Source organism: Phocoena phocoena, chromosome 8 (assembly GCF_963924675.1).
Source record: "Phocoena phocoena chromosome 8, mPhoPho1.1, whole genome shotgun sequence".
NCBI classification, from domain to species: Eukaryota; Metazoa; Chordata; class Mammalia; order Artiodactyla; family Phocoenidae; genus Phocoena; species Phocoena phocoena.
Window position 1 is genome coordinate 63275332 of NC_089226.1, and position 250171 is coordinate 63525502.

Below are 250171 nucleotides of genomic sequence, written 5' to 3' on the forward strand. Positions count from 1 at the left end.
AATACTCAGAAAGTCTCTATGGGCAGGATTAGTGATATAGATATTGTCTTCTTTTTTTCAAAAACACTGAAGGCTCTGATTTCTTCCTGGATAAGATATCTTAAATAATTTGCAGAATCTTCTGGCGCAGTGGAAGGAAAAAGGAAACTAAACTAAACTGTTTGGTTGCTTCAGTGTAGGAACATATTTCTGTTTCATTCTAGAGCAAGATGAGAAAATGATATTACTCAGCCACATTTATCTATTTTATTTACTTATATATAATTTTCAAGTGAATCAGTTTTTAAATAGGCAGTACATCCCCATGATTTAATATTCACAGTGTTCAAAATCTCCTCCTTGCCCCCTAGTTAACTCAGCTCTGCTTCCCACCCAAGACAACGAATACTATCAGTTTACAATGCACATTTCTGAAGAGATTTTATGTAACTTCAAGCGAATATTAGGTGGAACCAAATGGAAGTCGTCATCATTTTTGCAGGTCAAAACAGCCTAATAATGGCAATTTCATATGGTTCATCTAATCCATATATTGACGCACTTTACTCTCACTTTTCTACACAAATGGTAGCCCACTGTAAACACTCTTTTACACCTTGTTGTTTTTTTTTTTTTTGCAGTACGCGGGCCTCTCACTGTTGTGGCCTCTCCCGTTGCGGAGCACAGCCTCCGGATGCGCAGGCTCAGCGGCCATGGCTCACGGGCCTAGCCGCTCCGCGGCATGTGGGATCTTCCCGGACCGGGGTACGAACCCGTGTTCCCTGCATCCGCAGGCGGACTCTCAACCACTGCGCCACCAGGGAAGCCCCTTTGATCTTTTTAAACTAACAATTATCTTGAACATCATTCCATGTCAATACATAAAAGAGTTCTCATTCTTCTTTCAGCTATTCAGTGTTCTCTTGTTTGAATGTACCATAATTTATGTAGCCAGTTCCTTGAGAATGGACATTCAGGTTGTTTCCAATCTTAACTAGTAAAAATAATGCTGCTGTGAATACCCTTGTACTTGTGTCATTGTGTACATGTGTAAATAATATATCTACAGGATATACATTTTAGAAGTAGAACTTCTGAGTTACAAGTTGTATGGATTTGTGATTTTGCAAGACATCACCGTATTGCCTTCTACTGCAGTTGTACCAACTTATACTCTTACCAGCAACATTATGAATACCTATTTTCTTATTTCTTTTTCAGTTTGGTATTTAATACATATTAAAACTAATATAGTCGACCACTTTTTTGTTATTATGAATCTATTTTTTTAATTGAAGTATAGTTAATTTACAATGTGTTACTTTCACATGTATAGCAAAGTGATTCAGTTATACATATATTCTTTTTCAGATTCTTTTCCATTATAGGTTATTACAAGATATGAGTATGGTCCTTGTGCTATACAGTAGGTCCTTGTTGTTTACCTATTTTATACATAGTAGCGTGTATGTGTTAATCCAAAACTCCTAATTTGTCTCTCCCCCTGCTCCAAGTATCCCCTTTGGTAACCCTAAGTTTGTCTTCTATGTCTGTGAGTCTAATTCTGCTTTGTAAATAAGTTCACTTGTATCATTTTTTTAGATTCCACATATAAGTGATATTATATATTTACCTTTCTCTGTCTGACTTACTTCACTTAATATGATAATCTGTAGGTCCATCCATGTTGCTGCAAATGGCATTATTTCATTCTTTTTTTATGGCTGAGTAATATTCCAGTGTGTGTGTGTGTGTGTGTGTGTGTGTGTGTGTGTGTGTGTGTGTGAACCACATCTTCTTTATCTATTCATCTGTTGATGGACATTTAGGTTGCTTCCACGTCTTGGCTATTTTAAATAGTGCTGCTATGAACATAGGGGTGCATGCATCTCTTCGAATTATGGTTTTCTCTGGATATATGCCCAGCAGTGGGATTGCTGGATCATATGATAGCTCTATTTTTAGTTTTTTAAGGAACCTCCATACTGTTCTCCATAATGGCTGCACCAATTTACATTCCCACAGTGTGGGAGGGTTCCTTTTTATCCACACCCTCTCCAGCATTTATTATTTGTACACTTTTTAATGATGGCCATTCTGACTGGTATGAGGTGATATCTCATTGTAGTTTTGATTTGCATTTCTCTAATAATTATTAGTGATACTGAGTATCTTTTCATGTGTCTTTGGCCAGCTATATGTCTTCTTTGGAGAAATGTCTATTTACATCTTCCGCCCATTTTTTGATTGGGTTCTTTGGGATTTTTTTTGTATTAAGCTGTATGAGCTGTTTGTATATTTTGGAAATTAATCCCTTGTTGGTAGCATTGTTTGCAAATATTTTTAGTCAACCATATTTTAACTGAGGTTCAAAATCAGCCTAAAACTGGCTGCATGGAAACAAATCACAATGTTCGTTCCTTAACTCCCTGGTAACATCAATGCAAGCCTATTTACCTAAACGCAAATATTTACTGCAAATGCTTAAAAGCTTCTGTGTATATGTGTGTACCTTGTAAAATATTATGTGTGTATGTACTTCACCATTTCTCTTTGCTAATTTGCAGTTTCATTAAGTTTAGGGTGCCATTATTTAGGAATCAGAATCCTAAGAGCTTTCCTAAAGACTGAGTCTCCCTTCTTAAATAGCCCCTCACTAAAACCGTTCTCTGATGCTAATAAAACACGGATGAAGGCTGGCCCACATCATGCCCTTCAGGCCAAGTTACAGCTTTCTTCACCAAGAGCCAAGCCTCTCATCTCCTTGGAATATAAACAGCCAAGGCGAATTCCAACTTCCAGGCTTTTCTCTAGGATTTTTAAAAGGATTTCTTCTGTAAGTGTTAGGCTACCTAAATTTTAAGTTTCTATTTTTCTTCTCTCATAGTTGATGGGATTCTTCAGGGATCTATGCTGTAACTGATGCAATTTTACAGTTTTGTAAGAAATGGAAAGTGAAATTTCCAGAGGAATGGAAAGTGAAATTGCCAAGGCTATAGAAGTTACTAAGATCTTCCAGGTCATGAAAGGCGTATAGAAGGTGATGAGCTCCCATAAGATTGTACAAAGCGGGAGAAAGATGAGAGAGGGATTTCAATATTCAGTTCTAGGGGGAAAGAGTCTATCTAAATGATCATTATCAGACTGTTGGTCATAATTATCAGTCCAAAAGAGGATCTAAAAAACACTGTAGACTGTTTTCCAAGAGAGGATTTAAAAATCATTGTAAACTGTTCTCTAAAGATACTGTTGTAATATACCATTTCACAGTGACCAAGAGAACCTGGCTATCATCAGAAAGCATCTTAAAAATCAAAGAAAAAAATTCTTCTATCCTTATTTATCATGAATAATTCATATCTGAAAAACTGCAACCAGTCCGAATAGATATAAAGGGACCAGAGAAGGTTTACAGACAGGCTACTGATGTGCTAATGGGTGGAGGTTCTTTATGAGAGAGTTCTTCAACCTAAAAATATAAAGAATAAGAGGACATATATACATACATATTTATACACACACACACACACACACACACACACACACACACACACATATATATATATAATCACAATTTTTAAATGCAGAAGGGTAAGATTTCAGCACTGTGAAGCTAGACAGCATCTCTGAGTGCTGCAGTCAGGATGGTTACACCAGGGGTTCCCCCAAGCAGCATTTCAGCTGTTCCTCATCTTTGACAGACTCTTACCGTGTGGGACTGCTGAAGAAGAGTCATTCCTACTAGAGACACAATGATAGAAAAGATGACCTTACAAGGTTCCCTCTGGTTCCATCTTTTTGTAGTTCAGCACCCTGGGCCTGATTTCTCCAGATGATATTATTAATCTTGAAAAGGGGGTTCCATGTGTGCAAGGGGAGATATATAACCAGAAAAAATGGGCTAAATACACATATTTCATTATTCACTGGCATAACTTTAACTTGATGAACTCATCTGGTGATAATGGATGCAAAACCTGTAAGCTCTAGGCATATCTCTGCAAGTTAATACCAGTGCACCATTACTAGAAACTGTTACCATTTCTCTAAATTTTGAGTAAAATACATGCTATTTAAGTCAAGTGGTTTATCACCATAGCAACCATTTCTAGAGTCACACATTCAAATTATAGGCCTGCACAAGGTCCAAGTGACAGAATATTCGGATATAAGTTTTCAGCTATAGTTTTACTTGCAATGGTCACCCACTTTCTTTCACATTCCTGTGGTTTTCGGAAGGAAGAGGAAGGGGAAAAAAAAAGCAAAGGGAAGACAAGAAATTGACTTCCAAACATAGATTTCTTATATAAGCCTACCCATATAAAGAGCAGGGCCTTCTATGGCGTTAATGAAAACAAAATCTAACTTGTAAATTAGAGAAAGATATAAATATCTCTCTTTTCTTTTTAATTAAAGTATAATTTACATACAGTAGAATGTGCAAATCTCAAAAGTATAGTTTGATGAGTTTTGATAATGCATAGAGCTATATAATCAACACCCCAATCAAGAAATAGAACAATTACCCAAGAAGTTCCCTCATGCCACATTCCAGTCAACTCCCTCCCATCCTGGGGCTATAAGTGTTCTGACATTTTTCAACATAAATTACTTTTGTTTTTTCTAAAACTTCATATAAACAAAATAACATACAGTATGTACTCTTTTGTGCCTTGTTTCTTTCGCTTAACATGCTTTTTAAATTTTGTTTTGTTCTGTTTTGTTTTCTGCGGTACGCGGGCCTCTCACTGTCGTGGCCTCTCCCGTTGCGGAGCACAGGCTCCGGACGCGCAGGCTCAGCGGCCATGGCTCACTGGCCCAGCCGCTCCGCGGCCTGTGGGATCTTCCCGGACCGGGGCACGAACCTGTGTCCCCTGCATCGGCAGGCGGACTCTCAACCACTGTGCCACCAGGGAAGCCCCAACATGCTTTTTTTAATTGAAATTTTTATTGAGATAGTTACAGATTCTCATAGTATTATACCATTTATGAGATTCATCTGTGTATTAGTAGTTCATTCCTTTTTACTGTCAAGCAGTATTCCATTGTATGAATATGTCACAATTTGTTTATCCGTTCTTCTATTAATGAATATTTGGGCTGTTCCCAGTTTGGGGCTTTTTTTTTTTTTTTTTTTTTTTTCCGTATGTGGGCCTCTCACCGTTGTGGCCTCTCCCGTTGCGGAGCACAGGCTCTGGACGCGCAGGCCCAGCGGCCATGGCTCACGGGCCCAGCCGCTCCACGGCATGTGGGATCTTCCCGGACCGGGGCACGAACCCGTGTCCCCTGCATCGGCAGACAGACTCTCAACCACTGCGCCACCAGGGAAGCCCCTGGGGCTTTTTTTATATAAAGCTGCTATAAACATATTCTACTAACCCTTTTTTGAACTTACATTTGGGATTGCTGGGTAAATGCTAAGTAAATGCTTAACTTTATAAGCAACTGCCCAAGAGGACTGCACCATTTTGTATTCCCACCAGCAATGTAGGAAAACTCCGGTGGCTCCAATATTTGCTAAAATTTCGAGTTGTCAGTCCTTTTAAATTTTGGGCATTCTAGAAAGATTGTAGTGATATGTCATTGTAACTTTTCCTGATATCATTTGCATTTTCCTGATAACTAATGATGTTGCACTTTTTTTTATATGCTTATTGACTACTTATATATCTTTCTATCTGAAGTGTCTGTTCAAGTCTTATGGCCATTTAAAAAAATTAGTTGTCTTTTTATTATTGAGTTGTAGGAATTGTCTTTATATTCTGGATACAAGTCCTTTGTCGGATATGCTTATTGCAAATATTTTTTCCCTGTCTGTGGCTTGCCTATTTCTTTTCTTAATATGCTTTAGATGAGCTAATATGTTTACTTTTGCTGAAGTCTATTTTATCCATTTTTAAAGGGCTTTCTGTGTTTTAAGAAATCTTTGACTACTCTCTGGTTGGAAGATATTATCGTATGTTTTCTCATAAGAGCTTTATAGTTTAGCTTTTAAACTTTTAAACTAATTTCTGTATACAGTGTAAGCTGGGGGGGGTGTCAAAGTTATTATTTTCCCATATAGATGTACTATTATTCTAGCACCATTTATTGAAAAAACTATCCTTTCTCCATTGAATGGCTTTGAAATATCTGTAAAAAATCAACTGACCTCATAAGTGTAGGTCTCTTTCCAGACTCTCGATTTTGTTTCACTGATCTATTTATCTACTCTTAAACCAATATCACACTGTATTGATTACTGAAGCTACACAGTAAATGTTGAAATGAGATCATATAAGTTCTCCAACTTTGTTCTTTTCATGTTATTTCGGCTGTTCTAGGTCTTACATATTCCCAAATAAATTTTAGAATCAACTTGTCAATTTCTATCAGAAAAGCAAAAGCCCTAGATTTCACTTGGGGTTGCTTTAAAGTTATAAATCAGTTTGGGGAAACATCTTAATAGTATCAAATCTTCCAATCCATGAACATGGTATATCTCTCCATATATGTCAGCCTTCTTCAATTTCACTCAGCAATATGGTGTGGGAGTTGGTATATATATTTCACATATATTTTGTTAGATCTATCACTAATATTTTATGTTTTACAAGTGATATGTTAAGTCGTTTAAAAAGCTTTTGTTTTCCAATTGTTCATTGCTAGTATATAAAAATACAATTCATTGTTTTGTATACAAATCTTGCATCTTGCACTTTAAGTTCAATTTCTGAAGATTCCTGGGGATTTTCTATGTATACAACCATGGCATTTGCAGGTAGCCACAGTTTTATTCTTCCTTTCCAATCTATATAATTTTATTTCTTTTACTTGCCTTGTTGCATTGGCTAAGACCTGTAGTACAATGTTAAAAAAAAAAGTAGAAAGGACATCCTTGTCTATCTCCTATCTTCAGTGGAAAAGTGTTCAATATTTCACCATTAAGAATTATATTAGCTTTAGAGGGGTTTTCTTTTCTTTTGGTAAAAATCCCTTAGTATGTAAAAGAAAGTTCCCATCTGTCCCTAATCTGCTGAGGGTTTTTCTCATGCTTGAGTGTTATATTTTATCAAATGGTTTTTTCAAAATTATTGAGATAATTATATGGCTTTTCTCCTTTACTTATTAATATGGTGAGTTACATTGATGGACTTTTGGATGTTAATCCAAACTTACATTCCTGGAATATACTATACACTTGATCATAATGTTATGCCTTCCTTATAAATGAGTTGGGAAATAGTCTCAAGAGTTTGTGTCATAAGCTTTCTCCTCTTTCCTTCTTAAATATTTGGAAGAACTAACCAGTGAAATCATTTGGGACTGGAGTTTTCTACACCAGCAAGTTCTCAGTTACAAATTCAGTTTTTAAAAAATAAGAATAGAACTATTTAAATTTTCTATTTTTGTGTATCTGTTTTGGTGTATTTTAAAGGAATCTGACCATTTCATATAAGTTTTCCAATGTATTAGCATTAAATGATTCATAATATGTTCTTTTAAAAATTATTTCCTTCCTACTATTTTTGTTAGGAGGGTGCTTAATTTGATGTTCTTTTTCTAGCTTATTGAGATGAAAGCTTAGTTCTTATTATTATTGCTACTGTTTTAAACAGTCAACATTATTTTATATTTACTTTTGCCAATGCCCTTCATATTTTCCTACAGTTACTTTCATCTGGGATCATTTTCTTTCACCTTGAAACTTTTCTTTTAGTATTTCTTATAGTAAGATAGGCTGGTAAAAATTCTCTTGTGTTTTACATAGTTGAAAACCTTTTTATTTTTATCTTTGAAGGAAATTATCACCAGATACGGAATTCCAAGTTGGCAGGTTTTTTGTTTTGTATTGTTTTCCATTTAGCAGTTTAACAATATAATTCCTTTGTCTTCTGGCTTCCATTATTTCTGTTGGGCTGTCAAAAGTTGCTCCTTTGATGACAACGTGCGCCCACCCTCTACCCCAGATGCTTTCACAATTCTCTCTCTCTGATCTAAAGAACTAAAGGATGGAATTCAAAGCAACCACAGACACCAAAGAATAGTGAGGGAATTCCTAAAAGGAGATAGCCGGAAAGGGGGAATCCTAAATTCTGCTCAGCTAAAGATAAATGAACCAACCTAAGATTTGAACTGCTGGCTAAGAGGCAATTTTCAGTTTTTATCCAATCAACTAATTGCCTGCTAAAACAGAAAGGTCAACACTTTTCGGAGGAACATAGTCTAAATATTCACCAGATAGGTTTAACAGGAACATGGAGACAACAGAGCAAACAGTAAAACTGAAGACAGATCAACAGAATGTATCCAATTTAAAGAACAGATTGAAAAAAATCAATACAGCCTCAGGGACTTATTCAACAATATCAAATGGTCTAACATACAAGTAATTAAGACTCTCAGAAAAAAATAAGGAAAAAGTAATCACAAGATTTCCTAAACTTAGCAAAAGACAGAAATACAGATTCAAGAAGTTCAGCAAATCCCAAGCAAGATAAATGTGAAGCACATTCCTAGCAACATGTTTGTCAAACTGCTGTAAACCAAAGATAGAGAATCTCGAAAACATTCAGAGAAAAGTGACACATTACATATACGAAAAGAACATTTCAAATGACCAGTGACCTCTTATCAGAGAATCTGGATTCCAGAAGGCAGAAGAATAACACCTTTAAAGTGTGGACTAAAATTACCTGTCAAACCAGAACTCTGTAAACAGAGAAAGCGTCCTTCAAAAATTAAGACAACCACGAATACGGAATTTTAGCAATATTCTATGCAAGTTCAACAGAGAAAACGTCCTTCAAAAATTAAGACAAAATAAAGACATTTTTAGATAAAAGAAAACTGAGCGAATTCATCACTAGGAGACATGCAATACAAGAAATGCCAAGGAAGTTCATCAGGCTGAAGGGAGATGATACTTAATGGAAGCTCAGATTTTCAGAAAGCAAAGAAGAGCATCAGAAATGGTAAATATCTGGGTAAATATAAAAGACAATTTTCCTTTTAATGTCTTGGAAATACAACTATTTAGGGCAAAAATTAAAACATTGTTTTGTAGGGTTTATAATTACATAGATGTAATACATGTGACAATTATAGCATAAAGGCAGGATAAGAGATGAGTGGAACCAAATTAATACATTTGAAATTGAAGCAATATTTTTTATAACCCAACCCAATGGGTTGGTTCTCCACAGGGGAAAATATACATAGCATATACTAGAAGCTATAATCTCTAAGGGGAGCTGAGCAGAAGCCAGGCTTGGGAGAGCAGGGAAATGATTTGAAAGGATTCACTAATATATCCCTTCAACCATAGACGTCTGGCTAAACCCGTGGTGAAACCTAAGCCTTACACAGGAGATTCTACTGGGACTAGAAGTACAGACAAAAGCCTTATTGTTTACGGAAGCCTATGAATCCAAACTAGCAACGGGAATTGCCAATTGCATTAGATCAAACAACAACAGGTCAAAATTCATGTTAGCACAATGAATAACTAGTACCTGTATTAGTCAGCTATTGCTGCAGCTATGCTACTGTGTTTGGGAGGTCCCCAGGTTCCATTATTCACTAGGAGGACTCACAGAACTCAGCATATAGTTGTACTCATTGCTATGATTTATTACAGTGAAAGGATGCAGAGCACAATTAGCAAAGTGAAAAGACACTTGAGAAGTCCAGTGGAAACCATGTTTAAGCTTCTAAGAGTCCTCTCCCAGGAGTCACATAGGATGCACTTAATTACCCCAGCAACAAGTTATGACAACACATGTGAAATGTTGTCAACCAGGGAAGCTCTAAGAGACTCAGCACCCACGGCTTTTATTGGGAGCTGGTCATGTAGGCAAGCTCTGCCTAGCACCTAGCAAAATCCCAGACTCCCAGAAGAAAAGCAGGTGTTCAGCATAAACCATATCGTTTGCACAGTTTAGGCACAATTAATCATTCTTATCAGTTAATGGCAGCCACTGTTCCAAAATCTAAGTTCCCAAAAGCCAGCCAAGGGCCAACCTGGCAAGCAGGCCTTTTCAAGAATAGCAGTTTAGGCCTGCTATGTTAACTCTTTTCTGTACAACTACCTGACAAAGAACTGTAAGAGTCTCAGTATGTTGTAACAATAAACATTAATTTTTGCTTGGTGGTGCTAGGCTAGACTTCAGGCTTTGTACTGGGTTCAAGTCTGTTCACAGATCTTCATAATTCCAGGAACTGTGGCTCCTGCAGTCATGTTCTTCTCACGGCAGGTGGCAGAAATACAAGAGAGCAAGCTAAATCATGCAAACCATTTTAAGGTCTCTGCTTACATCACACCTTTTAACATTTCATTTGCTAAAGTCAGTCATATAGCTAAGATCAACATTAGTGAGGTGAGAAAATATACATCTAGTCTAATAGGGAGAAAAACCACATGGCAAAGGGTATGAATGTACAGATCCCTTACAGAGGTTTTAAATAAATGGGAAAAATAATCCAATCTACCACAGTGCCCTAGGGATCTCACCAAACTCAGAGGGCAAATGAGGTTGGAAGCATCATCTTACCACTTTTGAAAATGATATTTCTTAGTTTGTTCATTAGTTTATTCCCACACCTATGCCCAAAGGAGCCTTAAAGCAGACAAGAAAGAACATGGAATTTTAGTAACATTCTATGCAAGTTCTTTAGCAATATAATAATAAAATTAATAACAGCTAACATTAATGAGTGCTTACTATATGTCAAGAGTGTTACATGCATGATTTCATTTAGTCCTTGGTTGATGTCATTATTTTTCCCATTTTAGATATGAGGAAACAGAGGCCTAGAGACTTGCCCAAGGTCCTAAAGCTAATAAATGGTGAAGCCAGGATTTGAATCCAGGCAGCCTAGATCTGGAGCTTGTGCTTTTAACCAGTAGGATATTTTAAATGGAATGCTTGGGCATATATGCTAGATTACAATGCTTCAATATTGGAGTATAAAAGTATGTCAGAAACATGGAAGCACCACCAAATTTTCGCATGGGCTCAGGGAACTAAGATTTAATATGTTAAGAAAAGAAAATTTTTATCTTACTCAACTAAAATACTAAGAAAACTTGACTTTTTCCTCACAGCAACAGGTCAATATACCACATAGTTCAACCGTTTAATTTCAATCTTATTTAAATTCAAATATTCCTTGACTTTGAAGAACTGCTAATGAATACACTTCATTGATCAAAATAATTTTCAAAGTTTCTAAGCCAGCTTGCCTTTCTACTTTCTAGACTAGATAAAGTATCTGCTACACATACCATCTCCTATGATTCTGTAAAGGCCACGTTTTTTCAGTCAAGAAAAATGATCACAAAAATCTTCCATTTTCACTAAACAAGTATATTCAAGACTGTGTTCAATAAACAATTTAACAACTAAGAAGTTTATCCTTTATGAAGCAAGAATTCTGTAATGCAAATATACTTCTATCACATCCAGAGTTGCTAGTCCCTCCCTCTATGGTTATGGGGGGGGGTGCATTTTAATTACAGACATTCATTTCTCTTCAGTTGTTTTCTGAGCTTAATGAACAATGAAAGTACTGTACTACTTATCGGAAATCACTAAGAATCGAACGTCGAAAGGCATGTTCCTGCAATAAGCAATGGTCTGCTAAGTGTCTCATTCGAAGATGAGTAAATGCTGCTGTAAGAATTAAGTCTAGGGTCTGTCTGACAGAATAGATTAAGAACCCATTGTAGGGAATTCAGAGGGTTACCAGTAACACAAAACGTTATCTAGATGTACTCAGCCTGTAAAAAACAAGATATATAAGAGAGAACACTTCTATCTTCAAAAAACACAATTACCTAAAACAGACTAAAGGTTGAAAATGAAAAGAAAAAAAAGGACATTAACAAATGTCAACTAGTCAAAAATAAGTTTGAAAAAGTGAAGTGTGATACCTTAGTCCAAACATGAAAAATGAGGAGATACACACTGTATTTTTCCATAATGCCCAGGGCATTTGGAACTAAGGAACAGTTACTCAGAGAAAGAGGAAGGTGCTTAGTTCAACTGTTTTGGTTTTTAATAATTCCTCACTTTCTCTGCTGGTTTTTCAAGTGTTTTGCCACTTATCTAAAAAATATGATGACACTGGCTTGTGAGAAATACAAAATCAGGAGCTCTAAGTGGATTTATGAGATTCTTCAGAAGAGAGAACAATGATACAATGTAAAGCAGGAACTGCTGGCAGATTTCCATTTAAAGTAAAGCCAAATTTCAAATATTTTAGTGGAAAAAGAGTCATATACACCTCTTTGATTTCATAAGTATAAATTATTTATAATATCAAATTATCCACATAATCTAATTTTAACAAATAGATTTTTCCTGTGGGAAATATTTCAATATTCATAGAGTGATTTTTTTCTCTTTTTAAAAAATTAATTAATTAAGTTTTATATGTGTTGGGTCTTTGCTGCTGTGCTCGGACTTTCTCTAGTTGCAGCGAGCGGGGGCTACTCTTCATTGCGGTGAGTCGGCTTCTCACTGCGGTGGCTTCTCTTGTTGCAGAGCACGGGCTCTAGGCGCATGGGCTCAGTAGTTGTGGCTTGCAGGCTCTAGAGGACAGGCCCAGTAGTTGTGCCACAGGGGCTTAGTTGCTCCACGGCATGTGGGATCTTCCCGGACCAGGGCTCGAACCCATGTCCCCTACATTGGCAGGTGGATTCTTAACCACTGAACCACCAGGGAAGCCCTTCATTGAATGATTTTTAATAAAATTAAAATCTCACTCTTAAGAATATTAGTTACTGTATGAATCCTGTGTGGACTCAAGACTAAATGGCCTACGCTATTTTCAGTTATCACATTAGGCCTTATACTCTACTATTTACTGTTAATGAAGATTTGAAAAAAATAAAAGAAGTAATTTCTTAACATAAACTCAACTTCAATATAATTAACAAAGTAACATATTTATTCATAAAAATCAGTGAAAAATTTAATATGGATGAGAAGTCTTTCTTTTAAGGGGTAACACTTTTCAGAAAAATTCCCACATAAGGTAAGGTATTCCTACCAAGATATCACAGCCAAAACCTAAGCGTAGGAAAGTCCCTTAGAGGACATCCAGGGCAAACTCCTACCCATCTTGGAGAAATTCCTGCTACAGCATTTGTAACAAGTAGCTTTCCAGAGTCTGCATGAATGCTTCCAATGATTGAAAGGTAGGGTTTACTATCCATGGCCCAGCCTGTGCTATTGCAGGTGAGCTCTGATTGTGGAAAAGTTCTGCTTGTTGATGAGTAGAAATCTATATTCTTAAATTTTCAATCCACTGAGTATAGTTCTAGCATCCACAAGAACCTCAAATTCCAATTCTTCTGTTCCCTAATTGGAAGTAGCTGAGAACAGCATGGCAAGTCCCATCACGCCGTGACTTGCAGGGGGAAGAGGAGGAGGATGGTGGAGACAAGTGACAGAGCAATGAAAAAGGAGATGGAAGACAACCAAACATTTGGTTCACAAGGATATTTTATGTCAGATTCAGTGCCAAACAGAATCCAAGACTACAAAAGACAATGTGCATATGCATGTGTATGTATGGATTTGTGTTTGTGTATATGTGAGTATACAGTAGATGCATGTATGTAATACATGTAATGTATGTGTATGCATGTGAGTATATATACATGTGTGTATGTATGTGAGTATGTGTATGTATGTGTGCGTGTGCACATGTATATGTGTGTATAAAATGCCAAGTCAGCTAACAGGAAAAGTTTTCAAACTATATATGAGGAAATGCAAATATCGGGTTTTTAGGATATTTTTAACAAGAATATAAAATACACACATCTGCTAAGCACTGCAGGAGTTGTTAACAGACTAGAGAGGATGAAAGGGAGTCAATAAACCTATGCTTATATTATGGTAAAAATATGGTTATTTCAAAATATCTGAATAATTAAATGTCAAGCTTATTATCTAGACATTTGCTATCAAGTAGACAAAGAAGTTCCCGATGAGTAAATAAAAATCAACCAGATCACTCTACTGGGTCTGTTTCTGCAAATTTCCCACAGGATTCTTAGCATGGCACGGTGTGGGCCAGCCACGCTGCACCTTCCTGGCTGTGGGTCAGGATTTACCCTCTCAGTTCCTTTCTCCACTTGCCCGTCTCTAGGCCTCGGAGAACTGAAAGGCAGCAACTCCTCACAAGTCTGGGCTCTCCCGAGGTAAATACAGCCCCCACTGGCAGCATGTTCAATCATTAAAGAAGAGCGAAAATATGCTGATTAGATCTCAAGACAAGAAAGAGAACAAACATACAGACAATTTTCCCTCAAACACAGAAATGAAAGAAAAAAAAGGGCTTGGGTAAATTGTCAGGATATCAATTTAGCAGAACACAATCTAGAATTAATCAAAATGTTACTAAATTTTATTCACCAAAAATGATAAAACTATATTCAGATCTAATAAGGTAAAATAATAAAACTATACAAACAGTTTTAGCTACCATAAAATTGGAAACGACTAACTGGATAATTTAGTAAGTCTTTTTCTAGGTAATACAGAAACCCATTCCAAATTGTGTAGCCTGGTAAAATACAAAAATTATTCATCGTGACTCATTAGGCAAAACTGGCACACCACCTGTCTTTGTAAATAAAGTTTCACTGGAACATGGCCATGCTCATTCATTTGTTGCCTATGCCTATTTTCATGCTATAACATCAGAGTTGAGAAGCTGTGACAAAGACTATTACGGCCCACAAAGCCTAAAATATGTACTATCTGTTCCTTTACAGGAAAAATTTGCAGACTCCTGCCCTATATAATCATGGATCCTAAAATAAGCATGTAGGCCACATTGCTCAATCATGATAGTTTCAAGGGAGGAAAGAACTTTACTGTCTTTATCATGCAGGTCTCCTTTGTTACAAACCATTAAAAACCACCAACAAAAAAGAGTTGCAAAAAAATGTTCCAAGTGTTGTGAAGGTATTTTACAGTTTGGAGAAATGGAACAATTGGTTCTTCCTACTTGTTTTGTTGGTTTTTCCTACCTGTTTTCCTTCCTCTTCATCTGAAGAGTTACTGACATGGATACTTCTCCTGGGTTGGTAACCTTTCAACTTTTCTTGAACGGACCAGTTGTTCTTTTGGTCTGTTGTACTTTCCTCATCACTTCCTGGGTTATTTTTCCATTCTTTCATCATTTCTAACACATTGGTTGGTCTCACCGAAGAACGTATATTGCCCTAATGTTAACAATAAATTTTTGGTGTTATAAACAGTTTAGAAAACGGAAGACTCTTACATATTTTAGTAATATAGTCTCACAAATTCAGTAAGTCACATGGAAAAATTATAATGCTGAATAAATAGCAAAACTTTGGATGCCCTTTTGAGCATACTCCTTGTACTGGCACGTCTCAGACCTCTTCACTAATACTTTTACAATATGCCAAAATGTAGGGATAGGAGAATATTCTGGTTTAAAATAATAGTGCAGCATGCTTGTGTGAAAGAACCACTAGTAGGGCAAGTTCCTGGAATCCAAAGACCCCCTTACAGTGCCGTTCCTAGAAAATTAATAGGGAAGCTGAAAGAATGAAAGAAGTTGCCCAAAGTCTACTGGGTCCAACACTAAGGGTAAGCCTATATAACATCAAAATGTCTAGGTAAAAAATCTAAATTCAGTTGATTAGTCCGGTGCCGTGTCCAAGAATACAGATGTTTGACTTGAAAGCTCTTAGTTGACTGGAAGATTTCGATATAATGTGGTCATTTGATTATAATGGATTCCGTGCACTGTTTTAACCCCAGATGTGGCTATACCATACTAAAATTCACCATTTTATATTAACTATATTTTTCTCAAATATAATATTCCATTTAATGCCAAGAAATGCATGAATGCATTCTTAAATGTCTCCTGCTAGACTAGGTATGCCTTAAATAGTTTTGCTCCTAACTCAGACTAGTAGAGAAAGTTTGGACAAGAAGTTTGGATCACATTTAGATTAAAACAGGACGTTTAGGTGTGGGAACAACTATGGAGTGATCTAAGTTAATTTGATATGTGGGTGCATTGAAGCATTAAGCAACAGTGATACAGAATAGTATGAGGCCAGGCATCTAAAGGGCAGCCATCTGAGTACACTGTTGAGGATTTGTAGAGTTCAATGTATTCGTGGTTAAAGACACAGACAAATATTAAGCATGGAATAATTAAATGAGGATCATTATGCTATTCGTTCCCTGTGGTTCTTCTACGTCATCCTGTTTTAAAAAGGTCTATATTCTTACTACTTTCATAGCATCCTACTTTTGGTTGCACTTCTGCAGCCTCTACCCATTTACTCCCAGAATGCCTTTACTATGCCTTCTGCCAACCCGTAGCCTACATTTCCGTCAAGGCTCAAGTTGACAGTCATCTCCGTCAAGTATCCCAGAACTTCCAAAGATGTTGTCAACTTAAATGAAGCACAGATGAAGTCTCAGAGAGCAAAAAGGAGTTGAAATGGTTTAGAATGGCAGATAGTCTCAGAGCTCTCATCTGAATGAGTTCTGATCTTCAGGGCTCTGTCAACAGCCCTGCCTGACCCCAGTGATTCATCTAGCCTCTATTATAACTTCCTGGCTTCATCATGACCTTGAACACTAACCCACAGTGTCCAGGCTCCTGGAATACTAGTACACACAACTTTGCCTCAACTTAATTCTTTCATTAGAAAACAGAGACAATCTGACATCTATGTCTGTAATCCCGGTCCTCAATTGCTCTTCCCTGATAAACTCTCTACAAGTTAACTCTTTGGATCTAGAGTCATTTCTTCTAGGCACATAGTAGAATTTTGCTTCTCCACCTCTTTTGGAACATGATGACATGACTTGTTTTGACCAGTAAAATGTGATTTGAAATAGTGTGTATCACTTCTGCGTAGAAACTTGAAGAGAGAGCATGTAATTTACATGTTCTCAATTTCTGCCTTAGTAACTATAGAAGCACAGAGATGGAGCCTCCCTCAGCCTGGGTCCCTGAGTGAAGACAAAGTAAAACAGAGCTTGCTTCCCTCCTCCCAGCCAATGTGCAATGGAAGGCATAAACAGCACTGAGATCTGGGGGTCACTTGTTACCACAGCATAATCTAGCCTGTCCTGATATAGACAGAAGATTAAATATTTACACTCTGTAAGTCACCTCCAAAAAGCTTTATAAAGAGTGAGCCCACTATATAATCAGCATACCCAACAAAGCTGTAATTACTACACAAATCATATGCAATCAGTACCATGTGATAGCCAATTTATTTAGGCAGTCTTTGCTTTGCACAGTCCTGATATGCATGAATTTTACTCAACATGACTTAAATAATATCAGTCCCTCAGCAACACAGTTCAAATTTCAGTCACCATGGTACATTAACTATAATTGCATAAAGTTCAAACTTCACTGCTAGCTCTTCAATCCACGATCACCAGGTAAATTACAGATTTGCATCACAATCAGTGACCAATCACATCACTTCTTTCACAGTCTGTTGGTGATTGGACACTGTGCATCTGCTATTCAGTTCACACACAGACAGCAATGTGTGCAGTTGTGCTGCCTCCTTGTCTCGCAGGGAACTTGCCAACAAAAATGAAACTGCAACAAAGAAATTAAAAGTGATAATACTGGGAGTAAAATTTGAAGCAAATGTAAATGGAGTAATAGAAGAAATAGCTGACCATGGGAATGCTGCCACTGCCACTGTGAGAATCTAGAGGCGCAACCAAAGGAACTTAGTGAAGGCAAACTTATCAACATAAATGAGGAAGGATGAAGATGCTTCAGAGAAAATGACACCCACAAAAAAACTTGACATTTAAAGAATTTTCAGAGATATTCAAGACATTGAAAAGACAAAGGATACAATGTTGGAAGTTGATCCAAACTTGTAAAACAGTATGACAATTCACCAAGGCATAAAAAAGATGCTCCCCTCTGTATGATAAGAAGGCAAGCACTGTTTAAAGTAATCTTGATAAGTTTTTAACCCCAAAATAAGATACTTTAACTCTCAATATTAAATTACAGTGCCAAAAATTTAGCTTTACTTTTATTTCATTCTCTCTCTCTATTTAGAACCAACAGTTAGGGAGTTTTTAATGTTTAACAAAAATTTTAAAGGGCATGGAAAAATCATAGTTTTTCCCATTGATGATTAAAATCATTTTGCACAGCTTCAGTCTGCACTATTTTTATGGCTCTGCACTCCTGTGCAAAGCAAGGATTACCTGTACTATCTTGAATCTGCATTTCTAGCCAGCTTTCAAGTGCTTGGTTCACATATATCAATATATACACACAAAAGCATGGTGACCGACACGCTACGAATGACTCTATTTCTTATTGCAAAGAGACTGGGGAGAAGAGCAAAAGATCTAGAATAGGGTCATTATCTCATCAAAAACGCTCTACCATTTATAAATTTTTAACTATTTGCTTCCTATATTCCCTTGTGATATCAAACAGGGCACAAATGTTGGTATAGATTCCAGACTTTCCCTCTTGTCTGAAGTCCAGCCAATAACTTACCAGACTAGCCCCTTCTTGCCTGCTAACAGTTGGAGGAAGAATTGCATCAGATACTTGGACTGACCAATGAATAAGTGGCCCAGAGCTGTGTGTCATGAGCCTTCTAGGCTCAAGAGAAATTACACATGAACCAACCAAACAAAAATGGGTGGAATTGTTAGGGCAGACACTGGAGATTGTGGAGACACCTCACCACCAGAACAGTAACCTCTTAACTCCCTTTACTGGCTGTGTTAAGAGGGGTCACACCCTGAACTCATCAACCATGAAGCAGCAAATGGCAAGAAGGCAGCAGTAATAGGCTGATAATCTGAGGCTATCATAAGTAGAAAACCAACCTTTTTGTTAATAAATTTCCACTTGTTTAACTAACAGTTTGAGATGACTTCATTTTGAAAAACTGGAAAAATGAACACTCACAGAGGAGAAGCATTGGTCAAATACTAAGATTTGGATCTTAGTAGACAGGTCCTGCAAATAGGAACCCAAACATACATCCTCATCTAACAAAATTTGCCTTTTCAAGGACAGTGCCTATCAGTATTCTGTAAACAATAAGTCTTTTACAAGTATTTTTTAATGAACGAATGAATGATATGTATGAGTTGGGATAAGATAGTATGAAACATAAAATCAGCAAAGCGAAAAGGAAACATTCTGGGTCTTTGACTTATGGTCATCACTTTCTACTTTTCGTAAGTAGCTAGAACTCTTTATTTTGTAATGTTCCGAGGAATAAATTTTTTTAATTAGAAAATTTTTTTATATCTTTATAAAAAAGATATAAAAGGATGCTCAACTTCACAAAATTAATAAAATCCAAATCAAAAACAACGAGTTGGCAATTTTCACCTAATAGATGGACATAAATTTAAGTTTGATAAAACTGTGTTGGTGAGGGTATGGGGAAACAGGCTCTCTCATTTACTTGCTTTTTATGGGAGGATAAATCGGCAATAAACTATCAAAATATGTAATGCACATTCTCACAAACCAGTAATTCAACTTTTAAGAATTTATTTTATAGATATGCTGACACAGTATGCAAACATATACTTACAAGAACATTTGTTGCACCATTGTTTGTAACAGAAAAGACCTGAAACAATTTAAATATTCCATATTCATAGGGGCAAAATAATAGTGTATCCATAGTTTTGGATACATTACTGTTTTTCAAAAAAATAAGCGTATCTTCCCAAAATACATTAGATGAAAAAGAATAGTTTGCATAATATAAACCCATTTGTGAAAGTGAATAATAAAAATATTCAGAATGTATTTGAAAGAATACACAAGAGACTTAACAATGGTTATCTTTAGTAATTGGGAATGAGGGAACAGAGGGAGAAAGTTATTTTTCCTGCCTTGTTTACCATTTAAATCATTTACTAAGGGTAATGGCAACTATTATATGACTAAAAATTAATATAAACTATGTAGGAAAAGAAATAATGTAAGTTGCAGATACTCACAAAGGACTGATAGCACTCAGTAAGATCACCAAACATACACTCATGGGTCTCAGTGAGGCCAAGGTAGCAGCATAGAAAGGTAGTAAGGGCTGCTGAAGTAAGCAACTCTGCACCACTTTAAAATTTTTCCTAACAAAGTCATCTCAGTGATTTAGTTTTCACAAGTATAGCAAATAATGAGAATAGAGAAAATTGGTGTTGATATTCCTATTCTTTAAGAGGAAACAAACTGAGAAATTTAGTAATTTACCCTTATTCCAGAAGTGCATTTCCATTGTCTGCTAAGAATTTCTAGGTAGAGGTGTTGCTGAGCCTTCAATACTGTAATGTATATTTGAAAACTGCTCAAAGAGTTTTTCCCACCACAAGAAAAAAAATTTAAACTATGTGAGGTGATGGATATAGTAACTAACTTTATTGTGGTAATCATTTCACAATATATACATATATTAAATCACTATGTCGCACATCTTAAATTTATACAATGTTATATGTCAAATTATGCCTCAATAAAGCTGGAAAAATAAAAACAAAATATATTCCAAACCAACATTCTTCAAACGGTTATGTGTACACCTCGCTGTACACGAAGACTTCTTAAGGGCTGTATGGGCAGGGATGGTTTGCAGGGAGTCAATTTCAAGACCCTCAATTTCCAATGACCTACTCTTTTTCAAAAGTCACCTGCTTGAGCAAGGATCTGCAGTAATTCTTTCCATGTTCTTTTCTTAAGTCAGCTTCTTACAATGCTTGTTATTGTACATATATTTATTTTTATGTGTGTGTGAGAGACAAAAGGCTCATATCTAGAATATACAACAAACTTCTAAAAATCAATAAATTAAAAAAAAAAACTAATAGAAAAATGGAGGAAAGACTTGAACAGACTTCATAAAAGAAGATATCCAGAAGGCCAATAAGGATAAGTAAGTAAAAGTGACCACTTTCATTTGTCATTCGGAAATGCAGATTAAAACCACAATGAGATACCATTATATATTTCCAGAGAATCTAAATTAAAAATATTAATAACAAGCACTGGAGAGGATGGGGAGCAAAACTAGAACTCTTACACATTGCTGGTGAGTGGCACAAAGCGAACGGTGGAAAAGGGAACAAAGGAACTTTCTTGTAGGGGGTGGAAATGTTCTGTATTTTGTTCTGGGTGGTAGTTACACAAATGTATAAATTCATAAAAATTCATCAAGCTATACACTTAAAATCTGTGTATTTTACATTAAGTAAATTATATCTTAACAAAACTATGATTAATTTAAAATTAAATTTCATAGATTTGTACATATTATTACATGTAGCTTAATCATTTTCACGGCTGTATAATATTCCATTGTTAGACTATACCACAATTTATTCATTCTCTAGTCAGAGGGAATTTGGGTTGATTCTGGGTTTTTGCTCCTATATACACTTCCACAAACATTATTGTGTATATCTCCATGTGTATATGTGTAAGAGTTCCTCGGGTATATTATTAGAAGTGAAATTTCTTGGTTATAAAGTATGTGAATGGTTAACTTTAAAAGATAACGTCAATCCCTTTTTCCAAAGTAGTTGTACCAATTAATACTCTCACCAGCAATGATTACACTTAAAAGCTTTTGCATAGCAAAGGAACCATAAACAAAACGAAAAGACAACCCACAGAATGGGAGAAAACATTAGCAAATGAAGCGACCAACAAGGGATTAATCTCCAAAATATACAAACAGCTCATGGAGCTCAATATCAAAAAAACAAACAACCCAATCAAAAAATGGGCAGAACAGGCTTCCCTGGTGGTGCAGTGGTTGAGAGTCCGCCTGCCGATGCAGGGGACACGGGTTCATGCCCCGGTCCGGGAAGATCCCACATGCCGTGGAGCAGCTGGGCCCGTGAGCCATGGCCACTGAGCCTGCGCGTCTGGAGCCTGTGCTCCGCAACGGGAGAGGCCACAAGAGTGAGAGGCCCGCGTGCGGCACAAAAAAAAAAAAAAAAAAAAAGGGCAGAAGATCTAAACAGACATTTCTCCAAAGAAGACATACAGACTGCCAAGAGTCACATGAAAAGATGCTCAACATCACTAATTATTAGAGAAATGCAAATCAAAACTATAAAGAGATATCACCTCACACTGGTCAGAATGGCCATCATCAAAAAATCTACAAACAATAATGCTTGAGAGGGTGTGGAGAAAACAGAACCCTCCTACACTGTTGGTGGGAATATAAACTGGTATGGCCACTGTGGAGAACGGTATGGAGGTTCCTTAAAAAACTAAAAATAGAACTACCATATGATCCAGCAATCCAACTCCTGGGCACATATCTGGAGAAAACCATAATCCAAAAAGTACATGCACCTCAATGTTCATTGCAGCACAATTTACAATAGCCAAGACCTGGAAGCAACCTAAATGTCCGTCAACGGAGGAATGGATAAAGAAGATGTGGCACGTATATAGAATGGAATATTACTCAGCCATAAAATAGAATGAAATAGTGCCATTTGTAGCAACATGGATGGACCTAGAGATTGTCATACTGAGTGAAGTCAGTCAGACAGAGAAAGACAAATATCATATGATAACACATATGTGGAATCTTAAAAAATGGTACAAATGAACTTATTTACAAGACAGAAACAGAGTCACAGATATAGAAAACAAACTCATGGTTACCAAGGGGGAAATGGGGGGGAGGGATAAATTGGGAGACTGCGATTAACAGTACACACTACTATATATAAAATAGATAACTAATAAGGACCTACTGTATAGCACAGGGAACTCTGCCCAACACTCTGCAATGACCTATATTGGAATAGAATCTAAAAAAGAGTGGATATATGTGTATGTAAAACTCATTCACTTTGCTGTACAGCAAAACTAACGCAACACTGTAAATCAACTATACTCCAATAAAAATTAATTTTAAAAAAAGATACTATTTACCCACATCTATTCCAACATCAGCTACTGTCAGACTTCTTTTTTGCGGTACGCGGGCTTCTCACTGTTGTGGCCTCTCCCGTTGTGGAGTACAGGCTCCAGACGCGCAGGCTCAGTGGCCATGGCTCATGGGCCCAGCCGCTCCGCGGCATGTGGGATCTTCCCGGACCGGGGCACGAACCCGTGTCCCCTGCATCGGCAGGCGGACTCTCAACCACTGAGCCACCAGGGAAGCCCCAGACTTCTTAATTTTTGGTTTATCTCACTGAGGTCTTGGTTTGTATTTCCCCAATCACTAATGCGACTGAACATCTTGTCACGTGTTCATCAGCCAAATGTGGGTCCTCTTCTGTAAAAATGCCTGGCCCTAAAGCAACTATACTCCAATAAAAATTAATTTAAAAAAATGCCTGGCCCTGTCTCTTTGTACATTTTCTACTAGGTTGTTTGTCCACTTTGCATTGATTTGTAAGAATTATTGAGATTTCATGATATTAACCCTTTTTTGGTTTTTTGGGTTACAAAAGCCTTCTCCTAGTTTATAACCTATCCCTAAAGTGTTGTTTTATGAACAGAAGTTCTGAAGATTAATATTAAGTCAAGTTTATTCACCATTTCTTTTATGTTAGTGCCTTTGGTATCTTGCTTATAAAATCCTTTTCTACACAGTCCAAGGTCCAAAAGATTTTCACCTATATTTTCTACTAAACATTAAATATAAGTTTTATTATTTAAGTCCTTGATTGATTTGCAGTTGACTTTTGTCTGCAGTGTGAGATAGGAACCCAATTTCTCTCTTTTTTTCATATGGACAACCATTTATTCCAGCTCCAGTTATTGAATAGTCTCTCCTTTTTCCACTGATCTGCCATACTACCACTGTCATAAAAGTTCCAGATATGCATAGATATGTTTCTGCACCTTCTATTTTATTCTACTGGTCAATTTGCTTATTACTGCAAATGATCACACTATGCTAACTAATACAGCTTCATAAGTCTTAATATCTGGTAGAGCAAAACATTCAGAAATGTTTTGGCTATTTTCCACCCTTTAAGCTTCGATACAAATTTTAGGGTCAGGAAAGCTTGTGGAATTTTGATTGGATTTGCATCATGTATGTACATCAACATGAGGAAATCAGTTTTTATGATATTAAGTCTCCTGACCTATGATAATGGTATACCTTTACACTTTTCTTCAATGCTTTCCAATAAAGTTTCATAATTTTCCCCAAATCTTATCTTGAATTTATTTCTAGAAATGATATATTCCTGAATATTATTTTACATCTTCATTTTTTTACATTTTATATTGTTGCTTGCTAGTGAAAAGAAATACAATGTCAATCTCTTTTTTCCAGGTTTATTGAGATATAATTGATATATAACATTGTGTAAGTTTAAAGTGGACAATGTGTTGATTTGATACACTTATATATCGATGAGTATCAACCTTAAATCCAGCTACCTTACTCAGCTCTTCTATTATTTCAAATAGTTTAATAACTTGTATATTACTGCAAATAATAAAAGTTTTCTTTCTGTTTTCCAATTCTCATGACTTTATTTTCCTTGTCTTAAGTTGACTAAGATCAACAGTGTTGGGAAAAACTCTTGAAAGCTGATTTCCTTGACTAGCTCTTTATTTTAAAGAAATGCTTCTCACGTTTCCCATTTAAAACGATATTTGCTGTAAACTTTTATCAGGTTAAGGAAGTTTTCTTCTTTTCCTAATTAAATTATGAATGTATACTGAGTCTTATTACAAGTGTTTCCATTAAATTATCATATGCTTTTTCTCCTTTAATATATTAATGTGTGAATTTATATTTACACATTTTTTTTCCCCAAAATTAAACCATCATTGTATTTTTTAGGGAAAATCCAACTAGATCATGATCTTTTTTATAAAAACAGTTGGATCCAACTTGCTAATATGTTGTTTAAGGTTTTACATCTATATTAATAAGTAATATGGATCATTTTCCTTTTTCATACGTTTGGTTTACAATGGCCTAATTTTGTTATACGAGAGTATACAGAATTAATACTAGACTCAAAATAAATCAGGAAAATTCTCTCTTTGGGGGCACAGGAGGAGAGTTATAAATTTGACATAAAAGTTTGGTAGAATTAACCTGTAAAATCATCTAGGCTTGGTGTTTTCCTGGTGGAAGATTTTAAACTACTGCTTCAATTTCCTTAGTAATTATATAGGACAATTCAAGTTTTCTATTTATTCTTTTTTTTTTTAATTTTTTTTTTGAGGTGGACCATTTTTAAAAGTCTTTCTTGAATTTGTTACAATATTGTTTCTCTTTCATATTTTGGTTTTTTGGCCGTGAGGCATGTGGGATCTTAGCTCCCCAACCAGGATTGAACCTGCACCCCCTGCATTGCAAGGCAAAGTCTTAACCACTGGCCCGCCAGGGAAGTCCCTTCTATTTATTCTTGAGACAATTTTATGAAGCTGTATTTTTTGAGGAAAATCTTTTTTATGAAAAGAAATTTTGTCCATTTTTCCTAAGTTTTCAGATTTATTAGTATACAGTTGTTGGTGGTATTCCCTTACCTTTTTTTTTTTTTTTTTTTTTCTGTACGTGGGCCTCTCACTGTCGTGGCCTCTCCCGTTGCGGAGCACAGGCTCCGGACGCGCAGGCTCAGCGGCCATGGCTCACGGGCCCAGCCGCTCCGCGGCACGTGGGATCCTCCCGGACCGGGGCACAAACCCGTGTCCCCTGCATCGGCAGGCGGACTCTCAACCACTGCGCCACCAGAGAAGCCCTCCCTTACCTTTTTAATATTTATCCTTTTAATTTCTGCTTTATCTGTGCCTGTATTCCCTTTTTCCTATTAATACTATTTTTGTCTTCTCTATTTCTTTCTTATTTTTGCCAAAGATTTATCTATTTGTTGGTCTTTTCAAAGAATCAAATGTTGGTCTCATTGATCTTCTCTTTTCTACCTTTCCTTTCCATTTAATTTATTTTCACTCTTACTTAGTTTTATATTTCCTACTACTTTATTTGGGTATATTCTGTTGGGATTTTTTCCTGAGATTTTAAGTTGGATATGTAGTTCCTTTTTTAGCCTTTCTTTTTTTTTTTTGCGGTATGCAGGCCTCTCACTGTTGTGGCCTCTCCTGTTGCGGAGCACAGGCTCCGGACGCGCAGGCTCAGCGGCCATGGCTCACGGGCCCAGCCGCTCCGCGGCATGTGGGATCTTCCCAGAGCCGGGCACAAACCCGTGTCTCCTGCATCAGCAGGCGGACTCTCAACCACTGTGCCACCAGGGAAGCCCTTTTCTTCTTTTTTAATGTGAATACTCCAGGTGATAAGTTTCTGCTGAAACAGACTTTTACTGCATCTCACAGGTTTTGATATGTTGTATTTTTATTACCATTCAGTTCTACAAATTAAAAATTTGTTCTCATTAGTATTTATTCTTTAACCCATGACTTATCTAGAAGCATGTGATTTAATTTCCAAATATATACAGATATTTAATCTTATTGGCATTGACTTTTAACTTAATTGTGTATTGTTAGATAACATAATCTGTGTGAAATTTATTGAGACTTGCTTTCTTCCTGGCCAGTTCAATTTTGGTAAAGGTTCCTTCCACATGTGGTTAAGAAAAATGTATATCCTCTAATAGATGGATGCAGAATTGTATACATGTCCACTAAAATAAGCTTGTTACCTGTGTTGTTAAAATACCCTTGTTTCTGTTTTCATTTGCTTTACATATCAATAATTGAGAGAAGTGCATTAAAGTCTCCCACTATGATGGTGAATTTTCCAATTTCTCCATGTAATTTTGTCATTTTTGATGTATATTTTTGAGGTTATCTTATTAGTTGCATACATGTTTAAACTTATATATTTTGTTTGGATTGAACTTTTATCATTATAAAGTGACCTTCATTATCTCTAACGGATTTGTTTGTGGCAAGGTATATTTAACTGATATTAATTCAGTTACTCAGGCTTTTTTTGGTTAGTGTTTGCCTGGTATGTTCTTTTCTATTCTTTTTCTTTCAATATTTGTGTCCTTATGCTTCAAATGTGCTTCTTGTAAATAGCACTTAGCTAGATTTTTTAAAAGTCAACCTGACCTTATGTCTTTTAACAGGTATTTCTTTTTTAAAAATATTTTTTTCATGTTTATTTATCTTTTTATTTATTATTTTTGGCTGTGTTGGATCTTAGTTGCGGCATGCGGGATCTTTTGTTGTGGCACGTGGGCTTCTCTCTAGTTGTGGTGCGCAGGTTTTCTCTCTCTAGTTGTGGCACGTGGGCTCAGTAGTTGCGGGACGCGGGTTTAGATGCCCTGCAGCGTGTGGGATTTTAGTCCCCCAACCAGGGATCAAACCCACATCCCCTGCATTTGAAGGTGGATTCTTTACCACTGCACCACCAGGGAAGTCCCTTAACAGGTATTTCTAACTCATTAACTTATTTGAAACTGTTTCTATCATTTAAGTTTATTACTACAACTGTCTCACTCTTTGTATCTTTGTTAATCCTTTATTACTTTGAAAATCCATTGTCTACATCTTCCATTTTAGCCCCCTCTTGTGTACCCATGTTCTCTCTCCGTTCTCAACACTTGTCATGTGTATATTATCTCACATTTTAAGTCTGGGTTATTATGAATATACTTTCTCCTCTTCTTCTTTGGTCCTTTTCTCTTTTTTTGGACACCAACACACTTTACTAAGGTATTTGAAGACTCTCGGTACACATAGCTCTTGCAGTATCTACTGGATTTCTTTGACCTCCTATTTAATTACTTCTATCAAGTGTTTTAAATCTAGGACTTGTGTGGCAAACCTGAGGCCTTGTATATTTGAAAATATTTTTATCATTCCCTTTCACTTGAATGACAATTTGGATGGATATAAAATTCTAAGTTTAAAGTTGTTTCCCCTGTAACACATTTAGAATTATTACTCCATTTACACTTGCATCCAATGTTGCTGCTGAAAAGTAAGATGTCAATGTGACTCTTGTTCTTTTTTATATGATATTGCTCTTTCTCTCTGGGAACATTTAGAATTTCCTCTTTGTTTTTGATGTTCTTAAATCTCATTATGTCTATTTTGTCAGTTTTTCCTTCTCTCTCCTATTTGGTAGTCTATCATCTATTTAGAGCTGAAGTCTTTCTTCTTTCTTTAATTCTGACGAATTATCTCTATTATTTTTTAAAAGATTTCCTTCTCTCTCTTTTTACTTTCTTTCCTGAGACTCCTATTATATGCATTTTGTAACTTTTACTTTCAATTCCTTATAGCTTTTCTTTATTTTTTCAATTTGTTGATCTTCACCTGTTCCCTTCTATAAAGTTCTATTAAAGTTCCATAATCTGATCATCTAGTTTTTTTAATTCATTCTTCAGCTGCACCCATTTCACTACTTATCCTATATAACTGTATCTCTATTTTAACTATTATACCTAAATGGTTCTACCTGGTTTTGCTTTATCATTTCTTGCTTCATATTATTAACATCTTCCCTTATCTCTTGTAGCATGTTCATCTTGTTGACTTCTAAATTCTTGAACTGCCTATTCTAAACTCTCCTAATGGTGTGTGAAATGTGGCCTGTTAGCTCATACTCCACAGGGAGTACTGGCTCCTCAGGAGGACAGACCAGAACCAGGCCTTCAGCCCCAGGAGCTCAAAATCCCTAGGCACCAAAGATCTGCCCCCACCAAGCAACTCCTCAGTTCAGGGTTTCAACCTTTTCAAACTTCTCCTCCAAGGAGGAACAACCCAAGGAGGAGGCACTTCTAAAAGTATAACCCACCTGTCCTAGGGTGTGGAGGCCAACAGGTAAGTCAATGCCTAAATCCAATTCCCACCCATTTTCCTTAGCTTCTCACTCATGCAGGGCCTCAGTGCTGCTCTGATTTTACTTTCTACTCCTGTGAGAGGACAGGCATCAGCGTCGCGAGGCAAAGGGGAACTTGGGTTGTTTTTGTCTTCCTATTTTACTTCCTTCCCTGGCTGTAACCTCACTCATCATACATGCCAGCTCAGAATATCCCCTTATCTTCCCAGGGGTTTTGCACACTATTCTCTGAATCCTGGTATCATGAGGTTTCTCTCTAAAGTTACTCTAGGTTTAATCTTCAGAGAACATGCAGAAGTCTGTGCTAATTCAGTACCTTGTCAGGAACCAGAGCCTCCTCCAGCTGGCCTTTCACTAGGTGGTTTTTGACATATAACCCAAACAGATTTAAAGAAATGAGTGACACTGCTACATCAAAATTCCTTCTACTTGTTTATAAGGTTCTCAGTGCTTACATCTATGAAAACTGAAAACAATAATACAATTGATGCTGAATACTGTCTCTCTCTAACATTAAGTAACATTCAATCATGGATGGATGGCTATCTGGGGGGAAATGTAGCCCTATCCATCCACTAAACAGATATTTTTCCAATACAATTTGACTTATGTTTGATAATTACTAACAATTATAATTACATTCCCTTGATCAATTATAAACAAATAATTAAAGTCACTCTTAAATAATTTTTAAAAATTTAGAGCCCTAGGGTCACGAGAAATAAAAATATAAATATATATTTGAGCTGTTTTTTGCAAAATGAAACAAATGATAGGGTGATTAGTAAAAAGTCTTTCATGCAAAAATATATAATACATTGGGATAAATGCAGTGGAAGAAATGCAATACAAAAACAAATTCAAAGAAATGAATGAATAATCTAAAGTTTCTTTTTTAAAAAAAATTTTTTAAATTTATTTTTTTATACAGCAGGTTCTTATTAGTTATCCATTTTATACTTATGAGTGTATATATGTCAATCCCAATCTCCCAATTCATCACACCACCCCCCCTCCCCGCCACTTTCCCCCCTTGGTGTCCATATGTTTGTTCTCTATGTCTGTGTCTCTATTTCTGCACCGCAAACTGGTTCATCTGTACCATTTTTCTAGGTTCCACATATATGCATTAATATACGATATTTGTTTTTCTCTTTCTGACTTACTTCACTCTGTATGACGGTCTCAAGACCCATCCACATCTTTACAAATGACCCAATTTTGCTCCTTTTTATGGCTGAGTAATATTCCATTGCATATACGTGCCACATCTTCTTTATCCATTCATCTGTCAATGGGCATTTAGGTTGCTTCCATGACCTGGCTATTGTAAATAGTGCTGCAATGAACATTGGGGTGCATATGTCTTTTTGAACTATGGTTTTCTCTGGGTATATGCCCAGTAGTGGGATTGCTGGGTCATATGGTAATTCTATTTTTAGTTTTTTAAGGAACCTCCATACTGTTCTCCATAGAGGCTGTATCGATTTACATTCCCACCAACAGTGCAAGAGGGTTCCCTTTTCTCCACACCCTCTCCAGCATTTGCTGTTTTTAGATTTTCTAATGATGGCCATTCTAATTGGTGATACCTCATCGTAGTTTTGATTTGCATTTCTCTAATAATTAGTGATGCTGAGCATCTTTTCATGTGCTTCCTGGCCATCTGTATGTCTTCTTTGGAGAAATGTCTATTTAGGTCTACTGCCCATTTTTTGATTGGATTGTTTGTTTTTTTGATATTGAGCTGCATGAACTGCTTATAAATTTTGGAGATTAATCCTTTGTCAGTTGCTTCATTTGCAAATATTTTCTCCCATTCTGAGGGTTGTCTTTTCGTTTTGTTTATTGTTTCCTTTACTGTGCAAAAGCTTTCAAGCTTCATTAGCTCCCGTTTATTTTTATTTCCATTTCTCTAGGAGGTAGGTCAAAAAGGATCTTGCTGTGATTTATGTCATGGAGTGTTCTTCCTATGTTTTCCTCTAAGAGTTTTATAGTGTCTGGCCTTACATTTAGGTCTTCAATCCATTTTGAGTTTATTTTTGTGTATGGTGTTAGGGAGTGTTCTAATTTCATTCCTTTACATGTAGCTGTCCAGTTTTCCCAGCACCACTTATTAAAGAGGCTGTCTTTTCTCCATTGTATATTCCTGCCTCCTTTAAAAAAGATAAGGTGATCATATGTGCGTGGGTTTACCTCTGGGCTTCCTATCCTGTTTCATTGATGTATATTTCTGTTTTTGTGCCAGTACGATACTGTCTTGATTACTGTAGCTTTGTAGTATAGTCTGAAGTCCGGGAGCCTGATTCCTCCAGCTCCATTTTTCTTTCTCAAGCCTGCTTTGGCTCTTTGGGGTCTTTTGTGTCTCCATACAAATTTTAAGATTTTTTGTCCTAGTTCTGTAAAAAATGCCATTGGTAATTTGATAGGGATTGCACTGAATCTGTAGATTGCATTGGGTAGTACAGTCATTTTCACAATATTGATTCTTCCAATCCAAGAACATGGTATATCTCTCCATCTGTTTGTATCGTCTTTAATTTCTTTCATCTGTGTCTTATAGTTTTCTGCATACAGGTCCTTTGTCTCCCTAGGTAGGTTAATTCCTAGGTATTTTATTCTTTTTGTTGCAATGGTAAATGGGAGTGTTTCCTTAATTTCTCTTTCAGATTTTTCATCATTAGTATATAGGAATGCAAGATATTTCTGTGCATTAATTCTGTATCCTGTAACTTTACCAAATTCATTGATTAGCTCTAGTAGTTTTCTGGTGACATCTTTAGGATTCTCTATGTATAGTATCATGTCATCTGCAAACAGTGACAGTTTTACTTCTTCTTTTCCAATGTGTATTCCTTTTATTTCTTGTTCTTCTCTGATTGCTGTGGTTAGGACTTCCAAAACTATGTTGAATAATAGTGGCGAGAGTGGACATCCTTGCCTTGTTCCTGATCTTAGAGGAAATGCTTTCAGTTTTTCACCATTGAGAATGATGTTTGCTGAGCATTTGTCGTATATGGCCTTTATTATGTTGAGGTAGGTTCCCTCTACACCCACTTTCTGGAGATTTTTTATCATAAATCGGTGTTGAATTTTGTCAAAAGCTGTTTCTGCATCTGTTGAGATGATCAAGTATGGTTTTTATCCTTCAATTTGTTAATATGGTGTATCACATTGATTGATATGCGTATATTGAAGAATCCTTGCATCCCTGGGATAAATCCTACTTGATCATGGTGTATGATCCTTTTAATGTGTTGTTGGATACTGTTTGCTAGTATTTTGTTGAGGATTTTTGCATCTATATTCATCAGTGATGTTGGTCTGTAATTTTCTTTTTTCGTAGTATCTTTGTCTGGTTTTGGTATCAGGGTAATGGTGACCTCATAGAATGAGATTGGGAGTGTTCCTTCCTCTGCAATTTTTTGGAAGAGTTTGAGAAGGATGAGTGTTAGCTCTTCTCTAAATGTTTGATAGAATTCACCTGTGAAGCCATCTGATCCCGGACTTTGCTTGCTGGAAGATTTTAAATCACAGTTTCAATTTCATTACTTGTGATTGGTCTGTCCATATTTTCTATTTCTTCCCAGTTCAGTCTTGGAAGGTTATAACTTTCTAAGAATTTGTCCATTTCTTCCAGGTTGTCCATTTTATTGGCATAGAGTTGCTTGTAGTAGTCTCTTGGGATGCTTTGCATTTCTGTGGTGTCTGTTGTAACCTCTCCTTTTTCACTTCTAATTTTATTGATTTGAGTCCTCTCCCTCCTTTTCTTGATGAGTCTGGGTAATGGTTTATCAATTTTGTTTACCTTCTCAAAGAACCAGCTTTTAGTTTTATTGATCTTTGCTATTGTTTTCTTTGTTTCTATTTCATTTATTTCTGCTCTGATCTTTATGATTTCTTTCCTTCTGCTAACTTTGGGTTTTGTTTGTTCTTCTTTCTCTAGTTGCTTGAGGTGTAAGGTTAGATTGTTTATTTGAGATTTTTCTTGTTTCTTGAGGTAGGCTTGTATTGCTATAAACTTCCCTCTTAGAACTGCTTTTGCTGCACACCATAGGTTTTGGATCGTGTTTTCATTGTCATTTGTCTCTAGGTATTTTTTGATTTCCTCTTTGATTTCTTCAGTGATCTCTTGGTTATTTAGTAACACATTGTTTAGCCTCCATGTGTTTGTATTTTTTACATTTTTTTCCCTGTAACTGATTTCTAATCTCATAGCGTTGTGGTCAGAAAAGATGCTTGATATGATTTCAATTTTCTTAAATTTACTGAGGCTTGATTTGTAACCCAGGATGTGATCTAACCTGGAGAATGTTCCATGTGCACTTGAGAAGAAAGTGTAGTCTTCCATTTCTGGATGCAATGTCCTATAAATATCAATTAAATCTATCTGGTCTATTGTGTCATTTAAAGCTAGTATTTACTTATTAATTTTCTGTTTCGAAGATCTGTCCATTGGTGTGTGTGAGGTGTCAAAGTCCCCCACTATTACTGTGTTACTGTCGATTTCCTCTTTTATACCTGTTAGCAGTTGCCTTATGTATAGAGGTGTTCCTATGTTGGGTGCATATACATTTATAATTGTTGTATCTTCTTCTTGGATTGATCCCTTGATCATTATGTAGTGTCCTTCCTTTTCTCTTGTAACATTCTTTATTTTATAGTCTATTTTACCTGATATGAGTATTGCTACTCCACTTTTCTTTTGATTTCCATTTTCCTGGAATATCTTTTTCCATCCCCTCACGTTCAGTCTGCATGTGTCCCTAGGTCTGAAGTGGGTCTCTTGTAGACAGCATATATATGGGTCTTGTTTTTGTATCCATTTAGCGAGCCTGTGGTTTTTAGTTGGAGCATTAAATTCATTCACGTTAAGGTAATTATCCATATGTATGTTCCTGTTACCATTTTCTTAATTGTTATGGGTTTGTTTTTGTTGGCCCTTTTCTTGTGTTTCCCACTGAGGGAAGTTCCTCTAGCATTTGTTGTAGAGCTGGTTTGGTGGTGCTGAATTCTCTTACCTTTTGCTTGCCTGTAAAGCTTTTGATTTCTCTGTCGAATCTGAATGAGATCCTTGCCAGGTAGAGTAATCTTGGTTGTAGGTTCTTCTCTTTCACCACTTTAAATATATTGTGCCTCTCCCTTCTGGCTTGCAGAGTTTCTGCTGAGAAATCAGCTGTTAACGTTATGGGAGTTCCCTTGTATATTATTTGTCATTTTTCCCTTGCTGCTTTCAATAATTTTTCTTTGTCTTTAATTTTTGTCAATTTGATTACTATGGTGTCTCAGCATGTTTCTCCTTGGGTTTATCCTGCCTGGGACTCGCTGTGTTTCCTGGACTTGGGTGGCTATTTCCTTTCCCATGTTAGGGAAGTTTTCAACTATAATCTCTTCAAATATTTTCTCGGGTCCTTTCTCTCTCTCTTCTCCTTCTGGGACCCCTATAATGCGAATGTTGTTGCGTTTAATGTTGTCCCTGAGGTCTCTTAGGCTGTCTTCATTTCTTTTCATTCTTTTTTCTTTATTCTGTTCTGCAGCAGTGAATTCCACCATTCTGTCTTCCAGGTCACTTATCCGTTCTTCTGCCTCAGTTATTCTGCTATTGATTCCTTCTAGTGTTTTGTTTTTTTTTTTTAAGACTAGTCCTTTGTTTTATTAATTAATTAATTTATTTTTGCTGTGTTGGGTCTTCTTTTCTGTGCAAGGGCTTTCTCTAGTTGTGGCAAGCGGGGGCCACTCTTCATCATGGTGCGTGGGCCTCTCACTATCGCGGCCTCTCTTGTTGCGGAGCACAGGCTCCAGATGCACAGGCTCAGTAGTTGTGGCTCACGGGCCTAGTTGCTCCGTGGCATGTGGGATCCTCCCAGACCAGGGCTTGAACCGTGTCCCCTTCATTAGCAGGCAGATCCTGAACCATTGCGCCACCAGGGAAGCCCCCTTCTAGTGTATTTTTCATTTCAGTTCTTGTATTGGTCATCTCTGTTTGTTTGTTCTTTAATTCTTCTAGTTCTTTGTTAAACATTTCTTGCATCTTCTTGATCTTTGCCTCCATTCTTTTTAGGAGGTCCTGGATCATCTTCACTATCATTATTCTGAATTCTTTTTCTGAAAGGTTGCCTATCTCCACTTCATTTAGTTGTTTTTCTGGGGTTTTATCTTGTTCCTTCATCTGTTACATAGCCCTCTGCCTTTTCATCTTGTCTATGTTTCTGTGAATGTGGTTTTTGTTCTACGGGCTGCAGGATTGTAGTTCTTCTTGCTTCTGCTCTCTGCCCTCTGGTGGATGAGGCTACCTAAGAGGCTTGATGGGAGGGACTGGTGGTGGGTAGAGCTGGCTGTTGCTCTGGTGGGCAGAGCTCAGTAAAACTTTAATCCGCTTGTCTGCCGATGGGTGGGGCTGAGTTCCCTCCCTGTTGGTTGTTTGGCCTGAGGCAATCCAGCACTGGAGGCTACAGGCTCTTTGGTGGGGCAAATGGCGGACTCTGGGAGGGCTCACACCAAGGAGTACTTCCCAGAACTTCTGCTTCCAGTGTCCTTGTCCTCATGGTGAGCCACAGCCACACCCCGCCTCTGCAGGAGACCCTCCAACACTAGCAGGTAGGTCTGGTTCAGTCTCCTATGGGGTCACTGCTCCTTCCCCTGGGTCCCGATGAGCACACTACTTTGTGTGTGCCCTCCAAGAGTGGAGTCTCTGTTTCCCCCAGGGAAAAGTCCTGCAATCAAATCCCACTAGCCTTCGGAGTCTGATTCTCTATGAATTCCTCCTCCCGTTGCCAGACCTCCAGGTTGGGAAGCCTGACGTGGGGCTCAGAACCTTCACTCCAGTGGGTGGCCTTCTGTGGTATAAGTGTTCTCCAGTTTGTGATTTGATTTTATTGTCATTGCGCCCCTTTTACCATCTTATTGTGGCTTCTCCTTTGTCTTTGGATGTGGGGTGTCTTTTTTGGTGAGTTCCAGTGCCTTCCTGTTGAAGACTGTTCAGCAGTTAGTTGTGATTCTGATGCTCTCGCAAGAGGGAGTGAGCGCACATCCTTCTATTCTGCCATCTTGAACCTATCTCTCAACTGCATTTCTAAACACTTCAATTCCTGGCTGTGCCTCCCTGGGAGGATCCTGAGCAAACCCAGGTCCTGTCCACATGTAGCCCCAGGTTGTCCTGAAGCCCAAATCCCAGCAAGTCCTATGGAGACTGAACTCCTGTTGCAAGGACGCTGGCCCTTCGAGTCCCAAAGCGGAGGACCTGGTGGTGCTTGAGGAGACAAAACTCTAAAGTTTCTGTTAAAGGATAATTTGTTCATAAATTTTTTAAATTGGATGAGATGGAGGTGTTATATATGTAAAAAAAGTTAGATTTATTTTTAATTACCAACATTTACAATATATAGGAAATTATATCCCTTGTAATTATTTACATTTATGATGAAAAACTTTTAAGCTCAACCTAAAAATATCTGAAGAGATTCGTTACTTTTCAGTCTTTCTGAAATTATTCAAGCACAGACGTTTGAATATACTGTTCCAAAAAGCACCTCATTCTTCTTCCAATCTACAAAACCAGTAAGTCTTCTATACTTTTGTCTTACCCCATTTTCCTAGTCACCTGAAAAAGTTTTTATTCTTTTTACTCTTTTATCTAACATTTCTTTTTAGTTGAAAAATTGTGTTGATTGTCTTTCTAATGTCTATTTCTCTCCTCTCCTCTGTTCCGTTCTCACTGCCCTCGTTCCAATCTTTATTATCTCACCTGAGTTCTATTTCAGTTCTCCAACTTTACTTGCCACTCTGCAAACCATATCACACATACTGTTGCCAGATTATTCTTCCTGAAGTTCTGTCTGCCCTGGCCAGCAATACATCCACCAACCCACTAACTGATAGAGTTGACCTGTGAAGAATCTTAGACTCTTGCTACTTGTTCCCAACCTGCTCCAATGCCTATCCTGTTCTATCTCCCCATTAAGATCCTGTTTCTGCCCTTCAGCCATGATCTGTGCATAAGGATCCCTCAAATTTATTCCTAGGGCCCTTCTGGCTTCACACTATTTCAGCCAGGATACTGCATTAGAAGAGGAGCTCCCCCCTCAGAATAGCCCACAGACCCCATCCAAGTCCACTCAAATCACTCCACAAGGGTTGAAGGGACAAAGCAGAAAACAAAACTCACATAAGTTCAGCTATGATCTGGTACTTCAGTGCCTTTCAGTAGCAATCCATTGTCAAACAAGTCAAATACAAAGTCTTCTCTATGTAGGCCAAGGTCTAGAGCAAAATAGCCCTAATCTGCCTTTACAGCTTAATTTCCCACTACTTTCCTACACGTCTTCTATGATTCTAAAAAACCAGAACTACTAATATACTTCATTTTTTCTTTCTCTATATCTTTGTGAAGTTCTTTCTATCTAGAATCCCCTGCCTTACCATAACTCCAACTTTAATTTCTACTTTTACCCATTTATTTAGAGTCAGATCACATATTACCTTCACTTTAAGTGGTTTTTGTAACCCCCTAAAGGGAATAATAGCTCTCTTCTTAAAAACCTAATAGTACTACTACTATACTATATAAATACATGTTTTATATATTAAATATAATATATATTTAATATACATTAATAAGTACAAATATGATATAAATATATAATACATATTTTATAGAATATATATTTTATACAGTATATATTATATATATATATATAAAATATGTATACACACACACACATCATATACTCATTCTCTGCCTGTGTTTTTCTTTTAAACTTTCCACTATGCTTTGGGCAACCTGTAGGAAGGGACTATGCCAGACTCATCCTTGTGTCCTCCACAGCACATAGTAGTTATTCAATAAATATTTGTTTGAATTATTAAGTATATATCAATCACTGAATTTTGAGTAAATGCCCAAGGTTCCTGGTTCATGAGCTTCCAAACATAATTCTTATTTATTAAAAAACCTTCATTAAAGAGGGCTTTCAAAGCGTATTCATATATGTAAGATAATTCAGAATTTAAGAATAAGTAAATATATCAATAGTAAAATAAAGGTAAGAGACTTAATATATTTAGGAAGAAAATATACAGTAGGAAAAAAAATAGGTATTAGAAAAATTACCAATAATTAGTTAGGTATCAGAAAATTCCAATTCTTTTACATAGAGTGTACAGGCTAAAGGTTAAAAGCTAATGACCAAAGCCTAAATAACAGTTTGTGAATTAGTGAACAAGGACCCTGTTCACACATAGGAAAGAGTGTTCTGAAGTTAGACTCCACAGTTCATTACAAGAGCATTTGTAAAGTGTGACTAAAAAGCAAAGTACACTGTAATTTGTGGTAAATCACTCAATGGGAGAGACTGTGTTTTATTCGTCTTTGTACCCACATAGTGCCCGATGAATTAAAATCAAAAGACACTTGTTACAGTCAACATAGACGTTTAAATGACTGCTGTCCCATTTAAAATAAGCCGCCCTGCAAGACTGACGCGCTATAATAATAATTTCCTTCCGTCAAAGAGCTTGCAATTGTTCCCCACTATCTATGGCAGGAAGTTAAAACTCTTTAGCCTGGGACTCAAGTGCCCTCACAATTTTCTTTCCTCTTCTAAAGTCTTATTTCCCACTTCTTTCCTTCAGGCATCTTATTTGTCAGTCAAATTGAACTCCTGATTTCACACTTGCTTGCCTCTGTATCTCTCTGTTCATCTGGTAATTTCTTATGTCATTTATCATTTTCTTCCTTGCTTTGTATCTTATACATAGCTTGTTTTCCTTATCATATTGTAAGTTCCTCATGTCAGAGACCAGGTCCTATATGTCTTTAACTATATTTTATTACCTAGCACAGGGCCTGGCACATGGTAGGCACACACAGAAAAAATCTGTTGAAGGAATTACTGAATAATACCAGTAGAGCTCAACTCCGGAAACTACTTTTTGACAAGCCGTAAAAGAAAAATGCTTTTGTTAATTTATGGCAGAGTTCTTAAATATAAGCAGGCATTAAAAATACTGGGGAAACTTGTTAAATATGCAAATTCTTGGTGTTAGTTGTTACCAGGGGACTTAATACCAAGGGCAACCATAACTATCTTAATAAGGAATGAAGTCCTGAACCACTGCTGAGAATGAAAAGGGCAAAAAAGAAGAAAAGGATAAAGAGGATAACAGGCACACTCTTGGCAGTGGAAGTCATCATCAAACTCTTCCTTTGTAGTGAAGTCATTATTGGCTGTTTTTCCTTGCATCTGATCTTTGACTTTTTTTTTTTTAATATCTGGTTTTTTGTTTTGTTTTTTATAAATTTATTTATTTATTTATTTTTGGCTGTGGTGGGTCTTCGTTGCTGTGCACAGGCTTTCTCTAGTTGCAGCGAGCGGGGGCTACTCTTCGTTGCGGTGCGTGGGCTTCTCACCGTGGTTGCTCCTCTTGTTGCAGAGCACGGGCTCTAGGCGTGCGGGTTTCAGTAGTTGTGGCACACGGGCTCAGCAGTTGTGGCTCGCGGGCTCTAGAGTGCGGGCTCAGTAGTTGTGGTGCACGGGCTTAGTTGCTCCGCAGCACGTGGGATCTTCCCAGACCAGGGCTCGAACCCGTGTCCCCTGCATTGGCAGGCGGATTCTCAACCACTGCGCCACCAGGGAAGTCCCGATCTTTGACTTTTTAAATCAGGATGACAGTATCTGTTTAAGACCCATTCACTTAAATGTACATAGCGAAGCAATGATTATTTTTCTCAGAATACTTTTCAGATATGTACTGTATTTCAAAATGTACAATATATAGGTAAACCATAGAAACTTTTTATCCCATAAAGCTCTTTGAAAAGAATGTTACTATTTGTTCGGTACTGGAAGATCAGTTCTGCTTATAAAGCAGTAAGGCACTGAGAGAACTAACGTGTTCTCTTTAGATTATTTCAAACAGGATATGAATTACAGGAAGCAAGACTTCAAGTGGTTAAGAAGAAAAGAGTTTTGCCTTTCCGAAGTTTACAAAATGCCAGTATTCTAAACTTCATACACTGAACTCCTTAGGATAGTCTGATATAGTACATGCTATCTGTCACTTCTCTATCCATTTGGCAAAGACTAGATAGAGACAAATGCTACAGAGGCTCAAAAATGGAGACTTCTGGAAAAATGACCAAAGCCAGAAATAAAGTTGTACTAATTAGAAAACAAATAATTAAATGGCCAAACCCGAATGTTGTGTGATGCTGAAAAGAGATAGATTTCTAAAGCATACCATCTGTTTTACAGTTTTTATTTTGCTGTACTGCAAATCTACTCAGTAGTTTTGCAATGATCTAGCTGCTAACTCATTTGCACAATTACTTTAGGCCAGAAATACTTATTGCACAGAATCATTTGAGAGTTCAACACATTCACAGAAGAGGGCAGATATAAACCATTTTTGAGTGAAGACAATTTCTTTAGTCCTTAAAGAAAATGTTATTCAAAAAAAATGATTAGAAATTGCCAAAAGAAAATCAGAATGCTATCACTATAAATTTATGGTATCTAAACCTATCTGGGCCTTCAGGGTCACCATCAACCCCTCTGTTGGCCATTCTAATGAAAACTCATTCTCATCTTGACCCCTCAGCAGCATTTACCTGGGAGCTGACTGCTCCTGCTTTCTCAAACACTCTTCTCACTTAACTTCCTTGGCACCACCCTCCTGACTTTCCTTCTTCCTCATCAGCTATTCCTTTTCAGCCTCCACTGCTAGCTTCTCCTCTTCTAAATGTTGTAGTGTTTAAGGCAGGGTGCTGAGGCCTCTTGTCCTTTCTATCTGTATTTTCTTCCTAACTTATCTCTTCAGCCCAATGGCTTTACATGGCATCTATATACTCAGGAATCACAGATTTATATCTCCAGCTCATTCTTCTCGAGTTCCAGGCTCATACATTCAATGATCTATTTGAAATCTCCACTTGAATGCTACATAGGCATCTCAAAGTTAGCATGTCTCATATGGAACTCTTGACTCACCACTCTTCCCCCAGAAAAAAAAAAAATCTATTTCTCCTACAGTCTTCCACATCTCAGCAAATGGCACTACCATCCAACCAGCTGTTAAAGCAAAATCTAAAAATCATCCTGATACCTCCCTTATCCTTATCTCTTATCTGATCCATCACCAAGCCCTATCAAATATACCTAAAAAATATATTACATTTATTTCTCTTCAACTCTATTGCTACCACCCTGTCCAAGCCACCATCATCTCTCAACATTACTACTGCATTACAAGCACATCATGTATCTGTGGTACCTAACACAGTGTCTAGCAAGTCACAGATGTAAAATAACTTTCTGCATAGATAAATATTACTTAGCAACATTCCTACGTCTCTAAGACAATCTCTAATTTCCATTCTCAGACATTTTCTGACATGCCTACAGATATTCATTTACTGAATCATCTACTCATCCAGCAATTATTTATTATTGTATTAATTGGTATTAGGTTTAACTGCATATTTCACAGTATCTCAAAGATGACAGACATTTGTCTCCTGCTCATATAAAAATGTCTGGAGGTAGGCAGTCAAGGGCTGGCATAGCAGCTCTATATGCTAAGAGCCCTGGTTCCTTGCATCTTGTTGCTCTGCTATCCCGTTTATAAATTCCACTCTATGATCTAATATGGCTACTTAAACTCCACCCATCACAGCTGCATTTCAGTCACTAGGGAAGAAGATGGATGTGAGGAAGGCCATACCCCCTCCATTTAAGGACACGTCCCAGAAATTGCTCCTACCTCCACTTAGATCTCATTGACCAGCACCATAACTAGCAACGATGGGGAAGAATTAGCAAAGAAGACAAGATAGCAATGTTACCAGCTAAAAGCCAGGATCCTCATTTCCACAGAAGAAAGAGAAAATAAATACTGAGAGGTAGTAGCATCCTCTTCCAAAGTTCCTGTTGTGACCAGGTAATGTTCTGGGTACAGGGATACAAAGATCAGTAAGACATAGGGTCACAAGGGCTTCCCTGGTGGCGCAGTGGTTGAGAGTCCGCCTGCCGATGCAGGGGACACCGGTTCGTGCCCCGGTCCGGGAAGATCCCACAGGCCGCGGAGCGGCTGGGCCCGTGAGCCATGGCCGCTGAACCTGCGCGTCTGGAGCCTGTGCTCCGCAACGGGAGAGGCCACAACAGTGAGAGGCCCGCGTACCACAAAAAAAAAAAAAAAAAAAAAAAAAAAAGACATAGGGTCACTGCTCAAGGCATTAGTCCAATGGGGGAAAGCAATATGTAAATGAATAACTACTCAAGATTTCAAGCCAGGCAACAGACACTGTTAGAAGACCTTGGCTTTTCTGAATCCCTGAAGATTCCTTGCATCCAAAGAGTTGAAAGAGAAGTAGATGTTTCCAGTGCTTTACATCACTAAACTATACAGACTGCTTCAATATTCCACAGCTTTAATAATGGACATTTCTCAGCTCTATTTTACTGGATTTGATACAAAAGAAAAGTTCATTTAAACCTCTATAAACATATATAAACAACTGTGGTAGTAATTTTAACAGTTTGAAAATACCCATTTCAGAAATGTGGCAACACTCAATAATTTTTTTAACTTGTCAGAAGATGAAACTAAATGATTGTTTTAAGAAGACTATATATAAACTACAAGGCCAGATGAGAAGAAATAAGCAATGACAGCATGCCAAAAAGAAAAAAAAAGAGGTAATACTGTAACTTACCGTTAACCACTGGTTATCTAGTAGTTCCTTAGCTGTGATTCTATGAGCAGGATCTACTTTCATAAGTTGTTTCAAAACACTTTTAGCTGCAAATAAGGGAAAAATCCTGAAAGTCTTATTTATCTCAACTATAATTAGTACCACACATTTTCCAGTTTATTTAGGATTAGGTCTGTATGATATGAAGGAAACTTCTCAGTTATAAAATAAATATCATCAGTACCAATGGCTAGTATTAAATAAAGTTTAAGGCCTATAGTGAGGTTTTATTGCCTGGATTACCTGGTTTATGGCTTATAGTAAAAAATTAGCTAGATGATCAGCAAATTTCCTCTTCAATTTTTATTATGCATTTTCTGTTTTTGCTGAAAGTTTCAACTATAACAAGCACAGTGAAGATATCACTATTACCACAAGTAGATAGTGTATTTCTACAAGTAAATTCAATGACTAACCAGAGATCTAAAGTATCTGAATTACTGGCTGCCTTTCTTATATTATGTATACTTGCTTTAGTAAATAATAACAAATCTATACTTACCAGAATCACTTATGGAATCCCAGACTGAATCTTTAAAACGTAGTTCTCCCTTTCTTATTAACTCAAAAAGCTTCTCTTCTGACCTTGCCATAAAGGGTGCTTCTCCACATAATCTACAACAAAGACAGTCGTTTTGTTAAGATTTGTAAAAAAATAATCAGAATGAGGCTATTAAAAATTAAGTTTCCACAGGACTTGGAAGTAGTGGTGCTTCATATTTAAGTAAAGGAGAGAAAGAGGTGGGAACTTCTCTGGATGTAGAAATGGAAGCGAAGGGCTTTTGCAAGATCTGTGCTAGGCTCTTGTATACATTGGAACTTCCACATTTGCAAATGACCCAAAGCTCTTCCAGGTGGGGAAACACTAAAGGGTTAAAATACAGAAAGGTGTGTGAGTTTAAGTGCACAGTAATAGTGGTGGATGATAGAGGAGAAACACTTCAACGTGAGCAAAGGTAAGGTAACACCCTAAGGTACATAATTCACATTGGACTTACAGAAAGATAGACAGAGTTATGAGAGTCTAACGAGAGTTATCAGACTCTAATGACCATGTAAGAGTTTTATCTGTGGTAAAATGCTACACGAATGTTAGTGATAGTAAGAATAACCCTGGGGTCTACAGGCTCTGAGTCAAAACCAAAAATCCATTAAAATGGCCACAACTCTTCAAAACTGATACATAAAATGAAGAAAATCTGAATGAGCAAAATCAGTCTGGAAGGGTGAAAGCTGAGTATACGTAACAACCAATATCAGTAAAGCCATGTGTATACAGTAAACATGGGCTTATTTGTAAATTCTGTAGTATGGGGACTATGAGCCCTTAGAATCTTTTAAAGGAAGCACCGTGCTATACTTTACAAAGAGCATGGCAAGCCTATGCTGCAACAGGTGATCTAGTCCAAAACTACAAGAACATGCATAAAAGTTGCAAACGTTGGCCATCATCTTTATCATCAACCCCAACATCTGAGGGCAACCCTGTAGACAACAACCAGATTTTCCCAATGACAACCAGAGAGAAGTTGGATCTGGACTCATCACAGAGGCAACTCTAACTCTGTATGTCTATTCTTCAACTCTCAGGATTATACTTTTCCACTTTACTATGGAAACAGTAAAACGGCAGAAGTCCATTGCACTTCCCAAATGCTGGTCTATTATGTACATAAGTATAATGTATAATGATCTCCAGGTCTCTTAACAGATTTTTACTGATTTTTGTTTTTAGTCATATTTTTCTTAAAGTTCTTAAAAAACCTTTCCCATGAATATTTTTTGAATAAGTCTAAATTTGGTAAATATCTTACATGACAATGATTTTCTGGGGGGGGAGGGGGAGAGCTGTTCTCATCCTAGTAATTTGTCAAACTAGGCTGGATAACACAGCTTTTCATTTACCAATAGGTTCTTGTTAAGTGATAAATATTTATTAAATTGTTCTGCAAACTCTCATTTTAATACTTTTTATTTCTCCAGCTCATTCTGACCCTCCTCTCTCTGATCTTACTTGCCTTACTACTGTTTAGTTTTAAAATGCAATAAAAAAAAGCCCAAAAAAATGGTCTTATGGACAATTACAATCTATTATAGCAAGTACAGGCCAGCAAAAGCCTGGCTCATTGAATCTGTTAACAACCAGTGATATGCACATTCACCAATTTCTTAGCTGCTCCCACACTGCCTGACTAGCATGCAACTATATAGCTCAAGGGCTACATTTTGAAAATTCCACTTTTTTCTGTCCTTTACAATTTTATTCACACAAAATGTATCTAATGGTTGGTCAATCAGCAGCGTATGAAATTTTATGATAGCAATTTTCTGCACATCCAGAAAAGGGAATCCAAGACATGAAAAATGCCTCTTAAAGCCTTCCGATTATTTTGCTTCATAGGAATCAAAACAGCAAAAGATAGTGCCCATAAAGAGTATTTATGTCAATTTCACCTTGAGAAAGTATGTTATCATTGTCCAATTAAGTAGCAATGAAACAAGGGTAATTGATAAACAAGAAAATAACCCCCCTGGAGAAGGTAATATGTTTGCACCCTTGTTGAAGGAAATTGTCTGTAAGACCACTGGGCTCAGGCAGATTAATGAATAGGCACTGATTAGCTAAGTAAGAGTCTACTGTAAAGAAAAAAATATGTCATTATTATGATACGCAGTCACACTCAGAAGCAGAAAAATTAAAATTACATCTTTAAGTAGGAGAAAAAAATTTAAGGTATGTAATACGCTATCACTTCCCTTAACACCAAATTCAAACTAAGAAGGCAGCAAATACCACATGAATGGTGTAATAATAGTTCACATGTATTATGTTTGACTTGTGTTGTCCAGGAAGTCGTGAGAGTATAAAACACTAATTTTAAACAGTTGTATTTTTAATTTAAAACTAAGGCTCAGAATTTTAATATGATTCTAATCAGCACAGAACAATGATCAAAAACTTTGTGAATACATTTATACTTTATGCAATCTAAGCGGTGATATGTCAGCTATCTGAGTTACAACTACGATCACAACATCCAATTTCTACTGCCCGTGTATTCCATTTCACAGGACTGTGAAAATATAACTACTGTGATGTCAATATTTAGAAACGATCTGGAAGAGGTAGTGCACAGTGAAATCTTCAATATGACCATAAAACTAATGTTGCATCAACATAAAAATGTTCATATTCACCAACAGGCAGAACAGTGACCACTAACTTTTCAGAACATCTCTTAGACAATTCACTTTAATTCAATTTAACAAACAAATATTGAGCACTGACTACATGTCTACTATTGTACCAGATACCAGGGATGCAAAGATGAATCATATCTCTGTCCTTCATGGAATTTAGAGTAAGAAAAACAGGTACAATACACATAATATAATAATTATATTCCATTATAATCTAGCTTTTAAAAGTGCAATGAGAACACAGAAAAGTGAACAATTTATTCTATCATATTTACACATGTGCAAACTTTCCTGATTAAATATGCTCATTATTTTGTTTTTCTTTCTACATTACTGTTTTACATGCATCTTCGTCTACTGCCTTAAATTCCAAAAAGTATACACATAATGAATGTAGTAACTGCTGGGGTAGAGGAGGACTTAGGGAAATAGAAGTCTTTACTGTGTGAGCTGGACACACCCAGGAAAGAGGTTAGCAGAGAAGAAAAAAGAACATCTAGGCAGAATGAGCTGCATGAGCAAAGACCCAGAAGCACGCAATACAGGGTGCCTGAGTCCTAAGGAGTGGCCTGGAGTGTCCACCAGCACAGGGTAAGTGAATGGGAACACATATGCAGACCAAGATTAGAAAGGCACTCTGGAGCCAGGCAGTGGAAGCTTTGTGTTACGCCATGCGGGGATGCTCTGAGATTTTTCTACAGCAAGGGAGAATTACCAGAGGTTGTTAATCAGGAAAGTAGTACAATCAGATTTGTGATTTAGAAAGACAACTCTGACAACTGTGTGAAGGGTGAACTCGAGGCAGGAGAACCGACAGAAAGACACTGTAATCTTCTAGAAAGGGATCGTAAGGAGAAACGATACAAGTGAAGAGAAATGAAATAATAGGTGAGGACACTTGAAAGGAAAAATACAGGCCATGGGGTTTGACTGAATCTTGAGAGTGAGAAAGAAGAGAGAGCAAGAAAGGCCAACATTTTCAGTAGCATGAAGAGAAGAAGAAACAACAGAATACCCCCTGGACCCTGGGCTGAACCTTTATCTGGTTACTGCCCGCTCCTCACACGTGCCCTGTCCATCAGGTGGCTCTAGTGCCAGGTCCCAGGACCTCCCTCTACCTGATGCTCTATAAGTGAATCTCTTGAGAAAATACAAAGAAGCTTTTGTTTTGTAGCAAAGGATCAGGGAGGTGCTGAGGCAAGTTTTTCATGTGGCTCAGATCATATAGTGCATTGTAGCATTTATAGATCAATGAAAAGAAAGGCTGAAAGTTATAAATTGATTGTATTAAAAAAATACCTAATGGATGCACCTGACAACTAATAAGACACCTTTTAGAATGACTTCCCAACTGTTTCTTTAGTCGCTTTCTTAAAACTATATTGTTTAGTTTTAATTTAAAGTCTATGTAATTCTACTGTTAGGGACCATCCATTCATTTTAAGTTGTACATTTAGCAGGGTACTTACAAAATGTACATTATGACACCTATGCTCCAAATGTCACACTGCTGGCTATAGTCGTGGGCATTGATAACTTCAGGGGCTGCCAAATAAGCAGAAATAAAATAATATTAATAATACAATAAATGACTTTTAATGCTTAAACACAAAGCATGAAAAATGTGCTGATGTGCTGTAATTTATTCCCCCACAGGGAAAAAGAGAACCAACAGCAGATGTTAAGTGAATAATGTATAGGCTTAACAACTGACGTCTCTGTATCCTCACCCCTGCTATTTAGCTTCTAATGGAACAATGGCACACACTGTATAGCTAAATGCACAACTCTTCATCTCTTTCAAATTGTTAAGAAATGATTTTGCAAAGATTGTGTAGTTATAGTAGAAGACAACAATATCTCAGTTCTTTGCCAAAAACAGAATTGAAAACATACCTTAAGTAGATACAATTTAAAACAAGCCCAATAGGTAGAAATCTGGATTTACAGAGAAACTAAGATAAACGGTTATAAATCACTTCAGTAAAATAACGGTAGTAATAATAACATCATAGCACTCCTATGGCAGTATGAATTATCTTCCACATTTTCTAAATGAGAAAACTAAGACAGAGAGCTCCTAGAACATAACTTGATCAAAAAGCCAATTAGTCCCAGGATGATGACTAGGATGCAGGCACTCCTGACTCCCCAACTCTGGGCTACTTACTTACAATGTGTCCACAATAGGGTTCCTTTAAACAATCTTCTCAAAGTAGAACTTTTTTTTTTACTTTGAGGTAGCACATTTTTTAATGATTAGGTTTTTTATAATGGCTGGCTTTCTAAAAAGTCACATATGATATTCCAGGAATATGTCTATTATACTTCTACAGCTAGGTAGCACCACACAGGGCCGACTGTAAGTTATACGTGGATTCACCCCTGCGTCGTTCAAGGGTCAACTGCGTGTATTTGAATAGAACTTTAAAATTTACAAAGTACTTTTGTATAGATGATGTTATTTGTATAAATTATGTTAAGAATCATGTGAGATGGGTATGTAGCCATGACTTACTTTGCCAGCGAGGAAATTAAGGTTCAGGTACCCATATGAAGCGACTCACCTAAAGCAACACTGTTACACAGCGCCTCCCATGTAAAAGGTGTTTTTACTTTAGAAAGCAGCTTCAATCACCCCCTCCAACATACACACAGCTTTTATAACTACTAAAAGCAAATGAAATTTCATTTCCTCTGCCTATTGTTAAAGGAACTAAAAAGCAACAACAAAGGAGTTAAAAGGTAAACAGAAGAAAGAGAACAGGCTCAACCATAATTAACAAATTGAATAATTCTTCTCTAAATCACTGAAAATTAAAATTAATATTTTCCTTTAAGCAATTACTTGTATTCTTTAACTCTACTTAAACTTTTAAAATATGGAATCATTAAAGCTCAAGTTGCTCTATGGCTGCATGTCTACGACAAGGGCAGATTCCGTGATCCGATTCCCTGACAGATCTCCATGTAGGTGCATCACACAGCAGGGGCCCGGAATTTGGAGCCCTCACTCCCTCTTTCGGAGTCACCTTAATTATCAGGGGCAGCTCTACTTGCACTGTCATCGCAGCTCTCACAGGGAGGCAAAGGCCAGACTGGCTGGGCCAAGAAGCCATTTAGGAAGTCAGCAAAGCTCCACAAACCATCTGCCTTCTCTCTTGTTCTCTCACTTGTCTCACAGTGCAGACAACTAATAAGCAGGCATAAAACTCAGGGTGCTTGGATATATTTTCCCCATGTAACTACAGACCAGATGTCTTTTGTCAACAGGAGGATATGAACAGAATCTAAAGTAGCCTCTTCCCAAATAAGATAAAACAATTTAGAAGCTTTATGCATCAAGTAGACAAAGAAACAATGAACTAGGTATACTGCTCAGCCATAAAAATGAATAAACTACTGATATAACAACACGGGTAAGTCTCAAAATCATTACATGGAACAGAAGAAGACAGACACAAAAGAATATATACTTATGATTCAATTTATATAAATTCTAGACAAGCAAAACTAAACTAAGGTAATGGAAATCATCAGTGGTCGCTGGGGTCTGGGTGAGGAATCGACTGAGAGGGACACAAAGGAAATTTCTGGGGTGATGGAAATGTTCTATATATTCACTGGGGTGGTAATTGTACAAGTATAGGTATTTGTCAAAACTCATTAAACTTTACACTTAAAATCTGTGCATTATATGTAAATTATGTTTCAATAAAGTATATTTTAAAGAAAACTACTAAAAGTACAAAAAAAAAACTACTAAAAAGTACAAAAAAAAAAAAAGTACGCTGGTGAGTGACTTTAATAATTCTCTTAGAAATCAACAGAGGAAGCAAGCAAGATTAAATTAACAATATTGACTGGGTGGCCGAGATGGCAGAGCAGGAAGGCCGTGAACTTCCACAGACACACCAAAATTACCACCACTTACAGAGCAACTGTCTATAGGAATGACCTGAAAACCAGCAGAAAACAATTTCCACAACTAAAGACATAAGTAGGAACTACAAGAAGATGGATAGGAGGGGCGCAGACACAGTAGAGTTAGGACCTACGCTCTCAGATCGGTGAGCCACAGACAGGAGGAATGTCACGGTCTTGAGGTCCTCCCCAGGGAGTGAGGGCTCTTGGTCCCACATCAGGCTCCCCAGCCCAGGGGGTCCTGCACCAGGAATACAAAGCACCCAGAACGTCTCCCTCTGAAAACCAGCAGGGCTTATGTCTGGGAGAGCTAGAGCGCTAGAGCAAACAAGAGACTCCACTCTAAAAGGGCGCACGCAAAATCTCATCCACTCTGAATCCCAGCTCAGAGGCAGCACTTTGAACATGAGTCAGACCCACTTGCTGATCTTGGAAAACCTCCCAGAGAGGGAGGGAGCAACTAGGACTCCCCCTGGGGACTGGCAGCAGCCATTTTGGGGAGTTCATTGTAACACGTGGACACTGGTGCTGGTAAGCACCATTTTGGATGCCTCCCCCTAGCTTATTAGCACCGGGACCTGCCCCACCCACCAGCGGGCACACACCAGCCCCACACCCCCTGGTAGACAGCTGCCAAGACCTGGCCCGCCCACCAGCAGACTTACACCAGCACTAAGGCCCCCATACCATTCAGACGCCATGTGGGAACCCAGCCTTGCCCACCAACAGGCCAGCAGCAGCCCCATGCAGTTAACCCTGCAGTAAGCCTACCCCACCTTCTAGCAGGCCCAGAGCCACTGGACATGACACAGCCTCAAAGCCAACCAGGCTGGGGGCCAGTCCCACCTACCAGTGTGCTCAGAGTAGTCAGCCCCACCACAGCAGAAGGGTGCATGCAGCCCACATAGGAGTTGCCCCGAGAACATAGAGCTCCAGTGACCAGAGAGGAGCATGCTGCTGGGCCCCACAGGACATCTCCTATATAAGGCCACTTCTCCAAGATCAGAAAACACAACCAACATACCTGATACATAGAAATAGACACAGAGGATTGGGCAAAATGAAAAATAAAAATGCAAAAAGCACAAACACATGAAGTTTAAATAATATACTACTAAACAACCAGTGGGCCATTGAATAAGTCAAAGAGGAAATAAAAATACCTAAACAGAAATAAAAATGGGAATACAATGATCTAAAATCTGTGGGACACAGCAAAAGTAGTTCTAAGAGGGAAGTTTATGGAGACACAAGCCTTACCTCAGGAAACAAGAAAAACCTCAAATAAACAATCTAGCCTTACCCCTAAAGGAACCAGAAAAAGAAGAACAAACAAAACCCAAAATTAGGAGAAGGAAGAAAAAATAAAGATCAGATCGGAAATAAAAGAAATAGAGACTAAAAAGATATAGAAAAGAACAATGAAACTAAGAGCTAGTTCTTCAGAAAGATAAAATGGATAAACCTTTAGCAAGACTCATCAAGAAACAAGATAGAAGACACAAATAAAATCAGAATGAAAGAGAAGTTACAACCAACACCACAGAAATACAAAGTATCGTAAGACATTACTATGAACAATTATATAACAATCAAATGGACAATTTAGAAGGAACAGATAAATTCCTTGAAATGTACACTCTCCCAAGACTGAATCAGGAAGAAATAGAAAATATGAAGAGACCAATTACCAGTAATAAAATTGGATCAGTAATTTAAAAACTCCCAACAAACAAAAGTCCAAGACCAGATAGCTTCACAGGTAAATTCTATAAAACTCTTAAGAAGAATTAACACCTATCCTTATCAAGCTATTCCAAAAAGCTGAAGAGGAAGGAGGATTTCCAAACTTATTTACAAGGCCAGTGTCAGCCTGCTATCAAAACCAGGTAAAGATACCACAAAAACGAAAATTATAGGCCAATATCACTGATGAACCAGATGTAAAAAATCCTCAAAAAAATCTTAGCAAACCAAATTCAATAATACATTAAAAGAATCATATACCATGAGTAAGTGATATTTAGTCCAGGCACTCAGGATGGTTCAATATCTTCAAATCAATCAATGTGATACACCACATTAACAAATTGAAGGGTAAAAATCATATGATCATCCTAATAGATGCAGAAAAAGCTTTTGACAAAATTCAACATCCATTTATGACAAAAACTCTCCAGAAAGTGGGTATGAGGGAACATACCTCAATATAATAAAGGCCATAATGGCATACCCACAGTGAACATCATACTCAATGGTAAAAAGCTGAAAGCATATCCTCTAAGAGCAGGAACAAGACAAGGATGTCCACTCTCACCACTTTTATTCAATATAGTATTGGAAGTCCTAGCCATGGCCATCAGATAAGAAAAAGAAATAAAAGGAATCCACACTGGAAAGGAAGAATTAAAGCCATCACGGTTTGCAGATAACATGATACTGTATACAGAAAATCCTAAAAATGACAACAAAGAACTATTAGAATAAATGAATTCAGTAAAGTTGCAGGATACAGAATTAATATTTAGATATTTATTGCATTGCTATACACTAACAACAAATTATCAGAAAGAGAAATTAAGAAAACAATCCCACATATGGATCAATGGAACAGAATGGTGAGCCCAGAAATAAACCTACACACCTAAAGTCAATTAATCTTTGACAAAGGAGGTAAGAATGTACAATGGAAAGAAGACAGTCTCTTCAACAAGTGGTGTTGGGAAAGTTGGACAGCCACATGTAAACCAACGAAGTTAGAACACACCCTCTCAACATACACAAAAAATAAACTCAAAAGGGCTTAAAGACTCAAATATAAGACATGATACCATAAAACTCCTTGAAGAGAACATAGGCAAGACATTCTCTAACATAAATCATACCAAACTGTTCTTAAGTCAGTCTGCCAAGGCAATAGAAATAAAAGCAAAAATAAACAAATGGGACCTAATCAAACTTACAAGCTTCTGCACAGCAAAGGAAGCCATAAACAAAATGAAAAGATAACCTACAGACTGGGAGAAAATATTTGCAAATGATGCGACCAACAAGGGCTTAATTTCCAAAATATACAAACAGCTCATACAACACAACAACAAAAAAACAAACAACCCAATAAAAAAATGGACAGAAGACCTAAATAGACATTTCTCCAAAGAAGAGAGACAGACGGCCAACAGGCACATGAAAAGATGCTCAACATTCCTGATTATTAGAGAAATGCAAATCAAAACTACAATGAGGTGCCACCTCACACAGGTCAGAATGACCATCATTAAAAAGTCTACAAATACAAATAACAAATGCTGGAGAGGGTGTGGAGAAAAAGGAACCCTCCTACACTGTTAATGGGAATGTAAATTGGTGCAGCCACTATGGAAAACAGTATGTAGGTTTCTCAAAAAACTAAAAATAGAGCTGCCATATGATCCAGCAATCCTACTGCCAGGCATATATCTGGACAAAACTCTAATTCAAAAGGCTACATGCACCCCTATGTTCATACTAGCACTATTCACAATAGCAAAGACATGGAAACAACCTAATGTCCATTGACAGATGAATACATAAAGAAGATGTCATACATATATACAATGGAATACTTTGCAGCAGTAAAAAAAAGAATGAAATAATGCCATTTGCAGCAATATGGATGGACTTAGAGACTATCATACTAAGTGAAGTAAGTCAGAAAGAGAAAGACAAATACCATAGGATATCACCTATATGTGGAATCTAAAGTATGACACAAATGAACCTATCTACAAAACAGAAACAGACTCACAGACATAGAGAAGAGACTTGTGGTTTCCAAGAGGGAAGGGGAGTAGGGGAGGGGTGGAGTGGGAGCTTGGGGTTAGCAGATGCAAACTATTATATATAGAATGAATAAACAACAAGGTCCTACTGCATAGCACAGGGAACTATATTCAATATCCCATGGTAAACTATAAAGGAAACAATATAAAAAAGAATGTATACATATGTATAACTGAATCACTTTGCTGTACAGCAGAAATTAACACAACACTGTAAATCAACTATACGTCAATTAAAAAAAAAGACAACAATCTCATTTACAATTGCATCAAAAAGAATAAAATACCTAGGAATAAATCTAACTAAAGAGGTAAAAGACCTGTGCTCAGAAAACTACAAGACAATGATGAAAGAAATTGAAGATGACACAAATGGAAAGATATACCATGCTCATGGACTGGAAGAATTAATATTATTTAAATAACTATACTGCTCAAGGCAATCTAGAGATTCAGTGCAATCCCTATCAAAATAACAATGGTATTTTTCACAGACTAGAACAAATAATTCTAAAATTTGTATGGAAACACAAAAGACCCTCCTGAATAGCCAAAATAATATTGAGAAAGAACTGAACTGGAGATATCATGCTGCTCAATTTCAAACTATAATACAAAGTGACAGTAATCAAAACAGTATGGTACTGGCACAAAAATAGACACATAGATCAATGGAGCACAATAGAGAGCCAGAAATGAACCCACACTTATATGGTCAATTAATCTATGACAAAGGAGGCGAGAATATACAATGGAGAAATGACAGCCTCTTCAATAAATGATGTTGGGGAAACTGGACAGCTGCATGGAAAAGACTCAAAATGGACTAGTTTCTCATACCATATACAATTTAAATAATCTCAAAATTGATAAAAGACTTAAATGTAAGACCTGAAACCATAAACCCCCCTAGAAGAAAACATAGGCAGTACGCTCTTTGACACAGGTCTTAGCAATATTTTTTGGATGTGTCTCCTCAGGCAAGGGAAACAAAAGCAAAAATAAGCAAATCAGACTACAACAAATTAAAAAGCTTTTGCACAGAGAAGGAAACTATCAACAAAGTGAAAAGGCCACCTGCTAAATGGGAAAAGATATTTGCAAATGATATATCTGATAATGGTTAATAACCAAAATATACCAAGAATCATACAACTCAACATCAAAAAACCAAACAACCCGATTTAAAAATGGGCAGAGGACCTGAATAGACATTTTTCAAAGAAGGCATACAGAGGGCCAACAGGCACGTGAAAAGGTGCTCAACATCTCTAACCATCAGGGAAATGCAAATTAAAGCTACAATGAGATACCACCTCCCACCTGTCAGAATGGCTACCACCAAAAAGATAACAAGTAGCAGATGTTGGTGAGGATGTGGAGAAAAGCAAACCCTCATGCACTGGTTGGTAGGAATGGAAATTGGTGCAGCCGTTCTGGAAGATAGTATGAAGATTCTGCAAACAGTTAAAAATAAAACTGCCATACGATCCAGCAATTCCACTTCTGGGTATTTTTCTGGAAAAAAAACCCAAAAAACAAAAAACCAAGAATTTGAAAAGATGTCTGCACCCCTATGTTCAATGCAGCATTATGTACAATAGCCAAGATATGGAAGCAACCTAAGTGCCCATTGATAGACGAAAGGATAAAGAAGATGTGGTTTACATACACAATAGAATACTACTCAGCCATAAAAAATTCAATCTTGCCATTTTCAACAACATGGATGGTTCCTGAGGTTATTATGCCAAGTGAAATAAGCTAGAAAGAGAAAGACAAATACTGTATGATCTTACTTATATGTGGAATCTAAAAAACAAAACAAACGAACAATATAATACAAAATGGACACAGGTTCATAGATATAGAGAACAAATGGGTGGTTGCCAGGGGGGTGGGGGGGTTAAATTTTCTAGGTGGTTGGGATGTGTTTGATGCTCATGTGAATGTGTGTTAATTTATCTAGCCTTTTGGTTTTTCTGTCTAGCTTTCTTCATTATACTAGGTAATTGTGACTTAAAGGTTTCCAACTTTTAGGAGTTTTCTCTGTGATTGAACACAGGATTCATTTTTGCAAATGTTACACTGGATATTTTGAAATCTTCTGAAAAACATAAATTATCAAAATGACTCAAGAAGATGTGAAAAACTTGAATAACCTAATATAAATTAATAATAGAAACTTTATCCCCCAAAGGGTATCAGGACCAAAAAATTTTAAGGGGAAATTTCATCAAATAATTAATGAACAGGTAATTTCTATTGCTTAAGTGGTTCATGAGCATACAAAAAGTGAAAATATTTTATTTTTAAAATGAGGATATTATAACCCTAACATCAAAAAAGACAAGGGCAGCTGAAAGAAAGAAAGCTACACTCAAAGTTCCTAAATAAAGTGGTGACAAATTGAATATGGCAGTACATTAAATCAAGTGGGGTTTAATCCAAAAGTACAACGATGGTTCAACATTTTAAAAATCTATTAATGTAATTATTTCATTAATAAATTTAAAGAGAAAAAATATATGATCATCTCAATAGGTACAGATTTGAATAGACATTTCATCAGAGAAGATATACGAATGACTAATAAGTACATGAAAAGATACTCAACATCATTGGTCATTAAGGTAATGCAAATTAAAAATCACAATGAGATACTACTTCATAACCACTAGAATGGCTATAATTAAAAAGATAGATAATATAAAGAGTTAGCAAGGATGTGAAGAAACTGGAACTCTCATACATTGCTAGTGCAAAGGAAAATATTAGAGCCACTCTGGAAAATTGTTTGGCAGTTTCTTACAAAGTATAAACATAAATAATATATGACCCAGCAATTTCACTCCTTGGTAGCTACCCAAGGAAAATGAAACCACATGTCCACAAAAAAAACTTGTACACAAGGGACTTCCCTGGTGGCACAGTGGTTAAGAATCCGCCTGCCAATGCAGGGGTCATGGGTTCGAGCCCTGGTCCGGGAAAATCCCACATGCCATGGAGCAACTAAGCCCATGCGCCACAACTACTGAGCCTGTTCTCTAGAGCCTGCGAGCCACAACTATTGAGTCCACGAGCCACAACTACTGAAGCCCGCACGCCTAGAGCCCGTGCCCTGCAACAAGAGAAGACAACGCAATGAGAAGCCTGCGCACCGCAATGAAGAGAAGCCCCCCTCGCTGCAACTAGAGAAAGCCTGTGCACAGCAACAAAGACCCAACATAGCCAAAAATAAATAAAATAAAATAAATTTTATGAAAAGCTTAAAAAAAAAACAACTTGTACACGAATGTCCATAGCAGGATTATTCATAATAGCTCCAAACTGGAAACAATCCACATGCCCATCAGCTAATAAATATATAAACAACATACAACGGACAACTGTTCAGTAATATAAAGAAACAGACTGCAACAGGGATGTACCTCAAAAACATCATGCTATGTGAAAGAAGCCAGGCGTATAAGCCTACATATTGCATGATCCCATGTATATGAAATGTCCAGAAACAGCCAATCTAGAGAGATAAGGATTAGTGGTTACCTGGGGTTGGGATGGGAATGAGATTGAGTGCAAACGGGCATGAGGCAACTTTTGGGGGTAGAACTGTTCTAAAACTGGATTGTGGTGATGTTGCACAACTCTGTGAATGTATGAAAAAAATCACTGGATGGTACACTTTTATGGTATTTAAATTATACTTCAGGAAAGCTGTTAAAAATCACATTTAGAAAAATGGGCAACTTGGTTTATAAAATATATTTAATCAGTACTCTATGAAAAACCACTGGATGGCAATGAAATTGGATAAAAAATGGAAAGAAGCAAAACATACTCATGATTTTAGCATGAATTAATAAAACAATAATTAAGTTTGGGTGTATGATTACCTAAGAGACATAAACAGCTATAAGAAGAGCCCAGAGAAATAATGAAAACTATAATCTTTGAAGATAAGAACTATGAGAAATCTGCTAAAACAACTAAAATTATTTGACCTAAGAAAAGGTTAGCTTGCTCAGGGCCATTAAGTCATGACGTGAAATTGAACTGCTCAAGTTTTAATCCATACTAGTTGTTCTACTTTTTCATATAGAAAAAAAATCATTTTAAGTCTACTAACTTACCCATATAGATAGGTGTCCCACATGTGGTCTGCAGCATGGCTTCACTCCTTCCTTGCTTCTTCACCGCTAAACCAAAATCAGTCACCTACAAGAAGAAACTCGTACGGAGTTACCTGTGTTCCAGTCCCAGAATTCACTCATTCTGCAAATAGGACTTTCACCGCATTGTATTGCATTTAATTCAGGGATTCTTGAGGACGGAGGGGCTTTACTTGTATTGCTAATAAGGACCTTGCTTCCCCTCCCCACCCACCCGTCCTTCTGAAGAAGAAACTTGGTAAAGAGAAGCTTGGTTTGTCGAATCTTGAGAAAACACCCATGATGTTATTGTTCATTCCTTCTAATTAAATTCACCAGTTCAACACAGGAAGTTGTTCTTGCAAGAAGGCATTTAACTTTTTTTCAAATAAAAAAGTTATTTTCATAACGTTCTTTCACTGTAAAATACATTCTGGCCTTAGTAAGTTTATCACCTATTTTTCTGATGCTCAAGCTATGTTCCAGTTTAAAGTGCTGTTATAAATGCAAATCATTATCCTTGTCAGCACTCAAGGAAACTCCCCCCTTTAATAACTATTTACAAAACATTATCTCTAGTAAATGCTATCTTTTCTTTACTATTATTTCCTTTGTGTTTCTAGAGTATACTAATTTAAAAAATTATTACACTATTAAAAACTACGAGAAGCAAATTGACAGGAAAAAAACCACAATATAGCTACAAATACACAGGAGGCCTACTGCTGCAACTGCAGGCTTTCTGCTCAGTCCTAAATCTTGGTCATTAAACATTTGGTTATTAAATATTCAGTACGTGCCCTTGGTCTTGTCTCCCAAGTTGGAACAGCCTTGGGCTGAAAGCAGAAAAACAGGCACATTTATTGATCACACAATCAAAGATAGGCTTTTGGTCCACAGACACTGAATGGAAAGTTTCCAGTACCGCATGGAGTAAGAAAATATTCCTATCAACAATGTAATATCACTATTTTTCTAAAGAGATTAATAAATTTCTCCAGGACTGTTCACAATGATCCTACTTGGAGCATTAAGATACATATCTTCCTCTACAGAAAATTTATACAGATATCAAATATATAAAAGCTTTCATGATCCAATTCAGTTCTTTGCAGAGCATTTATTCCTTTATGCACCAAATATTAATTGAGCACATACTATGCTTCAGGCACTACTCCAGGTACCAACAGTGAATGAGACACACAGAATTCCTGTTCTCGTAGAGTTTACAGTGGAAATATTTAAGAACATTTACTTTACTTGGGTAAAACAACAATGCTGTTAAACTATTTAAATGCAACAGAGCAAGTTATTCACAGACAACATTTTATTCCTAAATTAACACATTCATATATTTTGAAAGCAGCCACTTTTAAAGTGCTAAGTAATAAATAATGTATCCCATCATTTATTTGACATTAAGGAACACTTAATTTGAATAAAGTCTTCAAGAATAAATAGTTGGCACATTAATTTTTCTTAGGACATAAATATTAATACCCAAATTATTAAGTTTGGGTATTTTTAAATGAGAAATACATACTTTATTTTTAAATGAGAAATACAGACTTTAGCATTAATTTAGTATCAAAGGCACAGCCAAGGTGCACTTTTTCTCTAGATCTGTAACACATTTACATCAAATTACCGGGCATAATTTTGAAATTAATTAGAATTCAGAGCATCTGTTTGTTTGCTATTAACTAATGATTTAGAACTATCAAAATGAATATGTACTTTAGAAAAATTCAATAGCACCACTTAACTTGTAAAATTATTCTTGTCAGTCACAACCTCTTTTGTGAAATTTTAATTTTTTTAGCACAAGCTCTTAGTTTTGGCTGTTTAAAAGCTTTCAAAATGTATCTAAAAAGAGGATGTACTTTGCCACTTCACTATCAAACTGTTTATAGGCAAATAATTACAACCATTTCTAGTATCTTACCTTTATGTTTAAGTTCATTTCATCATTAGCATCAATAAAGCTGCTTTTAACCATTATGTTTTCCAGTTTTAGATCTCTATGCACTATATCTACCAAGAAAATAAACAACAAATCAAATGAAATGGATAATGAAAAAATAGAGAGGACACAAATAGAACAAATAAATATACTTGACCAGTTAACATCCACTGTTGAAAAATTTGAGGAGGGCCAGGTGTAACCCTGCCCTCTTCTATTCCCTGATATTCAGATCCCTTTTCTCCATGTTTCTAACCTTAAGGAGCCATTTTCTTTGGCTCCCTCACGTCTCCCCAGTCCCCTGCTGCTCCAACTGGCCGCTCTTCATGACAAGTGGCCTGGTAAGTGTGGAAGAGGATCCTATCCAAGGTTAGGTATTCCCTGGAGGAGGGAGACACGTGTACTTACAAGCCTGGGAAGGTTTCCCATGCCCTTCGCTCTTCAAATAGAGGATTACTTCTTTACTTCTATGTGTATGTTATTGCCAGTATGAACATTTAACATACTGCAACCTGGCAACACGTATACAAACTACACTTACTTCAGTATATTTTTCTACAACATCAGTACCACTTTCCTACTCTATACATCAAAATTAAAAACAAAAACCCCTGAGACACAAAATCTCCAGTTGAACATGTCAGAGCTCAGGTAGGACTTTTATGTACATGCAAATACTCTCATGTACCAAATATTTCCTTTGCAAATAACTGATTCAGTTCATATCCATAGCAATCATTTCCCTAAACTTAAAAAGTTATAGGCATAATTTCTGGAAAAATGAAGCTGAATGAGCCCTGGACTGGCAATTATACCTAATTATTTACAGTTCCCTTACACAGTTCCAGCCTGTGTTGGAATTTTTATTGTTTCTATTGTTCTCCTTATCTCTTCTTACATAAATACCACAAAATTTTAATATTAATTTATCTTTATGTTTTAGTAGTTGGCAGGGCAAGTCTCTCTGCTGCCTCTGCTGTTCTTCTTTTTCATTGTTTTCTTTACTAGTCTCACCCATTTCAAAATAATTTTATCAAGTTCCATGAAAAATCCTGTTAAGATTTAGTTTGAAATTATACTGAATTTACAGCTTAATGTGGGAGAATCGACATTAGCATAATATTAAGCCTTTGGTTTCCTGCCCTTGCAAGAAGTGTTGCCCTCTGCCTGGAAAGCCCTCCCTTTTTCGTCTGAGTTTGTATTCCTCAGCTCAAGTTTTGCTTCCTCTGTGAATTCTTCCCTGACTTTCCAAACCAAATGAGGCACTTAATATACCTATGCTCCTTGCACTTTATATGGCTTTCAGAAATTATCATGTTGCATTACAGCTTGTTTTCTGTACTCCATCTCCCATCTGCCTCTCAATTTTCTTGAGGGGCAGGTGCCTTGTCTTTTAACTTCTGTAACTCTAGAACTAACCACAATGCTGTAGGTGCTCAAGAAATATCTGCTGAATGAACCCCTGGGTTCCAGTACCGGCTCTGCCACACCTAACCATGGCACTTCACCTCTCTGGAACAAAGCTTTTTCTCACCTATAAAATGAGAAGTTTCTAAAGTCACATGTAAGCCAAACTAACACTGAAGAAAAAAAAGCAGGAGCACGAGGAAAAACAGTAGCAATAACACCAAAGAACAGTAAAGCAATTAGAAGAATTATGGATTTAAATGGATTTAAAATGTGGATTTTAAAGTAGTGAAACGATTCCCATATGGTACTATACTGGGGGATATGTATCTTTATACATTTGTCAAAATCCATAGAATTTTGGATTCTATGGATCCAAACTATGGATTTCGGGTGATAATGATGTGTCAATGTAGGTTCATCAACTGTAGTAAATGTACCACTCTGATGCGGGATGCTGATAACGGGGCAGGATGTGCATGCACGGGCAGAGGTATCTGGGACTCTCTGTAACTTCTCAATTTTGCTGTGAACCTAAAACTGCTCTAATAATTAATCTAAAATTTTTTAAATGCCTAGAATATATAGATTTTAAACATTATTAATATATGTGTTTTTAGAAATTTCACTTTTATTATTGATTTTCTATTTTTGATTTGATAATATTAGCTTCTTTTCAAACTGTTCTGTAGAAACATTCATAATTTCATCTTGTCTGTGTACAATGTAATTGCATACCTGCCTTGCTTCTAATTAAAATATATCTATAAAGTTAAAAAGGAAAATTTTTTTTAATTTTTAAAAGAAAATCTTCCATATTAGTAGGCATTATTTCTGTGACTATGAACCCTGAATACAATTGCCCTTAAACAAAAGTGGTATCTGTGCTCATGGAGTCAGTGAGCTGGATCCTCTTCTTACCCTTATTGTGAAGATAGGCTATAGCTGAGGCGAGACTTCGAATGATCCACCTGGTCTCATTCTCTGAGAAATGACCTTTCCTATCCAGAATTTCTTTGAGTTCTCCATCCTCACAAAGCTCCATCACAAGGTACATTTTCTGACATTATAAATTTAAAAAGAGAGACAGAGAGCACAAATTATTTAGCTGAGGATCTTTAAAATGTTATATATGGTATATGTATAGCAGAAATATGGTTACAATCGATCTTTTCTATCAAAACTATTTGTTATCTATCATGTACAAGATACTATGCAGGATACTAGAGGAAAAAGGAAGCATAAGACACATAGTCTTTACCTTCAAGGAGTTCAGAGTTTAGCTATAGTCACAATACTATGCGGTAATGGCTAACAGAAGAGGAATGTCCAAAATGTGATGAGGTTACAGAGGAGGGGAGCCTTTGCCTAAAGAATGCTCACTGAAGAGGCAACATACAGGCACGTCTGGATGACTGAATAGGGATTTATGGGTAGAGAATATGGGCAAAAACAGGCATAGCACATGGCATTTGCAGACTCCAAAGCTCAAAACAGCACTGGTGGGACTTCCCTGGTGGTCCAGTGGTTAAGACTCCGCCCTTCCACTGCAGGTGGCGCGGGTTCTATCCCTGCTCGGGAACTAAGATCCCGCATGCCAGCGCTGCAAGGCTAGGAAAAAAAACAGAAAGAAAGAAACCAGTGCTGGCAGTTAAAGAATAACAAGTATCTCAGTGTTAATAGCACTGGGAGTTTGGTAAGTCAGAGAAGACTGAGATGGTGAGGGGTGAGGCCAGAAAGAACACGTTGTGTCAGGCTGTAAGGAGTCGTGGATGTCACACAAAGGAGCTGGGATTTTTTTTTTCCCCCCATGTGCAATAAGGAGCCACTGAAGATTTTTTTTTTTTTTTTTTTTTTGCGGTACGCGGGCCTCTCACTGCTATGGCCTCTCCCGTTGCGGAGCACAGGCTCCGGACGCGCAGGCTCAGCGGCCATGGCTCACGGGCCCAGCCGCTCCGCAGCATGTGGGATCTTCCCGGACCGGGGCACGAACCCGTGTCCCCTGCATCGGCAGGCAGACTCTCAACCACTGCGCCACCAGGGAAGCCCGCCACTGAAGATTTTTAAGCTGATGTCTGGAGTGGGGGGAAAGGTATGTGCTACTACCAATTCTGCATTTCTAAATGAACACTCTAACAGTAATGAGGAGCAGAGCTCAACAAACTTTTTTCTGTAAAGGCCAGATCCAGGCAGTAAATATTTTTGGCTTTGAGGAACATACAACCTCTTGCAACCACTCAACTCTGCTGTTACAGCATAAAAGCATCCATAAACAATACAACAAAACTTTATTTATGGACTTTGAAATTTAGCTTCATATAATTTTAACATGTCATGAAATTTTACTCTTTTACGTTTTTTCCAACCATTTAAAAATGTAAAACACCTGGCTTATGGGCCATAAAAAAACAGGCCACATGCCACTGGCTCACATGCTGTGTAAGCTGACCTCTGATTATAAGAGGGTAGATGTGAGGCACAGAATGGAGAAAAGAAGGAAGAAGAAAAAGATGTGAAAATACCCGGAGGGAGAAATAGTGAGACTTAGTGACTAATTGGGTATAAATCGTAAAAAGCCACAAATGAAATGCCTCTTCCACATTTGCTGTTTCTGTGCATACATATTAATATTAAGATCACCTTAGGTATTCCGATCGCCAAGTCATCTATTAAGTCAAAAAGATTCACAGTCAACTAAAATGCGTGTCTTTTTCATACCTATGCTATTCAGACACAGACTACCCTCCATGTCTCCATTCTATCCTATACCACATTTTCACTGCTGTTTTTGAGATTCTGGAATCTGATCCTATTCTATTACCACTACTAGTGCAACTTCTGTGTTCAGTCAGCAAGCACGAATACAGGAGGACAAGGCTAACAACCTTTCTTCCTATAGTCAAAATTCTGACTCACTCAATCACAAGATGTTTAGAATTTCAAAAGTAACTACAGAATGCTGCAAAGTCTAACACATAAATAAGCTTTTGAACTAGGCCGTAGTTTTTCCACTGACAACACTGTAGGATCATGAAATGAAATGGTAAGTGAACTATTTGGAAGGCAAAGTTATATTAGCAGTGCTTACAATATAAATTGATGTCATTTAAAAATATGTACGCTGATAAAAGTTATATCAACAGAAGTTTTTTACAACTCTTTATACAATTATTAAAAGTAATTGTGTAGAACATTTGGACTCACAAGAAACCATACATAGTCAAACTGCATGATCAGCATTACTATCTTAGCCTAACCCTTCAGGTAGCAATTTCCATTCATCCTTAAGATGGCTTCAACGGAAGGTCTAGGCATTTGTGTGAGTTGGGAAGATGGGGAGTCAGATGTGACCTGTGTGAATCAAGGGCAAACAATACATAAAAAAGACAATCACAGATGATGGTTTCTTTGGCCTTCAAATGATTCTAGATTTGGACTCCCACTTGTGCCCAACGTGAAATAACAGATCAGACTTACCCTCCCTCCTGAAACAACTTAAGAAATGGACAAAGTACATAAAATAACAATTTTCAGACATTAGACATCAGACAGCCTAGGGCAGTGATTCCTGAGAGAAGCGAAACCTATGAGACCAGCCCTGTGATTATCCTAGCTTACTGTCTGGAGAGTTTCCAAGCCACAAAGAAGGGAAAAGGAATCCAAACAGAGCCCAGCAGTCTACATGAACTGAGGAGGTGGTGCTGGGAGTCCCTGAAGGCCAAGACAACTGAAGTTCACAGAGAAGATTACCAAAGAGGAGAAATCTATGGAGAGAAGGCTCCACAGATTTGCAGACAGCCCCCCTCGACTCTTCAGCAAAGTACCAACTAGCACATATGTATGAGGAAACTACCCAAAGTTGGGAGAAGAACCATGTGAAAAGATCAGAAGAAAAAATCACTGGCGCTTACACATGGCCAGGAAGGGTTTGTATTCCCATTAGCCAGAGTGGAAAATCTCATTATTCATGGGGTAGAATACTCAAAAGGGTCTTCCCTCATTAGTCTGGAAAAATTAGCCCTAGACCAAAGGCTGCTCTGGTGCCACCTAACAAAGCTTAAAGCAAGCTTGAAAAGTATCAAACTATTTCCGATAACTTAACTATGTCCCAGAATAAAGCTCAAAAATAGTTGTAAGAGTATTAAAAATAGCCAGCACCCAATCAAAAATTAACAGGCATCTAAAGAAGCAGGCATATAATGAAGGGGAAAAAAATCAATCAATTAAAACTGACCTAGAAATGGCACATATGATAGAATTAAGAGAAAAGGACATTAAAGGTTATTGTAACTACATTTAAGGAGGAGGAAATAGTGAGCATGTTAAGTAGAAACATGGAAGATAGAAAAATGATCCAAAGCAAATTTCCATTGGAAGGGATAAACAGCGCATACGATGTTACAGAAAAAGAGATTACTGAATCTGAAGATATCACAATAGAAACTCAGCGAAACTAAACAGGGAGAGAAGAAAGATTGGAAAAAAAATGAATAGAGCATCAGTGAGCTTTGTACAATGTCAGGCAATCTCATGTGTACTTGAGGTCCTAAAAGTAGGAGAAGGCAGAAAAAATATTTGAAGAAATAATGGCCAAGATGTTCCTTAATTTGATGAAAGCCATAAGCTCACAGATTCAAGAAGCTCCATGAACCCCAAGCCAGGATACATGAAGACAACTATACCAAGGCACAACATAATGAAACTGGTTAAAACTGATGAAAAAGAGCAAAACTATTCTAAGCAGATTTGAGGATAAAATAAGTCACAACTCTAAAACTGAAAAGGTAGAGAAGCCTTCTGGCACCACGGCCATATACTGCTCCCATAAAAGGTAACTGTGGTCTCTAACATTTATCAAGCACTTCTAATGAATCAAGCATAACGCATAACGCAAGTTGACTATTGCTATTGCTGCCTTAGAGACTGTCAAAGGAAACAGAGAACAATAGCTAACAGTCGATGAGATGTATGCTTTATATTCGCTTTCCCGTTTAATTCTTCAACAACCAAGTGAGTTTGATACTATCATTAAACCAATCTTACAGATGAGGAAACTTAAGTATAGAGAGGTTGAGTAACTTGTCCATGGTCTCAGAGCTAATAAGTGTTGGAGCCAGGATTATATTGCATAGGCAATCTGATCCCAGAGTCCACGTGCGTAACCACTGTATCATACTGCCTCCGAGCAGAGAAATACCCAAGCCCACGTGCATAAACAACTTGAAGGCAGAATGGCAAATAACCCAGGCTTCAGAACAACTCTAAATGGAAATTACAAGCATTGAAAGACAAGAATGAAAACATCTAGGAAAGAAGGAAGATTAAACATATTAGTTTAAGACACAGATGACAAAATATCTTCTACATAGTGCCAAATATGCCCATACCAACTCTACTATGAAGCTAGACTTGCAAAATTATGACAATATGCCAAGAGACTCTAATGGAGAACCAAGGACCAAAGCAAAAAGAAAGACACTTCTAAGGAAGCTCTGGTCACAAACGGGTTATATCTGAGGTTGTTTCAATTTTAAACATTTGTTTTCAACATGCCACCAGAAATTTCACTAAAAACGTCAATCTAATCATCAGACACCTAACTATAAAACCAACAATAAAAAGTCCTCCAGAATGCTCTCATCAATCTCCAGTGACAGACTCATGCCAAGGACATGAGCCACTGTGTCCCAAAAGGATTACTTCCCAAGGGAATGATGTTCATTTTGTAATAATAACAATTTTCAAAATGCAGCACCTGACAAAGCTTTACCTTAGGCGTCTCAAATACTTGTTCTAGATGTATAATGTGTTCGTGTTTCACACTTTTTAGGATGGTCACTTCCCGTTCAAGTAACTTCACAGCAGAGCTTCCAGCCTTCAATGATGAGGAAACATAGATTTCACATATGAATTTCATTACTGCATACCTCAATATAAAAGTTAAAGTTATTTAATATTTTTCCTATATTTTCTTTAGAAGTTCCTTTTTCAAAAGATAACATGCAACTTACTTATGTGTTAAGATTAAAGTATGCCCCATCTTATCCTTTGTCCAATTTTAAGAGATATATAATTTGGCCTCAAACCACATGTTTCTTGGACTGTTTCTATAAATTAGCTACAACATGGTCTCTATCATGTCACAAAATTATTGCAATTTTTAATAGCCTTTTTGGAATTTCCTTCAAAATCGTATTGATCCTTTCATGTCAGCACAATAAAAACAAAATCTACTTTCCCGGGACATCAATTAGAAAACGGATATAAAGCATCTGTCTCATTGTTTTTGTTTTATTGTTGTTTTGTTTTGATTATATTTATATACATATCAAAAGAAACAACAGGCAGTGAGACTCTACACTTGGCCCTGCATTATATTACTTCCTAGTCCCCCAGCCTCAAAAATTTGACAGAGAGAGAAAGAGGAGAGAGAGCACACTCGATCAAGATGGAGATGGAGATTTTGCCTTCAGACCAACCTAACTCCAATTTATCTCCTTACATGTAACCCTTAACCACACCTGACCAGGCCTTCATTCAGGATATAAGTAACTGTCTACAATGTCATCTAAGAAATTCCAGAAGGGCTTTCTCCACCCTAACCACCACTACTACCATCCCAGTCATCACCCCTCTTGATACCTGAATTACCATGATTATTCAAGGATAAACATTGTCCTCATTCACATGAAAATATCCCTGAAAGGGATAATAAAGTTCTTATTCCTCCCTCCTTACCCCTAACCCCTGCCCCCGCCAAGTTTGGGAGAGACATAATAGTTCCTGAAGGACTGGAAAGGGATTGATCATAAGGCAAATTTTACCTAGTTAAAATTTTTCCTAGTGTCATTCCTGCTTCCAATTACCTTTACCCTTCAACCATTACCATCACAGGAGGGATAGGAAACTGCCCACCCTCTGTGCCTCACCCATGGAGGATGAAAGTCACAGTTTAAGGTTATCCTAGAGGGTCAAGAGAAATAGTGATTGTGAGGAGTGAATTCCTATACAGACTAGATATGGAGAGTTATCACAATATCCATCTCAATCCTCTTCCTACCTCCCTCCACAAATGATTTGACCTGTATATAATGCAGTAATATACTGTCCAATTCATATATTGACTATATAACTTTTACTTAGTGTCCTGAAAACTCTCAGCATCAATAGGTATGTGCAAGATTATGAATTCCTGAAGTTGCAAGCAGGCATCCTGACTATATAACCCTAAAACCCAACCCCTAACCCAATCTGGGATAGGAGCAAAGCAAAGGAAATAACATCCCATTTATTTTTTTTTTTATAAATGTATTTACTTAATTTATTTATTTTTGGCTGGGTTGGGTCTTCATTGCTGTGCGCAGGCTTTCTCTAGTAGTGGCGAGCAGGGGCTACTCTTTGCTGTGGTGCGTGGGCTTCTCATTGCGGTGGCTTCTCTTGTTGTGGAGCACGGGCTCTAGGTGTGTGGGCTTCAGTAGTTGCGGCACGTGGGCTCAGTGGTTGTGGCTCACGGGCTCTAGAGCACAGGCTCCGTAGTTGTGGTGCACGGGCTTAGTTTCTCTGTGGCATGTGGGATCTTCCCGGACCAGGGATAGAACCCGTGTCCCCTGCATTGGCAGGCGGATTCTCAACCACTGTGCCGCCAGGGAAGCCCCGACAATTCATTTAGTTAATTCTAAAGATTTCTAGAAGGGCTCTGGATCTCCCTTTATTAAGATTTAATGTTACTGTACTAAACTTTAGGGGGAAATGGTATATAATTTCCTATGGCTTGTTTTAAAGAATACATAAAACCTACTATTTCCTTTTGTAAGTGTAATATTTATCATCGCAAATCCAAGGGGAAAACACCTAATGTTGTCTTTTGTTTTTCCTCGGGCATAGAAAGTGTTTTAAAGTTGATGAAACGATCAGATATAAAGCTTGAGGACTTAGATTCTCCCTTAAAAAGAAGCCCAGTTGTTCTTCACTCCAATGAAATCTAGTGAGACATACAGTGATTACAAGTAAACAGTACAGAAGAGAGTTGGGGGAAAAGTGGTTCAAACTGAAAGAGTAGGTAGGATGAATAAACAGAGTTAGCTCCCAATGAGGAAACAGGGAATCAAAGGAAAGGCAAAGATAGGGACAAAGTATATCAGAACCACATCAGGAGAGACTACCGGGACCCATTTCTCACTAAGACATCGCTAGCCCACGGCCCTACATCTACACATACTGATGATCAGCCCTCACCTTCAGCTCACTCTGGTAAACTTTACCTATATTTGGTTATGCTGGTTATGTTAGGTAATCCTTTCACTTGCTTTTTAGTACCTGTCTACTTGAGTTTAAGAACTGGTCCCATCCCAGAAGGCTAGAGAAATATCCACATTTCTCCAGGGGAACAGCCTAGGCCCTGGCCCTCAGGGTCAGCTGTGTTAGTGTGAAAAGCTGTACTGCCTACCCCACCCTGCACTGGCACTGTGCCCTCAGTAGGACGCTGCCGATATGCCTTACCTTTTCTTTGCTCACTTTTTTAATTGCCCACTTAGTTTCTGTCTCCTTGTCAATAGCTTCAATGACCATTCCAAAGCTCCCTTTTCCCAGTATTCTTCCAAAGGTATAGATTTCCTGGATAGAAAACATGAGTTCCTTTGTCTCTCTCTGCCATTCATCAGGATTACAAATAAACATATAATTCTGACAGATATCCACCCAAGGGAAGAGTGATTCTGCTCCAGGGTAAAATCAAATAGAAGACGCCCCATATTTGCTTCAATATTAATAAACACATCTTAATTAAACAAAAATAAGTTTTGATGAATTGTATTAAATATCCTTTAGAGGAAAACCATAAAAATCCTTACAAAGATATGTAAAAAACTTCAAAAGCATAAAAAATGAACCTCTTATAAACTACAATATTAATGAAATGTCTTCATAAGAAAAAGGAGGAATGGAACATTCATACATGCAAATATGTATGTGTGTGTATAAGATACATTCAACCAAAAAATTATCACCAAACTCTGAGAGCTACACTATAAAATCAGCACATATTAACCACTGAACAACTGCTCTCCTGTTTACCAAGTAACCCTTTTTCTTTATCTTCACTGTTTCTATTTAAAAAATCACTTTTGTTGTTTTAGGAAAAGGAATATATGACCAAAATATCAATATAAATCAGCACTGTAAAAAAATAAAAACCTTCCACAGTAACACTGTCCAGACCAAGGATCCTTCTGCTTATCGTTAACTCCTGCTTACAAAGACAGAATGCGTGGGTCTTGACAATACCAGCATTCCACTTCATGTCCTAAAATAACAAGCGCGTAACTCATTTACACTTTCATTTCTTGTGAATTTGGTTGCAGGGAGTCAGTCTCCTTGATCTGAATCAACTCCAGGGCAGTAGCAAGAGTTTCTCGACCCATAATGCACAGGGACTAGAACAGGAGAGAACACCTGAGCTAATGCTGCTCGGGGAAGCCTCTGTTGGGTTAGCCAGCCAAAGCCTGCCTTAGAGATGCCACGTTCCCTCTGCGTGACTACATACATCTTCACCATGCAACAGGTGAGTTACTGCTAGACTTTATGTTTTCTACTGCTTACATTCCTTTCTTAACTTTTGTAAAAGAAGATCCGTATCCAACTAATTACTTACCTCCTTATGAAGGGCTTCTCTGCCTAACTCTGCACCATGGTAATTGTTCGTTTGACTTCCTTCAACATGTATGCATTGGTCCTCAAACACTATTATTACTCTCTTGCTTACAAACACTTTGGCTCATTCTTTTCCTTCCAAGATGGTCTAGAAACACCTTATGAAGCTGTTTCTTTTGTATCCTTTAAAAAGCCTGCCTGAAACCTTGTAGGCAAAATATTCATGCTTAGTGCATGGGAGGAAAAGGGAGAAGGAAGAAGGGAAGGGAGGGGAGAGAAGGGGAAGGGAGGAAGAAAGGAAAGAAGGAAAGGGAAAGAAAAAAGAGACAGAGGGAGGGAAGGGGAGAGACAGAAAGGAAAAGAAAGAAGAGAAGAGAAGAGAAGAAAAGGAAAAGAAAAGAAAAATGTTCAGCTTCAACATGTTAGATTTTCCTTGGATATTTCCTTGTGATACATACTTTGGGGGCTACAAAGATGAATAAAACATAATTACTGTTTTCTCATAATTTGTAGTCTACTCAAAAAGACAAGATTATTACTTAAGTCATAAAATCTTAAGTTAAAAAAAAATACAAAATGACACTGGGGCCAGAGACCAGAGCTAAAATACTGGGAGAATAAGGGAAAACGTTATGAAAGACATGGCTTCTGAGATAGGCATGTGAGGGAACAAAGGCAAAAAAAAATAACTGAGAATATTTTTCTATAATCCAATCACAGCAAGGAAGGCATTTCAAAGGAACAGCAGTGCAAATGTGGAATGAATGAGTGAGCTGATAAATGAACTGAATCAATAAATCAATCTAGTCAGCAAGCCAGCCAGTCAGGAACCTTCTATACATATGCATATTTGAGAGAAGTGAGAGACTGGGTACATGGAGTTGAACCCTGGAGAAGGAGCTCCAGATCTGAGGTCTTGAATGTTGTGAATGGTGACTCCCACTCAGGCAGGGCACGTCCTGTCCAGGCGATTGTCCTCAGGACACTGCCTTCTGATGACTTATAATTACTTTGGCTTTTCCCTCTTCCCATTACCACTTGATAGTGAGAATCAAAGTCAAAAAACTAAGATGATTAAAATAAGACAAAACATTTTATTATATGTACCTGCAACTCCCAACTATACACTAAGTAAAATGAGTTAAATCTCCACTTAAACCTTTTATTCCCACAGAACAAAATAATCTCAATAATCCCTAACCACTTCCCCAACTTTTCTTGTCCTTTAAAAATTAACCTCTCATTTCATCTCTAGACATATAGAACCACAATTTGGACACAGTATTTTAATACTGTTTATAGGATTTTTTAAATGAAGAATGGGTAGAAAAATAGTCCAACTGCCCAACTAGTTGTTTATAAATTAATCTTTTTCTTCAACTAACTGCTTTGGCATCATTACATAGTGATGACAATAAGGAGAAAATGACTTCTTGTTTGTAATAATTTTAAGAGGATGCTATTACAATAGTAACGTAGATCTCTTTTTATTGACATATAAGAAGTCCATGATATAGTATAGAGTGTGAAAGCATGCATGATATGATCTCATTACGAAAAATCTGTATATGTGGAGGTGCTTACATTGATGTCTGGAAAGTTGTTCATCTAAATATTAAGAATAGTTATCATTAGGTAGTAGAACTTTGGATGACTGTAGCTTCCTTTTTTATACTCTTCTGAAATGTTTGATATCTTTGAAATGAGCCTGTCTACTTAATAGGGGAAGAGAAACTTCCACTATACCATTTAATGTTATTTCTTAAAAATATGTGTATATTTGAAATATTTTACAATTTAAACCAGGAAAAAAACAAAAAATAGGGTAAGACTTATACATGCCTAGAAAAATGAAGTAAAGACAATAAATGTTAAAATTGGTTATGTCCGGCTCATGATTTTTATCTTCTTCACTTTTCTATCTATGTTTTCCTAATTTTTCAAAACACATACATTTTGCTTTTATAAAAGCTCTTATGTATGGTTAAATTTAAAACTCAGTAAATTTGTGGATTTTTTTAAAATTCAGGTCTTCTGTTTACAGGGGAAGATTTAAACTTTTCAGGTCAGAAGTTCTCAGAAAGTTTTTCTGATCTCTTCAAGTAAATTGCCAAATATTTCTTAAAGTAATTTTTTAAAGTTATTTAACATTAACACAATTTTCTTCTTGTTGCAGTTCCTTTAATCTGGTGTTAAAGGAACACATTTTAATTTCTAAAATGGTACTAAAATTTAAGTCATATTTGTATATAAGAATTAGAATCCTGGGAAGAATAATATTGGTATTCACTCAGTCACAGGCTGGAAAAATATGGAGGGGTCCATGAGGGAAATTCTAGCCTCACTACTGGTCATCAAAGAAGTGAACAGCCAAACCATCTAAGTCACCTGGTCTCTGTCTGCATCTTGAATAGGTCTATACAAAGACTCCACAACTGCCCTCAGCAATGGGCAAGACCTGGAGACCAAAATGTTCTCATTTTGTCTAATAAAAATGCTCTCCACTTTAATTATTAAAGTCCATTTGCACCTCTATGAACAGAAAAAATAATTAAACTGCATTTTCTTTAGTAAAGACTTTGACATACTTAAAAATGGTAAGTTTCCTCTTTCCTTTCCTTAGAGACTTACTTTTAAATCATTTTTGCCATTAACACTGACTTAGAAGAAACTGGAAAATTTCTAGTAGCTTCAGTTTGCTCTCTATATACCTGAATAGCAGCTCCATTGTCCATCCTTATGTGAGGAACTTTTCCTTCTGTAAAGCTGCCTCGACCCCACTGTTGTTGAGATGATTTTCTCTCTACATTTGAGGTTTTTGAGGGCTTGGACCAAAAAGAAATTTTAACATTAACTTTAAGATATAATAATCTGACAAATCTTTATAGTGTGTCAAGATATTTATTGTGTACAAGATACTTTACTGTTTTTTTCAAATTCTAAGGCCTATATAATTCATTCACTCATTAGGCTAAAAGAGGCCTTAAGAAATTATTCAATCTAATCTCCTCTATCCAGGCAAGTCTACATGATGACTTGCATACAAGATAAATCAGGACTTAAAATCTTTAACATCACAAAAGAAGGCAACTTCACAGCTTTCTCAATCACCCTTGTTTCAAGACATAACAGTCATCTCAAACCATCTGTGTATAGGTTATACACAAAAAATTACTGGCCATTCACAAAATATGCTTTGAATGAAGATAACATAGCAATAATTCACTCAGAGACACCTATATGGCAAAAACTATACCATAATACAAATCAGAAATAACAGTTTAGGGTGAAAATGTGAAAAAGGGTACAAACTTGAGGGCTGAGAACCTAACTTTTCTTAAACTTACTGCTCTCTGTCTCCAAAGTTGTGCTATATCAATGACAATCTTCCATAGTGCCTCTCCTCTATAAAGGCGAATATACCAAAACCTGTCCAACTGGGTAGTCATAGATTGTAACTAATGCAAGTCAATTTTGTAAGGTATACTTGATATTCCATCTAGATAACCAGGAACTGTCTTAAGTTAATAACCACCCTATATTTAACCACAACCATAAATCTCATTCTGCATCAGTTGAAGAAAATGCCCCCAAATTCAGATTGAATTCAATTTGAAAACCAATTCATTTCCATATAAACCATTTTTAAAAAAAGAAGCTGGAATAACATTCTGAATTATTCATAATCCTGAGAAATCATTAATTTGGGCAGTCGTTGGAAAGAGCGTAAAAGAAATTACCAACCAACTTTTCTCACCTCTTATGTAAGAAAGAAATGTTACTTTAATAGTTAAGAAGGCAATGAATTGGCTGACAAGGGTCCATGGGATATGGATGAATCTAGGGATGGGATCAGGGAATGGGACATCCACTTGTGTTGAGATGTACAATCTTCAATATTTACCAAATCTTTTCCAGAGGTAGTATCTTTGCTGGCTTGTCTTTCTTTTTTGCTCTCTGGTGAAACTGTAAATTCTGAACTACCAACGCTCGATGTCTGTGACATTTCCACCACTGACACTGGAGAAAGCTTTGTTTTACAAGAACATATACAAAGCACATTCTTCTGAGAAGCAGATGAACAGTTGGGGCATTTTGTGGATTTTTTACCACAGCTGCTATTAGCCATTTGCTGAACGCTTCAACAAAAGCAACTTGAAAGAAAGATGTTTCCACTGTTTGAGGAAAACAACCAGACCAAAAAGGATAAGGTAAGCTGATGACGAAAACTGTAACTTCCAAGTGGTGAGGTCCTTAGGTTAATGATGCACTAGACTTACAGCCACACATGAGAGCTGCAGGAAGAAAAGAAATCACCATTTAGAAAATTCTTTCTTATCCAATCACCCTCCTAGAAATCAAAGAAAAACTAGCAACTAGCACCAAAAGCATCCTGCCTATACATGAAAGTTAGTATTTACAACAAAATTAGAACATATTTCTAAAAACCAATACATTCTCACCTTCCAAAATTGAATTCTTGAACTCCAGACATTTTATTTTCTTAAGAGTCAAAAGAATCACCCTCTGTACAGAATCATAAAACTGTTAAAAAAGCATGGTCTAAGGAAATTTGGTGGGTTGATACCAATTTTCTTAATGAATTAGAATAGAATAGATATATACAAGAGTATTTTGCATAGATCCTTGGTACGTTTTGCGAAACTTGAAAAAAATTATAGATATGAATGTACAGAATGTGCGTGTGTGCGTGTGTGTACACTTGGTCACAGCTTAAAATGTATTTCTTAGTGTGGGTTGTGGTAAAAAGAAAAAAGACTTTAAAATACTGATATAAAACGTACACTACTGTGGTTTCAGAAGTTAATAAGCCTTAGTCTACTTATTACCAGAGCAAAGCCATATCACACACTTTACAAAGGAGGAGATAATTTGATTTTATAAAACTATCTAATTCTAAAAGTTCAAAGGCAATATTAGAAGTATCCTCATTTTTATTCTCAAACAGAAAAATAGGAACGAGTGGGTACTATTTTCCCCTGAGTGAAGAGCAGGTACGCCCATCATTCTACCTAACTAGAGTTACTGCAGCTGTATGGTGGCAAGTCAGAGAGATGTGAGCTGAGGAAGGAGGGGGATGTGTTCTGCAGCACATGAAAGAGAATACTTTGAGAAACTTCCAGAAGGAACTGGGAGTACATCGTTATGGTTTTGTGCCATCCTACTTCAGGTATTACTTAAAAGTGTATTTTGAAGTCATAGATTGATACGGCTGGGGTATATGGACTATACCTTTGTTCTTTGTACTGGAATAAACTTGACCAGAATAGGAGTTAAGATATCTTTATTTCATTAAAGAAACATATTTCTAGTTTTAATTGTCTAAGACTGATTTTCTAATCAGAAACAAGGGCTAATGTTGATCAAATCTTTATCTATTGCGATTACCATATTTTTTCTTATTAGATCTTTTGATATGCTGTATTGTATTAAAAGCTTTCCTAATATTAAAGCATTCTTACATTTATAGTATGAACCCTACATGATCATGATGGATGATTCTTTCAATGTGCTGAAAAGTTGAAATGTTTGTATCTTGACTTTTCACAGTTATATTCATAAGTTAAACTGGTCTATAATTTTCCTTTTCACTCATCTTTGTCAGGTTTTGATACAAGATCCTGGCAGCTTTATAAAATAAATTGGGTATCTTTCCATCTCGCAATGCTTTGTAACAATCTGTATAGCATGGGAATCTACAGGAAAATCTCCCAGGCCCTTAGGACTTTATGAAAGATATTGTTAGTAGTTTATCCAATGTTTATTCCCCCACTCTTCGTTATTAACAGAATCCTGATTTTTGTCTGGGACAGCAGTATGCTAATTAAAATCCTCCATTTCCTAGCATCCCTTGCAGCTTGCAGATGGCCATGTGACTTTTGACCATGAACCTTACAGAATGAAACCAAAGTTGTACTTAAAAGAAAACTTTATTAAAAACAGAAAAAAAACTTTATTAAAAACATCAAAAAATAGTTATCTTTTTCTTAGCTCTGTTCAGAAAGCATTTCCTTTAGTTTTTCTCTCAATTTCTCACTAAGTCATACTGTCACTGTATCACTGACATTGACACAGACTGCCGAGTAGTTTTTTTTTATACTGTCCATTTTATTATTTTTTAACATCTTTATTGGAGTCTAATTGCTTCACAATGTTGTGCTACTTTCCACTGCACAACAAAGTCAATCAGCCATATGTATGCATGCATCCCAATATCCCCTCCCCCTTGCGTCTCCCTCCCACCCTCCCTATCCCACCCCTCCAGGTGGCCACAAAGCACCGAGCTGATCTCCCTGTGCTATGCAGCTGCTTCCCACTAGACATCTATTTTACATTTGGTAGTGTATATATATCAATGCTACTTTCTCACTTCGTCCCAACTTAAACTTCCCCTTCCCCGTGTCCTCAAGTCCATTCTCTACATCAGCATCTTTATCCCTGGCCTGTGCCCCTGGATTCATCAGAACTTTTTTTTTTTTCTGATTCCATATATATGTGTTAGCATATGGTATTTGTTTTTCTATTTCTGACTTACTTCACTCTGTATGACAGACTCTACGTCCATCCACCTCACTACAAATAACTCATTGTTGTTTATTTTTATGGCTGAATAATATTCCATTGTATATATGTGCCCCATCTTCTTCATCCATTCATCTGTGAATGGACGCTTAAGTTGCTTCCACGTCCTGGTTATTGTAAATAGTGCTGCAATGAACACTGTGGTAAATGACTCTTTTTTAATTATGCCCAGGGTATATGCCCAGTAGTGGGATTGCTGGGTCATATGGTAGTTCTTTTTTTAGTTTTTTAAGGAACCTCCATATTGTTCTCCATAGCAGCTGTATCAATTTACATTCCCACCAACACTGCAAGAGGGTTCCCTTTTCTCCACACCCTCTCCATCATTTATTGTTTGTAAATTTTGGGATAATGGCCATTCTGACTGGTGTGAGGTGATACTTCATTGTAGTTTTCATTTGCATTTCTCTAATGATTAGTGATGTTGAGCATCCTTTCATGTGTTTGCTGGCAATCTGTATATCTTCTTTAGAGAAACATCTATTTAGGGCTGTTGCCCATTTTTGGACTGGGTTGCTTGTTTTTTGATACTGAGCTGCATGAGCTGCTTGTATATTTTGGAGATTAATCCTTTGTCAGTTGCTTCGTCTGCAAATATTTTCTCCCATTCTGAGGGTTGTCTTTTGGTCTTGTTTATGGTTTCCTTTGCTGTGCAAAAGCTTTTAAGTTTCATTAGATCCCATTTGTTATTTTTGCTTTTATTTCCATTTCTCTAGGAGGTGGGTCAAAAAGGATCTTCCTGTGATTTATGTCATAGAGTATTCTGCCTATGCTTTCCTGTAATAGTTTTAGAGTGTCTGGCCTTACATTTAGGTCTTTAACCCATTTTGAGTTTATTTATTTTACACCCCCCACCCCCGCCGCTTCCCCCCTTGGTGTCCATATGTTTGTTCTCTACATCTGTGTCTCAATTTCTGCCCTGCAAACCAGTTCATCTGTACCATTCTTCTGGGTTCCACATATATGCATTAATATACGATATTTGTTTTTCTATTTCTGACTTACTTCGCTCTGTATGACAGTCTCTACATTCATCCACGTCTCTACAAATGACGCAATTTTGTTCCTTTATATGGCTGAGTAATACTCCATTGTATATATGTGCCATATCTTCTTTATACATTTGTCTGTTGATGGGAATTTAGGTTGCTTCCATAACCTATATTGTAAATAGTGCTGCAATGAACACTGGGGTGCATGTGTCATTTTGAATTGTGGTTTTCTCTGGGTATATGCCCAGTAGTGGGATTGCTGGGTCATATGGTAATTCTATTTTTAGTTTTTTAAGGAACCTCCATACTGTTCTCCATAGTGACTGTATCAATTGACATTCCCACCAACAGTGCAAGAGGGTTCCCTTTTCTCCACATCCTCTCCAGCATTTGTTGTTTGTAGATTATCTGATGATGCCCATTCTAACTGATGTGAGGTGATACCTCATTGTAGTTTTGATTTGCATTTCTCTAATGATTAGTGATGTTGAGCAGCTTTTCATGTGCTTCTTGGCCATCTGTATGTCTTCTTTGGAGAAATGTCTATTTAGGTCTTCTACCCATTTTTGGATTGGGTTGTTTGTTTTATTAATATTGAGCTGCATGAGCTGTTTATATATTTTGGAGATTAATCCTTTGTTGATTTCTTTGCAAATATCTTCTCCCATTCTGAGGGTTGTCTTTTCGTCTTGTTTGTAGTTTCCTTTGCTTTGCAAAAGCTTTTAAGTTTCATTAGGTCCCATTTGTTTATTTTTGTTTTTACTTCCATTAGTCTAGGAGGTGGATCAAAAAAGATCTTGCTGTGATTTATGTCAAAAAGTATTCTTCCCATGTTTTCCTCTAAGAGTTTTATAGTGTCTGGCCTTACATTTAGGTCTTCAATCCATTTTGAGTTTATTTTTGTGTATGGTGTTAGGGAGTGTTCTAATTTAATTCTTTTAAATGTAGCTGTCCAGTTTTCCCAGCACCACTTGAAGAGACTGTCTTTTCTCCATTGTATAACCTTGACTCCTTTGTCATAGATTAGTTGACCACAGGTGCATGGGTTTATCTCTGGGCTTTCTATCCTGTTCCATCAATCTATATTTCTGTTTTTGCGCCAGCACCTTGTCTTGATTACTGTAGCTTTATAGTATAGTCTGAAGTCAGGGAGTCTGATTCCTCCAGCTGTTTATTTCCCTGGTTTGGCTATGTGGGGTCTTTTGTGTCTCCATACAAATTTTAAGATTTTTTGTCCTAGTTCTGTAAAAAAATGCCATTGGTAATTTGATAGGGATTACATTGAATCTGTAGATTGCCTTGGGTAGTATAGTCATTTTCACAATATTGATTCTTCCAATCCAAGAACATGGTATATCTCTCCATCTGTTTGTATCATCTTCAATTTCTTTCATCAGTGTCTTATAGTTTCCTGCATACAGGTCTTTTGTCTCCCTAGGCAGGTTAATTCTTAGGTATTTTATTCTTTTTGTTGCAGTGGTAAATGGCAGTGTTTCCTTAATTTCTCTTTCAGATTTTTCATCATTAGTGTATAGGAATGCAAGAGATTTCTGTGCATTAATTTTGTATGCTGAAACTTCACTGAATTCATTGATTAGCTCTAGTAGTTTTCTGGTGGCATCTTTAGGATTCTCTATGCATACTATCGTGTCATCTGCAAACGGTGACAGTTTTACTTCTTCTTTTCTGATTTGGATTCCTTTTAGTTCTTTTTCTTCTCTGACTGCTGTGGCTAAAACTTCCAAAACTATGTTGAACAATAGTGGTGAGAGTGGGCAACCTTGTCTTGTTGCTGGTCTAAGAAGAAATGGTTTCAGTTTTTCACCATTGAGAATGATGTTGGCTGTGGGTGTGTCATATATGACCTTTATTATGTTCAGGTAGGTTCCCTCTGTGCCTACTTTCTGGAGAGTTTTTATCATAAATGGGTGTTGAATTTTGTCAAAAGCTTTTTCTGCATCTATTGAGATGATCATATGGTTTTTATCCTTCAATTTGTTAATAAGGTGTATTACATTGATTGATTTGTATACACTGAAGAATCCTTGCATTCCTGGGATAAACTCCACCTGGTCATGTGTATGATCCTTTTAATGTGCTGTTGGATTCTGTTTGCTACTATTTTGTTCAGGATTTTCACATCTATGTTCATCAGTGATATTGGCCTGAGGTTTTCTTTTCTTGTGACATCTTTGTCTGGTTTTGGTATCAGGGTGATGGTGGTCTCATAGAATGAGTTTGGGATTTTTCCTCCCTCTACTATATTTTGGAAGTGTTTGAGAAGGATAGGTGTTAGTTCTTCTCTAAATGTTTGATAGAATTCGCCTGTGAAGCCATCTGGTCCTGGGCTTTTGTTTGTTGGAAGATTTTTAATCACAGTCTCAATTTCAGTGCTTGTGATTGTTTATATTTTCTATTTCTTCCTGGTTCAGTCTCGGAAGGTAGTGCTTTTCTAAGAATTTGTCCATTTCTTCCAGGTTGTCCATTTTATTGGCATATAGTTGCTTGTAGTAATCTCTCATGATCCTTTGTATTTCTGCAGTGTCAGTTGTTACTTCTCCTTTTTCATTTCTAATTCTGTTGATTTGATTCTTCTCCCTTTTTTTCTTGGTGAGTCGGGGTAATGGTTTATCAATTTTGTTTATATTCTCAAAGAACCAGCTTTTAGTTTTATTGATCCTTGCTATTGTTTCCTTCATTTCTTTTTCATTTATTTCTGATCTGATGTTTAAGATTTCTTTCCTTCTGCTAACTTTGGGGATTTTTTGTTCTTTCTCTAATTGCTTTAGGTGTAAATTTGGGTTGTTTATTTGAGATTTTTCTTGTTTCTTGAGGTAGGCTTGTATTGCTATAAACTTCCCTCTTAGAACAGCTTTTGCTGCATCCCACAGGTTTTGGGTTGTCATGTTTTCATTGTCATTTGTTTCTAGGTATTTTTTTATTTCTTCAGTGATCTCTTGGTTATTTAGTAGTGTATTGTTTAGCTTCCATGTGTTTGTATGGTTTACAGATTTTTTCCTGTAATTGATATCTAGTCTCATAGCATTGTGGTCGGAAAAGATACTTGATACGATTTCAATTTTCTTAAATTTACCAAGGCTTGATTGGTGACGCAAGATATTATCTTCCTGGAGAATGTTCCAGGAGCACTTGAGAAGAAAGTGTATTTTGTTGTTTTTGGAAGGAATGTCCTATAAATATGAATTAAGTCCATCTTGTTTAACGTGTCATTTAAAGTTTGTGTTTCCTTATTTATTTTCATTTTGAATGATCTGTCTATTGGTGAAAGTGGGGTGTTAAACTCCCCTACTATGATTGTGTTACTGTCAATTTCCCCTTTTATGGCTGTTAACATTTGCCTTATATATTGAGGTGTTCCTATGTTGGGTGGATAAATATTTACAATTGTTATATCTTCTTCTTGGATTGATCCCTTGATCATTATGTAGTGTCCTTCTTTGTCTCTTGTAACATTTTTTTTTTTTTTTTTTTGTGGTACGCGGGCCTCTCACGTTGCGGAGCACAGGCTCCGGACGCACAGGCCCAGCGGCCATGGCTCATGGGCCCAGCCACTCCACAGCACATGGGAACCTCCCAGACCAGGGCATGAACCCGCGTCCCCCGCATCGGCAGGCGGACCCTCAACCACTGTGCCACCAAGGAAGCCCTCTTGTAACATTCTTTACTTTAAAGTCTATTTTATCAGACATGAGTATTGCTACTCAAGCTTTCTTTCTTTTTTTTTTTTTTTTGCGGTACACAGGCCTCTCACTGTCGTGGCCTCTCCTGTTGTGGAGCACAGGCTCCGGACGCGCAGGCTCAGCAGCCATGGGTCACGGGCCTAGCCGCTCCATGGCATGCAGGATCTTCCCGGACTGGGGCACGAACCCGTGTCCCATGCATCGGCAGGCAGACTGTCAACCACTGCACCATCAGGGAAGCCCTAGAGCTTTCTTTTGATTTCCATTTGCATGGAATATCTTTTTCCAACCCCTCACTTTCAGTCTGTATGTGTCCCTAGGTCTGAAGTGGGTCTCTTGTAGACAGCATATATATGGGTCTTGTTTTTGTATCCATTCAGCCAGTCTATGTCTTTTGGTTGGAGCATTTAATCCATTTACATTTAAGGTAATTATTGATATGTATGTTGCTATTACCATTTTCTGAATTGTTTTGGGTTTGTTTTTGTAGGTCTTTTCCTTCTCTTGTGTTTCCTGCCTAGAGAAGTTCCTTTAGCATTTGTTGTAGAGCTGGTTTGGTGGTGCTGAATTCTCTTAACTTTCGCTTGTTTGTAAAGGTTTTAATTTCTCCATCAAATCTGAATGAGATCCTTGCTGGGTAGAATAATCTTGATTGTAGGTTCTTCCCTTTCCTCACTTTAAACATGTCCTGCCACTCCCTTCTGGCTTGCAGAGTTTTTGCTGAAAAATCAGCTGTTAATCTTATGGGGTTTCCCTTGTATGTTATTTATTGCTTTTCCTTTGCTGCTTTTAATATTTTTTCTTGTATTTAATTTTTGATAGTTTGATTATATGTATCTCGGCATGTTTCTCTTTGGGTTTACCCTGTATGGGACTTTCTGCACTTCCTGGACTTCACTATTTCCTTTCCCATGTTAAGGCGGTTTTCGACTATAATCTCTTCAAATATTTTCTCAGACTCTTTCTTTTTCTCTTCTTCTCCTGGGACCCCTATAATTCGAATTATGGTGTGTTTAATGTCATCTCAGAGGTCTCTGAGACTGCCCTCAATTCTTTTCATTCTTTTTTCTATATTCTGCTCCCTGGCAGTTATTTCTACCATTTTATCTTCCAGCTCACTTATCCATTCTTCTGCCTCAGTTTTTCTGTTATTGATTCCTTCTAGAATTTTTTTTTTTTCGGTACGCGGGCCTCTCACTGTTGTGGCCTCTCCCGTCATGGAGCACAGGCTCCGGATGTGCAGGCCCAGCAGCCATGGCTCACAGGCCCAGCTGCTCCGCGGCATGTGGGATCCTTCCGGACCAGGGCACGAACCCATGTCCCCTGCATCAGCAGGTGGACTCTCAACCACTGCGCCACCAGGGAAGCCCCCTTCTAGAATATTTTTAATTTCAGTTACTGTGCTGTTCATCACTGTTTGTTTGCTCTTTAGTTCTTCTAGATCCTTGTTAATTGTTTCTTTTATTTTCTCCACTGTTTCCGAGATTTTGGATCACCTTTACTATCATTATTCTGAATTCTTTTTCAGGTAGGTTGCCTCTTTCATCTTCATTTATTTGGTCTTGTAGGCATTACCTTGCTCCTTCATCTGTAACATATTTTTTTGTCATTTATTTTTTTTGATGGGTGGGCCTGTATCCCTGCCTTACTGGTTGTTTGGCCTGAGCCGCCCAGAACTGGAGTTTGCAGGCAGTTGGATAGAGCTGGGTCTTGGTGCTGAGATTAGGACCTCTGGGAGGCCTCACTCCAATTAATATTCCCTGGGGTCTGAGGTTCTCTGTTAGTCCAGCAGTTTGGACTCAGAGCCCCCACCATAGGAGCTCGGGTCCAACCTCCGGCCTGGGAACCAAGACCCCGCAAGCTGCGTGGCGCAGAGAAAAAAGAAAAAAAAAAAGAAAAGAAAAGAAAAAAAGGAGCAGTACAATATCAAAGAGTAAAAAACAAAATAAAAGTTGAAAGATAAAGAATATATTAAGAAAAGTAAAAGTATAATTGAAACAACTGCAACAAGGTAAAATAAAACCACAACAGAAAAAAGAAAAAAAAAAGGGGGGCGGGGAGTGGGGGAACAAGCCAAAAGGAGAGAACAATAACAAAGTATAATGAATAAAATAAAATTATAAAAATAAAAATTTATTAGGAAAAATAAAAATATAAATGAATCAACAACAATGAATCAAGATAAAACAGAACCCCAATCTAAGAGGAAAATAGAAAGAAAAACAAAGTCTTGGCTACGGGGGTGGAGTTTAGGCCGGGGGGTGGAACTTAGGCAGGGGCAGTGTTTAGGGTGGGGTGGGACCTAGGCCGGGGTGGGGTGGGGGGGTTTGATATATGAGCTTGGGGCGGCGCCTAGGCTCAGGACCCACGCAACCAAAAAGGCCTTGGGGGCAGGGCCTAGGTGGGGCAACACTGAAGCATGGAGCCGGGCCCCCTGCCTTGGACCTGCGAGGAAGGGGAGAGGCAGCATGTGGAAAGGAGGGCCTCTGGAGTGTGGAGTTCCAGAGTTTGGAGGTAGGGCCCTGGGTGAGGGCGTAGGGGCGGGGCTTGGGCTCTGCACGGCAGGAGGGAGGCTCTGAGGGCAGAGGACTGGGCCCGGGAGCCCAACAGGCTCCCCGGTGCCTAAGTGGACAGGGAAAGCACTGGCCCGTTCCCTTCCGTTCCTCTGCGCCCCTCCTGCACCGTCTCCCCCTGGGTCTCCCCCTACTTCACTGGGCCCCTAACCGTGGGTGGGTCCCGCTGGCCATAGGAACTCCTCCCTCCCCCAGCCGCCCCTCAGGGGTGCTGTCCCAGAGGTCCGTCCTTTACTTTTGCTCCCCCTTCACTCCCTCCCACTCCCTTAGGACGCGTGTGGCTGAAGGGGGCCTAGGTGGTCAGGGGAAACCTGGCCACGCTCCCTTTTGATCCTCTGCCCTCCCAGTGGTTACCCAATTTCCCCCTTCGGGCGTGGGATCCCTTCCCCTCCCCCAGCCGCCCCTCAGGGGCGCCAGTCCCATCCCGCCCCCACTTCTCCTCCCCCTTCACTCCCCCCACACCCCACATCCTACCCGGTCACTGGGGTTTCCTCCTGTCCCCTTAGGTGTCCGTGGTACCCCACTGGTGCCTGGTAGGTGCCCTACTTGTGAGGAGACGCAAATTCCTTATCCTCCTAATATGTCATCTTGACTCCGCCCTCTGACGAGTACTTTCTTGCTTCAGTTTCTGACATATCCATTGCCCTAGAAGTATTTGGTAGCTATATTCAGAAAGCTTAGGCGTTCCTGGTACTCACTGACAAGCTACATTTCTACTCTCCAACTTACTATTACATTTGCCAACATAATGTTCTACTCTCTTACCCCAGCAGTTCTAAAACAATAGGTTGAATAGCTGCATGCAAAATTTCTTGACAAGGATTGGATTTCGAATTTAATTTCTTTTTGGCTGGCTGAATTCCAATTATTTTAGCTTAAAAACCAAAATAGAACAAACGTTTACTCACATTTCTTTCTTTTTCATTTATGAATTTATCTGAAAGATCTGTTACTAAAATAAATCTACCGTCTAGCAGGCCAAATGATGTCATTCATGTTTTAGGGGCATAAAATGAATCAGGTATTTCAAACCTAGCATATCTTTATGTAAACACAAAGATGAATAGCTCTTCTTCTATAGAATCATGGAATTACATTTAAACAGGACTTTTGATATAAAAAATATATCAGAAAACCAAAGAAACTTCTAACATAATAGTGTTTCTTTGTGTCTCCAAAGACTGGACATGCATAGGTATTAAACATATGCAAATAAATAAAATAAGGTCAGATCATGTCAATGCTTAACTAACATGTGAGCTCTCCTTTGGCTAAGGTTTTCATTTTATTTTCAGGAGTAAGACAAGTCAATGGAACAACTCTGATATGGAAACTCTCTGGGCTTTCATTTAAGCATAAAAAGGTCTCTTATGCACTGGCCCTCTAAGATACACTTACAGTAATTTCCTCAAGAAAATGAACACAAGAATGGTTTTATGAGATACAACTAGCTACAATTTTCTTCCCCAAAAGCAATTTTTTAGTTTTCTTTGCTAAGACTGTGTCTACAAGGAACCTAACAGTCAGTCAATTCAGTAAAAAATGTGTTCTATTCAAGTGAAGAAAAAAACCTTATGGATTGTCTGACAATGCAGACCAAGCAGAATGACTGTATATTCACTTTTCAACTACTTGTTTTCATAACATGCTTACAGAACCTAAAGAGGGCCCAAATGAGCTTTCTAGATCATAGTGTTATTAATTTTAAATGAGACCAGCACTTGTTTACTATTTCCATTAAGGTCATGATTAGGGAAACTGGTCTGTGTTGTCTTATGAAAGGATCTACAGTATGTTTAAATTTTACATTATTTCAGACATTTAAAAAATGTTTAACAGCTAATGCATGCTATCAGTTTTTAAATTTTAATTTGCATAAGGCTCCTCACTGATTAAGCTCTAATCTGAAGGGACAATCTTAAATGTGGTCCCCACGCTGACAGTTTAAGGTAAGAACAGAGATTTTACCAAGAAAGTTTGGCTTAAAGAGGCTGGAGAGGGCTTCCCTGGTGGCGCAGTGGTTGAGAGTACGCCTGCCGATGCAGGGGACATGGATTCGTGCCCCGGGCTGGGAAGATCCCACATGCCGCGAAGCGGCTGGGCCCGTGAGCCATGGCCGTTGAACCTGCGCGTCCGGAGCCTGTGCTCCACAACGGGAGAGGCCACAACAGTGAGAGGCCCACATACCGCAAAAAAAAAAAAAAAAAAGGAGGCTGGAGAGACCCTCTCCCTGATTCTTTCCTGTTATTATCCAGTGTCTTTTCCCAATGTATTGATACATTATAAGGAACCTGAAGTCAGGGACACTTATACCAGCTCAAAATTATCCTTGTACATAATAGACACTCAACGAAAATTTCTGAGTGTTCATTTTGTGGGGAAGAGCCAGAATCACAAATCACTTAGGCAGAAAAATAGGCAGGTGTACAGAAGAGTTATCAAAGAAAGGAGGGGGTCATGTGGAGGAGGAAAAACTCGAAGGGAATGTCAGGGCTCCCTTCATAGATGTGAAGAGGGTTAGGCACAGGAATTAGAGTTCTGCACGATTCAAAGAGCCTGCATGCAAATTTAAGGCTGATACAAAGGACTTCCTACCATTTAGAACTGTCCAAGATAAAAGGAAAGACTATCTCCATCACTACAAGTGTCCAGGTAGAGGTTGGAAGGTCAGCTAGCAAGAAACCATAGATGATATTTAAGCATAGACTAGGATGTCTTGAGGTTCCTAGTCCTAAAAATCTACGAAGATGAATCACTCCTTCTAATTATCAACTGAGGTGGAGGGAGCAGACATTTAAAGGAACCGACGTGATAGTTGACCTCACCTCTACTGCGGAGGTTTCAATTTTATAATGGGGATCCCGCTTTCCTGCCGCAGAGCAGGCCAAACTGGTTACAGCCCCAAAACTCACCTCAGCCAATCTGAATTTCACCTTTAACAGAGCAGCGCAGCCGAGCTCTACCACAGGCGCAGGGTAATAGTGAGGAAGAGGAAGGGGATGAGGCGCCAGGCTGGAGGAGTAGTGCTCGGCTAGAAAGGAAAAAGCTAAATTAAGTGAGAAAGAAAAGACACTGTAAGAAAACAGAAGTAAGTCTATCTTCCCACTCATTAAATCGGAGGATAATAGGTGAAGAGTGAGTAAATGGGCCCACATGTAGCTAAGGCAGCCAGAAAACACAACATTGCCAAGAAACTCTAGGAGAGAAGAAGAACCACTCAGAGAACTGTGGCATGAACACTCAGCAGTGCTCCATCCAGGAGGCTTAAAAGAAAATACTCCTCTTTTCCCACTTTACTGAGGAAAAATTGATAAATAAAAATTTAAGGTACTTAAAATACACAACATGATAATTTGATAAACGTATATACTATGAAAGGATTCCCCCTCATCAAATTAATTAACACATTCACCATCTCATGCATTAGATACAAACTTTCAGTTATAAGATGAAAAAGGTCCAAGGATCTAATATATAACATGGTGACTACTGTTAACACTGTATTTATTACATAATTGAAATTTTCTAAGAGACTAGAATTTAAATGTTCTCACGCACAAAAGGAATCTTAATCCAATTAGCAACAGATCAATAAGTTTAAGAATTTGATGGCAAATCTGAAAGTTATGCTAGCTTCATTTATCAAGCACCAATTAATAATTCTGGATTAATAAGATCTATTAATGTAAAACCGTGTGGCCAGAGATCTTTCTTGTATGTCAAATATTCGCAGGAGTATTGAAAGAGAGGAACTGTCCAAAGCCAGCAACTTCCATGAAACTAGTTAGTTAGCTCAGCAAAGTGTGATATAATGCTCCAACCCAGATGTTTCATACCATATGAGAAAAGGCATTCTGACCCCCAAGGTCATTGCAAATACTGGGAACACAATTTAGAGGTATCCAGGCAACCTTCGTCTTGTGGCCAGATGTCTGAAAACTTGACAACTCCAAAGAGTCGGCAACAAAACACCAACAACAGATTCCATGATCCCCGTTTTGAAGTTTCTGTATAAGTAATATTAATTTAAGAAAACAGAAAACAAGAAAAGATACTTCTCTTAACTGTGAGCCCCTCCAGGGCAGGAAGTATGTTCTATTCACCTTGTCGTCTTGTATCCAGTAAAGGCCTCCACTATTAAATAAGGATTACTGATTGAAAATCATTCACTGATTGATAGAAACAGTATTTTCGAACCTACAAACATAATATGCAATATAATTGCCTAGAGTAAGAGAGCCAGTGGTTTATCATGTAAATAAATAATATCCTTGAGGAAGTCTCCTGGCCAAAAAACTGCACTACAGCCCAACCCTCACTCTATCTTGAAGCTCTCATTCTAGAGCAAAACACCAAGACCCCCATGCCAAGCCTGACCCCAATCCTGTACTCTAAATTTCCACCTACTTCTGAAAGTTTCCCTATCAGACAAGATGTTATAACTACACTCCCAAACTTATGTTCTATTCCAGACTTTTGGTTTTCAGGAATCTCAAAGGATGCATAGACACAAATATTTATTTCAGTGATAAACCATATTGTCAAACTCTAAGGGTTTCTGCTCAGTCTCCAACAACTACAGGCCTTGGTCATAAACCTTATTATTACTCAGATCCTCATATTCAACAAAAGGTCACTATTTTTGGCAGATGATGTAACCAGCAATAACTGGTTCATGTCTCTTTCATGTAAAACATGCATGTCATAGCCAAGACCAAAAAAAATCACATGATATATATGTTAACTTTCTCAGGCTCCCTAGTCAAACCACCTCAAGTAAGGATACTTATTTTTGGAAAGAGCCTGTTTTCTTCACTCCTAATGATGAGCCATTTATCTGCAGCACACAAACCCCAGACTTATAGCCAGAACAAAAGCATTTAGAGTGTCATATCTCAGGCGTCAATGTGGCATGCCTGTTAATTACAGCAAGACAGGAAAGACAGGGGAAATAAGACCTAAAAGGCACTTACTGGCAAGAGTTCTGTACGACTGGCCAAGAAGAGTGTCCAGAAGGCAGTAATGAGTTAAGCAAAGAGCACAAGAGGTCGAAGTAGAACAGACCAACTAAGAATCCAGCCATCTAACCGTGTATGTATGTATCCAGCAAACATTTTCTGAATACCTGTTATATACCAAGGATTGTATTGGGTGCTGGGAATAAAGAGATTATCAAGACATGGGCCTTACTAATAATGATTATGATAAAGATAATGATCAGCATATACAAAGTACAAAAGTGATATAAAAGAGGAAGTAACCAGGGAAGTAATATAATCAGGTGGGAAACAAAATTTTAGAATGATAGAGATCAGGATTCAAATCCCACCTCTACTAACTAGCTCTGTACAAATCGGGATATGTAAAGAGGAGTTAATAGTAACTATCTTAAATGATAATTGTGAGGACTAACTACAAAACATTTGTAAAGTGCCTAGAACTTTGCCTGGTACATATTATTGCTTTAAAAATCAGTATCCCTCACTTGCTGAGGGAACGGTCACAAGTTTCATGGGATAAGTGATATTCAAACTAAGTCTCTTTTTTCGTTCTTTTTTTATTGAGGTATAGTTGATTTACAATTACTATAATTAGTTTTTATAATTATATTAGTTTCAGGTACATAATGATTCAAAAATTTTTATAGATTACACTCCACTTACACTTAAGATAAAATATTGCCTATATTTCCTGTGCACTACAATATATCCTTGTAGCTTATTTTTTTTTTTTTTTTTTTTGCGGTACGCGGGCCTCTCACCGTTGTGGCCTCTCCCGCCGCGGAGCAACAGGCTCCGGACGCGCAGGCCCAGCGGCCATGGCCCACGGGCCCAGCCGCTCCGCAGCACGCGGGATCCTCCCACACCGGGGCACGAACCCGTGTCCCCTGCATCGGCAGGCGGACTCTCAACCACTGCGCCACCAGGGAAGCCCCTTGTAGCTTATTTTATACATAGTAGTTTGAACCTCTTAATACCCTAACTATATCTTGTCCCTCCCCTCTTCCTTCTATATCTGTAAGTCTCTTTGTTTTGTTATATTCATTCATTTGTTTTATTTTTTAGATTCCACATATAAGTGATAAAATACTGTTATCTGTCTTTCTCTGTCTGACTTTTTTCACTAAGCATAATACCCTCCAGGTCCATCCATGTTGTTGCAAATGGCAAAATTTTCATTTTTTATGGCTGAGTAGTATTCCACTGTATATATGTGTCACATCTTCTTTATCCATTCATCTGTTGATGGACACTTAGTTTGCCTCCATACTTTGGCTCTTATAAATAATGCTGCTACAAACATTGGGGTACATATATCTTTTCAAATTAGTATTTTCATTTTCTTTGGATATATACCCAAGAGTGGAATCACTGGATCATATGGTAGCTCTAGTTTTAGTTTTCTGAGGAACCTCCATACTGTTTTTCATAGTGGCTGCACCAATTTACATTCCCACCAACAATGTACAAGGATTTGCTTTTCTCCAAAACCTCATCAGCATTTATTATTTGTGGCTTTTTTGATGACAGCCATTCTGACAGGTGTAAGGTGATACCTGATTTTTTGATGACAGCCATTCTGACAGGTGTAAGCCATTCTGACAGGTGTAAGGTGATACCTGATTTGCATTTCTCTGATGATTAGTGATGCTGAGCATCTTTTCATGTATCTGTTGGTCATCTGTATGTCTTCTTTAGATAACTGTCTATTCAGGCCTTCTGCCCATCTTTTAATCAGATTCTTTTTTTTAAAAATTTATTTATTTATTTTTGGCTGCGTTGGGTCTTCATTGCTGTGTGTGGGCTTTCTCTAGTTGCGACGAGCAGGGGCTACTCTTTGTTGCGGTGCTCAGGCTTCTCATTGCGGTGGCTTCTCTTGTTATGGAGCACAGGCTCTAGGCACGCGGGCTTCAGTAGTTGTGGCACACAGGTTCAGTAGCTGTGGCTTGTGGGCTCTAGAGTGCAGGCTCAGTAGTTGTGGCACACAGGTCCAGTTGCTCCATGGCATGTGGGATTTTCCCGGGCCAGGACTCGAACCCATGTCCCCTGCATTGGCAGGATTCCTAACCACTGCGCCACCAGCGAAGCCCTGTTTTTTAGATATTGAGTTGTATGAGCTGCTTGTATATTTTGGATATTAACCCATTATTAGTCATATCATTTACAAATATTTTCTCCCATTCAGTAGATTGTCTTTTTGTTTTGTCAGTGGTTTCCTTTGCTGTGCAAAAGCTTTTAAATTTAATTAGGTCCCATTTGTTTATTTTTGCTTTTGTTTTCTTTGTCTTAGCAGACAGATTTTAAAAAAATGTTGCTACAATTTATGTCAGAGTGTTCTGCCTATGTTTTCTTCTAGGAGTTTTATGGTTTTCAGTCTTAACATTTAGATTTTTAATCCATTTTGAATTTATTTTTGTATATGGTGTGAGAAAATGTTCTCACTTCATTATTTTCCATGTAGCTGTCCTGTTATCCGAGCACCACTTATTGAAGAGACTGTCTTTTCTCTATTGTATATTCTTGCCTCCTTTGTCACAGACTAATTGACCATAGCGTGTGGGTTTATTTCTGGGCTGTTTATTCTGTTCCGTTGATCTATGTGTTTGTTTTTGTGCCAGTACCATACTGTTTTGATGACTATAGGTTTGTAGTATAGTCTGAAGTCAGGGAGCATGATACTTCCACCTCTATTCTTCTTTCTCAAGATTATTTTGGCTACTTGGGGTCTTTTTTGTTTCCATATAAATTTTTAAATTATTTGTTTTAGTTCTGTGAAAAATGTCATTGGTATTTTGATAGGGATTGCACTGGATCTCTAGATTGTCTTGGGCAGTATGGTCATTTTAACAAAATTAATTCTTCCAATCCATGAGCATAATATTTCTTTCCATCTATTCGTATTGTTTTCAATTTTTCATCAGTGTCTCATAATTTTCCAAGAACAGCTCTTTTACCTCTTTAGATAGGTTGATTCCTAGGTATTTTATTATTTTTGATGTGATGGTAAATGGAACTGTTTCCCTAATTTCTCTTTCTGATAGTTCGTTCTTAGTGTATAGAAATGCAACAGATTTCTAATATATTAATTTTGGATCCTACAACTTTACCAAATTCATTGATGAGCTCTAGTAATTCTTTTGGTGGCATCTTCAGGGTTTTCTGTGTATAGTATCATGACATCTGCAAACAGTGGCAGCTTTGCTTCTTCCTTTCCAATTTGGATTCCTTTTATTTCTTTTCCTTGTCTGATTGCTATGACTAGGACTTCCAATACTATGTTGAATAAAAGTAGCAAGAGTAGACATCCTTGCCTTGTTCCCAACTTTACAGGAAATGCTTTCAGGTTTTCACCATTGAGTATGATGTTAGCTGTGGACTTATCCTACATGGCCTTTATTATGTTGAAGCATGTTCCCTCTACACCCACTTTCTGGAGAATTTTTATCATAAATGAATGTTGAATTTTGTCCTTTTTCTTCATCTATTAAACTAAGTCTTAAAGAATGAGTTGGAGTTCACTTGGTGAACAAGTCAAGGAAAGGCTCTCTAGACAGGGACACCAGCACATGCAAGGGCCCAGAACCTATGGTTCAAGAAGAGTGGAAGAAGGTGATTTCCATTTAAAGGCAAGAACAATGGGAGAGAGAAAGCCAGGTCTGTGCTAAGATAAGAAGAGGGAAGAAGCACTTCCAGGAAGTATCAGGGTTAACAAGAGCGTCTTCACTGAAGAATAGTGGCTCCACTAGGCACAAAAGACAGATGAAGGAGCGTGAAACATGAGGTTCTCGTTCTGAGAGAGCTGCCAGAAAGAAAGGGCTGCTGCAAGTAGTTTTAGGTGAGACTTCCAACCCTGACACTAATTAGCCACAGATTTGGAGTGAAGAGAGAGTAGCCACCAAACTGCCAATACTAAGTCCTCCAGCAAGCATTTGCAGCTTAGGCATGGAAGGGACAGAGGGCTTCAATGTATGCTGAAAATATAAACTGTAAAGTTCTAAAGTATGCAGAATAAGACCTAGACAGTACAATCAATCCAAATCTACTGCCATGTGAACAAATTAGAATTTAGTGACAAATTAACTACAGTCAGTGTTTCAATGTGATGGAAATACATGGCTTATTTCTAATTAGTTCCAGAATAACAAAAAATACCAAGGGAACCTTCCCACTATAACTTCCACAGAAAAAGAAAAATATTAAGTTATTTATTTTATATACACACGCATACACCCCTACTCCAAATTCAGCACTACTGCAAACAAAGCTACATCAGTCCCAAAAAACAGAACAGCAGTGTTCTACCATTTGGGTATAAAGACCCCAAATTTCTAAACAATTTATGAGCATTTAAATCTCAGAAGTCTTCTCAGACAATGGTTCCATTTTACACGTACAGAATATTTTAAATGAAATTTGTTTGCCCTTGGTAGTCAGAAAGAACCTGAGCTTTACCATTAGACCAAGGTTCAGATTCCTCATCAGTGACTTAACCTATGTGGTCTCACCTTCCTTATATGCAAAGTATATAGACGGTGTCTATATACCTACATGGCAGAATCGTTATAAGGATAGGATATAATGTATGTAAAATCCTGATACACTGTAAGCTTTTAATAAGTGGAGGTTTTTATGATTATTATGAAACTCTGCCAAAACCCAATAGCAATAGATGGTAGCATCAGAAAATTATTTTATCAGCCATAATCTCTCAATCTAATGCTCCAAATATTGTTCTACATGGTTTCCAAGATACAAATTGCCATCAAATCAGCTCATAGCTAGCTTAGAATATAACCTCATGGGAGCCTGCTCTAGATATATGCAGTTGAGTTGTAGAGGGAATGGCTTGCTAGATTAGCCTACAGGCAGCTTGTTAAATGTTAAATTCTGAATGCTACAGGCACTCAAATATCACATTTATAAGAATTTTATTTTTAAAATATGTAGTGCTGAATATCAAGAACGTTTTAGCCTAGCCAAGACCACAGCCTCTCAAAATATTACTACTCTGTGTTATACCTTAGCAACTGATCAAGAAGGAATAATATATAATTGGTTAGGTTTTCAGAGAAAAAAAGAGGTGTCTGTATCCACAGATTTATTTACTTGGTGAGTTTCCCAAACACTGCAATGGAACTGTAAAAACAATGTGATTAAAATCGATAGAGCACATCATTTGCTGATACCGTTGCCCAAGAAAAGGCAATAAGCCTTAGGCATGTTATTACTAGATTACACAATTTCACTGACAGGTTCAAGATTTTTAAAAGCAACTGAGAATACAGAGTATTTCTTTTTTGGAGCCAGGGGATTTTTTGTCTTCAATTAAAAGAAAATCATCATTTCTCTCTTTTTTTTATCATGAAGATTTTAAATGTCCTCTATAACATTTAAAAAATAATATTAATATTAAATTTTCATTTATTTCCAAAAATAAAAATAGATTGATGATCCTGATTAAAATTAAACTGAAAGCTACTTTTATTTAACAATACCATATCCAACCACACATCCATTTCACAAATATTAGAATAGTTCAGGGAATAGTGGTTATAGGAGGATTATTATTTCTTCAAAGTCCATGCAGAAGAATATGAACGTCCAAATATATGAATTTCCAAACCTCTTCTGAAAAAATGATCAATGACTCTTTTTTCAGGTCTTAGTGATGAAGTGACAAACTTTAAAACAGGCCTTCAAATTCAAAGAATGCTACATTTCAAAGTATGCTTTTTAATCAGATAGCAAAAGTTAGTCATGTAGACATAAATTCATTTGGTAAAAAGTGACCAAATAAAACTGAACCTAAAATCAGTAAGACTTTTACTCTAGTCAGATGTTCTACTATACTACAAACAGAAAATTGCAAAAGTTTTTGATTGCTTTATAATGAAAATTCCAAAGTAGAAACATTCTTCTGTAGCATGGGAAAGCTGATGGTATCAACTATGTAATTTTATCCTTATGATTAAAAAAAAAAAAAAGTTGACCTGAAATGTTGAGATAATTTTAATCATGAATCCTGATAGGATATACAGTGCTAGGCTCACAGAAATAAATTGACCAGGCATTAGGTCTACATTTACTAGCTTTTACCAAGTGAACAGTAAAGTCTATTCAGGGGAGCTTAGGTCTTAGACTTATACCAGATGTAGATAATTTTAAGAAGAAAATCTACAAAACACCACATACTTTCTTGTCACTGAAGTGCATACATATATAAAAGCTTTATGTTCTAAGGTACATTAAAAGATGCTCAGTATTGCTAATTATTAAGAAATGCAAATCAAAACTACAATAAGGTATCACCTCACTCTGGTCCAAATGACCATCATCAAAAATTCTACAAATAACAAATGCTGGAGAGGGTGTGGAGAAAAGGGATCCCTTGTACACTGCTGGTGGGAATGTAAATTGGTGAAGCCACTATGAAAAACAGTATGGAGGTTCCTTAAAAAATTTAAAATAGAGCTACTATATGATCCAGCTATCCCATTCCTGGGCATATATCCAGAAAAGATTAAAACTCTAATTCAAAAAGATATATATACTCCAATATTCATAGCAGCACTAGTTACAATAGCCAAGACATGGAAGTAACCTAATGTCCATCGACAGGTGAATGAGTAAAGAAGATGTGGTATATATATAATGGAATATTACTCAGCCATAAAAAGAATGAAATATTGCCATTTGCAGCAACATGGATGGACCTAGAGAAAATATCATACTGAGTGAAGTCAGACAGAGAAAGACAAATATTATACCACTTAAATGTGGAATCTAAAAAATAATACAAATGAATTTATTTACAAAACAGAATCAGACTCAAAGACATAGAAAACAAACTTATGTTTACTTAAGGGGAAAGAGGGTGGGGAGGAATATGGGATTAACAGACACACACTTCCATATAAAGAATTGATAAAAAAAAAAAAGGATTTACTGTATAACACAGGGAACTATACTCACTATCTTGTATTAACCTATTATGGAAAAGAATCTGAATATATATATATATATATATATATATATATATATATATTCATATCAGAATCACTTTGCTGTACACCTGAAACTAATACAACATTGTACGTCAACTATATTTCAATTTTTTAAAAAAGCTCTATGTTCTAAATAGCTATTGGAATAGATAGCTTTATTAACTGAATAATACAATTTTCCCTAGTTCCTCTCTCTCCCTTGGTCTCCACATTCAACAATTCTATTTCCAAAATACTTCTCAAATCGATCTGACTTTCTCCATTCCAAATGTCTGCATCAATATTATCTCTTGCCTGGAATACTGCAAGAGCTTCCTAACTGGTCACTCTGATTCCAAGTCAACCCTCTCATGCAAAGCATTCTCCATACGCTAGTCAAGATACTTTTTCTAATATGCAAAATTCATCATGTTTCTTCCCAACAAAAACCGCTTCAGTGTGATATGGCCCCAGTTTACCTCTTCAGGCTTAACTGATTCTACTTCCTCAATGTAAAGTTTTCCAACATACAGAACTTCTTTCATTTCCTGCAATTCTATGCTTTCTCTAGGCTTTCCTACATGCACTCTCAGCCTGGAATACTCTTTCCCATTCTTCCCTTCATTGTTAAAATTTCTGCTCTACCTGCAGATCTCAGCTTAGACATCATCTCCTTTGAAATTTTCTTGATGTCTTGAGTCTCAGTTGAGTGTATGCCTCTCCTTTGTGCATGTACTTGCTCTAGCATACTCGGAACTGTATGTGTCTGTGTCCCTCCCTATACCCAAAGTTCCCTGAAAGCAGGGATGGTGTCTATATTGCTAGCTATTGTCTCCCCAGTGAAGGAGTGACAAAAAGAAATGCGCTTTTTAGAAAGCATGTTCTACCTGCAGTATAGGAAATGTATGAAAGGCGGAACAAGACTGGAGACATAGAGACAAGAAAGTATTACAATAGTTTAAGCAAGACAGAAATGTGGTCCTAATTAGGAAAGCAGCATCAGGGATGGGGAAAATAGATTCTACAGATATTCAGGAAGTAGAGTGATCGAACTTGGTAACTGATCACCTATGACCATGCTAAGAGACAAAGTCAAAGAGGACACTGAAGTGGAGATGTCTAAGAGGCAGTGGTTACATAAGTCCAAAGATAAAAAGGAATCCGGATTTAAAACTTGGAGTTACGAGTTATGTCATAGAAGAGGCAACTGAAATCACAGGTATAGGTGAGATCACCCAGGAAGGATGTGTGGAATGGAAACATAAGAGAGTCAAGGACAGAACTTTCAGAAACATCAAATTCTAAAGGATAATCAGAGGAAGAGAGTCCACTGAACAATGGAAAAGAGTATCCACAGAGGCAGAAAAGAGGGTATTTAATGAAGGAAAGACTGACAAAAGCCAGGTGGCTCAAAACTTTCAAGGAAGATGAGAGCTGGAAAGTTTTATTTTAAAATTAAGTTATGGGGTATTGTTGGCAAAAATGGCAGATTAGGGACCTCCAAAATTTTGTTCATCCATAAAAGCAATGAAAAAGCTGACAAAATTATTAGAATAAACTATTCCAGAGCTCTGGAAATTAACCAAAGCCTTGCAGCAACACAGGAAGCATTTATTTTTAAGTCAATAAATAGTTGTATCTCAGGAAGAACAAGAAGCTTTGTGACATTTTAACTTCCCTTACTCCCATCCCCCATTCTCATCTCTGCAATAGTCTTGAAAAAGTAATAGCCCACATTCCTGGTACAGCCTAGTAGTCACTGGGTAGAGCAGAATGGAGCTGGAGCCCTTTCAAATCCTCATTCCCAAAGAACTGTCATTATTTGACCTTTCTGATGGTTCCCTGGAAGACCCCACTTATAAGTCAGTCTGTAATTGACCTGACTCAGAACTCACCTAGTATAAAAAAGCCTTCTCCTAAGGGGCATTTGTTGAAAACAGTTACAAGCAAGTGTTCTAACTTCACAGCTGCCTGAGGAAGTAGTTACTACTTGGAGCAACAATAGACTAACCAAAAAGCTTAAAAGAAACAGCTGAGAAATATTCACCCATAGGGGCTTTGAAAAGCTTCAACACAGAAGAGGGTGTGGAGAAAAGGGAACCCTCTTGCACCATTGGTGGGAATGTAAATTGATATAGCCACTATGGAGAACAGTATGGAGGTTCCTTAAGAAACTAAAAATAGAACTACCCTATGACCCAGCAATCCCACTACTGATATACCCAGAGAAAACCATAATTCAAAAAGATACACGCGGGCTTCCCTGGTGGCGCAGTGGTTGAGAGTCCGCCTGCCAATGCAGGGGACACAGGTTCGTGCCCCGGTCTGGGAAGATCCCACATGCCACGGAGCGGCTAGGCCTGTGAACCATGGCCGCTGAGCCTGCACGTCCGGAGCCTGTGCTCTGCAACTGGAGAGGCCACAACAGTGAGAGGCCCGCATACCGCAAAAAAAAAAAAAAAAAAAAAAGATACACGCACCCCAATGTTCACTGCAGCACTATTTACGATAGCCAGGACATGGAAGCAACCTAAATGTCCATCAACAGAGGAATGGATAAAGAAGATGTGGTACGTATATACAATGGAATATTACTCAGCCATAAACGGAACAAAATTAGGTCATTTGTAGAGACATGGATGAACCCAGAGACTGTCATACAGAGTGAAGTAAGTCATAAAGAGAAAAACAAATACCATATATTCCACAGATATATGTGGAATCTAGAAAAATGGTATAGATGATCCTATCTGCAAAGCAGAAACAGAGACACAGACATTCAAAGGTATGGATACCAAGGGGGAAGGGGAGTGGGATGAATTGGGATGAATTCATTTTGCTGTACAGTAGAAACTAACACAACATTGTAAAGCAAATATACTCCAATAAAAATTAATTTTAAAAAGAGAAAAGAAAAGCTCCAGCATAGTCTTGGGAATCTAGGAGACCACACACACACATAGGTCTGTACACATGGAAAAGGAAAACTTGAGAAGCCCCTAAGCTCTCATCTCTGTCTGACCTTGAGGCTCTGCACAAGCAGGAAGTGAAGGTTAAGACAGAGCTGTCATACACCTTGCTAAGTGTTGAAGGTGCACCCCAACACGCACATAGAGCTCCTCAGCAAAGACTGGTGATTTGTTGGTCACTCTTCCAATCACTAGCTCACCACTCAGCTAAACAAGTAGAGACATCAGTGGCCACACAAAGCAAACAATACAGACTTCACATAATTAGTTCAGAAAAGTCACTAAACAAACAACTACTACAACAACAACCAATAGAAAAAAAAAAAAAAACCCGGGGATGGGAGAGTATCTGATTTCCAAAGTTGCCACATTATTTAAAATGTCCAGTTTTCAACAAAAAATTATGAGCCATGCAAAAACAAACAAACACACAAAAAACCCAAGAAAGTATGGCCATATAGAAGAACAAAAGCACTTAATAGAAACTGGCCCTGAGGAGGCCCAGATGCTACTACACAAAGACTTTAAATGAGCTAATTTAAATATGTTCAGGGCTTCCCTGGTGGCACAATGGTTAAGAATCTGCCTGCCAATGCAGGGGATACGGGTTCGAGCCCTGGTCCGGGAAGATCCCACATGCCACAGAGCAACTAAGCCCATGCGCCACAACTACTGAGCTTGTGCTCTAGAGCCCACAAGCCACAACTACCAAAGCCCACATGTCACAACTACTGAAGCCCACGTGCCTAGAGCCCATGATCCTCAACAAGAGAGGCCCCAGCGCGCTGCAACTAGAGAAAGCACATGTGTGGCAACGAAGACCCAATGCAGCCAAAAATAAATAAATAAAATAAATAAATAAATATGTTCAAAGAGCTGCAAGAAACCATGTCTAATGAACTAAAAGAAAGTATGTGGTTATCTCCCCAAATAGAGATTATCAATAGAGATATATAAATTATTTTTTTAAAAAATCAAACAAATTCTGGAATTGAAAAGTACAATAATTGAAATGAATATTTCATGAGAGATGCTCAATAGCAGATTTGAGCAGACAGAAGAAAAACAATAAACTTGAAGATACATGTCAATGAAGATTATCTAGTTTGAGAAACAAAAGTAAAAACAATAAAGAAAAATAAACACAGTCTCAAAAACCTGTGGAGATACCATCAACTGTACTAATATAAGCATAACGGGAGTCTCAGAAGAAGGGGAGAAACAGAAATGGGAAGAAAGAATACTTGAGGAAACAATGGCCAGAAACTTCCAATTTGATGAAAAACATTAATCGCCACATCTAGAAGCTCAAAAAACTCCAAGGAGGATAAACTCAAAGAGATCCACACCTTGACATATATTAGCCAAACTGTCAAAAGACAAAGAGAATTTTGAAAGCAGCAAAAGAGAAGTGACTTACCACATTCAAGAAATGTTCAGTAAGATTAACAGCTGTATTCTCATTAGAAACAGAGTGAAGGAAATGGAATGACATATTCAAAGTTCTGAAGAAAAAAAAAACCTGTCAATCAAAAATTCTAAATCCAGCAAAAACTACCCTTTAAAAATGAAGTGAGTAGCCTAAGGCCAGAATTATATTGATAACAAAACAGTCAGAGACATCACATAAGTGCACACACACACACAACTAGAGATCAATATTCCTTATGATTGATGATAAATGCAAAAACCCTCAACAGAATACCAGCAGCATGTACCACCAAAATACTGAATCAAGCAGCATATGAAAAGGATCACACAATACTATGAGAGGAGGTTGATCTCAGGAATACAAGGTTGGTTCAACATATAAAGTCAACGTAATACACCATATTTATAAAATCCAGGGAAAATAAACACATGATCTTCTCAATACCTGCAGCAAAAACATTTAACAAAATCCAACACTCTCTCAAGATAAAAACATTCAACAAACTAGGAACAGAAGGGAACTTTTTCAAACTGACAAAGGGCATCTACAAAAAACCCATAGCTAACATCATAGTTACTGGTGAAAGACTGAAAGCTTTTCCCCCAAGATGAGAAAAAAGTCAAGGATGCCTACTCTCACCACTTCTATTTAACACTGTACTGGAGGTTCTAGCCTGGAGAGCACTAAACATGAAAATAAAATAAAAAGCATCTAGATTGGAAGGGAAACTGGAAAAGATTACCTCTATTTGCAAATGACATGATCCTGTAAATAGAACATTCTAAGGAATACACACACACGCGCACACACAAGCTAATAAACAAGGTTAGCAAGGCTGCAGGATACAAGATCAATATACATAAATCAGTTGTATTTTTATACACTAGAAATGAAAAATTAGAAAATAAAATTAAGAAAATGATTTAATCCAATAATATCAAAAAACAAGAGTAGGGGCTTCCCTGGTGGTGCAGTGGTTGAGAATCTGCCTGCTAATGCAGGGGACACGGGTTCGAGCCCTGGTCTGGGAAGATCCCACATGCTGCGGAGCAACTGGGCCCATGAGCCACAATTACTGAGCCTGCGCGTCTGGAGCCTGTGCTCCACAACAAGAAAGGCCACGATAGTGAGAAGCCCGCGCACCGCGATGAAGAGTGGCCCCCACCTGCCACAACTAGAGAAAACCCTCACACAGAAACGAAGACCCAACACAGCCATAAATTAATTAATTAATTAAAGAAAAACAAGAGTAAATAAGTACAAGACCTGTACACTGAAAACATAAAACTTTGTTATAAGAACTTAAAGAAAAAAATGAAAAGACACTTTGACTTCATGTGTTGGAAAACCTAGTATTGTTAAGATGGCAATACTCCTCAAATTGATCTACCAATTCAATGCAATCACTATCCATTTCCAAGTGTCCTTTTTTTCTGCAGAAATTGACAATCCTAAAATTCATATAGAAATGCAAGGGACCCAGAATAGACATAATAATATTGGAAAAAAGATCCCTTCAATATAAAAGGAAATAACATGGAATATTTACATATAATTTCAATGCAAGGCAGAAAACAAACGTATAAAGCACAAGATGGAAAGAACAAGCTCTTCCAACTTGGGTAATCAAAAACTAATTTATCGGGCTTCCCTGGTGGCGCAGTGGTTGAGAGTCCGCCTGCCGATGCAGGGGACACGGGTTCGTGCCCCGGTCGGGGAAGATCCCACATGCCACGGAGCAGCTGGGCCCGTGAGCCATGGCCGCTGAGCCTGTGCGTCCGGAGCCTGTGCTCCACAACGGGAGAGACCACAACAGTGAGAGGTCCGCGTACCGGGAAAAAAAAAAAAAAAAAAAAAAAAAAAAAAAAAAAAAAACTAATTTATCAAAGAAGATATACAAATGCCGATAAGCACATGAACAGATGCTCAATTTCTTTAGTCATTATTGTAATGCAAGTGAAAACCACAATGAGGGACTTCCCTGGCAGTCCAGTGGTTAAAGCTCCGTGCTTCCAATGCAGTGGCTGCGGGTTCAATCCCTGGTTGGGGAACTAAGATCCTGCATGCTGTGTGGCACAGCCAAATAAAAAAAAAAGGAAAAAGAAAACCACAGTAAGATACTAACTCACACTCACCAGGATGGCTACAGTTAAACAAATAAACAAAACCAGAAAATAAGTGTTGGAGAGAATGTGGAGTAACTGGAATGCAAAATGGCATCGCTGGTGGGAATGTACAATGGTGTAGCCATGGAAAACAATTTGGTAGTTCCTCCAAAGTTAAACAAAGGGTTACCATATGACCCAGCAATTCCTAGGTATAGACCCAAGAGAATATGAAAACATATTACACAAAAACATATACACAACTGAATAGAGCAGCATTATTCACAGCACCAAAAAAGTTAGAAACAATCCAAATGTCTATCAACTGATGAATGGATAAACAAAATGTGGTATGTGATATACATATAATTTATATATATTTATAAAATTCAGCCACTAATATATGTACAATGTGGGTTAACCTTGAAAATATTATGCTAAGTAAAAGAAGCCAGATTCAAAAGGCCACATATTGAATGACTCTATTGACATGAAATGTCCAGAATAGGCAAATCCATAGAGACAGAAAGTAGATTAGTGTATGTCAAAACCTAGGGGGAGGGGAAAGGGTGACGATGCGAAGTGACTGTCAATGGGTCTGAGGTTTCTTTTTTGGGGAGAAGAAAATGTTCTCAAATTAGAAGGTAGTGGTGGTTGTACAACCATGGAGTAGTACACTTTAAATTAAAGTGGTAAATTTTTAAAAAATTAAATTGTCCCTGAAAATTTGCCAAGATTAACTTAAGTAAATTGATGGGGGCAGACTAAATATGAATTTTTCTTGAAAGGCAAGGCATTTGGCCACTTATCTCAAGCTTTGTCCACACAGCATCAAATATTAATTGAAAAGTAGGGGAATTCCCTGGTGGTCCAGTGGTAAAGAATCTGCCTTACAATGCAGGGGGCATGGGTTTGATCCCTGGTCAGGGAACTAAGATCCCACGTGCCACGGGGCAACTAAGCCCATGCACCACAGCTACTGAGCTCACCTGCTTCAACTAGAGAGCCTGCATGCCGCAAACTACAGAGCCCATGCACCCTGGAGCCTGCGTGCCACAACTAAAGAAGAGAAAACTCTCATGCCACAACTGAGAGAAGCCCGCATGCCGCCAGGAAGAATCTGCGCACCACAAAGAAGATCCTGCGTGCCTCAATGAAGATCCTGCGTGCCGCAACTAAGACCCAACACAGCCAAAAATAATTTAAATAAATAAATAAATCTTTAAAAGAAAAAAAAAAAAGAAAAGCAGGAATTCAGTCTATCTTACAGCTTTACCTAATTTCAGGGCCCAGTCATACCTATGTGAGGTCTTCTGTCTAGCAGCCCTGCCCAAAGAGCGAGCCTTACTGAGCAAAATTCCCTAGGCCAACTAGCCCTCTAGCTTAGCGCTCTGCCCTTGAACAGTGCAGTGTTCTTTCCATTACACCATGGACTGCCTAGGTTCAAGTCCTGGCCACTTACTAAATCTGTGATTTAAATCTACTTTTGTGCTTTAGTTTCTTCATTAGTAAATTGGGATAACAAAGCATCTTCCATAGGTTATGATGAGGATTAAATGAATTAACCCACGTAAAATGCTTACACTAGTACCTGATAAATTGTAAGCACTCAACACACGTTGTGGGGTAATGGAACAGGGAATGAGTCTAAATCATGACCAAACCGCTCACGTTATGCCCCAAAGATTCTTTGATAAGTTCTATGGTAAAGGTAAAGGTAAAGGTAACAGTGAAGGAGGAAAGATAGTACATATCCATGTCAAACTCATTTGACCTGATCCACAATAGCAAATATATTTTTACATTATGACCCAGTACACACACATACACACACACACATGTATATATACAGTGAAATTAATGTTTAATAAAAATACCCTTAGAATTTATAGTACACTCTACTTGTTATTCTTGTCTATTCTATTCCCAACTTTTAAAAAACCTTGTCACAGCACCCTACTATCACTCCACTAAATTGATTTTACTACCCAGTAAAATTTGGTCCAAAGTTTGACCAAATTGTTATTGAAAAATATGAATATGGACATGTGACCAACTAACTTTAACACAAAGAAGAATGAATTAAGTGCCCAGTTAAGGTTGCTATTGTGGGAACACAGAAGAAGTTAGTAATTTTGACTGGGCCACCCAGGATCCACTGCATACAACTATGGACACAAATGGAAACTCAAACAATAGGAATTAAGGATTGGTCATAGTTAATCTCCCTTACACTACTATTTTCCCAGTCTGGGTGGAAAACAAGCTGCTAAAATATTCGATACACTAACTAATGGCAAAGCTTAGACATAAACTTGAGAGCTGTTATCTGATTTGTCAATTAGATAATGTTGTTTCTCTTGTCCCTTTACTCTCATCCTCTGGGATGAACACCCAACCCCATGGAGTCCCCAATGCCCAGTCACTAGTCCACTCACTGTCCAAAGCACCTGCCTTTGCCCCTATCCAGATTTCCAAGGTGCCCAGGTGCTCTCCAGTCCCCAGTTTTGCCTCAAGTCTGCCACACAGTTTCCCCACTTCCCCACTACTATATGGCATTGGTAAGCAGTATCAAAACTTAGCCAAAATCTGTTCTATATGCTTTGGAGAGGCAAAAGGAGAGGTACTAATTTACCACATATGCAATTTCCATCTGCAATGAATGGGTAAATTACTGCTTAATCCATTGATCTTGCCATATCCAGATGCTGAAAGAACTATCAAGTATCTAAAGATTTTGAGTTTCACAGATGAATAGGCTTCCCAGAATTCAGCTTTGTATGTACTATATGTACTATGTAGTATATTTTGATTATATCCAGAAAATAATTTTGCTCTAACAGGATAGTCTATATAATTTTTTTAAAAAGTTACCATGGTAAATTTGTAGGACCACTACTAAAATCACTTTACTATTATCACAATGGCAGTTATATCTATTTATTCAATCATTTATTTAATAATGTTGGTCAAGTTCTACTATGTGCAAGGAATTATGGGCCCTATATAGGAAACAAAATAGTGAAGTCCTGGATCCTTTCAATCTAAAAGGAAATATCAATAATACGGCATATGTACAAATAGTTTCAGTGCAAGGCACAAAACAAAAGTATAAAATACAAGATGGAAAGAGCAAGCTTTTTCAACGTGGGTAATCAAAAACTAATTTATCAATTCCAAATTATGGTTTACCAAAGTATAGATCAAGTTTAACTAGTAACAAATAGTTTATATACCCTTGAAATAAGAAAACAAAATGTCTGAACAGGGCAATTCAGCAAAAATATGACTTATGATGTGGGAAAGCATTTCAGCCCAAGGCAATAGGAAAGAATATCCATTTCACTCCAGAAGAGGGCAGAAGTTTCTACACAGGAGGTCAGGAAATGTGGAGAAAAGATTCCTCCCTAAATAGGAGCTTAAAATGAATGAGCATCAAGACCCCAACCAAGTTTACTATTTACTACAACATATTCAAATATTAAATGGCATGAACTGATATACACTAAGTATAATTCCTATTTAAAGGATAAGGGTTTAGTTATTAAATCTTATCTTTTGGGGGAAATCTATAAGAAGAGACATTTTTAATGAAAAACTTCCATGTAAACTGTAGTTGATTTCCATTCTTTGTATGTGTAGGAATATTTCATTCCAAAATTTTCAATGAAATCAACACTCCAAGCAGAAGAGGTAAGCCATAAAAATACACACAAATACAATAGGGGTAGAGTTAAAATAAGCATATTATTTATTAAGCATTTTCCATTAGGTCCTGAGGCTGGTGAAAGTGGGGGCTGAAAAGGTGTGCTACATCCCTCCTGCTCCCTAGGATGGAAGAAAGCCTTTGCATCCAAGGAGACAAGACTGTGGGTAGCATCATGGTACCTTGAAATGGAATGGGAATGTATAATAATCAGCACTAAACAAAGAATAAAAAGCTAATCATAGTCTGAAACAAGTATTACTAAACTATTTTGTTTTTTAGAGCAACTTAGGTTTGAGAAGGTCAGGCCTGAGGAGACAGCAGAAGGAAAAGCATTTAAAGCACTTATGTGGGGAATCAGGAAGTAAAAGCACCCTAAAGTAAAAAGCAAACTTACTGGTAAAGGAAGAAGAGAGGGTCTTGGTGTGGAAAATAGTTAGAATTTTATTTTCTTATAGTAGTAGAGAAATATGTACTTATTATATATGTTGGAAAAATGAAAGACCCTCCCTCCCCACCAAGAAAAAAACTTAACTATTTGGAAATTTAGAAATATTTTCCAAAATGCTTTGATAAAACGAAAATCAAAACTGAAATACAAACTCTCAAGAAAACTGTGAAGAGGAAAATGTTTCCTGCCAAACTTACAAGGAACAGTGAAGGTTATACTCAGAAGAAATCTGATGGCTTCAAATGTATTTCTTATACAAGACGAAAAATGAAAAAGAAAATTAACCTAGTGCTCATGTTTAGCAACTAGGAAAAGAACAATTAAATAAACAGAAAGTAGGAAGAAAAGATGAAAAAGGGTAAAGCTTCAATTAATGAAACAAATATCTCAAATAGTAGAATGAATAAATCTAAAGACTGATTCTTTGACATGATTAATAGAATAAATAAAATTAAAGAAAATTGAGAGCAAAAATAAATATATAAGATTCAACTTGATCATGGTGTATGATCCCTTTTATGTGTTACTGGATTCAGTCTGCTAATATTTTGCTGAGGACTTTTGCAACTATATTAATCAAAAGTACTGGCCTGTAATTTTCTTTTTTGGTAGTATCTTTGTCTGGTTTTGGTATCAGGGTGATGGTGGCTTCACAGAATGACTTTGGATGTGTTCCTTCCTCTTCAGTCTTTTGGAAGAGTCTGAGAAAGATAGGTATAAGTTCTTCTTTGTATGTTTGGCAGAATTCCCCCGTGAAGCCATCTGGTCCTGGACTCTTGTTTGCAGGGAGGTTTTTTTTTATTATTATTACAGATTCTATTTCACTTCTAGTGATTGGTCTGTTCAGATTATGTTTCTTCTTGGTTCAGTTTTGGCAGGCTGTATGTTTCCAGAAATTTGTCCATTTTCTTCTACATTGTCCATTTTGTTGGTATATAACTGTTCATAATATTTTCTTATGGTATTTTGTATTTCTGTGATATTGGTTGTTATTTCTCCTCTTTCATTTCTTATTTTGTTTATTTGGGTCCTCTCTTCTTCTTGGTGAGCTTGGCCAGAGGTTTGTCAAGTTTGCTTATCCTTTCAAAAAAATAGTTCTTGGTTTTATTGAGTTTTTCTATTTTTTTAATCTTTATTTTATTTATTTCCTCTCTGATCTTTATTATTTTCTTCCTTCTGCTGACTTTAGGTTTTGTTTGCTCATCTCAATAGATGCATAAAAAGCATCTGATAAAATTAACCATCCATTCATGATAAAAACTCTTGCCAAAATGTGTACAGAGGGAACATATCTCAACATGATAAAAGCCATTTATGACAAACCCACAGCCAACATAACACTCAACGGTGAAAAGCTGAAAGCCTTCCCACTAAATTCTGGAACAAGACAAGGATGCCCACTCTTACAACTTCTATTCAACATGGTATTGGGAGTCCCAGCCACAGCAATCAGACAAGAAAAAGAAATAAAAGGTATCCAAATCGGAATAGAAGAGGTAAAATTGTCCTTATATGCAGATGACATGATACTCTATACAGAAGAACCTAAAGACTCCACACAAAAAGTATTAGAACTGATAAATGAATTCAGCAAGGTAGCAAGATACAAGATTAATAAACAGAAGTCTGTTGCATTTCTTTATACTAACAATGAAATATCAGAAAGAGAAAGTAAAAAAAAATCCCACTTAAAATCACATTAAAAAAAATACCTAGGAATAAACCTAACCAAGGAGGTGAAAGACTTATATGCAGAGAACTAAACATTGATAAAGGAAATCAAAGATGATTCAAGGAAATGGAAAGATATACCATGTTCTTGGATTAGAATAATGAATATAGTTAAAATGGCCATACTATCCAAAGCAATCTACAGATTTAATGTGATCCCTATCAAATGAAAATTTTCACAGAACTAGAACAAATAATCCTAAAATTTATATGGAATGATAAAAGACCCAGAATTTCCAGAGCAATCCTGATGAAAAAGAACAAAGCTGGAGGCATAATGCTTCTGAACTTCAGATAATACTACAAAGCTACAGTAATCAAAACAGCATGGTATCAGCACAAAAACAGACATATAGATTAATGGAACAGAATAGAGAGCCCAGAAATAAACCCACACACCTACATCAATTAATCTTCAACAAAGGATGCAAGCATATACAATGGAGATAACACAGTGGTGTTCAGAAAACTGGACAGCTGCATGTAAATCAATGAAGTTAGAACACTCCCTCACACCATACACAAAAATAAACTCAAAACGGCTTAAGGACTTAAATATAAGACATGACACCATAAAACTCCTAGAAGAGAACATAAGCAAAACATTCTCTGACATAAATAGTAGCAACGTTTTGTTAGGTCAGTCTCCCAAGGCAATAGAAATAAAAGCAAAAATAAACAAATGGGATCTAATCAAACTTATAAACTTGGAAACCATTAACAAAATGAAAAGATAACTTATGGACTGGGAGAAAATATTTGCAAATGATATGACCAACAAGGGCTTAATTTCTAAAATATACAAACAGCTCATACAACACAACAACAAAAAAACAAACAACCCAATAAAAAAATGGACAGAAGACCTAAATAGACATTTCTCCAAAGAAGAGAGACAGATGGCCAACAGGCACATGAAAAGATGCTCAACATCACTAATTATTAGAGAAATGCAAATCAAAACTACAATGAGGTACCACCTCACTCCAGTCCAAATGGCCATCATCAGAAAGTCTACAAATAACAAATGCTGGAGAGAGTGTGGAGTAAAGGGAACCCTCCTACACTGTTAGTGGGAAGGTAAATTGGTGCAGCCACTATGGAAAACAGTATAGAGGCTCCTTAAAAAAACTAAAAACAGAGTTGCCATATGATCCAGCAATCCCATTCCTGGGCATATATCTGGAAAAGATGAAAGCTCTAATTCAAAAAGATACATACATCCCAATGTTCAAAGCATAACTATTTATAATAGTCAAGACATAGAAGCAACCTAGGTGTCCATCAACAGATGAACTGATAAAGATGTGGCATATATATATATATATATATATACACACACACATACATACAATGGAATGTTGCTCAGCCATAAAAAAGCATGAAATAACACCATTTGTAGCAACATGGATGGACCTAGAGATTATCATACAAAGTGAAGTAAGTCAGACAGAGAAAGACAAACATTACTGTATATGATATCACTTATATGTGGAATCTAAAAAATAGTACAAATGAACTTACTTACAGAACAGAAACAGACTCACAGGCATAGAAAACAAACTTATGGTTACCAAAGGGGAAGGTGGGGAGGGATAAATTGGGAGCATGGGATTAACAATGCATGCTACCATATATAAAACAGGGTAAACAACAAGGACCTACTGTATAGCTCAGGGAACTATATTCAATATCTAATAATAAACTATAATGGACAAGAATCAGAAAAAGAAAAAATATACATATAAAAGATTCAGAGTATAAAAGAAATCATAAGCACAGATGAGAAAGCCATTAAGATAATTATAAAACAATAGTACTTGCAATTCTATGGTAATTTTCCTAGTTACAATTACTGCATAACAAACTACCCCAAAATTAGTGGCTTAAAACAACAGTTATTTTATTATGCTCACAGATTTTATCAGTCAGGAAGTCAAGGAGGGCTCATCTAGGCTAGAGTCTCTCATGTGACTGTACTGAGACGCCAGCTGGTTTGCAGTCCTCTGAAGGTTCAATTAGACTGTGTCCGGGATGGCTTACTCAGCTGGCTGGCAATAGATGCTGGCTGATAGCTGGGAGCTTACACATGGCCTCTCCAGTATGGTAGGCTCAGAGCAATCAGACTTTTTACATGGCAGCAGACTGCTCCCAGAGTGAACATCCCTGAGAACTGGATAAAAGCTGCATGGCCTTTTCTGAACCAGCCTTGGAAGTTACCTAGTATCACTTCCACCATACTCTATTGGTTGAAGTAATCATAAGCCTGCCTAAATCCAAAGGGAGTGAACATAAATCCATGTCTTGATAGGAATGTCAAAAAAAATTGCAGAAATGTTTTAAAACCATCACAGCAACAAATCTGAATGCTAGAGGAAATCAATAAGTCCGGAGCAAAACATGAATTCCCAGTCATGACCCAAGAAGAAGGAGAAAGCTTGAACAGATCAAATGCCATAGAAAAGACAGGAAAAGGGATTAAAGATCAGCCATTAATTAAATGCATCAGGTAGTTTCACACTTGAGTTATATGTAACTTTTAAAGAGAGAAGTGCCATGTTATTTAAACTAGAGGATCTCAAACTTTAGTGAGCACCAGAATCACCTTATCAACTGGTAAACATGCAGATGCCTGGGCACCATTGCCAGAGATTCTGATTCACTTAAGTCTAGAGTATGGAACAAGGATCTGCATTTCCAACAGGTGATGTTGATACCATTTTTCCACAGATAAATTTTGAGTAGGAGTGATTTAAACCAGTTAGCAAACTATGGCTTGTTGACCAAATGTGACCCACTGCCTGTTTTTATAAATAAAGTTTTACTGGAATACAGCCATGCTCATTCATTTACACATTGTTTATGTCTACTTTTGCACTACAGTGAGAACTGAATAGGTGCAATAGAGACTGACCCACAAAGCCTAAAATATCTACTATCTGGCCCTTTGCCAAAAAAGTTTGCTAACCCTTGCCTAAACCACTGTATTATTCTACCTCATTATATTTTCCCTTTGCCAAACTTCAGCAGACTTTTGGTATCTTCTGTTGATACTAAAGGTTAAGGTGCAAAACAAATACAACAAATAGCTTTCATGTCACATGCATTCAGTTCACGACCTGGATCACCACGTTGAAGAGGATGTGAAACTGTCCAAGCTCGGTGAGGAAGAATGTTGTGATTGATTAGAGATGTCTTCCATGGGCATCTACTTGCTGAGCCTGATTATAAAGTATACAAGTTTTAAGAATCTTCTAAAAAAACTGTTGGATATAATGCACACATTTTTAACTACACCATTAACAATGTATCAGATTTTGTTTCAACTGCTGTGGAATTTATTGTAATAGTATTAAATATTTCACATTCATAAAAAAGTGAAGAAATAAAATCATTTTGTGATTTTATTAGACTGTAATACAGACCAATTTTGTCATTTTTGTACACAAGATTTCTGAGATTGATGTCTGCTCTTGAAAGAATACTAATACTGTTTCAAATGCTATGAGCCTATATTTTATCAGTTGAAAAATGTTCCCGTTATTAAGATACCTTTCAAAGATCCTCTCAACTTTGGGGGTGATTTTCGCACATTAACACCATTTTCCCATGATGTTATTTCTAAAATAGTGACCCAGAACATACCAATAAGGGAAATGACATTTTAAGATTTGCATATTTACATTATTATTTTAAAGGAAAATGTGTATTTTTTTTGTTCTAGGCAAAAGAAAAACTGTACAAGAAAATATATGTGTATGCTTGTTGTTCTAGGCAGGAAAAAAAATTGCAGATGAAAATTTCCAGTGTGGGCAAGAAACAGTTAAATACTAAACCCCAATAAAGCAGGTAGTAAGCAGGGCTGCCATGAAGCCCAAGGATGGTGGCACAGGAGAACTAACCACAGAGCAGAGGTCCTAGAGGAACAAGGCAAGGGTAACCAGGCATACCCAGACGTGAGTTTTTCTTACCACTGTATTATTCCTTGTATTAACAAAGCTTGGCCCACAGAAAAAAACTCAATAAACATTTGTGGCAGGAAGGACAGAACGCATGAAAGGTGAAAGGGAGAGAGGGCAGAAGTTCACACAACAAAGCTGTGGCTCCATTCGAATTACCAGATGGTGGTTATAAAGAACAGTTGGGGAAGGTAACTGGTAATAAGTAAGTTTCTCCACTAAAAATGAAGACGGCCGGGTAATCAGCCTCCAGTTGCTAAGGGTGTGATGTGCTAAGATCCTAGCGAAGGAGCTGCTCTGCAAAGGACACAATGGCTCCTGACATATCAGAAGCAAGTGTTTGTCTTTCCAGTTCCTGTGCACTGACTCTACATACTATAAAGACAAGTATATACCCAGGAAGAATAAGGATCCTCTGAGACTTTTAACCTTGATATGCAAGAGGAAGTCTTATTTATTATGTGGGGTCTCCGGTCTACAACACTGTATTAACAATACCTAGCAAGATAAAGCGAGGAAGGGCAGAAGGTCTACTGTGTAGTTGATGATATTTGGTATGCTGGGTGAAATGTATCAGCAAAACTAGATAACTCCAAATTTTATATGGCATAGAAGTTTTTAGAACTGGGAAGTCCATGTATATGCCTAAAGACTGTGAATCTCCTGCAAATGTATACAAAACATGTGTATGTGCATTTTTCTGAGAAAAGAGTCCAATACTTTTTTTTTTTTTTTTTTGCGGTACGCAGGCCTCTCACTGTTGTGGCCTCTCCCGTTGTGGAGCACAGGCTCCAGACGCGCAGGCTCAGCGGCCATGGCTCACGGGCCCAGCCACTCCTCGGCATGTGGGATCCTCCCGGACCAGGGCACGAACCCGTGTCCCCTGCATTGGCAGGCGGACTCTCAACCACTGCGCCACCAGGGAAGCCCAGAGTCCAATACTTTTATCAGAGTGCCAAAAGGTCCACAATCTACCATACCCCCTTCCCAAAAATATTAAGAATCACAACTGCAGTGATTCACAAACTAGATAATTTGTGGGACACAACATTCTAAAATTAAATATAAAAGAATATATGAGAGTATAACACTTGTCATAAAGGTATTATTTCTTCAAACTTGCTTCAGGTGTGTGTGTGTGTGTGTGTAGCAAGGTAAATTTTTTCACACTGAGGTCTGGGTCAAAATGTTTGAAAGCCACTGCTCTAAGGCATGAGAAATGTATATACACAACTCTGTAACATATTAAATCATCATCCATTGAAAACAATTAGGTGATCTGTGGTTCCAGTGGGTATTCTACTGTTTTGAGTGACACATGATCCACCAAAACAAAATTACTATTATTAGAGAACTGCAATCTGCAATATTCAGAAATGAAAGTATATCTTACACGGTCCTATTGATCTTAAGGAGACCAAGGACTACAAAGAGGGTGCCTTTGAAAGGACCCTGCACACTGGGTATTTCTGAGAAAACGTGAAAAACTGAATTAAGTGTTTAGGAATGAGAAAAGTGCATATATTTTCCCTGGGATGACAGAATCCTCTAAGCATCTCAGAAATATATCAGGGAAGGGAAGAGTATGGAAATTCATCCCTAAACCTGGTACAGCAATGAGATCTAGAAAAATTATTATTCTTTTATACAAAAGAGTATGGTAAATTTGCCATGACAGCTTGGGTTTGGGGATGTCACTTTAGTCCCAATTACCAGTAACTGGTACTGTCCGCTATTCTCTTCTAAGCCTCAATACAAGAAACATAAATGGTCCAGGTATTGAATTACTTGGCTTATTGTCTAAAATACTAGTAAAGCAATTTGTAGATCTGAGTTGTCCCAATCAATGCAAAAATTTCAAAAGTATCACTAGGTTCTGCACAGCCAGACCACTACCTTCCTCAATCTACAAAAGACTAAAAGTTACCCCTCTCAGATAGGTTCTGGCTTGTGGTTCAAGCATACCTGAAATCAAAAGTGAAGTACCATACTGAGATACTCCATCCCTCTTCCCCTGCTTACCTCCCAGAATGCTTGGAGCCAGGCTTATATCTCCTGGGCAGGAGACTAGAGCCAGTGAGGAATCACTGGAGAAACTGCCTGATATACGTGAAAAGGTGCACAGGTACTGACATACTGGGATTCTTCCCTTAATCCCAGCAGCCCCCAGGAAAAGAGCTTAGATCATTACCAGGTCACCTTTACTAGTTGACACAGAGCTTGTGATGCAATTTTAATACCTCATTCTTAAATAGGAAAACATACACAAAGATAGCTAGACATTTTATGAAAGTCTCAAATGTGAAAGAGAACAAAACAAATGGAGGAAAAGGAACTCAAAAAAAAACAGAGAGCAGGCCAGGAGCAAAATTATACCATATATAAAAAAAATCCTCTGAGAGTTAAAAGATATCGTATCCATGAAATAAGAAGCTACAATAAAAGAACATTCAGAAACCAGCAGGAGTCCTTCAAATCTAAAAAGTTTATTTTAAAAATTAAATAAAGGAGTTAGAAGATAAATTTGGAAAATGTCTTAGAAAACATACCAAAATGACAAAAAGATGGAAATGGGAGTGAATAGATGAGAAAATTAAGGATCAGTCCAGGAGGTCCAACATTTGAATAATAAGAGTTCAAGCAAAAAAGAATATAGAAAATGAAAGAGAAGAAATTATCAAAGAAATAATACATATAAACCTTCCCAGGAGTAAAGAACATGAATTTCCAAATTGAAAGAGCCCACAGATTTCACAGAAAAATTAATGAAAAATGATCCACATCAATAACCATAAAATTTCTTGGAGGCTTCCCTGGTGGCGGAGTGGTTAAGAATCCGCCTGCCCTTGCAGGGAACACGAGTTCCAGCCCTGGTCCGGTAAGATCCCACATGCCGCGGAGCAACTAAGCCCACGTGCCACAACTACTGAGCCTGTGCTCTAGAGCCCGCAAGCCACAACTACTGAGTCCGCGTGCTGCAAACACTGAAACCCACGCACCTAGAGCCCATGCTCCACAACAAGAGAAGCCACTGCAATGAGAACCTCGCGCACCGCAATGAAGAGTAGCCCCCGCTCGCCACAACTACAGAAAGCCCACATGCAGCAACGAAGACCCAACACAGCCAAAAATAAAAAATAAATAAATTTTTTAAAATAATAATAATCATAAAATTTCAGAAAACCAAGAATAAAGAGAAGAAAGATTGGTGAGGTACCTTCACAATGGGGGGGGAGGGGTCAGGCTGATACCACCTGAACCTATTGATTAGCATTAGTCTCACTGAAGGTGGGAAAACCAGACACTACATGTCTGATGATGTGATGCAAAGCTTAAGATGTGAGACAACAGAAAATATACAGCACCACTTATGAAGTATTATTGTTTAATAATTGAACTAGAACTTAAGCATAAATCTAAATACTAGTGAGTTTTTTAAAATTTCAATTGTTGTATTTTTGAGTACTAAAATATCACTTGGTTATTCTTATATCTGCCATTTCTAGGCTGAGATGTTCTATCAAGGGAAATAGTAAGGGTGAATCTTGTCATTTTAGCAGTCATAAGTATATTTTTATAGAGTACTTTGTTGCCACTAACTAAAGAAAAAAGCCAATAGCAAGAATTTTTGGAAAAACAAAGCTCAAGAACACAGGCAATTTCCCACGAATTTTGCAGAGTGACCCAAACCGACAAGATGTGTCCTGCACTAATGTCTGGTGTTCAACAAATGATGAATGAATGAATGAATGAACACACATGTATGCACATCTCTACAGATGTTGAAAGAGGAGCAGAATGTCTACCCCTTTTAAAAGGTGCTACGTATGGTCACCTTATGTTTGATAAAGGAGGCAAGAATATACAATGGAGAAAAGACAGCCTCTTCAATAAGTGGTGCTGGGAAAACTGGACAGCTACATGTAAAAGAATGAAATTAGAACACTCCCTAACGCCATACACAAAAATAAACTCAAAATGGATTAAAGACCTAAATGCAAGGCCAGACACTATAAAACTCTTAGAGGAAAACATAGGCAGAACACTCTATGACACAAATCACAGCAAGATCCTTTTTGACCCACCTCCTAGAGAAATGGAAATAAAAACAAAAATAAACAGATGGGACCTAATGAAACTTAAGAGCTTTTGCACAGCAAAGGAAACCATAAACAAGATGAAAAGACAACCCTCAGAATGGGAGAAACTATTTGCAAATGAAGCAACTGACAAAGGATTAATCTCCAAAATCTACAAGCAGCTCATGCAGCTCAATATCAAAAAAACAAACAACCCAATCCAAAAATGGGCAGAAGACCTAAATAGACATTTCTCCAAAGAAGATATACAGACTGCCAACAAACACATGAAAGGATGCTCAACATCACCAATCATTAGAGAAATGCAAATCAAAACTACCATGAGGTATCACCTCACACAAGTCAGAATGGCCATCATCAAAAAATCTACAAACAATAAATGCTAGAGAGGGTGTGGAGAAAAGGGAACCCTCTTGCACTGTTGGTGGGAATGTAAATTGATACAGCCACTATGGAGAACAGTATGGAGTTTCCTTAAGAAAACTAAAAATAGAACTACCATATGACCCAGCAATCCCACTACTGGGCATATACCCTGAGAAAACCATAATTCAAAAAGAGTCATGTACCACCATGTTCATTGCAGCTCTATTTACCACAGCCAGGACATGGAAGCAACCTGAGTGTCCATCGACAGATGAATGGATAAAGAAGATGCGGCACATATATACAATGGAATATTACTCAGCCATAAAAAGAAACAAAATTGAGTTATCTGTAGTGAGGTGGATGGACCTAGAGTCTGTCGTACAGAGTGAAGTCAGTCAGAAAGAGAAAAACAAATACTGTATGCTAACACATATATATGGAACCTAAAAAAAATTAAAAAGGTTCTGATGAACCTAGGGGCAGGACAGGAATAAAGACGCAGATATAGAGAATGGACTTGAGGACACGGGGAGTGGGAAGGGTAAGCTAGGACAAAATGAGAGAGTGGCATTGACATATATACACTACCAAATGTAAAATAGCTAGTGGGAAGCAGCTGCATCGCACCTGGAGATCAGCTCGGTGCTTTGTGACCACCTAGGGGGGTGGGATAGGGAGGATGGGAGGGAGACACAAGAGGGAGGGGATATGGAGATATATGTATACATATAGCTGATTCACTTTGTTATAAAACAGAAACTAACACAAAATTGTAAAGGAATTATACTCCAATAAAGATGTTAAAAAAATAAAAAAGATGCTAAAGAGGGGAGCAACTAAAGCTATAACTCCTAACAGGGAGCCTCTAAAAGTTAGGGGTCAGGAACTGTCTCAGGTGATAATGATAGGACAATGAACCACTACTGGCCAATTAGCCATTCTGACAACAGGAAGGTATATAAAAGCTAAGAGAAATGTTTCCAAATATACTGATGATATAAACTGGTATGATTGAGTTTAAGAGTTGTCCAGGGACTTCCCTGGTGGCGCAGTGGTTAAGAATCCGCCAGCCAATGCAGGGGACACGGGCTTGAGCCCTGGTCCGGGAAGGTCCCACGTGCTGTGGAGCAACTAAGCCCGTGCGCCACAACTACTGAGCCTGCACTCTGGAGCCTGCAAGCCACAACTACTGAAGCCCACGCACCACAACAAAGAGTAGCCTCCGCTCACGGCAACTAGAGAAAGCCCGCAGGCAGCGATGAAGACCCAACACAGCCAAAAATAAATAATAAATAAAGTAAATAAATTAAAAAAAAAAAAAAGAGTTGTCCAAAATCTGTTCTCCCTTTGATGTTCAGCCATATCCAAGAAATGTCAGATCTAGCCAGAAGGATTTCACTACTGAATGATATGGCAAGTTCACAAAAAAGGCATTCTTATATTGATATCAAGCTCAGTCCTCCAGGGGCTTAATGATAATCTCTGGACACTATGCTGCATCTCAAAAATTTTTCTTTCAGTGGAGGTGATGGACCTCTCTGTCCCAGTCTAATGAGGACATTAATAATCATTTGGGAAACAGGGTGTCAGTGAATAAGGTGGACTAAGACAGCTAGCCAATATGGTGGAGATTAAAAAGTGACTTGGAGACTCACCAAACCAAACTCTCAGCAAAAACGGGTTACATTCCACAAACAGGCGAGGATATTTTCACTTTTAGCCTAAGCAATGGAGCACCCATAAAACATCAGTACCAGTAAGGGCAAACTACCCTAGGTTTGGATTACAACAGGACAGCAAAAGATCTGAAGAATCTACCTGCAATTGTTTCTTTGTCCCCTAGCAACTCATGCAATAATTACTTGACATTAATACAGTCACGTGATTTATTTGGCACTTAACTGACATGAATATGTATAAAACAACTCGGGGAGGTTACCGTATCTCTTTTATAGCTAACTCATAACTAAAGTAATACACAAACAAAGGCTAATATAAATTTTAAGCTTCTATAGATTAATAAAGAATATTTGATATATCATCCTTCAGTGAGCCATAAACTAAAGATTATATGATCAATGTAGGTTCTAAACAACGTTTACAATGGAAAATAGACAAAGCAAATCAAGGCCCCTAAAGAATTCAATTCAGCTTTATACCTTTAAGATAGGACTGGGATTCAATTATATCAATTACTTGAGAAATGTGTACATTTTTCAATGAGCATATTATTTTAAAACTAACCTAATTTACTAATGAAAGAACAAGAGGCTTTTCATCTCTCCTTTTCCATAGAGGGTTTTTTCTTAACTAGTTTTCAGTTTCTTGACTCAGTAGTGTAATACAATTTTACATTTCCTGCTTTATCTGCTGAAGCAAGATGACTCACTAGCTATTGTCCAGATAGATTTTCATTTCACCCAGTCCGTAGTTTTATACAAAGTGAATTTCCTAACTTCAGAGAACTTAACAACTATTCCCAATGAGAAACTCTTTAGGCAATGCCAGGAACCCCATGCAACCCCATGAAAGAAATTCTGCTCAACTACAGTATGAACAACTCCTTACTAAATAGCTTTTTTCACAAACTTCAGTGCATTAGGTATGTTCCATGCATATCTTTCTATCATTGTATATTTTGAAATAAAAAAATATATAAAATGATACAGCCCTAAGTCAGTTGCTCTTTTACTTTCCATTTGTTTCAAATGTTTCACAACTTAAGTCTGTGATATTACAATCCCCTCCAGAAGACTTAAATAGTATTAAAATACTGCTTTCAATTTAAAGGGCTAAATATCTGGAAAATTAAGGTCACAATGTTAGAGAGTCTAATGGAGTATGGATTTCTGCTTGAAGTACTTCAACCAGAAACCTCAGCAATCTTAAATCTGTCTCTCCTGGATATAATAAGTTTTAAAGCTTTGAATGAAGTTTCGGAATATGTTTCACATCTCTCATAACTTTAGAAAAGGATGCTGCAGAGAAGCGAAGAGAACAGTTTCTACAATAATAGAATTTTTATGCAGGACCAATAAGCTACAGAGCCTTTAAAACAAAAGATGAATAGGATCATTTTTAAAGGAGGAAAATAACAAGCATTAGAAGGTTTCTTTGTAAGAATTTGTTTGTAGGTACAAAGTACTTTTTAAAAGATCAAGAAATAGTAGATTATTTGATCCCAGGTGTCATAAATCCTATGGAATCATGATTAAATCAACTGTTAATTTTAAAATATATGGTTTTTATTTCAGTTATTTCTATAGGTAATACGGCTAGTTTCATATTCCATTATAAAACCTAAGTCATTTTTCCAGATAGGGCACTACCTGGGAAGTATTGAAAGACCAAATCACATGAAACATGTACAACATTTGAAATAGGGAAACAATGCAAAATACATTTCAAAAAATTTGCTTTTAAAACGTTCATTTAGAATAGTGGTTCTCAACCAGAGGTGATTTTGCCTTCCTGGGGACACCTGGCAATACCTGGGGATATTTTTAGTTGTCACAACTAGGGGAGTGCTACTGGCATCTAGAGGTTAGAAGCCAAGGATGCTGCTAAACACCTGCAATGCATGGGACAGGTCCACAACAAAGAATTATCCAGCCCCAAATGGCATTAGTGCCAAGGCTGAGAAACCTTGACCTAAAACAATACCAAGGACACTATCAAATGTGCTTGAACAATGAACAAATATTTGCTGAATGCATGAATGAATCTTAATAAGCAAAATTACTTCATTTCTACTTTTTATAGCTTCTTATTATCTCTACCAATCTGATCCTGCCTAATACAGACTCTATTTCTATTCTCAAGATCTTTAGCTACTCATTAATCAGATTCCCCTGTGATGTCAAATATGATGAAATGAAGCCACACGTCTATCGAGGATCTTGCCGTGTGATATGGTTCCAAGGGAATCCCAAACAGGGACACTATATTGACCATTTAATTGTCATTCAAATTAGCAGATGAAAACATTTTCAAATGTTTTCAGTGATTAAGAGCTCAAAAATACATAGTTTTTAACTACGGGAATTAAAACACTATTATTTTATTTGGCCACATTTGTTGATAAACCAAGGTATTTCAAATTTATATTTCAAGACTAAACAATTAAAACAAATAGTCTTCAGCAAAAACTCATCGTGTGAACAGTGTAACTAGGAAAGGTTAAAAGGCCCATATGATCTTCCTAAATAGTAATTCACAATTCCCAGGTCAAAACAATCTTAAAGAAAAATTTTAAACTCTAGGGTCCCCAATTTAATCTAATATGAAAACTGCATCCAGAGAGGAAATCAGATTTTTTAAGTTTTTTTAATCCAGATTTATATGTATCCTTAACTGGTATTTATTTAGAGATTTCTTTTTATTAACAAATACCTAGAATCATGATTGTATCTGAAAAGAAGAAGTACAGATTTTTTTTTTCCTTGTAACTTAAAAAATTTTTGTTTTACTACACACATAATAATTTTGTAAGAAAAGTAAATGATATAGTCAAAGAAAAAGAGCCTTTGATAATTCACATACACGCCTCAATTTATATAGAATCATATTATTCAAGGGTTAAATTTTAAGAATAGAGTTAATCATAAAGATATGAAATTTCTAAATGATTTCTTTTTAGTGAATGTGCCACTTATATAAGGGGGAGAAGTGAATAAGACTGAAAGAGACTTATAAAGAAATGCTTCTAGCCAAAACAATAATGTTAAATGAATTACAAATACTAAATCAATCATAAATATTTACACATTATTCTGCAACTATACTTTGTTTTACTTGTCCTTGGAGACAAATGTTTCTATGAGAAGTCCTGTATATTTAAATATTGCCTGAGATAATGTTATTTCAAAAAAAAAAGCCCAAGAATTACATCAACTAAAGCCATGACATGGTCCTATAGTCATAGATTGAAGAGCAGTCTAAAAGCTGTTCAAATGTTTATTCAGACAGAAATAAAGGGCACAGCTTCTCAAAGGGAAATGGCTTTTAATAAAAGCTTATAAACAGAAAGTTGTCCACCAGAGGTATAGGTCCAAATGAACCATTGAAAAAGGAAATTCTATGTGGGATTATTCCAAACTCATTTAAAGTCACATGCACTTGGAAAACCCAAAACAATCAAAATAAGTACATTATCTAGCCATGCTTTCAAATCTATTTCTCCCCGCTGGGTACCAACAACTGGAGAGGGTGTTCATTTGTTCTTTTCGTTCTTTTTTACAGCTAAATGAGCATGCAAACCTTCAAAAGAGTGGCAAAAATGGAAATGACAGCACCATTTATGAATCTAAAATAATCTCTGTGAATCAGTGTCAGTGAAATGGGCAAAAAGACATATAAACATCCCAAGTGAGTAGTATCTCTGTAAGAAAATCAGAATTTGGGATGACCAACGTTACAAAGGATTTTTGTATATATCAATCCCTTGAAGCATTTGTTTAGAGGCCACTAACAACTGTCTAAGAGCAATCTAGCAACCAACAACTAACTCATAAATCCCTTCCAAAATTTTTTATTTAGACCCTACCATATGCACGGGACTCTGTTAGGCACAGTGAGAGAAGCAAAGACTTGTCCATCACAGACTGGCCTCAAGAAGCTTACAAGTCTAGTGGGGAAGATAAGACATGACTAGAAAGAACTTCAAAACAAAATAAAAAGGGTGACGTGCTTAAAGAGCAGTAAAAATAAAGTGTCTTAAGAAGTCAGAAGAAAAAGAAGTGACTTCCAGCTGGGGTGATCAGAGAAGACATTAAGATTAGGTGCTAACATCTGTGATAGGCCTGTAACTATACATGTGATTTGGACCATATCAGAAGGAGGTAAACATTGTAAGGGAACAGAAACAATACAAGTGAAGGTGGACCTATGAGAAAGCATCCATGCTCATCCAGAAATTCTACTGGCTAACAGAGAGTACTGCAGAAAGAGGAGTAGTTAAAGATGCAGTAGGACATCGAGACTAGGACCAGTTTTTGGGAGGGCTGAGAAGTCTGAACTTTGTTGGGTAACTGGGAAGCTGGTGAAGACTTCTGAGCAGGAAAAAGCATCATCAAAGTTGTGCTTTAGAAAAATCAATCTAGCTGTAATTGATGTAACTGAACATCAATCAAATGTAGACGATATAACACAGTGAATATAATGTAAGCCTGCAGGAATTCAGGAATTCATTTATAAAAATGTGATTTATATGCATCTTTTCAGTAACACAGCCCTATAAACTGTCTTGCTCATAGACTAGTACCTAATTATGTAAGCATCTAAAAAGGTCGTAAGTACTATAAAATGATATCACAAAACCTCTTGCCTCTGCCTGGAAAGCCTTCCACCCCCTTTCCCTTCCCGTAAACTCCTTATCCTGTAGGTCTAGTTTAAATGTCACTTCCTCAGAAAGGCCTTTTTTAATCACTTATCCAAATTAGGTCTCCCTGTTTTTTCTCTTTCTACGGAATTTGTACTTTTTCCACATAGCATTTATCACAATTTATATATTTTGGTCAGTAATTGATTAAAATCTCTCTCTCCCACTAGATTGTGAAAGGAAGGACAGTACTATTTTTGCTCATCATCATATTCTCCAGAGCCTAAAACAATATAACACAAGGTAGGCATCTAACAGATATTTGGTCTATGAAGAATGAATGAATGAAAAAGAACAGATTTTAAGGTCACTACTGTAATGCCCTTCTTTGCTAAATGTGCTATTGGCCAAGACACTTTCTTTCAAAGGGAAAATTTAAAGAAATCTTAAATTTCAACTTAGAAGAATGCGAAATTCCTATCTTCTAAAACCAGAATAAAATTTCTGTCTTCTAAAATCAGAATAAAAGTCTATACTTCTATAAGGAAAACCTTAAACCAGTTATTCAAACCAGAATATACATTTCTACTTCTTATATCCTTACAGAAATAATTAATAAAGCAACTACTAAATGAACTGGAATAAGGAACAGAATCTGAGTACAAAGTAAGCATTATAAGTCATGTAAAAAAGGTGATCATATACTTGAGGTGACTCCTTGATCCATGCATATCACGTCAGAACCTCAAAGAGAACTTCAGCATTCAATAGGAAAGATTTTATGCTAACCTAAATAATCACTGGAGTAGATAAAACCCTCAAAAAAAGATGGCTAAGCTTCTTCACAAATAATTCATTTCCACATTAATAAATACGTGGCTTTGAATCACATGCTACTTGTACCTTTGATCTCCAGGCCATAAACATGGTATAATGTTTTCTTCATATAATAATAAACTCATAGAAGATTAGCAATGTAATGAACCTTGAGTCACAGAGGTCTAGAGAAGTCCAAAGGAGTTCAACATGTGGCATTTGGGACCTAATGACAAGACGCAGCCCTTATAAAACTTTAGAAAAATCATCCAATTCATTAGTATACGTGAACTAGGAAGGCCTAACCAACCATCAGTAAGGAACTAAAGAAGTTGGCTGAACTCTGGAAATGCTGAGCTAACTTGGTACAATGGATTACCTAGAACAAAGGGAAAGCATGATTTCCATCATTCTTTTGGGGCTCTTTGTGCAACTAAATTTTGCAAACCAGATGCACTATCCAAACTTAAAATGAAAAAAAGATCAGCAGAGACTTGTTCAAGGAGGTAGTTTTGCTATAAAGAGACAACTGCATTCCCCAAAATCACTACACTATGTAAAAATCACAGAATAGAAAACATAGGCCTTACAGAGAAAATGCAGTTAGGGATACAACACTCAAAAATTTTGTCAGAGACATACACACACAAGATAGGAACCCAATTCAAATGGTAGCATAGTTTCACTCACGTTAAATGGTTAGGAAAATACATAAATATGGCAACCTATCTTGAAAAAGACCTGAAGTTTGTTTGTGGATGTGAAGATTTGAAAGGTTGTAGCTTGTGAATTAATTGTTAAGCGGTGGAAAGAAGGTTATCTGAAATCACAGGGAAAGGTGTAATGCCAGCTGTGGGTGGGTGTGGCCCATAGCACACAGTGAACTGAGGGAGCTGGCAGATATTCCAGGTGTGTGTACCTGTGTCCATTTTGTGTATTCCTATATGGCTCGGTTCAACTGGGTGCAATATTCTGTGTTCACCTGGTGCTTCTTGCTAACAAAAATCATACATAAGCAAACATGAAATCCACTTATGCTCAAATTGCTTCCTAATATATCAATCGTGTTGCAACAAATTCAAGTTTTCAAAACAAGCATTAATAGCAGAACTGACTTTATGGGTATTTAAAATCAAACAACCAGTGCCAACTTGATACTGCAATCATTTCCCCATTGCTCAAATGTCTTGAGCTCACAACATTTTGAAGAATCACAGAGTCTCTAATAGAAAAAAGTCACAATCCCTAAATAGATCTGTATAAATCATATGGCCAAACTCTAGAAAACGCTGGAGTCTGCTTGGCTCCATGAAAGTACAACCTTCTTCATAAAATCGCTGCCTTTAAAGCAATAAGTATATAGTGACATAAAATCTAAACATCACTGGTAAATAGAGCATTTGATCAAATCTAGTTTTTACTCAGAAATTAGGATCTTCTTTTCCTGTCATCATCACTATTATCATTAGCACACCTTCTCACGTTTTTCTCTTGGCCTTCAGCAGTCACTACTATGATAACCAAGGCACAAAAGCCAACACATTGGCATAGTTCACAAACCTTAACAACAGCACTGTTCTTGTCCCTGGTGCTCGTTTCTAGGTTGGTATCATAACAATTGTCATGTAGTGAAAATAGTATCTGTGAACAGATACCATTTCACTTTGTTTTAATCAGGAAAACCCAACCTCTAGGAGGAATGTCTGAGCCTCTACTTACAGCATTTATAAAGCATTATCTATTCCACAGGCTTGTGAGCATCAAGAGCACTCAGGTCACTGCTTTATAAAAATCAGGGGCTTACTTAATTTTCATTAAATAAATGTTAGTTGAACTTACTTGATTTGTTTTGCTATTTATCCAAAATAATTTTAGTCCCAAAGTATTAAATTCCAGTTTCAAAAGCAACATAGTCACCAGTCACCACTAGTCAAAAGATTACTTTTGTTTGTTTTTAATTACTATAAAATTAGAAGATGATTGCTGTAAAAAAAAATTGGAAGAGTCAAGAGTGTACCAAAAGTCCACAGCATCTCCATTCCTCACTTGAGAAAGAACTAATTTTAATGGTTCTCATGTAATATTCTAGAAATTTTCTATGCATATATGTAAGAATTACATATTATTTTTAGCAAATAAGATCATACTATACTCTCATATAACTTACTTTTCCCCTAAATACTATAGCCCAGCCATTTTTCCATTATCAGTAATATATATATACAACTTTCGTTTTAGTGGCTATATAATATTCCAAGGTATATAAGCACCTAAAATTATTTAACAAATTCATATCAATAGTCAAGTAAATTGTTCCCACATTGTTTCTATTATAAGCAATGCTATAAAACAACATCTTATTACATACATCTTTGTACTCTAGGATAAATATATTTGTAGAATATATTCTTAGAAGAAGAACTGCAGAGATAAAATATATGAACATTTATAATTTTGATAAATGCCCAATTGTCTTCAAGAAAGGATATGAGAATGCCTATTTTATGACATCCTTTTCACCACTAGATATTTTCAGTTTTTCACCTTTGTCAAATCAATAAATGAAAAATGGCATCGCATTTTCATTTCTACCTCTTTAATTATAAGTGAGACTAAGTACCTTCTCAAATTTTTAATATTTTTATTTTTCTGTAAAATGTTTGTTCATATCGATTACCCACTTTTATACGAGGTTGCTCATATTTTCTTGTTGACTTAGCAGTGATCCCTGAATATTAACAACATCAATCCTTCTTCTGTCAAATATTTTGCAATTATTCTTCCCCACTTGTACATTTGTTCATTGATTCTTATCATGGTGATTTTGCCATGCAAAGGCCCTTACTTTTTATGAAGTCAAATTATTAATCTTTTCCTTAATCGTCTCTGGGTTTAGAGTTATACTTAAGAAGACCTCTGTCCTAAGATTATACAACTATTTTGCCCATATTTTCTCCTTAAAATAATTAATAAGTGATTTTTATTGAATGCTTACTCAGGGCCAGGTACTGTTCTAAGCACTTCGTGTACATTATAGCATTTAACCCTCACAACAAGCTTAGCAGGTGGGTAGTGTCATTACCATCATGATACAGATGAAGGTTCTGTGACTACAGATGAGGTTTAAACTTATCTGAGGTTACACAGCTGGTATGTGGCAGTGTCAAGAGTTCAACTCAGACCAGTAAATTCATCAACTTTAAGCTATATCTACTGATTTTCTCTGTCTCTCCACTAAGAAAAATGAGTTCACATACACATACCTTTACCTCTTCTTTCTTCCCCACATTTATTATTTAATTCCTTTTTTCATTAATAATTGTACAGCCTTTACATTTACTTCTGTTTTCATAATGTGCAGTTATTTAGATTTGACTTAGTTCCGTATTTAAATGGATTCCACATACCCTGCCAATCCTTTAATAGATCTGCTCCTCCACTCCCAAGTTCTTTTTCCTTATTTATCACTTAACAGACTAATTTTATTCATGAGGCAGTTTGTTGGGAACTAGATCCTTGAATGGTTGAAAATATCATTTGTTACCTTTCTACATAAACCACTGCTTGACTAGGTATCAAGTCTGCCCACATGTATCCCACCAAGCTCTAGAGACATTGCTCCACTGCCTCCTGGCTTTAACTGCTACCATGATATCTGAGGCCAATCTGATTTCCCCCCTTTTGAGTAACTTGCTCTTTCTGCCTGTAAGCCTGTAAGATCCTTTTCTTAACCTTGTAGTACACTAACTTTACTATTATATACTTACTTGGTATTGATCATCCTGTCTCAGTTTTTCTTGGAACTGTGTGCCCTTTGGATCTACAAATTTCCTTCGTCTCTGAAAGTTTTTTTCCTCCATTACACACCTAAATATTTTCTGTCCGTTTGTTCTGCTCTCTTTATTAGGCACACCAATAATGCATATGTTGGATCCTCTCTGCCTATCTTTATTATCTGTATTATATTAGAAATTTTAGTTGCAAGCCTATGGGAGAAGATTAACTTGAAGTAGCCTAAATAAAAGGAATTACTGAAATGACACTAGAGTACCTCATATAACTCCAAAGAGCAGGTGGCCCTCAGGGATAACTAGAACCACAGACCTGAACACCACCACCACCAGGCCTATTTATCTACCAGGAATGTCTCAGCTTTTATTTCTTCTTCTACGTGTTAACTTGGCTCTTACCACCACAGACAGACCCGCTTCCTTCACGAGGCAGGAAACATGGCCAACAGCTCCAAAGTCTCACATCCCATGATTCTCACTAGTGAGTGACTGCCCTGCTTTCCTCAATCCCAACTGTTAAAAATCTTATGTTCCTTTCAAATTACTTAAGTGACTACAGATGTATTCTTCCAGAATTTCTGTTTCCCAAAATAATTCTGAATCTGAAATGTACGCTTAGAGAAAAGCAGTTTAGCCCCCTTTGGTTTGCTAATTTATTGCTTATTCATTTCTGTTCATTTGATTCTGGTCAACTTCTACAAAGCTCACTGTCATTTCTTCCCCCTCGCTTCGTTATACCTTAGAAGTCAAGCATAAAAGGGCACCATTCCCTTAGCCTTATTTCTCCCTCTATTCTAAGATATGGAACTGGCTCCCTTGAGGAGTTTCCAGTTTTTCACATGGCCTGCCCCAAAGTGTAAACCTCAAAGGATGGGGCACTCAGGGCCCTCCACTGACTTTCTGAATTTTTAGAAGTAATAGTTACTATTAAAATTCTACTTTGGAAACTTTACAATCCATTCACTCATCAAACATGCATGGAATGTTAACTATGTGCAAGACACTTTGAGAGGCGCTAAAGATACATCAGTGAAGAAAGCAGAAACAGTTCTTCCCTGAAACTATCCCTTGTAAATAGTTACAGTGAGGAAGACAAACACCTAAACAAATAACCACAAGGGTAATAGATCAATAAGTGAGTAAAAAGGTGGTTGTTAAAGCAGAAATTAAATAGAGGGCCCAAGAGTTATGGATTAAGTTATTTAGCTAGAAATTCTCCAGGACTTCCCCGGTGGTCCAGTGGTTAAGAATCTGCCTTCCATATACAGATTGCCAACAAACACATGAAAGGATGCTCAACATCACCAATCATTAGAGAAATGCAAATCAAAACTACCATGAGGTATCACCTCACACAAGTCAGAATGGCCATCATCAAAAAATCTACAAACAATAAATGCTAGAGAGGGTGTGGAGAAAAGGGAACCCTCTTGCACTGTTGGTGGGAATGTAAATTGACACTGTCACTATGGAGAACAGTATGGAGGTTCCTCAAAAAACTGAAAATAGAATTACCATATGACCCGGCAATCCTACTACTGGGCATATACCCTGAGAAAACCATAATTCAAAAAGAGTCATGTACCACCATGTTCACTGCAGCTCTATTTACAACAGCCAGGACACGGAAGCAACCTGAGTGTCCATCGACAGATGAATGGATAAAGAAGATGCGGCACATATATACAATGGAATATTACTCAGCCATAAAAAGAAACAAAACTGAATTATCTGTAGTGAGGTGGATGAACCTAGAGTCTGTCATACAGAGTGAAGTCAGTCAGAAAGAGAAAAACAAATACTGTATGCTAACATGTATATATGGAATCTAAAAAAAAACAAAAAAAAAGGGTTCTGAAGAACCTAGAGGCAGGACAGGAATAAAGATGCAGACGTACAGAATGGACTTGAGGACACGGGGAGTAGGAAGGGTAAGCTGGGATGAAGTGAGAGAGTGGCATGGACATATATACTCTACCAAATGTAAAATAGATAGCTAGTGGGAAGCAGCCGCATAGCACAGGGAGATCATCTTTGTGATCTGTGACCACCTAGAGGGGTGGGATAAGGAGGGTGGGAGGGAGACGCAAGAGGGAGGAGATATGGGGATATATGTATATGTATAGCTGATTCACTTTGTTATACAGCAGAAACTTACACACCATTGTAAAGCAATTATATTCCAATAAAGATGTTAAAAAAAAAAGAATCATAAAAAAAAAAAAAAGAAAGAATCCACCTTCCAATGCAGGGGATGCAGGTTCGATCCCTGGTAGGGGAACTAAGATCCCACATGCCGTGGGGCAACTAAGCCCACGTGCTGCAACTACAGAGCCCACACACCCTGGAGCCCGCGCACCACGACTAGAGAGAAGCCCGCACACTGCAACGAAAGATCCCGTGTGTCGCAACTAAGACCCAATGCAGCCAAAAATAAATAAATAAATAAATATTAAAAAATGAAAGAAAGAAAGAAACTTCCTGCGTTGCTTCTCAGTATGGGGAGAGTCAAAAGCCTCCTTGCGGCTAATTTTCTTTTGTGATGTCACGTAAGTTGCCTCCCTTAGTGACAGATTGCAAGATGATGACGTACCCTATAACTGGGTATAATAGGACCTTTCTTGGGGGGTCCAACTTAAAAATAACTACCTTTTTTCTTGGTGTGCAAAACCCACTGGCCTTCTGGGAGTATTCCTTGGTATTCAAAGTTAGGGAAAACTGTTGGGATAAACCTGACATGGCACTTACCAAAGTCTTATGTCAAGAAGGGATGCAAATGTCACCAAAAGAGTACTTGCTAGGCAGGAGCTGTCTGAGTTGGTGACCCAAGCTCAAGCCAGCCCAAGGGTTTATGGAGGAAAGGTGACTCTAGCCCCGCCTATAATCACCATGATACAAGATTATGCTCAGAGGAACAATGGGTAAACGAATGTAAACTAATGATACATTCTACAACCTGAGCAGGTCACCACAGTGCAGTAGATAATTGTGCAGGACCATCTTCAACATCAACAGTCTTTTTTAGCAACAGCTATATTGCACTTACCAGATTTCCAGTTCACTCCCCAACTGTTACGTGAACCTTTAGGTTCTTAGACAACACACAAAGTGAAGGGAGAGTCCTCAAAAGGGAGATACTGACCTTTCTGGCAATAAAAGCATGTAGAAAATAATGCAATTAACTTAATAATTAAAAGAGACTTGACTACATTGGGATTTCTCCGAAAGAGTGACACTTGAGCAGAGATCTGAAGAACAACGAGCAGTTATCTCGTTGTAAAGAATACATTCCAAAAGAAGGATCAGGAAGAAACCTGGAAGATCTGAGGAAATTAAAGAGGGTCAGTATGGCTGGACTGCGAAGAAGGGCTACGCTGTTGACAGCCAAAGATGGTGAGGTTGGCAAGGGGCTGTCTCCTATAGGGCTTTGTAATCTACCTTAAGTATTTGAGGCTTTATCCTAAGAGCAATGCGAGGTAATAATTAAGCTTTAAGAGTGACATGACCAGATTTGTATTTGTAAAACATGACTTTAGTTGTAGGATGTAAGAGAACAAGAGTGGAAACGAGTAGGAAAGCCACTTGGGAAGTTATCTGAGGAAGAATGGGTGGGTGCAGGTGCAAGTAGGTTTATAGATTTAGTTGTAGGGAATTCCCATCAAATGTCTTCCTTCTCTATGATATAGCAAGTAGAAGGGAGAGTTGACTTTGGGCATTCATAGGATTCAAGGGATGAGTAAACTCAACCCCAAAAGTCTCTTGGAAAAAGCAGACACTCTGGCCTTACAGAATTCTGCTAAAGGCTTAGAAGGGAATTCTGGCACTTATGGATTTAGTGTTACATTATACTGCTAGGTTAAGGATTCTGTATTATTTTGTCAAAATAAATCAAAGTTTTACCCAAGAGATTAAAAGCTATATAAAGAAAAGAACTTTCCATTTGCTTGCCCTTGTACAGCAAGTGGAGGTACTCTTCCTAAGTATCACCTTCAAGCAACTTCAGATGAAAAGAGTGAGAGAACTTAGGAAATACTTTCACAGTTGACCATAGACAGACCCTGGCTAGACCATAAGAAAAGAGGGCCTTATTAAAAGCATTCTTAGCTGATGGTCCTTTCACCATTTACCAGTCACTTAGGTCAAAAAACAAAAGATAAATGCTATTCCCCAGGTCTAGTGCCACCATCAACATGGAGGAAATGATGAAAGCCCTAGATTATAGGGGAAATTCAGCAACGGTGCCTTTGGGAGAAGAAAGCTGACATTCTGTCCTCATCCCTTCAAAAACATATCCCAAGCAGAAAGAGATCTAGGATCAAAGCTATCTTTAAAAGACTAAAAGGTCTCAGAAGCACTGCTGCCTGCAGGTGTAAAAATAAAGTGACAAAAGTATACTGACAGACCAAATTAGTGATCCCTAAACTTCCTTTTAGGTTGGCCCACTACTCTTCTTATTAAGACTCTAGAAAGTCCTTGAGAGGGCACCTCCAGGAGTGTCATTTGTGAAAAACCAAGGCAACAGAAAGAACACCTAGTAAGATAATTAGTGGATTTTAGGAGAGGGAAAAAAAAAACAAAGTAGTGAGAAGTACAAAGGATAGATTCTCCACCATCTAATCACTGCCACATAAAGAATATAGGTTTTACTGTGATTTACAGGCAAAGGTTAAAAAACTTCACATTTTTAACAAAAATATCCCCACCCCCATCTCCCTGGAAGTTATAACCCTCTACTTTTGTTGTAATTGGGGTTTACCTGTGGGGTTAATTTCCCACTGGAAGTAAGCCTATGAGCATCCCTACACTGCAGGCAGCATAAAACTGGGGCAGAAAAAAAAAAATACCTTCTGCATCAGGAAGCAGAGTTTCATAGCTGGAGTCACAAAGCCCTGGGTTCAAATCCCAGTTCTACTATTTACAAGCTATATGTCTCCGGGCAGGTTACTGAAACTCTTTGAGCCTCAGCCATCTTGTTTGTATAATAAGATTATTATAAAGAGAACATGAGACATAAAGTGCCTTAGCACAGTATCTGACACACAATAGTACACAATAAGGGAAAGGTACTGTTAGAATTAGAAATCATAAATCCTAACCTCCATGTTCTTTTGTTCTTCTCTGCTGCCTTTGAAGAAGTCTTTGGTCTCAGATGCAACTTGTCTACCTGGAACCCCAATATCCTGTCTGCTTCTGCCTATTTATCTCTATCTACAGGACTCTGTTGTCCCTCACTCTACCAACAATCCCTGGACTTAACTTATTACCTATCCAGACCTATAAACTCTGCTGACTCGCCTCTGCTGTGTATTCCCTCCCCGGCCTCCTCTTCTGCATGTTGCCTTTCATTTCCACTGTGACAAATCTGAAGTCAAGTCAGATTGTTTCCATTACTTTGAAGGCTGCCTGAAAGGCTTTATTTAACCTACAGGAGCCAGAACCATTAACTTACATATAACTAACATCATTGATCAACTGATAAATCACTCTGTACGCAGGACCACACTAAACTCCCAAAATAACTATATTTGATCCCTCCAAAATATGACTCTCCCCTTTTACAATCACAGAAGTTGCCACAAAATGTTGCTTCTAAATGAAGACTCTTGGTTTCTGCATCTTAACTCAATACCTTAACTATTTTGAAAACTAGAAAGATGAGAAACAAAAGTCTCTAGGCTACTTAAAAAAAAAATCTTAGACCGATATTGCTTTAAAATTACCAGAGAGTGTCTATTAGGGAACATTAAATAATTTCACTATCTCATTACTCTCAGGTTATAGTCTAAGTCCTTGATTGAATTAAATGAATCAAGAAAAGGAATTTGGAGTACTAGTAACCCAAGTTTGGTTTAATGTTTAATGTGTGGTTAGTTTAGAGGCAGTAAAGAAAGGTCAAGGTCATTAGCCTTTTCTATGCTGGATATCATCTCACAGGACATCTTGATTAAATTCTGCAAATACAATCTATTGAGTCAATACTGGGTCTTGTAATAGTCATGTATGCTTTTACTACTACAAAGATGACTCTTTGATTATATTTATAATTCAAAAATTACTCTATCGCCCAAGTCTCTTTCACAGTATAATTCTTTAACTTAGTATACTTGAAATTTTGTACTTCCAAGAACAGAAAGTATTGATAGATAATATACATAAAAAACTAGGTGATAGACTGCCCTCTAGTGGAAAGTAAAGAAATTACTGAAGATGCTTCTTTGACAGAGCTCTAATACAGAGTTACAGCTGTCTAAATTATGACATTATTTAAACGATGTTTAAAACACTGAATAAAATTTACTTGGGATTTATTAATCAATTCAAGCTATGCAGAATAGAATAGACTAAAAGCAGAGACTGGTTCATAGCTCATCTCTGTTACTTTCTAGCTGTGTAATGTTTGTCTCAGTTTCCTCACCTGTAAAATGGGAAAAATAATATTACCTACCTCATAGGGCTGACATGAGGAGTAAAGGAGTCAACATATGAAAAGTATATAGAACATTGTGCTACAAAGTTAAGTGATATAAAATTATTGGTCATTATTATCTGTAGCTATTATAGGAGGGATTATGGCTGGAGGCAAATCATAATTTCAGAGGATATGAAGAAAAGTGAAAGAGTCCTGGTAGGAACACACTTCTTTAGGGATTAGGCTGTAACATACTAGTAGAGCATCAGCTCAGTTTGTCCTCCCATTTGCAGAAATGCATGAGCTATGCCTGTATATAACAGAACACAGGGGGAACTCAGAAGCAAGTGAACTGTATGTGGATAACATTTTGTGGGAAATACGGGGAAGTTTTTCTGTTGTCCCAATGCAAACACGAGGAATAATACCACATACTCTTTTAAACCAAAAACACTTGCAGCTTCAGCCCACCTGGATCTTTCAGGCCTCGGGCTCCTTCTGTACCTAATGTCTACGGCACATACAATTAGTACCTTGCTGCGCACTAACCATTAAGTCTCAGATTCTCTGAGTCACACATGTAGCACTTTTCTACAATCAGTTTATTCACTGATCGGGCATGTATTACAGAATTCTAACTTTTAAAAATAATATCCCGCTGCATCTAGAACAACATATCTAATTAACGACTAAAACGTGACTTCCTACAAAGTTAATGATATAATTTCCACCTCTTTTTCCAAGGAAAGCCCAAATCAGTAATTATTTTCAGCTGAAAATAATGCCCATAAAATTGAAAAATGATCTATAATTTCCAGGTACTTCTTTACCACAAATAATTGTCACCCAGAGCAAAATGGCTTGTTTTTCTCATAAAACAATGTGATCACTCTAATAAAATCAATATAGTTCTTAGTTATTTCCATCACTACCCTGAGGTGCCCTAATTCATTTAATTCAAATTTTTTATTCTGTGAACACTCCAAATTGAAATTAAAAGTTGCAACTCAGTTATTCAATACAAACACGAACCCATTAAAATGACATAAAAGTTCCTCTAAGATCTTATTCATAACATTTCCATGTATTTACTGCAAGCGAGTAAAAAGGACCAATGTATGTAACCGGAGTAATAAACTGCAGATATTGTCTTATATATGTAAAACTGCAACTCAGAAATAATTACAAAAATGAATACTACAATATGGTTAGGTAAATTCTAGAAAATTTCACACCTACTGTAATATAATTCTCTCTGCAATTTAAAGTCACTAAGAAATGTAACACTATTAAAGCATATAATATTTGAAGATAATTGCAAAAAATAGGCTGTTTGAAGTTTTTGGAAAATTCAAGTTTATTTGGAAATATAAAAGCAATAAAGCTACTCCATTACAGTATTTGATATTTCACTAAGCACAGTGCCATAAAAATTGTGTCCCTGGGGCTTCCCTGGTGGCGCAGTGGTTGAGAGTCCGCCTGCTGATGCAGGGGACACGGGTTTGTGCCCCGGTTCGGGAAGATCCCGCATGCCGCGGAGCGGCTGGGCCCGTGAGCCATGGCCGCTGGGCCTGTGTGTCCGGAGCCTGTGCTCCACAACGGGAGAGGCCACAACAGTGAGAAGCCCGCGTATCGCAAAAAAAAAAAAAAAAAAAAAAAAAAAAAAAAAAAATTGTGTCCCTGATACCTGTCTAGAATATATAATGTAGCAGAAGGAAGATCAATTCTTATACTACAGAGGAAAAAACTCATTCTCTTACATATCCTTTGTAGACATACTTAATCAATGATGTGCCTGCTGTGTTGTCTTATTTTTCTTGTACTAAGAAAAACACTTGCATTTCTTAAGACTGAAACAGTAACAATACAGTTCTACCAAAGACGCCAAAACACACAAGGCAACTATGTACCCAAAGACCTAAAGAAAAGTATTTATTAGTATAAGTTTCCTTTTTAGAAATTAAAAGATTTTAAAGTTCAAATAGAACAAAGCCCAGTTCTCCTAAAGAATATTTTCTAGAGAAGGCCCACAGGATGACTTCTAAGAAACATTACAAGGCATAGACTTACCAAGGTTTGTTCTGTGAGTCTCAGCCTTGCTGCACATTCTATAGAAATTGGCAGACGGATTCCAGAATGTATTTGTAAAGACAAAGGTCCCAGAAAAGTCAAAACAATCTTGAAAAAGAAAAAAGCTGGCTTCAAGACTTGATATAAAGCGACAGTAGTCAAGACACTGTGGTATTGGGGTAAGGATAGACAAACTGATGGAACAGAACAGAGGTCAACTAATTTTCAACGAGGGTGGCAAAGTAACTCAATGAATTAGAAAAGTCTTTTCAACAAATGGTGCTGAAACAACTGCATATCCATATGAAAAAAAATTTTAACTTCAATTCCTATCTTCCACAACATACAAACATTAACTTGAAATGGATGATACGCATAAATGCGAAAGTTGAAACTAAAAAGCTTTTAGAAGAAAATAAAGAATGTTTTCATGACTTTCAGATAAGTTAAAGATTTCTTAGAAAGAATATAGAAAACATTAATAATAAAAGAAAAATTGATAAATTAGACTTCATCAAAATTAAAAATTTCTGCTCCTCAAAAAACACCAATAAGAAAATGAACACGCAAGCCACGGACTGGGAGAAAATATTTATAACACATATATTTAACAAAGGACTTATATCCAGAATTATAAAGAGCTCCTACAACTCAATTATAAAAAACATAAATAACCCATCACAAAAATGGACAAAAAACCGATACCTTACAAAGGATATATGAACGGCCAATAAGCATATGAAAAAATTCACAAAATCATTAGTCATTAGATGGATGAAAGTGAAAACCACAATGAGATATTCCTACACACCCTTCAGAAAAGTTAAAATTAAAAAGACTAACAAAACCAAATACTGGGGAGGATGTGGAACAACAATAACCTTCTCATGTTGCTGCTGAGAATATAAAATGGTACAATCACTTTAGGAAACAGTTTGACACTTTCTTATAAAGTTAAACATACATCTAGCCTATGAACAATAAATTCAATCTGGTACATCCTAGGTATACACCAAAGAAAAATAAAAACATATGTCCACAAAAAGCCTTACACAAATATGTCCTCAGCAGTTTTATTTGTGATGGCCAAAGACTGCACACACCCAAATGTCTACCAACAGGTGAATGGGTAAATAGATTGCGGTACATCCATACAATGGAATACTGCCCAGCAATAAGAAGGAATAAATGATTGATACAGACAACAACATGGATGAATATCAAAGTAAATACACTGAGCAAGAGAAGGCAGACCCAAAAAAAGCATACTATATGATTCCAATTACAAAAAGTTCTAGAAGATGCAAATTAATCTTTAGTGACAAAAAATGATCAGGGGTTGCCTAGAAATGGGGATTTGGCATAGAGAGGCAGGAAGAAGGTGTTAAAAGGGGCATGAGGGAACTTTTGAGAGTGATGGGTATGTTTATTATCTTGATTGTGGTGATGGTTTCACAGGTGTACACATATATCAAAGTTAATCAAATTGTACACTTTAAGCACATACAATTTATTGTATGTCACTTATATATCAATAAAGCTGTTAAAAATACACGCACATATATGCACACACTGGAGATTTCTACTTCCAGTCAACATGGAATAACAGGTGACATATTTACCCTTTTGCCTTAAACTGCTAGAAAACTGGACAAAATATGTGATACAACAGTTTTCAGATATCACACAACAGACAACACAGGGTTGTGTTAGCTGGGAGAAAGAAAAAAACACAGTGAGTTCTACAATTGTACCAGCTTACTGCCTAGAAGCAGTTTCCAGAATGCAGTACAAGGAGGAGGAACCTCCACTGCCCCCCAACCAAAAAAAAAAAAAAAAAAAAAAAAAAAGCCCAGCAGTCCAACTTAGTTGTAGGAGGAAAACTCACAAAAAGAGAGCTCCAGAGATTTACAGAAAGGTGCATGTTAGCTCTCTGGCTAAGAGCTGACATGCACATGTGTGAGACCCAAACTACCCAATATAGATAAAGATGGAAGACTTTATGCTATGTGAAATAAACCAGATACAAAAGGACAAACATTGTATGATTCTACTTACATGAAATACCTAAAACAGGCAAATTCATAGAGACAGGAAGTAGATTAGAGGTTAGCAGAGACTGGGGGAGGAGAAAATGGGAAGTTATTGCTTAGTAGTTACAGAGTTTCTTTGGGGTGATAAAGTTTTGGAACCACATGGCAGTGACAGTTGCACAATATTATAAATATAATTAATGCCATTTAATTGTATGCTTAAAATGACAACTTTTATGTCATATGTATTTTACCACAATAAAAAATTAATTTTTTAGGGCTTCTCTGGTGGCGCAGTGGTTGAGAGTCCGCCTGCCGATGCAGGGGACGCGGGTTCGTGCCCCGGTCCGGGAAGATCCCACATGCCGCGGAGCGGCTGGGCCCGTGAGCCGTGGCCGCTGAGCCTGCGCGTCTGGAGCCTGTGCTCCGCAACGGGAGAGGCCACAACAGTGAGAGGCCCGCGTTCCGCAAAAGAAAAAAAAAAATTAATTTTTAAAAAACCCTACCCAAGGCTGAGGCAGTGGCTGGGGTTGGGGGATCGAGGGGAGAGGCAGCCTTGAGAAGAAAAAGCAGAACAACTCCCAGAGTTCATACGGGATTGGGAGCAGTTCCCGTCCACCCCAGCCAGAATGGAGAGACCTCAAAATACACAGAGCAGCAAAGAGAATTCTCAGAAGGGGCTCATCTTAGTAATAGAGACCAATCAGCCCTACACTAAATTTAGGCTGCTCTGGACTTCCCTAATTAAGCTTAAACGTAAGTCTCAAAAGGCTTCAGCTGACTCCAAGCAACTTAACTGCATACCAGAACAAAATCCAACACCTTGCAAGGAAGTCAACTAAATCCATCAACCAACAGCATGAAAGTCACAATGTCTGCCGTCCAATTAAAAACTGGCAGGCATGCAAAGATTCAGGAAAATGTGGCCCCAAAATGCAGAGATCATAGAACTAGCAGACAAGAATGTTAAAATAGCTGTTATAAATATGCTGCGCACGTTTAAAAGCATAGAGAAATACATGAACATGACTAAGAGAGAAATGGAAGATACTGTTTAAATGATCCAAATGGAATCTCTACAGATACAAGAATACAAGAAATGAAAAATAGGGTGGATAGGATTAACAGCAGATTAGAGACTTACAAAGGAAAAATCAGTTAATTTGAAGACACAGAAAAAGGAACTATCCAAAATGAAGCACAGAGAGGGGGGAAAAAAAGGCCACAAAAAAACAAAGCTTCAGTGATCTGTGGGACAATATCAAGCATCTAGTATACATATAAATGGAGTATCAAAAGGAGGGCAGAAAAATAAATAATTGCTGAAATTTTCCCAAACATGATGAAAACTATACACCACAGAACCAAGAAATTCAACAAACTCCAAACTGAATGCCAGCTTTTTCAAAATAAAACAGATAAAAAGAAAAAACTGATATATTAACTTCACCAAAATTTTTAAAAGTTTGCTCTGTGAAAGACCCTGTTAAGGATTAAAAAGACAAATTACAGACTAGGAGAAACTATTTTTGCAAATCACATATCTGACAAGGACTTGTGTTTAGAATACATAAGAGCTCTCAAAACTCAACATGAAAAAAAATCCAACTAGAAAATAGGAAAAACACGAGTAGACATTTCACCAAAGAAGGTACACAAATGGCAAATAAGAACATGAAAAGATGATCAACATTATCAGCCGTTAGGGAAATACAAATTAAAATCATGAGATATTACCAATCAGAATGGCTAAAATAAAAAACAGTGACAATACCAAATGCTGGCGAGAATGTGGAAAAATTAGACCACTCATACAGTGCTGGCTACTAATATAGCCACTCTGGAATATAGCTTGGCAGTTTTTTTAAAAACTAAAAATGGACTTACCATACAACACAGCAATTGAACTCTTGGGCATTTATCCCAAAGTAATGATAAATTATGTTCACATAGAAACTTGTACATGAATGTTCATAGCAGCTTTATTAGTACCAGTCAAAAACTGGAAACCACCCAAATGCCCTTCAATGGGTGAACCATTAAACATCCATACCAGGGAATACAACTCAGCAATAAAAAGGAAACAAACCTCAAGGGAATTATGCTGAGTGAAAAAAGCCAACCTCAAAATGTAACATACTTTATGATTCTATGTTTATAACATTCTTGAAATAACAAAATTATAGAACAAATTAGTGGTTGTCAGGGGTTACAGAGCAGGAGAGGTGGGTATGGCTATAAAGGAGTAGCACAAGGGAGCCTTATGGTGGTGGTATAGTTCAGTATCTCGACTGTAGTGATGGTTACACAAAACTACCCATGTGACAAAAATGTCTACAGAACCATACACACACACACACCCAATAAATGTACAGAAATTTCCTGGTATTGATACTATACTACAGTTATAAGATGTTAATATTGGAGGAGGATGGGTAAAAAGTGCATAGGAACTCCCTGTACGTTTCTTTGCAACTTCCTATAAATCTATTACATGGGAGGGAGATATTACAGAGACTAACTCAATCTAAAGAGTTAGCCAATCAGTAACAAACCAACATTTGCAGATGGTGGAGAAAACGTTTGTAGGATGGTGTACCAGAGGGCAGCAAGCAGAAACCAGGCATGTGAGATAGAGAGGATGAAGAGAGAGCTCTAAGAGGAGGACTGAAGGGGAGCTAAAAACAAACAGCAGTAGCTTCCTAATCCTTCTCAATTCTCTATCGGCATTTAACCAATGCCTGGCAAATTCATACTAGTGATCATAATTTGCATGGACAACAGAAGAACAGTCTATATTCTGAAGTGATCTCTCTCATTCAAAGCAAGAATTACAAGCAACAATCAAGAAAGTATGTTCCTAGGCTTTTAAGCTTTCTTTTTTTTTTTTTAGTACTTTCCAAATTATTTGATGTCCATGAAACCATCTGATGTTACAAAAGGAAATAAACCTGGAATCCATTTTCCAATTATAGATAAAACTCTTATGATACATTAGTATATGACTAAATGTATGCCACAAATTGGTGTTATTTCAACTGCTTGATATGTGAATAAAACAGATATTAACTTTCTCATACTGAATAATAATAGCTAACATTTATTAAACATCTCTTATGTGACGGGAACTGGTCTAAATACTTTTGGAACACAGTCTCACTTAATTCTTATAACAATTCTATAAAATAAGCTCTAATGTTATTCCCATTTTACAGATTATGAAAACAAGATACAGAGAGGTTAGGTAATTTGCACAAAGCCACAGAGCTAATAAATGATAGAGACAGGCTTCAATCCCAGGAAATCTGCCGCCAGACCAAACTCTTAAGAGTAATTCGATAAAATGAAGCCAGTGCTAGATGTTCTAGAATTCTATCAATTCACAAAAGACCATTGGATGACTTTAAACAACCCTGAATAGGATTTGAAAGAACTGCTCTACCTCCCTGAGATTTAATGTTCCAAACAAATCATTGGTGACTAAATTATCATAAAATGATTCAAACATTTCAGCAATGTACACCTAAACTCAGGCAGAGTCAGGGCACCAGAACAAATGAAAATTTATCATCAAAGTAAAAAAACAAAACAAAACATGGGCTTAGAATATATGTTTTCAGACTCATGAAATGCACTTCATACCATAACAGCATTTTATATACAGGTACCACTCTGGGCACTGGAAACATGAAGTGGAAAACACAAATAAGGTCCCTACTCTCATGGAGCTTATATTTTAAGAGGGTAAAAAGGGAGAGAAAGACAAATAAGTAAACAATAAAATGAAAAGAGGACAATGAGATCAAGAGTAACTTGGGGGCCACTTTAGTTTGAATAATCAAAATAGTCTCTCTGAAAAGGTGATAGTTAAGTGAAAAGCTGAATTAAAAGCATTTTTTAATGTGTCAACTACACAGATTTAGTAACTCAGCATTTTAGTATACGAAAACTATAATTTATGCCCAGGGAAAGTAATCTACCTAGAAAACATTAAAGTGATTATTTTCCTATCAAAGAGAACCTTAGAACATCTAACAACGTAGAAGCAGACATTAAGAATCCTTTGCCCTTTTTCTTGTAGCGGTTCTTATTTTCAGACATCATGCATATGTAGGGAGAAAAATAATAAGGGACTTGTATATAACATTCTTGAAGTGACAATATTATAGAGACTAGATTAGTGGTTGCCAGGGGTTGGGCGAGGAGTTTAGAAAATATGCATTTTTTATATGAGGCATCTGTAATCTCAAATTGTGACCTAACTGTAAATGTACTTTAACCTTCATCATTTTCAAACCAGGACTCAGAAAATAAACTTATACAGTTAAAAGTAAGCAAGTCAAATGCACTAAGTAAATAGTGGCAACAAGAATTTCAAGTTTCCTGTATTTTGAAATTAAATAATGCTAATAATACATTTTTTGGGGGGAATACATTCTTGAAACTAGAAATTAAAGAGGATAATTTAATTTTAAAGTGAAAATGTTTTCCAATTTTCAAAAGTAAAAGCTATTATTCTACATTCTTTTTTTTTAACATCTTTATCGGAGTATAATTGCTTTACAGTGTTGTGTTATAGTTTCTGCTGTATAACAAAGTGAATCAGCTATAAGCATAAATATATCCCCATATCCCCTCCCTCTTGAGTCTGCCTCCCACCCTCCTTATCCCACACCTCTAGCGGTCGCAAAGCACTGAGCCGATCTCCCTGTGCCATGCAGCTGCTTCCCACTAGCTAGCTATTTTACATTTGGTAGTGTATATATGTCAGTGCCACTCTCTCACTTCGTCCCAGCTTACCCTTCCCACTCCCCGGGTCCTCAAGTCCATTCTCTACATCTGTGTGTTTATTCCTGTCCTGCCCCTAGGTTCATCAGAACCTTTTTTTTTTTTAGATTCCATGTATATGTGTTAGCATACGATATTTGCTTTTCTCTTTCTGATTTACTTCACTCTGTATGACAGACTCTAGGTCCATCCACCTCACTACAAATAACTCAATTTTGTTTCTTTTTATGGCTGAGTAATATGCCATTGTATATATGTGCCACATCTTCTTTATCCATTCATCTGTCAATGGACACTGAGGTTGCTTCCATGTCCCGGCTATTGTAAATAGTGCTGCAATGAACACTGTGGTACATGACTCTTTTTGAATTATGGTTTTCTCAGGGTATATGCCCAGTAGTGGGATTGCTGGGTCATATGGTAGTTCTATTTTCAGTTCTCTGAGGAACCTCCATACTGTTCTCCATAGTGGCTGTATCAATTTACATTCCCACAAACAGTGCAAGAGGGTTCCCTTTTCCCCACACCCTCTCCAGCATTTACTGTTTGTAGATTTTTTGATGATGGCCATTCTGACCGGTGTGAGGTGATACCTCATGGTAGTTTTGATTTGCATTTCTCTAATGATTAGTGATGTTGAGCATCTTTTAATGTGTTTGTTGGCAATCTGTATATCTTCTTTGGAGAAATATCTGTTTAGGTCTTCTGTCCATTTTTGGATTGGGTAGTTTCTTTTTTGATATTGAGCTGCATGAGCTGCTTGTATATTTTGGAGATTAGTCCTTTGTCAGTTGATTCATTTGCAAATATTTGCTCCCAGTCTGTGGGTTGTCTCTTCACCTTTTTATGGTTTCCTTTGCTGTGCAAAAGCTTTGAAGTTTCATTAGGTCCCATTTGTTTATTTTTGTTTTTATTTCCATTTCTCTAGGAGGTGGGCCAAAAAGGATATTGCTGTGATTTATGTCACAGAGTGTTCTGCCTATATTTTCCTCTAAGAGTTTTATACTGTCTGGCCTTACATTTAGGTCTTTAATCCATTTTGAGTTTATTTTTGTGTAGTGTTAGGAAGTGTTCTAATTTCATTCTTTTACATGTACGCTGTCCAGTTTTCCCAGCAACACTTATTGAAGAGGATGCCTTTTCTCCATTGTATACTCTTGCCTCCTTTATCAAAGATAAGGTGACCATATGTGCCTGGGTTTATCCCTGGGCTTTCTATCCTGTTCCATTGATCTATATTTCTGTTTTTGTGTCAGTACCATACTGTCTTGATTACTGTAGCTTTGTAGTATAGTCGGAAGTCCAGGAGCCTGATTCCTCCAGCTCCATTTTTCCTTCCCAAGATTGTTTCGGCTATTCGGGGTCTTTTGTGTTTCCATACAAATTGTGCAATTTTTTGTTCTACTTCTGTGAAAAATGCCATTGGTAGTTTGATAGGGATTGCACTGAATCTGTAGATAGCTTTGGGTAGTTTAGTCATTTTCACAATGTTGACTCTTCCAATCCAAGATCATAGTATATCTCTCTATCTGTTTGTATCATCTTTAATTTCTTTCATCAGTGTCTTATAGTTTTCAGCATTCAGGTCTTTTGTCTCCTTAGGTAGGTTTATTCCTAGGTATTTTATTCTTTTTGTTGCAATGGCAAATGGGAGTGTTTCCTTAATTTCCCTTTCAGATTTTTCTTCATTAGTGCATAGGAATGCAAGAGATTTCTGTGCATTAATTTTGTATCCTGCTACTCTACCAAATTCATTGATTAGCTCTAGTAGTTTTCTGGTAGCATATTTAGGATTTCCTACATATAGTATCATATCACCTGCAAACAGTGACAGTTTTACTTTTTTTCCAATTTGGATTCCTTTTATTTCTTTTTCTTCTCTGATTGCTGTGGCTAAAACTTCCAAAACTATGTTGAGTACTAGTGGTGAGAGTGGGCAACCTTGTCTTATTCCTGATCTTAGAGGAAATGGTTTCAGTTTTTCACCACTGAGAATGATGTTGGCTGTGGGTTTGTCATATATGGCCTTTATTATGTTGAGGTAGGTCCCCTCTACACCTACTTTCTGGAGAGTCTTTATCATAAATGGGTGTTGAATTTTTTCAAAAGCTTTTTATGCATCTAATGGGATGATCATATGGTTTTTATCCTTCAATTTGTTAATATGGTGTATCACATTGATTGATTTGCGTATATTGAAGAATCCTTGCATCCCTGGGATAAACCCCACTTGATCATGATGTACGAACCTTTTAATGTGCTGTTGGATTCTGTTTGCTAGTATTTTGTTGAGGATTTTCACATCTATGTTCATCAGAGATATTGGCCTATAGTTTTCGATTTTGTGACATCTTTGTCTGGTTTTGGTATCAGGGTGATGGTGGCCTTGTAGAATGAGATGGGGAATATTCCTCCCTCTGCTACATTTTGGAAGAGTTTGAGAAAGATAGGTGTTAGCCCTTCTCTAAATGTTTGATAGAATTCGCCTGTGAAGACATCTGGTCCTGGGCTTTTGTTTGTTGGAAGATTTTTTTGTTTTTTGTTTTTTGTTTTGTGGTACGTGGGCCTCTCACTGCTGTGGCCTCTCCCATTGCGGAGCACAGACTCCGGACGCGCAGGCTCAGCGGCCATGGCTCATGGGCCCAGCTGCTCCGCTGTGGTCGGAAAAGATACTTGATACGATTTCAGTTTTCTTAAATTTGCCAAGGCTTGATTTGTGACCCAACATATGATCTATCCTGGAGAATGTTCCATGAGCACTTGAGAAGAAAGTGTATTCTGTTGTTTTTGGATGGAATGTCCTATAAATATCAATTGAGTCCATCTTGTTTAATGTGTCATTTAAAGCTTGTGTTTCCTTCTTTATTTTCATTTTGGATGATCTGTCCATTGGTGAAAGGGGGTGTTAAAGTCTCCTACTATTATTGTGTTACTGTCAACTTCCCCTTTTATGGCTGTTAGCATTTGCCTTATGTATTGACGTGCTCCTATGTTGGGTGCATAAATATACAATTGTTATATCTTCTTCTTGGATTGACCCCTTGATCATTATGTAGTGTCCTTCTTTATCTCTTGTAATAGTCTTTATTTTAAAGTCTATTTTATATGATATGAGAATTGCTACTCCAGCTTTCTTTTGATTTCCATTTGCATGGAATATGTTTTTTCATCTCCTCACTTTCACTCTGTATGTGTCCCTAGGTCTGAAATGGGTCTCTTGTAGACAGCATATGTATGGGTCTTGTTTTTGCATCCATTCAGCCAGTCTGTGTCTTTTGGTTGGAGCATTTAATCCATTTACATTTAAGTGAATTACCAATATGTATATTCCTATTACCATTTTCTGAATTGTTTTGGGTTTGTTTTTGTAGGTCTTTTTCTTCTCTTGTGTTTTCTGCCTAGAGAAGTTCCTTTAGCATTTGTTGTAAAGCTGGTTGGTGGTGCTGAATTCTCTTAGCTTTTGCTTCTCTGTAAAGGTTTTAATTTCTCCATCGAATCTGAATGAGATCCTTGCTGCGTAGAGTAATCTTGGTTGTAGGTTTTTCCCTTTCATCACTTTAAATATGTCCTGCCACTCCCTTCTGGCTTGCAGAGTTTCTGCTGAAAAATCAGCTGTTAACCTTATTGGGATTCCCTTGTATGTTATTTGTTGCTTTTCCCTTGCTGCTTTTAATATTTTTTCTTTGTATTTAATTTTTGATAGTTTGATTAATATGTGTCTCAGCATGTTTCTCTTTGGGTTTATCCTTTATGGTACTCTGTGCTTCCTGGACTTGATTGACTATTTCCTTTCCCATGTTAGGGAAGTTTTTGACTATAATCTCTTCAAATATTTTCTCAGAACCTTTCTTTTTCTATTCTTCTTCTGGTACCCCTACAGTTTGAATGTTGGTGTGTTTAACGTTGTCCCAGAGGTCTGTGAGACTGTCCTCAATTCTTTTCATTCTTTTTTCTTTATTCTGCTCCCTGGCAGTTATTTCCACCATTTTATCTTCCAGCTCACTTATCCATTCTTCTGCCTCAGTTATTCTGTTATTGATTCCTTCTAGAGTATTTTTAATTTCAGTAATTGTGTTGTTCATCACTGTTTGTTTGCTCTTTGATTCTTCCAGCTCCTTGTTAAATATTTCTTGTATTTTCTCCATTCTGTTTCCAAGATTTTGGATCATCTTTACTATCGTTACTCTGAATTCTTTTTCAGGTAGGTTGCCTATTTCATCTTCATTTATTTGGTCTTGTAGGTTTTTTGCCTTGCTCCTTCAACTGTAACATATTTTTTTGTCATTTCATTTTTTTTTTTTTTTTTTTGATGGAAGGTCCAGCCCTGGAGTTTGCATGCAGTTGGATAGAGCTGGGTCTTGGTGCTGAGATGAGGACCTCCAGGAGGCTCACTCCAATTGATATTCCCCGGGGTCTGAGGTTCTTTGTTAGCCCAGCAGTTTGGACTCAGAGCTCCCACCACAGGAGCACAGGTTCAACCTCTGGCCTGGGAACCAAGATCCCACATGTTTCGTGGAGTGGTAAAAAAAAAAAAAAAGAAAGTAAGAAAAAAGAAAGGAGCAGTACAATATTAAAGAATAAAAAACAAAATAAAATTAGAAAGATAAAAAATATATTAGGAAAAATAAAACTATAATTGAAACAACTGCAACAAGGTAAAATAAAACCATAGCAGAAAAAAGAAAAAAAGGGGGGGGAGGGGCAACAAGCCAAAAGGAGAGATCACTAACAAAGTATAAAGAATAAAATAAAATTAGACGGGTGCTTTGTGACCACCTAGAGGGGTGGGATAGGGAGGGTGGGAGGGAAACACAAGAGGGAGGAGATATGGGGATGTATGTATATGTATAGCTGATTCACTTTGTTATAAAGCAGAAACTAACACACCATTGTAAAGCAATTATACTCCAATAAAGATGTTAAAAAATGAAATAAAATAAGAAAAATAAAAGATTTATTAGGAAAAATAAAAATATAAAAGGATCAACAACAATGAATCAATAATGTAAAACAGAACCCCAATCTAAAAGAGGAAAAATAAAATAAAGCCTTGGCTATAGGGGCAGGGTTTAGGCAGGGGTGGAACTTAGGCAGGGGTGGGGTTTAGGGTGGGTTGGGACCTAGGCAGGTGGGGGCTGACGTTTGAGGGTGGGGTGGGGCCTAGCCAGGGCGACATTCAAGAGTGGGGCAGGACCTCTGCTTACAACCTGCCCTGAAGGGGAGAGGCAGTACTTGTTCCAGAGTTTAGAGGTAGGGCCCTGGGTAGGTGGGGGGGCGGGGCTTGGGCTCTGCACGCCAGGAGGGAGTCTCTGAGGGCAGAGGATTAGGCCTGGGAGCCCAACAGGCTCCCTGGTGCCTAAGTGGACGGGGAAAGCACTGGCCCGTTCCCTTCCGTTCCTTCATGCCCCTGCCCCGCCCCCGCCCCGTCTCCCCCAGGGTCTCACCCGTTGCCCCTGGACCCCTAACCATGGGTGTGTCCCGCTGGGTGTAGGAACTCCTCCCCTCCCCCAGCCGGCCCTCAGGGGTGCCGTCCCAGAGGTCCGGACTTTACTTTTGCTTCCCCTTCCCTCCCTCTGACTCCCTCAGGACCCGCCTGGGTGGAGGGGGCCTAGGTGGGCAGAGGATCAGGCCTGGCATCTCAATAGGTTCCTGGGGGTCCAAGTGGGCAGGGGAAACCTGGCCACGCTCCCTTTTGATCCTCTGCCCTCCCCAGGGTCCCTAATTTCCCTCTTTGGGCATGGGATCCTTTCCCCTCCCCCAGCCTCCCCTCAGGGGCGCCAGTCCCGTCTGCCTCCACTTCTCCTCCCCCTTCACTCCCCATGTCCTACCTGGTCGCTGGGGGTTCCTCCCGTCCCCTCAGGTGTCTGTGGTCCCCCACTGGTGCCTGGTAGGTGCCCTAGCTGTGAGAAGACTCGAATTCCGCCTTTTAAAAAATTACTGGGAAAAAAACAGAAATTAAATAAGCCTAGAATCTCCTTTAAAAGAAAAAAAAAAGAATCCGACCACACCATTTTGGCAAATTTATGAGAAACAATCAAAGCAGAATGTACCATGCAGGATAACTTTAAATAACTAATCAACTATTTTTATATAATACAAATCACTATCATCCATTACCACTCCTTGATTAACAATAAATGACCAAGAACAAAAGAACAGACTGCTGTAGCATCACCTGAAACTACTTAATCAGAGAGACTCAGAGAAGTATGATCCCATTGGTGGAATAATACTCAGATCCAACTCCTACTGTGCTACTGAACATTCAGTATTCCTGAGCAAGCTATTTAACCTCTGCACCTCAATCTTCTGAGCTGTAAAGTGAGAATCATCATAGCTGCCAATTCATAAACAGGGATGCTGAAGCTTAATGTAAGATGCTGCATCTAAGCTACCACAACCCAACAGATTCCAGCAGTTCTTGCTCAAGCAAAACTTCCAAAAGTGCCAAAGTGAACCCCAAACTCTTACTGCTTTCCATTTTATCTCCAAATACGTGGATGAACATCATGAGAAGTTGAATATTATCACTAGAACATTTAAAAACCAACGCCTGACTCAGAGACATAGTAACTTTATAACAATAGCTGATTTAATGGTTATTTTATAAATGTATTCATTTGTTATATCAGACTAAATATAAATATAAGCATTCCACAGAAGTGTCACAACCCATAAAAGAATGAAATAGTAATAAGATATATTGTATCACATCATAAAATTTGTTAATTCTTATTTTGTTTCTTCCTTCTCTAGCAAAGAGAATGTGCAGAACATACAAAGTGAGAGGTGAAGATGCAGACAGATTGAAAAAAAGGGTATAGCCACTCTAGGCTCCCCTGAACTATACGCTAAAGAAAAGCTGCAGGTGTAACCTCAGAGCCAATATTGATAGACTTTGAAAAAGTGTGGGAAATAAGAGAAGTCCTTAGATATTGACAGTCAAGTGTTATAAAAATGAGCATATCTGATCATTTCACCTTTACATACCAAGGAACACAGGTCATACACTGCTGGAAAACCTAAGTATCAAATCAATTAGCCATCTCTGGTCTAATCACACTTTCAGGGAGGACAGTTGGCTATGCCAAGAACTCAGATGTGTCAGAACAGAAGCTGTGGGACAGGAAGATTCATTTAGAAAATGCAGGAGGACAGGAGCCCAAAAAATCTAGTACAGAGTTAACAGAGAGTACTATAATAGCCTATATGATACAACTACAAAAATATGATAGCATCACTCTGTTACATGCAATAATTATCTATGAAACACAATACAAATAAACTAAGTTATATTTCTGGATAAGAGATTTTAATTTTTTCAACAATTAAAGTGACTTTAGTCTGCATTCTAAAGTTCATTAACTATAGATTCTAGAGTTAATAGCTAAGAAACAGAAAGCAGCCAGAAAGAAAAATCAACAAAGATATTACAATGCATAATTAATAAATTAGAATATTACAGAGCAAATCAAACTCAGTCTTGCCTCTAATTTCAAAAATCTATATGACTTTTCACAAACTTCATTTATTATTTACTATTTATCATGCGCTACAAGCAGAATAATCTTAGATATGTTTCCTGATTCTACCATGTCACCCTCCTTAAACTTGTTTATCTGGTATAAATATATTTCTATACTCTTCATGATTATTTTAAAATATCTAGTACCACTCCTGAAAAATAGTAATTGCCTACTCAGTAACAGAAAAATAAAAGTACTGTGTAATATTATTGTTTCTCTTCATAGTCACTTTTTTTTAGGGGGGGCTGCTCTGGGTCTTTGTTGCTGCGCGCGGGCTTTCTCTAGTTGTGGCGAGCGGGGGCTACTCTTTGTTGCAGTGCACGAGCTTCTCATTGCAGTTGCAGTGCGCAACTCTTTGTTGCAGTGTGTGAGCTTCTCATCTGCTCTTGTTGCAGAGCACGGGCTCTAGGTGCACAGGCTTCAGTTGTTGTGGCACTCGGGCTCTGTAGTTGCGGCTTGCAGGCTCTAGAGTACAGGCTCAGTAGTTGTAGTGCACTGGCTTAGTTGCTCTGCAGCATGTGGGATCTTCCTGGACCAGGGCTTGAACCGGTGTCCCTTGCATTGGCAGGCGGATTCTTAACCACTGCACCACCAGTGAAGTCCCCTAGTCACTTTCTATTCTACCAGTGCAGAAGCTATGAAGATGTGAGTATGTATTCCACTCGCACGCCTCTCCATCTGACAGCTCTGCAGGTCTTTCCACACAAGCTTACTTTAGTTCTCTTCATTTCACATATGGATCTTTAAAATTCCCTTTTGCCCATTTTCTGGATACACTCAATGGCAACAGACCCATTACAGCCATTTTTATATGGCAAATTTCTTGAACAAGAATCATACCATAATCCTACCATAATCATAAAGGTCAAATGCATCAGTGCTTCTCCAGGGAAGTCTTTCCATGCAGTAATGAGCCACTTTTCTTTAGGAATCAAAGTTTCACTCTGTTGAGTAAATGACTGCTCACATGCAGACGTTTCTCACTCTAAGTCAGTCAACTATGCCATAACCTTCTCTTTTCTCATGTTTTTTGAAATCTGCAAGCTTTTACATATATATGATTGCAGTGCTTGATGTAGAGCCCTGCTGATGGAAAAGCACTCACTTATTTGTTGATTTATCATACACCTGTACTTCGAATTTTAAAAACTTCCATGTTAGTAATAAATAGAGCTCTTCCTATAGTGAATTTCACCGTATTCACAGCAATCCCTTCGGTTCTTGTTTGTCAGGCACAGGGGACTCACACATGTACAAAATAACCTAAATTCAAAGTTATTTATTATAGCATTGCTAGCAAAATATTGGAAACATTCAAATGCCCTTTGATAAAGCACTGGTGGTACATCCATACAGTGGAATACTATGCAACAATTGAAAAATGAAAAGGTATAAAAGAGGGGTGAAATTATATTTATATATAATATACTAAATGTTATTATATATGTATATTTTATATATTTAATTTATACAGACTCATACATCTCTGAAAGGATAGTCATTGTAGGGAAATAAGTGTCAAGAGGACAGGGACAAAAGGAAGACTTTTTCACTATATACCCTTCTATTTTTAAATTATGTACCAAACACAATTATTATCTATTCAAAAAATAATTAAACTTTAAAAGAATATATAGTGTGGTAGTTACACGCAGAGGCTCTGTAGATAAAAAGACCTGAGTTTAAGTCCCAGCTCTACCATTAACTAGTGTGTGACCTTAGGCAAGTTCTCCAAGCCCCAGTTTCCTCATCTGTAAAATGGGGGTAATGACAGTTACTGTGAGAATCAGAGCAAATCAAGTATATAAATCACTTAGCACAGTTCCTGGAAACTATTATTATTCAATGTTCTATTTAAATGGTACTGTAGACTTGAAAGTCACAAAGATCATCAATCATTTTTTCTCTTATTCTCGGTGAGCAAATTTTGTTAGTTCCTCTTTCAAAAAGATACAGCATCCAACCATTTATGTCCATTGTATAACCACTAGAGATTGGCCCAGACACTGAAGTATTAGCTAAAGACTTTGAATTTCATAAGAAAGTCAGTTAGAAGCCCCTGCACATTTGCCACTATATGCAGACATATCCATATAATCTCTACTCTACTAAATACCAAATGCCATCAATTTATATCTGTATTCCCACTTTACTGTTTATAAAGTATTTTCAAACACTTTAGCTCAATTCCTGGAATTGCATCTTGGAAACAGAAGGTCCATTAAAGGACATTCTAATTTTTCAACAACTATGAAACAAGCAGAGCAGGCATTTTTGTTCCTCTTTTGTAGATAAACATTTTTAGTTGAAGAGTAACCTATTAAATATGAATTTAAATGATTTTTAAATAATAAATTAATTAAATGAAAGCCGAAGAAGAGGAGTGACGTGCCAAAGGCCACATGCTTTACAAGAAAAAAAAAAAAAAGCCTAGATTTCAGATCTCATTTCAGCACTCATTTCACCTACAGTCTTGACAGGAAGTGTGTCTCTTACCAGGACGTCATCAAGCATACTGTTCTTCCCTTACCTAGAAGGCTCTTACCTATGCCAACCAAGACTTTGTTCACAGAAGCTTCCCTGGATCTGGAAGCCCCAGGTCTCTGAATTCTATCTACTGCCATAGCAAACAACTTAGGCCCACACTGATTATATCTACGAGGATGACCTACAAGCACCTCAAATTCAACATGTTCACAGCAGTAACATATTCACGGCAGTAACTACCTTGCCTCGTTCCTCCACCCTCAACCCTTGCCTGGACTTGCTCTTCCACCTCCACCTCCTGGGACCCCTAGTTCAGTGAATTGTCCCACCGTCACCCACATGGGAAACCATACATCTAAGAGTGATGCTACTCTCCTCCCTCTCCCTAAATCCACCAATCCTGCTTCTACCTCTATCTACAGAATGAATCCGCTTCTCTTCAGAATGGATGTAGAGCAGGAGAAGAGAGAGAACTGGAGAAGAGGGCCCATGCCTAGTCCCCCAGACTTCCAGGACTGGAGAGCAGTGACTGAGAGGTCTGACCCAGGCACCAAAATAGCATGGTTCTAATCCCAGCTTATGCACTTACCAGCTCTCTGACCTTGGGCATATTACTGAACTTATGTCTCATTTTTCTCATCTGTCCAGTTGAGAAAATACTAGTCGCTATCTCATAGGATCATTATAAAGTGCAAAAGAATTAATATAAAGTGCTTAGAATAATGTCTGGTATACTTTATAGTATACACTACTATTTCCAACAGAAGCATGTTTTTTTTTTAATGTCATAAGATATTTGTTCCACAGTGGTGTAAAATCCAAAAGTTTTTCATCAAGACAGAAAATCAAAACATAGTCCAATGTCCAATCAATCTGAGTCTCCATCCCACTTAAAGTTTTAGTCATGTTGTGCCTATGGCTATTTCCCTACTGTACAACTGCAATACCTCTTACCTAGATTACTATACCAGCCTCCAATTAATTGATCTCTTTATCTCTAGCCCTCTCCAATATATTCTCCAAATTGCAGCCAAAATGATTTTTCTAAAATGTGTATGCCATTCTCCTACTTAAAGCCCTTCAATCACTCTCTATTACTTTGAATTAAAGTCTAGATTTTTTTTAACATGGCTTAAAGAGCCCAATATGATATGTGTGATATGGTCTCAAGCTTCATTCTTATCTACCTTCCCACCCCGCCACCTAGGCTCCCGTCATCACTTTTTCCATTCCTAAAATTCTCTCAGGTCCCACACCTCTCAGGTCCAGGATTTTAGATATATTATGTCCTCTGCTTGAAACACCATGCCCCATCACTCTACCTCTTACCTGGATAATTGCTACCTACCCTTCAGTCTTAATTTAGATGCTGCTTCATCCAAAAAACACATCTCCTGGCCCCCGAATCTGGATTAGGTGCCCTTCCTATGATTCAAGCAGTACCATATACTTCCCCTATCAGAGCATTTTTCTCAACTGCCTATTTGCTTATCTATATTCCCCCATCAAACTATAAGCTGTACAAAGGTAGAGACCACATCTTTTTTTTAATCCCAATGCTTACCACAATGCCTGCCACATGGCAGGTGCTTCATTAAATATCTGTTGAATAAATTAATATCACAAATGGGGCTTCAGCAGGTTCATGAATATTTTGCAAACAACATTAAGTGGAAGGATTTTTTTAAACTAAAGTAAATCAAGTAAATAAAATACTAATAAATACAGAAGTTGAAAGTCTTACAGAGACACTCAATATGACATAGAATCTAATCATTATGACTGTCCAGTGACCAGGTCAGAATCTTTGGGAAACAGCAAAAGAGACCTCCCTGAAGAATATAGGTAGAAATAGTTTCCAGTAATACAGAGGCAAGAAATCATGAGCAACAATACATCTCCTGCTAAGCCTCTGGAAACCAAAAAAAAAAAAAAAAAAAAAAAAATCTATCATAGAAAATCTTTTAAAAATACAAAATACATGCTTCAATCTCCTGGCCAACTGTCAGTTCTACCACACTGAACTGAAAAATCAATGCCTAAAATCCATGCAGATTAAACACACTGACAAGTAAAAAGTTAATAAATATTCAATCTCACCTCTACCTTAACAGTCAATTTTCAATTCTCTTATTTTTCCCACCGCCATACACAAAGAAAGCTTCTCCATCCTCTGTACCTGGTAGCAATTTATACACAGGTCTGGTATTACTTTTATCACACTCTATCGTATTACTTAAGTACCTCTCCTCCACCAGACTCTCAGGAAGACAGAGGTGGTATCATTAATTCATCATTGTATCTTTAAGGCTATCACTGCACATAGTAGGTTTTTGGTGTTTGTGGAAAGGAGAAAAAGGAAGGAAGAGAAAGGGAGAGAAAGAGCCAATCTATTTATTCAAGTATGTCAAAAGGTAGTAGTTGAAGTGGTAGAGAACTCCCACAGATGTAAGGAAAAGAAGCCTGAAAGAAGTTAAATTTCCAGAAGTTAACATGAAGATAATTCAGTGAACTTTAATATTAATTAATAACAGAAATAAGGACTACTCATTCTCATCCAATGGCAGCCTACAAGAAAGCTTACAGAGTAAGGAGCTCCATGTAGACTTCTTTGTGTAGCCTATGTAGAAGCACAGAGCTCCCCCCCCCCGCAAAAAAAAAGGAGGAAGAGGAGGGGGGAAGAGCAGAAATGGGAAGAGAAAAATAAAAAAATTGTTCCATGCCCCACTCGGTGTCTAAGAAGTCAAAGCGATTCAAACATTTCAAAAATGGTTGTCCATGACCAATATTATTAATATTTTGAGAAAGATGCATGAGGATGTCTTACTATTGGGGGAGAGAAAAATGTTGGATATTCTCAACAGAAATTCATTGTCATATTTTCACTTAGCGACATGACTCTAAAATGTTCAAACATGAAGTGAAAAATTCATTTGTTCAGTGTTTGTAACAGATACTCAAATATTTGAAAAATCATTATTCCAACATTAAATATCACTATTTACATTACACAGTATGCAGGCTGGAGTTAGAAGAAAAGACTATCATGTGGAGGATTTGCTTTTAACAGAGTCAGACAATCTGTTCATTCCCCAAGATGCCAAGAATTTACCTCGCTCCCCAATAAACTTAAAGACATTCCCCATATACTCTAATACCAATAGCCCGGGCTGTGTAAGAGTTCGTGGAAGAGAGATGTAATCTGCTACCATCACATATGCAATGAAAAGTACAAAAGAATTCTAAAAGTCCTATAAAACTTGTATCTTTCCCACCAGGGAAATTCTCCCAGCACAGTGACTTTCTTTTTCATAATACCAAATCAAAGCTTTAACAGCATCCACGTTGTGCTTAGGTTCAGCCCAGAAAACAGACTTCTCTAAAGACTTTGGAAAAGAAACCCAACACTTAGATGGAGCCTTATCACTTCAGAAGAAGGTCTATTCCGAAAGAGAACCATCTGTCCCTGAAGGCTGAGCTCATTCCAAAGAGAAGATATGTAACTTCCCCTTTTTTATTAATTTATTGGCATGATAACTCACATCAATTTAAAGGCAGTTCATCCACAATGAGCAAACTGTTTGAAAGCTAAATGCATTAAACCTTCTTTCACGGGGCCTGTAAGTATTTTTTGAAATCTTAGTGGTTTGCACTTAATACTTTATTTTAAAATCAGTTTAATCATTTCCGAAAACCAGTATTTCTTCAGGAAGATGGATTTCATTTTACCTCCATATCTATTACCCCAGGTCAGAACTGCGATGAATTGTGATTCCATTTGAAACCACTAATACTGCACTCAAAAATCCAATCAGTAAGGGAGTCTGAAAACACAGTTTTCCAAAATGACGATAGTGCTCCTACTTCCTATTCTTAAATGTCTAAGACACTAATTGAATGTCCATACTATTTCATTTATAGATCTTTCTCAAATACTCTCAAAATAACATCACCAGTTTTTAATTCCCACTTCCACAAAAGCTCTTTTCTTTGGCTTTATTTTGAAGACTTAACAACTGTATTTTTTAAATCAGTTTGATAAATAAATGTTCAAAAAACAAAATGTTCTTATGAGACTCAGAAGTCTCTACAGCATATAGCTTGGTATGCTTTATAACAGTAGGAACAGAGGACAAAACTATGAAGGTATAGTAACACTCAATTATACAAAACAGATGTATGAATATGTGTATAAGTATACATGTGCATGAGATATATATCCACTTTGTGAATTATCTACAAAAGCAATTTAATGTCAGGCAGCTTTTATCCACCATGTCTTCTTGGCTATGGTATGATCATGAATCTAAAATCAATCATATAAATCACTAAAGCAAAACCTAGAATGGAGAAGTAGCCATGGCATAGTATCAGGCAATCACAGAATCCTGGAATTGGAAAGAACATCAAAGGACATCTGATACAGCATGGAATTTCTTTCATAGAGCTAATGGATGCTGACATGGACACTGTTATAAGTTTTCCAATGACAGGGAGCCCATTCTTTACTTTCCCCAAGAAGCTCATTTCATCAGACTCCAGTGACAGGATGTTTCTCCTCATATCAAGCCAAAATTATCTCCCTATAACTCCTCCTGTCAGGTGGTACCTAGTCTGTTCTTACAGATACTCCTAGTCCATCTTTAACAGGTCTCTGTGTTCTAGATATGAAGGAAATGAACATGTTCCCCCTGGTCATATTTCCTAGAGGCTAGGCATCTTTTCTACATCCCCAATACCCTAAGCTGTCCTTCACATCATTTAAAGACCCTTAACCATCCCAGGCCCTTCAGTCTCCTCTTGGTGAAATTCAATTTGCCAGTATCTCTATTAAAAAACGGCATCTAGAACTAAAAATCATACTCCACAAATTATTACCAACATTTATTCACTAGGAAATAGATATTTGGGAAAGAGTCAAACCAAAGAACCCTCTGCTTCCTAGGGAGCAAGTCTTAACGTATACAATGGAAATGGCTAGATAAACAGAAAATATAAATCAATGCTATCCAAAAACAGTGATGAGAAAAGTGGGGGGGGGGGTTAAAATAGAGTGTCATCAAGCTATTCATTCTGAAAGAAATTAAACCACACTATGTGCTAGTCCACAACCTAAATTACCTGAGAACTGGTAATGCTAAAGTAATATGACCAAAACTTTCTAAATTTGCAATAAGCACGGTTATATATAGTCATAGCCTTTAAAATAAATTACTTTTAATCTCATCTAAAGAATCAAATGAAATCAAAATACTGGATGTAATTAAGACTGTTTAGTTTCCCTGGAGATTATACGAATCAGACATGTTAACCATTCTAGGAATGAAACATTTGATACAATTAAGAAAATCCTATTGAAAAAATTAGTCTGTAAAACAGAGATAATATGGGGCTAAGGAATGGCTTATTAATTACTCATTCAATTCTGAGTATAATAAATACAGCTATTACCATTTCAATTCACTAGTGGCTGAGCTCAGAAAGCTAAAACACTGCCACTCAATCTGCCTCCAGAATCTATTGATCTAATCAGTATAGTCACTGCCTGCTTCATTTATTGAATCGCAGAATTATTTTAGGCTGAAAGGAATTTAGATGAAAAAAAAAAATGCTAGTAAGAAGGAGGACCAAAATTAAAGACCAAAATCTGGTACCTTGTCTTCTATACTTGAACAACCCTTCAAATACTTGAAAGAAGCTGTCATACCCTCCCTTCCCGCCCTAACCAATCTTCTTTCCAAGGCCAGTTCCTTCAATGACTTATAATATAGGGAGGATCTCAGAACAAAGTCCTATATAAGTGACCTCTGGAAATTCAGACATGTTCTTTCATGTCTGACAGGCCAGCTCAGACTGTCTTGAGGGGATAAATGAGTGGCTATCGGGAGGAGGCTGCCCCCAACAAGATGAAGCCTCTTGAGCCCCACTCTTCAACCCCTCAGTTACTCTGCATAAGGCAAGCAAGAGGGACCTGAGAGACACAGCCCTGGAGCAGAGCCAATCAGTAAGTGACTATGGAAGAAGATCAGAAGAGAGGCTATGACTATGCCAACATCAGAAACACCAGGGGACAGCATCTCCAGTTCAGGGGCCTTCCCCTATACCTGGCCTTTCTCCAATAGCGCTCTCTCCACTAGGTCTCAGCCAACCTAATGGGTCTTTCCTGTTTCTGACTAAGCCCTGGGGCAAACAGGACAGAGACTCCTCCAGAGAGTATATAGCCACAGAGGGAGCTCTCCATGAGGATAAATTCATAATCCCAAAGTAGACAGGCAAGTAACCTAGGATGATATTAAAGTGGCAGGATGCTATAACAAGAGAAGCAGGATGGCAAAAGCCCAAAATATTAGATGCTTGGGGGAAATGCTAAAGACAAAAGACAAAGAAAAGGAATTTTTTAAGCTAGGCTTAACATAAGAAGAATAAAGCCAAGACAGTTGTTAATTCTTAACTACAAATTATGCTTCTGTCTTCTCCATCCAAACTGACCTCAAATCTCAGCCCAGCATAACAGGCTCTTTGTAAAGATGGGCACTGCTGGCCTGTCAGTCATTGTCTTCTACTATTCCCCTGGATATCAGCTTCCTTAAAGACATACACTCTTCCCCACCTCCAGGCTTTTGGGCCTGCTGTTCATCAGGCCTCAGATTCCTTTCCCCTTCTGCTCATCCTCCCCTGACTGCCCCAAGCAGACCAGGGAGTACTCTCCTCCAGCTCCGATAGCACCGATTCATGTGTCTCTTCCAGCACCTCCCATGGGATATGATTATTTCTTGGTTTGCTTCCCTCCAAAACAGACTGTAAGCTCTCAAAGACTTTATCTTCATATTCCAAGAAGCTAGCATAGTCTGGCTCTTAATTTAGTAAGTGAATGAATCAAATGTAGGGAAGTAGGGTAAGTAAGGTGACAATCACGTGCCAGGCTTTGTCTCATGTATGTCTTTTATCTCTTCTCTACTGACTAGTGACAGACACACAGAGAACAGTGCCTGAAACACACGAAGTGACCAATGAAAACCAACTGAATAAATCAAGTGAATAAACATGAAAAGAGCTTTGACGGATTCAGCAAAGTGATACAGTCATGAGTATGAAGGTCCCTTCCAGTGCTAAGATTCTAAGGAGTTTTTAAAAACTGTACTTATACAAATTTCCCAGAAGATTTGGAAAAGAGAAAAGGGAAACTAGCATTTACTGAGGAGCTACAAATTTGTTAGGTACTTTATATATGATATTTGATTTGCTTTTCATAATAATCCTGGGAAATTGGGATTATAATCCCCATTTTACAGATAAAGAAACCAAAGATAGAGATGCAGAGACAAAATTTGAACTCAGGTGAGCCTGACCCCAATCTTAATCTTTTCCCACACTGCACACATGAATCCCTGGGAGAAACACAACTCTCCCTTCCCTATCACTCCATTCCAAGGAAAAGGAGTTCTGAAACAAGCCAAGGCTCAATCAGGTCATGATTCCAGAGGGTAGAGCTTTCAATGGGAAGTATGAAGAGGTGAAAAAGCTCTACCTTCCCTTGAGAATACCCCTCTTTTCCTTGTCGAAAGGTTCACAACTCTCCCCATGTTCCTCCCATGAGTCTGGAAGGAAAATTGTAGGACCTCTCCAGCTTATAAAGGGCCTCTCCAATGCCTCTTTTACTCTTCCCGTTCCCCAACAGGTCAAGTGGCAATCAAGTTATAATTCAGAGAAATGATGGCAAGGAGAGAGCTATGTGGGTCTACTTGAGAGGCCTTAGATTAGAGGGGGAAGCAGCCCTGAAGCTTACACATCCCCTACAAGCCTATTCACCAAGTTATAAGCCTACATACAAATGGTAACCAAAGTCCTAACTAGCAATACAGGTATTTCTTTGCCTAGAATGTCTTCTGTGTAGGATGGTGGCATCTAACTGAGGTGACAAGGAATCAGCCAAATTTTGTTTCCCCAAAACATGACTCACAAGTTGACTTAAACAAATAACGTGAGGTGTACAACAAATGGTCCTGGGACAACTGGTTATCCTCATGCAAAAGAATTAATTCGGACACCTACATCACACATATACAAAAATTAACTCAAAATGGATCAAGGCCTAAATACTAGAGCTAAAACCACAAAACTCTTAGGAAAAAAACATACGAGTAAATCTGACCTTAAATTAGGCAATAGTTTTTTAGATATGTCATCTAAAGCCAAACGACCAAAGTAAAAACAGATATACTGAACTTCATAAAATTAAAACTTTTGTTCCTCAAAGGACACTACCAGGGATTTTCCTAGCAGTCTAGTGGTTAAGACTCCGTGCTTCCATTACAAGGCGCATGGGTTCAATCCCTGGTCGGGAAACTAAGATCCCATGTGCCACAGGGCAAGGAGGCCAAAAAAAAAAAAGACCCTACCAAGCAAGCAAAAAGACAACCTACAGAATGGGAGGAAATGTCTGCACATCATATGTCTGATAAGGGTCTAATATCCAGAACATATAAAGAACTCTTCCAACTCAAGAATAAAAAGAGAATCCAAATTTAAAAAATAAAGGAGTTAAATAGATACTTCTCCAAAGAAGATATACAAATGGCCAAAGATGTTCAACATCATTAGTCATCAGGAAAATGCAAATCAAAAGTATAATGAGGTACCACTTCACACCTACTCAGATGGCTATAATCAAAATGATAGACAATAACAAAGGGTTGGGGATGGTATGGAAAGACTCCTCATACATTACTGATGGGAATGGTGCAACCACTTTGTAGAACAGTTTGGCAGTCTTCAAAAAGTCACACACAGAGTTACTGTATGACCAGCAATTCTACTCCTAGATATATACTCAAGAGAAATGAAAAGATATGTTCACACAAAAACTTACACACAAATATTCATAGCGGCATCATTCATAACAGCAAAAAACAAAAAGAAGAAACAACCAAAATTGCCATCTACTGAGGAATGGATAAAAACAATGTGGTATATCCATATGATAGAATTTTATTTGTTTACAGAAAAGAATGAAGGACTAATACATACTACAACAGAAATGATTCTTGAAAACATCATGCTAAGTGAAAGAAGCCAAATGCAAAAGGGCCCATACTGTATGATTCCATTTATATAAAATGTCCATAATAATAGGCAAATCCATAGGGAAAGAAAGTAGGTTAGTGTTTGCCAGGGGCTGGGGGAGGGGAGAATGAAGAATGACTGCTAACGGATGTGGGATTTCTTTTTTTGGGGCAATGAAACATTCTAGAATTAGATAGTGGTGATGATTGCAAAACCTTGTGATATGCTGAAAACTTAACTTTACACTTTAAAAGGATGAATTATATGGTATATTAATTATATCTCAATAAAAAAAGGTGAGCTGCAAGTATAAAAATGAGCTAAGTGTACACATTATAACATGTACCATCAAAGAGATAAAACAGAAAAGCAATTAAGTTAACTTGAAAATCACTGCTGGACATTGGTGTTTACTTTCATAATAACAAATATGAGAAGTATTGCATTTTCTTGCCATAAACTGCGCACCAACATAAAGAAGATTGGGAGGAAAGATTAATTTGATTCCATGAAAAACGTCCAAGGATAAATATTTGCTTTCTTCCCAATATCTCAGCTGGTTGTAAGCTGAGCTCCCTGGAGCAGATATAAGAGCCTCTATGTTAGATTTGCTGACAGCAAACAGACTTGAAAGAATTCAAGTATAAGAAACTGAGCCTCAGACGCGCTGCCTTTGGTAAATGGTAAATGGATTCTCTCCCAGCAAGCTCTGTCACTGCAGACAAGCATTCCACCATGATAACGACAAAGTAACAGAGTAGAACTTTCAATTACCAGCATCTCAACCTTAGAGACTGGATGAACATCTTCCATAAGGCTTTTCTCAGATTCTCTGAATGAATGTGTGAGTCCAAATGACCAGTTTTTCCAGGTGAACACAGTTCATGTCAAGAATATTGAATCACAAGCAAACTTTGTACACATACAATGTAAAAGTAAAAACATAAGACAATATTCTAGAACTATGCCTGGAACATCGTAGGCACCCAATAAATACTTGTTGAATAACATTTATATAGTTAATAATATTTACTACATAATTTAGATCAAATACTAAGGCAAACAGTAGCAGTATTTCTAAATCAACTTATCTTCATTAATAAAGTTGGTTTTTTCTTGCTTTATTCCTGATGTTATACCACACCCTTATTGAGAGTCAAACTGAAAAGTCAATGGTTATTAAGAAAGATAATTAGTCTACCATAAGTAGAAAGGATATTCTGATTAATTCTAAAAGTTACTGCCTCTCATCTTACAAACCTTCCTGAAATAAAACAACTTTGGGTTAATAAAACTGCAGAAATTTGTGAGGTGGTTAATCTTTCATGCACCCTAAGATTTATTTTAGTTAATAAACTAAGAAAAAGATATACTGATACAGTTTAATAATAAGTTGTTTACTCTTCACATTCTGGAACCCTAAGACAGATCAAGCAAAACACAATTCACCTCATTGATCCCTAATGGAGCTCAGTAGGAAGGGAAATTCTTTCTGAAGCACATATTAAAGCAAAGCACACTAACTTACCAATGCCTAGAAGGTCAGCAATTAATTCTACATTACATTTTCCCTTTTTTAAGCCTCTTTTAAAAACAGGGAAATAATTTCTCAGAATCTAACAACTGTGGGTGCTTGAAATACTATATAGAATCATCAGATGGGTAAAAGAAGTAGAAAATCTCTTCAGAGATCACATCTTTTCCTCTTTCAGGACACTTCTGAAAGTCTCTAAGGATACCATTCTACAAGTTCACGATCTATGACAGACTGTCAGGAAAAGTCTTCGTCAGTTTCTTTTACAGCAGTATAAGCTCTTTTCTTCTATCTTCAAGGAGACATAAAGATGACAAGAGTATCACCTTTTACATCATCATCTTTTAGGTTTTTTATTGGAAATCACACTACTCAATTCTCTCTCACTTTCATTAACTCTTCCTTGATTTGCTGACATCACAAAATAACATTTTTAAAGAAAATGTAGTTTATTAACTGGTCTCTGCATGAAAAAGACTTTCTAAGCATAAAAAGCAATGAATCAAAAAAGAAAAGGTTAACAAGTAAACAACATAAAATTGTTTTAATTTCTATAAATGAAAAGCCATCATAAATTAAAAGAAAAGGCAACTGTAGGAGAAATGCCCCAATATGACAAGCAAGGGATAATATCCTTACTCTATGAAAAGTTCACACAAATCAGCGTCTGGCCAAGACAAGTGCCCCCTACCCCGTCCCGCATTCCCCTCCTCATCCATACAACAAATTGCTAGGTCCCTACAAAAAAAAAGAGGTTACAGCTTCTTTCTCCCAGCTTTCAGGATCACTGTGCCTTTCTTCTGCCTTAGTCCTTTGCCTCCTACCCGGATGCCCTTTTTCTTCTCAGCCCTGTTAGCCAGGAGGTTCAGATAAACAGCCTGATCTTGATTTCAGATTTTCCCCAAGATCCAGCCTCTGAAACACTGCTTTCTACATTGCTCTGTAACCTGCAGGCAAGTAACAACTCACCCCAGGCTCCAGGGATACCTTATCCAACTAATTCCAGCCAAAGCCCAACATACTGGCTTCTGCCTGCGCTAGGGAAGCAGAAATCAAAACAATTAAACAATTAAGAAAAAAACTGAGACTCCAATATAAAAATCATCAAAGAGCTTGCGCAGGCAATCTAATAGCTAATAAGATTTTTAATGCTTTAACACATTAATAATGGAAGATGTGAGTTAAAATGAGGTACTATTTTTAATCTGTGAAATTTGCAAAGATTTTTTAAAAAATAATAATGCTAACACAGGTGTCATAAAACTGATAGCAGGATGGTAAACTGGTATACTCTTTCTAATGGTGGCAGCATGTGTGAAGAGCATTCCTCTGCCCTTTGACCCTGCAATGTCATTTTTAGGAATTGATCTTCAGTAATCAAAAATCTAGTCAAAAGATTTAAGTATAAAGATATTCATCTCTACATTTTTGTACGTGAAATGTAACTATCCAACAGTAAGTAAACTGCAAATAAATTATGCTTTGTCCACGGTGTGGATTATTATGGAGCCAATAAAAATGATATAGTAAGAGCTGACTATTCTATAGCACTGATTAAGGACCACTGACTGTCCTAAGCAGTTAACATGTATTCAGTCATTCACTCCTCCAACAACATAAATGGAAACTGTGAGGTATGTAGGTGTTAGTATCATCTCCATTTCACAGTTGAGAAATTAGAGGCACAGAGAAGTTATGTAATTGGTTCAAGGTTACACTGGCACAGACTCACATGCCCTTTTCTGAAATTCTAAAATCCAAAAAGCTCTGAACACCACGTGTTCTCATAAATTTGTGGCAAATTCATTTGTTGGCAAAACCTGACCTGAACTGAAGCAAAAGTATGTATAGTCTTTACTTACCCCACTTTGAGTGAAGTTATCTTGCTAAAGAAAACTTAATGCATTTGATTACAGAGTGCTGCCCCAGACCGCACTAGAAGGGATGCAGTTTATACACCATGTTGTCTTTCCATAATCTGAAAAATTCTGAATTTTAAAGTACCAGATAGCCCCGTGAGTTTCATATAAGGAATTGTGGCAGAGCTGAAATTCAAATCTATGCATCTGCTTGGCTCTGGAGTCTGCGCTCTTAACCACCATGGTTATTTGGAGAGTCTGTTTAATGGCATGGGGAAATTCTTATAATTAAAATATTTAAGTATTTATTAACTACATACTATGTGTCAGACACACAGACAAAATTTAAATTGGGACAATGCTACTAAGGACAGATAACTGGTGTCAGAAGAGCCTATACCCTAAGGGGGCTTGTCCTAGACAGACTGGTCAGTGGCAGTTTTCTTGAGGAACCATCTGATCTGAGAAGTGAAGAATGAGCACGAGTTAACGAGAAGAGGGAAGAGCATACCTGGAAGGAGAAGAGTATGCACAAAGGCCCGTAGTAGGAGGGAAAATGGAGACACAGGATTCAGAGTCAGTGTAACTGGAGCACAGAGAACCAGGAGAGCCTAGTGTAAGACAAGGCTAGAGAGGAGGTAGATGCTACAGGACCTTATAGGTGGAGTAACCATTTGCCCCAGTTTGCCTTAGGAACAGTCCCAGTGTAAATAATAGCACTCTCTTTTACTCTCAAAGGTATCCTGGTCTATATGATAAAATATATGGCCATCCAATTTATCGGCCACATTAAAGAGTCGTACTTTTATCCTAAGAGCGATAAGAAATCCTGATGGATTTTAAGCGGCAGGGGGGCAGAAGAAGGGTATCATAATGAAATTTTAATTTTCAAAAGATTAGCCTTGCTACAGGGCAAAGAACAGACAAGAATACTGAAAGGATAGGGTGAATACCTTTAGACCAGTTTGGAGGCTACAACAGGAGACCAGGCAAGAGACAATGGCAGCTTGGTCCAGGGTGACAGTGGTAGAGACAGAAAGAAGTGGATGGAATTGAGTTTGGTTTGAATGTAAAATAAACAGACCCTGATGATGATTTCCACACAGAAAGAGTGTCCGAGACTTCTGGCTTGCAAACTAAATGGATGGTGCTATGATTCACTAGAGATTTACATGAGCTAGAAATTTAAATATGTGAGGCTGTAATTTGAAGCGGGGGAGCCTGTAAGAGTGTCTAAAACAAGAAAAGTTTAGGTTCAAAACTTGCTGATGTTTATTTCCACTGGCGGAGCCCTCTTCCGATGCATGACCCCATTTTCTGGTTGAATACTGGAGCTGTCTGGTGGTTAGACAAAAGAGAAGGTCCCCCTTGCCTGGTGATATGGGACAGGAGGAATCAAACCACGTGCAGCATGTAAACACCCGTTACAACTAAACCCCAAGTGCTTGATATTTACTGTTCACAAAGCAGTCTCACATACAGGCTCCTTGGAGCCCACACTTGGTGAGAAAATGTGGTCTGCATTTACGGATGAGGAAACTGAGGTGGAGCGCTTAAATTACCTGTCTACACAGAGGCTGCTCTTATGCCATACTATCTCCTCAAACGTGCCATCCACTGTGTGCGAGCAACAACACTAAGTGCTGTAAGAACTACCAAATAATGAGGTCCTACTAGGTGCCAGGCTCTAGGAAATTAAAAAGAGAGAGAGAAAGGAAAAACAAAAAAAAACGCAACTTCAGAACTTTTAAGGATGTGTTACACTTACCCTAGAGTAAATTCGCTTTAAATTTCAAAAAGGTTCACGTCCCAAGGTGGGGTCGAGGTGAGAAGGTCGGGCAGCCAGGGACCACCCCAAACACCGACTCAGGGGGAAATGAGGTCCCAACGTCTGGGCCCCGGGAAACACTAGGAAGGGACGGCGGGGCCCGCTGGCCGACTGGTCAACGGAGGCCCAGCTGCCCGTTTGCCTGAGCGTTGCCATAGCAACGGCCAGGTCGGCTTTACCCCGGAGCCTCCCGCCCACTTCCGCGGGGTCCGCCCTGCGCCGCAACGCCAGGGGCCACTCACCCAGGCCGTCGGGCGGGCTGGCTCCCAACTGGCGCGCACACTCCGCGCTGGTGGTCGCCAAGTCCGGAATTCCGCACCTGGAGAAACTTTTCGGCCGGCGGGGCAGCCTTACGGAGGTGGACGGGGGCCGCGTTGGGACAAAGCGCGTCGGCTTGGCGCGAAGCACTTCTCCCCGCGGCGGGGCCGGCGAGGAGGGTTCGCCCAGGTGCGTTCGGAGGCGTTCCCGCGAGCAGCTCTTCTTAGCGATGGACCTGAGAAGCCTGTCTCGGGGACAGAGAAGCAGACCTGTTACACTTTCTAACAGTCATATCACACTACTGAGGTGACGTCCAGGCTAGTATTCTGGCTCAGGCCCGAGGCCTCGTGGTCCAGCTGGTTGGAGCTGGGGTTGTAAGCCTCGCACTGCGTTGGGTTCCGAGCTGGCCTTTAGTAAGGGAGATGAGTATCAGTGCTGGGGGGAAGGCCCCCGGAGTGCAGGGTGTTTGTCCCCACGGAGGCGCTGAGAAGGCTTGAGAGATCAAATGACAATTACCAGGAATATGTTTTAGCCACAAATCTCTGTGGAACCATCTGAATGTGTGCCCCCCTGCAATAGAGGCTAGAAATGCGGGCTCCAGCTGTATGCTGATGTATTTCTGACCTGAACTAGGAATGGCTTCTGTGGACATGGGTCTTGCTCTCTAGCAGCTGCCGCGGGGGTGGGGGGACGAGGGGTGGGCTCAACTCTCCAGATACCAGCCTAATTATTCAGGCAGATGTCCTCTAAAATTTATTTGATTAATAGCCAAGAACTTGGTACAGCAGGTCGATTCATTTTATTGTTTAGAGGTAGAAGTCCACCTTTGGCAACGGGTTCCTCCTGTCAGCTTCATCTGAAAACTCATAATGGCCGTGGTAAGCAACCGGTAACTTCAGTTTTGCAAATTTTCCGAACACAAAAATAATCCCCACCATGTCCGGTACTCTAGAACTTTGGGGTATTGGCCAGACTTTGTTTTGAAGAAGTACAGAACTGTTGTCTAACAAGGGTCTGGAATAGCCTGCAAGAATTTTCTGTCTCTCTCCCCCAACTCTGCCTTTATCCAAGCATGAGTGTTAGTGCCACAATGTCCAACAAAAGAAGATAAACTCTACCATCTGCTTCATTGAGCTGTGAAGTGTGTGGATCTGCCTTTAGTCAGCAGCTATGTAGTCTTACACTCCACAGCCTTACCAAGAAATAACTCTGAACTGTCCACTTTCTCATGCCTGTGAAAAGCCTGGTGGAGAGAAACTACAGTTCCGGAGAATTGTTTGAAAGGCATGCAGATGACCCCCTCCTCTACATAGTCTCTGGGTCAACTGAGTTCCAAACCTGCTACATATCAGAGACATCCGGGGAGTTCTATTTGTTTTGTTTTGTGTTTAAATACAGATTCACAGGACACGCTTCCAGAAATTCTGATTAAGTAAATCTCATGAAACCAATTTTAAAAGATCTTCATATGAGCTTGATACAAAGCTAGATTGGGAACCACTGGGCTATGTTTTATCCTGAATTAAGCCAGACCATCAAAAAGCTGTTTGTACCACTTTTTTTCACCCTTACAAAATTGTCTCTACCAAGTCATGCTTTACCCTTATGCCATCTGCTTATATTGAGATGCTATTAAAAAAAGATACGCATGACACCTCTGAATTTACTGGAGGGATTATTTTAAGAATGATGTTTTTTACATCCCAGTAGCAGAATCCTACCATATTGCCCAGCCCAGGGTTTTTCAAGTTTTTTGGACGATAATCCACCAAAAGAAATATGTTTTACATTATCACCCAGTACACAGGTACCTACACATTTAATAACTAAAACAAGTCTTATAAAATATTACCCATTCCACATGCATTTTATCGCTTTTTAATGCTGGCTTCCACCCGTTAAATGATTTATTGACCCCTACATGAGTTGCAAGTTGCATTTTAAAATCAGCAGTATAGGGACTTCCCTGGCGATCCAGTGGTTAAGACTTCGCCTTCCAGTGCAGGGGGTGCGGGTTTGCTCCCTGGTCGGGGAGGTAAGATCCCACATGCCTTGCAGCCAAAAAGACCAAAACATAAAACAGAAGCAATATTGTAACAAAGTCAATAAAGACTTTAAAAATGGTCCACATCAAAAAAAAAAAATCTAAAAAATTAAAATAAAAATATAAAATCAGCAGTATAGCCAGATATCTTTTTCTGTAAACTAGCCCTAATCCTCAGACAAACTAGGCCACCTGTCCACAGTCTATTGCTCCAATAGCAGTACCAGAGCCAACCCAATCACATCTTTCTCCCAGGAATTTGGAGTTAGGACTGAGAGATTTTAGTTTTTCTAAATCTAGGTAGCTAACATAGAAACATAGAATGCTGTAATATTGAAAGTCAGAAGCTATCCACAGACATGCCTTCCCATCATGTGGCCTGGAGAAATGCAGAAAACCAAGTTGCAGGAAAAATGTGAAAAGAACAGGAAGGATGAAAGAGATTCACAAAGAGGAGAGAAGAGACCAAAAGTGTTGTGACAGCTTTCCATCCCTGATCATTTTATTTCTTGAAATGAGCTGCATTCCTGCCTTTGAATTCCATGTAATATTCCAGATCTTTACAATAAGATGCACTCTTTTGCTTATGCTGGTTCAAATGGTTGTTTCTGTTATTGCAACCAAGATGAATCTAATTATATTGGTTTTATATGGCTTTTGTAACAAATTACCACAAACTTGGTGATTAAACAATGCAAGTGTATTATCTGGCAGTTCTATAAGTCAGAAGTCTGACACAGGACTCACTGGACTAAAATCAGTGTCAGTAAAGGAGAATCTGTTTCCTTGCCTTTTCCAGTTTCTAGAGGTTACCTACATCCCTTGGGTTCATGGCCCTTTTCCTCCATCTTCAAAGGCAGCAATGTTGCATCTTTCAGACCGTGCTTCTGAGGTTACATCTCCCTCTGATTCTAGCTAGGAAGGTTCTTAGCTTTTAAGGACCCAAATGATTTAGATTGGGTCCACCCAGAAATTCCAGAATAATCTCCCCATCCCAAGGTCCTTAGCTTAATCACCTCTGCAAAGTGCTTTTTGCACAGAAAGTAACATTCACAGCTTCCAGGAATTGGGACATGGACATCTGGGGGAAATGTGGGGGTGGATCCACACTAACATACAATCACTCTATGCCTTAATGTATTTCAGTCCTGAGTGTCAGGGAAAAAAATCTTTTTCTCCTTGAAAAGCTGATTTCCTTATAAAGAAAGAAAACCATGAAATTGATCACTTTTCCCTTTTCACCTTCGCTTCTAGGAAGACAGGAACCAAATTTGCAGCTCAACATTAATAATTTTGTCAAACTCTACTGCTTGCATATCAGTGTTACAACTTTCTTCTGTTCTCTCTCTCTTCCCTCATTTCTACCTTTTTTCTTCATTGTATTGACTGTATTATTTTAAGCTGCTTCAGATATTTTGACTTGTTGTTTCCTCTGCCTATAAGGCTCTGCCCCCATACCTCCACAAGGCTGGTTCCTTTTCATCATCTATATCTCAGCTCACATGCCACCTCCTCAGAGAAGCCTTCCCTGATCCTCCTATCTAAAGTGGTCCCTCCCACAGTATATCACATTACTTTACTTTGTTGTCCTAGAGCACTGAACACCATCTAAGACAATCTGATTTATTTTCTTTCTTCCCTCACTGGAAGTTAAGCTTCAGGACAGTAGGGACCCAGCCTCTTTGTTTATTGCTTTTGCTCCCAGTACCTGGCACAGTGGCTGGCAGTTAGTAGCTATTTAGTTAAAAACCATGGCATTAGTAAATGAAAGAATGAATAAAGGAAGGGCAGCAAGAAGGAAAGAAGAGACTTTGTAGAACATGTTGATATATAGACGGATAGATAAATAGGTAGATAGGCTGACAGATACACAAATATTCATTTCTGATGTGCAAATGTCACCAATATTTATAGGGAAGAATCAGAGAAACTACACAAGGAAGTAAAACATAACTCCCTACAATATGTTCATAGAGCTACTGGGTTTTCTTGGGGAACCCTTTATGTAAATGCCTTAGACAGAAAGTTTCTTGAAGTTTTCCAGTGGCTCAGGGCAGCTACCTTAAATATCCCGGCTGGTTACCATGTCTGAAGTCATCAGTTCTCAGTGAGGTGATGGATTGCAACACCATGACCCCTAACAACAACAAACTCTTGACACTGCCAAGGGAGCTCAGTCTATTCCAGGGCTCATTACTGCACAGCAATCGGCTCTCATTCTAGTCCAGTAATTATCAACGTCACCACTGGCAACAAGTGTTATATGCTGTTTACTTAAACACTCTATGGTAACGTCATTGTTACAATGCAATATCAAATTGCTTGACATTTAAGAGAGATCAGAATCGAAGTTTGTCAATATAACAAAACACAGAAGCAATTAGATAGTTTGTTCCAGGGTTTGTTGACCCTGTTAGTAAAAATACCAAAGTCTTGGAGGGAAGAGATGGACTTCAGTTTTCATAAGTCAAGAAGCAGTTGATTTACACATTAATTACAATTTATCTGTTATTCAAAAGACTTTTAAAAGACTCTATATCACAAAAACATCACCCCATATTTTTTCTGTTCTATAAGATAAGTTATGATATTTTTAAATCATTATGTGTTATATTAAGATTTCTTAAATTGGGGGACATGTCTTTGAAAAGTGTATAATGCAAAATGTAACTTTATCCTAATGATAGCTCTTTGATTATTGGTAGGCTCTACCAATTTATACAAAGTCTTTCCACTTTTCTCTTCTCCCACCTTGACAAAAGTAAAACTGTACCATATCCCCACAGCTCAAAAGGAAATAAACATTTAGCAATTAACTCAGTTTTTCTGATCAACTGTGGATGTCTGACCCAGCCCCCTTTTCAGATAAAACTAATAGAGTTCAGGTTAGTACATGCCAAAACTAAATTAATGGTTCATAGAGTGGAAGACTTGATATTGTTTAGATGGAAATACTCCCCACATTGATCTACAAATTCAATGCAATCCTTATCTAAATTTCAACTGCCTTTTTTGTAGAAATTCACCATCTGATCCTAAAATTCATATGGAGATGCAAGAAACTCAGAGGAGGCAAAACAATGTTAAAAAGAAGAACAAAGTTGGAGGACTCACACTTCCTGATTTCAAAACTTACTACAAAGCTTTAGTAATCAAGACTGTCATATTGGCATAAGGATAGACATATAAAACAACAGAATAGAATTGAGAGTCCAGAAACAAATCCATGCATCATTGAACAACTGATAAGGGTGCCATGGCAATTCAATGGGTGACAGGATAATCTTCAACAAATGATGCTAGGAAAACTGCAAGAGAGTATATTTGAACCTGTACCTCACACCATATACAAAAGTTAACTCAAAATGGATCAAAGACCTAAACATAGGAGCTAAAACAATAAAACTCTTAGAAAAAACACAGTTATAAGTCTTCAAGGCCTTGGATTAGGCAATGGTTTCTTAGATATGGTATCTAAAGCAAAAGCAAGCAAAGAAAAAATAGATAAATTGGACTTCATCAAATTAAAACTTGTGCTTCAAAAGACTATCAAGAAAATAAAAGACACCCACAAAATGGGAGAAAAATATGTGCAAGTCTTATAAGTGACAAGAGTCTAGTATCTAAAATATATTAAGAATTCCTACAACTCAACAGTTAAAAAAACAAATAACTCAATGTAAAAGTGGGCAGAGAATTTGAAGACATTTTTCCAATGAAGATATACATAAAGCCAATAAGCACATAAAAAGATGCTCAAGGGGCTTCTCTGGTGGCGCAGTGGTTGGGAGTCCGCCTGCCGATGCAGGGGACACGGGCTCGTGCCCCGGTCCGGGAAGATCCCACATGCCGCGGAGCGGCTGGGCCCGTGACCCATGGCCGCTGAGCCTGTGCGTCCGGAGCCTGTGCTCCGCAACGGGAGAGGCCACAGCAGTGAGAGGCCCGCGTACCGAGAAAAAAAAAAAAAAAAAAAAAAAAAAGATGCTCAATATCATTTGTCATTGGGGAAATGCAAATCAAAACCATAATGGGGTACCAATTAATACCCACTAGGATGGCTAGAATCAGAAAGACAGACAATAATATAAGCTGGTGATGATGTGGAACAATTGGAACCTTCATACATTGCTGGTGGGAATATAAAATGGTAGAGCTGCTTTGGAAAATAGTCTGGCAGTTTATTAAACAATTAAGCATAGGGTTTCCCTTGTGGCGCAGCAGTTAAGAATCCACCTGCCAATGCAGGGGACACGGGTTCAAGCCCTGGTCCAGGAAGACCCCACATGCTGCAGAGCAACTAAGCCCGTGTGCCACAACTACTGAGCCTGCGCTCCAGAGCCCATGTGCCACAACTCCTGAAGCCCGGCGCCTGAAGCCCGTACTCTGCAACAAGAGAAGCCACTGCAAAGAGAAGCCCGCGCACCACAACAAAGAGTAGCCCCTGCTCACCGCAACTAGAGGAAGCCCACGCACAGCAAAAAAGACCCAACGCAGCCAAAACTAAATAATAATAAAATTTTTAAAAAAATTAAGCATAGAGTTACCATATGACCACTACCCAAGAGAATTGGAATTACATGTCCACACAAAAAACTTATATACAAATGTTCATAGAAGCATTATTCATAATAGCCAAAAATGGAAACAACCCAAAATGGCCATTAAATGATGAATAGATAAACAAAAAATGGTATATCCATACAATGGAATTGTATTTGGCTACAAACAGGAATGAAGTACTGATACATGCTACAACATGGATAAACCTTGAAAACATTATGCTAAGTGAAAGAAGCCAGATGCAAAAAGCCATATCTTGTATGATTCCATTTATATGAAATGTCCCAAATAGGCAAGTCTGTATAGAGAAAAAGTAAATTAGTGGTTGCCAGGGACTGGGAAGAGGGAATGGGGAAAGACTGTTAACAGGTATAGAATTTCTTTTGGAGGTGATAAAAATGTTCTAAAATTAGACAGTGGTGATGGTTGAACAACCTTGTGAATATACTAAAAACCATTGAATTTTACACTTTTAAAAAGTGAATATTAGGTATATGAATTATGTCTCAACTTAAAGAGTAAAGTAAAAAAACCTAAATAATACTTTACATTTCATGGATTCTAAAACCTACATTGTTTTCACTTTTTAAACTTCTTTGAAATTGGGTTGCATACTTGATTACATATTACTATTGCTGTCAGCCAGGTAGCAGTCCTGACGTGTAAAAGTCTTCCTGAAGGACCAAGGAAGTGCCAGCATCTTGGTGTCTTAGTTTTCACAAAATACAGGTGATATTCACTCACCTAATATCATCAACTCTGTTCCAGGCACTGTTCCAAATGCTTTCTGTATTTTAACTTATTCAACCCTCACAACAGCTCCGTGAGATAAGTACTGTTATTATCCTTATTTTACAGACAAAAAAACAAAAGTACAGTGTGCTGGAGTGATTTGTCCAAGATCACACAGCTGATTCGTGTGAGTCCCATCCAGGCTGTTCTGGTCCAGAGTCTGTGCTCCTAACCGTTAGGCTTCACTGCCTCACTTACCTGTGAGTGCAAGACAGCCATTACTGTCAACGGTCTTCAAGGATTCCTACCAAAGTTGGCCAAAAGAGTAACGAAAGCTAATAATGAGTCTTGCAGTGGTTCAGTGATTAAAAACACCATTCATTTGGAAGTTTGACTGGTTCATTCAAACATCTTTTGGCTATGTCTAAGGGAGTTCACAGCCTGGAACTTCATTTACAGAGCTCAGATAAGAGGGAGTAACCGCTTCCTGCTTGACTTACAAGGTGAGTAAAGGGAGCTGGAGCTTTAGTCCAGACCCTCCTCATTTTTCCCAGCTGACTGCAGAGACTGACCTCCTTCTCTTATGAGCCTGACTGGGTAAGGGACAGGGCAGACCAGGTCCCAGCACAGGGATGGAGGGATGAAGTCTCTTAACTCATGCGCGAAGGATGTGGAGCCAGAGGAAACACCACCAGAAGCCATCTCAGGAAGAAGTGCAGGATCAAACCTGAGGCAAATATCCCACCTCCCTATTACCTGACATCCAACCTTGCTGATTTAATGCAAAGTCAATCGTTGAAAGATTGGAAGGACTCCTGAGGATTCAAGGGTGTATAGCATTCCAGGCTCAGGAGAGAAAATGGATTGTATCACTTCCAAGAAACTATAGGCAGAAAGAAAGGATAGCTAAGCCCTCCCTGTCCCCATTCTGCCAAGGCTCTTGCCACACCCACCCCAGCTGAGCCCCTTGGATACCAGATGCCTCTTTAAGATGACTGGGGAAACCTAGCCGAAGCCAGATTGCTTCCAACAAGCTGACCCCACAGACACACTCAGTTCCTGGAGGCCAGAGTGAGGATGGAGACTAAACTCGACGCCCTTCACTGCCACTCCACATCCCCTTACAGAGGCTAGCAGTAGCATTTTCCAGCCATGAAGTAATTTCACCTCCTCCAGCTTAGGCCTCGGCCTCAGAGTCCAGAAGCCAAACACAGTCCTTTCAGTAGAGAAAAGACGGAAGCAAAGAGGACAACAGAAGACACACCCAAATAAGGCAGGGTACCAGCTCTGAACTGTTGCATGATGGAAAGAGGAATGGGTGGGCAGAGGAGGTGCCTGGAATCACCATCCTTTAATTCATTTTTTTCTCTTCTTAAATTTTCATTTGGTAAAAATTTCAAACTTACAGAAAAGTTGTGAAAATAAAAATAGAAAGAATACCCATATACCCTCTAAACCCAGATTCACCTATTAATATTTTACCCCATTTGCTTTATTTGTATCCTGTATATATTTTTTCTAATTAGATATTTTTCTAATTAAATATATAAATATGTTGAAAAAATACAATATAGATAAATTATATTAAAATATATTTTTACATCTTTAAATTATAAAAAAAATATTTTTTGCACCATTTGAATGTAAGTTACATACACTATGGCCTTTTACTCCTAAATACTCCAGTGCATATTCCCTTAAAAAAGGGTAATTTATTATATAACCACAGCACAGTTATCAACTGTAGTACATTTAGCATTGATACAATACTGTAATCTACTGTCCATATTCCAATTTTGTCAGTTGACCCAATGATGTCCTTTAAGCATTTCCCCCCTTCCACTACAGGACCCAGTTTAGTCCTGGATATTGCATTTAGTTGTCATGTGTCTTTAGCCTTTTTTAATGTGGAACACTTTCATAGCTTTTCTTTGTCTTAGTGACATAGACATGTTTTTAAAATCCAGCCCCCTATCCCCTGACTTTAACATAACGTTCCTCATTTTGGGTTTGTCTGATGTTTCTCCATAATTAGGTTCAGAGTATGCATTCTAGGCTGCGATATTGGATGGGTGATGTTGTGTCCTTCTCAGGGTATCACTTCCGGATGCACGTGTCCACCTGTGCCTCACTGGTGACGTTATTTTGATCACACAGTCAAGGAGTTGTCTTACTTCTCCTCTGTTTAATTACTGTGCATTTTTTTCTCCCTCACAACTAATGAGCCATCGGTAGAAAGGCAATTTAAGGCTGTGCAAATATCCCGCTCCTCATCAAAATGTCTCCCTAGCACACTTTCCTGACTTTGCCAGAGCTAAATGAGCACCGCTGGTGCCACCTATGGGGCTTCTGGCACACTGCAACAAAGGGAATGGGCTGTGGATCCTCCCTCACTCCTGACACTTGTCTGGTGCCCAGGAGCTTTTTTGGCCTTAGACATTTTGAAAGAAGAGCTTTTTGAGACTTGAGTCACAAGGCTTGAGTTCTAGCTCTGACATCGCCACCAACTCATGAGGAAACTGGGACAAGTCCTTCCCCTTCTCAAGACTTCAGTGTTCCCAGTAAAATGGGAAGTTGGATGACAAAGACCTGATTTCATTCATTCATTCAACAAATATTTGTTGAGCAACTACAGGCACTGTTCTAGGATCTGGGCAAGATTTCTGCTTTCAGGGAGCTTACACCATATGAAGGGTGACCTAGACAATGTAAGAAAACAAATTAAGGAAATGGATAAATACACATAGTAGTAAGTGCTATGCTGACAATAAAACAAGATTGTGAGAGCGAGTGCCTGGGGTCCACTTTAGATTGGGTAGTTAGGAAAAACTCTCGGAAGAGGGGTTTTGGCTAAGACATAAAAGATGATATTTGAAATATACCATGATAAAAGTTTAAAAATACATATAAAAGTATTTGTATAAGTATAAAAGCAGTACAGCATTTTAACACCAAAGTTTGGGAAAAAGACAGAAAAATTATGCATAATGCTACCACCCTAATATATTTTAGGATAATAACATTTTATATATTTGTATCTTTTTTATTTTACATATAATTCTGTTTTGCTTTTTTCAATTTAGCATCATCTCCTATTTTCCATGTTGTTATTCTAGATGCAAACATTGCATGTCTCATATTCCATTTGTTAAAATTATTTGCCCTTTTTCCCTCCCAAGAACAGTTCAATAAACATCCATGTCCCCTTCATCTAGATTTACCAATTGTTAACTTTTTGCCACATCTGTTTTACTTCTCTCTAATAATGTAATATGTAGTTTTTCTACCCCTGAGAGTTAGTTGCAGACATCATGATCCTTTGTCCCTAAACACTTTAGCACGTACCACCTAAAAACAAGGCCTTTTTCCTCCGTAACCACAGCTCAAAGTATCGCTCTCAGGAAGCTTAATATTAATACAAATTATCAGCCCATATTAAAATCTCCCCACTTGTCCCAATAATGTCTTTTCAAATGAGCTCGATAATTATTTTAACTGATATCTCTGCTTTCTGAAATACTTGAGAGGTTTCTCAAGCCAGAAGAAGTTTAGAACTTCCTTCTCCCTTTATGAATCTTCTGACTCTGTTGGATTCCTAATTCAAACAAAGGCTTTGAGAGTCTTTGTCTCGGTTCAAGTATGCCTATAGACTCTTTAAATATCATTTTTAATTATATCATATTAATTATTTAACCATCTTCTATAGGCTTTTCATTGTTTCTAATATTCTACCATTACAAATCTTGATCACACCTAAAAAGTAACATAAAAATTAAAGATAAAAAGTAATAATAACACTAAAAATAATAAATCCTAATATCATCAAATATCCTGAGTTTTCATCTTTTCCCAATCACCTCATAATATTCTTTAAACCAGGATGCAAATAAGTTCCATACTTTGCAATTGTTTTATATGCTTTTTTAAATCTCTTTAGTCTGTAGGTTTCCCCCCCATCTCTTTTTTTTTTTTTCCTTGCAATACATTTGTTGAAGAAACCAGGTCATTTGTTCTGTCATTGCTCACAGACTGGATTTTACTGATTGTATCCTTGTGATGTCATTTTAAATGTTCCTCTGCTCTTTGCTTTTCCTCTCAATTGGGAACTACATCTGTAAATTGGTAGTTAAATCTAGAGACTTGATTAGATTCAGATTCTAGTTGTTTGGAAACACTTCATAGATGATGTTGTGTATCAGGAGACATGTACTGTCTGGATGTCTCTGTGATATGGGTAACCTTGGATGGTCACTGCCTAGATCCATTCATTCACTGGGGGTTGGAAAATGGTGATATTCCAGTTTACCAACCCTTCCATTATTAGCTTGAAAACTTCTGAAAGATATACTTCCCCTTGCAAACAAAGAAGAACAAAGAGCATTGCTCACCACCCAGTTGGACAAGGATTAGGCTATCAGCCACAGCATTCTTAAGATGCTTTTCCCCCTAACTCTCCTTCAGACTTGCTGCCTGTATTTTAAAGAACAGGATGTGTTCATGCAATAAGAAGCAGAGAGCTGAGTTCTTCCCTAGAGAGAAAGCTCCCCAATCTACTCTTCCCCACCTTGTGTCTTAACGATGTTGGAGTCTGGGGGTGAGAAGACCATGAAGAATGTTCAACCATCTCCACTCAAAAAACACTCCAGGACACAATTACTGGTAAAGAAAAGTGCTATCTTTTAATTTGTTCTAGAATGTGTAGGTCCTATTAAGATCAGTGACACTTCCCCTTATCATGTTCCTCCCTCATGCCCCCAACCACTTTGGATCCAATGGCCACTTCCAGAAAAGGCCTAGGAGGAACTCACCCTACATAGCCAACGAAGGGGTGCAGTTTGAGGAATGGGTATATGGCTCCAGAAGCAGCACCAGCTACTAAAGACTTTCCTCAAAGCAGCTCATTTTGGCCTGTGAGTCCCTTTGCCCTGCCTTGGTCAAGACTCCCTAGCTGTGAACTGCTCCAGTGTTCCCTTGTTCCCTGTGTGGCCTGAGCTTTAGAATTAGAATCACCATTACCATCTTTAGAGCTGTAGAGCCTCTGAGAGAGCACTGTTTTCACCATCCTTCCTCCCCACAGCTTTATAGATGGGGAAACTGTACCCAAGGGCACACAGTTCACAACTGGCAGAGCCGAAATTTTGATGTTCAGCATCTCAAATCAGATATCTTTCTACCATACCCTCCTGCCTCCAAGAAAACAACCGGCATCTGCCTCTAGCTCCAGGAACAACTGGAGCAAGCAGGTGGTGGTGACCAGAACAGACGGGAAAGACCCGGCTAAAGGGGCCAGGCTGACCCCAGCTGAACCCCAAGCAAGTGATGAATCACAGCACTGCCCAGTTTCCCTCCGTCAGAATGTTATCAGTGGCAGACACCCACCCCTGCCAGGATTCTCCTCCTGGCTAGCAAAACTGAACCATGCATGGAAACATGCTTACCAAGATTCCAAGACCTTACCGACCAAGGCAGGCTCTAACTGGTATGAGGATCCTGGTGATGAGCTGCCCACCAGCTGGGTAATCCAGCTTACCGAATTCCTTCCTGGCAAGATCCAATCCACATTCTTGGGCTGATTTATATAGGGCCTCTTAGCAAACATGGCTAAAATCTGTCTCTGTGCTGTACTGGGAGAGACAGACAGAAGGAATCACAGATGGTGTCCTCCCAGCAGAGCTCATACACATGCTTGGTTGAGGAGAACTGAGTCTAGGAGAAGAAATGAACTCAAAGAGAACAGGCAGACACAGAGGGCAGGGAGCAGGGGCAGCTGTGCTCCCTCCTGCCTATCCTACTCCTGAAGAGGAGAGACCACAGAAAGCTGCAGATGTGTCCCCCTGTCAGTATTTCAAGGAAGGCTCAGCCTGTGTGGCTGAAAGGTAAGAGGAATCCAGAGAATTGTGGAGTCATGAAAGCCAAGTGAAGAGGGTTTTTCAAACAGGAAGTGGCAGATGATGTGAAATGCCGTAGAGAGTTCAAGACAGTTGAGGACAGAAAGGTATTCGCTTGATTTGGCAACTGGGTGGTCACTGGTGACTTTTACGAAAATCTATAGAGGATTGGAAAGTGATGAAGAAGAAATCAATGAACAGATTTTTTTTAAAGAAACTTGGCTATTGAGGAAAAAACTGTAAGTGCAACAGACTCTAAGAAATTCTGTTGTAATCTTGGGGAGAACTTTGTTTGTTTGTAAGCTATGTGGAGGTAACCAATGGAGAGGGAGGTTGAAGACCCTGGACAATGGGAGCAGTGGGATATGCAATGGAGCAAAGTCTTGGAAGACACAGAGTAGGATTCAAGAATAGAGCACCAAACGGGAGCAACCGGAAAGGCGCTGAGGGGGGATACAGACGCAGAGGGATGGGAGGGGGAGAGGAGCACACGGGCAGCAAAGTTTTTGCTTTAGGGCCTCTCTTCTGTGAAGCGGGCAATGAGGCCAGTCATTTGCTGACAGCAGAGATGAAGGGCATGGATAGAAAGCAGAGTAGTAACAAGTCACAGACACACCAATCAATACTGAGAGCCCAACTGAGACTGTCAACTCTGAATGTTTCATGCTTAGGAGCCCAGAAAAAGGGAGCAAAAAATAGGTTGATGCCGAAAATGGAGAATGGTTGATAGTTTCAGCAAGAGTTGGAGGAGGTGAGGAAGTTCAGGATGCTGACAAAACCATCAGTGTGTCCTGGGCCGTGGGTTTAGGCTCAGGAGAGGAAGAAGTCCAGGAGAAAGCTGAAAGACTGGGAGAACAGAAAGCTAAGGTCTTGGAACTGGGCTAAAGGAGCAAGCAATTTAATAGCAGTGGAGGAGTGGGAGAGGAGGAAGCATAGGGGATGGTAATCCAAAAAGAGCAAAGTCTCAGTTCAGGAGTTCAGGAGAGAAGACTGTAGGTGACACCATGGAGTGAGACAGAAAGCAGAGCAGAGCCCAGGAACAAACAAGGAGAGGTGTAGGTCTTAGAGGCAAGGCAAAGACCTGTTGCCAGAAATGGGTACAGAGAGCCAGAGTCCGCCAGGGTTGATGGTAGGGTCTTCTGTGGAGCAGAGCCTACAGAGGATCTGGTGGCGCTGCTAGGGAGCGGGTACCTGCAAAGACAGGCAGTTGGCAATTGCTGGAAGTTAGGCAAGGCCAACCTACCCATTTTCTAGAAGAGTGCACTAAAATCTCCTTTGCATCAACCGAAGCCACTCCATTCTTCTGTTTCTCAGTATACCCAAGAAACCCAATTTCTCTTCTAGGACTGCATTCTGTACCATAAGAATCCAGAATTCATTGTATTTCCATTTCATGACTTTGTCAATGACCAAAGGACGTAACTGACTCCACAATGGGGCCATTATGGGAATAAGTCAAAAACAGGATTAGCTCAAATGTTAGCAAAGAGCCAGTGAAGTCAGTGACTCAGCTAGTAGCCTTTTGTTCAACTTCTGAAACATCATGTTGTTTTCTGCATGCAAAACCAAAACAAAACCGGCAGTTAAAACACTGGTGCTAAGTACACAGGAAAAGCCAAGGAGAGGGCACTGTTGTGGGGTAACCAACGTAGGGATGGTGGGCCGGGGCTTCGCACCCTTGGAGGAAAGGACACCCTACCTCCCACCCCTCCCCCACTGCTCAGGTGCCTAAAGGGAGCTTCTCAGCATGCAGGGTCTCTGCGGTGGGAAGGGAATATGTGACTCTCTACCACATTACTAAGGTCCCCTGGCCCAGCAGGCTACTCTCAAGCTGGGAACTTCACTGATAGAAGTGAAGCCAAGCACTTAACTAGGTATTTTCCTTCATATTTGTGGTTTCTAGCTGGCCTTGCGGAAAGATGTCAGTTGGGTTTGAGCCTGTCATAGCCCTCACCCAGCTGCCCAACACAAAACACTGATGAAGCTCATTCAGAGAAGGTGTGAAGGTGGGCCACATAAAGGAAAGATGACCAAGAGGAGGAATTAATGAGGTAATTACAGAGAGAACCTTGCCAAGCCAACTAAACAGAGAAACAGATTTGAAAATTGAAAGGGAAGTGGTCAGAGCCCAAACCGTAAAGTCATGTGAGCTCCAAAGAGTAGAGGGTTACATGCAAAGATCGCCTGGCTACTGGATTATTCAAGACTTAGTTACCCCAAACTAGAAAACAGGATTATGGAAGTTCATCTGCTTAGGAGAGCTTGGCATGTGCTGGTGAAAGAATGGCAAGTCAGTGGGCACAGTCTGCTTTGAAGTGAAGATGCTCTCTCAGCCTGGGTGGAAAAGAAACGAGCAGTTCCATCCACTCACAAGGAGAGAAGAAATGTTTTCTCTGATCAAAATTATCCCATTAACAAGGGCCCTACAAATAAACTGCATCTCTTAGCAAAAGTAAAGCCATGACCTACGGCTCCCTTGAAATTAGCTAAGCCATGACAGGACCAGGGAGAACCGTCCCCAGGCCAAGCCAACACCAGCAATGGGTTCCCTGTCAACCAAGCCCTTGCTCGTGAAGTGGCCTGACCCCCAGCACCTGCCTATGCCTTTTCCTCCCAAACACCTTGCACAGACCACAACAATCCATCCGAAATGCAGCCTGGAGCTCCGTTCCCATGCCTGTGACCTCCAGAACACTTCTCTCTGCATTCTAGGAGAAATAAAGTCCTGAAGTTGCTTCAGGGTCACCAAAGGACACCAAAGAGGCTTCTCGCCTCTCAGTTTTCCCCTTTTCCACGCCAGATAGAACTTCCACGAATGCTTAGGTCTGGCTCCTGCTGGTCCCTCTGGCCTTCTCCAACCTCCAGCTAAAAAAGGGCTGCCAGCAGAGTCTTGGCTTTTTCTGGGCTGTGGACAGCCTGAGGGCAGGCGAGTCAGAGGACTCACTTCTGATCTTTGGCTCTGTGAAGTGGAGAAGCTGAGAATTAAGATCTCTAAGCAGGAGGAGAGACCCAGCAGAGTGAGCTGGTTGTGGGTCATTCTCCTTGGCCTGGAACCTCTGTGTGTGAAGCAGACAGCAGCTTCCTCATAGTTTTCCCAAGCAGAACTCAGGGTCTGGACCTCTGAATGGACATAATGAAGGGGTGGCCGCCGACAATCACTTCTAAGAAGCAGGTTCTGACACCAAAGCAGTGGCACAGATGGCAGGCTCTGAAGTTAACATCTTCTTAAGCCTGCCAGTGAAATCGGAGCCTAAGGATGTAAGTGGTCTCTGCACAGCCACCCAGCCCCATCAAGAATGCCATACCATCCAGAGCTTCACAGCGGCCACCTAAGTCAGCATCAGGAAAGGGGGCATGAAAAACAAATACCCTGAAAACCGTTAGAACCCGAATAGGCACCAGTTGAGACCTATGGCCTCTAGAAGCCTCATTGCCCTGTGCAGGGCAGGTGCCTCTGTCCGAGCAGGCCAAACAAAGGCAAACAGTGACAGTCTTTGGCTGTGCTGGGCCAGGGATCACAGGCCTGCCATATGTCAGAACCTCTCTCCCTTCTTTTACCCTCTTCTGGGCCCAGAAGGAGTTCAGATATATACATTGCTCCTGAGCCCTACACACTGAAAGGTGAGAAATGTCGGCCTTCCTCAGCAGAAAGAATTCACCAAGGAAGTTTGGTCCTTCCGAGCCTAACTGGGCTTGGTCTTGTCAAGTGGACCCTACACAACTGATCGTTCTGGTAATAGGGAACACCCCCCTCTTTGCTGTTTACTCTCTGTAGTGGATGCACTATGGCTCCCAAATAAATGCTGTAAGATGCAAACGGCAAAGAAGGGCACTACAAGCTCAACAAGACTTGTCTCACATCCACAATCCAAAGAGAATGAGCTGAAAGGTGGGGAGGAGTGGTCAACAGGACGGGGCGCCAGCTGCCGGAGTACTTGGTCTCCTTCCAGCCCTCACACCTGGGAGATGCTGTTGGCCAGGCGGAACGACACTCGTTTTGCTCTTTCATTCTCCTGAAAGAAGAAAAAAATATTTGGCATCAGAATGGCCCCGTGTAGGGTTTATCAATGTGAAAAGGCCAACTGTCCAGACTGGGATTCCCCAGAGCCAAAGTGTTTTATTCCACCCCAGGAATGCAACAGCAAAACTCACTGAAGCCACTAAACACTGTGTACCAAGAGCTGCAAACCACCGGGGATGGCTAGTCAGATCCTGGCACACGGTGGGCAGGCAATACATTTCAGCAGAATTAAATAGCACTGAATTGATGTTTCAGGTCTGCACAGGTGAGACCAGACAAAAGGTCAGATTAGATGTCTTTCCTGCAAGCAGAACCTCTCCTTCCTTCTCTACACCAAGGGGCTGAAAAGACTCTCCCTTTCCCTCAAACCCAAGTTGAGATCAGGCACTGAGACCAGGTCTTTCTCTTCTTATGGGCATCAGTGTGGAGGAACCAGCACTGAGCTGGGAGTCAGGAGGCCTGGTCCTGCTGCTAATTTTCTGGGTGACCCTGGCCAGGTACACCCACGTCTCAGGGTTCTGAGCCTCAGTGGTCCTTGGAGCTGATGAGCCCTGCACTGCCTTGCCTTTGTCTGAGGCTAAGGGGTTGGAAGTGAGGGCTCACTGTCACCACTCTCTCGTACCACCCGAGCAGCATCACTTCAGGTTACTCTGTACATGCTGCGTGGGTGCCCCCCTGCCAGCCCAACCACCCACCCACCTGCCTGCCAGCTGGCGGCACCTCCTTACCATATGTCGCCGCCGCCTCTTGGGCTGGATGCCCTCCTGCATGCAGTGGGGCCATGGAAAGCCCTGGGGAGTGGAATACCCACTCTCACTAGACACCTCTTCAGAGTCTGAGTCCTCCTGCCTTGGCTGAGCAAACCGCTTCTCCGGGTAGATCTCCTTCAACCAGCCCTCAAAGAACACTTCCAGGCAACGGCCTGCCTCTGCAACCTCTGAGTCGGGCTGAAGGGGGAGGAGAGCAGTGATGGTCTGGCCCCCTTCCACCAGCCCATCTCTTCCAGGCCCCTCAAGAGCTATACAGAGAGCGCAAAGCCTGGCTGGGTCTCCGGGATGTCTGGAACTTTACATTTTCTCCTCAGGGCCCAGGATAACCAGTTTAATATCAGCTCTTAAAGCAGACGTGACCCTGACAGTTACCCACAGATGGCCAGTCACTAGCAGCCCCCATATTCCTCCTGAGTCCACGCTGAGGCCCAGATGTGGGAAAGAGCTTATAAACATTCACTGCAGTAGGCCCCAGGAGGTCTGCTCCCAGCTCCTCCTGGCAGCCCAGGCCTGAACCAGACACTTCTGTCCAGCCATGACAGTCTTGGGGTCACTGGAAATAGGGGAGAGGGAAAACAGGGAAGACATACATAATTGAACTTAGCACAGTTCCAGAACATGAGGCGGACGTCTGATACCACCTCCTCCGGGGTGGTGTAGTGAGCTGGGTCCTTCTTTTGCAGCTTCCTCCGGATGATTGACAGGTCCATGGGTCTCTTGATAATCTGGTAGTAATGCCGGGCCTTGCGGGAGGAGAGAAGGGGAAGCAAATAGGAAGAGAGAAGTAGAGGGAAAAGCGAAGGATAAGAAGGAAGGAGAGATAGAGAATGAGTTGGAATGGAAATAATAGAACATAAGACAAAGGCAGCAAGAAGAAACGCGTGGAGGGAAAAGACAAAGAGAGAGGGAAAAGGAGGAGTGGTTTACATGTCAAGTCAGGTCTGACGCAGCAGCAGCTGTTGGTTGAGGGGCTGTAGTGGCCACGGCCCCCGGGTCCCCTACGCCATGCACAAATTACTCCTGCTTCCAGTGGCCACGCTCTGAGCCCACCCTGGGCACCGCCATGATCTGCTCCAGGCCGAGGGCGCTCTGAGCAGCAAGTCCAGTAGCCGGCAGAAGCAGTGAGGCTTTCCTTACCAGCGGGCTGACAGGCTCGTGGAAGGGCAGGCTGAGGCTGTTGCAGCACAAGGACAGTACCAGCTTCTCACACTTCTGCAGAAAGCAGAGTTGGCAACCGTGTTACCTCGTTCTGGGCCTACCTCAGTAAGGACTAACGATAGCGACCCTGATGGCTCTGTCCCACAGGGTACGAGTCGCTATACTAAGGCACAGTTCAGCCTCCCAGGCCAGAGGAAAACAGCTGGCAGAAGGAAAATTGTAGTGAACCCCCATAGGCATAGCCCAAAAGAGAGGTATCCAGAGAGGCCTCTCACCCCCTCAGAAAAGACTCAGCTCCCATGGGCACAGGCAGGCTGCCCCAGAGACCCCTCCCTACCTTCTGGTCATACGCGCTCAGGCCAGGAGGGGCCCGCACTCCAGGCTGGTTATAGCGGGCGTTCTCGCAGTCGTACTCCATCTCAGGCTGGGTCAGGCTGCGGCACAAGGTACACACCCAATCTCCCCTGAAGAGGCAAGTGAGGCCAAGTTAGCCCTCAGCACATCGCCCAGAGCCCCCTCCCTTGTCCCACTACCCCAAGACAAGCTTGGGGGGTGGTGACATGAGAAACTGAGTCCCTAGCCCTGCCCTGTAGAGAACGGCTTCCTAGCCACAAGCTTGAAAGAAATTTAGTAACTCAGGATTTAGTGAATCCAGAAAACTAGGAGTTAGCAAGGGGCTGGGAGAGGGGTAGAGGGACAAATCTGGACAGGAGGAAGCTGGGAACAGAGGAGGAAGGGAAGCATCCACCTGTCTGTGTGCAGAAGACACACAGCTATAGCGCCACGAAGTCACAGACCTGTAATTCATGCAGGCCCAGAGAGGGGAGGAAGCCCACCTGAGGGAGCTCTGTGGGCCTGGCCTGCGGTTGGCATGACTCACCCTGGGAAGCTGAGCAAGGCTGGCAAGTGGCAGGAAAGGTGGTACACTTTGGGGCAGCGGTCACAGCACAGCAACTCTCCCCCGTTGAGGCACACAGCACAGAAATCCTCATTCTCTATTGGTACTGGGGGTCCCTTCTTGGCTCCAGGGGTTCGAGGAATGAGCCTGTGTTCTTCAGGAGATGCACTCTCCACTTCTGGTGGCCGCTGCCCAGCCAGAGGTGTGACAGTGACCTTTCTACCCCCCAGGTTTGGGGCCTGGATGGCATCAGACAGGTGGTCCTGGCTGACCTTGGGGAAGAAGTGAGTCTGAGCAGTCAGGGCACGGCACCAAGTTGTGGAGGGAGGGAGAGGAAAGACGACAAGCCCTGGGCACCGACTCATTCCAGGACCCGAAGACAGCCAAGCCCCAGGAACACCAGGACAGCTCACAGACCACTTGTAGCAGGGTACAAGGTCTGGCCAAGCTACAGCCCCATTCAGAGACTCAGAACAATGCCAGAGCCAGAATTCTCCCAGTAGCAGAGAGGAAAGAGAGGCTCCTAGGCTGGGCCAAGGTTCAAGGAGAAGGCAGAGAAAAGTGGTACCTTAATGGACATGCTGGAGGACTCAGTGCCACATTCAATGATCAGCAGGAAGCTCCCATCCTGCTCATTCTTCTGTGGCTTCAGCTTGAACACAGGCATCTCTCCTGAGGAGGCAGCACAGATCTTGAGCCGCTCCAGTCGCACATAGGGAATCTTGGGCTCACTATTGAAGGGTCTAGGGCAAGAACGACATCCCTGGGTCTCGGTGGGAACCTCCTCTGGCCCCAACCCCTAAGTCAGGCTCATCCATGATCCCACAACTGAATTGCTGCTCAAGATCTCCTCAGTCCAACCGTCTACAGGCCCCTATTCCACCCTGCTACCAGCTCTGCCTGGCCGGGTCCTGTCAACCTCTGGGAGCCCTTTGATCAAAGAAGGGGGGTCCCCGAAGAGGGAGGACTGCACACAGACTGTATGCCTCACGGCGCAGGAGCCAGGACATCCTCCCACAACCATCCCAGACGCCCAACCACACACCCGACCCCAGGGTCTGGGGGTTGAAGAAGACAGCTGCAGGCAAACGTCTGCTTCTAGTTAAGTCATCAAGGATGCTCACTTCCTGTGCCAACCTCCCAGGACATGAGGTTGGAGGGTGAGAGAGGGAGCGTGGGCCCAGCGTCTGTTACCTGATGCTCTGGTTCCCTTTTGTACCCAGGCCTAGGGCTCCTTGTTCAAAATTCTCACACTCTAAGGCAAAAGACAAACATATACACTTATGATAACACACCCTGTCACCCACACCTTCTACTCATATCTCTACTCATGCTTTGGCCACACACCTGTCACACCATTGTTACCAACACTGTAATCACTCATAGTGCTGACAATCCTACCATATCTCCCCTTCCTGAGCGGGGGTGGGGGGGGAAGGCCACTTTCTTTTAAAAAGATAAACACAGGTAACACTCAGAGGCTGCCTGGGGGTGAGGGCTCGGTCAGGTGCCAAGGGGCCAGCTTCTCACCTTCAAAATGAGCTCAGGAACCACTTGTTCCCCATACATACACTGGTGTCACCTGCTCTAAGGAGTCATTCTGTCCAACCCCTGCCTTTCCAGCCAAGTGCTGGGATTTCAGCACAGCCTGAGAATCCAGCTCACCCTCCAGGGGCAAGAGGCTCCCAGGAACCCTCCCCTGAGAAGTGCAGTCTGTGCAGATGGGCAGGGAGCAGTGTGGGGAAAGAGGAGGACACTAGCATTTACTGAGCGCCCACTCAGCACCAGGCACTGTCCTGAGCACTTTCCATGGGCCAGCAGGGTTCAAAAATTTAAGTGCTTAAAATTTGGGGTTACATTATTGTGTAGTTAAGAAGAACCAGTGTGAGGAAAAAAATAGAAAGATTGTTTCATTTTCATCTATTAAGTATGTAGGAAATAGACTGATCATTACACACTAAACATTTATGAATCATACACTGAAATGAGAAGGCCCCCAATGCTCACTAGGCAGTTGCTAACTTCCCAACTCCCTCACTTTCTCCAGAAGGAAGGAGCCTTAGCCTAGCCGCATTTGAGAAGGGGTGTGGGTAGCTCAGAAGAGAATCAGAGCCAACCTCCACCAGTCCAAATTCCCTTTACTGTGAGGCACAAATCTACATTAATGCCAGGTGCAAGGCAAATTCTTGTTACTACAGAGTAAGTCATCAAATGATTTCACTGTAGTTATTTGTCCCAACAGCCTATGAAGTAGCTATGATTAGCCCCATTTACAGAGAAAGAAACTAACTCAGAAAGGTTAGGTATCTTGCCCAGGTTCAAACATAAAGAGATAGAGCAGGTCTGCTAACTTAGATCTATCACACTCCAAAGTCAGACATGCTCTTTCCCCGAAAATATTTTGCCAAGGCTAGCCCTTCTGGAATGTGCTCTTCCTGCTTCCCCTTACCTATAACCCAGACCCCCGAAATTCTGCATGGGGAATTTTACAAGGAGGCTGATTTCTGGCCATGCCTGGATCAGTCATGGCCACAGTGAGGGAAACAGAACAGACATCAGTAAGTCAGTTCTGGGGGGAGAAGTGAATTTAGCCCGAGAGAAACACTGCTCCCTCAGGCTCAGAGCAGCTCTGCTGACCTCTGTCTCACGGCAGTGCTGAGCCCATCTGCTCAAGTGTGTGGTCAGCACGAAAGACAGGCTGCTGAGTCTCACCTTTTGGGCTCCGGTACTGCTGCAGGGCCACGGATTTGTTGACCACTGGGACCAGTGCAGGTTTTTTCACAGAGAGGTTAATTGGCTCCTCCAGTTCTGAGGGGATAGCCAAATCCTTGGTAGTGTCCGGACCAGGGGCTGTGGGGCCTTGTCCCAGAGAGTCAGTGAAGCGGGTAGAATCCTCACTTTCCATCTTTCAAAAGTGAAAGGCCAACAAGAATCAAAGAAATCAGACGTTTTTCCTGTCGGTGGTCACAGAGCTGTTAAGCTAAGGCCAGAATAAAGCCTTCAGGGGCCACCCTTTTGCCCAGCGATGAGCAGAGGAAGTTGAATGGCATTTCCCCAAGACCTACCTTACACAAGGCATTCCCCAGGGAGGGGTCAGCCCCATCCCCAGGGCACAGGCTCCCTGCAGTTCGGCCAGAGCCAGGACTGCAGCTGGATCCGGTTTCCGACTGCATGTTAGAAGCCGGAGGCACGCTCTGCAGAGGACAAGTTGCCAGGCTTGGTACAGTGTGGGTGGGACCAGACATCAGGCTGGGCCCAGTCTGAGAGTGATCACTTGCCAGGCTTGTGATGGCCTGGGAGGGATCACTCATCAGGTTGGGCATGGAGTGGGGTGTGCCACACACCAGGCTGGGCATGGTCGGCAGGTGACTGGCTGTCAGGCTGGGCATAGCCTGGTTCTGACCGCCCACCAGGCTGGACACGGTTGGTGAGGGGCCACTCAGCAGGCTTGGTACCACCTGGGGTGGGGCAGCTGTCAGGCTGCTCGCACTCTGGATCTGTGGCTCTAAGGTCCTCGCCAGCCTAGTAGATGACAGTTCCATCTCCAGTGTGTTGGAAAAGCCCATGATGCTCACAGAAGTGGGGTGCTGCAGGAGCGAAGACAGGGGACAGTCAGGCTGTTATCTAGGATGGTGGGAGGGAGAGGACAGAGGCAGCCCACAAGAGTTCCATGCTCAGATCTCACTCTGCCTCAGAGTCTCGTAGCTGCAGGGAACTCAGACAGCACAAGAAGTCCTATTTCCATTGCCCTACACCAAGGGGGCTGGTGGGCTATGACACAGAGGCAGGCACGGCTGAGGACACTAGTGTGCATGCGTGTGTGTGTGTGTGTGTGAGAGAGAGAGAGAGAGACTGACAGACGAAGAGAGGGAGAGAGAGAGGGACAGCCTACCACCTGACCTGAGGGTGGTACACACACATACACACACACACTATCAGCCACATCCTTCACCCCCTTTCCAGTACCTAAGCAAAGGGTCAGACTGTAGGACTACCCTCCCACTTCACATTCCCCTCTGACTACCGCACTAGTGGCCTCTCTTCCCTTCTGGGGGCCCTACAGGATAGTTTCTGCTACATAAAAATGGGAGGAAGTTCAGAAGGCTCAAACCCTGATCTGCTGCAGACATTGTCTGAGATAGTGCCAAGGCTTGGGGAGCCCCAGTCAGTCCTGGGTAACCTGGGTCAAACTCCAGAGCCTTCTCACAGCCTTGTTCAGATCAACTCCAGCACCACCAGCATCAGATTGAAGACTTTGACCAAGAGATGTGAAGGTCTTTTCTAGCCCTGCTATACCTGCCAAAGACATTCTAAACCAGAGGCAGAGAACATCAGAGCAGCTAAATCTTAATATGGACAACCTGGACAATCGTTGGATGAGGCAATAATATTCCAACTCCCATAATCCCTTTCTCGTTTCTAACTGCTTGGTGACCTAGGCAGAAGAGACTTAAAAGCTTGATAAAAAGAAGTTAAAGACATAGATACTGCACTGAATCCATTTCAGTCTTTCATGTTGGAGAAAGAGATTTGATGGAGGGGAGACGGTGGGAAGACCTGTTCTAAATGCAACCTTCAGGAATTTAAACGTTTGATATCCTTGCCTTTTTTTAAGACAAAAGATATAATAATTTGACATCTTTTGAAAAACGAAGGGGAAACAAGGAGTAAATGTCTCTAAGTTTCCAAAATCAGTGTTATAAACCTGTCATTCTTTTTCCCATGAATAAGACATTCAGATTTCCACAGGAAAAGAAATACTTCAAATACCCTCTCAAGTTTCCATATGAAGTTAGTAAAGCTAATTAACAGTGAAGAAAGACTGTCCTCACCTCAGTGAATGTCACCCTAGTCACCCAGTTCTTCAAGCTGGATCCTAGGAGGAAGACAACAGTGGAGCATCCTTCCTCCCTCACCCAAGCTAATACCAGACCTCATCAATTCCACCCCTTAAACATCTCTCAAATATTCCCACTATTCCTCTCTGCTGCTGGTGTCCTAGCCTGGGTTACACATTCATATTTTTCCAGACTACAGTAGTGGTCTCCTCAGTGGAGAAATAGTTTCAAAACACAAATCTGAGCACATCAGTCCTCTGCATAAAACTGTACTGCGCTCCACTGAGAAAATGCTCAACAAGGCTCCTAAGGCCTTGATGACCTCTTCCCTGTCCTGCTTTGCAGCCACAGTCCATACAACAGCTCTCTCCTCATTCTCTGAACTCCAGCCACTCAGACAATTTTTCAGTTCCTGAAACATGCAACCTCTCTCTTCAGACAGACTGCTTCTTCTGCATGGAACATTCTCCTAGCCCTGCCCCTGTTCCACTTACCTTCTGAATTCAGCTCACCCGTGAATTTTCGCTCTAACCCAGACCAGCTCCCCCCTTTTATGCTCTCATAACTCCTGGACCTTATTCTCATAGCCCAATCGGTGATACCATTTGGTTAATATCTATTTCTCCTACTAAACTGTAAACTCCATTAGAGTGTGGACTTTGTCTGTTTTGTTTATCCACTGTATTTCTAGACGCAAGAGCAGTGCTTGGCTGAATAAATGAATTAATGAGCTATTCACTAAGCTCAAAATGGATTAAAGACCTAAATGTAAGGCCAGACACTATCAAACTCTTAGAGGAAAACATAGGCAGAACACTCTATGACATAAATCACAGCAAGATCCTTTTTGACCCACCTCCTAGAGAAATGGAAATAAAGACAAAAATAAACAAATGGGACCTAATGAAACTTCAAAGCTTTTGCACAGCAAAGGAAACCATAAACAAGACCAAAAGACAACCCTCAGAATGAGAGAAACTATTTGCAAATGAAGCAACTGAGAAAGGATTAATCTCCAAAATTTACAAGCAGCTCATGCAGCTCAATAACAAAAAAACAAACAATCCAATCCAAAAATGGGCAGAAGACCTAAACAGACATTTCTCCAAAGAAGATATACAGATTGCCAACAAACACATGAAAGGATACTCAACATCACTAATCATTAGAGAAATGCAAATCAAAACTACAATGAGGCATCATCTCACACCAGTCAGAATGGCCATCATCAAAAAATCTAGAAACAGTACATGCTGGAGAGGGTGTGGAGAAAAGGGAACCCTCTTGCACTGCTGGTGGGAATGTAAATTGGTACAGCCACTATGGAGGACAGTATGGAGGTTCCTTAAAAAACTAAAAATAGAACTACCATATGACCCGGCAATCCTACTACTGGGCATATACCCTGAGAAAACCATAACTGAAAAAGAGTCATGTACCACCATGTTCATTGCAGCTCTATTTACCACAGCCAGGACATGGAAGCAACCTAAGTGTCCATCATCAGATGAATGGATAAAGAAGATGTGGCACATACATACAATGGAATATTACTCAGCCATAAAAAGAAACAAAATTGGGTTATTTGTAGTGAAGTGGATGGACCTAGAGTCTGTCATACAGAGTGAAGTAAGTCAGAAAGAGAAAGACAAATACCGTATGCTAACACATATATATGGAATCTAAGAAAAAAAAAATGTCATGAAGAACCTGGGGGTAAGACGGGAATAAAGACACAGACCTACTAGAGCATGGACTTGAGGATATGGGGAGGGGGAAGGGTAAGCTGTGACAAAGCGAGAGAGAGGCATGGACATATATACACTACCAAACATAAGGTAGATAGCTAGTGGGAAGCAGCCGCATAGCACAGGGAGATCAGCTTGGTGCTTTGTGACCACCTAGAGGGGTGGGATAGGGAGGGTGGGAGGGAGGGAGATGCAAGAGGGAAGAGATATGGGAACATGTGTATATGATAACTGATTCACTTTGTTATAAAGCAGAAACTAACACACCATTGTGAAGCAATTATACTCCAATAAAGATGTTAAAAAAAAATGAGCTATTCACAATTTTTTTAAAACAACAATAATGCATGACTGTTTATTCCACAAATTGTAAGCCAAATGAATAGCAGCTTAGTTCTACTAACAACTAAGTCTATAAGTTTCTCTAAAATAATGCTTATTTTTTAAATTATTTATTTATTTATTTATTCTTGGCTGTGTTGGGTCTTCGTTGCTGCGCGCGGGCTTTCTCTAGTTGCAGCGAGTGGGGGCTACTCTTTGTTGTGGTGCGCGGGCTTCTCAATGCAGTGGCTTCCCTTGTTGCAGAGCACGGGCTCTAGGCATGTGGGCTTCAGTAGTTGTGGTGTGCAGGCTCTAGAACACAGGCTCAGTAGTTGTAGCGCACAGGGTCAGCTGCTCCGTGGCATGTGTGGTCCTCCGGGACCAGGGCTGGAACCTGTGTCCCCTGCATTGGCAGGCGGACTCCCAACCACTGCGCCACCAGGGAAGTACCTGCCTATTTTTATATAGCTAAAATTTATTGAGAATTTATTATACACAAGGCAATTTGCTAAGTGTTTTACATATACTTCCTCACTTAATCCTCACAACAAACATTAAAGGGTTGTGAAGGTTAAAAGAAGCAACCCATGTAAACATTTAGAGCAATGTCTAGCAGTAGGTACGCAGTAAATCCCAGCTGCTGCTGCCATTATTGTTATTATTGTCGTAGCCCTAATTTTACACCTGAGAAAAAATGAAGCTCAGAAGGGCATCTGCAGTTTTTCATGCTATTGAAAACATAATTTTATAAATCTCCATTTCTCTTTGTTTGTGTTCATGAACTTGCATCCAGGGACCTTACTAAAGTCACTTTGGGATTTTCTGTGCATATAAATCATGTCCCCTATGACTACTGAGTTTTATTTCTCCCTTTGCTTACATTTGGTTTTCTTGCCTTACTCCACTAGCTAAGACTTCCAGTATGAGGTTGAACAGAAGTAGTGACAGTAGCCATCCTACTCTCATTCCTCATCTCAGGGGGATCCTTTCACTATTCACCACTAAGTACGATATTTGACATAGGATTTTTATAGATTTAGAATCCAGATCTCTGGCACCAAAGCCACACTCTTCATTCTGGTCTGCTTGCCTCTGCCCCTCTCTGTGCTCACCCCCTTCCCTGATCTCTCCCACATTCTGTTCTTCCATCTCTTTGTCCTTCCTTCACCTGCCCTTTGTCTCTCTTGACCTTTTCTCTCTTCTTCTCCTCTCTTTTTCTTTCTTCTCATCTCTTTTTCTTCTCCCCCAACGCTTTTCCCTTATTATTTGTTTAACTGCTTTAGTAAAGCTTATATTTTCTATTCTTAATTTTTAGTTTTAAAAGTAGATGAGTTAAATACCCTTTATTTCTCCAAAGAAAAGTTTGCTTTTTATATGTTTCTTGGTATTTCAATGGTCTTCAATAAAAAGCCTTCAATTTGCTGTATAGTCTAAGTCCCAAGATAAGAAAGGTGAGGAGGGCTTCCCTGGTGGCGCAGTGGTTGAGAGTCCGCCTGCCGATGCAGGGGACACAGGTTCGTGCCCCGGTCCGGGAAGATCCCACATGCTGTGGAGCAGCTGGGCCCGTGAGCCATGGCCGCTGAGCCTGCGCTCCACAACGGGAGAGGCCACAACAGTGAGAGGCCCGCATACCGAAAAAAAAAAAAAAAAAAAAGAAAGGTGAGGAGAAAAAGCAATGGGGGGGAATGCTCAAACCAAATGGAATAAAGTAGGCATAGAGCCCAGCTTAAGGGACTGAGGCCAGAGGCCAAGGGCCATCTCAAACATGCCCTGGCCTGCATCCCTTGGCGTCCTCTTGTTGTCCTGGTAATGCACTAACATAGCTCTCTAATATGCTGTATTTCCTTATCTTTGGATAAGAATAACCAATGATCATTGTATTCCCTTTTGTAATATATGACTGTCTAATCCTTTGAGCTGGACTCTTTCACCTTTTCCCTATCTGACATGTATATTTAATGCAGTCATCTCATCTACATAGATGACTCTCAGTGAGGTCCTTGGTGCCAAGCATTAAGAGCACCAAAATCCCTCTGGGGCCATTCTGAGTAATAACAGTCAGGTGCTGTATGTCACAAGACACGTACAAGATTAAATCCCCAAACTCAAAACTTTCCAGATTAGGGGTAGAGATCACATTTGTATGATACCGACTCCCCTTTCCTGATCACTTATTGCACATCATGAAATGTGAGTTAATATAATGATAGAGAAGAGAGGGCATGCAGATTGAGCCATGGAAGAATTATAGAAACTCTGTTGCAGCTTATTTTGAGCTGTGCCTGCTGGACCTGCTCCGACAACACCTAGCAGACAGCATGAGGTCGGTAACATGTCCTAAGATACTGAAGACTAGACTGGTCTCTTTCCTGTCCATATCTACAGCCAATCTCAAGGAGGCCAAGGCTATCAGTAAGTGGTGTAAAGAAAGCTCTGGTAACAGTAACAAGAACCTGGAAAAAACATCTATAGGGAAATTCTGAGAAGGGACTCAGAGAGAGTGCTATGAGGAAGCCGGCCCCAGTCCCATATCTATAGGCTATGCAAATACAGTGGCATTTCTGGAACCCATTATGCTGTGTGTTAGTTATTTTTGATACTTCATCTGGCTCTCTGGAGTGAAGAGCTACAAAATACTAAAACAAAAGGTCCTTATTTCATGTACAGGAAGAAAGAGAGGAGTTGAGACCCTCCATCCTACCCTGCTACAAGGTGAGTAGGGGCAAGGGGAGGGCCAACTTTCAGGGCCAGGAAAGCAGGCTGAGTCTCTAGGGCCTGTAAGGAAGAGTCTTCTTGAGAACATACTAGGGTTGGAGAAGGACTTGGGAATGTGACCAAGTTGTCTGACATTTGGTGCCTCACACACAGGAGGAGCTCATATGTCAATGGAGATGATGCCACCTGCCCTCTCCAACACCCAGGATTGTTCAGAGGTCAAATGAGAGAATGTGAAAGCGTATGGCCAGCTGGAAAGTCTGTATAGGGCAATCACTGACACCGCCAAGCTTAACTGGCACCTTGACTTCATCTTCACATATAAAACCTTCAGATTTCATGAGGGAAAATAAGTATTTTGAGGTTTGCAAGTAAAAATAAATTATTTTCTAGTTCAGGGAGGAAGAAAAGTCCAAAATGCCAAAAACATACTCTGGTCATCAGCTCAGTTCATCTTTGACATATGAAGGGAGCTCCCTCTTACCTCCATGACCTAGTATCTGCTCACGTGCCCCTAATTTTCTCTCCTCCCAAATTGTATGTCCCTGTCCCTTTGTTCTCCTTGTCTCTTATCTCTTTATCTCTGTCTCTTTATCTCTGTTTGCCACCTGCCTGACCTGTGACCTGTCTGAATCGTATGACTTTCAACCTCTTCTCCTAGTCACCTATGTAGTCCTTTACCCATCTAATCCTGTTGATCTGTGCTCTGTTACCTGCTGCCTTTCCTCTCCCCATTCTCACCACCCAGATCTTTTTCTGGAGTTCAATGTGCCTATATTGCCATTCTAATGACTGCCACAAGATGTTGTCAAAATTCAGAGAAAACATTGTTCTTTCATTTTAACAGGAAGGGAAATTGAGACACAGAGTGATTACCCAAATTTTCCAAGCTTATAAAGGAATCCAAGACTGGGCCCAGCCTTAGAAATCCGCTGGCTGGTCTTGATTTTGTGCCATTAGGTAGAAAGCTAGTGCCCTAGTATGATGTGATTAAGAAGTCAATAAACAGACACTTGGTGCACATACCCTGAGTTTAATACAAATTTCAGGTTGTTACAGAAAGATAATATTGCTGAGGATAAAGTGGCACAGATAGGGTGGTGTTCCACAGAAGTCAATTTTCCAGATATCTGAAACATATCTCTTTCGATAACAAAATGCAGTTAGCTTTAAAATATTCTTTTGAAGGGGAGTATTTTTCAAATGCTTTGCGCCCTACCCTGTCTTACTAAACAGAGCACATGATGCCTAATGAGACCAATTCTTAGTGATGTAAAAGAACTTTGATGAACCTCTATTGCTGGGGTGTTCTGCAGTTCATTGGTGCTTTAGGGAACTTCTAGGAATGTAGGGCTTAGCTTGTCCTTTCAGTGAATGACTTCACATCGTGGCACATTTCCAGGTGAAGTTTCTTGTCTTCTCCCCTGTTGTTAGCTGCCATTATAGAAGTTCTGCCTTCCTGCTTTTACTCTGCTTACTGCTATAATATAGGAAAACTAAAAATTTCCAAAGAAAACCATATAACTAAGCTTGCTAGATCAAGAATGATGACTAGGGGCTTCCCTTCCCTGGTGGCGCAGTGGTTGAGAGTCCGCCTGCCGATGCAGGGGGCGCAGGTTCGTGCCCCGGTCCGGGAAGATCCCACATGCCGCGGAGCGGCTGGGCCCGTGAGCCATGGCCGCTGAGCCTGTGTGTCTGGAGCCTGTGCTCCGCAACGGGAGAGGCCACAACAGTGAGAGGCCCGCGAACCGCCAAAAAAAAAAGAAAGAAAAAAGAATGCTGACTAGATCAGGCTTATAGTCGCATATAGAATATAACGAGTGAGGTTTGTGACATCTGTTCTTGTAGCTGCTCTGAAGCTTTGCCTGCTCACTTCTGCTTTCAGGTTTTTGTTCTAGAAGTTAAACTTGTCAAAAACTCATCACCATGTAAATGTACAGTAGAAGAAGAGACCAATGTGTCATGTTTTGGAAACATACTGAAGGCCTTCACCCTGGCTGAAGAAACAGATAAGGAGACAAGGATGGAGGTAAATCGAATTGTGAATTAAATCCTTGAGATATTTGAGAATTTCAACAGCTTCAGATAAAGTAGACTGGTTTAACAGCAGGAGATCTTGACACAGCTGAATCGGACAGCTGAGGGGGGAGCTAACTTTTCTTGCAAGTGGTTTCACAAGTTGATTTTTCATAGGAAAGTTGCTCTTGCTGATGGTGAGTGCCCCTCCAGCTCAACAAAATACTCTTGTATGAAGTGAGGCTATTGCTGTAGATGTAACTATGTTGATATCTGCTAACTGACCAAAGTCAAATGGGAAAACAATCATGGCTGGTGAAGAGAGAAGACATGAAGACTGCCCAGTGCCCTGATGATACAAGAAGATGGAAAAAGCAAAGAGGATCCCAGAGTCTGAGGTGGAAGGAAGAGGAAAAGAATAAGTGGATTCCAGTAAATCTGAAGTAAAAGCCAGAATGGGTAGAATCGTCAAAACCCAAATTTTGGAGACTAGGAAAAATTAGGCCAGAGGTATTTTTCCCAGGCTGGGTTAAGGAAATTTAAGGCCTAGGAACAAGAACCTGTTTTCACATGAACCAAGAGACCTAGACAAAGAGCTTGGGTTTGGTCTGTGAATAAAATCAGGTCAGAATGAAGAAGACAGGCTTCCTAGAGAGTACAAAATTCAGGGAGCCAGACCTGGGGAGTGTTAGCTCTGTTGGACAGAGCACATCTCTGTACAGTTCTGCACATGTTAACTGGACACAGGCTATGCCCTAAGAAAGCCACACCAGGCCCTGGGAACATTCTGAGAAACGCTGCTGTCAGTGGCAGACTATGAGGAAAAGAAGGTTGCTAAGGCTGAGAACCCACGACCCGGTCCATAGTAGTGTATTTGGAGACTGTGAAGGCGGGATGCCTAGTATTCACTTATGTCAAGATTTAGAGTATGTATTTAAGCAAATCATTTTCCATCTCTGGGCTTTAATTTCCTCCTCTAGAGGTTAATGTAAATCTCACTGAGTTTTAAGAATCAAATCAAGAGCTCAGGCATCAAAATGCTTTGATAATGGCATAAACGCTATTCATCTGAGTCAGTATCCTTGACTCTTCTGCATCACTCTTAATAATCTGGACCACAGGAATGCCTACTACTTCTGTATCATTTGCTGAAAATACATCAAAGACTCCTCTCAAGCCTTGAGCAGCATCTTGGTGGCCTCAAAGTCCTTTATTGAAGATCTGGGGCCACATTATGAGCAGAAAAGAGGTCCCTCTTGCAAGTGAACTGGGGTTCAGATAGGGCTCTCTGTGACGTGTACAGCCTTGACTCCATGAGTGTTTTGAGGAAAGGAATGTGTGTATTTTTCAGCAGTTGACTAGTTAAGTTTGAAATGAAGCCATCGGAACGGCTTCCAGTTTCACTTGGGATTTAAAGGGGTTCTGTTGCAGAGTTGTCTTTCTTCAGAGTGGCTGAACCAAGATTAGGAAGCTTAGGTAACAGCTAGTGCCAAACAAATGTCCAAGTTCATACAAAAACATCCTGCTGGAGGCAGGGAAGGTGGTGGGATAAAATGTTCCCGAGACTGCAGAGCTCAAGCCGCTAGAAAACCCATTCTAGAACTTTCACTTCTCATTTTCAGCAGCAATCTGTTTTCACCATCAGCTTATTTAGTACCAGCTCCTAGGTACCTGTGCACAGCTGCTCAGCTGTAACAGAAGTCCTCCATGTGGTGACACAAAGCAGCTCCGAGCATGACTAGGTCCCTGTGGAACACACAGAGTGGTGCCTGGAGCCACAGGTTCCTCTCATCTGTGGCCTCAGATAGACTTCTGATGTCCCCCGGCACTCACAGGCCAGTACAGGCTGAGGAGTGGGCTGGGGGCTAAATGCCTTTACCAGATAAAGATAGCCGAGACCAAACTAGGCTGGGTCCTAAGACCTCTCCCCAGCAAGGCCTCAGGCTACTTCAGAGAGTATAAAGATAGGAAAATCCAGCAGGTGAGAGGCCACATGGAGTCCTACTTCTCCCACTGCAGTGCACAGAGAGAGGCAATTTAACCTAATCATTGAACACAGGGCTGAGGCAGGAACCTGTGCTCTGGTCCTAACACTGCCAATAGTTGGCTGTGTAACTCTTAGGTGATCACTGAACCTCTCTGTGTCTCAGTTTCCACATCTTCCAAAGGGGAGTAAGAAAGCGGCTTCCTCATAGTACTGCTAGGATAAACAAAGAGATAAAATGGAATAATCCTTGTAAAAACCTATGAAAAAAGTAGAAAATGCTATACAAAGTATTATCAATCAATGATAAGATGCTCAAAATGTTGTTTGGTAACCTTGACCTTCATACCCCCAACCTGCCCGATCCCAGATTCAAGGCAATGAATTCCCTCAAAAAGAAAGCCCTTCTTCTTATTTCAGGAGCTTTGGGTATAAGCAGTACCTCTCTCAGTCAAGTAGACCCAAAGGTTCCTCTGGGCCATGATGGCAACCTTGAGGTTCCTTTTTCTGGGAGTCCAAGCCGCAAAGAAGCCTACAAAACATCTGAAAAATGTCAGGCCACTTGCCCCTCCACACCTCTGCATGAACCCAGGTTAACGGCCAGGGGCAGCTCAAAACGAGAAGTTAGAGCTCTTAGGATCTTCTTTAACCCCACTGCCACCCTGCAGCCACACAGGAGGGCAGCATCCCTCCCCTCACTGCTCAGAGCGCCCTGTGGGCCACCCACACAGGCAGCACAGACTCCATGCTTGCGTGTGGCTCACCTCCTTTCCTCTGTACTGGGTGGAGGAGCAGAACTGAGACTCATTAAATAAGCAGAAGCATTTTTAGCATGGCTCCCACTACCAGCTGAGCACTGGCAATGCCCATGCTTCCTACTGACCTCTAAAGCTAGCTGCCTTCCATTCATCTTATATTCATCTTATAATGTAACTTCCACAGGAGAGCACCAACAATTCAAAACTTAACGTTTTCCTCCCCCCCAAATATGCTTTTCTTCCCATGCTCCCATCTCAGGTGGATGGCACCTCAGTGAGCTGAGACATACCTTGGACTGTCTTTCCCTCACTTCCCAAGTCAGTCTCCAAGCCCAAAAGCTCCAGTCAGACTCCAAGCCCAAAAGCTCCTGTGATCTGATCTCTTGAAGTCCTTGCTGCCTCATCATTCCCATCATTACCTGATTTCATTCAACTTCTCCTATTTCTCCTCTGCACTATTTTGGTCTCTCTTACTACAACTAAAGTGACCTTTCCAAAATTTAATTCAAACCATGTCCCTCCTTGCTAGAAATCCTTCATTCACGCCTCACAACCCCCAAGACTGAATCCCAACTCCAGAGCATAATTTACAAGGCCTTCCAACCACTCTGGTTCCAATCACTCCCATTCTCCAGTGTATCTCATGTTCCTACTGAGCCAAATCATCTGAAATCCCCTAAGTACCCCAGGCTTTCTCTCACTTCTGGACCTTCCTACTTGCCATTCCCTTTGACTATTTATTCTATCCTTTCCCCCGTCCCTCCTTCACCAGCCTAACTTCTCCTCCTTCAAATCTCAGCTTAAAATCATGTCCTCTAGGAAGTCTGTGAACAGCCTCTTCTCCCAGAGTTAGGTGCTCCTTCTATACACCCCAATGACTATCACGGCACTTTATCATACTTTATTGTTGTTGCTTGTTTAACTATCTCTCCCACTAGAATATAAGCTCCAGTGTGAAACTCTTTATTCACCAATGTGTGCCTGACACCTAGAAAAATATTTGGCATATAATAGGAGATTAACATATATTTTTTGAACATTGAGTGAATACATAAATGGGTGGATAGATGGATGGCTGGATGGATAGGTATCTACCCCAGGTGTGAGAATGTAAACCACTAAGAGCCACAAAGGACCAATTTACAGCATCTCTACGGCCTCTAGGCCAGACAATTTTCAAAAGGATAGGGCAGGATGGGCATAGACAAAAAGCCATTAGTACCAGAGGCCTGCCCAGACTTCAAGGGATTTCCAAGGTAACACTTCATTTTTGCCATCTCTTACTTTTTAAAATTCTCTTCTCAAGTATCACTGAGTTAGACTGATCTAAGACATATATGGCAATGGTGCTACTGGGAGAAACATGATGAAGGGTAGGTACACAGAACAACTAGTGGAACTGGAGTTGTATAGCCTAAGGGATGCTGCAGGACCGAGGGTGCAGGCTGGAAGGATACAGAATAGCTGACAGAGCTTCAGGTACAGGACTGAGTGGAAGTACCAGGAAGGTTGAGGGGACTAGACCAGAAAAGGCAATTGGATAAGTGGAACAGGGCCAAGGAACACATGTAGGGCTGATGGGAAGGCACGGCACAGCACTGAGGTTCCAGCTAGGAGGATGACCAGGGTAGGGATGAAGGGCAGGGGTTAGAGTAGGACAGCTGAGGAGTCGTGGGATTCTGGGTTACTGCCATGAACGCTTCCACCCGCAGGTAGGTAGATGGACAGGAAGGGCTCCAATAGCTTATCTCCAAGAGATCCCAGTGCCCCTAGATGCTCAGCTACCTCTGCAGGATATCCCTGTAGAGCACTCACCCAATAAATTCCATTAATCCAAATTCTAAGGCCAACGAACTTTGGATTGTGGGACCACATAAAACATTTTCCCCATTTTCATTCATTGCAGACAGAAGAAAGTTCAGGCTTTGGATTCTCATTTAAAATAAACCTTAGCCCTCTCATGTACTAGCTGTAGGACCCTGGATCTCAGTTTCCTTAGCCATAAAATTGGGGTGCCCACCTCACAGTACTGTTGGGAAGGTTAAGTGAAATCACCCTGTGAAGCACCATGCACAGTTCTAGGTACAGAGTGAGTGTTCAATAAGTTGGCTTTCTTTCCCTTTCCCCTCCCTCTCTAAATGAAGCTCAGTTGCTCCCATTTTTAGTGTATGTGGGTGGAAATGGGGTAGAGGAGGACCTTGCAGACTCATTAGGACAGAAGGCATGAGTCAGGGTTGTGTAACATCCAGGGATGGAACAGGGACACTCCTCCCCCCACCCAATCATCCTCATCCAGGTCCCGGGGGTCTTGACTGGCAGTGGGTCCCGTATGGTCAGCGAAAGCAGGCTCTGTTAGTACCTTTCTCACCACATTCGGAGAGGAGTGCTGGATGGCGCTGTCCAGTGGGGGGACACTGGGAGGAGTTTCTTCCCCAGATGCCTGGGGTAAGTTAGCAGTAGTGTTCTTGTCAAGAGGGAGAGTTGGCTTTGGGCCTTCAGATGCTGGGGACTCATCTGTAGCCTGGAGAAGAAAATAAGAACTTGGGTGGGTTTTACCGCAAAGAGTAGCAGCAGCAGCAAAGGCTAATGCCCACCCTGCACTGCCCGTTGTTACCACCTACACATTGTGAACTGCTTGAAATTTTTTCAGAAAGAAAGATAGTCTTATCTAAATTCTTCCTAATATGACAATCTTAGGACAGAACCCAAACCAAGAATTATGAGCTAACTCTGTCATATTCACCTTAGCAATCATAACAGTTTTGACTTACATTTAAAGAGTTTATGGTCTTCTATAAACCCTAGACCCTTCTCTGCCATCACAAGGATTATTCCATATCCCCTCAAAGGAACTGAGCCTCAGAGGAAGACATTTGAAGCATGATCTGAAGCTGCCCGTGCTGAAGCATAAATGTGAGGCCTTATATTTTGTAATAAAGTAAAAGTCTGTAGAGCTGCTTTGAAGATATAAATGTGGTTACATGTTTAAAGGAGACACCACTATGAAAAAAGTGAGCAGGGAGGAGGAAGGGGCTGGAACAGTAAGCTCTGGGGACAAAGAAAAGCAAGAGTTAAGGATGAAGACGTGAAGTGCTGCAAAAATCCCAGAGGCACAAACTGCACCTCTTCAATTGTCTCTTAGCTGAGAAAAGAGAGGAGCAGCCCTCATAATCCCCCTAGGGAGAGAACAAGGCCTCCTCTGTGGCATTTCAGAGTCAGCAGGCCTGGATCCAAGTCTTGGCTCTACCACTCAACGTTTTAGGATCTCTAGGCAAACTGCTTGCCCTCTCTGACCTCCACTTCTGCGCCTAGAAAAACAGATGGTAATGCCTACATAACAACACTGTTGATAGGACAAATGGCACAGTGTATATAAAACATTCCTAGCTTAGTAGGCTTGGAATAAACTCTAAGTCTCTGTCTTAGTGTTATGAAGTTGCTGCCTACTAGCATGTAGGGCACACCCTCACTGCCCTTCCCCCCGTCTGTGATACACAAGTTACAGCAAGGCAAGTGAGGTTACAAAGGTAAGAGACAGCCTCCCTTCTGCCCTGGCACTAGCTAGAATCCAGCACAGCTCAGGAAGTTCCATTCACGGACAAGGTCCCTAGTGTCACTCAGGAGGACAGGGCTAAGCCAGGCCACTCTGGACAGTATCAAGCCCAGATCTATGTTGGGGCTAAGTACTCCGTTCTCTGGAGCTTTCCTGAGATGGGAGGTGGAGCCCGGCGCAGTCTTGAATTGTGAGGGCTGAGCTCAAGGCCACGCTAAAATGAAGAAACTGTGCTCTTGTGGCACCCTGTGATTCCTGCACTGTCCTAGGGAGAACATGTGTTCGTGCCACCCTGAGGCTCACCTGCTCTGTGTCCTCCTGGCTCTGGGGCTGGACGGGTGCCGGCTGCCTCACGATGTAGTTGATCTGCCCCACGATGGTCTGCTGAAGATGCTGAGGCGATTTGGCCTGACTCAGCTGCAGGCTGGGCTGTTGAGCCTGAAGCAGAAGCTCCAGGTCCTTCTGCATTTCCTCCAGCTCAAACTTGTGGTGCACTATGTCCACATTCTGGGAACAGGCAGGCCCAGGAGGGCTCTCGTGCTGACTAGAAGCCAGATGCTGGGATGGAGGGAGAGGTGGGCGTGGCTGCTGTTGGGGCGGAGGCGGCGGCTGCTGCTGAAAGTGGCTGAGCTTCAGCTTCTGGTGGTGGCCCAACTGCAACTGGACAGACGGCGTCTGAAAGGTGGGCGGGGCGTGGGCTCCTTGCTGAACATCCTGCGGGGGGACGATGCACACGGGCTGGGAAGTCAGCTGCTGCCCCAGCCGCTGGGATGTGCTCTCTTGTTCCGCAGGGGGCTGGGTTTCCAGCCAGGGTTGAAGTAGCTTTGGTGGATGAGGACGGCAGGGCAGTTCTTTTTCCCTGGGCAGCAGCGGGGAGCACTGCAGTGACCTCAGCTGTTGGGGCACCGTCTCGGAGGGCTGCCTAAAGCTGTGGGCTGGGTGTATGCTGGGCGGTGGGACCTGGCCTTTGAAGGAGGGCGAGACTGGGGAGCAGTGGGAGCAGTACACAGAGGAGGAACACAGTGCTGGAGGCTGGAACTTGCGTGAGGGATGGCTGAGAGTCTCCTGCTGAGCCCCTGGGGACTGGTGGCTTTGATAAAAAGATGACGGTCCCTGTAAGCTTCCATACGCAGGAGCATCTGCCGGGGACAGTTGTCCACCCTCAGTAGTTATACAGCCTAAGAATTCAAAATAGAGAGTGTTTCCAAAGGTAATCTGCAGTTGTTCCCCCTCTGCTACCTCCCACTCCTGGGACCGAAGGATAGCATTCAAAAAAACTTGTACCAGATGCAGAGATTAAGAAATTCAACCCCTGATCCCCAAGACTCAGTCTAGAATGCTTCCAGCAATTGGACCTATATGGACCTGCTTTTGGGGCCTGGGACACTTAGAAGTTAGCTCAGCTTTTACCAGATGCTCAGTCCTGACTCTGTATCTCACTAGAGAAACCACGGGCTCCCTCAAAGAGCACCTACTTCTTTCTTAACAGAATAGCCCAAGAGAGACTCAGACCAAAAAAAATCAACACTGGGGGAGAAGAAGGAGTGTGTTGGAAAGTGGCAAAGGAGATTCATCCCCAGGACAAATGAGCAAGTCTTCAAATATGGTTCTGGGGAACTGTGTGTTGGGCAAGTAGGATGGAAGAGAGTGGGGAAGCTCTAACACCAGCGTCAATGCCAGGCGCCAGTGCTGCGGACTGAGGCCCCTGCGCCCTCATACATGAGTAGATGATATCCATTGCTGTTTCAGGCTAACGGCTCCTTCAGCTCATCTGAGGCTTATCTGGGGAAGACCAAGTGTCTTGAGGGCAGGAGGTGTGTTTTATTCACCTTTGGTCACTTGGTGGCCAGGGTGGGGCCTGACTCAGAGCAGGTGCTCACCAAAGGTCTGTTGAATTAAATCAAAAGGGTAAGGGAAGCAAAAAATAAACCTAAATATATCATTTATCGCTCTGTTAAGTTCAAAACACTTTCACTGAGAATAACAGCCTGGATGAAGGTAGCAGTTGGCCATTAGTTTAACAAACGTACCATTAGGTTGTCAACACAGGCACAACTTCAAGTTGTCTACATTCTGCCTAAAGACTGAATGCCAGCAAGTTATTGCAGCAGGGGAGAAAAATGCACAAGGTCATGAATTATCTGCTTATATCTCAACTCCAAAGGACATGTGTGACACTGTCTGTCTCCTCTCTGTGTTGCTGAAATATCTCTGTTTGTGCCCACACACGTGTACTGCCATACAGCATTCTGGAGAGTAGGGCCACTGTCTTGTCTCCTCTTCTAGCAATGAAAACAAGGGAAGAGGGACATTCATGCAGAATAGGAAGCTCAGATCTCAGCTGGTCCTGTTACAAAAGTCCTGTATTGCCATTGCTATTTATGCTATCAACTCTCGCCACCCCCACCCCAACCCTACCCTCATCACCCCCAGTCATTCAGGTTTGCTCTGGCAGTCTCAGGGAGTGCTTTCTCTTGGGCATATGCTGATCTACCCAGTAAGCTAAGCAGATGGTCTATATGTGTTCTTGGCAATCATGCACAGGCCCACAGAGTAGGCCCTGGGCTCACCAAGGGAAGCCAGCTGCTTGGTCCAGAAGTTAGGCTCCCAGGTGAATCTGATACTCCAAGGGGAACCAGGGTCTGTGTTACAGTCGGTCTCCAGCAATCGCTGCATCTGAAACACAATCTGACAACAGCACCAAAGGTCATTTCTCTGGGCATCTTGTGCCTGAATGACAACGCCCTCTCCCTCACTCTTTGGACAAGTTGAAGGCCAAAGTCCTGGCTGTTTAGCCTGTGGTCCTCCCCCATATGCTTGCTTATTTCCTTACACCTTAGTATCTTCACATTCCTTTGCTTTCCCCCACCCCTACTGATCCCCTTCTTCTTACTGAGGCTTATGGAAAGCCTACATTCTTATCTCTTCCAGGCCTCAAATGATTTTAATTCTCCCTCAGAATATCACTTGCCTGGAAGCCTCTCAAGAGCGTTCCTTTCATTCTACCATAATCTCACATGAAAAGCCAATGGGGTCAGACGTTCTTTGAGTTCCCCATAGCTGTCCTTCCATCCACTTGTAAAACTCCATTACATCCTAGTCAACTGCCCTCTTCCTCCCTCATCCCTTTCATCTATCTCCTATCGCTAACTCTCCCATTTATCTAGGACTTTGGCAAGTATCCAACTGCCCTGACAACATCTAGTTAACCAATGTCCTAATCAGCATCTTGGCCTCTTACTTCCTTGATCTCTTTAATGTAAATCACCTTCACCTCTCTTTTCAGTTCACTCACCATATCTAGACCATTTTCATCATCTAGAACCATTCTACCTATGAGACCTTAAACTCCAACCACCTACCCCCTGATCATAACCAGCTCTCACTCTTTCTGAGCATGCTCTTCAGCCTCATTGGACTCCCCAAGCCCTGCTCCCTCAGTCCATAGGGTCGTCCCAGCTTTCCATCATTTTCAGTAACAATGTCACTAGTGCCCTAGTTCCCTTCCCATCCCCAATGTCTGACCTTGGGTCAATCCAGCCATCCCAAAGCCATGTTATCTGGGGTCGCTACACTGATCATTACCCTCAGGGGTACTCTTCAGTCTTTCTCCTTGTCACTTCCTATCTTGTCAGCTTCCTCTACCATGGTCCTTAATGACTATCTAAAATTTTTACTTCTCTCCTCAATGTCATTTACCCAATGCCTAACCCTCTCATTATCACCTCCTACTTCACAGAGGGTGAAAAAACCCATAAAAGACAATTTCCCTCAAACTTGTATCCCTCCTATCTCCAAACTTAACTACATTATATTGACACCTTCCTGTCCTCTGATCTCAGAGGAAAGGAGTGCCTCTTGTTTAAGGTCGACCAGGTCACTCTAGATCCCACTTCTTTCTGCCCTTCCAGTATGCTTCCTCTACCACACATCTCTTCTACCTTCAACAACTTCTCCCGAATAAAGATGTGCAAATGTCTTCCTTACTTTAAAAAAGTATTCCAACCCTGTCTCCTTCTCAAGTTACCTTCTTACTTCCCTTCTTTTCACTTCTGTCTCTACTTCCTCACCTCCCATCCTCAGCTTCCTCATTCTAGCTTTTGACCCTTCTACTTTGTGGGAACGTCTTCCAAAAGATTACCAGGGACCTCCTGATTCCCAGACCTCAAGGCTTCGCTTCACTACTCATGTCCCTTCACCTATGTGGCAATGATAACACCGATTACTTAAAATGTGAAACTCTGTTAATTTCTGTGCACCACACTCTCCTATTTCTCCTCTCACCTCTGATGCTTGCTTCTCACCTCTTTCACTCATCTTCTTCCTCTGTCTATGTGAAAATGACGGCATTTCACTGGGCTCCAGATTTGTTCTTCTCTTCTTCCTTCACACAGTCTTCCAATATCACTGATATCCCAGTGACTCCCACATCTCTCTCTCTCTAACCCTGACTTTTCTTCTGACTTCTGGACCCATCTATCAAAGCAGATTCGGGACAGCTCCCTTTAGATGCCCTATAGGCACCTTCGCTTCAACATATCCAAATATAAACCCCATCAACATCCTTCAAAATTCTTGCTTCTTTTCCTGGGGATCACCACCCTCCCAAGCCCAACACTTCAATGTCATCCTCAACTCCTCCTTTCCTCTTAGGTCCCATTTAAACCCAAATAACTTCCTATGGAATGTTCAGCACACTGCTAGTATTAATGCCTGGATCCATGACCTAAGACAGAACTACAGAACTTCCCAGCTGAGTTGCTTGGAGGAAGGCAGGTCTATTCCAGCACCTGGGTCCTTTGCACTGTGGGGTTTGGTCAAAGATGGTTTTCACTTACTAACCCAAAGTCAGTGATTGAGGAGTGGGAGTTCTTCTTACCAGCTCTTTGCTGAAAAGGAAAGGGATGCTGGTTTTGCTGCAGACAGCCCAATTAATGAAATTCTGCACATGCTCAAATTGACGGTTGAGAACCATGATGCTCTGCAACTGCTGCTCCAGCTTCCGCTTCCTTTCATTAGTAATGCCCTGGTTACGAAGAGAGAAGACAGAGTCCCTGATCCCGTTCTTGGACTGCAGGCCACATGCTTGGGAAGTCTGGTGGTCTGTGTGTATCAGTGTAAACACAGACGGAATCAGATGAAACTGCACTGAGAGGAGGACATGGGCTGCTGAGGGATGGAGGGAGGGAGGGAGACAGGGTAGGTAGACTTTATGGTACAAACATGGAATGGCTAATAAATGAATGAGAAAATGAATGGGTGTCTGCATCTCTTGGGCATAGCTTGTTTCATGTCTCTTTCAAGGCTATAACCCTGCATAGTCCAGGAAGGCAGTTGCCTTACTGCCACAGCATTAATGGGAGTTTGATCTGATTCTCTAGCCCTTAATGAGCCAACTTCCCAAAATTAGACTGGACATTGTAAGATACAGGGAGCAGCAGAGAGCTATGGAAACTACACATCTGAATTCTAGCCCAGGCATCTCTGAGCCCTGAGACAAGGTTGATGTGTGCCTGGTTTCTGCCCCAGGGAGAGCACAGAACCCATCCATCTGCTCACATATACCTCCAGCTCCTCTATGAGCCCATTGGCCTGTTTGTTCAGCTCGTTCATCAGAGCCATCTTGGCCATTTTGATCTGGTTTTCCACCTTCCTGTGCTGATGCTTCACCTCAAAAATCCTGTAAACAACAGGATGAGACAGAGCACGGTGAGCCCTTCCCCCCAGGCCTATGAGGGCCTACAGACAGCAAATGTAAGAGCCTACAGTGTGGAGGCTGCATACTGAGATCAGGGCCCACCAGGTACCAAATGTAAAGAAACAAGAACCTTCCTCCACCACCCATCCCACTCTTTGTACAACCCAGCCCACTTGATCTAAATGGGACAATGGCCCAAAGTTCAACGCAGTTTTCTCTAGGTAAACTGCAGGGCCACGCCCAGGTCAACCCAGTAGCTCACCAGTTCGCACAGCACTAGAGGCAGGACAGAGAGAGTGAGTACAGATATGACTTCATGTAAACAGCGTCACTAAACAGCATCATGCAGTAAAATGAGCATAGGTAGAGACAGAAAGTAGACTAACGGTTGCCAAGTGCTGGGGATGCTGCACAGTGAATGGGGAGTGACTACTAACGTGTATGGGGTTTCTTTTTAGGGTGATAAAAAGGGTCTTTCAAAAGTAGACAGTAGGGGACTTCCCTGGTGGTCCAGTGGTTAAGAATCCACCTGCCAATGCAGGGGACAAGGGTTTGAGTCCTGGCCCGGGAAGATCCCACATGCCACGGAGCAACTAAGCCCGTGTGCCACAACTACTGAGCCCGTGCGCCTAGAGCCTGTGCTCTGCAACAAGAGGAGCCACCACAATGAGAAGCCCACACACCACAACAGAGTAGCTCCCGCTTGCTGCAACTGGAGAAAGCCCATGCGCAGCAATGAAGACCCAACACAGCTAAAAATAAATATATTTTAAAAAAACATAGACAGTAATAATGGTTGTATAACTCTATGAATATGCAAAAAAACTCACTGAATTGTACATTTTAAAAGGGCAATTTTATGGTATATAAATTATATATAAAGTCATTAAAGCCATTTAAAAAAGCCATTAAAAACAAACAAACATGGGCTTTGAAGCCACATAGACCTAGCTTCTAAACCCAGCTCAGTCTCTGACTAGCTGTGTGATCTCAGACAAGTCACCTAACCTCTCTGAACCTTAGCCTCCTCATCAGTAGAATGGAGATAACCCCAACTCAAAGAATTATAAGAATTGATCAAAATGATGCATGCATGATGCCCAACCCAGTGCCTGTCGTGATGATCTCTCAGTACACACTTATTTCTCTTTCCACAGAAAATACAGATGATTTCATGTCATGCGTAGGTTTATATGGAAAACACTGGGAAAGGGGTGATAAAGGGTAGACTGCCACTGACTTGTACCCACATGATAAGCAGCACTCTCTTCCCCAATATCTACTCTGTGCCCTTGTTCTTAAGCACCTACCTTTGGCTAGTTCATGGCCACTTGCAGAAGGCATGTACTTTAGCCCAGGCTCACTGTGATCATCCTGACCTAGCTTGGCCCCATTCACCAAGTGATGACCCAAAACCCCCTCCCTGGCACTGAGACCTCTACGGTCAGGTATGCCAATGTCCGCATGTCTTCCTTATAAGTACTCCATCCTAGTACTGTGACCCAGGATGAGAGGGAACAGAGCATTTCCCGTGCTGGCAAGGGGCTAGCCGATGTTACCTGTCCTCAATTTGCTTTGCAGATGTCTGTAGACTAGATTTCTTATGCGCCACCTGTGTAGTCACACTTTCCAGAAGCATCCTCTGGTTTTGCAAAACTTCTTCAAGATGTCTACACCTAGAGTAGGAGGCAGAGAAAAAGCTGAGGAGGACTGAGTCTTATTCTGAGCACGCCAGCCAAGTGAGAATCCCCACAGTGCATTGTCTCAGCCAGGTCCATGGAGGCTGGGGTTACATGTAGTGAGTCAGAGACTCTTGGCCCTTCAGGCCTTCTCCAGAGAAAGCCCACAACAGGAACAGGGAAAAACTTCAGCCCAGGGGCTGAAGGTTGGCTTGAGCAGGGGGAGGATTCTGAAGTACCGGGAGCCCAGCGCTCTCACAGGTAGAGTCCAGAGCCCTCCCGGGTCCCCTTTGGGCCCCACCTGTGTTCTTTGTGTTCCACCATGAGGCAGCTATGGCATGTGAGCACATCACAGGTCTCGCAGAATAGCTTGAGCACTTCCTGTGTGTGTAGAGGACAGTACAAGGTGAAGTCTCCAGAACCACCATTCACTCCTGCCAGAGAAGATGGAGAAAGTGGGCTTCTCTTGCTCAGGAAGACCTCTTAGTTTAAGTTCCACTGAGCAACCCTCAGCCCTCCATGGACACAGGGAAGACACAGAGCTTGGAGGGAAGGTGGTACCAAGTAAGGGAGGCCTCTCTCTGGGCCAGTGAGGTTCCAGAAACACAAGGAGGAAGGCAGGCTTAGACTGGCTGGATTTGCCCATCTGTCCAGAAATAACTGGCCATCAAGCCCCAGGCATCCCACCACCTGGTGAGCCTGAGGAAGGGGCTTGCTACCTGCTGCACATGGATCTCCTGCAGAATAGTGAGTCCTCTAAAACTCAACCTAAATCTCCTCATTAACCAGGATTCTGTTATGGTGAGGCTGAAACAAGCTACCCAACCTTGCCAGGCTCCAGACCAGATCACATGGGTCATGAACTTTGGTTCCTGTCTGATGAAGGTAAAACCCTTCTCACAGTTCGAGGGCCTTGAGAAAAGACTTTCAAGAAGACTGTCACTTAAAACAGATGGTGCTGGATGGATAAATGGACAAACCCTGATACAGGCTGCTGAATTAATCAAGTAACTAAACAGAAGTGAGGGCCGTTTGCTTGAAACTGAGGTGAAAGATAGGGAACTCAATTACCTTCCGTGGTAATTCGAGACTATTCCTCCCTGCACTGCCTCACCCACCCTCACCCACGCCCCCGCTGCCCCCCCAGCAGGGAGAGCCTAGAGTGAGTTTACACTGTGATGTGACTCTGCAGGGGACAGCTTTCCTTCAGGAAAGGCTCTGAGACCACCCCTACTCTCACCCCCAGCAGGGAAACGAGGTCAGAGAGCTATTCTCCAAAGATTCTACGGTTTGCTACTACTTAAGTGCGTGTGAGCTAGTGGAGAGGGTGAGGAGTGATACCTGGAGATCCCTTCTGGGTCCGGGGAAAGAGTGGGCCCCCAGGGGCAGGGCCATGCCGGTGCTCCTCCGTGCAGGAGCTGCACAGCCAGCGGTTGCAGTAGGTACAGAGGATGTGTGCCGCCCTCTTCTCCTTGCACTCGGAGCAGTTCTAGAGGTAGAGAGTTCTGGAATTACTGACAGTATCTTCATCACTTGGGCCTGCTTTTATGAGTGGTAAATACTCTAGGCACTGGGGTCCTGCAGGGCTGTTCCTCCACTCTTTTGGAGAGCAGTCAATTCTGGAGAGCTGCCTGGGAGTGACGCAGGGGCGTGTGAGGGAAAGCGCCCTTTGTGACTAAGAGTACTGCCCTCAGGAGCTATTCACACAAGTCCTGGGCTGCAGCTGAGGATCCGCAGATGAACAAGGCAAGGATCTGCTCTCAAGGTACACACAGCCTGGACGGGGTGGCAGACATTCGGTGGGTAATGCTGTGATGAAAGCATGCACCAAGTGCTAAGGAAGCAAAGAGAGGTTTCCAGGAGTTCCATCCAGGAGCAGCCAGGAAAGCTTCCATAAAGAGGTGACATTTGAGTTGGATATTGAATGACAAGTAGAAGTTCACCAGGCAGACAAGGGAGGAAAATGGAAAGCACAGGCGAAAGCGAAAACTGCAATGTGCCTATGGAGAGGAAGAAGCTGCAGCTGTATGAGTACAGAAAAGGATGATCGTACACAGCCAGGAAAAAGTGAGATGGACCAACTCTCAGAGCTGTGTTTCCACTGCTGCGGCTTGCCAGGACCAAGAATCCCTAGGCTTCTTCTAGTACAAATGTTCATTCATTTGGTCAGCAAATATCATGCAGGGCTGATATAAAAGGTGGAGAAGAAGAAAAATTAGTCTGTCTGTGCCTGAATAATACAAGCCACCAAACGGATGTGGATCCTGACAGCTTCGTCCTCACACTGCGGTCTGACAAACCCACAGCAAGAAAAAGAAAAAAGAGGAGAAATACAAGTTTTACTGACCAGACTATGAACCCTTTGAGGGTAGAGATATGGGTCTCTGTCTTCCTAGCACCCAGGCCCTGGCATATCAGACATTCAGTAAGAATTTAATACAGGTGCAAGTAAGTAAAACGGCAAATGAATAAAATGTAGTGGGCAAGGATACCCCAGTGGAGAGAGGAACAGAAGGGATACCAGTCAGTAAGTGATGTGAAATTTCAGAAACTCAGGCATTAGTTGTTAAATATAAGCATAACTGATGAACCCATTTAACCCAGGCTTGTGCATGAGTTTCAACTCAGTGCGCCGGGGTGGCTGGAGGGTGGGGAATAAAAGCTTAGTACCCATAGTTTTCAGTAAGAGCTATAAGAGAGAGAAAACACCCCAATTTTGCTTCCCCAACTGAAACATTTTGGTTCTCTTCTGGATAGAAGTATGGATGGATGGATAAATGGATGGATGGATAGATGGATGGATGGATGGATGGATGGATGGATGGATGGATGAGTAGGCACACTGGTGGAAGGGTAACAAGTCAGATGGAGTGATGGGTGGACAGACAGACTTATGGACAGGGGTCCCATAGATTTCTGAACAGGATCAGCTGTTTCTTTGCTTGTCCTGACTTACCCTGGCCATCTTGGATTGCTCAGAAGAAAAGCACTGCAGCAAAAAAATGTTCAGTTACATCCCTGGTAAGGTATACTCGCTTACACCCAGGACAGGAGATGAGCTCTGGGAGAAGGTGGGAAAGATAGCAAAGTCAGGGCAACATTGCAGATTATACATAACATAGGACCTAGACACAAGGCTTTCTAATACACAACACCAAGGTATGTACCAATACCACTTGGGCCAAAATGAAATATGTTTGATGCCATAGCCTGCACTTACCATCTAGGTGCTCTGGACATGACCATCCAATGAGCGGCCTGCCCTACAGAACTTCCCACATCCTCATCTTTGCCTGATCCTACATTCCCTTCCTCCCTACAAGCCATGTTACTAGAGGCCCAACCCTGCTCCACTTCTGATAATCAGGTGCCTTCCTGCTGCTCCCACTCTGCATTCCACAGTCCTGAGAGCCTAGTTCCCACTACTGGCTAAGTTCAAAGGGGTCAGTTTAGCCCAGGGCACAGCTCCAGCCACTTACATTACTGTGTAGTAGAATCACTTTAAAGATCTCAAAGCTAGAGCTTCCAAGAAGGTTCTAGCCAGAGAAAGGCAAGGACTCCCCGCCTGCTCATCTAGGAGGTATTCTTCTCTTGTTACAACCAATACCAACTGGTCTGCCTCTGGGGCTCAAAGAGGTTTTGCTGGGCCTTCTCCACCCAGTCCATGTTGGGTGCACCACATATATGTGTGTTTCACCCGTGAACATGAACATCTTGTCCTACTCCCCTCTCCCCAGAGAAATGCAGCAGTCTCCAACACATTCACCAGCATGGTGGACTCCTGAACTATATAAGCAGCATGACACTGCCACCCTGGAGATTGTAGTACTTCAGGTCCACCCCACTGGCGCTCAGCCCACTGGGTACAAGGAGATGAGCTTCCTGAGGAGGGCCAGGTGCCTGCGCCCAGGGATGAGGACAACCTGAAAAGCGGCTGGCTATGCCAGTGCATGCAGCAATACCACCACAGTCTTCTCTGCCCCATGTCACCAAAATGATACAATGGCAGTTGCTCTAGACTTGCAGGCACACAGACTTAAGCCCAAACACTAGGTCTACCACTCAGCGACCTTGGTTGGGCAAGTCACTTAGTCTCACTTAACTCCTCCGTGCCCCAGTTTCTTCATATGTAAAACAGAAAGGAAAAACAGGAGTGGCTATGAGGACTGAATTAAACAATACTTGAGAATTCACATGATCCTCCATGAATGTTGACTTTGAATTCAAAAGATTTCTCATATCCCATTCATGGTAGGGCAATAACCTCAATTATCAACTCTCCCAGGTGATGAAAGTCAGATAGTCTGAGAGGGAGATTGAAAAAGTGGTCACAAATTCTCCTCCTCCCTGTGTCCATGCCTTGCAATCCTATCCATTAAAAGTGGAGTCTTCTCTATCCTTTGAAGCTAGGCTGCCCTCATGACCCGCTTTGGCCAACAGAATGCAGCAAAAATGACACTAAGTTCTAAGCCCAGACCTCAAGTGGCTTTATATGACTGCTCTCGCCCTCAGAACTCTAAGACTGCCACGTGAACAACCCCAGGTTAGACTGCTGGAAGATGAGAAACCATGTGGAGAGAGGCCTCAGTTGTCTCAGGTATCCCACCTGCAGCCGTCACAAACCAAGTAGCCCCAACTGACCCACCAGCTGAACACAGACATGGGTAAGCACAGCAGAGATTAGCCAAGCCAAGCCCAGCCCAGAAGAACTACCAAGAGCATCCCAGCCCAAACCCTCAACCTGTAGAATCATAAATAAAGCTTGGTTGTTGTTTTGACCACCAAGTTTTGGAGTGGTTTTTTATGCAGCAAAAGATAACTGATATATTCTGGAAAAATCAAAATCTACAAAATCATGAAAAATAATATTTTAATACTCTTCTTTCCCCCACCTACCACTCCGCTCCCCTGCCCCGCAAAAAACCCCTCCCCTAGCCTCCACAGAGCCATGGACTTTAATGACAGAACTGGATCTGCAATCTCCGAGATACTCTCCTGCCTGTCAAGAACAGTGGCCCGTGGTGGAGAAGGATGCTCTCTACAGGTGGCATCATCCAGGGGAATCACGTGACTGTCCCTCCCTACCACCTGGCTGCCCAGGGAAGATCCTCCTCATCTACTCCCAGGTCAGAAATGCTGTTCTAATTGTTGGAAATAATTTCCAAAAGGTTTCCGACTCCCTGGTACCAGATGCTCAAACATTTGTCATAGTCATACAGCCTCATTATCAGCATGAGAAAGAGAGAAATAACTGAATAGATCAGACAAGGCCTCATCACACATCCTGTACCTCCCCGGCCTTAAAGACCGAAATCCTCAGCTTGTCACTCAAGGCCCTTTCTGAGTTGGCCTTAACTCTCTCTAGTCTCATCTCTAGCTTCACCTGCCACACACCCTATGTCCTTGCCATGCCAAATACCTCTGCTATCCCTAAATGCGCCAAACCTTTGCATAACTCTCGGTTTGTGAAAGTGAATGTTCCCTCTCCCTAAAACACTCTTTCTTGCTGCCCCACTCCTTTTCAGATAAGCTCCTATTCAACCTTCCAAACTTGTTCAAATATTCTACCTTTGAGAAGCAGTGTTGATTTCCCTTGGGAAGAGTTAATTATTCCCTCTTCAGGGTTCCCACAGCATCCTGAACATCCTTCTAGTACAACAAATATCACATTGTATTTTAACTATCTGTTCATATGTCTACATACAAAAATAATCCACAATTTGAGACTAAAAGATATTGCATGATTTTTATGTTTCTTGTGGGCTTGAGTATTCCAAGTGTGTTCCTTGCACTCACAGCCAATGAAAGTAGTCAAAAGCCATTTGGAAGTTTTCGGGGTGGTGGAAAAAACCAGCCCAGGAAAATAAAGGAATCAGGTCTGATCCAGAGCAGAGGTGTGGGGCTTGGGAAAGGCTGTGAACTGGGAGATGTGGGTTCCAGGCCCAGGACTGTCACTGACTGTGCAACCTTAGGTAAGCGACCCCTTTTCTCTGAACTGTACTTTCTACACCCTTAAATGAGGGGAATGGGAATAGAAGGGAAGTATGGATTATCCAACCCTCCTCCTCTGCTTACTGCAACCAGGCTTCAGAAATATTCCCCTGGGCAAGATGGGAAGGGACAGACAGTCACCCTTGTCAGCAAGTCAGGGACAGGCTTGTGGCTGAGGGAGGCCTGGATCTAAGACCTCCTCCAGTCTGAACAGGGGCTGCTGCAGCAGACAGCAGGGCTGGAGAACCGTGGCGGTGATACACACAGGTACCAGGGCAACTGTGGGGACCAGAGTGGACACAGAGGACATAGGCTCTCTTTGTGTCACAACTTTTGCCCAGAAATTCTTATCTTCCCTCAGAAGGTCCCTAACCCCCATAGAGCTGTGTCAACCTTGAGCTCTTTGTTTTTTAAAGAGGATTCCCCATTTTTCAATGAGGATACCAAAACAAAGTTTTTTTTAGACAATTGGAATACATAAACTCTTAGGGCTGTGGATATATATAAAATGACCTAACATCAGCTTACAATATTTAACATTAATTTAGTTTTTAATACATATTTAAATCACATATTACATAAAATATTTAGATATATTGCTTTTTTCTTTCTACTTGAATTATTCAAGCAACAGCATTGAGCTTTTATTTCATACAGAAGAATATCAATTCTGAGAAATGCAGGACCAGGGCCCAGGGGCCACACAACCATCCCCAAAGGGGGTGGGCTTCTGCTTCCAGAATGAAGAACACACAGGCACCAGAGGTTCTCTGAAAACTGAAGATGTTCAATCCATCTGTCACAAGAGTGAGCACTTCTGGTCCCTGGGAGGTATGGGACAAATTATTCTTTTACCACCACTCCCTATATTAGGCACTTTACATGTCTTATATAATCGTCAAACCATCTCTTAGAGGTAGGCATTGTCCCCATTTCATAGTTGGATAGACTGAGGCTCCAAGAAGTTGTCACCTACCAAAGATCATAGAAAGCAGAGGCAGAGCTACAATTGGAGCCCAAGTCTGTCCACCTCTAAAACTCAGCCCTGTCCACTATGCTATACTCTTCTCTAATTCAAGTGTAAATAAACAAGGTAATTTTATTTTAATTAACTAAATGATTTGATTTTAAGTAAAATATTCCATAATAATGATCAGACTCTAATGATGACCTGGACCCAGCTTTGAACTTGGAATCGAGAAGGAGCTGGAAGCCAGCCCCAGCTATGCTTAAAGTTTTAAGAAATATGATCTTTGAGAAAAGGCAAATGAAGCAGAGTTTGTCTGCCTAGAAAAAATAAATCTGGGGGCAGTTTCATTCTACAGATCAGTGGTTCTCAAACTTTGTTACATATTTGAATCATATGAGGTACTTTTAAACATCCTGATGTCCAGTCCACACCCCATATCAATTAAATCAGAGTTTCAGGAGGTAGGAGCCAGGCATCAGTATTTTTTAAAATTCCCCAGGTGAGGGGACTCCCTGGTGGCGCAGTGGTTGAGAGTCCGCCTGCCGGTGCAGGGGACACGGGTCCGGGCCCTGACTCGGGAGTACCCCACTTGCTGCGGAGCGGCTGAGCCCATGCGCCGCAGCTGCTGAGCCCGCACGCGTAGAGCCCAGGCTTTACAAGAGAAGCCACCGCAATGAGGGGCCCCCGTACCTGTTCTCTGCCACTAGAGAAAGCCCACGCCCAGCAATGAGGACCCAACGCAGCCATAAATAAATAAATAAATAAATAAATTTATTTTAAAAAATTCCCCAGGTGATTACAATGTACAACCAAGTTTGAGGACCAGTGCCAAAGAGAGAGTACCCCTTTCCCCTGTGGCTGAGCCGGATAGACCTGCCCCCTGTATCATGCAGCTGAGAAAGGCAAGCTCATCCAGTTTTAAAGAGGCTCCAACAAGTTAAGGAAGACTCTGAATGCAGCCGTCATGTATTTCCCCTCTGGCAGAGAAGAGAAAAGGGCAGATGCCCAACAGACAGAAGGGTGTCCTGATACCTAGGTACCCTGGGGGTTGGTGGGGAATGGGAGGACACCTTTTGCGTCCCCTAACTCCCAGCTTCACTGAAGGACCCATGAGCAGGCTTGGGGTGCAGCCTGAGGTCTGGCACTCCAACGACTGCTGCTGGGGCCTAGAGAGTGTGCTGAGCCCAGGACTTAGTGAGGCAGCAAGGGAGGCGGGCCAAGACCAGGCAGTCCACCCTTAGACATGAACGGCAGTGCCAAGACCACCTGGGCATGGGGCTGGGGTGGGAGAGAAATCCCAAGGAGGTCTCAGAAAACCAGCATGGGTCAGCTCAGCACACCAGGTCGGGACACACGCACATAAGCCTGAGCTCAGTGCTGAGCAACACTCTGAGGGTTAAAAAGCCCTTCATTCTAGAGCCCTTGTCCAGGGCTCCGTGCAACTTTGCCGCTGGGGCCCAAGCTCTGACTCCAGTAGAGCAGTGGCATCACCTGGAGAAGACTGATGCTCCACTGCCAGCTCTCACCTGTAGAACCAAAGCTGGACAAACCCAGCTTCCAGACCTAGCTTTTTCCACTGTTCATCTACCCAGTTCCCTCATCATAAAGATGGTGACACAGAGGCCCAGAAAGAGGGAGGGACATAGCTAAAAACCACAGAGCCTTGTAAATCACAGGTGGCACCTTGAAACACTGAGCAGTCCCTGATTACCTCTGTCAGGGGTATGCCTCTATCAGACACTATGCAAGGAGAAAAAACACTCCAGTTATATTCTCTGGCAGGCTGGCCATCCTCACTAACCATTCCTGCCCTCCCACCCAAGGCAACCCCAGGGTACTGGGCATCAGCTAAGGCCCCCACCACACAAGCCCCCAAAGCCTTCCTCTAGCCCATAGCTCAGAGCAGCACCGCCTTTGAGAAACACGTTGCACCCACTCCCCAGATGCCCAGACCCTGCTAGAAAGACAGATTTCGATCCTAAGGTGATTCTACTCCTGCCCCTGGCTGCCAGCAGGCTTACCTGTGGGGCCTGCTGCCCTGTGATTAGAGCAACACCTGGGGGAGAAGTCAGAAGAGCGACAGGTGAGACCACCACAGGTCCCAGAGGATGGTGCTTACCAAGTGCCCAGGAACACCCACCCTGCACTCTGCAGCCAGCTGGGCTGCAGGGCCTAAGCCTCAGGGAGCTGGGTGCGGGGTGGGGAAGGGGGAGCAGCCTGGGTCCTCTCCTCCTGTGCCTGATGCATCCTCAGCCAGGGCTGCATTTCTCCAGCTCACCTGAGACGCTTCTGCAAGAAAGGGCTTGGTTGACTCCTCCTGTTCCTGTTTATCTCGAAGGCTCTGCAGTATTTTTCCCAAACTGAACAGCAAGAGGGAGACCTCAAAGAGGCGACTCTTCCTAGCTGCATCTCCTTCCTAATCCTCTGGGTGCCTTGGAACAGAAGCTCAGAAGGAAGAAAACGAGATTTTCAACTTTCAGGAACTAGCTCTGTCGCCCTCTGCATAGCTCAGGAGGCCATCACTCTCAGCCTTTTAGGACTCGATCCAAAAATCCTTCAGCCCTCCATGTTCCCCAAAATGACAGTGCTCATGTGTGGCTGGAACCTGCCCCGATCCGGCAGCTCATTTAAATAGAGCTCATCACAACAACAGTGTTGGTAGAGAAGTGAGTAGCTGCAGGGCCCTGGGGACCCCCTGTTTATACGTAGGAAGAATGATGCAATCTGGGTATCAAAATAGCAATCCAGAATGGAATAACAGGCTCACGCAGCAGCGGTGCCTGCACAGCCAGAGCTCAACTTGACACACTCTGTCAGCCCCACACTACTGCAGCACGCAGATGCCAGGCACACACTCTCACCACAGCATTTTAAAAATCAGCAGGAGCCCGAGAGAGCCCTCCATGCCCCCGGCACTAAAGGAGGGTGGGGGTGAGGGGGCTTCGACAGACATTAAAGTCTGTCTCCTACACACTCACCTGCTCCTGCCACTTCACCTGAAGTCCTTATCCTGTGATGTCACAGTCAGTTGCCATAGTGACCAATTGTCCGTCACAGCGGAGGATTAGGACTTCAGATGGAGAAGACACACATTTATAATGCACAACGGTCCTAAGAAGTGTCCCTCGGCAGCTAACTCTACCCCTCCCCCCAGGGAGATACAGTCACACACAAGCTGGGAGAGAAAGAGGAAGGAAAAACAGGGTCAGGTTAGAGGAAAGATATTAGGATGGGGCAAGACTACGAGTCCAGGATAATTGCTAAAGCCCAGAGTACAGGCAAATTTCAAGAGCACGGAGGGGAAGTGACAGGGAATGAACTTGGAAAGACTGGCAGTAGAGTAAGTGCCTGAAAAGCCCTGGATTCTAAGCCAAGAGGCTTGACATTTATCCTAAAAGCAAAGGCCACCCAAAAAGGTTCTGGCTTTGTGACTATCTTGATGGACTGGAGATTGGGGGTGGGTTTCAAAGAGAACCAAGAGGACATGACCAAAGTAGGATGCTGAAGGGAGTGGTGGTGTGTGAAGGAAAAAGGGTCACATGGATGGGCTGCCATGAACAGAGATAGGTAACAGGAGGAGGAAGAGGGCAGTTGCCAAATCTAATCGTACCTGTATCCTACTTTCTCTGGCATCCATTCCTTCTTAAAAGGATCAGGCCTCATTCTGCCTTGCTGGACCAATGATTCACAAATCTGTAGGGTTTGTTAGAAATCCCGAATCTACCAAATCCAAATCCAAATCTCTTGGGTGTGGGTACAGGACCAGGAATCTATGTTTTTAGCAAGTTTCCCAAATAATTCTTGGGCATCCAGACCAGCACTGGTTCAAGGACCAGTCATCAGGAACCAGTGGCCTGGACAACTACAGTAGCTTCCTAGCAGGTCTTACTGCATCCAGTCTTGTCTCCTCCATTCATTCTTCTCAGGAAGCCAGAAAGACTTTTCAAAAATACAGATTTGATTATATTCCACTGACCCAAAACTTTCAATGGCTCCCCACTGTCTACTGAGTAGCCTAAATTGGTCAAGACCCTTCTGTTTGGAAAGGAAATTTGGCTCTAAATTTCCTTTCCAAACAGAGTTCCTACTTCTCTCCTTCAAGCAATCCTATATTCCAACCAAAGTTAACGCCCTTCTGTTCCTCCTGCCCTCTCCTCCCTGTGCCTCATGCTAACACTATCCCCTACCTGTGATTCCCTTTCATATTTTTCTGGCCCTGCCTGGCTCCTACACAGCTATTCCTACTTGATGCCACCCACAGGTTCAAATCCACCCAATTTCCCCAGGCAGAGCCTAAAACAGGGGTCAGAAAACTATAGCTCACCTGTTTTTGTAAATAAACTTTTATTAGAACACAGTCATGCGCATTCATTTCCATACTATGACTGCTTTTGTGCCGCAGTGGCAGAGTTGGGTAGTTGTAACAGAGCCTCTATGACCTGCAGAGCCCAAAATACTTTCTATCTAGTCCTTTACAGAAAAGGTTTGCTGACCCCCGAACTAAAGCAACAGCTACTTTGTTTAGTTTCTCCCTTTGAGGTTCCATTCTGGTAATGGGGATCCTGCTTATTCCCAAGTCAACTCCCATCCCTGTGTGCTCTAGTTCTGCTAACTGGGTCACATTTGAGCTAGAACTTCAGTTTGGGGTAGGATGTAACAAACAAGGAAAGGACATTTCAGAAGGGGGGAACACCATAAACAGAGGATTACAGATGACAAAATACGAGGCCCCTCAGGGAATGAGTGATAAAGCTAGCCCGTGCAGAGGAATGACAGATGAGGCTCTAAAATTAGCATGGGGTCAGACTGGGAAGAGCCTTAAAGGCCATGCTAAGCTTCTGTTCTGAACTGCAAGCAATTAGGAGCCCTTTAGGTAGCTAGAAATTCAAGCTCAGGATAGGCGAGAGTGATCAGAGTTGAAGCTAGAGGATTTGGGAGCATAATCCACAAAGGCAATAGGTGAAGTAAGGTCAGGCAGGGGGATCCAGGGACTGTGTGGCAGGAACAGGTAGCAGATCTAAGACAAGAGTCAGAATCTGGGCATAAGAGCCAGGTGACAGATTGAAGCTGGAGATGGATGATCCACAGCCTTCAGAGTCCATGCTCCTAGGAACCACCTGACTGTGAAGTAAGCTTTCTGTGTCAAGAAAGTACCCATAGTGGAATGCAGAAGGTATGGGTAGGATGACCCTGGATTCATCTCTTCTGATAGAGTGGCACCTTTATCTCTTTTCACTTCCTATCTCAAGAGTCAATCCAAGGGCTGATGCATTGACATACTCCATGCAAAGCCACTGTCTCCATTTCCAACTGGGCCTGGACAGAGGACCAGTGGGGGAACCAAGGGCAGCACCCTACTCTAGGTCTGTGGTTCCTACTGTCCCTGAAGCCCAGACAAGCTCCAGATTGGCAGGCAAGGGAGCCAGATTTTTTTCTGGCTCTCTGTAAGCGACCAATTACGTGACATCCAGCAGAATTCTAGAACTTTCTGGAATCCTGATGTCCCATTTATTCAATGAGGGGTTAGAGATATACTCTAAGGGCCTTTCCTGCTCTCCAGCCATCATAGCAGTTAACCAATGACTGGTCCCTCTTGAGTGAGAGTTCCCGCAGACAAGAGGCCCCTCCAAGACCCTGTCCATCAATCACATCTACCTTGAACTCCCTCCCTAGCTATAGCTTTCCAAGTAGTGCCAGCAGCAGCAAGCACGTCCCCCAAAACACTGCCTGCCTCCTTCCCATCACCAGGGGAATTGCTCTCCCAGTAACGGCTCTGAGGTACCAGTGCTACTGCCAGGGCCCTAGAGAGCCAATTAAGGTGGGGAAACTGTTCATGAACTGAAAAACCACCCTGCTGATAGGCTCTGGAGCTCCAGCTTCTGCACCTGCTGCACACCCAGCTCAGCCCAGCTCAGCCACCTGCCCTCCACCTGGGAAACTTGGGTCACTGCCCACAACAGATCCCACAATAGTTGCACACACTGTTCATCACCTGAAGTGAGCAAATAGCAGTCACCTCGCCTGCCAAGCTCCTGGTGCTGGGCTCTCATCCCCTCTACCTCCCACTCTCACCCCAGGCCATTAGAGCCCCTCCAGCTGAGCCACTCATTAAGATAAGAATCATTTCCCTCTCTGACTCTGAGGTTGTAACATCTTGCATCAGGTCCCTCTCTTTGGATCTTCCCAAATCCCCAAGGCCTGCCCACTGAGGAACAGAGATTGCTCCCCCTTTCAGCATTTGTAGTTTTCAAGGGATATGCTGTTACCCATCACTAGCTTCAGGAAGCAGGAGGCTATGGTGGTTATTTGGTGTTCTTAGAGCTCTTCAAGTCCAGTCCCAGAGAATATCCAGGATCACCTAGTCAGTTAGTGCTAGAGTCCAGACCGAGCTCCAGGGCCCATGACTTCCAGACCAGGGCTCTGCCCATATGTAGACTGCATCATCCACACTGAGATTGGGAAAATTAAGATACTAAACAAAGAGATTCTGGAATCTGGACCTCAGAATCAAGGTCTCCCATCTAGGATATGTGTTTTAGTAGATTTGAAGAGAAAGAATAATGTTCCTTTTATTCACATGTGGAAGGAAATATTCAAGTAATGGCCTTCCTTCCCTAAAACAACACATAAAACCATAGGAGCCCTGAGAATTCTGAAGACAGATCCAGCACATAGTAAACAGTTTCAGGCATGCCAGCTTCCTTCAGAGCTTGCTACACTTATTTAAAGTATCACTTGGGGACTCAATGGCCAACTTTCCACGTAGAATTTGACCTGGGACCATTTTCAAATAGGCTTAAAAGCAAACAGTCCCAAGAAGACATTCCCATTGGCTGAGTAGATCCGTTTCCAGTATCCAGCCTTTCTGGAGCCTTCCACTCCAGTCATCCCACAGCACAGCTAAGACACTGTGTGCTCGGCATACTACTGCCTTTGCTTTGGTCCCCATCATCAGCTACCTTATAGGGTTGTTGTGAAGTTTAGAAAAGGTAATACAGGCATAAGCGCTCGGTACAGCATCTGCCAGCCAGAAGGCACTTGATAAATGTGTTTTGCACCTCACAACTTGAGGACTAGAAAGGGGCAGTGTCATAAGTGAAAAAAGTTTTCCTTCCAGGCAAGAGCCATGGGAGATCTTTGTGGGTCCACTGATTAAATCATTTGTTCAATAAATATTCACTTAGGCCCTCGTCCTGTGTCAGGTTCTATGGCTGTGGCATTGTAGAGATGAAAGACACAGCCCAGTTGAATGAGATGCCCACCTCACTCCCTCCCCCAGTGCTGAGCCCCACTGCAAACATGCAGGCCTGGTGAGGCTCCACTGAGGGATCAGAGTTGAAAACCAGCTGGACAGACACTGAGCCCAGGCACAGCCCCTCTTCCATTCAACTCAGCAACTTCTCAGTTCTGCCCAGCAACCAGCAGGAATAGATTTATGGAAATGGACTCATCCCCATGCAATGTGGCCGCAACTGGCTGGAAGCGTTGATGCTAAGGACCTATTTAATTTGTCTGTCTCTATCCATCTCCCCTGCCAACCCTCTACCTATTCCCATATTTAACTTTTGAAAGCCCCAGATTGGCAGAAATAGGATAAGCCTTTTAGCAAGTCTGTACTCCTACTCTGCTGGATAAAGTGGCAGTGCTAAAAGCTCTTTCCAAAGAACCAAACTCCCAAAGCATGGCTTCTCAAATTACAACAGGAATCTAAGTTCAGGTACTGGGTATCTCACTGGACTTCCCAGAGATAGGTGACATCTCTGCTTTTCATCAGTCAGCTCATTTGAGTGCCATTCTTTTAGTCCTTCAGAAAACATTCAGTGAGCAACTGATATCCACCAGTCCTTGTGCATGGAAAATCTCCCAGAGGTATTGCTCCTTTGCCTAAACTTTAAACAGTCTTCTCTTCACATTCTTACCACACTGTATTATTGTCATCTGTTTAGTTATCTGCCCTTCAATAAAATATGAGTTCCTTGAAGGCAAGGGCCCTGTCTTTTCATCTCTGCATCGTAAATGCCATAGGGTCTGGTACATAAAAGTCAATAACTACCTGTGAAGGAGATTGACATACAAATCAACAAATACCACACAGCACAGAATCCTAAAACCTCCAGGTAGCAGAGGAAGCTTATTCCACTCTGATCCACAAATGCAAATATGGAAGGTAACAATAGCCTGGCCAGACTGCAGGACATACTAAATAACGTAAGATGCCACATATTCAAGAAACTGCCTCTCTGGTTCCAAGTCAAGCATGTTTGCATCTAACAGATTTTTTTCCACTTCAGTTTCACAAGTTCTAAATAATGGTATATTTTCACATTTCTTGGTCTCTTACTATATCCTAGGCACAGTACAGAATGTTTTATGTGTCTGTTCTCATTTAATCTTCATAAGAATCCTAAAAGTTAATTACTACCATCATCATCCCCATTTTACAGGGAGGAAAACTTACCAAGCTATACAACTACTGTAGTAAGTGGCAGGTAGATTAGGACTCACACTCAGATGCCCAGATATACTGACACCAAAGCTTATGTTTTCATTCTCCCTTGCGCTTAGAATAACCTGGCAACAAACACTATGATTCTAATAATTGTCACTAGTATGAATCTAGATTTCTGACTTTAGAGTCAAACATATCCTTGAAACATGCATAATTAGTTCATGTTAAAAATCTTTTATTTTTTAAAGGCATTCTGTTGTGCTTTCTTAAATGTATTTTCTTTATTTATTTGTTTAGGCTGCACCAGGTCTTAGTTGCAGCATGCATGCGGGATCTAGTTCCCGGACCAGGGATCGAACTCGGGCCCCCTGCATTGGGAGCACCGAGTCTTACCCACTGGACCACCAGGGAAGTCCCTAGTTCATGTTAAAAATCTTAAGTGAGGGGCTTCCCTGGTGGTGCAGTGGTTGAGAATCTGCCTGCCAATGCAGGGGACACGGGTTCGAGCCCTGGTCTGGGAAGATCCCACATGCCGCGGAGCAACTAGGCCCGTGAGCCACTACTACTGAGCCTGCGCGTCTGGAGCTTGCGCTCCGCAACAAGAGAGGCCGCGACAGTGAGAGGCCCATGCACCGCGATGAACAGTGGCCCCCGCTCACCGCAACTAGAGAAAGCCCACGCACAGAAACGAAGACCCAACACAGCCAAAAATAAATAAATAAATAAATAAATAAAATTTAAAAACATTAAAAAAAAATCTTAAATGAGATCAAAGACCTAAACATAAGAGTCAAAACTATAAAACTCTTAGAAGAAAACGTAGGGGAAAAGCTTTATGACAATGGATTTGGCAATAATTTCCTGGATATGACACCAAAAGCACAGGCTTTTGGAAAAAATAGGTACGTTGGACTTCTTTAAGATTTAAAACTTTCACTATGTTAACAGGACACTATCAACAAAACAAAAGGCAACCCATGGAATGGGAGAAAATATTTGCAAATCATTTATCTGATAAGGGTCTAGTGTTGAGAATACATAAAGAACTCAACAACAACAGCAACAACAAAAACCTGATTAAAAAATGGGAAAAACTTGAAACTAACAACACTGTAAATCAACTATACTCCAATAGAAAAATTAAAATTAAAAAAAAGGCAAAACTGAAACTCTGTATCATCAAACAACTCCCCGTTCCCTCCTTCCCCCACCCCTTGGCAACCACCGTTCTACTTTCTATCTCTATAAATCTGGCTACTTTAGGTACCTCACGTAAGTAGAATCATAGAGTATTTGTCTTTTTATGGCTGGCTTATTTCATTTAACATACTGTTCTCAAAGGTCATTCATGTTGTAGCATGTGTCAGAATTTCCTTCCTTATTAAGGCTGAATAATATTTCATTATATGTGTATACCACAATTATTTATCCATTCATCTTTCCAGGGACTCTTAGGTTCCTTCTACCTTTTGGCTATTGCAAATAAGGCTGCTATGAACACAGGCATAAAAATATCTCTTCTAGTCCCTGCTTTTAATTACTTTGGGTATATATCCAGAAGTGGAATTGCTGGTAATTGTATATTTAAATTTTTTGAGGAATCACTTTACTGTTCTCCGTGGAGTCTGCATCATTTTATATTCCCACCAACAGTGCACAGGATTCCAATTTCTCCACATCCTCGCAAACACTTATTTTCTGTTCTTTTTTTTAATACTAGCCATCCTAACAGATGTGAGGTGGTACCTCATTATGGTTTTGATTTGTATTTCCCTGAATATTAGTGATAGTAAACATTTTTTCATGTGCTTGCTGGGCATTTGGATATCTTGTTTGGAGAAATGTCTATTCCAAGTTCTTTGCCCAGTTTTTATTTGGGTTGTTTGTTTGTTTTTATTCTTGAGTTGTAAGAGTTCTTTACATATTCTGGATAATAACCCAACAGTGCTGGAACTTTTAAGACATATTTAAGAATTCACCTTATTTATACATTTAACTTACTGTATTTCCAAGAGTTCTTTAAGTAATTTAGAATGCTTATTTGCTGGACAATTGAATTATTTTTAAAAATTTAGTTTATAAAAGCAAATATTAACCATAAATATGTTTAAATATTAATGAAAGGCCCTTTAAAAGTGATTGTTAAATTTGCTATATTTATAAATAGAACAAGATTTGTAAGTTAAAATTAAAAGCTTAAGGAAGAACACAGTCTAAGTAGTAAGTTTAAAAATCATGTATTAATTTAAAAAATCAAAGTATACAATACCTTTTCTCTACTCTGAACTCTCAACAGAGACTCAGAGAGCTTAGGTAGCTTGCCCAAGGGTTTAGAGGCCTCGAAATTCAGATCTAAAGACAACTGCAATGCTATAATGCCTCAAAGAGAGCCTAGACTTGTGCTACAGATCACTTTGAAAAAACTGCAGACAACAAAACAAACAACAATGATGATGTTTCTAAATGCTGTCAACTTATTTGGCTTTTTCATCCCTGCATCTCTGTTACATGCCCTGTGCTAGAATACTGAAACGAAGGGACTTGGCTCTTGTCTCCAAGGACTTCACAGTTCTCAATGAGATTGTTTCCTAGGAAACCTGACCTTCAGAAGAAAGACAGAAAGAAGCTCCTCCCTGCTGGAGGAGGGAGCGGCTTAGATGGTGAATGGTTCATTAGTCAGTGCGAGTCTGTTCAAAATCTGTTCCTGACTGACCCTAGGAGCGCCCAGCCATTCTCCCCCTGCCTTGGAAGTTCAGTGGGTCAGGACATGTCCTCTCCTTCTGGGGAGTCAGCCAAACCTTGAATCAAAATCTTCCCAGGTTTCTTAGCCTGCCACAAATTTAAGGAAATCCCAAACATGAAAAATCCCAGCTTACAAAACATATATTAAGCATCAAGAGGATTTGCTTTGTCTCACAGATTCCCTGAAGAGTTGCTTTCAGCAATGAGTATCCCTTGGGATCTTACATTCTGATTCTTTCTACACCTGAAATTCAGTACCTACGAAATGGGAAGAGACCTGTTATATAGAAGGAGGTGAACCTGTGGTATTTCTGTACTTGCCATCTGGGACAGTCCCACGAAGCCCAGCAACCTGCCCTAGCTCCTGGATCAAGCCCTGGAAGCAGTCCTTACAGAGCAAATGCTGACAGGGTAGGAGCCAGGCACCTATATCTTGCACGTCCTGCCGGCATAATGAGCAGATCAGTACCGCCTCTATCTGTCCACTTCCGTGTTTCTGGTCAACTAGAGGTCGCTCCATAAAGCTCACACCTATATCCATGCCCATGCACGTGCCCAGAACCGGGGCTTTTCCATTAATATCCTCAAGCTTGAAGCAGTGTGTCGAGCGAGCAAGCTCCACTACCTGTAAGTGAAGCACAAAGCAGAGTGATTTGCTTCTGTGGGGAGACAGATACTCCTGGACAGGCCAGAAAGGACTCAGGGACCAAGGCCTCAGAAGTCCAGGCTATGTCCCTCTCCAGAACTGGAGGCTCATGCCCTACAACAGGGCACAGACTCAACCTCTCACTTGGGCCCAAAAGACAGTCCAGCATCTCTGCTGTGGAAAACAAAGCCTGGAGGGGTCTGCCAGGTTGTGTGTTTATTACAGGGTTTGTTTGCCTTCAAGTGTCCCAGATCTACCTGTGCCTCTCTTTATTAGTGGACAAGCTGGATCCAAGAGTTCATTTTGGAAAAGAGAAGGAAATGTATTAAATGCCAAGTTTATACCAGGTGCTTTATATACTTTATCTCCATCCTCACAATTACCCTTGGAGATAGGGACTATGATATTTTTAAAAATTAAATAAAACCATCAGAGACAGGATGAGGAAACCGAGGTTCAGAGAGGTTGGGTAATTGCACAAAGACAGGCAGTAAACAGCAGAATTCAAATTCAAATTCAAATCCAGGTCATTCTGATTTCAGACTCCATACTCTTAACTGAAATGTTTCTCAAGCTGAGGTCCACACACATGTCCTCAGGAGCTCTCTCCACCAACATTTTTAAATTAGTGTTTCATTCTGATGAGTTTTTTAAAGTATAAATATTCTGGATCATCTATATATTCATCATGACGATATTTTAGAGGCAGTGTTAAGAGTTAGGATCTAGTTCTCACCAAGCAGTATTACTTTGTCTCAGGCTAATGAGAAGAGAAAGGAGCAGACAATATGTAAATGATGCCCTCCTGCCACATGAAGCTGAAATGAGATTATGGCACGCAGTGATGAATGTTTCACAGTACCTGGAATAGACAAAGGTGGGAGGGAAAGTGGGGCACCATCACTGTGGCACGAGTTCGCTAAACTTACCACATCAGGGTGCACCGCACTTAACCTGTAGCGACAGCTTCGTTTAGCAACACGTCATCTGCAAATGAAACTAACATTGTTAATTTGATTGTTTTGGTTTTTTCTAATTTATAAACTGTATTAGGTTTTGTAATTGTATAAGAGCAGAAAGAGTGCACCTAGTTTTATATTTGTACTTATTTAAGAAAAAAACCAAAGATCATTTAATTCAAATCCAGAGCTCTGTAATTATGCAAATTGGAGAGAACTTTCACTTCAATCCACAGTCTTTCAGAGCCAAGCCCATTAAGGACAAAGGACGACGGGGTTGGGGGAGACCAGGCTTCTTGCGGGCCCAGCAAGATGCCACTAAATAAAGCAATGGGGGGGCTCTCCCCTCTAGTTCATTCTGAGGCTCTAAGGGCAGTTATTCCCCAGACAGCAGCCATAGTAGGCGAGGTGAGGGCAATCTCTCTTAGAAGGTTTAAATGTGGTAGAGTTTATTTCACTAGACTTTGAGAATACCAGACCTTTTAGTCTTAGAACTGCCTTACATATTTTAATTATTGAGCACCCCAAAGAGATTTTGTTTATGTGGTTATAGCTACTGCCATTTACCGTATTATAAAGTAAAACTGAGATAATTTAAAAATATTAATTCATTAAAAAACAATAAACCTATTACAAGTCAACATGAATAACATACTTTTCAGGAAAAATTAACTACTTTCAAATAAATTTAGTGAGAAGAGTGACATTGTTTTCCCCTTTTTGCAAATTGCATTAATGTCTGGCTTAACAGAAGACTTAATAGAAGCTGGCTTTCCATACCTGCTTCTGCAGTTACATGTTGTTTTGTTTACAGTATATGAAAAAAATCCAGCCTCACACAGCTATACAGTTGGACAAGATAAGAGTATTTTAGTAGCCTTATCAGATAATTGTGGATATTCTTTGATACTACTGCAAAATTTAACAAGTGGTAGTTTCTTAACTTACTTAGTTGTAATGTGGAATCTGAAACTACACCAATGAACTTTTCTTACTCTGTTATATTAACATCCACTGGTCTGTCTTACACTTTGAACTGCTCTTTTACTCAGGCATAATTTTTACAACACCAAGCATTGGTGATTTGGAAAATATTGGTTCAATGATTTACACAGATGCTCCAAATATTGACATGTTTCATTATAGAAAAAAATCACACTCTTTAATATCACCTCTAATTGCATCAGAAAATTCTGTAACTATTATGAAGTTGTCAAACTCGTGGAGGCAGCTATAACTTTACCCGAATTCTAATTTTTGCTTGCAAACTCAAATTTTATCATTGGCAACAAATACTGTCAGTTTTCTTCCTTGAAGTGACAGGCTCACTTCATTCTTTGAGAAAATATCTGCCAAATTCTCAAGCCTGAATAATCACAGTTTGTCTGTCAGCTGTTCTTTCAAATAAAAACTATTGTTCTACAATAATAATAATATAATATAATAATAATAAGCCTAGTGCAGCGTGCAACTCAAATAGCACAAGTGCAGTTCCTCACTTAAGTTCCTACTTAGCTCCTCACTAAGTAGCAGAGGTGCTTTTTGCATACTTCTAATTTCTTCACATAGAATATTAAAAAGACTTGTATTCAAGAATTGAAATTTAATAAAAATAGACATTCTTCAGTGAAACTGGCTCTTTTCTTTTTCTTTTCTTTTCTTTACAAGCAAATGCCTGGCAGTGAAGAACACACTGACTCATCTTTGGCTTTGGCTTTGGCACCATCAGTGCAAATGTCAACCCAGTGAAAAGGGCAAATAACATCTTAGTATTACTATGAAAATTGTTTGACCTTGTGGAACCCCTGAAAGGGTCTCAGGGACCCCTGATGGGCCTTTAGACCACACTTCGAGAACTGCTGCATTAGACTCTGAAAAACAATTCTGGGCATTTGGGGGCGTGGCATAGCTTTCCAAACCAGTGGGCACTACCCAGGGTAAGAATATAAAGAAATAAGTATTTCATTTCTGTCTTAGAAGAGCAATTGAATTAACTCTATGAGGGTAAAGGTTAAATTAAAGGCACAGCAATGGGTCTCTGACTTAAGGAGAAGGGGGGAAGGTCAAATGATCTCTTTTTTATCCCCTTCCTCCTTCTCACCATAACTTACCTCTTCCCTCTCCTTCCTATCTATCTCCCCTGACCTGGGAAAGCGAAGGGGATAGTTTGGCAGAATGTACTTAAGCCAGGAGTAGCCAATTCAAATGCCTCCAGGGGCCAGCCATATAAAGACTGTGGGTCCAGTGTTGCCAAATCTTAGTTTTTTCAAAACACCAGAAATCCGGATTTTTATTTAAATTTTTAAACGTTGGCAACCAATTAAATTTTAAAAAAACATAAGAAAACAGCGTGAGTCAAACAAAATATACCAGCAATCAGCTCTGCTTTAAGTCATGAAGAGACCTGAACTAAATGAAACATCAGGTGAAAGACTGGAAGGACGCACAGGAAACCACATCTATATTACCTTGTTTACAAACCACCTCCTTTAATATCCCACACCCAGATGTGAGAGAAGGGAGATATTAACTGGGTTTCTGTAACCTTGCCAAGGAATAACAGAGCAGGTCATTGCATGCCACATTGGGAGTTAGAATTTCAAAGATTGTTTGCATGGGTAGTACAGAACAAATTATCATCAAAATAGTATACATTTTACGGGAAAAAATGGGAGGGAGAAACACCAAGTAATGAGAGAGCACCTACTCTAATGCGAGACTGTGTTGAATGTGATACATTATTTATTTGTTCGTTTACTTGTTCACTATTTGTTTTAGACACAGTCCTAGGGCAGGACTTTGTCTTTCTTGCTCACCATGGTACCCTCCCCTCTTTGCCTGGCACCTATATATAGTGCCTGAACATAGCACACACTCAATAAATATTTCTAAAATGAACAAATGAATCTCAGTATTTTTTCACTATACAGACAAGAAAACTAAGACTCAAAGAGAATATGCTACTTGTTCAAAATCATTCAGCTAGTGAAAACAGAGGTAGGAAATGAACCAAAATTTTTGTGTTCTTTCCATGAATTTTATCATCTAAAATTAAATTAAAACCGAGGAGCAGTTGAATTTGTTGCGCTATTGGATGAACTGCCCTCAAAGATCCTGGCATTCCTCCCTTCACATTCTGCTATTCTGAGTTTAATGGCAGCGGGGTTTTCCATCCTAGCTTCCAACAAAGCTGTTAGGAAAGCATTTGCCACGTAGTATAATGAGACTTTTGAAAATCTATCCAGCACAGAAAGGAAGAACTCTTAGTTCTCGAGTTATATTTATTTTTACTTTGTAATGAAGAAAACCTTGTGTGGTCCTATGAATTTTCCCCTAAATGCCATATTGCTGTATATCAAAAACTACTGATAAAAGCAAAAACAAAACAAAACAAACAAAAACCCTGAACCTGGTGTAGTTTAAATTGGAAACTATACATGCTGCTGGTGCATAAATTCGTACAGGTACAATCCATTTGGAAAAAAAAAAAAAAAATATATATATATATATATATATATACACATATAGCAACATAAAATGAATCATAAAAATGTTTATATCCTATAATACAGCAATCTCACTCCTGGGAATTTATCCTAGACAAGTTATTCAACAGAAGAAGAAAAAAGCCACATATACACAAATGTTCACTGCATCATTTTCTCCAATAGCAAAAAACACAATGAGAACAAGAAAACAAAACACATGAGAAAATGGCTTAGTAAATTATAGTATGTGCTGAAGATAAATTACTCTTCAGCTGTTAAAAATAATAATCATGGATACTGGGTAGTGATACAGAAAAAATGTAATAGTATTAAACAAGAAGCAGAAGACAAAAGGATTTGCATACTATGATCATCAGCTTTGCAGATAGCTATGTCTAGATGTAAATAAAAACTGAAAGGTAATATTCAGACATGAAAACAGCATTGTAAGGTATTATAATTTGAGATGTTTACACTTTTTTTTTCAAAATTTTCTTTCATGTTTTACTGTCTTTTCTATTACATACAAGTTTTAAAATTCTTTCTGAAGTAAATTTGGATTTCTGAGTTTTTCTCAAATTCTCACTTAGAAACGACATCCTAACTCTTCCCATCTTAAATTAACAATCTTCTACTTGAAAAAGGAAAGCAACATAATATTTCCAAATGTCCAAGTCTAAAGGTGGAGAGCAAGAAAACAAGGCTGGATGCACCCATGCTGTTGTTGCTGTCTGAAGGACTGCTGATGAAATCAGGCACCCAGAGAGGAGAGGAAGAGAGAGGGACCACAGGGCCCTCTTCAGGGGGGCAGTATGTTTACAAGGCCACCTGGAGAGAGGGCTGAGGGAGCAAAAAGGTCAGCACTGCATATACCTGCCTCACCAGGCTGCTGCCTGGCATCCTCTCCCTTCTGCTCATTTCACAGGCATTTTCTGAGGCCCTGACCCTCTGGGGGAGCCCAGATGTCTGAGATGTCATAAGGCCATGTTTTACTTCAGAAGAGATGCCACAGAGAAAGAGGCCTCTTATGGGTCATGTCCACCATCACGCCCCGTGTGCGTGGTGAGGAGGGACAAATCACCTAGTGCCTCATGTCTGGCTGCTATTTAACTTTGTATATACAGAATTCAGCTTTGTTTGCTCTCTCAGAGCTGGCCGACCCACAATGACAAATCCCACAGGAGCCTTATGTTAAAGCTACATGATTTCCTTGCAAAGAAGAGGGAGCTGGCTAGAAAACCAAAACCAGACAACTGTCCAGGGCACTCCCCCTACCCTGGAGATCAAACCACCAATGAGGAGAATGTTAGGTGAGCACAGAACCCAACACAGAGTACTAGTCCACTCAGGGAGGCCTTCCATTCAGAAGGATGGCCTGAAGGATAGGATGCAGCCCCTCTGTAACCAAGGAACCTGACAAAACTATACAGAAGCAGTGTCCCATCAACCAGACTCTACCTCCATGCCCTGGGCAGTCTTGGTCCTTACTTCAGTCCCTATTTACTAGACACCTAAAGGTAACCTTTCATTCCCAAAACTCTGCCCAGCTTACCTCCATTCACAGACCATCTTCCCAAGGGTAGTTTCTAGGTAGCTCAGCTCATCACTTGTGCACTTACTGGCCAGTTTTGATGTCAAATAGAGGACGATCTCTTCTTAGGTCTTGCCGCCAACTCTCAAGGCCTCTCTTTCTGCTGGTAACAGACAGTATGTGATTAAGGACTGAAAGAGTGATGAAGCCCATAATGCTGTGAGGTCAGAGAGGGAGGAGATGCTAAGGTAAAAGCAGGAGATTTGGAGAAAAAAGACTAAAGGCTAGGCCCAGGCTCTATATTTTAGCAGCTCTATAGCCTCTGGCAAGTCAGTCAACCTTCTGTGCCTCAACTCTCTCATTCATAAAATGGGACTAGTAGAGTTGACCTCTCAGGCAGACACATTTTGTAAACTGCAAGGTGTATTTGGTTATTCTCACTGTAGGCTGGAGTGTTCTGGGAAGAGCAGAATGTAAGGTAGGGCTTAAAGGTTGAGGAAGCTTCAGGACATCTGGTCAGAAAGAAGATGAGCACTCCAGGCATGAGAAATGGCACTAGCACAGGAAAAAAGGTAGAAGGGATGTACCAAGTTTGGCTGCAGTAGAAAGCTTGTGCAGGGAAGAAGCCAAGGTTAGTTTGGAAAGGCAAGTGGGCTGTATTCTGCTGGTAATAGGGAGCTATCACACTTTTTGATCAAGTAAGTGAAAGGATAAGAGTCATGTTTTAGGAAGATCAAACTGACAGAGGTGTGAAGGATGGACGGATTGGAGGAAGGTTAGAATACAGGCAGGGTGATCACAGGAGGGTGCCGAACTCCAGATGAGGGCCTTAATGAAGGCCATGGCACGAGGGCTAAAAAGGAGAAAGCAGATTTGAGAGACAGGTATAGAAAAAAAGACACGGTGACAGTGTATTAGAGGAAAAGAATGCTTGGGGACAATTTTCAAGTCTCCCTGACATCACTATCTGGGTGGACAAGGCTGCTCACCAAGCTACAGAATAAAGAAGACACCAGAGAACCGGGAAGATCAAAGTATTTGGATATGTCTATCTAGGATGTCTTAGAATGTCCAAGGGATACTAACCAGAAATTAAGTGAATATATGAGTCTGGAGCTCACCAACAGAGATGTGAATTGAAGCCACCCAAGATGCGTTCACCCAAGAAAACTGTGTACTATGAAAAGTTAAGAGAGGCAAGGACAGAAGGCTGAAGACACCAATACTTAAATGGTGGACAAATATAGAAGAACCTGAAAGGAAGACAGAGAAGTAGCCAGAAAGATAGGAGGAAGGCAAGAGATTAGTTAGAAAAAGAAGTCAAATGGGTAAAGTACAACAAAGAATAAGTGGTATGAGGAAGAGTACATTCAGTTCAGTGTTTGGTTAATTGATGACCTCCATAAGAGCAATTTCATTGAAATAATGGGGCTGAGAGCTAGACTGCAGCGGATTAAACAATGAATGGGAAGCTAGCAAATGGACAGGATTTGTTGACTATTCTTTTGGGGAGCTTGGCTGAAAAGGAAAGAGCAAGGGTAATAAATAGAAACAGGGAGAATTTAGGATATTTTAGCTAAAATGTATTTTAGCTGAAGGGAACAAGGCACAGAAAATACACCCAAACACACACTGAGTGACTGAGGGAATGTGATCTTGAACATTGGCTGAGACTTAAGACGGAAAGGATGTCTCTTGCACTTTAGTTTAGAAAGGGAGGTGAGGGTAGGTGCACTCATTCACTGAACGATCACTTGTTGAACATGTACTACATGCCAGGAGCTAGGAGTCCATGGATAAAAGAAAGTAATCCTCCAGTCTTTAAGAAATTTTGTCTAGTAGGAAAGACAAATGTGGATCAACAATTACATAAGAGCTCTGTACTAGATTTTGAGGTGGCACAGTGGGGGGAGGTGAGCAACTATGGCTGAATGGGTCAGAGAAGTATTACAAGAGGAGACCCTTGCATAGGGTCCAGATTGAGCAGGGGTTCTCTGGTCCAGGAGAGGAGGGGGTCACGGGCATGCCAAGTAGGTTGCAGTGAAAGTTAAAATGTGGCGGGTAGAAGATTTACAGGGTCTGGAGAATAAAGAACCCTAAAGCGACCAGGCGTAGAGGTCCCTGAACTCAGGTTGTTCCAACTGAGGACGACCGGGACGATAGCACAAGGGCAAAAGAGAAAGGAAGACCTTGAGCCCACTCAGTAGTGTGGGCGAGAAGGTCCCGGAAGGTGGTAGAGACATCTAGAAAGACTTTAAAGGGAGCAGGAATAAAGGGAGCAGGAAGAGACATCGGGTGGGCACACAGGGTCAAACAGGACCTTGCGGTTTCTCACTGCGGCCAGGGGACAAGCAAGCAACCGCTACCGCCCGAGCCGAGCCGACCACCAAAAACACAGCGAGACGCATGGGGCTGCTCAGGATGGGGCGGTTGGTGAGCAGCAGAGAAATACACTGGCTCCAGCAGGCTCTTGGGCCGTGTCCCCGGGAAAAGCGCCCGGCCCACCTGGACCCCAGCTGCGTGCACTACAGCGTCCCAAGCCCCGCCTTCCGCGCCAGCGCTCCGCCTCTGAGCCCGAGCGCACGCGTGACAGCACGGAGAAGGCTCTCGGCCCCCGCAGCCTCCGGAACAACTCTATGACGGAGAGTTCACCCTACAGGAAGTGGAAACAACAAAACCCACAGCAGCTCAAGACCCGCGACGCCAAAAAAGCTCCGCCCGCGGCCCGGCCTTCGGACCGGAAGTGAGGCGTTGGCTCCGCCCCCGAGCTCGATAGCTCGCGAGACTTTGCAGAGCCCTTCCTTTTTCGTCTCGGTCGCTGACATGGTAGGTGATTTTTCTGATGCGTCCCCATAGTTGCTGGCCTAGGCCGCGATCTTTACTCACCTTGCACCCCAGCCACCTACTCCCGAGCTTGGCCCGGTCCTCCAGGCCGCGCATGGCCAGCCGCAGGGCGGGGTAGCCGGCGTGGGTCCGGGGCGGGGCGGGGCGGGGAGCCTGGGGCCGCGTGTTCATCCTGCGGTTCGGTTTCTCGAGACACGCGGTCCGGGGTTCCCGGGCGCCTCCCTGATGAGGCCGCACGGCCCCGGGCCAAGCCGTAACCTCGACTTTGCTGAAGGTGCAACAAAGCAGATCCTTGATCCCCAGGCCTATAGGCCTCTCACAGACTGGCAAGCTTCGCCCCCTGCCCCTCTTCTCTTAGGCCTTATCACCAAGCACCTTTTCCCACACAGCCATCCAGACTAAGGAAGACCCGGAAACTTAGGGGGCACGTGAGCCACGGCCACGGCCGCATCGGTAAGTACTGTCTCCACATCCTGGTCGTTCTTGGGCTATCTCTGCATGGTGCTAGCTTGTCAGGAAGTAGGTAACTTAGAGAAGTGGGTTAGTTAGAGCTCTTGGCGGTCGAGTCGGATTGAATTTGATCATTAGCTGTTGGCTTTATCTTTGAGAATTCTCTAGTACTCCAGTTTTAGAGAATTTCACGTCAGTTGGGGGGTTGGAAATTGAGCGGGGTCCAGTATTGAATTGGTTGAAGGTATGGAGTACTGTGTTAGTGTTGTGAGGTGGAACACTGCAAAGTGATGATTATCCCAGAGTCTTGAAGGAACAGCATTGCTGGAAAAGGGGTATTAAGCAAAGGCACAGAGGTATGGGGAAGTGCTTTTGCGAGAAGTAATATCGAGGGGTTGGAGAAGGCTATTTTAGCCATGTAGCTTTGTGTTCCTGCAGGCAAACACCGGAAGCACCCGGGAGGCCGCGGTAATGCTGGTGGCATGCATCACCACAGGATCAACTTCGACAAATAGTGAGTGTTTTTCGGACTCTGCCTTTACTGACACTGACAGCTTTGGATTTAGGGGTAGAAGGTAGTTAAGAACATCTTCAACGGGAAGCAAGGCTCTTACCACTCAGAAACCTTGCCTGTGGCTGGGTTTCGTCAAGTTAATATTTGATGTGAACTGAGAACTTGTCACCGAGGCTAGAGTCACGCTTGGGTATCGGCTATTGCCTTAGTGTGCTAGAGTCCTCGAAGAGAAACTGCTGACCTTATTCACTGGCTGTGGCCCTCGTGGCATAGTCAGTCACCGGGTTAGTGACATGCATCAGATTGACTTACACAACTGTTAGATCCGTTTAACGCCCACAAATTAGCGGGGTTGTGTTTTAACTATTTGTTTAGGAGCCCTGTGTTATAGGAGTGTGGGGAAGCTGTCAAGTGACCTGAATCCCAGTCTTGGCACTGCCTCTGACTTTCTCAGTGACTTACTCTGGTTCTGTGAAATAAGGCTAGTCTTTTCCACCCGATAGTCTTTGGTGGCTTTTTAAAGATTTGTTTTATTCAAGAAGTGGAGTACCTGCTTTGTCACTCTTCTGCATAAGTGCATAACTTACACTGTAATGGGGTGGAGATGGTAAACATAGCTTTTTAGTTGGAGTGAGGTAATGGAAATGGTTGCCTTCTTTTCCCAGTCACCCAGGATACTTTGGGAAAGTTGGTATGAGGCATTACCACTTAAAGAGGAACCAGAGCTTCTGCCCAACTGTCAACCTTGATAAATTGTGGACCTTGGTCAGTGAGCAGACACGGGTAAATGCTGCCAAGAACAAGACTGGAGCTGCTCCTATCATTGATGTGGTGCGATCGGTGAGTGAATTGAATATTTTTTGCCTTTCAAAATTCTGGATAATATGCTTGCACCTAAAGTCTATACCCAGATACCTACTAGACAGTTCCACTTTCCGTAGCATTTCCACGGGTACTTACTGATCAAAATTGAACTCTTGTTCAATTGTGATTCATGCAAAACATTTGAAGAGTAGTTCTTCCACTTCCTCGTTCATTTACTTCATTTTTCACTTGAACGTTTTCCGATCGGTTATCTTATTCCTAGTGTCAGTGCCCTGATTTGTACGGGTTTCTCACCTGAACTATTGGTAGTAATTTAGGTCAGCTGGCTCTGGTCTGTTTTACACAAGACTGCATGAGGCACAGCCCTTGACCCTTATGTTTCTTACAGAATAAAATCCTAATATGTTCAATTGTTATTTAAGGCCCAACATTATCTGAAGAGAACCCCCGCTCCCCCCCCCCAAAAAAAAAGTATTTTTGTATATCATTAGGAGTTCTGGTCCTTGTGTCAGTCTTACCCACTGTGGGTATGGAGGTGGTGGGAATCCTGAGGGGCCTTTCAGTAAAGTTTTAAAATTCCCTTTCTCAGCCTCTTCTTTGAGCAATTCTGATGACCATGACTTGGAGCATTGCTGGAAATGTGATTTTCCTTTTTTGCTTATCAAGTCGTAATTGAATAGGAGAAAGCGTTTGAGCTCTGCCCGAGACTAGAGTCACATCCTGACAGCTCTTGTCCTGGTGTGCTAGAGTCCTCGGAGAGAATCTGCTGGTCTTGATTCACTGGCGAGGGCAGTCGGTGCCCCCGGGAGTGCCCAGATCAGAAACATGCTCTCCCTGGCCCCTAGATGGAGTGGATTGGTAGGCATTTTTCTTCGTACTCATCACAGAGTTGGTGACTGCCACGGTGCATTATAAACACTCTTCTCTGTTCTTCTAGGGTTACTACAAAGTTCTGGGGAAGGGAAAGCTCCCAAAGCAGCCTGTCATCGTGAAGGCCAAATTCTTCAGCAGAAGAGCTGAGGAGAAGATTAAGGGTGTCGGTGGGGCTTGTGTCCTGGTAGCTTGAAGCCACGTGGTGGGAGATTCATTAAATGATAACAAGTGCTTTTCTCTTCTGGTCTGAGTGAGGGTTCTTTGGCACTTCTACCTCCCTACCTGTACAGAAACCCATCTGACAGGTTCTAGGAGTAAGGGTGTGAGGACCTGGGCTCTTCCACCAGCTCCCCTCAAAGTATGGAAGAGATGGCACCAACACTTAGAATAAGGCCTTGGCTGGTTACCTAATTTGAGGCTTTTCACTTACAAAGTGAGAATGATACCTGTTGGTGCCATCATACCATTGAAAGGCCTATTGGCATTGTATGCTCTGAATTTATAAGTGAGTGGGACAATGTGCCCTTAATTGTTGCATGTCAAGGGGGGAAACTCATGATCTTTACAAGATTTTGATAAGTCATGTTGGAAAGATGGGTCAGTGGTAGGATAGAAGTGGTTCTTTGGAACTTACTTCGTCAGTTTAAGGTTCTTCCACCTGGCTTCCTCATCTTGGACCAAACCATTCTGGTCATAATCAAAATGTTGGAATGGGGCCCAACAGTCTGAATTTTAAACACACCAGGGCTTTTACACATCAGAGTGGTTTGGATTCTAGAAAGCAGTTGTCAGGATTTATGGGTCCTTGTGCATAGGAGTCTTAATGTTCAAAGAAATAACGTCATGAAATGCTAATGATTTTCCTTCCAGCGTGAAATGTATCTAATAGAGAAATTTGGGGAATGCTAAAGGCCAGAAACCAGAATCAGGTTTCCTAGGGTGTGTTACCTCCTGCAAAACCAAGAAGATGAGCAATGCTTGTGTGCAGATAGGACCCTCTTAGATCCTGGTAAATTATAATTTGGTATAGTTTTCCAAGATTTTGAAAGTTTTTTGACCCATAATAGAACTTGCAGTCTAGAACCCTGACCAAAGAATAGTTAAGATGGCACTTACTTAAGCCTCCTAAAACTCTACTTACATGTTTAGTTTGGTAGAGGGTGGTTTCTGTATTGTGTTGTGGGATCATGAATGGGCTGGGAACTATGACTTTCTGTGAGACTAATTTGTCATAACAGCCTTCAGAAGATATTGGGGATTGTTAAATGTAAGGAAAGACAGGGGAGGGAATGTAATTGATTTGTATAATGGAGAGTTAAAGGTGTCAGGAAGGCACTCAGTTGGATAAGCTAATAACTGGATCATTTACATCTGTTGGTACTGGTGGAGAAAGGTAAAAATCGGGTTTCCTTTAATGTCTTTTGGAGGACTTATAATAAGGGAAGCTTCGATGCCTTCTAGACACTGAAGGTACAGAAATGTGTAAATACAGTGTCTTAAGATTCAGGCCGGATTTGAAATTTATATCTAAACCTAATAGCTGTGTGACTTAGGCTTAGTCCAGTTTTCTCATCTTTAAATTTAGGTAAACGTACCTACTTGAGGATTGTGTGGATTAAGTAAGATGGAAAGCATTTACTAAATTTTTGTGTTTCGCTCTTAGTAACCAGCATGTAAGTGAACCATTATTACCTGAGCAGACAAGTCAGGTAACCTTGGTGTGATTCAGTTAATGGGAAAGTGGTCTAAACACAGGAAAGAGCAAACATGCATTTAGGAAACCCAGTTTGGAAAGGTTAGGCAAGTTGGGAGGTGTTATATGGGAGAACAGTTTTTCTGGCCCAGCTGTAGTTTAAGGGCACAAGGCTACAGTGGAAGGCTGGAGGCGGGACCATGAGGATGGAAGACAGGATTCAGAAGACATAAGGGACAGACAGGACTTGGTGACTGAATTGGGGTGGGGCTGGCAGCAAAATATGGTTTAGGGGGAGGATAGGTGGTCAGTAGTCCCTTTATGGCTAGCTTCTTCCAAGGTTTCATTGCTAGAACCTTGCAGTATAACTATCCTGACACTGGATGGGATAATGCTCATCCCATCCTATATGGAGGTGCTGCTGTTGGACATGCATGCTAAATATGAAAGTCACTAGTACAGCCATTCTGAATAGGGAGGATGCCTCAGGAGTATAGCTACTGATCTGTGTGAGCTGCCATGCTCTGGCTTGCTCACTCACCATTATCTACAGGTAATAACTGGGCAGATGTTCTGATTACTCCCAGGTAATACTGTTGCCAAAGGAAGCTGGGTTACTGGTGAAAAGCCAAACATGTGCAAGATAATGGAGGACACGGACCTAGAGCAAGTGCTTATCTTTCATAGGACCAAAGGCAAACCTTACGCTTTGGTTTTATATCTGAGAGTGAAACGTGCTAATGCTGAGATACAAAATATAGCCGATGCATAGGAAAAGTTCATGCATTAGACTGTCGAGCTTTGATTAGCCTGTCCGGTAGGCACAGAGACCCATACTGCCACTGCCTCTTTAGTGGCCGATGATAAGTGCACGGTGTTGATGAGATTCTCCCATGTAGGGGGAGCAGGTGCCCCCTAACTCAGGTTAACGGCTAAATTTTCTATCAGCTTGAATTGCTAAGTATATTTCTAGCCTAATAATTAATGTATGTGCTTTAAATACATTGTTATTCAAACCTCGGAGCTGCCACTGTGACTTCCAGTTTATGGGAAATGTCCGTCACATAATTTGCAAAAGCCCTCATTGTCAAAACCAGCTAAATAGGATTTTAACTTTTCAATTCAAATAAATATTACTATGCGATGGCTAACTAGCCCAGTAGCAGCCAGCCCGGGATGAAAAGCAGCCAAAGGCGTGCACCACCGGCCGGAGGCAGGCAGCGCTCGCGTACCTGCGCTGCGGGGTGGGAGGTTAGCGGGATGCCAGCGGCTGGAGCCCTGTGGAGGCTGGCGCCCTAGCAGCCGCTCTCGTTGGTCCCTACCGCCCGACGTCCTTGTCGCACTCAAACCGTCCGCACCGCACAGCCGCTCTCCCTTGCCGCTGAGCCACTTCCCGAGGGTGTGAGGTTCTGGTTCCGGCGTCACTTTGATCTCTGTCCCACCCCAGGGCCGGAAGCATGATAGGCGCCGATCCGCCACTTCCGGCAGAGGGCGGGGCTGGCCTGTGGCGCGCGGACGAGGCGGGAGGTTTAACCCGGCCAGTGTCCAAGTGCGGCGTGGTGGGCGCACAGCCTAGGTCGCCAGCCTCGCCGCACTCAATTTCCGCTTTGCGCGGAAGAAGAGAAGCTGTGGCCTTTTGATGCACTTTCAAGATGGGAATTTCCATCTCTCTCAGATTACGTTGCCGTTAAAAGATAATGAGTGTTCGAGGTACTTTGGGATTAAAAAAAAAAAAACTTGTACGTGCATGGTAAGGTTCTGGAAGAACAATGCAGAAGGGATTTTTTCCTCATGAGTTTTGGGAGGTGAGGAAGGTGATGTATGCTTTGGTACAGTTTGTTTCTTCCTTAACCAAATGCATATTACTTTCACGTTAAAAAGCAATATAAATAGACAACTTTAACTACAAGTTATGGTAGCTTGTCAGTGCTGAAAAGTAATATTTTCTCTTATTCTAGAACTTCATGACCTTTTAAATTACACCCACCCCCACAGCCCATAGGCAAGTAAATTCAAGATGTTTTGGAATGCCACACTGTGTGGCTCTAGAAACTAATTTTGTGTGTCGCCCCTAGGAAGAATAGGTTAAGTGTATGTATCATTTCTAGCTCTGTTTTGCAGCCCAGTTTTTGTTTTACTTTCATTTCCACTTAAAGTTGGTTTAAAAAAAAACAACCCCAATTTACGTATCCTTATAAATCAGTCCTTTGGGGTACAAGGTGAGTTATAAGTCTTATTTGCAAAACAAAGGGTATTATTTTTAACAAAATTTAAACTGATCTGTGATAGAATAATTTTCTTGGGGTCCTAATTCCACATACCATCCAGTGTGAACCACAGTTGCTTTCCAAGAGCATTCCAAAATATTGCCTTTAAAAAGCCCATACTTCTCATTTCAACACTGTGTTTACCAGAGCATGGTAATTTACTGAAAAGAGCATTTAGAAAGATGTAATGGCACAACCTGCCCTGCTCTAAAAGTTACCAGACCGATTACTGGAGAAAACCCCAGAGCCTTTCTTAACTCCAGAATGGAGGAGGGCTGACAGTTCATAGGCACTGGGACTTCTGGTAGAGGAGACAGCACTGCGCTGCCCCTGAGCAATTTCCCAGAAAGGCACTGTCTAAGCACCGTTATTTTCGGTAGTGGGCACCATCCTCGGGGGGGGGGGGGGGGGGGGCTGGGGGGGTGCATTTTGTAAAGGTACGGGAGCATTTTTGGTCACAATTATGGAAGGGAAGCAACCAGAGATGCTTGATGTCCTGCAATGTATGGGTTGATTCTAAACCAGGGGTCCGCGGTCTGTTAGGAACTGGGCCACACAGCAGGAGGGGAGCAGTGGGCAAGTGAGCAAAGCCGCCTCTGCTGCTCCCCATAGCTCACGTTACTGCCCGAGCCACCCCCGAGCCCCACCCCTTACCTGGAAGAACTGTCTTCCGTGACACTGGCCCCTGGTGCCAAAAAGGCTGGGGACCGCTGCTCCAAACAGCAAAGGAAAACCTAGCTTAGAACCTATCTTCATTTTACACACAATCAGAATCAAAAAGATATGTTATTGGTTTTTTGCGTTTGTTTTGTTTTTGTTTTTTGCAGGTTTCATATACTTGTCAGTTTTCCAGGATTCCAGCTATTGTTTAAATCAGGGGAAGCTCAAAATGTGTTTTGTTTAGAATATTGCCAAAAATTGTTCATTTCAGAAAACTCTCTTACTAAGTGGTTAAAACCCACTTAGTAGAATCTGAGTTGCTAATTCGACACACTTTTTCTGCATGCGTAGCTGTTGCATTCACAGTAATTCTGTGTACGGCGTAAGCATCTGACTTAATTATATCTTATAATACAGTTGTGCCCAAGCACTCACATATTTTAAGTACATGTTATTTTATGACAAAATACTTTTCCTTTTATTTCTCCCCTTCTATATTATGGTTAAGACTATATTACAGTTAAGATGTGTTTAGGTAGGTTACATTATCTATGAATTTCATTTCAGGATAGTAAAAGGGAGAGTTAACAGTATTTGCTATAGAGAAAGAGTGTTGCATCTGCTAGGATTGAGAATCATCAGTTTAGGTGTCCAGAGATACGTGAAAGCCGAACTTGGAAAGAAGCCCTAAATACTTTTTGTCAACCCCAAACCAGGCCCCCTGGACACACCCTCCTCTACTTTCCAGATGAGACTTCTGGGCGAGGCACAGAGCAGTCACTGTATGGGCCCTTGCAGCCCATTCCAAGCCACTGTGTGTCAGTATCGGTTTTCTAGATTGGGATGAGAGCTGTGGCCATGGGAGGAGGCGGGAACCCCTAGGGTTAAAATGCACTGTATTTTAAAGCTACATACAAGTTACAGATTTTTAAAAATAATAATTTACACCCATATACCTTGTGATCTGATCACATGTCTGAGGATTCTGTGGAGCCACATTAAAAAGGAGAGGGAGAGGAAAGGAGAGAGAAATAGCACCTTTTGTAAACTATTATTTTATTAAGGAATCCACTTCTATGACTCATGAAGCCCAGGCTGAGTTAACAGTGACAAGTTCTGGAGGTAACAACACCCTACTCTGGACTTTCCAGTTACAACCACTGTCTTCTCTCTCTACCTCAGCTGAAAACCCAGACTCATGAGGCCTCAATCCCTGCCCTCCTATTCCTGGAAGATGCCAAAGCCAACTATGTAAGAGGCTTTCTCAGAGGAGAAGACGAATTTGTCTTCCCAGAAGACAAACCCTCTACTTTGCTTTATGGGGCAGACAGCAACCCCAAACCACAGACAGGTTGGGACCTGTGCAGGGCTCAGTGGAGATGGGGAAAAGAAGGAAAGGGGATTCAGGAAGGGATCATCTCCTGTTTAACAAGCAGGCTAAGGTGGAAGGACAGGAAAACTTCACTCTATGATTCAAATCCACCAGACTCAAAGCCAATACCAATGAAGAGACTTCCAGCTTAATGCCTCATCCTGGGAATTTTCAAGGTCTCAGCTCTGTGAAGGCCTTGGGTGAGTGGAAAGCCTAAGCCACCCATATTCCCCACCTTGCTTCTCTCCTTGCTCTTCCAAGGAATATAGCAGAATTTTCTATATGCACACCTAGACTTCCAATGGAAAAAAAACTTCACAGAGTGACATGGAAGAGCCGTAGACAATGGGCCTGGGCTATAGGCCAGCCCTGGATTGGCTTTAGCTGGG

General features: G+C 40.2%; 3 protein-coding genes and 2 non-coding genes across 8 annotated transcripts; 3 read left to right on the forward strand and 2 right to left on the reverse strand.

Moving 5' to 3' along the window:
* Positions 1–14352: 14352 nt before the first annotated feature.
* STK33 (serine/threonine kinase 33) lies at positions 14353–168194 on the reverse strand. The gene is made up of 12 exons (XM_065882360.1): positions 168112–168194; positions 74577–74967; positions 73384–73497; positions 69524–69637; positions 66795–66899; positions 61946–62084; positions 59600–59688; positions 57637–57721; positions 47228–47303; positions 43060–43172; positions 42519–42604; positions 14353–15202 (listed from the first exon to the last, which is right to left on the reverse strand). Exons 2-12 carry the CDS (start codon positions 74799–74801, stop codon positions 14948–14950), a joined length of 1401 nt encoding a protein of 466 aa, XP_065738432.1. The 5' UTR covers positions 74802–74967; positions 168112–168194; the 3' UTR covers positions 14353–14947.
* A 17110-nt stretch (positions 168195–185304) lies between these two features.
* TRIM66 (tripartite motif containing 66) lies at positions 185305–232276 on the reverse strand. Of its 4 annotated transcripts, XM_065882020.1 has the most exons (21): positions 232100–232276; positions 224233–224239; positions 216465–216569; positions 214850–214997; positions 213810–213942; positions 213389–213505; positions 211697–211811; positions 211011–211157; positions 208702–208819; positions 206435–207309; positions 204938–205099; positions 191264–191785; positions 190911–191103; positions 189393–189453; positions 188767–188941; positions 188181–188470; positions 187638–187764; positions 187280–187354; positions 186733–186885; positions 186101–186319; positions 185305–185364 (listed from the first exon to the last, which is right to left on the reverse strand). In XM_065882020.1, the coding sequence occupies exons 3-21, from the start codon at positions 216471–216473 to the stop codon at positions 185305–185307; spliced, it is 3699 nt and encodes a 1232-aa protein (XP_065738092.1). In that variant the 5' UTR covers positions 216474–216569; positions 224233–224239; positions 232100–232276. The 4 variants fall into 4 exon arrangements, with proteins under 4 accessions (XP_065738092.1, XP_065738091.1, XP_065738090.1 ...); XM_065882019.1 differs by lacking the exon at positions 224233–224239 and having other exon boundaries at positions 188181–188386; positions 231982–232276; XM_065882018.1 differs by lacking the exon at positions 224233–224239 and having other exon boundaries at positions 231982–232276.
* Positions 232277–241522: 9246 nt separating this feature from the next.
* Positions 241523–244031, forward strand: RPL27A (ribosomal protein L27a). The gene is made up of 4 exons (XM_065882108.1): positions 241523–241581; positions 242017–242092; positions 242758–242932; positions 243855–244031. The coding sequence occupies exons 2-4, from the start codon at positions 242061–242063 to the stop codon at positions 243981–243983; spliced, it is 336 nt and encodes a 111-aa protein (XP_065738180.1). The 5' UTR covers positions 241523–241581; positions 242017–242060; the 3' UTR covers positions 243984–244031.
* On the forward strand, positions 242260–242389 carry LOC136127673 (small nucleolar RNA SNORA3/SNORA45 family). Its single transcript, XR_010656133.1, has one exon. It is a non-coding gene; the product is annotated as a small nucleolar RNA SNORA3/SNORA45 family (small nucleolar RNA).
* LOC136127671 (small nucleolar RNA SNORA3/SNORA45 family) lies at positions 243618–243746 on the forward strand. The gene has a single exon (XR_010656131.1). It is a non-coding gene; the product is annotated as a small nucleolar RNA SNORA3/SNORA45 family (small nucleolar RNA).
* Positions 244032–250171: the final 6140 nt, after the last annotated feature.

What these genes read in the sequence shown, in the direction of transcription:
- STK33 (XM_065882360.1), bottom strand. Translation starts at nt 74,801, where the DNA reads ATGGCTAATAGCAGCTGTGGTAAAAAATCCACAAAATGCCCCAACTGT. An exon ending in ACAATGGAGCTGCTATTCAG is followed by an intron (nt 69,638 to 73,383) that starts GTATATAGAGAG and finishes TTTTCTATCCAG; the next exon opens with GAAATCTATACCTTTGGAAG. An exon ending in TGGGACACCTATCTATATGG is followed by an intron (nt 47,304 to 57,636) that starts GTAAGTTAGTAG and finishes CTTATTTGGCAG; the next exon opens with CCCCTGAAGTTATCAATGCC.
- RPL27A (XM_065882108.1), top strand. Translation starts at nt 242,061, where the DNA reads ATGCATCACCACAGGATCAACTTCGACAAATA. An exon ending in AGGATCAACTTCGACAAATA is followed by an intron (nt 242,093 to 242,757) that starts GTGAGTGTTTTT and finishes TTCTTTTCCCAG; the next exon opens with TCACCCAGGATACTTTGGGA. An exon ending in TCATTGATGTGGTGCGATCG is followed by an intron (nt 242,933 to 243,854) that starts GTGAGTGAATTG and finishes CTGTTCTTCTAG; the next exon opens with GGTTACTACAAAGTTCTGGG.
- TRIM66 (XM_065882020.1), bottom strand. An exon ending in GTGGAACACAAAGAACACAG is followed by an intron (nt 213,506 to 213,809) that starts GTGGGGCCCAAA and finishes CTCCTACTCTAG; the next exon opens with GTGTAGACATCTTGAAGAAG. An exon ending in TGGGGAATGCCTTGTGTAAG is followed by an intron (nt 191,104 to 191,263) that starts GTAGGTCTTGGG and finishes CACTTTTGAAAG; the next exon opens with ATGGAAAGTGAGGATTCTAC.